General features: G+C 45.5%; 2 protein-coding genes and 3 non-coding genes across 5 annotated transcripts in view; 2 read left to right on the forward strand and 3 right to left on the reverse strand.

Annotated features, from left to right (window-relative positions):
• Positions 1-47,843: 47,843 nt before the first annotated feature.
• Positions 47,844-47,923, reverse strand: trnat-ugu. Its single transcript has one exon. It is a non-coding gene; the product is annotated as a tRNA-Thr (tRNA).
• A 5,078-nt stretch (positions 47,924-53,001) lies between these two features.
• Positions 53,002-173,973, reverse strand: LOC121569959 (divergent protein kinase domain 2A). The gene is made up of 4 exons (XM_041881325.2): positions 173,492-173,973; positions 139,509-140,389; positions 60,791-61,094; positions 53,002-54,268 (listed from the first exon to the last, which is right to left on the reverse strand). Exons 2-4 carry the CDS (start codon positions 140,160-140,162, stop codon positions 53,925-53,927), a joined length of 1,302 nt encoding a protein of 433 aa, XP_041737259.1. The 5' UTR covers positions 140,163-140,389; positions 173,492-173,973; the 3' UTR covers positions 53,002-53,924.
• A 39,968-nt stretch (positions 173,974-213,941) lies between these two features.
• trnae-uuc lies at positions 213,942-214,014 on the forward strand. The gene has a single exon. It is a non-coding gene; the product is annotated as a tRNA-Glu (tRNA).
• Positions 214,015-258,322: 44,308 nt separating this feature from the next.
• On the forward strand, positions 258,323-258,398 carry trnaa-cgc. The gene has a single exon. It is a non-coding gene; the product is annotated as a tRNA-Ala (tRNA).
• Positions 258,399-260,589: 2,191 nt separating this feature from the next.
• Positions 260,590-285,000, reverse strand: part of LOC121569960 (cysteine-rich secretory protein LCCL domain-containing 1-like) — a 52,841-nt gene continuing 28,430 nt past the window's right edge. The window contains exons 7-14 of the mRNA XM_041881326.1: positions 276,678-276,738; positions 275,245-275,311; positions 274,880-275,010; positions 273,781-273,824; positions 273,603-273,675; positions 270,101-270,176; positions 269,571-269,704; positions 260,590-261,482 (exon numbers count right to left, since the gene is read on the reverse strand). Of these exons, the coding sequence (XP_041737260.1) occupies positions 261,431-261,482; positions 269,571-269,704; positions 270,101-270,176; positions 273,603-273,675; positions 273,781-273,824; positions 274,880-275,010; positions 275,245-275,311; positions 276,678-276,738 (638 nt within the window). The 3' untranslated portion in view covers positions 260,590-261,430. The remainder of the gene's footprint in view (positions 261,483-269,570; positions 269,705-270,100; positions 270,177-273,602; positions 273,676-273,780; positions 273,825-274,879; positions 275,011-275,244; positions 275,312-276,677; positions 276,739-285,000) is intronic.

Raw genomic sequence — 285,000 nt, forward strand, 5'->3', positions numbered from 1 at the left:
CTCTCTCTCTCTCTCTCTCTCTCTTTCCTCTATCCATCTCTCCACCTCCCTCTCTCTCTCTCTCCTCTCCCCCTCGCTCTTGCCAGTCTTTCACTTTCTCTCCCCGCTCTCCCTCTAGATCCCTCTGCATCCCGCATCCCAAATGGGACCCTATTCCCTACATAGGGCTCTGGTCTAAAGTAGTGCACTATACAGGGAATAGGGTGCCATTTGGGAAGGCATCGAAAGTCTCCTGGTTTCTCGTGATGAACCCTGGCTTGCCCCAGACCACCCTGACCATTCCACCAGCCCCACCAGTCCAGGGTCTGACAGACAGCTGGTGTACCCGGGGAAGGGTGAGGGTAATGGGGCCTCTCTCTGTCCCCTCAGGGCGTCCCCTGACTGGTGCAGTCAGACAGCATGGTACACACTTAGAGCCGGTCACACAGAAAATATATTCAACAGTGTCAAGTGAAAACACTTTTCCCCCCCAACAGCTATAGCCACACCAGACAGCTGGTGTACCCAGGGAAGGGTACACGGGGGGCCAGTATGAAACATTTTTGCACTCACTAACTGTAAGTTGCTATGGATAAGAGCGTCTGCTAAATGACTAAAATGTGAATTGGATCACAAAAAAAAATTACAAATACACTGGCTGGCTAAATAAATCTGAAGTGTGTGTGTGTGTGTGTGTGTGTGTGTGTGTGTGTGTGTGTGTGTGTGTGTGTGTGTGTGTGTGTGTGTGTGTGTGTGTGTGTGTGTGTGTGTGTGTGTATTCTATCTCAGTTACTCCACAACTCTTTGGACCTTAACCTTTAAGAGGACTCAGCTGTACGCCTCACCTTTAAGAGGACTCAGCTCTACACCTCACCTTTAAGAGGACTCAGCTCTACGCCTCACCTTTAAGAGGACTCAGCTCTACACCTCACCTTTAAGAGGACTCAGCTCTACGCCTCACCTTTAAGAGGACTCAGCTCTACACCTCACCTTTAAGAGGACTCAGCTCTACGCCTCACCTTTAAGAGGACTCAGCTCTACACCTCACCTTTAAGAGGACTCAGCTCTACGCCTCACCTTTAAGAGGACTCAGCTCTACACCTCACCTTTAAGAGGACTCAGCTCTACACCTCACCTTTAAGAGGACTCAGCTCTACGCCTCACCTTTAAGAGGACTCAGCTCTAAGCATCACCTTTAAGAGGACTCAGCTCTAAGCATCACCTTTAAGAGGACTCAGCTCTAAGCATCACCTTTAAGAGGACTCAGCTCTAAGCATCACCTTTAAGAGGACTCAGCTCTACGCCTCACCTTTAAGAGGACTCAGCTCTACGCCTCACCTTTAAGAGGACTCAGCTCTACGCCTCACCTTTAAGAGGACTCAGCTCTAAGCATCACCTTTAAGAGGACTCAGCTCTAAGCATCACCTTTAAGAGGACTCAGCTCTAAGCATCACCTTTAAGAGGACTCAGCTCTACGCATCACCTTTAAGAGGACTCAGCTCTACGCATCACCTTTAAGAGGACTCAGCTCTACGCCTCACCTTTAAGAGGACTCAGCTCTACGCCTCACCTTTAAGAGGACTCAGCTCTACGCCTCACCTTTAAGAGGACTCACCTCTACGCCTCACCTTTAAGAGGACTCAGCTCTAAGCATCACCTTTAAGAGGACTCAGCTCTATGCCTCACCTTTAAGAGGTCTCAGCTCTAAGCATCACCTTTAAGAGGACTCAGCTCTAAGCCTCACCTTTAAGAGAACACAGCTCTAAGCCTCACCTTTAAGAGGTCTCAGCTCTTAGCTCCACTGACTGGTCTTAAGGACTGAGGCCTCTCAAAACATCAAATTTGTTTTAAATCCTACATTTCCCTTTGTTTCTGCCTTGATGGTGCATCTGAAATATTTAGGGAGTTATGTTTGGTATTTCTGTATTTTATTAGGATCTCCATTAGTTGTTGCAAAAGCAGCAGCTACTCTTCCTGGGTTCCACACAAAATATGAAACATGACATAATACAGAACATTAATAGACAAGAACAGCTCAAGGACAGAACTACATACATTTTTTAAAGGCACATGTATCCTACATATCAATACATATACACAAACTATCTAGGTCAAATAGGGGAGAGGCGTTGTGCCGTGAGGTGTTGCTTTATCTGTTTTTTGAAACCAGGTTTGCTGTTTATTTAAGCAATATGAGATGGAACGGAGTTCCATGCAATAACGGCTCTATATAATACTGTACTCTTTCTTGAATTTGTTCTGGATTTGGGGACTGTGAAAAGACCCCTGGTGGCATGTCTGGTGGGGTAAGTGTGTGTGTGTCAGAGCTGTGTGTAAGTTGAATATGAAAACAATTCTGTATTTTCAGCACATTAATGTTTCTTATAAAAAAAAGAAGTGATGCAGCCAGTCTCTCCTCAACTCTTAGCCAAGAGAGACTGGCATAAATAGTATTTACATCAGCCCTCTGATTACAGTGAAGAGCAAGACGTGCCGCTCTGTTCTGAGCCAGCTGAAGCTTAACTAGGTCTTTCCTTGTAGCACTCGACTGGGCAATAATCAAGATACTACAGTCTGCAGGACTTGCTTTATGGAGCGTGGTGTCAAAAAAAGCAGAGCTTCTCTTTATTACGGACGTCAACCTTTCCCCATCTTTACAACCATTGAATCTGTATGTTTTGACCATGACAGTTTACAATCTAAGGTAACACCAAGTGATGCAGTCTCCTCAACTTGTTCAACAGCCACACCATTCATTACCAGATTCAGCTGAGGTCCAGAACTTAGGAAATGATTGGGCTGTCTTTTTCATGGATAGCCTCCGCATATACAAGAAACAGCTTTTTATTGATTTATTATCTAAACGTAATGAAGCGTTTTATTCTCTGCATCTAAAACAACAAACAGCTGAATGACTTATTAGTTAAGATAAACCACCACACACACACACAATTGATTTATAGCAAAACATAAAAGCGTGATACGCGCTCTGAGTAACTCAGTTGAATAAACACTTTAGCATAACCATACAAAGTAACTGACTTATTAAAACACTGAAGATGAACCCAAAAGGAATAGCATCTATAGAACGGGCCTCCCCATTCAAGTCAATGATGGTGTAATAGGTGGACTGGCGGCCATTGCAAGTTTACCCGTAGGAGCAAAACAGGAAGTAAAAGCTGGAAGTGTTCCTTGTGATGTTTTGAGTCAAATCAGCTATATATTATATTTCTATGGATACATCTCAGTACCAGTCAATATAGGCTGAGTAGATTCCACGTGATGAAGTCTTCACCCGTCTCTTGACGTTCAGTAACGCCCAGCGTGAGATGAAGTCTTCACCCGTCTCTTGACGTTCAGTAAAGCCCAGTGTGAGACCAAGCTACTGTGTTTTATTCGTGTTTTAATTCTTAATTTGGTCTCCCCGGGAGAGGCCGCTCAGACAGTGAGAGAACAGAGAGAACCGCTGGAATGAAAAGAGAAAAGGGGAAACCCTCCTCCCATCCCCCCTCACCGCTCCCTCACCCAGGCCTTATTCTCATTTGGGCAAAAGTCCTCCTTCCTCTCTCCTCCGTGACCCGGAAACCGATAAGTGGTCAAGTGTTTGAGGAGAGTGTAAAGTTGTTAGTAGGCAGTTGTTTTCTGGAAGGAGAAAATCATGCAAACATTTAAAAACTATATGCTACTTAACCTTTTTTCTATATAAAATGTCTTGCACAACTAGCTAAATTTGTTTTATAACTTTACACATTTATTTTGGGATTCCATCCCTGTAAACATAATTTGCCTGAGTAGAGAGTGGAGAGGAGAGCCTCATTTCATACAATATCATCTTTGTCCATGTTCGCTCTCTTCACTGCCGCTCCTTTTCAAAAGGAGGCGAGAGAGGATGGAGGAGAGAGGATGCAGGAGAGAGGACGCAGGAGAGAGGATGGAGGAGAAAGGACGCAGGAGAGAGGATGGAGGAGAGAGGATGCAGGAGAGAGGACGGAGGAGAGAGGACGGAGGAGAGAGGACGCAGGAGAGAGGATGGAGGAGAAAGGACGCAGGAGAGAGGACGCAGGAGAGAAGATGGAGGAGAGAGGAGCAATTTCCAATTGAGAAAAGACTCCATCCTTCCCTCTCCCTCAACCAGCCCAAAGGGTTCTGGTCAAAAGTAGTGCACTACATAGGGGATAGGGTTTCATTTGGGATGTGGGCTTACTGGGGATGTTGCTGCCTTTGATTCACACTGGATCAAATGAATATAGTGCTTGGATGATTCTCCTCCTCACTTGGAAACGTCTCAAACTACATGAAAGCATCTGATGGAAATGGAAAGCACTTGTACTGACTCCAATTACAGCAAGCAGGCAGGGCGGGTGTATCAGTTGGCGTGTCCCAAATCGCATCCTATTCCCTATATAGTGCACTACTTTAGACCAGGGCCCATATGGCTGTGGTCAAACATAGTACACTAGTGTATGTAGGGAATAGGGTGCCATTTGGGATACGGCCACTTTGAGAATGCACGCTCCAGAGCAAATTAAAGCAGCTTGCTTAACCAACACTCACGGCAATTCAATTCCTGCACCCCCTCTCTGGTCTCCTCTGAAATCACTTTCCTGACTGCACTGCCAATCTCTCCATATGAGGACAGGAGAGAAGTGTGACTCAAGTCTAATAAAATGATTCCTTCTCGTCTCCAGCCCTGGATCAGATGATTATCCTTCCTAAATGAAGTCTCATATTGTGTTGATATGCTGCCACCTCTAGTCACAGTGTTAGCCATGACAATAATATATCTAAATGCCAACTCTAGTCACAGTGTTAGCCATGACAATAATATACAGTGGGGAAAAAAAGTATTTAGTCAGCCACCAATTGTGCAAGTTCTCCCACTTAAAAAGATGAGAGAGGCCTGTAATTTTCATCATAGGTACACGTCAACTATGACAGACAAATTGAGAAGAAAAAAATCCAGAAAATCACATTGTAGGATTTTTAATGAATTTATTTGCAAATTATGGTGGAAAATAAGTATTTGGTCACCTACAAACAAGCAAGATTTCTGGCTCTCACAGACCTGTAACTTCTTCTTTAAGAGGCTCCTCTGTCCTCCACTTGTTACCTGTATTAATGGCACCTGTTTGAACTTGTTATCAGTATAAAAGACACCTGTCCACAACCTCAAACAGTCACACTCCAAACTCCACTATGGCCAAGACCAAAGAGCTGTCAAAGGACACCAGAAACAAAATTGTAGACCTGCACCAGGCTGGGAAGACTGAATCTGCAATAGGTAAGCAGCTTGGTTTGAAGAAATCAACTGTGGGAGCAATTATTAGGAAATGGAAGACATACAAGACCACTGATAATCTCCCTCGATCTGGGGCTCCACGCAAGATCTCACCCCGTGGGGTCAAAATGATCACAAGAATGGTGAGCAAAAATCCCAGAACCACACGGGTGGACCTAGTGAATGACCTGCAGAGAGCTAGGACCAAAGTAACAAAGCCTACCATCAGTAACACACTACGCCGCCAGGGACTCAAATCCTGCAGTGCCAGACGTGTCCCCCTGCTTAAGCCAGTACATATCCAGGCCCTTCTGAAGTTTGCTAGAGTGCATTTGGATGATCCAGAAGAGGATTGGGAGAATGTCATATGGTCAGATGAAACCAAAATATAACATTTTGGTAAAAACTCAACTCGTCGTGTTTGGAGGACAAAGAATGCTGAGTTGCATCAAAATAACACCATACCTACTGTGAAGCATGGGGGTGGAAACATCATGCTTTGGGGCTGTTTTTCTGCAAAGGGACCAGGACGACTGATCCGTGTAAAGGAAAGAATGAATGGGGCCATGTATCGTGAGATTTTGAGTGAAAACCTCCTTCCATCAGCAAGGGCATTGAAGATGAAACGTGGCTGGGTCTTTCAGCATGACAATGATCCCAAACACACCGCCCGGGCAACGAAGGAGTGGCTTCGTAAGAAGCATTTCAAGGTCCTGGAGTGGCCTAGCCAGTCTCCAGATCTCAACCCCATAGAAAATCTTTGGAGGGAGTTGAAAGTCCGTGTTGCCCAGCGATAGCCCCAAAACATCACTGCTCTAGAGGAGATCTGCATGGAGGAATGGGCCAAAATACCTGCAACAGTGTGTGAAAACCTTGTGAAGACTTACAGAAAACGTTTGACCTGTGTCATTGCCAACAAAGGGTATATAACAAAGTATTGAGTAACTTTTGTTATTGACCAAATGCTTATTTTCCACCATAATTTGCAAATAAATTCATTAAAAATCCTACAATGTGATTTTCTGGAAGAAAAATTCTGATTTTGTCTGTCACAGTTGACGTGTACCTATGATGAAAATGACAGGCCTCTCTCATCTTTTTAAGTGGGAGAACTTGCACAATTGGTGGCTGACTAAATACATTTTTTCCCCACTGTATCTAAATGCCACCTCTAGTCACAGTGTTAGCCATGACAATAATATATCTAAATGCCACCTCTAGTCACAGTGTTAGCCATGACAATAATATATCTAAATGCCACCTCTAGTCACAGTGTTAGCCATGACAATAATATATCTAAATGCCACCTCTAGTCACAGTGTTAGCAATGACAATAATACATCTAAATGCCACCTCTAGTCACAGTGTTAGCCATGACAATAATACATCTAAATGCCACCTCTAGTCACAGTGTTAGCCATGACAATAATACATCTAAATGCCACCTCTAGTCACAGTGTTAGCCATGACAATAATACATCTAAATGCCACCTCTAGTCACAGTGTTAGCCATGACAATAATATATCTAAATGCCACCTCTAGTCACAGTGTTAGCCATGACAATAATACATCTAAATGCCACCTCTAGTCACAGTGTTAGCCATGACAATAATACATCTAAATGCCACCTCTAGTCACAGTGTTAGCCATGACAATAATACATCTAAATGCCACCTCTAGTCACAGTGTTAGCCATGACAATAATACATCTAAATGCCACCTCTAGTCACAGTGTTAGCCATGACAATAATATATCTAAATGCCACCTCTAGTCACAGTGTTAGCCATGACAATAATACATCTAAATGCCACCTCTAGTCACAGTGTTAGCCATGACAATAATACATCTAAATGCCACCTCTAGTCACAGTGTTAGCCATGACAATAATATATCTAAATGCCACCTCTAGTCACAGTGTTAGCCATGACAATAATACATCTAAATGCCACCTCTAGTCACAGTGTTAGCCATGACAATAATACATCTAAATGCCACCTCTAGTCACAGTGTTAGCCATGACAATAATACATCTAAATGCCACCTCTAGTCACAGTGTTAGCCATGACAATAATACATCTAAATGCCACCTCTAGTCACAGTGTTAGCCATGACAATAATACATCTAAATGCCACCTCTAGTCACAGTGTTAGCCATGACAATAATATATCTAAATGCCACCTCTAGTCACAGTGTTAGCCATGACAATAATACATCTAAATGCCACCTCTAGTCACAGTGTTAGCCATGACAATAATACATCTAAATGCCAACTCTAGTCACAGTGTTAGCCATGACAATAATACATCTAAATGCCACCTCTAGTCACAGTGTTAGCCATGACAATAATACATCTAAATGCCACCTCTAGTCACAGTGTTAGCCATGACAATAATATATCTAAATGCCACCTCTAGTCACAGTGTTAGCCATGACAATAATACATCTAAATGCCACCTCTAGTCACAGTGTTAGCCATGACAATAATACATCTAAATGCCACCTCTAGTCACAGTGTTAGCCATGACAATAATATATCTAAATGCCACCTCTAGTCACAGTGTTAGCCATGACAATAATATATCTAAATGCCACCTCTAGTCACAGTGTTAGCCATGACAATAATATATCTAAATGCCACCTCTAGTCACAGTGTTAGCCATGACAATAATATATCTAAATGCCACCTCTAGTCACAGTGTTAGCCATGACAATAATATATCTAAATGCCACCTCTAGTCACAGTGTTAGCCATGACAATAATATATCTAAATGCCACCTCTAGTCACAGTGTTAGCCATGACAATAATACATCTAAATGCCACCTCTAGTCACAGTGTTAGCCATGACAATAATATATCTAAATGCCACCTCTAGTCACAGTGTTAGCCATGACAATAATACATCTAAATGCCACCTCTGGTCACAGTGTTAGCCATGACAATAATATATCTAAATGCCACCTCTAGTCACAGTGTTAGCCATGACAATAATATATCTAAATGCCACCTCTAGTCACAGTGTTAGCCATGACAATAATATATCTAAATGCCACCTCTAGTCACAGTGTTAGCCATGACAATAATATATCTAAATGCCACCTCTAGTCACAGTGTTAGCCATGACAATAATACATCTAAATGCCACCTCTAGTCACAGTGTTAGCCATGACAATAATATATCTAAATGCCACCTCTAGTCACAGTGTTAGCCATGACAATAATACATCTAAATGCCACCTCTAGTCACAGTGTTAGCCATGACAATAATATATCTAAATGCCACCTCTAGTCACAGTGTTAGCCATGACAATAATACATCTAAATGCCACCTCTAGTCACAGTGTTAGCCATGACAATAATACATCTAAATGCCACCTCTAGTCACAGTGTTAGCCATGACAATAATATATAATCTCCTCGGCAAAAACCTCCAAATGAATGAAACATTTCTTGAGTTATCTTAGATTGATTCAGACTATTTTGAGGAAATGTGTATTCCTAAGGCGTCTCAAAATTGACAAACAGTACTATTGCCGCCTCTTTCTCATTTTTTGAGCAAAGGTTGTTTAAGGATGTATGCTAGCATACTCGTTTGGTTCGCCTAGCCAACTTCAGCTAGCCGCCAGCCGAACTGAAGCATTCTAATGCCTTAAGGTGTCAGCACTATCCTCTCTCTCTCTAGAGACCATCCTACCACTATCCTCTCTCTCTCTCTCTGAAGACCATCCTACCACTATCCTCTCTCTCTCTCTCTCTCTAGAGACCATCCTACCACTATCCTCTCTCTCTCTCTCTAGAGACCATCCTACCACTATCCTCTCTCTCTAGAGACTATCCTACCATGATCCTCTCTCACTCTAGAGGCCATCCTACCACTATCCTCTCTCTCTCTCTAGACCATCCTACCACTATCCTCTCTCTCTCTCTAGACCATCCTACCATGATCCTCTCTCACTCTAGATACCATCCTACCACGATCCTCTCTCTCTCTCTAGAGACCATCCTACCACGATCCTCTCTCTCTCTCTCTCTCTCTAGAGACCATCCTACCACTATCCTCTCTATCTCTGAAGACCATCCTACCACTATCCTCTCTCTCTCTCTAGAGACCATCCTACCACGATTCTCTCTCTCTCTAGAGACCATCCTACCACGATCCTCTCTCTCTCTAGAGACCATCCTACCACTATCCTCTCTCTCTCTCTAGAGACCATCCTACCACAATCCTCTCTCTCTCTCTGAAGACCATCCTACCACTATCCTCTCTCTCTCTCTCTATACCATCCTACCATGATCCTCTCTCACTCTAGAGACCATCCTACCACTATCCTCTCTCTCTCTAGACCATCCTACCATGATCCTCTCTCACTCTAGAGACCATCCTACCACTATCCTCTCTCTCTCTAGACCATCCTACCATGATCCTCTCTCACTCTAGAGACCATCCTACCACTATCCTCTCTCTCTCTAGACCATCCTACCACGATCCTCTCTCACTCTAGAGACCATCCTACCACGATCCTCTCTCTCTCTAGAGGCCATCCTACCACTATCCTCTCTCTCTCTCTAGACCATCCTACCACTATCCTCTCTCTCTCTCTAGACCATCCTACCATGATCCTCTCTCACTCTAGAGACCATCCTACCACTATCCTCTCTCTCTCTAGAGACCATCCTACCACTATCCTCTCTCTCTCTCTCTCTCTAGAGACCATACTACCACTATCATCTCTCTCTCTAGAGGCCATCCTACCACTATCCTCTCTCTCTCTAGAGACCATCCTACCACTATCCTCTCTCTCTCTAGAGACCATCCTACCACTATCCTCTCTCTCTCTGAAGACTATCCTACCACTATCCTCTCTCTCTCTCTGAAGACTATCCTACCACTATCCTCTCTCTCTCTGAAGACTATCCTACCACTATCCTCTCTCTCTCTGAAGACTATCCTACCACTATAATCTCTCTCCCTTGTCTGAGCTCTTTTTGAAGCCAAGCTTCTTTTTCTGTATGTGGCTAACTCAACAACTATTATGGCTATTTCCTAGATAACATTATTCCCATCTGCTGATGAGTGTTGACATTGGTAGAAATAAACTCTCTCTCTCTCTCTCTGTATGATGGACTCCATGGCTACGTCCCAAATGGCACCTTATTCCCTACATAGTGCACTACTTTTGACCACACACTTATGGAACCTGGTTAAAAGTAGTGCACTATATTTGGAATAGGGTGCCATTTGGGACGCAGTCCATGTCCTATTTATAGTGTGTGACTGTGTGAATAGGCCATAGTTAGAGCTGCTTCCTCAGAGAGAGCTTTGCCTTGACAAATGGCTGCTGCCTTGTGCTGTTGTGACTTTACTAAGCACACACACTGGAATACACACACACACACACACTGGAATACACACACACACACACTGGAATACACCCACCCACACACGCACACCCACACTGGAATACACACACCCACACACGCACACCCACACTGGAATACACACACCCACACTGGAATACACACACCCACACACACACACCCACACTGGAATACACACACGCACACCCACACTGGAATACACACACCCACACTGGAATACACACACACACACACTGGAACACACACACACACACACACTGGAATACACACAATAGAACACACACACAGAGGCCTATAATGGAATGTTAACAGCTTCCACAGTCTCAACATATATTTAATAGGATCAATTAAATGGGGGGACTTTCTCCGGGGTCTGAGGGCGTGCGTTGACCTGTGAGCTTTAACCCCAACGTTGAGGGGTGAGGTTAGAAAGAGGACAGTCAGTCTGTCTGTCTGTCAGGCAGCCATGTTGGCAGCCGGACACATGACGATCAGGGATTTTAAATCCATGCTAATCTAGAAGGAAAAAACACTAGAAGGTGTCAACACTCACCAGAGATGGCTAGAGAGAGAATGTCCCGATAGAACCACCAGGGATGGCTAGAGAGAGAATGTCCCGATAGAACCACCAGGGATGGCTAGAGAGAGAATGTCCCGATAGAACCACCAGGGATGGCTAGAGAGAGAATGTCCCGATAGAACCACCAGGGATGGCTAGAGAGAGAGAGAATACAAGCCGTGTTTCATATAGGGAGGACTTGATATACTCGGTTGACAGACTGGACAGGCTCACAGTGCATTCGGAAAGTATTCAGAACCCTTGACTTTTCCCACATGCTGTTACGTTACAGCCTTATTCTAAAATTGATTACATAATTTGTTTCCCTCATCAATCTACACACAATTCCCCATAATGACAAAGCGAAGACAGGTCTATAGACATTTCTGCAAATGTACCAAAAATAAAAAACTGAAATACCTTATTTACATAAGTATTCAGACCCTTTGCTATGAGACTCGTAATTGAGCTCAGGTGCATCCTGTTTCCATTGATCATCCTTGAGATGTTTCTACAACTTGATTGGAGTCCACCTGTGGTATATTCAATTGATTGGACATGATTTGGAAAGGCACACACACACACACATATATATATATATATATATATATATAAGGTCCCACAGTTAATGTCAGAGCAAAAACCAAGCCATGATGTTGAAGGAATTTTCGGTAGAGCTCCGAGACAGGATTGTGTCGAGGCACAGATCTGAGGAAGGGTACCCAAACTGTCTGCAGCATTGAAGGTCCCGAAGAACACAGTGGCCTCCATCATTCTTAAATGGAAGAAGTTTGGAACCACCAAGACTCTTCCTAGAGCTGGCTGCCCGGCCAAACTTAGCAATCGGGGGAGAAGTGCCTAGGTCAAGGAGGTGACCAAGAACCCAACGGTCACTCTGACAGAGCTCCAGAGTTCCTCTGTGGAGATGGGAGAACCTTCCAGAAGGACAACCATCTCTGCAGCACTCCACCAATCAGGCCTTTATGGTAGAGTGGCCAGACGGAAGCCACTTTTCAGTAAAACGCACATGACAGCCTGCTTGGAGTTTGCCAAAAGGCACCTAAAGGACACTCAGACCATGAGAAACAAAGATTCTCAGGTCTGATTAAACCAAAGGATATTCATTTAGCAGACGCACTTATCCAGAGCGACTTACAGGAGCAATTAGGGTTGAGTGCCTTGCTCAAGGGCACATCGACAGATTTTTCACCTAGTCGGCTCGGGGATTAGAACCAGCGACCTTTCGGTTATAGGCACAACGCTCTTAACCACTAAGCTACCTGCCGCCCATAATTCATCCAATTTCCTGGAGTGATTGTATGGCACATAGAGATGCTACAATTCATCCTGTTAGCTGCAAGTCTCTTGGGGTATGTCTCTATAAGCTTGGCACATCTAGCCACTGGGATTTCTGCCCATTCTTAAAGGCAAAACTGCTCCAGCTCCTTCAAGATGAACGGGTTCCGCTGGTGTACAGCAATCTGTAAAGCGTACCACATATTCTCAATTGGATTGAGGTCTGGGCTTTGACTAGGCCATTCCAAGATATTTAAATGTTTCCCCTTAAACCACTCAAGTGTTGCTTTAGCAGTATGCTTAGGGTCATTGTCCTGCTGGAAGGTGAACCTCCGTCTCAGTCTCAAATCTCTGGAAGACTGGAACAGGTTTCCCCTCAATAATTTCTTTGTATTTAGCGCCATCCATCATTCCTTCAATTCTGACCAGTTTCCCAGTCCCTGCCGATGAAAAACATCCCCACAGCATGATGCTGCCACCACCATGCTTCACTGTGGGGATGGTGTTCTCAGGGTGATGAGAGGTGTTGGGTTTGCGCCAGACATAGCGTTTTCCTTGATGGCCAAAAAGCAAAATTTTTGTCTCATCTGACCAGAGTACCTTCTTCCATATGTTTGGGGAGTCTCCCACATGGCTTTTGGCGAACACCAAACATGTTTGCTTATTTTTTTCTTTAAGCAATGGCTTTTTTCTGGCCACTCTTCCATAAAGCCCAGCTCTGTGGAGTGTACGGCTTAAAGTGATCCTATGGCTAGATACTCCAATCTCCGCTGTGGAGCTTCGCAGCTCCTTCAGGGTTATCTTTGGTCTCTTTGTTGCCTTTCTGATTAATGCCCTCTTTGCCTGGTCCGTGAATTTTGGTGGGCGGCCCTCTCTTGGCAGGTTTGTTGTGGTGCCATATTCTTTCCATTTTTTAATAATAGATTTAAATTGTGCTCCGTGGGATGTTCAACGTTTCTGATATTTTTTTATAACCCAACCCTGATCTGTACTTCTCCACAACTTTGTCCCTGACCTGTTTGGAAAGCTCCTTGGTCTTCATGGTGCCGCTTGCTTGGTGGTGCACCTTGCTTAGTGGTGTTGCAGACTCTGGGGCCTTTCAGAACAGGTGTATATATACTGAGATCATGTGACACTTAGATTGCACACAGGTGGACTTTATTTAACTAATTATATGACTTCTGAAGGTAATTGGTTGCACCAGATCTCATTTAGGGGCTTCAAAGCAAAGGGGGTGAATACATATGCACGCACCATTTTTCCGTTATTTATTTTTGTGAATTTATTTTTTATTTTTTATTTTTTTATTTCACTTCACCAATTTGGACTATGTTGTGTATGTCCATTACATGAAATCCAAATAAAAATCAATTTAAATTACAGGTTGTAATGCAACAAAATATGAAAAACGCTGAGGGGGATGAATATTTTTGCAAGGCACTGTAAGTGAACACACAACAAACCACACACAAAGTGGGGGGAAAAAAAACCTGATTTACAACGATTTATTTTACAATTACAGTATTTAACCAACAATCAATTTTAATAACCAATCAACCACAGTCCTCTACACAAGAGGGGACAGACGGTGCTGCAGTGGACTTTGTGCCGTAGTCAGCAAGCTCCTGGATGACCAGCTCTCTGAAGGCTAGCTGTGCCATGGGGGGGTCTGTCCACAGCTCTTAGCCATTTCCCTCTGGAGGATGAACGCATTCACCACAGCAATGTCAATGAAGTGATAGAACAATGTCTTGTACCATTTCATTGTCTTGTGGAGAATATTGTAGTAGGTCCATACCTCCCATGCTCCTGTTGTAATCCTTCACAGCAGCTGGAATGTGGACTTTCACACTTCTAGATTGACGAGCGGGGTGGGTGTGGGTGTGGAGCCAGAGACTGCAGCAGGGGTCAGACTGGATGAACCAGTTTCTACGTTTGAATGAGTGGGGGATGGACAACTTGAATGCGGTGGTTCCCTAAGGTCATCTGAGTCATAGGCACTATTGAAGATAAAAATAAAAAAAACATTCAGTAAGAACTCAAGTTGACTATTACTTTATTTTAGCAGGGGGTGAGCCCTGCATCAATACTTTTACGGATGAGCCCTGCATCAATACATCAAATAAACAACACATACACTACTTTTCAAAAGTTTGGGGTCACTTAGAAATGTCCTTGTTTTCGAAAGAAAAGCAATTTTTTTGTCCAATAAAAGAACATCAAATTGATGAGAAATACAGTGTAGACATTGTTAATGTAGTAAATGGCTATTGTAGCTGGAAACGGCTGATTTTTTATGGAATATCTACATAGGCTACAGAGGCCCATTATCAGCAACCATTATCAGCAACCAACCAATCAGTCCTGTGTTCCAATGGCACGTTGTGTTTGCAAAACACCAGTCTCAACGTCAACAGTGAAGAGGCGACTCCGGGATGCTGACCTTCTAGGCAGAGTTGCAAACTGGCCAATAAAAAGACAAGATTAAGATGGGCAGTCTGAGATATGGCTTTTTCTTTGCAACTCTGCCTAGAAGGTCAGCATCCCGGAGTCGCCTCTTCACTGTTGACGTTGAGACTGGTGTTTTGCAGGTACTATTTAATGAAGCTGCCAGTTGAGGACCTGTGAGGCGCCTGTTTCTCAAACTAGACACTCTAATGTATTTGTCCTCTTGCTCAGTTGTGCAACGGGGCCTCGACTCCTCTTTCTATTCTGGTTAGAGCCAGTTTGCGCTCTTCTTTGAAGGGAGTAGTACACAGCGTTGTACGAGATCTTCAGTTCCTTGGCAATTTCTCGCATGTAATAGCCTTTCTTTTCTCAGAACAAGAATAGACTGACGAGTTTCAGAAGAAAGTTATTTGTTTCTGGCCATTTTGAGCCTGTAATCGAACCCACAATTGCTGATTCTCCAGATACTGAACTAGTCTCAAGAAGGCCAGTTTTATTGCTTCTTTAAATCAGCACAACAGTTTTCAGTTGTGCTAACATAATTGCAAAATGGTTTTCTAATGATCAATTAGCCTTTTAAAATGATAAACACGTTATGCTTGTCATCGGAAAGGACTAGTGAGTTTTTTTAGGATAAAGGTAAATGGAATAGAGCTAAGCACAGGCAAAATCCTAGAGGAAAACCTGGTTCAGTCTGCTTTCCACCAGACACTGGGAGACAAATTCACCTTTCAGCAGGACGACAACCTAGAACACAAGGCCAAATATACACTGGAGTTGCTTACCAAGACGACACTGAATGTTCTTGAGTGACCTAGTTACAGTTGTGACTTAAATTGGCTTGAAAATCTATGGCAAAACTTGAAAATGGCTGTCTAGCAATGATCAACAACCAACGTGTGTGTATGTGTGTGTATAGAAGTGTAAGTGTGCGTATGCATGAGTGAGTGTGTGTGTGTGTGTGTGTGTGTGTGTGTGTGTGTGTGTGTGTGTGTGTTCGTGCGTGGGAGAGTGTGTGTTTGCGCATGTGTGTGTCGGACGGTGAAAGCGCAATGCAGATAGGGATTTCAAGGACTCCAACACCACGCATATGTATACAGTATATATTTTTTGTTGTGATCAAAAAAATATATATATATAATTTTTTTAAAGGTTCTCCTGTGGGAACAGCCTAAGAACCCCTTTTATTACTAAGAGTGTAAAAGATCACATCTTCAAGTGAAATATATCTGAACAAAGTATCAGTAGATCATTTAGTTACTGGGTTGTGAATTAGAGAAGGACCCAAATGAAAACAATACCACAGAAATAGTGGCTTAAAAAGGACCTCTTAAAACGGCATAACACTGTTTCATGGTGAATTTTTCATGGTTTTCCAGAGGTTAGAGTGTGTAACTCGGAGAAATCAGTCTATTATTACATCAATATACTCTCACATCTCTAAGGAATTACGATGGTCGCGTTGGTCTGCGACAGAAGTAACACACTGTGTCAGTTAGAGCGAGTTGACAGACTTCCTTCATCAACCGATACAAAATTATTCACAATATTGACCCGGATACATGCAAAAGATACCTTCTCGAGAAATACTGGATTAGATAAAATGATGAGAAGAGCACAATGGTCTTCAACAGGACCTGACCAATGTGGCCGCCCAAACCCCGTCCACATGTCACAGTGCATTGCTTTGAAATGGATATCGGTTTCAGTCATTTTAACTAAAAACATACACAGGCCTCAGATCCACTGTAACATTTACCTACAGGCTCGTAACATATTGCTGTCCTGTTTGCTGTTCCAGCATTATGTCTGAGCAGCTTTTTAACCCGTTGTCCTAGGGTCAAAATGACCTGCCACTGTGTTGAACCAACTTTATTAAATTTTTATATTTTTGGGATCGTTTGTGAGAAGGAGACAGTGAGACTTTAAAGAAAGTATCACTGCCTCCTTCTCACAAATGATCCAAAAAATATAAAAATTAAATAAAGTTGGTTCAACACAGTGGCGGGTCATTTTGACCCTAGGACAACGGGAGGGTTAAACAGTGCTCCCAACGACAGCTAAAGAAATCGCTTACATGACACTTTCTCCAGAGTGCACTGCTTGCAACACATACAACCAACATCTCCTCTTGGAAAAAGGAAGACAGCCGAGGCAGCCGACTGGCGAGACACTGAAATAATTGTCTTTCGTTCTTCATTCAGCGCTCAGGCTGCTGGTGAATCCCTTTTCTGCGGAGGAAAGGAGAGGAGGGGAGATCGCAGAGTGTTACAAAACATAGTTCTTTGAAGTCTATCAGCGTTGTAGGGAGTGATGAAGTGAGCGTGCGCTAGCATCTGTTTGTGTGGGGGGGGGGGGGACCAGTCCCAACCAGCCAGCAATAGAACCAGTCCCAACCGGCCAGCAATAGAACCAGTCCCAACCGGCCAGCAATAGAACCAGTCCCAACCGGCCAGCAATAGAACCAGTCCCAACCGGCCAGCAATAGAACCAGTCCCAACCGGCCAGCAATAGAACCAGTCCCAACCGGCCAGCAATAGAACCAGTCCCAACCGGCCAGCAATAGAACCAGTCCCAACCAGCCAGCAATAGAACCAGTCCCAACCGGCCAGCAATAGAACCAGTCCCAACTAGCCAGCAATAGAACCAGTCCCAACCGGCCAGCAATAGAACCAGTCCCAACCGGCCAGCAATAGAACCAGTCCCAACCGGCAAGCAATAGAACCAGTCCCAACCAGTCAGCAACAGAACCAGTCCCAACCAGCCAGCAACAGAACCAGTCCCAACCAGCCAGCAATAGAACCAGTCCCAACCAGCCAGCAATAGAGCCAGTCCCAACCAGCCAGCAATAGAACCAGTCCCAACCAGCCAGCAACAGAACCAGTCCCAACCAGCCAGCAATAGAACCAGTCCCAACCAGCCAGCAATAGAACCAGTCCCATCCAGATGGATAATATGGTTAGTGTAGTCCCATTCTGTCTGCATCAACATCTCATACCTCTGTTCTACAGACCAGTTACAGCCAAGCATTCATTCAGATCACTGAGGCCTGGTGTGTGTGCGCGTGTGTCTGTGTGTGTGTGTGTGTGTGTGTGTGTGTGTGTGTGTGTGTGTGTGTGTGTGTGTGTGTGTGTGTGTGTGCATGTGCGTTTCATTCAGAGTGGCCTGCCAGGCAGATGTGAACAGTACTGAGGATTTTAGCACCGATATCACACGGCACATAGTGCAGGTGCCATGTCAGGTCACAGATAAGTATAAATAGATAATGTTAAAGTCTCTGGGTTTGACAGAGGGCTGCTGCCCCCAGTGGCAGGTGGAATTCCTATTCTAACATTAAATCAAAACAAACATATTTGTCACCTACCCTAGAGAGATGTTTGCAGTCTTTCTGGAGATGGGATGTTCAGAGCTGAAGTGTTGGTCTGGCATCCATTCCTGACAGTTAGTGTATAAACCAGATTAAAGCAGTTTGCAATTAACGTGTTCACAAGAGACTGACATTTATCTATCTAGCTAACGCTTAGCTAATATTATCCCCCGTGAGATGTGATAAAATGTTAGCTTAATATAACGTGTAGGCTTAAATTCCCCTTAAATGTGTGGTTTTAGCAACAACGCTAGCTAATATTAGCTAGCTTTAGATTAGCTAAGTCAATAGCTATTATTTTTTTTTTATGGTGTAACCACCAAGTCAGGTAAAATGTGCCAACTTATTTACTCACCTCAGCTTGCTAAATCACTTTCTACCACATCTTGGTTCCTACGTTGTCAAACCTTTGGCGCCAAAGTCTAAATGACATTTGGAGCTTTGAACCACCACCAGTGTTCCATCATTGCTAGCTAGCGAGAATAGTGAGTTTGCTAAATTGCGCTAAATGTAATATATTTAGTGACATAGGTTGTGGTTCCCCAAAACGTAGGATTGCCAAAATGTTTTTTGACCATGTTTTTCAGTTTGAGTATAAAAATGTACTTGTTTGTTCATCATGTATTATGTTAATTAGTAAATCTAATTAACATCAAACCATCAAAATAAAAATCGGTCAGTTTAAGATAGAGATATGTTTGTTTTGCATGGGATTTGTCTCAAACTACAGAGGAAAGTAGCAGAGCATCAGCGCTGTGTGTCACACCAGGAAACGGTTTGGTCTACTAAATAATATAACCACTATGGAAAGGAGAGACTCTCAGGAACACAATGCTGTTTTTTCCTCTACGAAGTGTCACGGTGACTCGTCTGAAGAGTTTTAAAAAATGATTGGACGTATTGTGCCAACAAAATAAAGGGGTTAAATATGTGTCCAAAAAACTTAAATAACCTGAGCTTTCACATATCTCCTAGATGAGAACAACCAGTCCTGTAGCTCAGTTGGTAGAGCATGGCGCTTGCAACGCCAGGGTTGTGGGTTCGATTCCCACGGGGGGCCAGTATGAAAAATGTATGCACTCACTTACTGTAAGTCGCTCTGGATAAGAGCGTCTGCTAAATGACTAAAAATGTAAAACAAATGTATAACAGTGGTATGGTGCAGTGACCACAACCAGTCTCTTTAGTGCAGATGTAGCCTAGCAACAACCCTCCCAAACTAAATGCTCCACTCATTAACCTCTACTCTCCTCGTATCCCACACTGCACTGTGTAGTGCATACAATACCATACAATACACCATACAATAACATACAATACCATACAATACACCATACAATACCATACAATACACCATACAATATCATACAATACCATACAATACACCATACAATAACATACAATACCATACAATACACCATACAATATCATACCACACTATACACCATACCATACTATACACCATACACACCATACCACACTATACACCATACCATACTATACACCATACCATACTATGCACCATACCATACTATACACCATACCATACTATACACCATACTATACCATACTATACACCATACCACACTATACACCATACCATACTATACACCACATACCTATACACTATACACCACACTATACACCAACCACTATACACCATACCACACTATACACCATACCACACTATACACCATACCATACTATACACCATACCACACTATACACCATACCATACTATACACCCATACCATACTATACACCATACCACACTATACACCATACCATACTATACACCATACCATACTATACACCATACCACACTATACATATACCACACTATACACCATACCACACTATACACCATACCATATCACCATACCATACTATACACCATACCACACTATACACCATACCACACTATACACCATACCACACTATACACATACCATACTATACACTATACCACACTATACACCATACCACACTATACACCATACCAACTATACACACTATACACTATACCATACTATACACCATACCATACTATACACTATACCATACATACACCATACCACACTATACACCATACCATACTATACACCATACCATACTATACACCATACCACACTATACACCATACCATACTATACACCATACACACTATACACTATACCACACTATACCATACTATACACTATACCACACTATACACCAACCACACTATACACCATACCACACTATACACCAACTATACCACACTATACACCATACCACACTATACACCATACCACACTATACACCATACCACACTATACACTATACTACACTATACACCATACCATACTATACACCATACCATACTATACACCATACCACACTATACACCATACTATACTATACACCATACCATACTATACACCATACCACACTATACACCATACCACACTATACACCATACCACACTATACACCATACCACACTATACACCATACCACACTATACACCATACCACACTATACACCATACCACACTATACACCATACCACACTATACACCATACCATACTATACACCATACCATACTATACACCATACCACTATACACCAACCACACTATACACCATACCACACTATACACCATACCATACTATACACCATACCATACTATACACCATACCACACTATACACCATACCATACTATACACCATACCACACTATACACCCCACTATACACCATACCACCACATACTATACACCATACCATACTATACACCATACCATACTATACACCATACCACACTATACACCATACCATACTATACACCATACCACACTATACACCATACCACACTATACACCATACCACACTATACACACTATACCATACTATACACCATACCACACTATACACCATACCACACTATACACCATACCATACTATACACCATACCACACTATACACCATACCACACTATACACCATACCACACTATACACCATACCATACTATACACTACACCATTACTATACACTATACCACACTATACACTATACCATACTATACACCATACCATACTATACACTCATACCATACTATACACTATACATACTATACACCATACCACACTATACACTATACCACACTATACACCATACCACACTATACACCATACCACACTATACACCATACTATACTATACACCATACCACACTATACACCATACCATACTATACACCATACCACACTATACACCATACCACACTATACACCATACCACACTATACACCATACCACACTATACACCATACCACACTATACACCATACCATACTATACACCATACCATACTATACACCATACCACACTATACACCATACCATACTATACACCATACCATACTATACACCATACCACACTATACACCATACCATACTATACACCATACCACACTATACACCATACCATACTATACACCATACCATACTATACACCATACCACACTATACACCATACCATACTATACACCATACCACACTATACACCATACCATACTATACACCATACCACACTATACACCATACCACACTATACACCATACCACACTATACACCATACCATACTATACACCATACCATACTATACACCATACCATACTATACACCATACCATACTATACACCATACCATACTATACACCATACCACACTATACACCATACCACACTATACACCATACCACACTATACACCACACCATACTATACACCATACCATACTATACACCATACCATACTATACACCATACTATACTATACACCATACCATACTATACACCATACCATACTATACACCATACCATACTATACACCATACCACACTATACACCATACCATACTATACACCATACCATACTATACACTCATACCACACTATACACCATACCACACTATACACCATACCACACTATACACCATACCATACTATACACCATACCACACTATACACCAACCATACTATACACCAACCATACTATACACCATACCACACTATACACCATACCATACTATACACCATACCACACTATACACCATACCATACTATACACCATACCATACTATACACATACCACACTATACACCATACCATACTATACACCATACCACACTATACACCATACCACACTAACACCAATACACCATACCACACTATACACCATACCACACTATACACCATACCATACTATACACCATACTATACTATACACCATACCACACTATACACCATACCATACTATACACCATACCATACCACACTATACACTATCCATACTATACACCATACACCATAACATACTATACACTATACACATACCACACTATACACCATACCATACTATACACCATACCACACTATACACTATACCATACTATACACCATACCATACTATACACCATACCAACTATACACCATACCACACTATACACATACCACACTATACACCATACCACACATACACCATACCATACTATACACCAACCATACTATACACCATACCATACTATACACCATACCACACTATACACCATACCACACTATACACCATACCACACTATACACCATACCACACTATACACCATACCACACTATACACCATACCACACTATACACTATACCACACTATACACCATACCACACTATACACCATACCACACTAACACCAACCATACTATACACCATACTATACACCATACCATACTATACACCATACCACACTATACACCATACCACACTATACACCATACCAACTATACACCATACCACACTATACACCATACCACACTATACACCATACCAACCACACTATACACCATACCATACTATACACTATACCATACTATACACCATACTATACACCATACCATACTATACACCATACCACACTATACACCATACCATACTATACACCATACCACACTATACACCATACCACACTATACACAATACCATACTATACACCATACCACACTATACACCATACCACACTATACACCATACCATACTATACACCATACCACACTATACACCATACCATACTATACACCATACCATACTATACACCATACACACTATATACACTATACCATACTATACACCACACCATACCACACTATACACCATACCATACTATACACCATACCATACTATACACTATACCACACTATACACTATACCATACTATACACCATACCATACCATACACCATACCATACTATACACCATACCATACTATACACCACACCATACTATACACCATACCACACTATACACCATACCACACTATACACCATACCACACTATACACCATACCATACTATACACCATACCATACTATACACCATACCATACTATGCACCATACAACACTATACACCATACCACACTATACACCATACCACACTATACACCATACCATACTATACACCATACCACACTATACACCATACCATACTATACACCACACCATACCACACTATACACCATACCATACTATACACCATACAATACTATACACCATACCACACTATACACCATACCATACTATACACCATACCATACCACACTATACACCATACCACACTATACACCATACCACACTATACACCATACCATACTATACACCACACTATACCACACTATACACCATACCACACTATACACCATACCATACTATACACCATACCACACTATACACCATACCACACTATACACCATACCATACTATACACCATACCATACTATACACCATACCACACTATACACCATACCATACTATACACCATACCACACTATACACCATACCACACTATACACCATACCACACTACACACCATACCACACTATACACCATACCACACTATACACCATACCACACTATACACCATACCACACTATACACCACTATACACCATACCACACTATACACCATACCACACTATACACCATACCATACTATACACCATACTATACTATACACCATACCACACTATACACCATACCACACTATACACCACTATACACCATACCACACTATACACCATACCACACTATACACCATACCACACTATACACCATACCACACTATACACCATACCACACTATACACCATACCATACCACACTATACACCATACCACACTATACACCATACCACACTATACACCATACCATACTATACACCATACCACACTATACACCACACCACACTATACACCATACCACACTATACACCATACCGCACTATACACCATACCACACTATACACCATACCACACTATACACCACACCACACTATACACCATACCACACTATACACCATACCACACTATACACCATACCATACTATACACCATACCACACTATACACCATACCACACTATACACCACTATACACCATACCATACACCATACACCACTATACACCATACTGTACACCATACCATACTATACACCATACCATACTATACACCATACCATACTATACACCATACCACACTATACACCATACCACACTATACACCACTATACACCATACCACACTATACACCATACCACACTATACACCATACCACACTATACACCATACCACACTATACACCATACCATACCACACTATACACCATACCACACTATACACCATACCACACTATACACCATACCATACTATACACCATACCACACTATACACCACACCACACTATACACCATACCACACTATACACCATACCACACTATACACCATACCACACTATACACCATACCACACTATACACCATACCACACTATACACCATACCACACTATACACCATACCACACTATACACCATACCACACTATACACCATACCACACTATACACCATACCCTACTATACACCATACCATACTATACACCATACCACACTATACACCATACCACACTATACACCATACCATACTATACACCATACCACACTATACACCATACCATACTATACACCATACCACACTATACACCATACCATACTATACACCACACCATACCACACTATACACCATACCATACTATACACCATACCATACTATACACCATACCACACTATACACCATACCATACTATACACCATACCATACTATACACCATACCATACTATACACCATACCATACTATACACCATACCACACTATACACCATACCACACTATACACCATACCACACTATACACCATACCACACTATACACCATACCATACTATACACCATACCATACTATACACCATACCATACTATGCACCATACAACACTATACACCATACCACACTATACACCATACCACACTATACACCATACCATACTATACACCATACCACACTATACACCATACCATACTATACACCACACCATACCACACTATACCATACTATACACCATACAATACTATACACCATACCACACTATACACCATACCATACTATACACCATACCATACTATACACCATACCACACTATACACCATACCACACTATACACCATACCGTACTATACACCACACCATACCACACTATACACCATACCATACTATACACCATACCATACTATACACCATACCACACTATACACCATACCACACTATACACCATACCATACTATACACCATACCATACTATACACCATACCACACTATACACCATACCATACTATACACCATACCACACTATACACCATACCACACTATACACCATACCACACTACACATCATACCACACTATACACCATACCACACTATACACCATACCACACTATACACCATACCACACTATACACCACTATACACCATACCACACTATACACCATACCACACTATACACCATACCATACTATACACCATACTATACTATACACCATACCATACTATACACCATACCATACTATACACCATACCATACCATACCACACTATACACCATACCATACTATACACCATACCATACCATACTATACACCATACCATACCACACTATACACCATACCATACTATACACCATACCATACCACACTATACACCATACCATACTATACACCATACCATACCATACTATACACCATACCATACTATACACTATACACCATACCACACTATACACCATACCACACTATACACCATACTATACACCATACCATACTATACACCATACTATACACCATACCATACTATACACCATACCACACTATACACCAAACCACACTATACACCATACCACACTATACACCATACCACACTATACACCATACCACACTATACACCATACCATACTATACACCATACCACACTATACACCATACCACACTATACACCATACCACACTATACACCATACCATACTATACACCATACTATACACCATACCATACTATACACCATACCACACTATACACCATACCACACTATACACCATACCACACTATACACCATACCACACTATACACCATACCACACTATACACCATACCATACCACACTATACACCATACCATACTATATACCATACCATACTATACACCATACTATACACCATACCATACTATACACCATACCACACTATACACCATACCACACTATACACCATACCACACTATACACCATACCATACTATACACCATACCATACTATACACCATACCACACTATACACCATACCACACTATACACCATACCATACTATACACCATACCACACTATACACCATACCATACTATACACCATACCATACTATACACCATACCACACTATACACCATACCATACTATACACCACACCATACCACACTATACACCATACCATACTATACACCATACCACACTATACACCATACCACACTATACACCATACCACACTATACACCATACCATACTATACACCATACCACACTATACACTACACCATACTATACACCATACCACACTATACACCATACCACACTATACACCATACCACACTATACACCATACCATACTATACACCATACCATACTATACACCATACCATACTATACACCATACCACACTATACACCATACCACACTATACACCATACCACACTATACACCATACCATACTATACACCATACCACACTATACACCATACCATACTATACACCACACCATACCACACTATACACCATACCATACTATACACCATACAATACTATACACCATACCACACTATACACCATACCATACTATACACCATACCATACCACACTATACACCATACCACACTATACACCATACCACACTATACACCATACCATACTATACACCACACCATACCACACTATACACCATACCACACTATACACCATACCATACTATACACCATACCACACTATACACCATACCATACTATACACCATACCATACTATACACCATACCATACTATACACCATACCACACTATACACCATACCATACTATACACCATACCACACTATACACCATACCACACTATACACCATACCACACTACACACCATACCACACTATACACCATACCACACTATACACCATACCACACTATACACCATACCACACTATACACCACTATACACCATACCACACTATACACTATACCACACTATACACCATACCATACTATACACCATACTATACTATACACCATACCATACCATACACCATACCATACTATACACCATACCATACCACACTATACACCATACCATACTATACACTATACCATACCAACTATACACCATACCATACCACACTATACACCATACCATACTATACACCATACCATACCACACTATACACCATACCATACTATACACCATACCATACCATACTATACACCATACCATACTATACACTATACACCATACCACACTATACACCATACCACACTATACACCATACTATACACCATACCACACTATACACCATACCACACTACACATCATACCACACTATACACCATACCACACTATACACCATACCACACTATACACCATACCACACTATACACCACTATACACCATACCACACTATACACCATACCACACTATACACCATACCATACTATACACCATACTATACTATACACCATACCATACTATACACCATACCATACTATACACCAACTATACCACACTATACACCATACCACACTATACACCATACCATACTATACACCATACCAACCACACTATACACCATACCATACTATACACCATACCATACCACCTATACACCATACCATACTATACACCATACCATACCATACACTACACCATACCATACTATACACTATACACCATACCACACTATACACCATACCACACTATACACCATACTATACACCATACCATACTATACACCATACTATACACCATACCATACTATACACCATACCACACTATACACCAAACCACACTATACACCATACCACACTATACACCATACCACACTATACACCATACCACACTATACACCATACCACACTATACACCATACCATACTATACACCACACCACACTATACACCATACCACACTATACACCATACCATACTATACACCACACCACACTATACACCATACCATACTATACACCATACCACACTATACACCATACCACACTATACACCATACCATACTATACACCACACCATACCACACTATACACCATACCATACTATACACCATACAATACTATACACCATACCACACTATACACCATACCATACTATACACCATACCATACCACACTATACACCATACCACACTATACACCATACCACACTATACACCATACCATACTATACACCACACCATACCACACTATACACCATACCACACTATACACCATACCATACTATACACCATACCACACTATACACCATACCACACTATACACCATACCATACTATACACCATACCATACTATACACCATACCACACTATACACCATACCATACTATACACCATACCACACTATACACCATACCACACTATACACCATACCACACTACACATCATACCACACTATACACCATACCACACTATACACCATACCACACTATACACCATACCACACTATACACCACTATACACCATACCACACTATACACCATACCACACTATACACCATACCATACTATACACCATACTATACTATACACCATACCATACTATACACCATACCATACTATACACCATACCATACCACACTATACACCATACCATACTATACACCATACCATACCATACTATACACCATACCATACCACACTATACACCATACCATACTATACACCATACCATACCACACTATACACCATACCATACTATACACTATACCATACTATACAATACTACACTATACACCATACCACACTATACACCATACCACACTATACACCATACATACACCATACCATACTATACACCATACTATACACCATACCATACTATACACCAGGTTCTTAACTGTCCAGGGCCAAACACTCTTTTTTTTATTTCACCTTTAATCACTACCTGGTTCCAGGTCTGAATTAGCCCCGATAATAATTTTCCCAATAATGAACCTGCTATACACCATACCATACTATACACTATACACCATACCACACTATACACCATACCACACTATACACCATACCACATACACCATACCATACTATACACCATACTATACACCATACCATACTATACACCAAACCACACTATACACCATACCACACTATACACCATACCACACTATACACCATACCACACTATACACCATACCATACTATACACCATACCACACTATACACCATACCACACTATACACCATACCACACTATACACCATACCATACTATACACCATACTATACACCATACCATACTATACACCATACCACACTATACACCATACCACACTATACACCATACCACACTATAACACCAATACACTATACACCCAACCACACTATACACCATACCATACTACACTATACACCATACCATACTATACACCATACCATACTATACACCATACTATACACCATACCATACTATACACCATACCACACTATACACCATACCACACTATACACCATACCACACTATACACCATACCACACTATACACCATACCACACTATACACCATACCATACTATACACCATACCACACTATACACCATACCATACTATACACCATACCATACTATACACCATACCACACTATACACCATACCATACTATACACCACACCATACCACACTATACACCATACCATACTATACACCATACCATACTATACACCATACCACACTATACACCATACCATACTATACACCATACCATACTATACACCATACCATACTATACACCATACCATACTATACACCACACCATACTATACACCATACCACACTATACACCATACCACACTATACACCATACCACACTATACACCATACCATACTATATACCATACCATACTATACACCATACCATACTATGCACCATACAATACTATACACCATACCACACTATACACCATACCACACTATACACCATACCATACTATACACCATACCACACTATACACCATACCATACTATACACCACACCATACCACACTATACACCATACCATACTATACACCATACAATACTATACACCATACCATACTATACACCATACCATACCACACTATACACCATACCACACTATACACCATACCACACTATACACCATACCATACTATACACCACACCATACCACACTATACACCATACCACACTATACACCATACCACACTATACACCATACCACTCTATACACTATACCACACTATACACCATACCATACTATACACTATACCATACTATACACCATACCACACTATACACCATACCATACTATACACCATACCACACTATACACCACACCATACACCATACACTACACATCATACCACACTATACACCATACCACACTATACACCATACCACACTATACACCATACCACACTATACACCACTATACACCATACCACACTATACACCATACCACACTATACACCATACCATACTATACACCATACCACACTATACACCATACCATACTATACACCATACCATACTATACACCATACCATACCACACTATACACCATACCATACTATACACCATACCATACCATACTATACACCATACCATACCACACTATACACCATACCATACTATACACCATACCATACCACACTATACACCATACCACACTATACACCATACCATACTATACACCATACCACACTATACACCATACCACACTATACACCATACTATACACCATACCACACTATACACCATACCACACTACACATCATACCACACTATACACCATACCATACTATACACCATACCATACTATACACCATACCATACTATACACCATACCATACTATACACCACACCATACTATACACCATACCACACTATACACCATACCACACTATACACCATACCACACTATACACCATACCATACTATACACCATACCATACTATACACCATACCATACTATGCACCATACAATACTATACACCATACCACACTATACACCATACCACACTATACACCATACCATACTATACACCATACCATACTATACACCACACCATACCACACTATACACCATACCATACTATACACCATACAATACTATACACCATACCACACTATACACCATACCATACTATACACCATACCATACCACACTATACACCATACCACACTATACACCATACCACACTATACACCATACCATACTATACACCACACCATACCACACTATACACCATACCACACTATACACCATACCACACTATACACCATACCACACTATACACCACTATACACCATACCACACTATACACCATACCACACTATACACCATACCATACTATACACCATACTATACTATACACCATACCATACTATACACCATACCATACTATACACCATACCATACCACACTATACACCATACCATACTATACACCATACCACACTATACACCATACCACACTATACACATACACCATACCACACTATACACACCATACCACACTATACACTATACCATACTATACACCATACTATACTATACACCATACCATACTATACACCATACCATACTATACACCTATACCATACCACACTATACACCATACCATACTATACACCATACCATACCATACTATACACCATACCATACCACACTATACACCATACCATACTATACACCATACCATACCACACTATACACCATACCATACTATACACCATACCATACCACACTATACACCATACCACACTATACACTATACCACCATACCACACTATACACCATACCACACTATACACCACACTATACACCATACCACACTATACACCATACCACACTATACACCATACCACACTATACACCATACCACACTATACACCATACCACACTATACACCATACCACACTATACACCACTATACACCATACCACACTATACACCATACCACACTATACACCATACCATACTATACACCATACTATACTATACACCATACCATACTATACACCATACCATACTATACACCATACCATACCACACTATACACCATACCATACTATACACCATACCATACCATACTATACACCATACCATACCACACTATACACCATACCATACTATACACCATACCATACCACACTATACACCATACCATACTATACACCATACCATACCATACTATACACCATACCATACTATACACTATACACCATACCACACTATACACCATACCACACTATACACCATACTATACACCATACCATACTATACACCATACTATACACCATACCATACTATACACCATACCACCTATACACATACCACACTATACACTATACCACACTATACACATACCACACTATACACCATACCACACTATACACCATACCACACTATACACCATACCATACTATACACCACACCACACTATACACCATACCACACTATACACCATACCATACTATACACCACACCACACTATACACCATACCATACTATACACCATACCACACTATACACCATACCACACTATACACCATACCACACTATACACCATACCACACTATACACCACTATACACCATACCATACACCATACACCACTATACACCATACTATACACCATACCATACTATACACCATACCATACTATACACCATACCATACTATACACCATACCACACTATACACCATACCACACTATACACCACTATACACCATACCACACTATACACCATACCACACTATACACCATACCACACTATACACCATACCACACTATACACCATACCATACCACACTATACACCATACCATACTATACACCATACCATACTATACACCATACTATACACCATACCACACTATACACCATACCACACTATACACCATACCACACTATACACCATACCACACTATACACCATACCACACTATACACCATACCACACTATACACCATACCACACTATACACCATACCACACTATACACCATACCACACTATACACTATACCATACTATACACCATACCACACTATACACCATACCACACTATACACCATACCACACTATACACCATACCACACTATACACCATACCACACTATACACCATACCACACTATACACCATACCACACTATACACCATACCATACTATACACTATACCACACTATACACCATACCACACTATACACCACCACACTATACTATACACCATACCACACTATACACCATACCATACTATACACCATACCACACTATACACCATACCACACTATACACTATACCACACTATACACCATACCAACACTATACACCATACCACACTATACACCATACCACACTATACACCATACCACACTATACACCATACCACACTATACACTATACCACACTATACACATACCACACTATACACCATACCACACTATACACCATACCACACTATACACCATACCACACTATACACCATACCACACTATACACCATACCACACTATACACCATACCACACTATACACCATACCACACTATACACCATACCACACTATACACCATACCATACTATACACCATACCATACTATACACCATACTATACACCATACCATACTATACACCATACCACACTATACACCATACCATACTATACACCATACCACACTATACACCATACCACACTATACACCATACCACACTATACACCATACCACACTATACACCATACAACACTATACACCATACCACACTATACACCATACCACACTATACACCATACCACACTATACACCATACCACACTATACACCATACCACACTATACACCATACCACACTATACACCATACCACACTATACACCACTATACACCATACCATACGCCATACACCACTATACACCATACCATACTATACACCATACCACACTATACACCATACCACACTATACACCATACCACACTATACACCATACCACACTATACACCACACTATACACCATACTACACCATACACCACTACACCATACTATACACTATACCATACTATACACTATACCATACTATACACCATACCATACTATACACCATACCATACTAATACACTATACCATACATACACCATACCATACTATACACCATACCACACTATACACCATACCACACTATACACCATACCATACTATACACCATACCATACTATACACCATACCATACTATACACCACTATACACCATACCATACTATACACCATACCACACTATACACCATACCACACTATACACCATACCACACTATACACCATACCACACTATACACCATACCATACTATACACCATACCATACTATACACCACTATACACCATACCATACCATACACCATACCATACACCACTATACACCATACCACACTATACACCATACCATACTATACACCATACCACACTATACACCATACCACACTATACACCATACCACACTATACACCATACCATACTATACACCACACCACACTATACACCATACCACACCATACACCATACCATACTATACACCACACCACACTATACACCACTATACACCATACCATACTATACACCATACCACACTATACACCATACCACACTATACACCATACCACACTATACACCATACCACACTATACACCACTATACACCATACCATACACCACTATACACCATACTATACACCATACCATACTATACACCATACCATACTATACACCATACCATACTATACACCATACCACACTATACACCATACCACACTATACACCATACCATACTATACACCATACCATACTATACACCATACCATACTATACACCACTATACACCATACCATACTATACACCATACCACACTATACACCATACCACACTATACACCATACCACACTATACACCATACCACACTATACACCATACCATACTATACACCATACCATACTATACACCATACCATACTATACACCACTATACACCATACCATACACCATACCATACCATACACCACTATACACCATACCACACTATACACCATGCCATACTATACACCATACCATACTATACACCATACCATACTATACACCATACCATACCATACACCACTATACACCATACTATACACCATACCATACTATACACCATACCATACTATACACCATACCATACACCATACCATACCATACACCACTATACACCATACCATACTATACACCACTATACACCATACCATACCATACCATACACCACTATACACCATACTATACACCATACCATACTATACACCATACCATACTATACACCATACCATACACCATACCATACCATACACCACTATACACCATACCATACTATACACCACTATACACCATACCATACCATACCATACACCACTATACACCATACCATACCACACCACACCATAGAAGGCAGACAGATCAGATAAAGACTCTCACAGTTCCTGGAGACTGGAGTCCTTGTCTGCGTCCAATTGCACCCTATACCATATATACAGTATATATATATACTGTATGTCCTGTAGTACTGTATGTACCTTTGACCAGGTCACTAAATAGGGAACAGCCCTTCTCTTCTTCTGCTGCAAATAACACAGAGACCCTCTTCAAATAACACAGAGACCTTCTCTTCAAATAACACAGAGACCTTCTCTTCAAATAACACAGAGACCCTCTTCAAATAACACAGAGACCCTCTTCAAATAACACAGAGACCTTCTCTTCAAATAACACAGAGACCTTCTCTTCAAATAACACAGAGACCCTCTTCAAATAACACAGAGACCTTCTCTTCAAATAACACAGAGACCCTCTTCAAATAACACAGAGACCCTCTCTTCAAATAACACAGAGACCCTCTTCAAATAACACAGAGACCTTCTCTTCAAATAACACAGAGACCCTCTCTTCAAATAACACAGAGACCCTCTCTTCAAATAACACAGAGACCCTCTCTTCAAATAACACCGAGACCTTCTCTTCAAATAACACAGAGACCCTCTTCAAATAACAGAGACCCTCTTCAAATAACACTGAGACCCTCTTCAAATAACACAGAGACCATCTTCACTACTGTTCGCTTGTCTCTAAAGGCACCATTATGACATTACGCCGTTTCATTTGTATTTTTCAATTGCCTCAATTATTTTTGCCTCAGACTTTCTGTACTTGCGATCTGCAGTGGGGGGTAGTCTGGATGTACAAACAGAATGAGAGCAAAGTAGCCCCAGGGGAAAAGAGTAGAGAGGGTGTATGGAAGGTTCATTGTGGCAGTGACTGCACACTTCCAGCAGCTCTTATAAGAGGGAATGTGAATTGGGGTCAATGGCAATGAACATCAGTGGGGGAAAATCAATGTAGCTTTTTATTTGTAAGAAAAAAAATGCTAAATGATTTATTTTTGTACTGCAATTCCTCCTCTTTAACACTAGAACTGCCTTTCAGCCTATCAGTACCCGCTAGAGAACGCTGCCGGGCATCCCCTTTAGCATCACCTTTCAACCCACAAGGAGCAGCAAACATAAACACCAATGCTTTATAAAATAATGAATCAACTATTATAAAGGATTCATCGCATGAATATTCGTGGAATATATCAATTTACCAAAAAATAACAACAATAGTACATTTTTTAGATAGAGTCAAGGATATGTTTTGTATTATTCTACAAAGTCCTAGAAAAGGCGTAGGCCTATAGTCTGTTTTCATTTCCCTTACAATGAAAACATTACAGTGTAATCCATTGGATCAACTTTATCTGTAGATTTGATTAGTAACAGAGTTGTAGTAATTAAAGTCCAGTCACAGCTTCTGTTGACAAAGTAGAAACCAAAGAGATACTAATAATAATATAACCACCCAAACAAGTTTTTAGACATTTTTGCAAATGTATTAAAAATAAAAAACGGAAATATCACATTTACAAAAGTTTTTAGACCCTTTACTCAGGTCTTTGTTGAAGCACCTTTGGCAGCGATTAAAGCCTCTAGTCTTCTTGGGTATGACGCTACAAGCTTGGCACACCTGTATTTGGGGAGTTTCTCCCATTCTTCTCTGCGGATCCTCTCAAGTTTTGTCAGGTTGGATGGGGAGCGTTGCTGCACAGCTATTTTCAGGTCTCTCCAGAGATATTCGATCGGGTTCAAGTCCAGGCTCTGGCTGGGCCACTCAAGGTCATTCAGAGTCCCGAAGCCACTCCTGCGTTGTCTTGGCTATGTGCTTAGGGTCGTTGTCCTGTTGGAAGGTAAACCTTCGCCCCAGTCTGAGGTCCTGAGCGCTCTGGAGCAGGTTTTCATCAAGGATCTCTCTGTACTTTGCTCCGTTCATCTTTCCCTCGATCCTGACTAGCCTCCCAGTCCCTGCCGCTGACAAACATTCCCACAGCATGATGCTGCCACCACCATGCTTCACTGTAGGGATGGTGCCAGGTTTCCTCCAGACGTGACACTTGGCATTTAGGCCAAAGAGTTCAATCTTGGTTTCATCAGCCCAGAGAATCTTGTTCTCATGGTCTGAGAGTCCTTTAAGTGCCCTTTGGCAAACTCCAAGCGGGCTGTCACGTGCCTTTTACTGAGGAGTGGCTTCCGTCAGGCCGCTCTACCATAAAGGCCTCATTGGTGGAGTGCTGCAGAGATGGTTGTCCTTCTGGAACGTTCTCCCATCCCCACAGAGGAACTCTGGAGCTCTGTCAGAGTGACCATCAGGTTCTTGGTCTCCTCCCTGACCAAGGCCCTTCTCCCCCGATTGCTCAGTTTGGCCAGGTGGCCAGCTCTAGGAAGAGTCTTGGTGGTTCCAAACTTTTTCCTTATAAGAATGATGGAGGCCACTGTGTTCTTGGGGACCTTCCATGCTTCCATCAAGGCAAAGGGTGGCAACATTGAAGAATCTCAAATAGAAAATATATGTTGATTTGTTTAACACTTCTTTGGTTACTACATGATTCCATATGTATTATTTCATAGTTTATGTTTTCACAATTATTCTACAATATAGAAAATAGTAAAAATAATGAAAAACCCTTGAATGAGTAGGTGTGTCCAAACTTTTGACTGTTTTATATTTTTAATACATTTGCAAAACATTCTAAAAAACTGTTTTTGCTCTCTCATTATGGGGTATTGTGTCCAGATTGATGAGAAAAAATAAATAATTTAATCCATTTAAGAACAAGGCTGTAATGTAACAAAATGTGAAAAGAGTCAAAGGGTCTGAATACTTTCCGAATGCCTTTTCCAGCCTTTCTTCATCATCATTACACTATTGATGTAAATTCAATCATCCACTTCACCCTCATCATTCAGATCAATCAAATACAAATCACCCTCTTCACCCCTCCTCATAATTTCAGTTAATTGAAGTCACATGCACCATTATTAGTTACTATCTGGTTTCTTTCGCCCATTCATCCATTGACGACAGAATAGCATTTTTTAATTTTAATTGTATTATATTACTAGTTTTTGCTTAGTAGCCAGAGCAATGCTGCCTCTAGTGGTCACGTGCTGAATGCACGGACAGCACGGATAAGGAAAAATATAGAGCTGCAACTCTTGTAAGTGTCATAGAAACTGCGGAATCTCGCTCTTTCTGATACTATACAGTGATTCATATGTTGATGATTTAAAGAATATTTGTTGGTCTGTGTTGTGCAATGAGGAGCAACCAGATGCTGCACTTGACACATTTATGAAATTGCTCATTCCAGTTACTAATAAGCACGCACCTATGAAGAAAATGACTGTAAACACTGTTAAATCCCCTTGGATTGATGAGGAATTGGAAAATTGTATGGTTGAGAGGGATGAGGCAAAAGGAATGGCAAATAAGTCTGGCTGTACAACCGATTGGCAAATGTACTGCAAATTAAGAAATCGTGATTAAACTGAAGAAAAATAAACTATACTCTGAAACATAAATATGATATAAAGAATTATAGTAAAAAGCTTTGGAGCACCTTTAATGACATTTTGGGAAAAAAGGCAAACTCGGCTCCATCATTCATTGAATCAGATGGCTCATTCATCACAAAACCCACTGATATTGCCAACTACTTTAATTAGTTTTTCATTGGCAAGATAAGCAAACTTAGGAATGACATGCCAGCAACAAACGCTGACACTACACATCCGAGTATATCTGACCATATTATGAAAGACAAGGTTTGTACTTATGAATTCCGTAAAGTCATTGTGGAAGAGGTGAAAAAATTATTGCTGTCTATCAACAATGACAAGCCACCGGGGTCTGACAACTGGGATGGAAAATTACTGAGGATAATAGCGGACGATATTGCCACTCCTATTTGCCATATCTTCAATTTAAGCCTACTAGAAAGTGTGTTCCCTCAGGCCTGGAGAGAAGCTAAAGCCTGGAGAGAAGCCATTCTGCTACCCAAGAATAGTAAAGCCCCCTTTACTGGCTCAAATAGCGGACCAATTTAGCCTGTTACCAACCCTTAGTAAACTTCTAGAAATAATTGTGTTTGACTAGATACAATGCTATTTCACAGTAAACAAATTGACAACAGACTTTCAGCACGCTTATAGGGAAGGACACTCAACAAGCACAGCACTTACACAAATGACTGATGATTGACTGAGAGAAATTGATGATACAATGATTGTGGGGACTGTCTTGTTAGACTTCAGTGCGGCTTTTGACATTATCGATTATAGTCTGTTGCTGGAAAAACGTATGTGTTACAGCTTTACACCCTCTGCTAGATTGTGGATAAAGAGTTACCTGTCTAACAGAACACAGAGGGTGTTCTTTAATGGAAGCCTCTCCAACATAATCCAGGTAGAATCTGAAATTCCCCAGGATAGCTGTTTACTTTTTTCAATCTTTACTTACTTACTTTGAGTAAAGCCAGTGTGTCTATGTATGCAGATGACTCAACACTGTACACGTCAGCTACTACAGCGACTGAAATGACAGCAACACTTAACAAAGAACTACTGTTAGTTTCAGAATGGGTAGCAAGGAATAAGTTAGTCCTAAATATTTCCAAAACTAAAAGCATTGTATTTGGGACAAATCATTCACTAAACCCTAAACCTCAACTACAGAATAGGGCATAACGTCTGGCCCTTAAAAGTACACGGAGAGCTAACATTAATGACATGCATGTCAATCTCTCCTGGCTCAAAGTGAAAGAGAGATTGACTTCATCACTACTTGTTTTTGTAAGAGGTGTTGACAAGATCAATGTACCGGGTTGTCTGTTTAAAATACCTGCACACAGCTCGGACACCCATGCATTCCCCACAAGACATAACACCAGAGGTCTCTTCACAGTCCCCAAGTCCAGAACTGCACAGTACTACATAGAGCCATGACTACATGGAACTCTATTCCACATCAAGTAACTGATGCCAGCAGTAGAATCAGATTTAAAAAACATAAAAATACACCTTATGGAACAGCGGGGACTGTGAAGAGACACACAAAGGTACAGACACACGCATACGCACACATTGTTATTGCTGTATGGTGCTATTATACATTTTGTACTGTAGATATGTAGTGGTGTAATAATGTTATATGATTTACTGTTTTATCTTTTGTTTTAGATGTAATGTAAGTGCCTTAATGTGTTTGGACCCCAGGAAGAGTAGCTGCTACCTTGGCAAATACAAAATATAGAAATCAAAATGTTTTACCTGCATGTGACTCTGAAGGAGGATCTGATAAAGTGATGCTCCTTTCCTTGCATCTGTCAATTACACAAGATGCGCCCATCTCTTCATGTACAATTTGACAACTGATCGGCATAATATTGTCACTCATCAGATTACTGTCAATTTTAGTCTGGTCTATAGGCTAACTCTTACGTGTGAAATTAGTTTTGGTATAGTTTGGATGGGCCGGCTGTGCAGGATGACTGTTTGGATGGGCCGGCTGTGCAGGATGACTGTTTGGATGGGCCGGCTGTGCAGGATGACTGTTTGGATGGGCCGGCTGTGCAGGATGACTGTTTGGATGGGCCGGCTGTGCAGGATGACTGTTTGGATGGGCCGGCTGTGCAGGATGACTGTTTGGATGGGCCAGCTGTGCAGGATGACTGTTTGGATGGGCCGGCTGTGCAGGATGACTGTTTGGATGGGCCGGCTGTGCAGGATGACTGTTTGGATGGGCCGGCTGTGCAGGATGACTGTTTGGATGGGCCGGCTGTGCAGGATGACTGTTTGGATGGGCCGGCTGTGCAGGATGACTGTTTGGATGGGCCGGCTGTGCAGGATGACTGTTTGGATGGGCCGGCTGTGCAGGATGACTGGCATCACGTAGCATGATTTCGTTTCCCACAATACATTTGATTAGTAATAGAGTTACAGTAAATAAAACAGTTTAAGCTTCTTTTTAAATTTAAAATGAAAAAGAGAACGGAATCACATGATTAACATGAGCGCCGACGTTGATAAATAGGCGTAACACAAAGCCATCATTACACTACTGTGGTTCTAAACGAAATCAACCTCTTCACCCTCCTTATCATTCAGGTAGGCCTCATTTATATTCAATTGTGAAGTAAGGTGCACAATTATCGCCCATTCATCCATTTGTCATTCATTCAGTGAGGAGTGAGAGACGCATTAGCGCCCCGGCTAGGTACCAACGTCCTACAGCACATCGTCTTGGGAATAGAAGTGGGGGAAAAAAGGCTCTAAATACTTTTCTGTTTGTGATTTCAAAATTCTGACAAATGAGCAATGTAAAATACAAACATTCAGGAAAATTTACAAAATGTCAGTGGCTGTTATTTGTAACGTAAAGGTTTGCATAGCGAAGCCAATACATTTAAGTTGGAGTTGATAGAGTTCAAAGTTTGTGTGTGTCCCTGGGCTCCTCTTGGAAGAAGACCAGTTGTCCCAGCCTACAGCAGTGCTACGTTATGTTTGACCTTTGTGAGTGTGTTGCTACGCTACGGGTGACCTTGGCTTTCTGCAGCAGGATAGTTTTCACACTTACTCTGTTTTTCCTCCCTCTCTCAGGTCACATGGAAGCTCACCCCCATCAACCAAAGCAAATTCCCTGTCAAATCTAGGTCTCAGACCCAACCCTACCTCCTCCGACTACCCCCTTTCCCGTCCTCTCTCCTACCCCACGTCCACCTTTCCCCTCCTCTCTATGACCTCAACCCCCATCTCTGGACTAGACCCTCCATTCCTACTTCACCCTTTCATAGACTAGACATATCATAGTAAATGTAAATCAAACATATGATGTGTTATGTTTGGTATGGTTCCATAAGACAGGTATGATATGTTATGTTTGGTACGGTTCCATAAGACAGGTATGATATGTTATGTTTGGTACGGTTCCATAAGACAGGTATGATATGTTATGTTTGGTACGGTTCCATAAGACAGGTATGATATGTTATGTTTGGTACGGTTCCATAAGACAGGTATGATATGTTATGTTTGGTATGGTTCCATAAGACAGGTATGATATGTTATGTTTGGTACGGTTCCATAAGACAGGTATGATATGTTATGTTTGGTACGGTTCCATAAGACAGGTATGATATGTTATGTTTGGTACGGTTCCATAAGACAGGTATGATATGTTATGTTTGGTATGGTTCCATAAGACAGGTATGATATGTTATGTTTGGTACGGTTCCATAAGACAGGTATGATATGTTATGTTTGGTACGGTTCCATAAGACAGGTATGATATGTTATGTTTGGTATGGTTCCATAAGACAGGTATGATATGTTATGTTTGGTATGGTTCCATAAGACAGGTTACTTAAGGCACAAACGAAAGGAAGGTATAATGCGAATGTCTAGCAACCCAACAGTTGTGTGTTTTGAATGTCATCACGGACAACTTTAGCATTTAAGCTAATTAGCAACTTTCCAACTACTTACTACTATATTTTAGCTATTTTGCAACTACTTAGCATGTTAGCTAACCCTTCCCCTAACCTTAACCCTTTAACCTAACTCCTACCCTTAAACCCCTAGCCTAGCTAACGTGAGCCAACTATCTAAGGTTAGCAACAACAAATTTGAATTCGTAACATATACGTTTTTTTTTGTTTTTTTTACATATTTGTAACATACTACATTTTGTAAATTCGTAACACATTGTACCAATTGCAATTCAGAAATGAATTATGGACATCCACATATAAATGCAAACCATACTAAACGTAACGTATATTAATAAATGGAGTGTTTCGGATTTACGTACAGAATCATACGAAACGATCTGAGACCAGGTTGTTTCCGCACCTCCCTCTAAACCTCTCCGACCCCAACCCTCCCTCCCCCTTTCCTCCCCCTCCCTCCCCTCTTTCTAGGCATTGTTTAAACTCATGAAAAAATAAATATGTATCTTTCCCAGTGATCACTGATCTAAGACGGTAATAACACATGTACAATAAATGGTTGGAGCGTTGCTCACCGTCTCTACTAGCCAATCTGTTACATTATGTTGATATTTACATTTTAGTCATTTAGCAGACGCTCTTATCCAGAGTGACTTACAGTTAGTGAGTGCATAATTTTCATAATGCCATTTGGGGTACACTCAATCTCTCTCCCCCTGTTTCCCTCCCTCTCTCCCTTTTCCTCCCTCTCTCTCCTTCGCTCCCTCTCTCTTTCCCTCCCTCCATCTCTCCCTCCTTCCCTACCTCTCCCCCCTCTCTCTCCTTCCCTCCCTCTCTCTCTCTTTCCCTCCTACCACCTAAACATGGAGAGGCCCCCAGAACAGGGGCCAAGTGGCTCCCTACCTCGACACACTTATTTATGTCCTGTCCTGGCCTGTCCTGTCCGCAACACAACACGACCGGTGAAATTTATTTCCCCTCAGAAAAATATAGGTTATTCCACATCTAAAATGTCTCTCTCCCTCTCTCTCCTTCTCTGCTGGGGCTGACGAACCATGAAATAGACTTTACATCACGTTAGCAGAGACATAGCAACAACCAGGACACTGCTCTTTCAGCCTCATTTTTCATCTACTTGTTTTTTCTACTGTAATCGAACACAGGGAGGTTCTCTCTCTATCCCACCTCTCTCCGTTCATGGCCTAAATAAGACATCTGTTCCTTGCCAGTGCTGGGTATATGACAGGCGAGGCTAAAGTAATGCAGAGAGATTTAGATCATTTTTACAATGCCTCCTCCCTCAAAACCCTCCCTCGGCTGATAAGCTGCAGTCTGGGAGTATCTGGGGGGTCTGCTGCTGATAGCCTGCCTTACAGGTAGTCACATGAGTAGACAGAAATAACCATAATACCCGTTTTGTACCAGCAGCGATTCCTCTTCCTCTTCCAATACAGGCTCACCCAGCTAGTATTACATTTGTATGTTGTTAGTCATTTTAGTAGACGCTCTTATCCAGAGCGACTTACAGTTAGTGAGTGCATACATTAAAAAAAAATAATAATCATAGTGGGCCCCCCTATGGCAATCAAACCCACAACCCTGGCGTTGCAAACGCCATGCTCTACCAACTGAGGTACATCCCTTCCGGGAAATTCCCTCCCCTACCCTGGACGACGCTGGGCCAATTGTGCGCCCCCCATGGGTATTATTGAACACACTCACTCACTAACTACCGGTAATGCTGCTGGCCATGCAGAATACAACATACATCTCTCATTATCCAATACTGAAAAGCAGGGCCGGCGTTATGGGCGGGCCTTAGAGGGCCTGGCCCACCCTACCGTACCTCCTTGCCCGTCCAAATAAAAATATTGAAATATTGATAATTTATTTGACCGAGACGCCCGCCCGACAGAAAAACGCATCAATCTCAGATAACACATCCAAGCGGGCGAAACAGCGCCCCCTCTGTCTCAGTATGTGTAGACCATGTATCTGATGCTTTCTGGATAAATATTGTATGGTATGTCATATTGTTTTTGGCCAGACAGCATCAGATACATGGGATACATACAGTAAGAGAGGAGGGCGCTGTTTCACTCACTCGCATGCCTTCTCTGGTGAGATAGTTTCAGCATAGAGGAAGAAGCGAAGCGAGAGGGCTCACTCTTGCCAAAAATCTGTCCAGGATTTCTATGGGCTTGATACGCAGACCTAAGCTTGCTGCCTGCCTTCCTGCCTTTGGGACAACGACTCCCATTGGTAGGTCGGAGACATGAGCATCTCATCATTGTATACAGATCTCTGGTTTCAGCCAAGGGAATTGGAAAGGAAAGTTGGTGGGAGCACAGTGCACAATTCGACTGCCGGCTTGCCCTAAAGTAAATTGATGTTTTGCCAAAATTATATAATTACTCCTATCTCAATAAAATCATTCAAAATACTTCACCAGAGAGAACCACAGAGGATCATTAGCTTCTTCTTCTTCAAAAAAAAAAAAAGCGGTGGATTGTTTCAAATCACAAGCACATAGGCCTCTGCCTATTTGGGAAGCTAGCAGTTTGGGGAGGCGAGGCGATAGGCATTGCTGATTATTGAGTTGCGGCTGTGTGTGATAATGAGTATAATTGTAAATGTTGCACCTGAGCACCCATAGAAATACCTGGCCTGCTGTGCGCAAATTGTAGGAAAGTGCCCATTCGTGGATGTCTGATTTCAGATAGTTTTAACTCACCACGTCCATCGCTAATAAGCTGAGCTTCACAGTACCTTTTTTCTTCACCTCACACATTAAGTCATCGAAGTCTGTATTTATTTTATATTTTTTACACCTATTGCGAATGTTAATAGTTCCTCACAGTAGTAATCTTTTCCAACACTCTCCCGGCCTCGATAATCAGTGTGAAAGAGAAAAAAAATAGCTGTCTGTCCCGAGCTCACTGGTGCGGGAAACTCTTGAGGGCCCGGAATAGACTAGTTGATCGATTTGATACAACGTTGCACTTCACTAGCGATAGCTCAAGTCAAGACAGATAGAAAGTGAGGCAGACAGGTGGAGTACAGAGATTAATGAGACTTTCAAATGCTGCAGAAATGTTTTGGTACCCTTCCCCAGATCTGTGCCTCGACACAATCCTGACAGACAGGTGGAGTACAGAGATGAATGTGATTGGAAAGAACCAGCCTTTAAAAAAAAAATAAAAAAAAATCAGGATATTTAGATGATGAAGTTATTGTTTTATTGCTGCATCTCAAGTTCCACGCGCTCCTTTCTTTAGCGGCCAATGGATCACGAGGTATCAATGTGTCCATATGGCAGAGGCTGGTGCATTAGTTTGATATTTTATCATTTTAATTCAGATTTTTATGATTAACCATGCGACAATGATTGAGAACTTTATTATTGAAATGAAAAACTGTCCCACGAAAAACGCGCTTATATAAAAATAACCATAACTGGCACGCAGCTCTGTAGAAAGGGCAGGATAAATTGTAAGCTTCCCCAAAATTGAAAACTCACGTGCCGCCTATGGTCTTTAATATAACACACACATAAAAATAAAAAATGAATAAACGTGGCCCCTTACGGAAATCAAATGCCCATCCAACTGATTCATTCAGGCACCGGCCCTGCTGAAAACCCCCAAGGAAGTGTAGCTAAAGACTAAAACACCCCAACCTGGGCCTTACACATACCAGCAGCCGGGTGTGTCAAAGCAAGAGGGAGAATTACAGAGAAGAAGAAGAAGAAGAAGGGGATGAGAGAGAGAGAGATATAAATACTAATATACTAGTTTCTAATTGGCTGGAGCAGTAGTTAGTTCCGCCCCAGCCCGTCTGCATGTACCCCCATTGGACTAATCATTTGCTAGATCACAAACTAAACATTATCTTGTTGCTGCAACTGTCTTATTCATCCTCATCTCTGTTATGCGCTTACATTTCAGTCATTTAGTTCTTATCCAGAGCGACTTATAGTTAAGTGAGTGCATACATTTTTCATACTGCCCCCCCCCCGTGGGAATCGAACCCACAACCCTGGCATTACAAGCGCCATGCTCTACCAACTGAGCTACATGGGGGGCCCATTGGTGAGCGCAAAAGACATCCCATGTAGCGGTGATGCTCCTCTTCAAAACAGCTTTCAAAAAGGTGTGTTTTCCTACGACTGCATTAAGAATGTTGTACAATGACACGTTTCTCTCACTCGCCATCTGAACGCGACAAGCTGACCAACTGAATGAGGTCAACTACTCTACTATGGGTGTTGTCTGATTTTGCTGTTGATTACTCGTGTTGTTGTTGGCTGATGAAAATAAAAAATGTGGAAAACAATTTTTCATTAGACAATCTAAAAATGTGCATGACTCAAGGTACCATCTGGCTCTCATTTGGATCATAGGTGCTGGGTCTCGGACCCGGCGGGACAAACTGAACTACTGTGTGTGTGAGTTGACCTCAGCACGGTTCACAAAGGGAGATAACTATACACTGGTTAGAGATACAGTGCATTCGGAAAGTATTCAGACCCCTTGACTTTTTCCACATTTTGTCACGTTACAGCCTTATTCTAAAATAGATGAAATAACACATTTTCCTCATCAATCTACACACAATACCCAATAATGGCAAAGCTAACACAGGTTTTTAGAAAGTTTAGCAAATTTATTAAAAACAAAAAACAGAAATACCTTATTTACATAAGTATTCAGACCATTTGCTATAAGACTCAAATTTGAGCTCAGGTGCATCCTGTTTCCATTGATTATCCTTCAGATGTTTTTACAACTTGATTGGAGTCCACCTGTGGTAAATTCAATTGATTGGACATGATTTGGAAAGGCACACACCTGTCTATTTATGGTCCCACAGTTGACAATACATGTCAGAGCAAAAACCAAGCCATGAGGTCGAAGGAATTGTCCGTAGAGCTCCGAGACAGGATTGTGTCGAGGCACAGATCTGGGGAAGGGTACCAAAACATTTCCGCAGCATTTGTAGGTCCCCAAGAACACAGTGGCCTCCATCATTCTTAAATGGAAGAAGTTTGGAACCACCAAGACTCTTCCTAGAGCTGGCCGCCCGGCCAAACTGAGCAATTGGGGGAGAAGGGCCATGGTCAGGGAGGTGACCAAGAACCCGATGGTCACTCTGACAGAGCTCCAGAGTTCCTCTGTTGAGATGGGAGAACCTTCCAGAAGGACAACCATCTCTGCAGCACTCCACCAGTCAGGCCTTTATGGTAGAGTTGCCAGACAGAAGCCACTCCTCAGTAAAAGGCACATGAAAGCGCACTTGGAGTTTGCCAAAGGCACCTAAAGACTCTTAGACCACGAGAAACAAGATTCTCTGGTCTGATGAAACCAAGATTGAACTCTTTGGCCTGAATGCCAAGCGTCACGTCTGGAGGAAACCTGACACCATCCCTACGGTGAAGCATGGTGGTGGCAGCATCATGCTGTGGGGATGTTTTTCAGCGGCAGGGACTGGGAGACTAGTCCGGATCGAGGGAAAGATGAACGGAGCAAAGTACAGAGAGATCCTTGATGAAAACCTGCTCCAGAGTGCTCAGGACCTCAGACTGGGGAGAAGGTTCACCTTCCAACAGGACAACGACCCTAAGCACACAGCCAAGATAAAGCAGGAGTGGCTTCGGGACAAGTCTCTGAATGTCCTTGAGTGGCACAGCCTGAGCCCAGACTTGAACCCGATCGAACATCTCTGGAGAGAACTGAAAATATCTGTGCAGCGACGCTCCTCATCCAACCTGACAGAGCTTGAGAGGATCTGCAGAGAAGAATGGGAGAAACTCCCCAAATACAGGTGTGCCAAGCTTGTAGCGTCATACCCAAGAAGACTCGATGCTGTAATCGCTGCCAAAGGTGCTTCAACAAAGTACTGTGTAAAGGTTCTGAATACTTATGTAAATGTTATATTTCAGTTTTTTTTGTAATACATTTGTAAACATTTCTATAAACCTGTTTTTGCTTTGTCATTGTGGGGTATTGTGTGTAGATTGATGAGGGAGAAAAACAATTTAAACAATTTTAGAATAAGGCTGTAACGTAACAAAATGTGGAAAAAGTCAAGGGGTCTGAATACTTTCCAAATGCATTGTATACTCTGGTGAGAGCAGAGAGCAGAGAGCAGAGAGGCACTTGGGCCTGAGGTGAAAACACACACACAGACACTATACACCCATAACCCGAAAGCAGAGCAGAAACTGGATGAAGCATAGAAAAAATAACTGTCAGAAGGATGACAGTCAGGCATCAGAGCGACAGTCAGGCATCAGAGTGACAGTCAGGCATCAGAGCGACAGTCAGGCATCAGAGCGACAGTCAGGCATCAGAGCGACAGTCAGGCATCAGAGCGACAGTCAGGCATCAGAGCGACAGTCAGGCATCAGCGCGACAGTCAGGCATCAGAGCGACAGTCAGGCATCAGAGCGACAGTCAGGCATCAGAGCGACAGTCAGGCATCAGAGCGACAGTCAGGCATCCGAGCGACAGTCAGACATCCGTGTGACAGTCAGGCATCAGAGCGACAGTCAGGCATCAGAGCGACAGTCAGGCATCAGAGCGACAGTCAGGCATCAGAGCGACAGTCAGGCATCAGAGCGACAGTCAGGCATCAGAGCGACAGTCAGGCATCAGAGCGACAGTCAGGCATCAGAGCGACAGTCAGGCATCCGTGTGACAGTCAGGCATCAGAGTGACAGTCAGGCATCCGTGTGACAGTCAGGCATCAGAGCGACAGTCAGGCATCAGAGCGACAGTCAGGCATCCGTGTGACAGTCAGGCATCAGAGCGACAGTCAGGCATCAGAGCGACAGTCAGGCATCAGAGCGACAGTCAGGCATCAGAGCGACAGTCAGGCATCAGAGCGACAGTCAGGCATCAGAGCGACAGTCAGGCATCAGAGCGGCAGTCAGGCATCAGAGCGGCAGTCAGGCATCAGAGCGACAGTCAGGCATCAGAGCGACAGTCAGGCATCAGAGCGAGTCAGGCATCAGAGCGACAGTCAGGCATCAGAGCGACAGTCAGGCATCAGAGCGACAGTCAGGCATCAGAGCGACAGTCAGGCATCAGAGCGACAGTCAGGCATCCGTGTGACAGTCAGGCATCAGAGTGACAGTCAGGCATCAGAGCGACAGTCAGGCATCCGTGTGACAGTCAGGCATCAGAGTGACAGTCAGGCATCAGAGCGACAGTCAGGCATCAGAGCGACAGTCAGGCATCAGAGCGACAGTCAGGCATCATAGCGGCAGTCAGGCATCAGAGCGGCAGTCAGGCATCAGAGCGACAGTCAGGCATCAGAGCGACAGTCAGGCATCAGAGCGACAGTCAGGCATCAGAGCGACAGTCAGGCATCAGAGCGACAGTCAGGCATCAGAGCGACAGTCAGGCATCAGAGCGACAGTCAGGCATCAGAGTGACAGTCAGGCATCCGTGTGACAGTCAGGCATCAGAGCGACAGTCAGGCATCCGTGTGACAGTCAGGCATCCGTGTGACAGTCAGGCATCCGTGTGACAGTCAGGCATCCGTGTGACAGTCAGGCATCAGAGCGACAGTCAGGCATCAGAGCGACAGTCAGGCATCCGTGTGACAGTCAGGCATCAGAGCGAGTGACGGAAGAAAAATAAATCTGTTTTGAAATGTTATAAAGGCCAATAACCTGCAGAACACCTGACAACCTGACTGATAGAAACATCAACAACACACCAGGTAAGTTTATATATATATATATTTTAATATTTAAACCCACTAAAAAGTTGTAAATAAACGTTTGAATGAAAGGCACAGTAGAATCAGACTTGCTGATTTAACACTCAAATGAAACATTCCAAAAGCGGACAGTTATTTATGCACATACAAATCCCTCCTCCAACAACTGAATGGACCAATCAGAATCCTCCAGGCCAGGTGAAACAGGACACATTCCTGATAACAACAAAAACAAGGGCGCGCGTCCCAAATGGTACCCTATTCCCTATATAGTGCACTACCTTCTGGTCTAAAGTAGTGCACTATATAGGGAATAGGGTGCCATAAGGCTCTGGTCTAAAGTAGTGCACTATATAGGGAATAGGGTGCCATTTCAGACGGGTGCAAGGAGATTCTAAACCGTAACTATAATAATCCAATCTATTATTTGGCCAAACTAGTCAGACAGGGGTCATTAAACTGCCCCTGGACCTGTGGAAGGACAACAAGCACTCTGGATCCGCTTTGCTAGCTTTGCTTTCCCATAGCATTTTCTGGAGATTAGAAATACAGCCCATTTAAAGCTTGATGGCTCAAAGTGATGCTGTGTGGTGAGGAGACAACGTTTAATATCGAACACAAACTCAAGAGATGTGAAATTACAACATGTGAGAAGTCAAATCTGGGCTGTTGAGGAAGTACATAATACACAGAGAACAGTTACGTTCAAACAGTCAGACAGTGGAACTGCAGGAGAGATTGGAGGACCCCTTAGAAAACTAAACAGCAAGCCATGAATCAATTACAGCCAATTAGAGACTCTGTAGGTACTGCAATCCACTGCAATGGAAATCCGACATTTACACTTTGGTCCGATTCTCCCAAATCACTTCCTGTCCTTGTTCTTTTACCCACTCACCACCACCCATCTGAAAGAACCTGATAGGTGAAATTAATATGATGATCTATCCAGTTCTTTAACCTCATCCTATCTATTGTGCACCGACAGTGATCGTGACTGATAGTGAAGGAAAGAACACAAGGAGAGGAGTCTATTTGGAATTGTTGGGACACACAGTCTGTTGAATACTTTGAAAACGCTTCCTTCCTTCCTTCCTTCCTTCCTTCCTTCCTTCCTTCCTTCCTTCCTTCCTTCCAGTAATCACTGATTCCACTAAATGTCTTTCACCTCAACTGATGTCAGATCAGAGCTTACACCAAGGAAGGAATTAAGGATCTATTTCATTTTTAACTACTCAAACAGGGCCCCCTATTTCAGCTTGGCTAACCCTGACCCTGGGCTTAGTTCTATTTCAGCTTGGCTAACCCTGACCCTGGGCTTAGTTCTATTTCAGCTTGGCTAACCTTGACCCTGTTTCCAGACACACGCAGAGGGAGGGAGTATCCTTTGGGCAGTCCTACAGGGTCAGAACAGCATTGCTTCATGGTACGGGGGGTAGTTCAGTGTTCCATATAGCCTCTTTGGTATATTCACAATATCATCTAATATATAACCTGTTCCTATTATATTCCTATGTACCTCCCTCTCTCCCACTCTATAGAAAAACCTTGATTGCCTGACTCCAGGGGAACTGGACATCGAGTGATTGATTAGAGTAGCAGGAAGTAAGACTTTTACAGCCACCAAGGATTTGTATTTTTCACCTCCCTCTCTTTACCTGCTGTGCCCAGGTCTCTGCAGCTGCCTGACTGTAGGTGGATCTGTGGGAGAGTTGAGCTAGCTACCTTCCCCTCAGCCCAAACCAGCCTTCTGACACACAGCAGAAATTTAAACACGCTCCTGTTCTGAGATTCATTCAACCCCAAACCATAAGCACAATAGATCATGTCAGAAAAAAAAAACCACATTGTTAAGATTCAAATGTTAGCAAACACAAGAGTCCTGATGGAGAGACGTCACATAGTCAGACAACCATAGGTTACGTTAGAGTAGCCATGGAGCCCCGGTCTTCCCTCAGCCTTCCCCCAGGATAGCAGCCCTGCTCTGGGGGGAGAGGGGTCTGTTGATCCCCCTTCTCCTGGTCCTTCAGCTCCAAGCACCTCATTCTCACCAGCTACCAAACAAAGTCAGAAGTCAATAACATAAACCAGCAGCAAAGGACTTTCTAGTTCCCTTTTAAACATCTCCTCTATGAGGCTTTTGCAGGTTGGTTTCCACCAGGAAAGGAGAGGACCAATCACTACTGCTGCTGCTGCCGTGTGACCAGTGAGGAGGAGATCTCCTGCACTTGAAGTGAGACGAGGAGGGTCAAGGTTCAAGTTCCTGGGGTCAAGGTCGGGGGTCAAACCCAAGCCCAACCCTGACCAGCCACGCTGAGCTGCAGGCTGCAGGCTACTGCTAACCGCCGGCTCCGTTCATTACCTCGCCGTGGCGGAGGCGGAGGAAACTAGCTGGGTGAGGTAGTCCCTCAGCTCCTTGGCGGCTGTGAAGCGTCCGTAGCGTTTTTTTGGGTTGGTGCACTCGTCCAACAGCGCTTCCAGCTGGCCGTCTTTGGCTATGTGGGCGGGGGGGTCGTGGAGCAGGCCGCCGGTGGTCCCTCGCCACGTGGCGTAGCGCGATAGCAGGTTCTGACACACGGCGTAGTAGTTGTGGTCCACGGTGACACGGTTACACAGAGACTCCTTGGAGAAGGACAGGCAGGCCTCTTTGTCACAGTCCTCGAAGCGACTCTCGTACCACACGTCATAGTTCTCTGGTTTATCTGGAGAGAGAGAGAGAGAGAGAGAGAGAGAGAGAGAGAGAGAGAGAGAGAGAGAGAGAGAGAGAGAGAGAGAGAGAGAGAGAGAGAGAGAGAGAGAGAGAGAGGGAGAGAGGGGGAGAGAGAGAGGGGCAGAGAGAGAGGGCAGAGAGAGAGAGAGAGAGAGAGAGAGAGAGAGAGAGAGAGAGAGAGAGAGAGAGAGGCAGAGAGAGAGAGAGAGAGAGAGAGAGAGAGAGAGAGAGAGGGAGAGAGAGAGGGGCAGAGAGAGAGAGAGAGAGAGAGGGGGCAGAGAGAGAGAGAGAGAGAGAGAGAGAGAGAGAGAGAGAGAGAGAGAGAGAGAGAGAGAGAGAGAGAGAGAGAGAGAGAGGGAGAGAGAGGGGGAGAGAGAGAGGGGCAGAGAGAGAGAGAGAGAGAGAGAGAGAGAGAGAGAGAGAGAGAGAGAGAGAGAGAGAGAGAGAGAGAGAGAGAGAGAGAGAGAGAGAGAGAGAGAGAGAGAGAGAGAGAGAGAGAGGGAGAGAGAGGGGGAGGGGGAGAGAGAGAGGGGCAGAGAGAGAGAGAGAGAGAGAGGAGAGAGGGAGAGAGGGGGAGAGAGAGGGGGGAGGGGGGGAGAGAGAGGGGGAGGGGGGAGAGAGAGAGAGGGGCAGAGAGTGGGGGAGAGAGACAGAGAGAGGTTAGACAGATACACTACTACTACTACTGAGAGATACGACTAGGAATACTGTGAGAGGGAATAGCCATGGTTAGAGTGAGTCCGTTACATTTCAGCAGCAGTAAATGCATAATTAATATACCTATCATTGTTGTGGGCTATTAAACATTTTCCAAAAAGCTGAACTGGAATTGATCCAGACTGATCAAACGCTAGTGATGGGAACTGATTATGTTTCACGATAACAATTCAGAACCCTTCATTAGCCTACGACGTGAATGGACCGTCCACGGCAGCTTCCAGCGAGGTGTTTTAAAATGGCTGCTAGGCCGTCTATTTTTAAATACGTTTTCAATTGTCACGTGTAGGAGGAAAATCTAAAAGGAACACCTTACACAGTGCTTCATTGGTAAATTGGGAGGTCGGAAACTAAAAGTGAGCCGAGAGACGGGTGACCTGGGGGGCTGTGAGGTACCCGAGAGCATAACAAATATATAATTGCAGTTGCATACTGCAGTAGAGGCACTTGCAGAAGTTACACACATGGGTATTTTATTTTATTTTTAAGCCCAGGGTCCGGTTTGCCTTTTCTAAACGCATTTCATCATTTCAGATGACTGGAGACTTTAGCTAAAATCGTTTTAAATACCTCACAAGTGATCAAAATGACGGGCTACTTTGACACGGACAAACTGAGAATCTGATATCAATAGAAACCACCTAGTATTGAATCCATCAATAGCCTAGGCCTTGGTGTGTGGAGGAGACAAATATTGTACAATATGAAGAGGAAATTAGTCCTAAAAAAGCTTTCCAGTTCACTGACTCACCCAATAATGCGCAGCTCACTCACCGACGACGGCCGATGCGCTTTTGCCAAAAGCCTTTCTCTCTCTCTCTCTCTCTCTCGCTCTCTCGTTTTTAAACAATGCTGTTCGCTCAATAGGCCAAATGGATTCTCTTTTCAGCAGAATCCATTTGCTTTCCAACCTGTGTTTTCCCCACGATTGTATTTGAAATATTTTGCGAAAGGCCTGTTTTGTCGGCATGCCGTTCACTGACAGATTTGCCGCGCTTACCCGACTGCAGGCCTGTGATTGGGCTACAAACAATCAACAGCTAGGCTATTTATTTTAAATAAGCTATTGATCCTCTGCGGCTAAATTATAGCCCTACTCATGGTGTAGTATTTTGATTTATTTAATTTATTTCTGAACCGACAGATGTAATTCTATAAATTCTGGCAAAGTTATTTCAGTTTATCAGGGGTGCTGCGGAACCTCCAGCACCGTTCCCACGGCGATGATTCTATAAGGAAATACATGATGAAGTGCAACGCTGGGGAGATGAGAGCTGCAGGCTCACGTCTATCAGAGCAGAGAGCTGGAGAGAGAGATCATAGAAAGGTCTGATACAGGCTTCTCACCACAGCAATGGACACGCGTTGGACTACGCAGGATACAATGTTAAACCACAAACCCAAGCTGGCCCAACACAAATCAATTCTTAGAATATCAGGCACGTTTTCAAACTACGTTTTTTTTTTTTTTTTTTTTTTTAAGAGGGCAGGAGAATTACAGAGGAGCCAACTTGAATTTGTTTTTACATTGCAAACAGTGACAATTATTTTTCATGCCAGGAGATGTACCGGCAAATGGGTTCCCGAAACTAAACAGTCCAAAACGGAGAGGTGCCGGATCCTGTTCTGGCACTGACCTTACATGACCAGGGCCTTAAGGAGATTACTGCAAGAGTCTGTGTCATCGGAGGCAATTATAGAAATGTTTTTGGGATACATACAACCAATCAAAAAACTAATTTAACATTTAATCTGGCAGAAAATAGACAAACAAATGTGTTTTATTGAACCAATCAATTTGGACCTGTTCCTTTCTCCTTCATGAGGGAGAAAGCAGATCAATAGCTAGAGAGGAGGATGATGTACTCCTGAGTGGCGCAGTGGTCTAAGGCACTGCATCGCAGTGCTAACTGTGCCACTAGAGATCCTGGTTCGAATCCAGGCTCTGTCGCAGCCGGCCGCGACCGGGAGACTCATGGGCGGCGCACAATTGGCCCAGCGTTGTCCAGGGTAGGGGAGGGAATGGCCGGCAGGGATGTAGCTCAGTTGATAGAGCATGGCGTTTGCAATGCCAGGGTTGTGGGTTTGATTCCCACGGGGGGCAAGTATAAAAAAATAAATGTATTCACTAACTGTAAGTCGCTCTGGATAAGAGCGTCTGCTAAATGACTAAAATGTAAATGTAAATGTAATGATCCCTGAGGATTCTAACATAATCAGAGTATCAGCGGTTCTAATGCAGTGGTCCTCCGGCCCTGTCAGAAATGACTCAATCACCCTGCTGCTGAAACACAACACACTGCTGCCCCGTCAGCCCACTAGGGTCCCTCACAGCCCCCCCTGCTGCCCCGTCAGCCCACTAGGGTCCCTCACAGCCCCCTGCCCCCGGCCAGCCCACTAGGGTCCCTCACAGCCCTTCCTGCTGCCCCGTCAGCCCACTAGGGTCCCTCACAGCCCCCCCTGCTGCCCCGTCAGCCCACTAGGGTCCCTCACAGCTGCCCCGTCAGCCCACTAGGGTCCCTCACAGCCCCCCTGCTGCCACGTCAGCCCACTAGGGTCCCTCACAGCCCCCCCTGCTGCCCCGTCAGCCCACTAGGGTCCCTCACAGCCCCCCCTGCTGCCCCGTCAGCCCACTAGGGTCCCTCACAGCCCCCCTGCTGCCCCGTCAGCCCACTAGGGTGCCTCACAGCCCCCCCTGCTGCCCCGTCAGCCCACTAGGGTCCCTCACAGCCCCCCTGCTGCCCCGTCAGCCCACTAGGGTCCCTCACAGCCCCCCTGCTGCCCCGTCAGCCCACTAGGGTCCCTCACAGCCCCCCTGCTGCCCCGTCAGCCCACTAGGGTCCCTCACAGCCCCCCTGCTGCCCCGTCAGCCCACTAGGGTCCCTCACAGCCCCCCTGCTGCCCCGTCAGCCCACTAGGGTCCCTCACAGCCCCCCTGCTGCCCCGTCAGCCCACTAGGGTCCCTCACAGCCCCCCCTGCTGCCCCGTCAGCCCACTAGGGTCCCTCACAGCCCCCCCTGCTGCCCCGTCAGCCCACTAGGGTCCCTCACAGCCCCCCCTGCTGCCCCGTCAGCCCACTAGGGTCCCTCACATCCGATAATAAGCTACCGAGCTCTGTTGACGGAGCGGCGCAGGTTTCTCGTAACAACTTTAGAGGATTTTACATTTTGTGGTCGTAGTCTTCAAAGTTGTTTCCGTGGGTCACAAAAAACCTAAATGATCATGACCCGAACTGAATTAAATGTAAAAGGCTTTGAAAAATGTATATGAAAAGCGCATACTAATATATGAAAAAAATGTAATGTTTGAAATCGATATCCATCCTACCGCTATACTGTTTTATGTCCTGCGGATTCGAGAAGAAAGATGAGGAGTTTAACGGGAAAGTGTGACTGGCAGGTAGCAGTAGCCCTAATTCTGGACCAGAAACCAGACTAGCCGGTGCGATGCAATTTTACAGACTTTTTTCCTCTGGCCTCCATTGATTTAGTCACCCTAATTATGGATCATCCTACAAGAGTAAAAACTCCAATCACTTTTTTAACAGATTATGAGACATGAGGTTTTACCTTTTGAACGGATATTATATAGACATGAGGTTTTACCTTTTGAACGGATATTATGAGACATGAGGTTTTACCTTTTGAACGGATATTATATAGACATGAGGTTTTACCTTTTGAACGGATATTATGAGACGTGAGGTTTTACCTTTTGAACGGATATTATGAGACGTGAGGTTTTACCTTTTGAACGGATATTATATAGACGTGAGGTTTTACCTTTTGAACGGATATTATGAGACATGAGGTTTTACCTTTTGAACGGATATTATGAGACATGAGGTTTTACCTTTTGAACGGATATTATGAGACATGAGGTTTTACCTTTTGAACGGATATTATGAGACGTGAGGTTTGGTCCAACGGTGTTCTTAGAGGATTATCTATACAATTAACAGCCATTGGTCAAAATATGCATTTTTTGATTGGACACCCTGCACAGTGGTGGCGTGGGACCAGTTGTAGGGCTTGGGAGGAGTGTGTGTGTCTGTGTGTGTGTACAGGGGGGTTAGTGTGTGTGTGTGTGTGTGTACAGGGGGGTTAGTGTGTATGTGTGTGTGTGTGTGTGTGTGTGTGTACAGGGGGGTTAGTGTGTGTGTGTGTGTGTGTACAGGGGGGTTAGTGTGTGTGTGTGTGTGTGTGTGTGTGTACAGGGGGTTAGTGTGTGTGTGTGTGTGTGTGTGTGTGTGTGTGTGTGTGTGTGTACAGGGGGTTAGTGTGTATGTGTGTGTGTGTGTGTGTGTGTGTGTACAGGGGGTTAGTGTGTATGTGTGTGTGTGTGTGTGTGTGTGTGTACAGGGGGTTAGTGTGTGTGTGTGTGTGTGTACAGGGGGGTTAGTGTGTGTGTGTGTGTGTGTGTGTGTGTACGGGGGTTAGTGTGTGTGTGTGTGTGTGTGTGTGTACAGGGGGGTTAGTGTGTGTGTGTGTGTGTGTGTGTACAGGGGGTTAGTGTGTGTGTGTGTGTGTGTGTGTACAGGGGGTTAGTGTGTGTGTGTGTGTGTGTACAGGGGGGTTAGTGTGTGTGTGTGTGTGTGTGTGTGTGTACAGGGGGTTAGTGTGTGTGTGTGTGTGTGTGTGTGTGTGTGTGTGTGTGTACACAGGGGGTTAGTGTGTGTGTGTGTGTGTACAGTGGGGTTAGTGTGTGTGTGTGTGTGTGTGTGTGTGTGTGTGTGTGTGTGTGTGTGTGTACAGGGGGTTAGTGTGTGTGTGTGTGTGTGTGTGTGTGTGTGTACAGGGGGGTTAGTGTGTGTGTGTGTGTGTGTGTGTGTGTGTGTGTGTGTGTGTGTGTGTGTGTGTGTGTGTGTGTGTGTGTGTGTGTGTGTGTGTGTGTGTGTGTGTGTGTGTGTGTGTGGGAGATATTATGACAGTTCCTTCCTCTTGGAGCATCTATGGCTGTTTGTCAGTAAGTTTCCTTCTGCAGGACAGACTGGGGCAAAGTTAGCCACTCATCTCCATCTAGTCAGATCTGTGCATTGCTTTGATAGTGATGTACAAGCTAGACATACAGGCCTCGCAGAACCAGTAAGAAAACATTTCTAGGTGTACCATCACCCCAATCCCCTCCAGCCTAGATCAGACTGGCACTAGAGGAGAGAGAGAAACACGATATCAGATGGATAAACGATTAAATACAGAATGTGGTAATGTGATGTAGTGCCTCAGCAGTGTTTAAGTCTCTAGTCAGTCGGTCAGTCAGTCAGTCAGCCAGTCAGTCAGTCAACCAGCCAGCCAGTCAGCCAGCCAGCCAGTCAGCCAGCCAGTCAGTCAGCCAGTCAGTCAGCCAGTCAGCCAGTCAGTCAGCCAGCCAGTCAGTCAGTCAGTCAGCCAGTCAGTCAGTCAGTCAGCCAGTCAGCCAGCCAGTCAGCCAGCCAGTCAGTCAGTCAGTCAGTCAGTCAGCCAGCCAGCCAGTCAGCCAGCCAGTCAGCCAGTCAGTCAGCCAGCCAGCCAGCCAGTCACACAGGGCACGTGAAGGACACACACACACACCGGGTGTCATAGTAACAGAGAAAACTCCACCTCTTAATATCACACCGCAAACCGATGACACCCACACACAATCCCCAACCCCCTCCCCCGCGGTGCGACAACACCAACTCACAAACTCATAACTCTCTACAACCCTACACACCTCTCTCTCCCCCCTCCCTCCCTCCCTCCCTCCCTCCCTCCCTCCCTCCCCCGCAGTGTGACAACACCAACTCACACCCCCTCCCCCATATAGTGTAACAACTCACTCTGTTTGATCAGTCTCTTGTCGGCCACCAGGACGTTCTCAGCGTCCACCACGATGACCTTGCCGTCCCGCGGCCCCACGGCAAAGTTATCAAAGCTCACGTCCAGCAGGTAGAGGGCGAACTCAAAGTCGTTGTTGGTGAGCTGCTCAGCGATGTCCATCAGCTGTCTAGCCAGGTCAACCCTCTTCTCCCACGGAGCGTTGTAGAAAGACCACAGCTCCTCACCGACGTAGTTCACTGCCACCACGCGACCACACGCTCCCAGGTACTTGGCAAACGGCCAGCCCTCGTCTGACGGGAAACTCTACAGGAGACGGGGAGAAAGAAGGGATGTTGGTTATTAGAGGAGAGGAGAATAGTGGAAGAAGAAAGGAGGTCTGTAGGGGGTCTGTATGAGGTCTGTAGGGGGTCTGTATGAGGTCTGTATGAGGTCTGTAGGGGGTCTGTATGAGGTCTGTAGGGAGTCTGTATGAGGTCTGTAGGGGGTCTGTATGAGGTCTGTAGGGAGTCTGTATGAGGTCTGTAGGGAGTCTGTATGAGGTCTGTAGGGAGTCTGTATGAGGTCTGTAGGGAGTCTGTATGAGGTCTGTAGGGAGTCTGTATGAGGTCTGTAGGGAGTCTGTATGAGGTCTGTATGGGGTCTGTATGAGGTCTGTAGGGGGTCTGTATGAGGTCTGTAGGAGGTCTGTATGAGGTCTGTAGGGAGTCTGTATGAGGTCTGTAGGGAGTCTGTATGAGGTCTGTATGAGGTCTGTAGGGAGTCTGTATGAGGTCTGTAGGGGGTCTGTATGAGGTCTGTAGGGAGTCTGTATGAGGTCTGTAGGGAGTCTGTATGAGGTCTGTAGGGGGTCTGTATGAGGTCTGTAGGAGGTCTGTAGGGGGTCTGTATGAGGTCTGTAGGGGGTCTGTATGAGGTCTGTATGGGGTCTGTATGAGGTCTGTAGGGGGTCTGTAGGGGGTCTGTATGAGGTCTGTAGGGGGTCTGTATGAGGTCTGTAGGGGGTCTGTAGGGGTCTGTATGAGGTCTGTAGGGAGTCTGTATGAGGTCTAAGGGAGTCTGTATGAGGTCTAAGGGAGTCTGTATGAGGTCTGTATGAGGTCTGTAGGGAGTCTGTATGAGGTCTGTAGGGGGTCTGTATGAGGTCTGTAGGGGGTCTGTATGAGGTCTGTAGGGAGTCTGTATGAGGTCTGTAGGGGGTCTGTATGAGGTCTGTAGGGAGTCTGTATGAGGTCTGTAGGGGGTCTGTATGAGGTCTGTAGGGAGTCTGTATGAGGTCTGTAGGGGGTCTGTATGAGGTCTGTATGAGGTCTGTAGGGGGTCTGTAGGGGGTCTGTATGGGGTCTGTAGGGGGTCTGTATGAGGTCTGTAGGGAGTCTGTATGAGGTCTGTAGGGAGTCTGTATGAGGTCTGTAGGGGGTCTGTATGAGGTCTGTAGGGGGTCTGTATGAGGTCTGTAGGAGGTCTGTATGAGGTCTGTAGGGAGTCTGTATGAGGTCTGTAGGGAGTCTGTATGAGGTCTGTATGAGGTCTGTAGGGGGTCTGTAGGGGGTCTGTAGGGGGTCTGTATGGGGTCTGTAGGGGGTCTGTATGAGGTCTGTAGGGAGTCTGTATGAGGTCTGTAGGGAGTCTGTATGAGGTCTGTAGGGGGTCTGTATGAGGTCTGTAGGGGGTCTGTATGAGGTCTGTAGGGGGTCTGTATGAGGTCTGTAGGGAGTCTGTATGAGGTCTGTAGGGAGTCTGTATGAGGTCTGTAGGGAGTCTGTATGAGGTCTGTAGGAGGTCTGTAGGGGGTCTGTATGAGGTCTGTAGGGGGTCTGTATGAGGTCTGTATGGGGTCTGTATGAGGTCTGTAGGGGGTCTGTAGGGGGTCTGTATGAGGTCTGTAGGGAGTCTGTATGAGGTCTGTAGGGAGTCTGTATGAGGTCTGTAGGGAGTCTGTATGAGGTCTGTAGGGAGTCTGTATGAGGTCTAAGGGAGTCTGTATGAGGTCTAAGGGAGTCTGTATGAGGTCTAAGGGAGTCTGTATGAGGTCTGTATGAGGTCTGTAGGGAGTCTGTATGAGGTCTGTAGGGGGTCTGTAGGGGGTCTGTAGGGGGTCTGTATGAGGTCTGTAGGGAGTCTGTATGAGGTCTGTAGGGAGTCTGTATGAGGTCTAAGGGAGTCTGTATGAGGTCTAAGGGAGTCTGTATGAGGTCTGTATGAGGTCTGTAGGGAGTCTGTATGAGGTCTGTAGGGGGTCTGTATGAGGTCTGTAGGGGGTCTGTATGAGGTCTGTAGGGAGTCTGTATGAGGTCTGTAGGGGGTCTGTATGAGGTCTGTAGGGGGTCTGTATGGGGTCTGTAGGGGGTCTGTAGGGGGTCTGTAGGGGGTCTGTATGAGGTCTGTAGGGGGTCTGTATGAGGTCTGTAGGAGGTCTGTATGAGGTCTGTAGGGAGTCTGTATGAGGTCTGTAGGGAGTCTGTATGAGGTCTGTAGGGAGTCTGTATGAGGTCTAAGGGAGTCTGTATGAGGTCTGTAGGGGGTCTGTATGAGGTCTGTAGGGGGTCTGTAGGGGGTCTGTATGAGGTCTAAGGTAGTCTGTATGAGGTCTAAGGGAGTCTGTATGAGGTCTAAGGGAGTCTGTATGAGGTCTAAGGGAGTCTGTATGAGGTCTGTAGGGGGTCTGTATGAGGTCTGTAGGGGGTCTGTAGGGGGTCTGTATGAGGTCTAAGGGAGTCTGTATGAGGTCTAAGGGAGTCTGTATGAGGTCTGTAGGGGGTCTGTAGGGGGTCTGTATGAGGTCTAAGGGAGTCTGTATGAGGTCTAAGGGAGTCTGTATGAGGTCTGTAGGGAGTCTGTATGAGGTCTGTAGGGGGTCTGTATGAGGTCTGTATGCAAAGTGAATGAAATCGTATCAAACTTCAGTTGAAGTTGCATTTAAAAGTGCAACACTTAACAGTAAAAACAACACTACTTAAGAAATATACACGCCAAACCCAAAACAAATTCAGCAATTTTCGCATTTCCTGCACTTTTATTATCATGTCCACACTGTTGCCACACAGCATGATATGGACAAACAAATCGCGGTTTAGTTTATTGAACTGTTGGAATCATGGAAATATATTGATTATTCTAATTATGTAGTTGGAATATAGTGGGACGCACCTTGAATACATCGTTGTTTGACATGACAACAAATGAATAAGCCAGTGAGGAATTATTGACCGGGTAGGAACCAAAGTTTGTCAGTGTTTCAAGGTGACCCTAATTAGATGTTACATTACATGACATGACACATTACCTCATGCTAGCTAGCTAGCCAACATATTCATGCTTCACCTATTCCTCTCTGATAAGATACCGTTGCACACACATGCTTATCTAGCACTGGTACCAGGCAGTATTAGCTAACTAGCTTTGCTCTGACTCTTAGTGCATTTAGCTAGCTGGCCAGCTAACGAGCAACTATCGGCTAACACAAATTATTTTAGCAACACCTTGCTAAGAAAAGTCAAACTAGCAAACAGTATTTTGCAGACAGTAAGATGCAAAAAAAAAGGAATAGTGAAATTATAGAACGCTTGTGTCACCAACATTGTTGCATCCATCAAGACCACGAGGAGTGAACGGCAAGAAAGTGCCCGTGACTCCGTGGCCGAGCAACTGCTCTCTCCTTGAGTGACGGGGGCTTGGTTTGGTTAGCGGCATGCAGCAAGAGAGAGAGAGAGAGAGAGAGAGAGAGAGAGAGAGAGAGAGAGAGAGAGAGAGAGAGAGAGAGAGAGAGAGAGAGAGAGAGAGAGAGAGAGAGAGAGAGAGAGAGAGAGACAGAGAGAGAGAGAGAGAGAGAGAACAGAGAGAGAGACAGAGAGAGAGAGAGAGAGAGACAGAGAGAGACAGAGAGAGACAGAGAGAGACAGAGAGAGACAGAGAGAGAGAGAGAGAGAGAGAGAGAGAGAGAGAGAGAGAGAGAGAGAGAGAGAGAGAGAGACAGAGAGAGACAGAGAGAGAGAGAGACAGAGAGAGAGAGAGAGAGAGAGAGACAGAGAGAGAGAGAGAGAGAGACAGAGAGACAGAGAGAGAGAGAGAGAGAGAGAGAGAGAGAGAGAGAGAGAGACAGAGAGAGAGAGAGACAGAGAGAGACAGAGAGAGACAGAGAGAGAGAGAGAGAGAGAGAGAGAGACAGAGACAGAGAGAGACAGAGAGAGACAGAGAGAGACAGAGAGAGACAGAGAGAGAGAGAGAGAGAGAGAGAGAGAGAGAGAGAGAGAGACAGAGAGACAGAGAGAGACAGAGAGAGACAGAGAGAGAGAGAGAGAGAGAGACAGAGAGACAGAGAGACAGAGAGAGACAGAGAGAGACAGAGAGACAGAGAGAGACAGAGAGAGACAGAGAGAGAGAGAGAGAGAGAGAGAGAGAGAGAGAGAGAGAGAGAGAGAGACAGAGAGAGACAGAGAGAGACGAGAGAGACAGAGAGAGACAGAGAGAGACAGAGAGAGAGAGAGAGAGAGAGACAGAGAGAGAGAGAGAGAGAGAGAGAGAGAGCAGAGAGAGACAGAGAGAGAGAGAGAGAGAGAGACAGAGAGAGAGAGAGAGAGAGAGAGAGAGAGAGAGAGAGACAGAGAGAGAGACAGAGAGAGAGAGAGAGACAGAGAGAGACAGAGAGAGAGAGAGAGACAGAGAGAGACAGAGAGAGAGAGAGAGAGAGAGAGAGAGAGAGAGATGACTCAAGAAGCAAACGGAGTAAACTATACAAAACTGACATTGAAATACCGTTATAGAAGGTAAAGTAAAAACTCAAACTGGTCCGTGCATCAATACCGGTTTATAGTAAAATACTGCCCAGCCCTAACTAGTAACAGCACATTTCCATGGAGGCTGCTAGCTAAATATGCTAACGAGCACAAACAACAATATACTAATTACAAAGACAGGCAATCCAGCTCATAAAGCTACACATATAGGAGCTAGGGAAAAATATATAAAACGCATAAGAAATGTCTTTCTACGTTTTGGACTCACATACTCCCCCTGTCAATACACAGCTGGACTCACCTACTCCCCCTGTCAATACACAGCTGGACTCACATACTCCCCCTGTCAATACACAGCTGGACTCACCTACTCCCCCTGTCAATACACAGCTGGACTCACATACTCCCATACTGTCAATACACAGCTGGACTCACATACTCCCATACTGTCAATACACAGCTGGACTCACCTACTCCCATACTGTCAATACACAGCTGGACTCACCTACTCCCATACTGTCAATACACAGCTGGACTCACATACTCCCATACTGTCAATACACAGCTGGACTCACATACTCCCATACTGTCAATACACAGCTGGACTCACATACTCCCCCTGTCAATACACAGCTGGACTCACCTACTCCCATACTGTCAATACACAGCTGGACTCACCTTCTCCCCCTGTCAATACACAGCTGGACTCACATACTCCCATACTGTCAATACACAGCTGGACTCACCTACTCCCCCTGTCAATACACAGCTGGACTCACCTACTCCCATACTGTCAATACACAGCTGGACTCACATACTCCCATACTGTCAATACACAGCTGGACTCACATACTCCCCCTGTCAATACACAGCTGGACTCACATACTCCCATACTGTCAATACACAGCTGGACTCACATACTCCCCCTGTCAATACACAGCTGGACTCACATACTCCCATACTGTCAATACACAGCTGGACTCACATACTCCCCCCTGTCAATACACAGCTGGACTCACCTACTCCCCCTGTCAATACACAGCTGGACTCACATACTCCCCCTGTCAATACACAGCTGGACTCACATACTCCCATACTGTCAATACACAGCTGGACTCACATACTCCCCCTGTCAATACACAGCTGGACTCACCTACTCCCCCTGTCAATACACAGCTGGACTCACATACTCCCCCTGTCAATACACAGCTGGACTCACATACTCACATACTGTCAATACACAGCTGGACTCACATACTCACATACTGTCAATACACAGCTGGACTCACATACTCCCCCTGTCAATACACAGCTGGACTCACATACTCCCATACTGTCAATACACAGCTGGACTCACATACTCCCCCTGTCAATACACAGCTGGACTCACCTGCTCCCCCTGTCAATACACAGCTGGACTCACCTGCTCCCCCTGTCAATACACAGCTGGACTCACCTACTCCCCCTGTCAATACACAGCTGGACTCACCTGCTCCAGCTTTCTCCTGGCTCAACTGTGAGTTATAATTATCATAATATAAAATAATGTGACAGGTGAAATAAGAAAATGATGTGTTTATCTCCTAATGCATTGCACAAGTTGACTGCAGGTATGCACTTAAAATATACCTACAAATATTAAAATGTATTGAAAAAAACATCCCGTAGGTATTTCCAAATACCCCGGTATACAGTATACCACCTAAGCCTAATGCTGGCCCTTGTTGACTTTAATGCTTCCCACAGTTGTGTCATGTTGGCTAGATGTCCTTTGGGTACACATGGGAAACTGTTGAGCGTGAAAAAAAAAACAGGAGTGTTGTAGTTCTTGGCACACAAAGCAACTTACTACCATACCCACACCGTTCAAAGACACTTAAATATTTTGTCTTCACCCTCTGAATGGCACACATACACAATCAATGTCTGAAGGCTTCTTAAATCCTTCTTTAACCATTCTCCTCCCCTTCATCTATGCTGGTTAAAGTGGATTTAACAAGTGACATCAATAAGGGATCATAGCTTTCACCTGGATTCACCGTGTCAGTCTATGTCACGGTCAGTTTATGTTTTGTACACTCAGTATATTAGAACTGTAGGTCGGGGAGCAGGGGGATGAAGGAGTGGAGAAGGTAGTCGAGGGGTGACGTAGAAAGAGGAGAAGGTAGTCGAGTGGTGATGTAGAAAGAGGTGAAGGTAGTCGCGTGGTGACGTAGAAAGAGGAGAAGGTAGTCGCGTGGTGACGCAAAGAGGAGAAGGTAGTTGCGTGGTGACGCAAAGAGGAGAAGGTAGTTGCGTGGTGACGCAAAGAGGAGAAGGTAGTCGAGCGGTGACGGAGAAAGAGGAGAAGGTAGTCGCGTGGTGACGCAAAGAGGAGAAGGTAGTTGCGTGGTGACGCAAAGAGGAGAAGGTAGTTGCGTGGTGAAGCAAAGAGGAGAAGGTAGTTGCGTGGTGAAGCAAAGAGGAGAAGGTAGTTGCGTGGTGAAGCAAAGAGGAGAAGGTAGTCGCGTGGTGACGCAAAGAGGAGAAGGTAGTTGCGTGGTGACGCAAAGAGGAGAAGGTAGTTGCGTGGTGAAGCAAAGAGGAGAAGGTAGTCGCGTGGTGACGCAAAGAGGAGAAGGTAGTCGAGCGGTGACGCAAAGAGGAGAAGGTAGTCGAGCGGTGACGCAGAAAGAGGAGAAGGTAGTCGAGCGGTGACGCAGAAAGAGGAGAAGGTAGTCGCGTGGTGACGCAGAAAGAGGAGAAGGTAGTCGCGTGGTGACGCAGAAAGAGGAGAAGGTAGTCGAGGGGTGACGTAGAAAGAGGAGAAGGTAGTCGCGTGGTGACGCAGAAAGAGGAGAAGGTAGTCGCGTGGTGACGCAGAAAGAGGAGAAGGTAGTCGCGTGGTGACGCAAAGAGGAGAAGGTAGTCACGTGGTGACGCAAAGAGGAGAAGGTAGTCGCGTGATGACACAAAGAGGAGAAGGTAGTCGAGTGGTGACACAGAAAGAGGAGAAGGTAGTCGCGTGGTGACGCAGAAAGAGGAGAAGGTAGTCGCGTGATGACACAAAGAGGAGAAGGTAGTCGAGCGGTGACGCAGAAAGAGGAGAAGGTAGTCGAGTGGTGACACAGAAAGAGGAGAAGGTAGTCGAGTGGTGACGCAGAAAGAGGAGAAGGTAGTCGCGTGGTGACGCAGAAAGAGGAGAAGGTAGTCGAGTGGTGACGCAGAAAGAGGAGAAGGTAGTCGAGTGGTGACGTAGAAAGAGGAGAAGGTAGTCGCGTGGTGACGCAGAAAGAGGAGAAGGTAGTCGCGTGGTGACGCAGAAAGAGGAGAAGGTAGTCGCGTGGTGACGCAGAAAGAGGAGAAGGTAGTCGAGGGGTGACACAGAAAGAGGAGAAGGTAGTCGCGCGGTGACACAGAAAGAGGAGAAGGTAGTCGCGTGGTGACGCAGAAAGAGGAGAAGGTAGTCGAGTGTTTTGGGGACATTGACTGACTGACTGACCGTGATAAAAAGTATGTCAGAAATGATTTGTTTACTTACACAGAACACAAAGTCCCCAAAACACTGTGTGTAGCAAAAAAACGGAACTAGCCAACATGTGGATGTAGACGACGTGTTTGCAGGGCTGGTGTGGAAGCACTAGAACAAATACAGTACAGTAACAACATGAATGGCTGTAATGGAGTAGACAGAGAGAGACAGGCAACCACTGATAGGTATGTGTGTGTGTGTGTGGTGATTTGTAGTGGAAGGAATGAGATGGGTAGCGGAAGGTTAGCAGGATCGGCTAATGTGCTGTGAAGGACCAGTGGGGTGATGGGGACTGTAGCATTGAGATGTTATAGTGTGTGTGTGTGTGTGTGTGTGTTGGAGACTGCACTCAGCTGTGGTAAATGTTGGGTCAACAGTGAGTTGTTACGGAGCTGGTAAACGTTGGTTCAACAGTGAGTTGTTACGGAGCTGGTAAATGTTGGGTCAACAGTAAGTTGTTACGGAGCTGGTAAACGTTGGTTCAACAGTGAGTTGTTACGGAGCTGGTAAATGTTGGGTCAACAGTGAGTTGTTACGGAGCTGGTAAATGTTGGGTCAACAGTGAGTTGTTACGGAGCTGGTAAATGTTGGGTCAACAGTGAGTTGTTGTGGAGCTGGTAAATGTTGGTTCAACAGTAAGTTGTTACGGAGCTGGTAAACGTTGGTTCAACAGTGAGTTGTTACGGAGCTGGTAAACGTTGGGTCAACAGTGAGTTGTTACGGAGCTGGTAAATGTTGGGTCAACAGTGAGTTGTTACGGAGCTGGTAAACGTTGGTTCAACAGTGAGTTGTTACGGAGCTGGTAAATGTTGGGTCAACAGTGAGTTGTTACGGAGCTGGTAAACGTTGGTTCAACAGTGAGTTGTTACGGAGCTGGTAAACGTTGGGTCAACAGTAAGTTGTTACGGAGCTGGTAAACGTTGGTTCAACAGTGAGTTGTTACGGAGCTGGTAAATGTTGGGTCAACAGTGAGTTGTTACGGAGCTGGTAAACGTTGGTTCAACAGTGAGTTGTTACGGAGCTGGTAAATGTTGGGTCAACAGTGAGTTGTTACGGAGCTGGTAAATGTTGGGTCAACAGTGAGTTGTTGTGGAGCTGGTAAATGTTGGTTCAACAGTAAGTTGTTACGGAGCTGGTAAACGTTGGTTCAACAGTGAGTTGTTACGGAGCTGGTAAATGTTGGTTCAACAGTGAGTTGTTACGGAGCTGGTAAATGTTGGTTCAACAGTAAGTTGTTACGGAGCTGGTAAACGTTGGTTCAACAGTGAGTTGTTACTGAGCTGGTAAATGTTGGTTCAACAGTGAGTTGTTACTGAGCTGGTAAATGTTGGTTCAACAGTGAGTTGTTACGGAGCTGGTAAACGTTGGTTCAACAGTGAGTTGTTACGGAGCTGGTAAACGTTGGTTCAACAGTGAGTTGTTACTGAGCTGGTAAATGTTGGTTCAACAGTGAGTTGTTACGGAGCTGGTAAACGTTGGTTCAACAGTGAGTTGTTACTGAGCTGGTAAATGTTGGTTCAACAGTGAGTTGTTACGGAGCTGGTAAATGTTGGTTCAACAGTGAGTTGTTACTGAGCTGGTAAACGTTGGTTCAACAGTGAGTTGTTACGGAGCTGGTAAACGTTGGGTCAACAGTGAGTTGTTACTGAGCTGGTAAATGTTGGTTCAACAGTGAGTTGTTACTGAGCTGGTAAATGTTGGTTCAACAGTGAGTTGTTACTGAGCTGGTAAACGTTGGGTCAACAGTGAGTTGTTACTGAGCTGGTAAATGTTGGTTCAACAGTGAGTTGTTGTGGAGCTGGTAAATGTTGGTTCAACAGTGAGTTGTTACGGAGCTGGTAAATGTTGGTTCAACAGTGAGTTGTTACTGAGCTGGTAAACGTTGGTTCAACAGTGAGTTGTTACTGAGCTGGTAAACGTTGGGTCAACAGTGAGTTGTTACGGAGCTGGTAAACGTTGGTTCAACAGTGAGTTGTTACGGAGCTGGTAAACGTTGGGTCAACAGTGAGTTGTTACTGAGCTGGTAAATGTTGGTTCAACAGTGAGTTGTTACTGAGCTGGTAAATGTTGGTTCAACAGTGAGTTGTTACTGAGCTGGTAAACGTTGGGTCAACAGTGAGTTGTTACTGAGCTGGTAAATGTTGGTTCAACAGTGAGTTGTTGTGGAGCTGGTAAATGTTGGTTCAACAGTGAGTTGTTACTGAGCTGGTAAACGTTGGGTCAACAGTGAGTTGTTACGGAGCTGGTAAACGTTGGTTCAACAGTGAGTTGTTACGGAGCTGGTAAACGTTGGTTCAACAGTGAGTTGTTACGGAGCTGGTAAACGTTGGGTCAACAGTGAGTTGTTACGGAGCTGGTAAACGTTGGGTCAACAGTGAGTTGTTACGGAGCTGGTAAATGTTGGTTCAACAGTGAGTTGTTACTGAGCTGGTAAACGTTGGTTCAACAGTGAGTTGTTTCTGAGCTGGTAAACGTTAGGTCAACAGTGAGTTGTTACTGAGCTGGTAAATGTTGGTTCAACAGTGAGTTGTTACTGAGCTGGTAAATGTTGGTTCAACAGTGAGTTGTTACGGAGCTGGTAAACGTTGGTTCAACAGTGAGTTGTTACGGAGCTGGTAAACGTTGGTTCAACAGTGAGTTGTTACTGAGCTGGTAAATGTTGGTTCAACAGTGAGTTGTTACGGAGCTGGTAAACGTTGGTTCAACAGTGAGTTGTTACTGAGCTGGTAAACGTTGGTTCAACAGTGAGTTGTTACGGAGCTGGTAAACGTTGGGTCAACAGTGAGTTGTTACTGAGCTGGTAAACATTGGTTCAACAGTGAGTTGTTACGGAGCTGGTAAACGTTGGTTCAACAGTGAGTTGTTACGGAGCTGGTAAACGTTGGTTCAACAGTGAGTTGTTACTGAGCTGGTAAATGTTGGTTCAACAGTGAGTTGTTACGGAGCTGGTAAATGTTGGGTCAACAGTGAGTTGTTGTGGAGCTGGTAAATGTTGGTTCAACAGTAAGTTGTTACGGAGCTGGTAAACGTTGGTTCAACAGTGAGTTGTTACGGAGCTGGTAAATGTTGGGTCAACAGTGAGTTGTTACTGAGCTGGTAAACGTTGGTTCAACAGTGAGTTGTTACGGAGCTGGTAAATGTTGGTTCAACAGTGAGTTGTTACGGAGCTGGTAAACGTTGGTTCAACAGTGAGTTGTTACTGAGCTGGTAAATGTTGGTTCAACAGTGAGTTGTTACTGAGCTGGTAAACGTTGGTTCAACAGTGAGTTGTTACTGAGCTGGTAAATGTTGGTTCAACAGTGAGTTGTTACTGAGCTGGTAAATGTTGGGTCAACAGTGAGTTGTTACGGAGCTGGTAAATGTTGGTTCAACAGTGAGTTGTTACGGAGCTGGTAAACGTTGGTTCAACAGTGAGTTGTTACGGAGCTGGTAAATGTTGGGTCAACAGTGAGTTGTTACTGAGCTGGTAAACGTTGGGTCAACAGTGAGTTGTTATGGAGCTGGTAAACGTTGGTTCAACAGTGAGTTGTTACGGAGCTGGTAAACGTTGGTTCAACAGTGAGTTGTTACTGAGCTGGTAAACGTTGGTTCAACAGTGAGTTGTTACTGAGCTGGTAAATGTTGGTTCAACAGTGAGTTGTTACGGAGCTGGTAAACGTTGGTTCAACAGTGAGTTGTTACTGAGCTGGTAAATGTTGGTTCAACAGTGAGTTGTTACGGAGCTGGTAAACGTTGGTTCAACAGTGAGTTGTTACTGAGCTGGTAAATGTTGGTTCAACAGTGAGTTGTTACGGAGCTGGTAAATGTTGGTTCAACAGTGAGTTGTTACTGAGCTGGTAAACGTTGGTTCAACAGTGAGTTGTTACGGAGCTGGTAAACGTTGGGTCAACAGTGAGTTGTTATGGAGCTGGTAAATGTTGGTTCAACAGTGAGTTGTTACTGAGCTGGTAAACGTTGGGTCAACAGTGAGTTGTTACGGAGCTGGTAAATGTTGGTTCAACAGTGAGTTGTTGTGGAGCTGGTAAATGTTGGTTCAACAGTGAGTTGTTACTGAGCTGGTAAATGTTGGTTCAACAGTGAGTTGTTGTGGAGCTGGTAAATGTTGGTTAAACAGTGAGTTGTTACTGAGCTGGTAAATGTTGGTTCAACAGTGAGTTGTTACTGAGCTGGTAAACGTTGGTTCAACAGTGAGTTGTTACGGAGCTGGTAAACGTTGGGTCAACAGTGAGTTGTTACTGAGCTGGTAAACATTGGTTCAACAGTGAGTTGTTACGGAGCTGGTAAACGTTGGGTCAACAGTGAGTTGTTACTGAGCTGGTAAACATTGGTTCAACAGTGAGTTGTTACGGAGCTGGTAAATGTTGGTTCAACAGTGAGTTGTTACTGAGCTGGTAAACGTTGGTTCAACAGTGAGTTGTTACTGAGCTGGTAAATGTTGGTTCAACAGTGAGTTGTTACTGAGCTGGTAAACGTTGGTTCAACAGTGAGTTGTTACGGAGCTGGTAAACGTTGGTTCAACAGTGAGTTGTTACGGAGCTGGTAAATGTTGGGTCAACAGTAAGTTGTTACGGAGCTGGTAAATGTTGGGTCAACAGTGAGTTGTTACGGAGCTGGTAAATGTTGGGTCAACAGTGAGTTGTTACGGAGCTGGTAAATGTTGGGTCAACAGTAAGTTGTTACGGAGCTGGTAAATGTTGGGTCAACAGTGAGTTGTTGTGGAGCTGGTAAATGTTGGGTCAACAGTGAGTTGTTACGGAGCTGGTAAATGTTGGGTCAACAGTGAGTTGTTACGGAGCTGGTAAATGTTGGGTCAACAGTAAGTTGTTACGGAGCTGGTAAATGTTGGGTCAACAGTGAGTTGTTACGGAGCTGGTAAATGTTGGTTCAACAGTGAGCTGTTCTGTGATACAAGTTCAAATACCAGGTTAGCGTTGCATCAGCACGAGCGCTGGTAAATCCAACATGTTGTGTTGAATTTCATTGCCAGGAAAATGTTCCTTCATATTTGATTTTGAACCCCGTACTTATGTGTATTTGGAAGGAATCAGTTTCAATATTGCAGTAAGGCTCAAACACACACAAACACACGGCTGGAATGAGGAGTGTGAGGCAGCTAACTGGGCAGCCCTCTGAGGAACTGGATTAGCTGTCTCATTACAGCTCGCTCTCTTTTGCTTAAATCGCTCTCCATCTCCAGGTCTGTTACATAGCCAAGCCAATTGATGATGAGAGAGGGAACAAATTACAAGGAAAATGAACTAAAAACAAAAAACCCATTTTACTAGAGCCCACCTGAGTACGGCCTGCTAGCCATGGTACCAGCCTGTTCTATTAAATCACTGTCTGTGTGTGTCTCACCTTCTGAAAGCCGATATCCATGTCTGTAGCCGGAGACGCCGACAGCAGAGAGAGACTAGTGTCATGCAGGTAGTAGGAGTGAACTACAGTGAGTTAGTTTGCCTCTCACCTTACAGATGTAGCCATCCAATACCACAGCTTTCCATTTGTGGCATCAGGAAAAAAGTGATTAATTATTAACGCAGTCTCTCGGTTCAAACTTTTAACGAGACATCAATTATTAAAAAAAAAAACATACATTGTGAGAACGTCATGGTTACGGTGTGTGTTCCAGAGACAGCTGGACTCTCGCCATAGAGCATGGGGGGTTGTGGGATAGCGGTGGTGGTACGTACTAAACAAATGATTGGTCAGCTAACTGACGATTAGCCTGCATTCTGTTCTCTCACCTCACTGCTACCACTCTTGTCAAGTCTAGACTGGGGTCACTGGGCTTTTGATAACTCCCACTGAAGCTTTGATAACTCCCACTGAAGCTGATGTAAGTCTCCCTTATGTACACAGACAGAGTGGTTCAGAATGAGAAATGTATTACTTAAAAATCATACAATGTGATTTTCTGGATTTTTGTTTTAGATTCCGTCTCTCGCAGTTGAAGTGTACCTATGATAAAAATTACAGACCTCTACATGCTTTGTAAGTAGGAAAACCTGCAAAATCAGCAGTGTATCAAATACTTGTTCTCCCCACTGTAGATGAGAGATCACTTCCTCCTCTCTGACAAGCGGTTTCAACTCGCTATTTTCATTTGAAGTTCGGTCACCAGAATCGGTCATATGGAAACCGAAACACATTGTGACATTATTTTACTGTAATAAAGGAGAACAAAAAAAAATCAAATACAACATATATAAACAAGTTAACAATTCAAAAATTCATATAAAAGACAAAATACTAACTTTTAATACTAACATATTCTTTTTTTCATACTAACCTATTAACTTTTCCAACTATACCCTTTTTCCTCAACTCCTCAAATTGCGCGAAGTGCTGACCCTACTAAAACGGGAGTGTCAATGAACATTGCTTTAGGAAAATGAATGCTCAGTTTCCGTCAAGCTTTCCACGTACCGCTTAGCAGCATTTTAACCAACGACTGTTATACTAGCTGTCTAGTCTGTGTTTTTATAAATGTGCAATGAGCATAAAACACAATTATATAAGGAATTAGCAACTCGTTCTCATTCTGAGAAATAAGGTAGGCCACTTGATTTCAACATCTGAACAAAGTGGACAGGCTAACACGCTGTAGGCTAACACGCTGTAGGCTAACATGCTGTAGGCTAGCATGCTGTAGGCTAGCATGCTGTAGGCTAACATGCTGTAGGCTAGCATGCTGTAGGCTAACACGCTGTTCAAAGAGTTGGGAGACGGACAGAAGGGTGTGTTCATAACAAGTCGAGTGTTCTACCTTGTTAGCTAGCAAATAGATCCACGTTGGCTAGACTTAAAAATATAAATATTAGCTGTCTACTCACTAGCAGTGGGGCTTGGGAGTGTGTTTATGAGACCTGTGTTAATGTTCTATAATGCCTGGTACCAGAAGAACGTCATTATAAGTCAATGAGCATGGTTCATGGTTCATTTTCATAAGCGGACCTGAAAGCCAGATCAGTGATTATTGAAAAAAAATAAGCAGGTTAAACTATTTTGATAAATTAATGTAATTATTAGTGGGTCTTATGGTTGAACGATTCTATTTACCCTAAGTATAATTTCACAAGCCTTGAATTCATTAGTTTATTGAGGACTGTTTGAAATGCAGTGTATTTTACCTTTAAATTGTACAACACAGCTTATTTAGAGAATATATATATATTAAATATAAATAGATATATCGTGAATAGCCCATTAGTTTGATAAAATAATAATATGAGATATGTTTTTTAGGACATATCGCCCAACCCATCAGGACAGTAACATTACCCAACCCCCCCCACACCACTACCCTGTCCCCAACCCTAGCATCAGGACAGTAACATTACCCAACCACACACACCACTACCCTGTCCCCAACCCTAGCATCAGGACAGTAACATTACCCAACCACACACACCACTACCCTGTCCCCAACCCTAGCATCAGGACAGTAACATTACCCTGTCCCCAACCCTAGCATCAGGACAGTAACATTACCCTGTCCCCAACCCTAGCATCAGGACAGTAACATTACCCAACCACACACACCACTACCCTGTCCCCAACCCTAGCATCAGGACAGTAACATTACCCAACCACACACACCACTACCCTGTCCCCAACCCTAGCATCAGGACAGTAACATTACCCAACCACACACACCACTACCCTGTCCCCAACCCTAGCATCAGGACAGTAACATTACCCAACCACACACACCACTACCCTGTCCCCAACCCTAGCATCAGGACAGTAACATTACCCAACCACACACACCACTACCCTGTCCCCAACCCTAGCATCAGGACAGTAACATTACCCAACCACACACACCACTACCCTGTCCCCAACCCTAGCATCAGGACAGTAACATTACCCAACCACACACACCACTACCCTGTCCCCAACCCTAGCATCAGGACAGTAACATTACCCAACCACACACACCACTACCCTGTCCCCAACCCTAGCATCAGGACAGTAACATTACCCAACCACACACACCACTACCCTGTCCCCAACCCTAGCATCAGGACAGTAACATTACCCAACCACACACACCACTACCCTGTCCCCAACCCTAGCATCAGGACAGTAACATTACCCTGTCCCCAACCCTAGCATCAGGACAGTAACATTACCCAACCACACACACCACTACCCTGTCCCCAACCCTAGCATCAGGACAGTAACATTACCCAACCACACACACCACTACCCTGTCCCCAACCCTAGCATCAGGACAGTAACATTACCCAACCACACACACCACTACCCTGTCCCCAACCCTAGCATCAGGACAGTAACATTACCCAACCACACACACCACTACCCTGTCCCCAACCCTAGCATCAGGACAGTAACATTACCCAACCACACACACCACTACCCTGTCCCCAACCCTAGCATCAGGACAGTAACATTACCCAACCACACACACCATTACCCTGTCCCCAACCCTAGCATCAGGACAGTAAGGTCCCAATAGTCTTTAGCATTACCCTGTCCCCAACCCTAGCATCAAGACAGTAACATTACCCAACCACACACACCACTACCCTGTCCCCAACCCTAGCATCAGGACAGTAAGGTCCCAGTAGTCTTTAGCATTACCCTGTCCCCAACCCTAGCATCAGGACAGTAAGGTCCCAATAGTCTTTAGCATTACCCTGTCCCCAACCCTAGCATCAGGACAGTAAGGTCCCAGTAGTCTTTAGCATTACCCTGTCCCCAACCCTAGCATCAGGACAGTAAGGTCCCAGTAGTCTTTAGCATTACCCTGTCCCCAACCCTAGCATCAGGACAGTAAGGTCCCAGTAGTCTTTAGCATTACCCTGTCCCCAACCCTAGCATCAGGACAGTAAGGTCCCAGTAGTCTTTAGCATTACCCTGTCCCCAACCCACACACACACAGCATTACCATGTCCCCAACCCTAGCATCAGGACAGTAAGGTCCCAATAGTCTTTAGCATTACCCTGTCCCCAACCCTAGCATCAGGACAGTAAGGTCCCAGTAGTCTTTAGCATTACCCTGTCCCCAACCCTAGCATCAGGACAGTAAGGTCCCAATAGTCTTTAGCAGTATCCTGTCCCCAACCCTAGCATTAGGACAGTAAGGTCCCAATAGTCTTTAGCATTACCCTGTCCCCAACCCTAGCATCAGGACAGTAAGGTCCCAGTAGTCTTTAGCATTACCCTGTCCCCAACCCTAGCATCAGGACAGTAAGGTCCCAATAGTCTTTAGCAGTATCCTGTCCCCAACCCTAGCATTAGGACAGTAAGGTCCCAATAGTCTTTAGCAGTATCCTGTCCCCAACCCTAGCATTAGGACAGTAAGGTCCCAGTAGTCTTTAGCATTACCCTGTCCCCAACCCTAGCATCAGGACAGTAAGGTCCCAATAGTCTTTAGCAGTATCCTGTCCCCAACCCTAGCATTAGGACAGTAAGGTCCCAATAGTCTTTAGCAGTATCCTGTCCCCAACCCTAGCATTAGGACAGTAAGGTCCCAATAGTCTTTAGCAGTATCCTGTCCCCAACCCTAGCATCAGGACAGTAAGGTCCCAATAGTCTTTAGCATTACCCTGTCCCCAACCCTAGCATCAGGACAGTAAGGTCCCAATAGTCTTTAGCATTACCCTGTCCCCAACCCTAGCATCAGGACAGTAAGGTCCCAATAGTCTTTAGCATTACCCTGTCCCCAACCCTAGCATCAGGACAGTAAGGTCCCAATAGTCTTTAGCATTACCCTGTCCCCAACCCTAGCATCAGGACAGTAAGGTCCCAATAGTCTTTAGCATTACCCTGTCCCCAACCCTAGCATCAGGACAGTAAGGTCCCAATAGTCTTTAGCATTACCCTGTCAACAAACCCTAGCATCAGGACAGTAAGGTCCCAATAGTCTTTAGCAGTATCCTGTCCCCAACCCACACACACACACCATTACCCTGTCCCCAACCCTAGCATCAGGACAGTAAGGTCCCAATAGTCTTTAGCATTACCCTGTCCCCAACCCACACACACACCATTACCCTGTCCCCAACCACACACACACAGCATTACCCTGTCCCCAACCACACACACCATTACCCTGTCCCCAACCCTAGCATCAGGACAGTAAGGTCCCAATAGTCTTTAGCATTACCCTGTCCCCAACCCACACACACACACCATTACCCTGTCCCCAACCACACACACCATTACCCTGTCCCCAACCCTAGCATCAGGACAGTAAGGTCCCAATAGTCTTTAGCATTACCCTGTCCCCAACCACACACACACACACCATTACCCTGTCCCCAACCACACACACCATTACCCTGTCCCCAACCCAAGCATCAGGACAGTAAGGTCCCAATAGTCTTTAGCATTACCCTGTCCCCAACCACACACACACCATTACCCTGTCCCCAACCACACACACCATTACCCTGTCCCCAACCACACACACACACCATTACCCTGTCCCCAACCACACACCATTACCCTGTCCCCAACCCAACCCACACACACCATTACCCTGTCCCCAACCCCCACACACCATTACCCTGTCCCCAACCACACACACCATTACCCTGTCCCCAACCCCCACACCATTACCCTGTCCCCAACCACACACACACCATTACCCTGTCCCCAACCCACACACACCATTACCCTGTCCCCAACCCACACACACCATTACCCTGTCCCCAACCCCCACACACCATTACCCTGTCCCCAACCACACACACACCATTACCCTGTCCCCAACCCCCACACACCATTACCCTGTCCCCAACCCCCACACACCATTACCCTGTCCCCAACCCACACACACCATTACCCTGTCCCCAACCCACACACACCATTACCCTGTCCCCAACCACACACACCATTACCCTGTCCCCAACCCACACACACCATTACCCTGTCCCCAACCACACACACCATTACCCTGTCCCCAACCACACACACACACACACACCATTACCCTGTCCCCAACCACACACACCATTACCCTGTCCCCAACCCCACACACAACATTACCCTGTCCCCAACCCCCACACCATTACCCTGTCCCCAACCACACACACACCATTACCCTGTCCCCAACCCACACACACCATTACCCTGTCCCCAACCCACACACACCATTACCCTGTCCCCAACCACACACACACACACACACAGCATTACCCTGTCCCCAACCACACACACACACACACACACCATTACCCTGTCCCCAACCCCCACACACACCATTACCCTGTCCCCAACCACACACACACACACACCATTACCCTGTCCCCAACCACACACACACACACACCATTACCCTGTCCCCAACCCCCACACACCATTACCCTGTCCCCAACCCACACACACCATTACCCTGTCCCCAACCCACACACACCATTACCCTGTCCCCAACCACACACACCATTACCCTGTCCCCAACCCACACACACCATTACCCTGTCCCCAACCACACACACCATTACCCTGTCCCCAACCACACACACACACACACCATTACCCTGTCCCCAACCACACACACCATTACCCTGTCCCCAACCCCACACACAACATTACCCTGTCCCCAACCCCCACACCATTACCCTGTCCCCAACCACACACACACCATTACCCTGTCCCCAACCCACACACACCATTACCCTGTCCCCAACCCACACACACCATTACCCTGTCCCCAACCACACACACACACACACAGCATTACCCTGTCCCCAACCACACACACACACACACACACACCATTACCCTGTCCCCAACCCCCACACACACCATTACCCTGTCCCCAACCACACACACACCATTACCCTGTCCCCAACCACACACACACACACACACCATTACCCTGTCCCCAACCCCACACACACACACACAGCATTACCCTGTCCCCAACCACACACACACACACACAGCATTACCCTGTCCCCAACCACACACACACACACCATTACCCTGTCCCCAACCCACACACACACCATTACCCTGTCCCCAACCCCACACACACACACACAGCATTACTGTTGTAGACATGGAGTCAGATCCTTATCAACTAGTGTGTTTATTGCTGAAAGTTACTTAACTCACTAAATCAGAAGATAATCCTGCCCTGTAAAATACCCCCAGGCTAGCGAAAGAGAGAGGGAGAGAGAAAGGGTGAAATATATATATATATATATATATATATATATATATATATATATATATATATATATATATATATATATATATATATATATATATATATATATATATATCACACACACACACACACACACACACACACAGTGAGGGAAGTAAGTATTTGATCCCCTGCTGATTTTGTACGTTTGCCCACTGACAAAGACATGATCAGTCTATAATTTTAATGGTAGGTTTATTTGAACAGTGAGAGACAGAATAACAACAACAAAAATCCAGAAAAACGCATGTCAAAAATGTTATACATTGATTTGCATTTTAATGAGGGAAATAAGTATTTGATCCCGTCTCAATCAGCAAGATTTCTGGCTCCCAGGTGTCTCGCCAAGCAGCTTGGTGAGAAGGTGACAACAGTTGGTGTGATTATTCGCAAATGGAAGAAACACAAAATAACTTCCACCCGCTCTGGCTCTCTCCTCGCCCGCAACATGCCTCCTCTTCCACCCGCTCTGGCTCTCTCCTCGCCCGCAACATGCCTCCTCTTCCACTCGCTCTGGCTCTCTCCTCGCCCGCAACATGCCTCCTCTTCCACCCGCTCTGGCTCTCTCCTCGCCCGCAACATGCCTCCTCTTCCACTCGCTCTGGCTCTCTCCTCTCCCGCAACATGCCTCCTCTTCCACTCGCTCTGGCTCTCTCCTCGCCCGCAACATGCCTCCTCTTCCACTCGCTCTGGCTCTCTCCTCGCCCGCAACATGCCTCCTCTTCCACTCGCTCTGGCTCTCTCCTCGCCCGCAACATGCCTCCTCTTCCACTCGCTCTGGCTCTCTCCTCGCCCGCAACATTTCTGTCTAATCTTGTGCCCTACACATGTCTGCCCAATGCATGTAATCAACTCTTGCCAGCTCCATAGCAAGCTGATATATCTGCACTGATTGGTGATGTAATTTCATGTCGAGCTAACTGTAAAAAAAATACATATATATTGATTTCAGAGGTTTAAAAAGGAAGAGAGGAATTCTATAAACCTTAACATATTTTTTTGGGGTTCGAACCAGTTCAGAACATTATTTTGCTGGTTGGAACAGGGGAACGGAATGCAACAAAATAATGGTTCTGTTCAGAACGAAACGATTGGAAAATAATTTCGGTTCCAACCCCTGGTTACGGCATTGAGATTCAGAAACGCTGAAAAGGCAGAAATTGAAAAATGAAAGGTTGCAGTGGGGGCTTACATCATTGCCTGGTCCCGTCAATCAATAAAGAGCCTTCCTCTCCGCTAAAGAGATGTATGATATGCAGCGCAGCATCACGAAGAGACTACTGGGGTGTTATACTGCCAGGACTTTAGAGAGAAAGCAACAATACAGCTGTAGAGATGTGATTTACAAATGGAGTGGAATAGCAATACTATTTATGACACAGGACGCAGCTAAGTCAAGATGACAGGAACATCATATAGAAACTAAAAGGACATGAAACTAAATCAAACATAAAATCTAGACTAAGCAGCCTACATATTTTATTAATCAATAAGTCCTAGGTTATGCTAAATAATTAATTACCGAGTGGTGCAGCGGTCTAAGGCACAGTGCTTGAGGCGTCACTACAGACCCCCTGGTTCGATTCCAGGCTGTATCACAACCGGCCGTGATTGGGAGTCCCATAGGGCGGCGCACAATTGGCCCAGCGTCGTCCGGGTTTGGCCGGGGTAGGCCATCATTGTAAATAAGAATTTGTTCTTAACTGACTTGCCTAGTTAAATAAAGGTACAAATAAAAAATATAAAAAAATGTGAAGGCTAATAATGGTAAATTAGCATTTAGCCTCCAGTCAGCCCAGCCCAGTGTGCTTCATGTGTTCAGCAGCTAACAGTCTGCTTTTATAAACCCAAGCCAGGGCGTGGTGGAATTCTCTGCTTTCCTCCCCTCGTCTCAACCCTCCGAACGCTTCACCACAAACAGGTCTGGACGGGACGGGACGGGAAAGGACAGGACGAGCATAACAAGTAGAGGAGTTAAAAACGCACAGCAGAGTAGCCCATAAAAACTAAAGAACACACACACACACACACACACACACACACACACACACACAGGGTGAATAAAGAGAAAACAACACATTAAAACCAATAATGTCTCCTTCGTGATCATATCTATTGGCTACATTGAGGTTTCCTTCATTATTTGTTTCTCCCACTAGTGTGTAAGCCTAAGCTTTATGGCATAACTGTTCGCACGCCAATCGCCAAATGCTTTGGGAACTTGGGCAGAAAAAGTTCACATCAACCCACTGCGGCAAAAAAGGTCAATGTCAGAGTTTATTTCAATAAGAAAAAAAGCTGTGAAATGGAGAGTTGAAAATAAATAGAAGGGAGGTCCAGGACAGTAGTCTAATGTTATAGAAGGGAGGGTCAGAACAGTAGTCTAATGTTATAGAAGGGAGGGTCTGAACAGTAGTCTAATGTTATAGAAGGGAGGGTCAGAACAGTAGTCTAATGTTATAGAAGGGAGGGTCAGAACAGTAGTCTAATGTTATAGACGGGAGGGTCAGAACAGTAGTCTAATGTTATAGACGGGAGGGTCAGAACAGTAGTCTAATGTTATAGAAGGGAGGGTCAGAACAGTAGTCTAATGTTATAGAAGGGAGGGTCAGAACAGTAGTCTAATGTTATAGAAGGGAGGGTCAGAACAGTAGTCTAATGTTATAGAAGGGAGGGTCAGAACAGTAGTCTAATGTTATAGAAGGGAGGGTCAGAACAGTAGTCTAATGTTATAGAAGGGAGGGTCAGAACAGTAGTATAATGTTATAGAAGGGAGGGTCAGAACAGTAGTCTAATGTTATAAAAGGGAGGGTCAGAACAGTAGTCTAATGTTATAGAAGGGAGGGTCAGAACAGTAGTCTAATGTTATAGAAGGGAGGGTCAGAACAGTAGTCTAATGTTATAGAAGGGAGGGTCAGAAAAGTAGTCTAATGTTATAGAAGGGAGGGTCAGAACAGTAGTCTAATGTTATAGAAGGGAGGGTCAGAACAGTAGTCTAATGTTATAGAAGGGAGGGTCAGAACAGTAGTCTAATGTTATAGAAGGGAGGGTCAGAACAGTAGTATAATGTTATAGAAGGGAGGGTCAGAACAGTAGTCTAATGTTATAGAAGGGAGGGTCAGAACAGTAGTCTAATGTTATAGAAGGGAGGGTCAGAACAGTAGTCTAATGTTATGGAAGGGAGGGTCAGAACAGTAGTCTAATGTTATAGAAGGGCGGGTCAGAACAGTAGTCTAATGTTATAGAAGGGAGGGTCAGAACAGTAGTCTAATGTCATAGAAGGGAGGGTCAGAACAGTAGTCTAATGTTATAGAAGGGAGGGTCAGAACAGTAGTCTAATGTTATAGAAGGGGAGGGTCAGAACAGTAGTCTAATGTTATAGAAGGGAGGGTCAGAACAGTAGTCTAATGTTATAGAAGGGAGGGTCAGAACAGTAGTCTAATGTTATAGAAGGGAGGGTCAGAACAGTAGTCTAATGTTATAGAAGGGCGGTTCAGAACAGTAGTCTAATGTGATAGAAGGGAGGGTCAGAACAGTAGTCTAATGTTATAGAAGGGAGGGTCAGAACAGTAGTCTAATGTTATAGAAGGGAGGGTCAGAACAGTAGTCTAATGTTATAGAAGGGAGGGTCAGAAAAGTAGTCTAATGTTATAGAAGGGAGGGTCAGAACAGTAGTCTAATGTTATAGAAGGGAGGGTCAGAACAGTAGTCTAATGCTATAGAAGGGAGGGTCAGAACAGTAGTCTAATGTTATAGAAGAGGGGGTCAGAACAGTAGTCTAATGTTATAGAAGAGGGGGTCAGAACAGTAGTCTAATGTTATAGAAGGGAGGGTCAGAACAGTAGTCTAATGTTATAGAAGGGCGGTTCAGAACAGTAGTCTAATGTGATAGAAGGGAGGGTCAGAACAGTAGTCTAATGTTATAGAAGGGAGGGTCAGAACAGTAGTCTAATGTTATAGAAGGGAGGGTCAGAACAGTAGTCTAATGTTATAGAAGGGAGGGTCAGAACAGTTGTCTAATGTTATAGAAGGGAGGGTCAGAACAGTAGTCTAATGTTATAGAAGGGAGGGTCTGAACAGTAGTCTAATGTTATAGAAGGGAGGGTCAGAACAGTAGTCTAATGTTATAGAAGGGCGGTTCAGAACAGTAGTCTAATATTATGAAGGGAGGGTCAGAACAGTAGTCTAATGTTATGAAGGGAGGGTCAGAACAGTAGTCTAATGTGATAGAAGGGAGGGTCAGAACAGTAGTCTAATGTGATAGAAGGGAGGGTCAGAACAGTAGTCTAATGTTATAGAAGGGAGGGTCAGAACAGTAGTCTAATGTGATAGAAGGGAGGGTCAGAACAGTAGTCTAATGTGATAGAAGGGAGGGTCAGAACAGTAGTCTAATGTTATAGAAGGGAGGGTCAGAACAGTAGTCTAATGTTATAGAAGGGAGGGTCAGAACAGTAGTCTAATGTTATAGAAGGGAGGGTCAGAACAGTAGTCTAATGTTATAGAAGGGGGGTCAGAACAGTAGTCTAACGTTATAGAAGGGAGGGTCAGAACAGTAGTCTAATGTCATAGAAGGGAGGGTCAGAACAGTAGTCTAATGTTATAGAAGGGAGGGTCAGAACAGTAGTCTAATGTCATAGAAGGGGGGGTCAGAACAGTAGTCTAATGTCATAGAAGGGAGGGTCAGAACAGTAGTCTAATGTTATAGAAGGGGGGTCAGAACAGTAATCTAACGTTATAGAAGGGAGGGTCAGAACAGTAGTCTAATGTCATAGAAGGGAGGGTCAGAACAGTAGTCTAATGTTATAGAAGGGAGGGTCAGAACAGTAGTCTAATGTTATAGAAGGGAGGGTCAGAACAGTAGTCTAATGTGATAGAAGGGAGGGTCAGAACAGTAGTCTAATGTTATAGAAGGGAGGGTCAGAACAGTAGTCTAATGTTATAGAAGGGAGGGTCAGAACAGTAGTCTAATGTTATAGAAGGGATGGTCAGAACAGTAGTCTAATGTTATAGAAGGGAGGGTCAGAACAGTAGTCTAATGTTATAGACGGGAGGGTCAGAACAGTAGTCTAATGTTATAGAAGGGCGGTTCAGAACAGTAGTCTAATGTGATAGAAGGGAGGGTCCGAACAGTAGTCTAATGTTATAGAAGGGATGGTCAGAACAGTAGTCTAATGTTATAGAAGGGAGGGTCAGAACAGTAGTCTAATGTTATAGAAGGGAGGGTCCGAACAGTAGTCTAATGTTATAGAAGGGAGGGTCAGAACAGTAGTCTAATGTTATAGAAGGGAGGGTCAGAACAGTAGTCTAATGTTATAGAAGGGAGGGTCAGAACAGTAGTCTAATGCTATAGAAGGGAGGGTCAGAACAGTAGTCTAATGTTATAGAAGAGGGGGTCAGAACAGTAGTCTAATGTTATAGAAGGGGAGGGTCAGAACAGTAGTCTAATGTTATAGAAGGGAGGGTCAGAACAGTAGTCTAATGTTATAGAAGGGAGGGTCAGAACAGTAGTCTAATGTTATAGAAGGGAGGGTCAGAACAGTAGTCTAATGTTATAGAAGGGAGGGTCAGAACAGTAGTCTAATGTTATAGAAGGGAGGGTCAGAACAGTAGTCTAATGTTATAGAAGGGGAGGCTCAGAACAGTAGTCTAATGTTATAGAAGGGAGGGTCAGAACAGTAGTCTAATGTTATAGAAGGGAGGATCAGAACAGTAGTCTAATGTTATAGAAGGGAGGGTCAGAACAGTAGTCTAATGTTATAGAAGGGAGGGTCAGAACAGTAGTCTAATGTTATAGAAGGGAGGGTCAGAACAGTAGTCTAATGTTATCGAAGGGAGGGTCAGAACAGTAGTCTAACGTTATAGAAGGGAGGGTCAGAACAGTAGTCTAATGTCATAGAAGGGAGGGTCAGAACAGTAGTCTAATGTTATAGAAGGGAGGGTCAGAACAGTAGTCTAATGTTATAGAAGGGAGGGTCAGAACAGTAGTCTAATGTTATAGAAGGGAGGGTCAGAACAGTAGTCTAATGTTATAGAAGGGAGGGTCAGAACAGTAGTGTTTAGGAAAGTTTTGAACTGAAGTGGTAAAAGAGGATGATAGCAGCTCCTTCAAAACGGCACGTCAAGGGAAAATAATTCCTTTAAACTTTAATTGAGTCTGTGTGCTGCACTCTGCTTGTCGCAGCAGAAGAGAGAGACAGAAAACAAACTAGTCCAACTAACTTTAGACTCCAGCTAGTTAGACAAACTTGTTGCTGCCAAAGGTTATCCATAATGCCATCTGGTAGTATCGGTCTTGACTGCATCAAATCGTTATAAAGAAGCAGCGAAGTTAGCTAGCTAAAGTAACAAGGCTAAGCTAGCTAGCTGAAGTAACAAGGCTAAGCTAGCTAGCTAAAGTAACAAGGCTAAGCTAGCTAGCTAAAGTAACAAGGCTAAGCTAGCTAGCTGAAGTAACAAGGCTAAGCTAGCTAGCTAAAGTAACAAGGCTAAGCTAGCTAGCTAAAGTAACAAGGCTAAGCTAGCTAGCTAAAGTAACAAGGCTAAGCTATCTAGCTAAAGTAACAAGGCTAAGCTAGTTAGCTGAAGTAACAAGGCTAATTGAGGATATTTTGCTAAGCTTCCCGTCCTTGTCTACAACAACTCCATTAATATGAAACAACAGCCTACCGCAGAGCTGCCAACTCTCACGCTTTCGCCGTGTGACACACGTTTTTGCCTGTTTTCACACGCACTCACGCCACACATCCAATTTCTCACGCAAAAAAAGAAAATTAGTCCGAGACTCGTTCGTTCCTTTTTTTCAAACTCCCCGACGGTAGAGCGCCATATGCGCTGCACCCCGAAGTTAGCGACAGAAGAAGAGATACCATTGCAGCGAAAGTCAACAGGAGAAGAAACGGTCACTACCTCAAGAAGTCTGATAAGAAGCTGAGCTGAGACTAGGTATGTAAACAATAAAATGTCGTCCAATTGAGTACTCACTCTCTTAAACTTTAAATCTTGAAATAAAATTATTTGTTTGTGCGTGTGAACATGATTTAGTGTGGTGAATGTAAACTCAGCTGATTTCGAACAGGTAAGATGCATAAATACAGGAAATGTGTGAAATAGAAGTAGGTATGTTTTTGTAACTGAGAATAGAGTTATTAAACCAAAATGACCATTTGAATTGTTTAAAGGTTTCAAAGATGTCCCGTAAGAGACCTTTGCCAGGACAAAAGCCAAACCTTTTATTTTATTTTAAAAGAACCAGCCAAGTGAGAAAAGACAGACAAACACACTGACGGAACAGCCAGAACGATTGATAGAAACGACAAGGACAACAGACAGAGGAGCAACACAAAAAGGACAGAGAGAGCAGGAGACAGGACAGACTGACGCACAAGCAGAGGAGCAACAGACAAGACAAATAGAACAACAAACAGGGCAGACAGAAGAGTCCCCCCCCCCCAATCCAACAGCAGGGCCAGAAGAGACGTGCTCTGGCTGGGAGCAGCAACACATAGATCCATTTTCAAAAATGAGTGGACCTCTTCACGGCCATTTATTACCAGAGGGAGCCTCAACAGGCACTACTGGTGTGCAGTCTGCCGTATTGATAAGTCATGTTGCCACCAGGGTGTGACAGATGTAAGTGAGCCATATAAAAAGCAAAAGGCCACCAAGATAAGCAACGAGCTCCCCAGTCCACAGCCACAATTGGGGGTATATGTCTGCACAAGAGGTTAAGGTATGATATGTGTAATGATTCTGTCAAGGTTCAGTCAAGAGTTTTGTGTTCTAGTTGATCACGGTAAAGTCATGGTTGATAGTTTTGACTAATTTGTGGTTTGTATTTCAGTGTAGTACAGTCCAGTTTTCTTAATTTGAGATCTTAGTTGCTGAATGTGTTTTTTACCTGTGCCCTATTATCGCAGGCGTCTATTTTAAATAAACTATGGTCTTTTGGGAGGATTAATACTTTTTAAATTTCTTACAGACAAGAAGGGCTGAGGTCAAAATGACAGCTGGGTTGGTAGTTCACAACGTCCCCCTAGCCTTTGCGGACCACCTGGGGCCTCTCCTAAAAGAATGTTTCGGAGATTCGAAGACAGCACAGGAGTACAGGTGTGCCAGGACTAAGTCATCCTGCATTACCAATGAAGCACTCGTTATTCAATATCAACCATATTTCAGACAGGAGCTTGTGAAGGAGATGAAAAAAGGCCCTGTATACCCTTGTTACGGATGGGTCGAATGACACTGGTATTTCAAACTATTTGAGATTTTTCTCCTCTGCGAAACATGTGCTTTGTGTATTTTTAAACATCTAATAACATGAACATCTGTATGATTCTAACTTGTCATTATAGGCTTACCTGGTTAAATAAAGGTGAAATAAAATAAATAAATAGGAGTGGAAAAGATGAATCCGCTTACTGTCCGGGTCTTCCTGGGCAGCAAAGTTGTCCACCAGTTTTTAAATATGTGCACAACAAGTGGGACAGCAAGTGAGATCTTCACCAAAATTAAACATATACCAGGTTAGTATTTGACTATTATTATGATCAAACACTGTGATATGTGATATTTAGCCTTGTACCTTTTACCGATATGCTGTATCTGTGACAGGAAGAAAGTTGAACATTGAGTTTTACAACCAGGGCTAAACTTAACAGATTACTCCACGAGGGTGACATCACACCACAGCAGGTGGATTCATTCCATGAAGCTGTGTTGTGTTTCCTGACAAGTGCTGTGGACTATGCACTTAAGGAGCTGCCACTGGAAGAGCCACTGATCAAGCACGCACAATTTGTAGATGTACGGCAGAGGGCTGAAAGTGACATCGAAGATGTCCTGTACTTTGTTGAAAGGTTAGTTTTTTGTCTCTAATTATTGTCTATCATCTTAGCTTAAAATACCCTGTGTTTTATGATGAGGTGTGTTTCACTCCTAAACTGCACATGAGATATTCTTATGTGGCTTCTCTTCAAAGATGTGTATGAACTGCTGCTGGTTGATGACTATATACCTAAAAACGTAACAACTTGTAACTCTACTTTCATAAATAGGTTTCCCCATCTCCTCCCATACCATGGGCCAGAGGAGCATGACCTTCTGGGTGAGGAGTTTCTAAATGATCAGACCATGCCAATGATATCCCTGCCAATGATATCCCTTGAGTCTATTCCTTTAAACATTGAACAACTGTGGTTCACAACAATTTCTGATTTCTAAAGGTGGAAGTTGGGAGAGTTTTTGTTCGGGTGGTTCAGTGAAACAATTTTAGTTTCTGAGGTAGAAGTTTTTGGTGAGGGAGGCCCCCCTCTTCTCTCCCAGATGCTTAGCTCATTTCATTCCGATCTCCTCTGCATTTTTGTAGCCATTTGCTACAGCCTGTCAACTATGCCTCTGCCTATCCCTGTTCTCTCCTCTCTGCACAGGCTACACAAACAACGCACCACACCGCGCGGCTGCTGCCTCTCTAACCTGGTGGTCCCTGCACGCACCCCTCACCTGGAGTTCCAGGTCGCAGGCAGCCTCTGGAACTGCCGTTCTGCTGCCAACAAAGCTGACTTCATCCCAGCCTATGCCAACCTCCAGTCCCTCGACTTCCTGGCGCTGACGGAAACATGGATTACCACTGAAAACACGGCTACTCCTACTGCTCTCTCCTCGTCTGACCATGTGTTCTCGCATACCCCGAGAGCATCTGGTCAGAGGGGTGGTGGTACAGGAATCCTCATCTCTCCCAAGTGGACATTCTCAATTTTTCCCCTAACCCATCTGTCTATCTCCTCATTTGAATTCCATGCTGTCACAGTCACTAGCCCATTTAAGCTTAATATCCTTGTCATCTATCGCCCTCCAGGTTCCCTTGGAGAGTTCATCAACGAGCTTGACGCCTTGATAAGTTCCTTTCCTGAGGATGGCTCACCCCTCACAGTTTTGGGGGATTTCAACCTCCCTATGTCCACATATGACTCATTTCTCTCTGCCTCCTTCTTTCCACTCCTCTCCTCTTTTGACCTCACCCTCTCACCGTCCCCCTACTCACAAGGCAGGCAATACGCTTGACCTCATCTTCACTAGATGCTGCTCCTCTACTAATCTCACTGCAACTCCCCTCCAAGTCTCCGACCACTACTTTGTTTCCTTTTCTCTCTCGCTCTCCTCCCACACTACTCACTCTGCCCCTACACAGATGGTAATGCGCCGCCGCAACCTTCGCTCTCTCTCTCCCACTACTCTCTCCTCTTCCATCCTATCATCTCTTCCCTCTGCTCAATCCTTCTCCCTCCAATCTCCTGATTCTGCCTCCTCAACCCTCCTCTCCTCCCTTTCTGCATCCTTTGACTCTCTGTGTCCCCTATCCTCCCGGCCGGCTCGGTCCTCCCCTCCTGCTCCGTGGCTTGATGACTCACTGCGAGCTCACAGAACAGAGCTCCGGGCAGCGGAGCGGAAATGGAAGAAAACTAAACTCCCTACCGACCTGGCATCTTTTCACTCCCTCCTCTCTACATTTTCTTCATCTGTTTCTGCTGCTAAGGCCACCTTCTACCACTCTAAATTCCAAGCATCTGCCTCTAACCCTAGGAAGCTCTTTGCCACATTTTCCTCCCTCCTGAATCCCCCCCACCTCCTCTCTCTCTGTGGATGACTTCGTCAACCACTTTGAAAAGAAGGTTGACGACATCCGATCCTCGTTTGTTAAGTCTAATGACACTGCTGGTCCTGCTCAAACTGCCCTACCCTATGCTTTGACTTCTTTCTCCCCTCTCTCTCCAGATAAAATCCTGCGACTTGTGACTGCAGGCCGCCCAACAACCTGCCCGCTTGACCCCATCCCCTCCTCCCTTCTCCAGACCATCTCCGGTGACCTTCTCCCCTACCTCACCTCGCTGATCAACTCATCCTTGACCGCCGGCCATGTCCCTTCCATCTTCAAGAGAGCGAGAGTTGCTCCCCTTCTCAAAAAACCAACACTCGACCCCACTGATGTCAACAACTACAGACCAGTATCCCTTCTCTCTTTTCTTTCCAAAACTATTGAGCGTGCCGTCTTTAGCCAACTCTCTTGCTATCTCTCTCAGAATGACCTTCTTGATCCAAACCAATCAGGTTTCAGGACTGGTCATTCAACTGAGACTGCTCTCCTCTGTGTCACGGAGACTCTCCGCACTGCTAAAGCTAACTCTCTCTCCTCTGCTCTTGTCCTTCTAGACCTGTCTGCTGCCTTTGATACTGTGAACCATCAGATCCTCCTCTCCACCCTCTCCGAGCTGGGCATCTCCGGGCGCGGCTCACTCCCTGGATTGCGTCCTACCTGACCGGTCGCTCCTACCAAGTGGCGTGGCGAGAAGCTGTCTCCGCACCACGTGCTCTCACCACTGGTGTCCCCCAAGGCTCAGTTCTAGGCCCTCTCCTTTTCTCCCTATACACCAAGTCACTTGGCTCTGTCATATCCTCACATGGTCTCTCCTATCATTGCTACGCTGACGATACACAACTAATCTTCTCCTTTCCCCCTTCTGATAACCAGGTGGCGAATCGCATCTCTGCATGTCTGGCAGACATATCAGTATGGATGACGGATCACCACCTCAAGCTGAACCCTGGCAAGACGGAGCTGCTCTTCCTCCCGGGGAAGGACTGCCCGTTCCATGATCTCGCCATCACGGTTGACAACTCCGCTGTGTCCTCCTCCCAGAGTGCGAAGAGCCTAGGCGTGACCCTGGACAACACCCTGTCGTTCTCCGCCAACATCAAGGCGGTGACCCGCTCCTGCAGGTTCATGCTCTACAACATTCGAGAGTACGACCCTGCCTTACACAGGAAGCGGCACAGGTCCTAATCCAGGCACTTGTCATCTCCCGTCTGGACTACTGCAACTCGCTGTTGGCTGGCCTCCCTGCCTGTGCCATTAAACCCCTACAACTCATCCAGAATGCCGCAGCCCGTCTGGTGTTCAACCTTCCCAAGTTCTCTCACGTCACCCCCTCCTCCGCACACTCCACTGGCTTCCAGTTGAAGCTCGCATCCGCTACAAGACCATGGTGCTTGCCTATGGAGCAGTGAGGGGAACGGCACCTCTGTACCTTCAGGCTCTGATCAGTCCCTACACCCAAACGAGGGCATTGCGCTCATCCACCTCTGGCCTGCTGGCTCCCCTTCCTCTGCGGAAGCATAGTTCCCGCTCAGCCCAGTCAAAACTGTTCGCTGCTCTGGCACCCCAATGGTGGAACAAGCTCCCTCACGACGCCAGGACAGCGGAGTCACTCACCACCTTCCGGAGACATTTGAAACCCCACCTCTTTAAGGAATACCTGGGATAGGATAAAGGAATCCTTCTACCCCCCCAATTGTAAAGTGGTTATCCCACTGGCTATAGGGTGAACGCACCAATTTGTGAGTCGCTCTGGCTAAGAGCGTCTGCTAAATGACGTTAATGTGCCCTTGAGCAAGGCACTTAACCCTAATTGCTCCTGTAAGTCGCTCTGGATAAGAGCGTCTGCTAAATGACTAAAATGTAAATGTAAATGTAAATGTAGGACCAAACTGAAATGGAAAGCTTCTGGGCTGAAATGGCAACCCGGAAGCATAAGGTAAACATATTTTCCTTTTTTTGTCTTTCCTTTTGGCAGGTGTGGCTTGGCTACATCTGTTGCTTAAAATTGTTGCATGCATATGTGTGTCATGCATGTTGCAAATTATGCATGTTTTTTAAAATCTGAACTTTGTTAATGGATCAAACTACAGTATACTTACAGTATTAATCAATCAAAAATCAAGGTATGTTTTTTCCATTGTGTTTTGGTGCATTTTCCATAGGTGACATAAAAACTTGTTAAAATTTTTTTTTGCCTTGCTACTTTGCTAGCTGGCTAACTTAGCTGGCTACTCTCCCAAGTAATCGACTACTAACGTCTTTCGGATATTCGAATAACCTCGCCCATTACTGATGTCAACTACATTGAAGCATTCATCGATTTATGACATTCTGCTGAGCAAGGGTTTATTTGGTCTTTTAGGGCAGTAATGAATGAGTGCTCCCTCTAATTTTCTCTCTCTCCCTGCCCTCCCCTAGGACCATGCCTCAGGACTACCTGGCCTGATGACTCCTGGCTGTCCCCAGTCCACCTGGTCTTGCTGCTGATCCAGTTTCAACTGTTCTACCTGTGGCTATGGAACCACGAGCTGTTCACCGGACGTGCCATCTTGTCCCAGACCTTCTGTTATCAACACGTGCCATCTTGTCCCAGACCTTCTGTTATCAACACGTGCCATCTTGTCCCAGACCTTCTGTTATCAACACGTGCCATCTTGTCCCAGACCTTCTGTTTTCGACTCTCGCTCCCGCTCTACTGCACCTGCTGTGTCGACCTCTGTTTGCACGGCTAGGAAAAGCCAACTGACATTTACCCCTGAGGTACTGACCTGTTGCACCCTCTACAACCACTGGGATTATTATTAGACCCTGCTGGTCATCTATTAACTTTTGAACATCTTGAAGAACGATCTGGCCTTAATGGCCATGTACTCTCATAATCTCCACCCGGCACAGCCAGAAGAGGACTGGCCACCCCTCAGAGCCTGATTCCTCTCTGGTTCCTGCCTTTCTGGGAAGTTTTTCCTAGCCACCGTGCTTCTAGGCTGGGTCTCTGTATATAATAATAATAATAATAATAATAATAATAATAATAATAATAATAATAATAATAATAATAATAATAATGCCATTTAGCAGACGCTTTTATCCAAAGCGACTTACAGTCATGTGTGCATACATTTATACGTATGGGTGGTCCTGGGGATCGAACCCACTACCTTGGCGTTACAAGTGCCGTGCTCTACCAGCTGAGCTACAGAGGACCACATAACCTCCTGAACATAACCATAATATAACCAAGCGCTGTGCTCTACCAGCTGAGCTACAGAGGACCACATAACCTCCTGAACATAACCATAATATAACCAAGCGCCGTGCTCTACCAGCTGAGCTACAGAGGACCACATAACCTCCTGAACATAACCATAATATAACCAAGCGCTGTGCTCTACCAGCTGAGCTACAGAGGACCACATAACCTCCTGAACATAATAATATAACCCGCTGTGCTCTACCAGCTGAGCTACAGAGGACCACATAACTCCTGACTACCTATTCACGCCGTGCTCTACCAGCTGAGCTACAGAGGACCACATAACCTCCTGAACATAACCATAATATACCAAGCGCTGTGCTCTACCAGCTGAGCTACAGAGGACCACATAACCTCCTGAACATAACCATATATAACCAAGCGCCCTCTACCCTGAGCTCGACCACATAACCTCCTGAACATAACCATAATATAACCAAGCGCTGTGCTCTACCAGCTGAGCTACAGATGTAAAAAGGGCTGTTTTTATGTGTATTTATTTTTAACCTTTATTTAACTAATTACCAAAAGGCCTCCTGCGGGGACGGGGGCTGGGATTAAAAATAAAAATATAGGACAAAACACACATCACAACAAGAGAGACGCCACAACACTACATAAAGAGAGACGCCACAACACTACATAAAGAGAGACACCACAACACTACATAAAGACACCACAACACTACATAAAGAGAGACGCCACAACACTACATAAAGAGAGACGCCACAACACTACATAAAGAGAGACGCCACAACACTACATAAAGAGAGACGCCACAACACTACATAAAGAGAGACGCCACAACACTACATAAAGAGAGACGCCACAACACTACATAAAGAGAGACGCCACAACACTACATAAGAGAGACGCCACAACACTACATAAAGAGAGACGCCACAACACTACATAAAGAGAGACGCCTACAACACTACATAAAGAGAGACGCCTACAACACTACATAAAGAGAGACGCCACAACACTACATAAAGAGAGACACCACAACACTACATAAAGAGAGACGCCACAACACTACATAAAGAGAGACACCACAACACTACATAAAGAGAGACGCCACAAAACTACAAAGAGAGACACCACAACACTACATAAAGAGAGACACCACAACACTACATAAAGAGAGACGTCACAACACTACATAAAGAGAGACGCCACAACACTACATAAAGAGAGACGCCACAACACTACATAAAGAGAGACGCCACAACACTACATAAAGAGAGAGAGACACCACAACACTACATAAAGAGAGACACCACAACACTACATAAAGAGAGACGCCACAACACTACATAAAGAGAGACGCCACAACACTACATAAAGAGAGACACGTCACAACACTACATAAAGAGAGACACGTCACAACACTACATAAAGAGAGACACCACAACACTACATAAAGAGAGACGCCACAACACTACATAAAGAGAGACGCCACAACACTACATAAAGAGAGACACCACAACACTACATAAAGAGAGACGCCACAAAACTACATAAAGAGAGACACCACAACACTACATAAAGAGAGACGCCACAACACTACATAAAGAGAGACCCACAACACTACATAAAGAGAGACACCACAACACTACATAAAGAGAGACGCCACAACACTACATAAAGAGAGACCCACAACACTACATAAAGAGAGACACCACAACACTACATAAAGAGAGAGAGACACCACAACACTACATAAAGAGAGACGCCACAACACTACATAAAGAGAGACACCACAACACTACATAAAGACACCACAACACTACATAAAGAGAGACGCCACAACACTACATAAAGAGAGACGCCACAACACTACATAAAGAGAGACGCCACAACACTACATAAAGAGAGACGCCACAACACTACATAAAGAGAGAGAGACGCCACAACACTACATAAAGAGAGACGCCACAACACTACATAAAGAGAGACGCCACAACACTACATAAAGAGAGACACCACAACACTACATGAAGAGAGACGCCACAACACTACATAAAGAGAGACGCCACAACACTACATAAAGAGAGACGCCACAACACTACATAAAGAGAGACGCCACAACACTACATAAAGAGAGACACCACAACACTACATAAAGAGACACGTCACAACACTACATAAAGAGAGACACCACAACACTACATAAAGAGAGACGCCCACAACACTACATAAAGAGAGACGCCACAACACTACATAAAGAGAGACGCCACAACACTACATAAAGAGAGACACCACAACACTACATAAAGAGAGACACCACAACACTACATAGGGCACAACATGAGAGACACCACAACACTACATAAAGAGAGACGCCACAACACTACATAAAGAGAGACGCCACAACACTACATAAAGAGAGACACCACAACACTACATAAAGAGAGACACCACAACACTACATAAAGAGAGACGCCACAACACTACATAAAGAGAGACACCACAACACTACATAAAGACACCACAACACTACATAAAGACACCACAACACTACATAAAGAGAGACCTAAGACAACAACACAGCATGGTAGCAACACCACATGACAACAACATGGTAGCAACACAACACTGTAGCAGCACAAAACATGGTACAACCATTATTGGACACAGACAACAGCACAAAGGCAAGAAGGTAGAGACAACAACAACATCAAGCAGCCACAACTGTCTGTAAGATTGCCAGAATGACAGAAGAGAAGCTGCATGTATCTAATTATTAGACAAGTTGACTCACAAAATGACTACCAAAATGTCAGAAACATATCTTAATTAGGCTTGAAAAAAATAAATCTCGCACCCCCTGTCAAAACATTGTTACGCTGTCTCCCATTGTACGGCACATTTTCTATTGGCCTATTTGTGGGTTAGGGTCGGTTGCTGGCCTCAGATTTTCACATATAGTTAGACAGTAGCAAATCGGTTATTAGTAATCACGGGGGGGGTGCTGGTGAACAAACAGCTGACCTGCGCATTTCTAACAGACACACCAGTGTGTATGGAAATTGAACACTTCAGCAACTCTGAATTACAGTCCTGAAAGAAGATTTTAAATGAATGAGTGTCCAGCTGTATGACTGAAGGGTGAGACCCTGTCAGCTTCTTAAATGATTTCCACTCCTACATTGACCTTGTGTGTGTGTCGGCCCCGTCTGGCATTAAAGTTTAAAGCCAAGAGAGCTCCTCAGGCCCCACAGTCTGGTCCAGCACCACCTCTTCCTGCCTCACTGACAGACAGACAGACAGACATCACACCACCCCCTCCCACTCCCCATCTCTGGCTCTCTCTCCCCCCCTCGCTCTCTCCTCCTCTCGCTCTCCCCTCCCCCTCCCCTCTCTCGCTCTCGCTCTCCCCTCTCTCGCTCTCCCCCTCCCCTCTCTCGCTCTCCCTCCCCCTCCCTCTCTCGCTCTCCCCTCCCTCTCCCCTCCCCCTCCCCCTCCCTCTCTCGCTCTCGCTCTCCTCCCCCCTCCCTCTCTCGCTCTCGCTCTCCCCCTCCCTCTCTCGCTCTCCCCCTCCCCTCTCTCGCTCTCCCCTCCCCCTCCTCTCTCGCTCTCCCTCCCTCTCTCGCTCTCCCCCTCCTCTCTCGCTCTCCCCTCCCTCTCTCGCTCTCCCCCTCCTCTCTCCTCTCCCTCCCTCCTCCCTCTCTCGCTCTCCCCGTCCCTCTCTCGCTCTCCCCCTCCCTCTCTCCCTCCCCTCCTCTCTCGCTCTCGCTCTCCCCGTCCCCTCTCTCGCTCTCCCCCCTGCCCTCTCGCTCTCCCCCTCCCCTCTCTCGCTCTCCCCCTCCCCTCTCTCGCTCTCCCCCTCCCCTCTCTCGCTCTCCCCCTCCCCTCTCTCGCTCTCCCCCTCCCTCTCTCGCTCTCCCCCTCCCCCCTCTCGCTCTCCTCTCCCCCCTCTCGCTCTCCTCTCCCCCCTCTCGCTCTCCTCTCCCCCCTCTCGCTCTCCCCCTCTCTCTTTCCTCTCCCCGATCTCTCCCCTTTGTCCCTTTCTTTCTCTGTTCTACTTTCCTGCAGACGTGTGATTCAGAGAGAGAGAGAGAGAGAGAGTCCAGCTGACAGGTAATGTGAGAGAAGTGTGTGTAGTGTAGGTATAAGGGAGACAGAATGTGCCACAGTATTTTATAGTCCACTGACAAGGAGACGGTCTGCTCTGCCTCAGCCAGTCTCTCTCTGTATCAGACATGACAGGGAGGGAGGGAGAGTCCACAGGTGGCAGCAGTGTGTGTGTGTGTGAGAGATATCCATATTAGCCCCACTGATGGAAATGGATTAGCTAGATCTGTGACTCTGGTCTCTAGCTCTGTCTTATACAGAGAGAGACTCAAAGCAGCATGAGGAAACGGGAGCTGCTGGGACAGTGCCGAGTCGGGTTGCTTAGACCCTGGCAGGCCCTGACCAGCCCACCTGCTTTAAGCCACAGTGCATCCAGCCACCTCATAAATCCCCGCCTGAAGAGTGGGCTAGTATTAAGGTGTGAGTGAGTGAGTGAGTGAGTGTGAGTGTGTGTGAGAGTGTGAGTGTGTGTGAGAGTGTGTGTGTGTGTGTGTGTGTGTGTGTGTGTGTGTGTGTGTGTGTGTGTGTGGACTCTGAGGATAGGTGGCGGTCCAGACCAACGGGTAGAAGCAGCCTGACGACGCAGGAACTTGGCTCCAGACCTGAGGGTTATGGTTTGACAGGAAAGAAAAGCTAGCTGTGTGTTTCATCAAAGGTGCAAGACGTTTAAAGAAAACGTAAGCTAGGGACCATTCAACAGGATGTACTGTACCTGCCAATGCTCCAAAATGCTTTCTATTATCAACTGAAGAAAGGATTGGAAGCCTTTTCACCCTCTTTCTCCAAGGGTTAAATGCTGTTGATAGGCCTCAGCACCATGACAGCATTTCATATTGTTTCATCATATTGTCTCCAGTATGAAGAGGAGCAGAGCTGGTAAATGATCAGAGACGGACAAACAAATGACAAACTATACTAGACTAGACTAGATAGGGGACAGGGTGCCGATTTGGGACAGAACCATAGTCTCGTCCTCTACCACCAGATCCAGGGAAGAGGACTTGTTAGAGGGGAGATATATCTCTCCCTGGGGCTGGGAGCTGGACACAGGAGGGAAACAGCTGGAGGCTGTGAGTTAGGGAGTGAGTGAGTGAGAGAGAAAAATAGGGAAGGAGAGAACGAGTGAGAGAGCGGGCGAGCAGAGAGCGGAGGGGGTGAGGGGTGTAGGGAGCGAGAGGGGGGAGGGAGGGGGGGGGGGCGAGACAAAGGGAGGGAGGGAGCGAGACAAAGGGAGGGAGGGAGCGAGAGGGAGGGAGGGAGCGAGACAAAGGGAGGGAGGGAGCGAGAGAGAGGGAGGGAGCGAGAGAGAGAGAAGGAGCGAGAGAGAGAGTGAGGGGAGACACAGGAGGGAAACACCTGGAGGCTGTGAGTTAGGGAGTGAGTGTGAGAGAGAAAAATAGGGAAAGAGAGAGAGAACGAGTGAGAGCGACGGAGGGAGAGAGAGTGAGGGAGAGAGTGAGGGACAGAGTGAGAGAGAGGGAGGGGGAGGGGGGAGGGGAGAGGAGGGAGGGAGGGAGGAGGGAGAGAGGGAGAGAGGGAGAGAGTGTGAGGGATAGAGAGCGAGAGAGAGTGAGGAGAGAGTGAGAGAGTGTGAGGGATAAAGAGCGAGAGAGAGTGAGGAGAGAGAGAGAGAGAGAGAGAGAGAGAGAGCAAAGAGAGAGGGAGAGAGAGAGAGCAAAGAGAGAGGGGGAGCGAGAGAGGGAGCGAGAGAGGGGGAGCGAGAGAGAGGGAGGGAGCGAGTGAGGGGAGAGAGAGAGAGTGAGGGGAGAGAGAGAGAGAGAGGGGGAGAGAGAGAGGAGGGGGGGAGAGGGAGAGTGAGGGAGAGAGAGAGTGAGAGAGAGGGAGCGAGTTGGAGGCGGAGGGGTGAGGGAGAGAGAGAGAGTGAGGGGAGAGAGCGAGAGAGAGAGTGAGGAGAGAGTGAGGTAGAGAGTGAGGAGAGCGTGAGGTAGAGAGAGAGTGAGGGAATGGGAGAGAGAGCGAGAGCGAGGGAGCGATAGGGAGCGAGAGAGGGAGCGAGAGAGAGGGGGAGCGAGAGAGAGAGGGGGAGAGAGAGATTGTGAGGGATGGAGAGAGAGTGAGGGAGGGAGCGAGCGCGAGGAGAGAGAGATGAGAGAGAGTGAGGAGAGAGGGGCGAGAGGGCGAGAGAGAGAGAGAGAGGGAGCGAGAGAGGGAGGGATAGAGAGTGAGGGATAGAGAGTGAGGGATAGAGAGTGAGGGATAGAGAGGGAGAGGGAGCGAGAGAGAGTGAGGGAGCGAGAGAGAGTGAGGGAGAGAGGGAGCGAGAGAGAGAGGGAGAGAGAGAGAGAGCGAGAGAGATTGTGAGGGATAGAGAGAGAGTGAGGGAGAGAGGGAGCGAGAAAGAGCGCGAGCGAGAGAGAGAGTGAGGGAGAGAGTGAGGGAGTGAGCGAGAGAGAGGAGCGAGAGAGAGGAGAGAGTGAGGGAGCGAGCGAGCGAGCGAGCGAGCGAGCGAGGGAGCGATAAGAGAGAGAGAGATGGAGCGAGAGATAGAGAGAGTGGGAGGAAGCGAGAGAGAGAGAGTGGGAGGAAGCGAGAGAGAGAGAGAGGGAGCGAGAGAGAGAGATAAGAGAGAGAGATAAAAGAGAGAGAGAGAGTGGGAGGAAGCGAGAGAGGGAGCGAGAGAGAGGGAGCGAGAGAGAGGGAGCGAGAGAGAGGGAGCGAGAGAGAGGGAGCGAGAGAGGGAGCGAGAGAGAGGGAGCGAGAGAGGCCACAGGAACAGCCACTGGCATTTACCTAACCAAACACAGCTGCCATTGTGTGTGTGTGTGTGTGTGTGTGTGTGTGCGTGTGTGTCTGTGTGTGTTGAGGGGAATCAAGTAGTGCAAGCAGCAGTCTGGCCAATTCATTGAACAGGGAAGAATACAAGGGTTCTGGTTGGTGGGACCAGCAACCCCCCCACCCCCAGCCAGCCAGCCTAAATAACTCTTATCCTAACATGATTCAGTCAGTACACAAAGACCCTACAGAATAATGAAAGAGCCTGGGTTAAGCATCCGAATCCCCCAGACTCCAAAACAAAACATGCTAATCACACACTAGTAGCAACTTCACCCATTACACTCGTGGAAATTGGCCTACAGTGCATTCGGAAAGTATTCAGACTCCTTTACTTTTTCCACATTTTGTTACGTTACAGCCATATTCTAAAATATATTAAATAAATGTTTTTCCTCATCAATCTACACACAATAACCCATAATGACAAAGCGAAAACAGTAAGAATTCAGACCCTTTGCTATGAGACTTGAAATTGAGCTCAGGTGCATCCTGTTTCCATTGATCATCCTTGGATTGGAGTCCACCTGTGGTAAATTCAATTGATTGGACATGATTTGGAAAGGCACACACCTGTCTATATAAGGTCCCACAGTTGACAGTGCATGTCAGAGCAGAAACCAAGCCATGAGGTCGAAGGAATTGTCTGTAGAGCTCAGAGACAGGATTGTGTCGAGGCACAGATCTGGGGAATTGTACCAAAACATTTCTGCAGCATTGAAGGTCCCCAAGAACACAGTGACCTCCATCATTCTTAAATGGAAGAAGTTTAGAACCACCAAGACTCTTCCTAGAGCTGGCCGCCCGGCCAAACTGAGCAATTGGGGGAGAAGGGCCTTGGTCAGGGAGGTGACCAAGAAACCGACGGTCACTGACAGAGCTCCAGAGTTCCTCTGTGGAGATGGGAGAACCTTCCAGGACAACCATATCTGCAGCATTCCACCAATCAGCCATTTATGGTAGAGTGGCCAGACGGAAGCCAGTCCTCAGTGAAAGGCACGACAGCCCACTAGGAGTTTCCCAAAGGTACCTAAAGACTCTCAGACCATGAGAAACAAGATTCTCTGGTCTGATGAAACCAAGATTGAACTCTTTGGCCTGAATGCCAAGCGTCACATCTGGAGGAAACCATGCCACATCCCTACGGTGAAGCATGGTGGTGGCAGCATCATGTTTTTCAGCGGCAGGGACTGGGAGACTAGTCAGGATCGAGGGAAAGATGAACGGAGCAAAGTACAGCAAGATACTTGATGAAAACCTGCTCCAGAGCGCTCAGGACCTCAGACTGGGGTGAAGGTTTGTCTTCCAACAGGACAACGACCGTAAGCACATAGCCAAGACAACACAGGAGTGCCTTCGGGACAAGTCTCTGAATGTCCTTGAGTGGCCCAGCCAGAGCCCGGACTTGAACCCGATCTAACATCTCTGGAGAGACCTGAAAATAGCTGACAGATCTTAAGAGGATCTGCAGAGAAGAATGGGAGAAACTCCCCAAATACAGGTGTGCCAAGCTTGTAGCGTCATGCCCAAGAAGACTCGAGGCTGTAATCGCTGCTAAAGGTGATTTAACAAAGTACTGAGTAAAGGGTCTGAATACTTATGTAAATGTTATATTTCAGTTTTTTTTTTTTTGCAAAATTTTCTACAAACCTGTTTTTGCTTTGTCATTATGGGGTATTGTGTGAGGGGGAAAAAACTATTGAATCCATTTTAGAATAAGGCTGTAACGTAACAAAATGTGGAAAATGACAAGGGGTCTGAATACTTTCCGAATGCACCGTATATGGATAGGGCCAAATGGAAAAGATTAGGAGTATAAAAACCATATGCACATTTGGACTCACAGGTGTGTGGTTTGCTCGTATGACAGAGGTATTTATTATAATCATCTTTCAGAACACATCGACTCCTCTCGATTAATAGAATTTCCCTCACTCAGACAACAAATGTGCAAAAGTATTAGCGGGATGGGGCATCAGTGCTCAAGTTTACAACGGCTGTCAGTCAAAACCCAAAACAGAGCTCTGAGCTCAGACGTCATTACATTTTTTTACATTTTAGTCATTTAGCAGACGCTCTTATCCAGAGCGACTTACATTTTTTTTTTTTTTTTCTCCCATACTGGCCCCCCATGGGAATCGAACCCACATCCCTGCCGGCCATTCCCTCCCCTACCCTGGACGACGCTGGGCCAATTGTGCGCCACCCCATGGGTCATGTATAGCATGTTACTGTACAGCCACTGTGTTCCAATTTAGGCCCTTATCAATGACAAAAATAGACAAAAAATGTTCCAACCTATATTCAGGATGACGGGCTGTGAGGGGCTACATTCAGCAGACAGACAATGGACCACTGAGTAAAGCCTGGAGGGACGAGGAACGGAAGATGTCAAAGACTTGGACAACGACCGGTAGTTGTCACTAATTAAATAACCAGGGCTTTGCTCTCCCATAAATATCTGAACTAGTATCCTTTAAGGCATTAAGGTTTGTGGTTTATTTTGGGTTTGTTTCATGGTGAGCATTATATTATATTACACCCCCCCACATATACCCCCCTCTCTCTCCTCGTCTCTATACCCCCTCTCTCTCCTCGTCTCTATACCCCCCCTCTCTCTCCTCGTCTCTATACCCCCCTCTCTCTCCTCGTCTCTATACCCCCCCTCTCTCTCTCTCGTCTCTATACCCCTCTCTCCTCTCTACTCTCTCTCCTCGTCTCTATACCCCCTCTCTCTCCCTCGTCTCTATACCCCCCTCTCTCTCCTCGTCTCTATACCCCCCTCTCTCTCCTCGTCTCTATACCCCCCTCTCTCCTCGTCTCTATACCCCCTCTCTCTCCTCGTCTCTATACCCCCCTCTCTCTCCTCGTCTCTATACCCCCCTCTCTCTCCTCGTCTCTATACCCCCTCTCTCTCCTCGTCTCTATACCCCCCTCTCTCTCCTCGTCTCTATACCCCCCCTCTCTCTCCTCGTCTCTATACCCCCCTCTCTCCTCGTCTCTATACCCTCCCTCTCTCCTCGTCTCTTATACCCCCTCTCTCTCCTCGTCTCTATACCCCCTCTCTCTCCTCGTCTCTATGCCCCCTCTCTCTCCTCGTCTCTATCCCCCCTCTCTCTCTCGTTCTCTATACCCCCTCTCTCTCTCTCGTCTCTCTCCCCCCTCTCTCTCCTCGTCTCTACACCCCCTCTCTCTCCTCGTCTCTATGCCCCCCTCTCTCTCCTCGTCTCTATACCCCCTCTCTCTCCTCGTCTCTATACCCCCCTCTCTCTCCTCGTCTCTATACCCCCTCTCTCTCCTCGTCTCTATACCCCTCTCTCTCCTTCTCTATACCCCCTCTCTCTCCTCGTCTCTATACCCCCCTCTCTCTCCTCGTCTCTATACCCCCTCTCTCTCCTCGTCTCTATACCCCCTCTCTCTCCTCGTCTCTATACCCCCCTCTCTCTCCTCGTCTCTATACCCCCTCTCTCTCCTCGTCTCTATACCCCCCCTCTCTCTCCTCGTCTCTATACCCCCCTCTCTCTCCTCGTCTCTATACCCCCTCTCTCTCCTCGTCTCTATGCCCCCTCTCTCTCCTCGTCTCTATACCCCCTCTCTCTCCTCTCTCTCCTCGTCTCTATACCCCCTCTCTCTCCTCGTCTCTCTACCCCCCTCTCTCTCCTCGTCTCTATACCCCCTCTCTCTCTCCTCGTCTCTATACCCCCTCTCTCTCCTCGTCTCTATACCCCCCTCTCTCTCTCGTCTCTATACCCCCTCTCTCTCCTCGTCTCTATACCCCCTCTCTCTCCTCGTCTCTATACCCCCATCTCTCTCCTCGTCTCTATACCCCCTCTCTCTCCTCGTCTCTATACCCCCTCTCTCTCCTGCGTCTCTATACCCCCTCTCTCTCCTCGTCTCTATACCCCCCTCTCTCTCCTCGTCTCTATACCCCCTCTCTCTCCTCGTCTCTATACCCCCCTCTCTCCTCGTCTCTATACCCCCTCTCTCTCCTCGTCTCTATACCCCCTCTCTCTCTTCGTCTCTATACCCCCTCTCTCTCCTCGTCTCTATACCCCCTCTCTCTCCTCGTCTCTCCCCCCTCTCTCTCTCCCGTCTCTATACCCCCTCTCTCTCCTCGTCTCTATACCCCCTCTCTCTCCTCGTCTCTATACCCCCTCTCTCTCCTCGTCTCTATACCCCCTCTCTCTCTCCTCGTCTCTATACCCCCTCTCTCTCCCTCGTCTCTATACCCCCCTCTCTCTCCTCGTCTCTATACCCCCCTCTCTCTCCTCGTCTCTATACCCCCCTCTCTCTCCTCGTCTCTATACCCCCCTCTCTCTCCTCGTCTCTATACCCCCTCTCTCTCCTCGTCTCTATACCCCCTCTCTCTCCTCGTCTCTATACCCCCTCTCTCTCCTCGTCTCTCTACCCCCCTCTCTCTCCTCGTCTCTATACCCCCTCTCTCTCTCCTCGTCTCTATACCCCCCTCTCTCTCCTCGTCTCTATACCCCCCTCTCTCTCCTCGTCTCTATACCCCCTCTCTCTCCTCGTCTCTATACCCCCCTCTCTCTCTCGTCTCTATACCCCCTCTCTCTCCTCGTCTCTATACCCCCCTCTCTCTCTCTCTCTCTATACCCCCTCTCTCTCCTCGTCTCTATCCCCCCTCTCTCTCCTGTCTCTATACCCCCCTCTCTCTCCTCGTCTCTATGCCCCCCTCTCTCTCCTCGTCTCTCTACCCCTCTCTCTCCTCGTCTCTATACCCCCCCTCTCTCCTCGTCTCTCTACCCCCCTCTCTCTCCTCGTCTCTATACCCCCCTCTCTCTCCTCGTCTCTATACCCCCCTCTCTCTCTCCTCGTCTCTATACCTCTCTCTCCTCGTCTCTATACCCCCTCTCTCTCCTCGTCTCTATACCCCCTCTCTCTCCTCGTCTCTATCACCCCCCTCTCTCTCCTCGTCTCTATGCCCCCCTCTCTCTCTCTCTCTATACCCCCTCTCTCTCCTCGTCTCTATACCCCCTCTCTCTCCTCGTCTCTATACCCCCTCTCTCTCCTCGTCTCTATCCCCCCTCTCTCCTGTCTCTTCCCCCTCTCTCTCCTCGTCTCTATACCCCCTCTCTCTCCTCGTCTCTATACCCCCTCTTCTCCTTCTCTATACCCCCTCTCTCTCCTATCTCTGTCCCCCCCTCTCTCTCCTCTCTCTATCCCCCTCTCTCTCTCTCTCTATCCCCCCTCTCTCTCCTCGTCTCTATCCCCCCCTCTCTCTCCTGTCTCTATCCCCCTCTCTCTCCTCGTCTCTATGCCCCCTCTCTCTCTTCTCTTCCCCTCTCTCTCCTGTCTCTATACCTCTCTCTCTCTCTTACCCCTCTCTCTCTCGTCTCTTCCCCCTCTCTCTCCTCGTCTCTATACCCCCTCTCTCTCTCGTCTCTATCCCCCCTTTCTCGTCTCTATACCCCTCTCTCTCCTCTCTCTATACCCCTCTCTCTCTGTCTCTATACCCCCTCTCTCTCTCCTCGTCTCTATACCCCTCTCTCTCCTCGTCTCTATACCCCCCTCTCTCTCCTCGTCTCTATACCCCTCTCTCTCCTCGTCTCTATACCCCCCTCTCTCTCCTCGTCTCTATACCCCCTCTCTCTCCTCGTCTCTATACCCCCTCTCTCTCCTCGTCTCTATATCCCCCTCTCTCTCCTCGTCTCTATCCCCCCTCTCTCTCCTCGTCTCTATACCCCCTCTCTCTCCTCGTCTCTATCCCCTTCCTCGTCTCTATCCCCTCTCTCCTCGTCTCTTTCTCCCTCTCTCCTCGTCTCTATCCCTCCTCTCTCTCTCTATTCTCTCTCTTCTCTTACCCCTCTCTCTCCTGTCTCTATACCCCCTCTCTCTCTCTCTCTCCCACCCTCTCTCTCTCTTCTCTATACCCCCCTCTCTCTCCTGTCTCTATACCCCCCTCTTCTCCTCGTCTCTATATCCCCCTCTCTCTCCCTCGTCTCTATACTCCCCCTCTCTCTCCTTCTCTTCCCCCTCTCTCTCCTTCTCTCTCCCCCTCTCTCCTCGTCTCTATACCCCCCCTCTCTCTCCTCGTCTCTATACCCCCCTCTCTCTCCTCGTCTCTATACCCCCTCTCTCTCTCCTCGTCTCTATACCCCCCCTCTCTCTCCTCGTCTCTATACCCCCTCTCTCTCCTCGTCTCTATACCCCCCCTCTCTCTCCTCGTCTCTATATCCCCTCTCTCTCCTCGTCTCTATACCCCCTCTCTCCCTCGTCTCTCTACCCCCCCTCTCTCTCCTCGTCTCTGCCCCCCTCTCTCTCCTCGTCTCTATACCCCCTCTCTCTCTCCTCGTCTCTATACCCTCTCTCTCCTCGTCTCTATACCCCCTCTCTCTCCTCGTCTCTGCCCCCTCTCTCTCCTCGTCTCTATACCCCCTCTCTCTCCTCGTCTCTATGCCCCCTCTCTCTCCTCGTCTCTCCCCTCTCTCTCCTCGTCTCATATGCCCCCCTCTCTCTCCTCGTCTCTATACCCCCCTCTCTCTCCTCGTCTCTATACCCCCCTCTCTCTCTCCTCGTCTCTTGCCCTCCCTCTCCTCGTCTCTATACCCCCCCTCTCTCTCTCTCTCTTATCTCTCTCTCTCCTCGTCTCTATACCCCCCTCTCTCTCCTCGTCTCTATACCCCTCTCTCTCCTCGTCTCTATACCCCCTCTCTCTCCTCGTCTCTATACCCCCTCTCTCTCCTCGTCTCTATACCCCCCTCTCTCTCCTCGTCTCTGCCCTCCCCCCTCTCTCTCCTCGTCTCTATACCCCCCTCTCTCTCCTCGTCTCTATACCCCCTCTCTCTCCTCGTCTCTATACCCCCTCTCTCTCTCCTCGTCTCTATACCCCCCTCTCTCTCTCTCGTCTCTATCCCCCCTCTCTCTCGTCTCTATACCCCCTCTCTCTCCCGTCTCTATACCCTCTCTCTCCTCGTCTCTATCCCCCCTCTCTCTCTCGTCTCTCATACCCCCCTCTCTCCTCGTCTCTATCCCCCCTCTCTCTCCTCGTCTCTACTCTCTCTCTCGTCTCTATACCCTCTCTCCTCGTCTCTATACCCCCTCTCTCTCTCCTCGTCTCTATACCCCCTCTCTCTCTCTCGTCTCTATACCCTCTCTCTCCTCGTCTCTATACCCCTCTCTCTCTCTCGTCTCTATACCCCCTCTCTCTCTCCTCGTCTCTATACCCCCTCTCTCTCCTCGTCTCTATACCCCCCTCTCTCTCCTCGTCTCTATACCCCTCTCTCTTTCTCTACACCCTCTCTCTCCTCGTCTCTATACCCTCTCTCTCCTCGTCTCTATACCCCTCTCTCTCTCCTCGTCTCTATACCCCCCTCTCTCTCTCTCTAGTCTACCCCTCTCTCTCTCGTCTCTATACCCCCTCTCTCTCCTCGTCTCTATACCCCCTCTCTCTCCTCGTCTTATCCCCTTCTCCTCGTCTCTATACCCCCTCTCTCTGTCTCTATGCCCCCTCTCTCTCCTCGTCTCTATACCCCCTCTCTCTCTCTCGATCTCTATACCCCCTCTCTCTTCGTCTCTATACCCCCTCTCTCTCCTGCTCTCTATACCCCCTCTCTCTCCTCGTCTCTATACCCCCTCTCTCTCTGTCTCTATACCCCCCTCTCTCTCCTCGTCTCTATTCCCCCCTCTCTCTCCTCGTCTCTATACCCCTCTCTCTCCTCGTCTCTATACCCCTCTCTCTCTCCTCGTCTCTATACCCCTCTCTCTCTCGTCTCTATACCCCCTCTCTCTCCTCGTCTCTATACCCCCTCTCTCTCCTCGTCTCTATACCCCCTCTCTCCTCGTCCTATACCCCTTCTCTCCTCGTCTCTATACCCCCCTCTCTCTCCTCGTCTCTCTGCCCCTCTCTCTCCTCGTCTCTATACCCCTCTCTCTCTCGTCTCTATACCCTCTCTCTCTCCTCGTCTCTCTTCCCCCCTCTCTCTCCTGCGTCTCTATACCCCCTCTCTCTCCTCTCTTCCCCCTCTCTCTCTGGTCTCTATACCCTCTCTCTCCTCTCTCTATGCCCCCTCTCTCTCCTCGTCTCTATACCCCCTCTCTCTCCTCGTCTCTTGCCCTTCTCTCTCTCTCTATACCCCCTCTCTCTCCTGTCTCTATACCCCCTCTCTCTCCTCGTCTCTATACCCCCCCTCTCTCTCCTCGTCTCTATACCCCCTCTCTCTCCTCGTCTCTATACCCCCCCTCTCTCTCCTCGTCTCTATACCCCCTCTCTCTCCTCGTCTCTATACCCCTCTCTCTCCTCGTCTCTATACCCCCTCTCTCTCCTCGTCTCTCTACCCCCCTCTCTCTCCTGTCTCTCTGCCCCTCTCTCTCCTCGTCTCTATACCCCCTCTCTCTCGTCTCTTGCCCCTCTCTCTCCTCGTCTCTATACCCCCCTCTCTCTCCTCGGTCTCTATACCCCCTCTCTCTCCTCGTCTCTATACCCTCTCTCTCTCCTGTCTCTATACCCCCTCTCTCTCTCCGTCTCTATACCCCCTCTCTCTCCTCGTCTCTATACCCCCTCTCTCTCTCCTCTCTCTGCCCCCTCTCTTCGTCTCTCCCTCTCTCTCCTCGTCTCTATACCCCCTCTCTCTCCTCGTCTCTATACCCCCCTCTCTCTCCTCGTCTCTACTACCCCCTCTCTCCCTCGTCTCTATACCCCCTCTCTCTCCTCGTCTCTATACCCCCCTCTCTCTCTCTCGTCTCTATACCCCCTCTCTCTCTCGTCTCTATACCCTCTCTCTCTCGTCTCTATACCCCCTCTCTCTCCTCGTCTCTATACCCCCTCTCTCTCCTGCTCTCTATACCCCCTCTCTCTCCTCGTCTCTATGCCCTCTCTCTCCTCGTCTCTATACCCCCTCTCTCTCCTGCTTCTCTACTGCCCCCTCTCTCTCTCTCGTCTCTATCCCCCCTCTCTCCTCTCCTCGTCCTCTATGCCCCCTCTCTCCTCTCTCTATACCCCTCTCTCTCGCTCTATCCCCCTCTCTCTCCTTCTCTATCCCCTCTCTCTCCTGGTCTCTATACCCTCTCTCTCCTCGTCTCTACTGCCCCCCTCTCTCTCCTCGGTCTCTATACCCCCTCTCTCTCCTCGTCTCTATCCCCCCCTCTCTCTCTGGTCTCTATACCCCCTCTCTCCTCGTCTCTCCCCCCTCTCTCTCCTCGTCTCTATACCCCCTCTCTCTCCTCGTCTCTATACCCCCTCTCTCTCCTGTTCTCTGTCTCCCCCTCTCTCTCCTCGTCTCTATGCCCCCTCTCTCTCCTCGTCTCTATACCCCCCTCTCTCTCCTGGTCTCTATACCCCCTCTCTCTCTCGTCTCTATACCCCCCTCTCTCCTCGTCTCTATACCCCCCTCTCTCTCCTCGTCTCTATGCCCCTCTCTCTCCTCGTCTCTATACCCCCTCTCTCTCCTCGTCTCTATACCCCCCTCTCTCTCCTCGTCTCTATACCCCCCTCTCTCTCCTCTCTCTCTGCCCTCTCTCTCTCGTCTATCCTCTCTTCTTCTCCCCCTCTCTCTCCTCGTCTCTATATACCCCTCTCTCCTCGTCTCTATACCCCCCTCTCTCCTCTCTCTTATACCCCCCCTCTCTCTCCTCGTCTCTATACCCCCTCTCTCTCCTCGTCTCTATACCCCCCTCTCTCTCTCGTCTCTATACCCCCTCTCTCTATAGTCTCTATACCCCCTCTCTCTCCTCGTCTCTACCCCCCTCTCTCTCCCTCGTCTCTATACCCCCCCTCTCTCCTCGTCTCTACCTGCCCCCTCTCTCTCCTCGTCTCTATCCCCCCTCTCTCCTCGTCTCTATACTCCCTCTCTCTCCTCGTCTCTATACCCCCCTCTCTCTCCTCGTCTCTATACCCCCTCTCTCTCCTCAGTCTCTATACCCTCTCTCTCTCTCCGTCTCTATACCCCCCTCTCTCTCCTCGTCTCTATCCACCCCCTCTCTCTCCTGCTCTCTATACCCCCTCTCTCTCTGTCTCTATACCTTCTCTCTTCTCCTCGTCTCTATGCCCCCTCTCTCTCTCGTCTCTATACCCCCTCTCTCTCCTCGTCTCTATATCCCCCCTCTCTCTCCTCGTCTCTATACCTCTCTCTCCTCGTCTCTACCCCTCTCTCTCTCGTCTCTATACCCCCTCTCTCTCCTCGTCTCTATACCCCCCTCTCTCTCATCGTCTCTATACCCCCTCTCTCTCCTCGTCTCTATCCCCCCTCTCTCTCCTCGTCTCTGTGCCCCCTCTCTCTCCTCGTCTCTATACCCCCCTCTCTCTCCTGCGTCTCTATACCCCCCTCTCTCTCCTCGTCTCTATACCCCCTCTCTCTCCTCGTCTCTCTATCCCCCTCTCTCTCCTCGTCTCTTCCCTCCTCTCTCTCCGTCTCTATACCCCCTCTCTCTCCTCGTCTCTATACCCTCTCTCTCCTCGTCTCTATACCCCCTCTCTCTCCTCGTCTCTATACCCCCCTCTCTCTCCTCGTCTCTATACTCCCCTCTCTCTCCTCGTCTCTATACCCCCCTCTCTCTCCTCGCTCTATACCCCCTCTCTCTCCTCGTCTCTATACTCCTCCTCTCTCTATACCCCCCTCTCTCTCCTCGTCTCTCCCCCTCTCTCTCCTCGGTCTCTATCACCCCCTCTCTCTCTCTTGTCTCTATACCCCTCTCTCTCCTCGTCTCTATACCCCCCCTCTCTCTCCTCGTCTCTATACCCTCCCCTCTCTCTCCTAGTCTCTATCCCCTCTCTCTCCTCGGTCTCTATCCCCTCTCTCTCCTCGTCTCTATCCCCCCTCTCTCTCCTCGTCTCTATACCCCCTCTCTCTCCTCGTCTCTATACCCCTCTCTCTCCTCGTCTCTATACCCCCTCTCTCTCTCGTCTCTATGCCCCCTCTCTCTCCTCGTCTCTATCCCCCCTCTCTCCTCGTCTCTATCCCCCCTCTCTCTCTCGTCTCTATACCCTCTCTCTCTCTCTCTATACCCCCCTCTCTCTCCTCGGCTCTCTATACCCCCCTCTCTCTCTCGTCTCTATACCCCCCTCTCTCTCCTCGTCTCTATACCCCCTCTCTCTCCTCGTCTCTATACCCCCTCTCTCTCCTTCGTCTCTATACCCCCTCTCTCTCCTCGTCTCTATACCCCCTCTCTCTCCTCGTCTCTATACCCCCTCTTCTCCTCGTCTCTATACCCCCCCTCTCTCTCTCCTCGTCTCTATACCCCCCTCTCTCTCCTCGTCTCTATACCCCCCTCTCTCCTCGTCTCTATACTCCCCCTCTCTCTCCTCGTCTCTATACCCCCTCTCTCTCCTCGTCTCTATACCCCTCTCTCTCGTCTCTATGCCCCCTCTCTCTCCTCGGTCTCTATCCCCCCTCTCTCTCCTCGTCTCTATACCCCCTCTCTCTCCTCGTCTCTATACCCCCTCTCTCTCCTCGTCTCTATACCCCCTCTCTCTCCTCTCTCTATACCCCTCTCTCTCCTCGTCTCTATACCTCTCTCTCCTCTCTCTAGCCTCCTCGCTCTATACCCTCTCTCTCTCTCCTCGTCTCTATACCCCTCTCTCTCCTCGTCTCTCGCTCCCTCTCTCTCTCTCCCTCTCTATACCCCCTCTCTCTCCTCGTCTCTATACCCCCTCTCTCTCCTGTCTCTATACCCCCCTCTCTCTCTCCTCGTCCTATACCCCTCTCTCTCTCCTCGTCTCTATACCCCCCTCTCTCTCTCGTCTCTATACCCCTCTCTCTCCTCCCCGTCTCTATACCCCTCTCTCTCCTCGTCTCTATACCCCCTCTCTCCTGTCTCTATACCCCTCCTCTCTCCTCGTCTCTATACCCCCTCTCTCTCCTCGTCTCTATACCCCCTCTCTCTCCTCGTCTCTATACCCCCTCTCTCTCTCGTCTCTATACCCCACTCCTCCACCCTCGCCTCTCGTCTCTCTCCCCGTCTCTCCCCCCTCGTCTCTCTCCACCCTCGTCTCTCTCCCACCCCCTCCTCTCCTCTCCTCGCCCCCCTCTCCTCTCCTCGTCTCCCCCCTCTCCTCTCCTCGTCTCCCCCTCTCCCCCCTCTCCCCCCTCTCCCTCTACCCTTTCTCCGTCTCTCTCCTCGTCTCTCACTCCCTTTGTTTGGTTCCAGCATTTGAGGCCAATGTGTTCTTTCTTGGAGACAGAGGTCATTCAATGAAAGCCTTCTGCTATCTCCATGTCAGGTGAGAGGGGGGTATGGGGCCAGCGTCTCAAGCACAGTTTCTGGAGGAGAAGAGTGCACCCTTGACTGAGTTAACCCTACAGGCCAGTCACGTCCTATTGTGACTGAGTTAACCCTACAGGCCTGTCAAGTCCTATTATGGGCTCCACTGAGCAGACAAGGCTTCGGCTCGCAGAGTTACCACAGTCACATGCTCGGAAGCGACGGGTGAATCGTGCTAATTTAAGGCCGGCTAGGCGCCAAGCTAACCAGCCTGTAATAGTCTATAAAACATGACCTTCACCTGATGCTTCACTCACTCCCTCCCCCTCTCTCTCCCCCCGCGCCAGCTAAGCCAGAGGAAGACCAGCAGACAATGGCAAATGGAATTTAACTCGGAGGAGGAAGTAGGCCCAAAGAAAGGAGACCTCAGGTGGTGCATTTCTCTGTAAAGGAAGTGAAGTGGTGAGAAATCTAACAGGAAGTCACATGCCGTTAAGCAGCGTTCTGGTATCACACTGGTACATACAAATAATTAAATGGCTTAAATAGGATACGATGCTATTTTAGTAAGGAAAAACTCCAACAGAACTCAGAAAACACAAGGTGTTTATTGTCCAACATCTTGAAGACAAACCACAACAAAACAGTCATGTTGGACCTCACTTTTCACAAGGAGATCCTTGTTCTGCGGCCTTAGTTTGTTTTGTCTTCCAAAAATATGTATTCCCAAAAGCCAAATCGTCTTCCACATTACCGGGGTGGAGGGGAAGCACGGAGTGAGAGTGCGCTTCAATTCAACAGCACAGGCAGAAAAGGCGTTGTGGGCCAACTGGAAAACACAGACGATTGTTTTCCCACTGACAAAGAGTCTGGTTTCCCCAGCTTTCAGGTACAGAACAGGCCCATTACAGCCTGTCGCTTCAAAGAGCTGGAGACAAAACAGGCCCATTATAGCCTGTCGCTTCAAAGAGCTGGAAACAGAGCAGGCCCATTACAGGCTGTCGCTTCAAAGAGCTGGAAACAGAGCAGGCCCATTACAGCCTGTCGCTTCAAAGAGCTGGAAACAGAGCAGGCCCATTATAGCCTGTCGCTTCAAAGAGCTGGAAACAGAGCAGGCCCATTACAGGCTGTCGCTTCAAAGAGCTGGAAACAAAACAGGCCCATTACAGGCTGTCGCTTCAAAGAGCTGGAAACAGAGCAGGCCCATTATAGCCTGTCGCTTCAAAGAGCTGGAAACAAAACAGGCCCATTACAGCCTGTCGCTTCGAAGAGCTGGAAACAGCCTCTCTCCTCTGCCAGCCTCTCTCCTCTGCCAGCCTCTCTCCTCTGCCAGCCTCTCTCCTCTGCCAGCCTCTCTCCTCTGCCAGCCTCTCTCCTCTGCCAGCCTCTCTCCTCTGCCAGCCTCTCTCCTCTGCCAGCCTCTCTCCTCTGCCAGCCTCTCTCCTCTGCCAGCCTCTCTCCTCTGCCAGCCTCTCTCCTCTGCCAGCCTCTCCCCACCACATGACCTACTGCCTCCCGACAAGCCACTGCTTTCCCCTTCGTCCCGTGAGAAGCTATACAAACACGCGTAGTGCCCAAATTGATGACACATGTCGTGCAGCTGAGAGCAGTGTGGGGAGACGAATGGATTCGGTTCAGTCAGTCATCCTTATGAGCCGTTAGTTCCCAGATAACTAGTTTATGCTGGCTAGCTGGCAAAAGCAGCAGCATGGTGCTAATTAAAAAAAAAAAACTTTAAAAGAAGGTGATGTTTATTTCAACGGGAGATGGAGATATAACACGTAGTATTGGTCATCTGGATGGCACCGTGACATGCCAGTTAACTAACGTCACGACAAGCCGGTGCGAATGACCAGTGCACTGGGGCAAACTTGATCATTTTGTTCCATCAAATTAGATTTATATTTAGAGTAGGATTGCAGCCTACACAATAAATAACCATGTGATAGAGGTAGTAACCATCTGGATGTCAGCGTGATAGTCTACTGCTCAAATGGGGAGAGTTTGTGCTGCAAGCAAGCAACACGAAAAACACAAGGCCGTGTCCTACGCTCCACTTGCCATACTAAGGAGATATAATTAAGAGACAGTAAGAGACAGTAACAGATAGTAATATATAGTTTAGCCAATATCAGGCCAGGGTGAGCGCTAAAGCACATATTGTAGGTGATTTTCTACGGCATTAACGTCTAGCTACACTACGTGAACAAAAGTATGTGGACACCTGCTCGTCGAACATCTCATTCCAAAATTCATGGGCGTTAATATGGAGTTGGTCCCCCCTTTGCTGCTATAACAGCCTCCACTCTTCTGGGAAGGCTTTCCACTAGATGTTGGAACAATGCTGCGGGGGACTTGGTTCCATTCAGCCAGACCATTATTCCTCAACCAAACTTTTAGAGTTGGCACTATGCATTCGGGCAGGTAGCGTTCTCCTGGCATCCGCCAAACCCAGATTAGTCCGTCGGACTGCCAGATGGTGAGTGTGATTCATCACTCCAGAGAACACGTTTCCACAGCTCTAGAGTCCAATGGCGGCGAGCTTTACACCACTCCAGCCGACGCTTGGCATTGCGCATGGTGATCTTAGGCTTGTGTGCAGCTGCTCGGCCATGGAAACCAATTTCTTGAAGTTTCTGACGAACAGTTATTGTGCTGATGTTGCATCCAGAGGCAGTTTGGAACTAGGTAGTGAGTATTGCAAATGAGGACCAAGGATTTTTACGCACTACGCGCTTCAGCACTCGGCGGTCCCGTTCTGCGAGCTTGTGTGGCCTACCACTTCGCGACTGAGCCGCTGTTGCGCATAGATGTTTCCACTTCACAATAACAGCACTTCCAGTTGACCGGGGCAGCTCTAGCAGGGCAGAAATTTCACGAACTGACTTGTTGGAAAGCTGGCATCCTATGACGGTGCCGCGTTGAAAGTCACTGAGCTCTTCAGTAAGGCCATTCTACTGCCAATGTTTGTCTATGGAGAATGCATGGCTGTGTGCTCGATTTTATACACCTGTCAGCAACGGGTGTGGCTGAAATAGCCGATTCCACTAATTTGAAGGGGTGTCCATATACTTTTATGTATATGTACAGGGCATTCGGAAAGTATTCAGACCCCTTGACACTTTCCACATTTTGTTGCGTTACAGCCTTATTCTAAAATTTATGAAATTGTTTTTGTTCCTCATCAATCTACACACAATACCCCATAATGACAAAGCGAAAACAGGCTTTTAGAAATGTGTGCAAATTTGTTACAAATAAAACAGAAATACCTTATTAGGGAAATGGCCTCTATAACAGCATTTTTCGGCAGTTAAATGCAACAAAACATTATTTATAAAAAGCAATCTATTATTGTGGAGTTTAACTCTAATTTGTTCACAAGCATCGTTGGCCATTAGCCACGAGTTCAAATCACATGAACGCATCCAACTGGTATTTACGACTTCAAAACTGGTAAATGACCACCTCCCACATGGTTACAAACGCAGCATCTGAGTGGAAACTTGAGGCCCAACATGACAATACCAGGAACATTGTGAATGCTGAACATTGTAACGGCATTTAATTTTCCCGCTGTACTGAAACTGAACCGTGACCCCAAACCCGTAATATGTACCGAACTGTGGGTTTGGTGAACCGTTACACCCCTAATATTTAAACAAAATAATGTTTCAGGAATGCTAATTGTATCTTTTTGTAACTAACTACAGAAATTATTTCAGAACAATCTGAAATGTTGGGTGTTGAAATCCTCTTTCTTGTCCTTTGGAGGTTGAACGACCCCCATCCATTAAAAACGGTATTTAGGGTATGTCAATCTAGCAAGCCAGGCAACTAAAAGCAACTTTCTACTAGGGATGGGTGATATATCAAATGAATTTGATTCATTAAAATGCATTTTAGCGCAATGTTCCAAATGCCTGTAAGAAACAAGGTTATTTTTTAATTGTGTGTGCGCGCGTTTGTCATTGAGTGTTTGTCCTTTTGGTGTCGTCCCCTTCAAAATAATAATATATAATAATAATAATAATAATAATAATAATAATAATAATAATATGCCATTTAGCAGACGCTTTTATCCAAAGCGACTTAGTCATGTGTGCATACATTTTTACGTATGGGTGGACCCGGGGATCGAACCCACTACCCTGGCGTTACAGGCGCCGTGCTCTACCAGCTGAGCTACAATTGTGCAGTGTTCCCACTCGCACAGAGACACCAAGCCCCTCCCCCTGCCACTCACAACTACAAAAAAAGAGACGAAAGATCACGTCTTCCTCTCTGACAATAAGCAGTTTCAACTCGCTATTGGCATTTTGAGGTTCGGCCCAACAGAAAATCGGTCATATGGTCACTGAAACACATTGAGACATTATTTTCCTGTAGTAAAAGGAGAACTTAATCTTTGTAACGATACCTTTGTGTGTCTCAACTTCCAAAATGTTGAACAGAGCAGACCCTACTAAGATGGGAGCGTCAATGAGCATGGCTGTGGAAAATAAATGCTACGTTTCTACCATGTAGCAGCATTTTACAGCCGTCTAGTCTGTGTTTTATAAATCTGCAATGAGCATGAAAACATTTCTGTAAGGAATTAGCAACTCGTTCTCATTCTGAGAAATAAGGTAGGCCACTTGATTTCAACATCTGAACAAAGTGGACAGGCTAGCATGCTGTAGGCTAACATGCTGTAGGCTAGCACGCTGTAGACTAACATGCTGTAGGCTAGCATGCTGTAGGCTAACATGCTGTAGGCTAACGCGCTGTTCAAAGAGTTGGGAGACGGACAGAAGGGTGTGTTCATAACAAGTCGAGTGTTCTACCTTGTTAGCTAGCAAATAGATCCACGTTGGCTAGACTTAAAATATAAATATTAGCTGGCTACTCACTAGCAGTGGGGCTTGGGAGTGTGTTTATGAGACCTGTGTTAATGTTCTATAATGCCTGGTACCAGAAGAACGTCATTATAAGTCAATGAGCATGGTTAATTTTCATAAGCGGACCTGAAAACCAGATCAGTGATTTTTGTTGGTGAAACCATACAGGAGAGGAAGTACAGAACCAACGACGCTAGACGGAGAGGAATATGTTTAAGCAAAAGGCAGTTTATTAAACAACAGAGATAGCTGGTACTCCTCAAGCTACATGCATGGACCCATTCAGTTGCCTCTTATCGAGACAGTTGAAAAGGGATCAAAAACAGAGTTTTCAGCATTACTTTATACAATGCAACACAAAGGAAGGGGTCCTTCTTCTAGTCCCTTGATTGGTTCCGGAGGCGTAGGAGGCGGGTCTGCTCTGTCCAGAGTAGAAGCCCCATTTTGTGCACGGCAGAGTCCTCTGCCCTAGGCACCCGACCAGTAGCAAGAAGTGCAGTGTGTGTGTGTGCGTAACTCGTGAGGCATGAGGATGAGTGTGCGTATGCATGGAGATGTGTGTGTGAATGTGTGTATGTTCTCAAAGGAAAGTCTCGTGGGGAGCAACCAGATTGTGGCCTGTGGCGTGGGAGTTGTCCTTGAGAAGATATTGGCTCTGTCCATTGTTCTTGCATAGGAACAGCATTGATTGAAAACAAGCTCCTAACATTAAAATGGGTCATGCACAAGATTTTAGTCAGACCAAGCTATAACATTTTAATATTTACTACGACATTATATTTAAAAAAAAAGCAGGATAAATGATTTTGATAAAGTAATTAAAATATCAATGGGTCTTATGGTTGAAAGATTATATTTAGCCTAGGTATAATTTGACAAGCCCTGAATAGATTATTCCCGACTATTTGAAATGCAGTGTATTGACCTTTAATTGTGCAACAAAGCTTATTGATTTTATATATATATATATATATATATATATATATATATATATATATATATAATATCACTATAAGTAAAACAAATAAAATAGACAAAAAAAATATATATATATATATATATATATATATATAAGCTTTGTTCTGGTAATTAGACTATATGAGCTGGCTAGTCAGCTAAACAGCTAATAACCAGAACATGTCCGACAATGTTTTGAGTTTAACTACAGCCAACGTTTTATTCACCATAAGCAGGAAAATTAACACATTAAAGGTCATTCTTTTCTAATTATTTACAATATGGCTGCTAACTTACTGTTGTAAACCTGAAGAAATTAAAGCAGTGCATTTGTCTGAGAAATGTAGAGCTTGCCGTCACGTCAACAGTTGCAACAACAGGGTAAAAAGTTGGTTATATAAAAAAGGCGAATGCTGACAAAAATGTGGTAAAATATGTGGCTGTTTGAAAGGGGACCATAAGCATTGCTCCAAAAAAAATTCTGACAAAATCCCACAAGGATGGAAAGACCGGGAGGGATAGAGAGGGAGAAACCACACAAGGCTAATCAGGTTTCATAGATTGGCTAAAGGGCTGATTTCGCCTTTGTTCTCCCAGGAGGTGTAGGGAGCTGTGTGAGGCCGAGTTAGGGAATGGAGGTCACATCACATATTGAACGTCTACACATGCTGGGCCCATTGTTGTCCTGACCCTTCAACGAGACGCGGTCAATGCCACACAAAATTGCAATTGATTGGCTGGTTGTAAATCACCGGGGGAAATGGCTGTGGAGAGTGGTGCTACAGTGGGGGGAAAAAAAGTATTTAGTCAGCCACCATTTGTGCAAGTTCTCCCACTTAAAAAGATGAGAGAGGCCTGTAATTTTCATCATAGGTACACGTCAACTATGACAGACAAATTGAGAAAAGTTTTTTCCAGAAAATCACATTGTAGGATTTTTAATGAATTTATTTGGAAATTATGGTGTAAAAAAAGTATTTGGTCAATAACAAAAGTTTCTCAATACTTTGTTATATACCCTTTGTTGGCAATGACACAGGTCAAACGTTTTCTGTAAGTCTTCACAAGGTTTTCACACTGTTGCTGGTATTTTGGCCCATTCCTCCATGCAGATCTCCTCTAGAGCAGTGATGTTTTGGGGCTGTCGCTGGGCAACACGGACTTTCAACTCCCTCCAAAGATTTTCTATGGGGTTGAGATCTGGAGACTGGCTAGGCCACTCCAGGACCTTGAAATGCTTCTTACGAAGCCACTCCTTCGTTGCCCGGGCGGTGTGTTTGGGATCATTGTCATGCTGAAAGACCCAGCCACGTTTCATCTTCAATGCCCTTGCTGATGGAAGGAGGTTTTCACTCAAAATCTCACGATACATGGCCCCATTCATTCTTTCCTTTACACGGATCAGTCGTCCTGGTCCCTTTTTCAGAAAAACAGCCCCAAAGCATGATGTTTCCACCCCCATGCTTCACAGTAGGTATGGTGTTCTTTGGATGCAACTCAGCATTCTTTGTCCTCCAAACACGACGAGTTGAGTTTTTACCAAAAAGTTCTATTTTGGTTTCATCTGACCATATGACATTCTCCCAATCCTCTTCTGGATCATGCAAATGCACTCTAGCAAACTTCAGACGGGCCTGGACATGTACTGGCTTAAGCAGGGGGACACGTCTGGCACTGCAGGATTTGAGTCCCTGGCAGCGTAGTGTGTTACTGATGGTAGGCTTTGTTACTTTGGTCCCAGCTCTCTGCAGGTCATTCACTAGGTCCCCCCGTGTGGTTCTGGGATTTTTGCTCACCGTTCTTGTGATCATTTTGACCCCACGGGGTGAGATATTGCGTGGAGCCCCAGATCGAGGGAGATTATCAGTGGTCTTGTATGTCTTCCATTTCCTAATATTTGCTCCCACAGTTGATTTCTTCAAACCAAGCTGCTTACCTATTGCAGATTCAGTCTTCCCAGCCTGGTGCAGGTCTACAATGTTGTTTCTGGTGTCCTTTGACAGCTCTTTGGTCTTGGCCATAGTGGAGTTTGGAGTGTGACTGTTTGAGGTTGTGGACAGGTGTCTTTTATACTGATAACAAGTTCAAACAGGTGCCATTAATACAGGTAACGAGTGGAGGACAGAGGAGCCTCTTAAAGAAGAAGTTACAGGTCTGTGAGAGCCAGAAATCTTGCTTGTTTGTAGGTGACCAAATACTTATTTTCCACCATAATTTGCAAATAAATTCATTAAAAATCCTACAATGTGATTTTCTGGATTTGTTTTTCTCAATTTGTCTGTCATAGTTGATGTGTACCTATGATGAAAATTACAGGCCTCTCATCTTTTTAAGTGGGAGAACTTGCACAATTGGTGGCTGACTAAATACTTTTTTCCCCACACTGTGTAATATAGAGTGCCGTGAAAAAGTTATTTGCCCCCTTCCTGATTTTTACTATTTTTGCATATTTTTGAAACTGAATGTTATCACATCTTCAACCAAAACCTAATATTAGATAAAGGGAACCTGAGGTTACAAATAATCCCCCAAAATTAAAAATGGGACCCATGTTGTCTAAAACGTTGACTCAAGTTTGCCAAAAAGCACCTGGATGATCATCAAGACTCTTGGATGAATGTTCTACGGACAGATGTTTCAAAAGTATAACCTTTTGGACGACATGGGTCCCATTATGCCTGGTGAAAACCAAACTCTGCATTCCACAGTAAGAACATCATACCAAAAGGTCAATCATGGTGGTGGTGGTGGTGTGATGGTTTGGGGATGCTTTGCTGCCTCAGGACCTGGACGACTTGCCTTAATATAAGGAACCATGAATTCTGCTCTGTATCAGAGAATTCTACAGGAGAATGTCAGGCCATCCGTCTGTGAGCTGAAGCGCAGCTGGGTCATGCAGCAAGACAAATGATCCAAAACACACAATCAAGTCTACATGAAAAATGGCTCAAAAGCAAAACATTTGAAGTTTTGGAATGGCCTAGTCAAGGTTCAGACCTAATCCCAATTGAGATGTTGTGGCAGGACTTGAAACGAGCAGTAGTTCATGCTGGAAAACCCACAAATGTTGCTGAGTTAAAGCAGTTATGGAAGGAAGAGTGGGCCAAAATTCCTCCACAGCGAAGTGAGAGACTGATCAACAACTACAGGAAGCATTTGGTTGGAGTCATTGCAGCTAAAGGTGGCACAACCAGTTATTGAGTGTAAGGGGGCAATTACCTTTTCACACAGGGGCATTGGGTGTTGCATAACATTTTGAATTAAAGAAATGAAATAAGTACATAATTGTTGTGTTATTTGTTCCCTCAGGTTCCCTTTATATAATATTGGGTTTTGGTTGAGGACCTGATAACATTCAGTATCAAAAATATGCAAAAGTAGAGAAAATTAGAAAGGGGGCAAATAATTTCATGGCACTGTATATTTCGGTCATCTGGACACACAGGATGGTACAGGGAGGACAGAGGATAACCAGCGGTGTAAAGTACTTAAGTAAAAATACTTTAAAAGTACTACTTAAGTGTTTTTTTGGGGAGGTATCTGTACTTTACTATTTACATTTGACAACTTTTTACTTCACCACATTCCTAAAGAAAATAATGTACTTTTTACTTCACTACATTTTCCCTGACACCCAAAAGTACTAGTTACATTTTGAATGCTTAGCAGGACTGGAAAATTCATCCATTCATGCACTTATCAAGAGAACATCCCTGGTCATCCCTACTGCCTCTGATCTGGCGGACTCACTAAACACACGCTTAGTTTATAACTGATGTCTGAGTGTTGGAGTATGACTCTGGCTATCCGTAAATAAAAATGGTGCCGTCAGGTTTGCATAATATAAAGACTATTTAATTATGTATATTTTTACTTTTAATAGGCAAGTACATTTAAAACCAAATACTTTGACTTTTACTCAAGTAGTATTTTACTGGGTGACTTTCACTTCAGTCATTTTCTATTAAGGTATCTTTACTTTTACTCAAGTATGACAATTGGGTACTTCTTCCAAAACGGGATAACGTCGGATGGTTCAGGGATGACAGGGGATAACGTCGGATGGTTCAGGGATGACAGGGGATAACGTCGGATGGTTCAGGGATGACAGGGGATAACGTCGGATGGTTCAGGGATGACAGGGGATAACGTCGGATGGTTCAGGGATGACAGGGGATAACGTCGGATGGTTCAGGGATGACAGGGGATAACGTCGGATGGTTCAGGGATGACAGGGGATAAAACACGGTTCCTGACTCTGGGATGGTCAGACAGACAGCAGAAGTGCTCCGCTACTGCAGTGTTCCTCCATCCTGGGACCCAAAGGGGTAACACTTTATAGAGTTTTTAGCAAACCAAAACACACAAACCTGATTCCACTAATCAAAAGGTTTGCAAGCTCTTTTTGGTAGAGCTTGCAACACCAGGGTTGTGGGTTTGATTCCCACAGGGGACCAGTACGAAAAAAGTATGCACTCACTACTGCAAGTAGCTCTGGATAAGATTGTCTGCTAATTGACTAAAATGTGAAAACAAAAACCCCTTTGGGTCCCTAGGACCAGGATTAAGAAACACTGTAACTGAATAATGGCAACTGGGCACGTTAAAGAGAAGAGACAGAAATAGTTTTCCTGGCCTCCGTTTCAAAAGTAGTTCCTTCGCTTCCTAAAAATGTCAGACCTCAAGGATGAGAGACAGATGTGACAAAACACTTTTTTCTCCAAAAGGCCATCCCACAGATGCACTTTGAATAATTTAAACCTGCCCTCAATTTACTGTTAAATATGCAGTAAGTCTTTGGCTTTGGGGGAAGTCACTAACCACGGCACTTTTACCCTTTTTCCATATTGGAGGAGGATGTATTTAGATGAAAAATCTGCACCACCCCAGCAGGATGATCTGCACCACCCCAGCAGGATGATCTGCACCACCCCAGCAGGATGCTCTGCACCACCCCAGCAGGATGCTCTGCACCACCCCAGCAGGATGCTCTGCACCACCCCAGCAGGATGATCTGCACCACCCCAGCAGGATGCTCTGCACCACCCCAGCAGGATGCTCTGCACCACCCCAGCAGGATGCTCTGCACCACCCCAGCAGGATGCTCTGCACCACCCCAGCAGGATGCTCTGCACCACCCCAGCAGGATGCTCTGCACCACCCCAGCAGGATGCTCTGCACCACCCCAGCAGGATGCTCTGCACCACCCCAGCAGGATGCTCTGCACCACCCCAGCAGGATGCTCTGCACCACCCCAGCAGGATGATCTGCACCACCCCAGCAGGATGATCTGCACCACCCCAGCAGGATGATCTGCACCACCCCAGCAGGATGATCTGCACCACCCCAGCAGGATGATCTGCACCACCCCAGCAGGATGATCTGCACCACCCCAGCAGGATGATCTGCACCACCCCAGCAGGATGCTCTGCACCACCCCAGCAGGATGCTCTGCACCACCCCAGCAGGATGCTCTGCACCACCCCAGCAGGATGCTCTGCACCACCCCAGCAGGATGCTCTGCACCACCCCAGCAGGATGCTCTGCACCACCCCAGCAGGATGCTCTGCACCACCCCAGCAGGATGCTCTGCACCACCCCAGCAGGATGATCTGCACCACCCCAGCAGGATGCTCTGCACCACCCCAGCAGGATGCTCTGCACCACCCCAGCAGGATGCTCTGCACCACCCCAGCAGGATGCTCTGCACCACCCCAGCAGGATGAAATCTCTTGATGCACCATCTCGTTTCCAAGAGTGTCCCAAAAATATATATATATTTTTTTCCCCCCCTTAGTAACAAGACAAATATGGCAACTACTGTCTAATAATAATCATCATAAAATAACAATACTAACATACAATAATGTATATTAACAGCACAAAAAATGTGTACAACTACTATTAGGCCTACAACTACTAAAGACTACTGCTACAACTACTAAAACTAAGTACATATAATATACACTGAGTAAACCACACATTAGGAACACCTTCCAATATTGAGTTGTTGAAACTGTTGAGCGTGAAAAACCCAGCAGCGTTGCAGTTCTTGACACAAAGCGGTGCGCCTGCCACCTACTACCATAACCCCGTTCAAAGTCACTTAAATATTTTGTCTTGCCCATTCACGCTCTGAGTGGCCCACATACACAATCCATGTCTCAATCGTCTCGAGGCTTAAAAATCCTTCTTTAACCTGTCTCCTCCCCTTCATCTACACTGATTGAAGTGGATTTAACAGGTGACATCAATAAGGAATGAAAGCTTTCACCTGGATTCACCTGGTCAGTCTATGTCATGGTAAAATCAGTTGTTCTTAATGTTTTGTATGTATGGAATTGAATTGCAGGAAATTAGCTCCCTGACCGGAATATTAGTATACACTCACTGGACAGTTTTAGGTACACCACCCCGTTCCCGAAAATGGATCGCTCCTACAGACCGTGAGTCCCGTGACCATGGCAGACCGGCATCGAGGCATTCAGTTACTGATCGATTGAACGTTAGAATGGGCAAAACTAGTGACCTAAACAACTTTTGAGCGTGGCATGATCGTTGGTGCCAGGCATGCCGGACTCAGTATCTCAGAAACGGCCGCCCTCCTGTGCTTTTCACACACGGCAGTGTCTAGGGTTTACCGAGAATGGTGCGACAAACAAAAAACAGAGACAGCGGCAGTCCTGTGGGCGAAAACAACTCGTTGATAAAGGTCGAAGGAAAATGGCAAGAATTGTGGAAGCTAACAGTCGAAGCCACAAACAGACGAATAACAGCGCAGTACAACAGTGGTGTGCCAAACGGCATCTCGGAATGCACAACTGGTCGATCCTTGTCACGGATGGGATATTGCAGCAATTGAGTGGAACAAATAATAATAAAATCGCCTGGTCCGACAAATCCCAGTTCCTGTTGAGTCAGGATTTGGCACAAGCAGCCTGGTGTCAACGGTACAGGCTGGTGGCGGTGGTGTTCTGGTGTGGGGAATATTTTCCTGTTAGGTCCCATGATACCAACTGAGCAAAGATTGAACGCAAAAGTGTTACTGAACATTGTTGCTGACCAAACTCAACAACGCATCTTTGGGATGAGAATGGGCTATTTGCAGCATGAATGGAGCAACGTCCAATCTGCAGCGACTGTGTGATGTCATCGTGTCAGCATGGACCAACATCCCTGTGGATTTGTCACATGCATGCGCCGACTACAACAGGTGTTGACCTTACAGTGAAACACTTACTTACAAACCTTTAACCAACAACGCAGTTTTAAGAAAAATGCAAATAGTCCGGGTAGCCATGATTAGCTGTTCAGGAGTCTTATGGCTTGGGGGTGGAATCTGTTAAGGAGCCTTTTGGACCTAGACTTGGCGCTCCGGTACCGCTTGCCGTACGGTAGCAGAGAGAACAGTCTATGACTAGGGTGGCTGGAGTCTGACAATTTTTAGGGCCTTCCTCTGACACCGCCTGGTATAGAGGTCCTGGATGGCAGGAAGCTTGGCCCCAGTGATGTACTGGGCCGTACACACTACCCTCTGTAGTGTCTTGCGGTCAGAGGCCGAGCAGTTGCCATACCAAGCGGTGATGTAACCAGTCAGGATGCTCTTGATGGTGCCGCTGTATAACTTTTTGAGGATCTGAGGACCCATGCCAAATCTTTTCAGTCTCCTGAAGGGGAATAGGCTTTGACCTGCCCTCTTCACGACTGTCTTGGTGTGTTCGGACCATGATAGTTTGTTGGTGATTTGGACACCAAGGAACTTGAAGCTCTCAACCTGCTCCACTACAGCCCTGTTGATGAGAATGGGGGGAGTGCTCAGTCCTCCTTTTCCTGTAGTCATCATTGTCGGTGATCAGGCCTACCACTGTTGTGTCATCGGCAAACTTAAATGGTGGTGTTGGAGTCGTGCCTGGCCATGCAGTCATGGGTGAACAGGGAGTACAGGAGGGGACTGAGCACGCACCCCTGAGGAGCCCCCGTGTTGAAGATCAGAGTGGCAGATGTGTTGTTACCTACCCTTATCACCTGGGGGCGGCCCGTTAGGAAGTCCAGGATCCAGTTGCAGAGGGAGGTGTTTAGTCCCACGGTCCTTAGCTTAGTGATGAGCTTTGAGGGCACTATGGTGTTGAACGCTGAGTTGTAGACAATGAACAGCATTCTCACGTAGGTGTTCCTTTTGTCCAGGTGGGAAAGGGCAGTGTGGAGTGCAATAGAGATTGCATCATCTGTGGATCTGTTGGGGCGGTATGCAAATTGGAATGGGTCCAGAGATTCTAGGATAATGGTGTTTGTGAGCCATGACCAGCCTTTCAAAGCACTTCATGGCTATCAGTGCTACGGGACTGTAGTCATTTAGGCAGGTTGCCTTAGTGTTCTTGGGCACGGGGACTATGGTGGTCTGCTTGAAACATGTTGGTATTACAGACTCAGTCAGGGAAAGTTTGAAAATGTCAGTGAAGACACCTGCCAGTTGGTCAGTGCATGCTTTGAGTACACGTCCCGGTAATCCGTCTGGCCCCGCGGCCTTGTGAATGTTGACCTGTTTAAAGGTCTTACTCGCAATGGAGAGCGTGATCACACAGTTGTCCGGAACAGCAGATGCTCTCATGCATGCTTCAGTGTTGCTTGCCTCGAAGAGAGCATAGAACTGATTTAGCTTATCTGGTAGGCTTGTGTAACTGGGAAGGTCGCGAATGTGCTTCCCTTTGTAGTCTGTAATAGTTTGTAGGCCCTGTCACATCCGACGAGCGTCAGAGCCGGTGTAGTACGATTCAATCTTAGGCCTGTATTGACGTTTTGCCTGTTTGATGGTTGGTCAGAGGGCATAGGGGGTGTGCACAGCAGTAGTTAAAAAGGATGGTTTGTATAGACATTATGGACAGTATGTTAATAGAAATGGTACATCAGTAGTTATATAGGATGGTGTGTATGGACAGTATGGACAGTATGTTAATAGAAATGGTGTGCACAGCAGTAGTTATATATGATGAACCATGACTAGAATACAGTATATACATATGAAGTGGGTAAAACAGTATGTAAACATTATTAAAGTAACCAGTGTTCCATGACTATGTACATAGGGCAGCAGTCTCTGAGGTGCAGGGTAGAGTACCGGTTGTGGTAGCCGGCTAGTGACAGTGTCTAAGGTTCAGGGCAGGGTACTGGGCGGAGGCCGGCTAGAGGTGACTGGTTAACAGTCTGATGGCCTGGAGATAGAAGCTGTTTATCAGTCTCTCAGTTCCAGCTTTGATGCACCTGCCTGCTAGATGGTAGCAGGGTGAACAGGAAAACAATCGAGCCCCTTATCGAGCATCTGAAGCAATTACGCGAGATTTCAGTTCTGGGTGTCTGAGATTACTGAAAAGATGACTGTGAAAGACTTGTCTGTAGAGTACATAATGTTACTAATATTGACTGTTTGTGATGGCACAACTCTATGCAGTACATATTTGCTAAACCGCCAAAAGAGTAATCAGACATTTAGATACATCCCAAATGGCACCCTATTCCCTATATAGTGCACTACTTTGACAAGAGCCTGTAGGGGGAGTGCACTACATAGGGAATACTGACGGCTAGTGACAGTGTCTAAGGTTCAGGGCAGGGTACTGGGCGGAGGCCAGCTAGTGGTGACTGGTTAACAGTCTGATGGCCTGGAGATAGAAGCTGTTTATCAGTCTCTCTGTTCCTGCTTTGATGCACCTGTACTGTCTCCGCCTTCTAGATGGTAGCGGGGTGAACAGGCCGTGGCTCGGGTGGCTGAGGTCCTTGATGATCGTCTTGGCCTTCCTCTGACACTGGGTAGCGTAAATGTCCTGGAGGGCAGGCAGTACGCCCCCGATGATACGTTGGGCTGACCACACCACGCTCCGGACAGCCCTGCGGTTGCGGGTAGAGCAGTTGCCATAGCAGACAGTGATACAGCCCGACAAGAACGCGGGGCCAGGCTGAAGAATCTGCAGGTTGTTTTGGGTCTGATTGATCTTTAGCATAGTCACTTAGCATCAATGGCGGAAGGAGGAAGAGGATTCATACCCTGTAATTTACAGAGGGCTTGGCTGGCCTCAACCTAGCAACCATCAATCAACCAATCAGTGCCTGTCCTACACAAAGCTCTACTGACATAAGGATTCTGATCTAGTGACAACCTGAAACCTAGCAACCAGGGCTTGTGTATGGGTGGTCCTCTGTAGCTCAGCTGGTAGAGCACGGCGCTTGTAACGCCAAGGTAGTGGGTTCGATCCCCGGAACCACCCATACACAAAAAAATGTATGCACGCATGACTGTAAGTCGCTTTGGATAAAAGCGTCTGCTAGATGGCATATTATTATTATTATTATTATTATTATTATTACACTACACTCTCCTTCATGGGTGTGTGACAACTGGGATTCGGAAGTATTCAGACCCCATGACTTTTTCCACATTTTGGTACGTTACTGCCTTATCCTAAAATTGATTAAATTGTTTTTTTCCCCCCTCATCAATCTACACACAATAACCCCATAATGACAAAGCAGAAACAGGTTAAGAAATGTTTGCACATTTATAAAAAATGTAACGTTGAGCTCCATTTAAACATTGTGTGTTTGAGCTAAAGACTTCTGGGTTGTAACACTGGATTGGTCTTCTGCATTTGGATCCCGAAGGGCCCCGTGTCCAGGTCTGTTATACAAAAACATCTGTAGAGTCAGAAAGATTTTAGCTCAATCCAATCTATAAAAAGCTGAGACTCATGAACATGCACGTGTAACATGTTGTGCTCTATGACACTCACAAGCTACACAAGACTCATTACAAGGTAAGGGGTTATTCTACATACAGTGGGGAAAAAAAGTATTTAGTCAGCCACCAATTGTGCAAGTTCTCCCACTTAAAAAGATGAGAGAGGCCTGTAATTTTCATCATAGGTACACGTCAAATATGACAGACAAATTGAGGGAAAAAAATCCAGAAAATCACATTGTAGGATTTTTAATGAATTTATTTGCAAATTAGGGTGGAAAATAAGTATTTGGTCACCTACAAACAAGCAAGATTTCTGGCTCTCACAGACCTGTAACTTCTTCTTTAAGAGGCTCCTCTGTCCTCCACTCGTTACCTGTATTAATGGCACCTGTTTGAACTTGTTATCAGTATAAAAGACACCTGTCCACAACCTCAAACAGTCACACTCCAAACTCCACTATGGCCAAGACCAAAGAGCTGTCAAAGGACACCAGAAACAAAAATGTAGACCTGCACCAGGCTGGGAAGACTGAATCTGCAATAGGTAAGCAGCTTGGTTTGAAGAAATCAACTGTGGGAGCAATTATTAGGAAATGGAAGACATACAAGACCACTGATAATCTCCCTCGATCTGGGGCTCCACGCAAGATCTCACCCTGTGGGGTCAAAATGATCACAAGAACGGTGAGCAAAAATCCCAGAACCACACGGGGGGACCTAGTGAATGACCTGCAGAGAGCTGGGACCAAAGTTACAAAGCCTACCATCAGTAACACACTACGCCGCCAGGGACTCAAATCCTGCAGTGCAAGACGTGTCCCCCTGCTTAAGCCAGTACATGTCCAGGCCCGTCTGAAGTTTGCTAGAGTGCATTTGGATGATCCAAAAGAGGATTGGGAGAATGTCATATGGTCAGATGAAACCAAAATAGAACTTTTTGGTAAAAACTCAACTCGTCGTGTTTGGAAGACAAAGAATGCTGAGTTGCATCCAAAGAACACCATACCTACTGTGAAGCATGGGGGTGGAAACATCAAGCTTTGGGGCTGTTTTTCTGCAAAGGGACCAGGACGACTGATCCGTGTAAAGGAAAGAATGAATGGGGCCATGTATCGTGAGATTTTGAGTGAAAACCTCCTTCCATCAGCAAGGGCATTGAAGATGAAACGTGGCTGGGTCTTTCAGCATGACAATGATCCCAAACACACCGCCCGGGCAACGAAGGAGTGGCTTCGTAAGAAGCATTTCAAGGTCCTGGAGTGGCCTAGCCAGTCTCCAGATCTCAACCCCATAGAAAATCTTTGGAGGGGAGTTGAAAGTCTGTGTTGCCCAGCGACAGCCCCAAAACATCACTGCTCTAGAGGAGATCTGCATGGAGGAATGGGCCAAAATACCAGCAACAGTGTGTGAAAACCTTGTGAAGACTTACAGAAAACGTTTGACCTGTGTCATTGCCAACAAAGGGTATATAACAAAGTATTGAGAAACTTTTGTTATTGACCAAATACTTATTTTCCACCATAATTCGCAAATAAATTCATAAAAAATCCTACAATGTGATTTTCTGGATTTTTTTTCCTCATTTTGTCTGTCATAGTTGACGTGTACCTATGATGAAAATTACAGGCCTCTCTCATCTTTTTAAGTGGGAGAACTTGCACAATTGGTGGCTGACTAAATACTTTTTTTCCCCACTGTAGAAGATCATAGGGAATCCCAGGACATAGTGTCTATAATACTGTAAGGGGTTCTTCTACATAGAAGATCATAGGGAATCCCAGGACATAGTGTCTATAATACTGTAAGGGGTTCTTCTACATAGAAGATCATAGGGAATCCCAGGACATAGTGTCTATAATACTGAGTCGTTAGAAGGTAAGGGGTTCTTCTACATAGAAGATCATAGAAAATCACTGGACATAGTGTCTATAATACTGTAAGGGGTTCTTCTACATAGAAAATCATATGGAATCCCAGGACATAGTGTCTATAATACTGAGTCGTTAGAAGGTAAGGGGTTCTTCTACATACACTACCGTTCAAAAGTTTGGGGTCACTTAGAAATGTCCATGTTTTCCAAAGAAAAGCTATTTTTTTGTCCATTAAAATAACATCAAATTGATCAGAAATACAGTGTAGACATTGTTAATGTTGTAAATGGCTATTGTAGCTGGAAACGGCTGATGTTTAATGGAATATCTACATATTATGTTAGCACAGCTGAAAACTGTTATGCTGATTAAATAAGCAATAAAACTGGCCTTTTTTGAGACTAGTTGAGTATCTGGAGCATCAGCAATGGTGGAGCACCAGTCTCAATGTCAACAGTGAAGAGGCGACTCCGGGATGCTGACCTTCTAGGCAGAGTTGCAAAGAGAAAGCCATATCTCAGACTGTACATCTTAATCTTTTCTTTTTATTGGCCAGTCTGAGATATGGCTTTTTCTTTGCAACTCTGCCTAGAAGGTCAGCATCCCGGAGTCGCCTCTTCACTGTTGACATTGAGACTGGTGTTTAGCAGGTACTATTTAATGAAGCTGCCAGTTGAGGACCTGTGAGGCGCCTGTTTCTCAAACTAGACACTAATGTATTTCTCCTCTTGCTCAGTTGTGCACCGGGGCCTCCCACTCCTCTTTCTATTCTGGTTTGCGTTGCTCTGTGAAGGGAGTAGTACACAGTGTTATACGAGATCTTCAATTTCTTGGCAATTCCTCGCATGGAATAGCCTTCATTTCTCAGAACAAGAATAGACTGACAAGTTTTAGAAAAAAGTTATTTGTTTCTGGCCATTTTGAGCCTGTAATTGAACCCACAATTGCTGATGCTCCAGATACTGAACTAGTCTCAAGGTGGCCAGTTTTATTGCTTCTTTAAATAAGCACAACAGCTTTCAGCTGTGCTAACATAATTGCAAATGGGTTTTCTAATGATCAATTAGCCTTTTAAAATGAAAAACTTGGATTAGCAAACAACTTGCCATTGGAACACAGGACTGATGGTTGCTGATAATGGGCCTCTGTACGCCTATGTAGATATTCCATTAAAAAAAAAAAAAAACGTCTGCAGTTTCCAGCTACAATAGCCATTTGCAACATGAACAATGTCTACACTGTATTTCTGATCAATGTGATGTTATTTTAATGGACAAAAAAATTGCTTTTCTTTCGAAAACAAGGACATTTCTAAGTGACCCCAAACTTTTGAACGGTAGTGTAAGTATTCAGACCCTTTACTCAGTACTTTGTTGAAGCACCTTTGGCCGCGATTACAGCCTCGAGTCTTCTTGGGTATGACGCTACAAGCTTGGCACACCTGTATTTGGGGAGTTTCTCCCATTCTTCTCTGCAGATCCTCTCAAGCTCTGTCAGGTTGGATGGGGAGCGTCGCTGCACAGCTATTTTCAGGTCTCTCCAGAAATGTTGTTTCTCATGGTCTGAGTCCTTTAGATGCCTTTTGCATGCTGTCATGTGCCTTTTACTGAGGAGAGGCTTCCGTCTGGCCACTCTACCATAAAGGCCTGTTTGGTGGACTGCTGCAGAGATGGTTGTCCTTCTGGAACGTTCTCCCATCTCCAGAGGAACTCTGGAGCTCTGTCAGAGTGATCATCGGGTTCTTGGTCACCTCCCTGACCACGGCCCTTCTCCCCCGATTGCTCAGTTTGGCCGATCGGACAGTTCTTGGAAGAGTCTTGGTGGTTCCAAACTTCTTCAATTTAAGAATGATGGAGCCCAATGTGTTCTTGGGGACCTTCAATGCTGCATATTTATTTTTTTGTACCCTTCCCGAGATCTGTGCCGACACAATCCTGTCTCGGAGCTCTACGGACAATTCCTTCAACCTCATGGCTTGTTTTTTGCTCTGACATGCACTGTCAACTGTGGGACCTTATATAGACAGGTGTGTGCCTTTCCAAATCATGTCCAATCAATTAAATTTAAGTTGAAGAAACATCAAGGATGATCAATGGAAACAGGATGCACCTGAGCTCAATTTCGAGACTCATAGCAAAGGGTGTGAATACTTATGTAAATAAGGTATTTGTTTGTTATTTTTAATACATTAGCAAAAAAATTTAACTGTATTCACTTCGTCATTGTGGGGTGTTGTGTGTAGGTTGATGAGGAAAAATGTGTATTTAATCAATTTTAGAATAAGTCTGCAACGTAACAAAATGTGGAAAAAGGGGGTCTGAATACTTTCCGAATGTACTGTATAAGCAATAGATCAACCTAGTTTCCACCCAGCCTGACAGTAGATCAACCTAGTTTCCACCCAGCCTGACAGTAGATCAACCTAGTTTCCACCCAGCCTGACAGTAGAGATGGGCATGAGTCATTCAGAACTCGAACTGACGTCAAAACTGGATCTTTAACTTTTCTTTTTTTTTCTTCTTTTTTTTTTTTTTACTGTTAAACTATTTGGTCAAAATGTTGTCTTGAAGACCACATTAAATTTGCTTTGACTCCAGCGTTCCACTTGTACATGTGCATTTGCGGGACACACAAAAAAAAAAAAAAAAAACAGCATCACACAGTTCTGCACCCTGAATTCCCTTTCCCCTCCATGTCTGTTCTGACCACTCCCGCTACACACGCGTGCTACAGAAATATAAGAATGTATCTAACTGATGAGTCATGCCAGTACTCGAACAGTCAAAGAAAAAGGTCAAGCACCCTTCCCTACCTGACAGCCAGGTCCTACCCTATTCTACACCCAGCCTTGCTCTGCTCCTCTGCTGATTGACTGACAGCCAGGTCCTACCCTATTCTACACCCAGCCTTGCTCTGCTCCTCTGCTGATTGACTGACAGCCAGGTCCTACCCTATTCTACACCCAGCCTTGCTCTGCTCCTCTGCTGATTGACTGACAGCCAGGTCCTACCCTATTCTACACCCAGCCTTGCTCTGCTCCTCTGCTGATTGACTGACAGCCAGGTCCTACCCTATTCTACACCCAGCCTTGCTCTGCTCCTCTGCTGATTGACTGACAGCCAGGTCCTACCCTATTCTACACCCAGCCTTGCTCTGCTCCTCTGCTGATTGACTGACAGCCAGGTCCTACCCTATTCTACACCCAGCCTTGCTCTGCTCCTCTGCTGATTGACTGACAGCCAGGTCCTACCCTATTCTACACCCAGCCTTGCTCTGCTCCTCTGCTGATTGACTGACAGCCAGGTCCTACCCTATTCTACACCCAGCCTTGCTCTGCTCCTCTGCTGATTGACTGACAGCCAGGTCCTACCCTATTCTACACCCAGCCTTGCTCTGCTCCTCTGCTGATTGACTGACAGCCAGGTCCTACCCTATTCTACACCCAGCCTTGCTCTGCTCCTCTGCTGATTGACTGACAGCCAGGTCCTACCCTATTCTACACCCAGCCTTGCTCTGCTCCTCTGCTGATTGACTGACAGCCAGGTCCTACCCTATTCTACACCCAGCCTTGCTCTGCTCCTCTGCTGATTGACTGACAGCCAGGTCCTACCCTATTCTACACCCAGCCTTGCTCTGCTCCTCTGCTGATTGACTGACAGCCAGGTCCTACCCTATTCTACACCCAGCCTTGCTCTGCTCCTCTGCTGATTGACTGACAGCCAGGTCCTACCCTATTCTACACCCAGCCTTGCTCTGCTCCTCTGCTGATTGACTGACAGCCTGGTCCTACCCTATTCTACACCCAGCCTTGCTCTGCTCCTCTGCTGATTGACTGACAGCCAGGTCCTACCCTATTCTACACCCAGCCTTGCTCTGCTCCTCTGCTGATTGACTGACAGCCAGGTCCTACCCTATTCTACACCCAGCCTTGCTCTGCTCCTCTGCTGATTGACTGACAGCCTGGTCCTACCCTATTCTACACCCAGCCTTGCTCTGCTCCTCTGCTGATTGACTGACAGCCAGGTCCTACCCTATTCTACACCCAGCCTTGCTCTGCTCCTCTGCTGATTGACTGACAGCCAGGTCCTACCCTATTCTACACCCAGCCTTGCTCTGCTCCTCTGCTGATTGACTGACAGCCAGGTCCTACCCTATTCTACACCCAGCCTTGCTCTGCTCCTCTGCTGATTGACTGACAGCCAGGTCCTACCCTATTCTACACCCAGCCTTGCTCTGCTCCTCTGCTGATTGACTGACAGCCAGGTCCTACCCTATTCTACACCCAGCCTTGCTCTGCTCCTCTGCTGATTGACTGACAGCCAGGTCCTACCCTATTCTACACCCAGCCTTGCTCTGCTCCTCTGCTGATTGACTGACAGCCAGGTCCTACCCTATTCTACACCCAGCCTTGCTCTGCTCCTCTGCTGATTGACTGACAGCCAGGTCCTACCCTATTCTACACCCAGCCTTGCTCTGCTCCTCTGCTGATTGACTGACAGCCAGGTCCTACCCTATTCTACACCCAGCCTTGCTCTGCTCCTCTGCTGATTGACTGACAGCCAGGTCCTACCCTATTCTACACCCAGCCTTGCTCTGCTCCTCTGCTGATTGACTGACAGCCAGGTCCTACTCTATTCTACACCCAGCCTTGCTCTGCTCCTCTGCTGATTGACTGACAGCCAGGTCCTACCCTATTCTACACCCAGCCTTGCTCTGCTCCTCTGCTGATTGACTGACAGCCAGGTCCTACCCTATTCTACACCCAGCCTTGCTCTGCTCCTCTGCTGATTGACTGACAGCCAGGTCCTACCCTATTCTACACCCAGCCTTGCTCTGCTCCTCTGCTGATTGACTGACAGCCAGGTCCTACCCTATTCTACACCCAGCCTTGCTCTGCTCCTCTGCTGATTGACTGACAGCCAGGTCCTACCCTATTCTACACCCAGCCTTGCTCTGCTCCTCTGCTGATTGACTGACAGCCAGGTCCTACCCTATTCTACACCCAGCCTTGCTCTGCTCCTCTGCTGATTGACTGACAGCCTCTCTGGGGCTGGGAATTGCCAGGACATCTCACAATACTTAGGTGCCAATACGATACCTATTGAGATTCTCACGATTCTATATATACACACACGTTTTGAGATTCGATACTGCGATTTTATTGCGATTTCATGTTCCAAAACATATTGCTCTCTACATGTCTGCTGCAGAGAGACAAGAAAAACAGTTTTGATCAGTCATGGCAATAAAAGTGCTGGCTCTCCATTTAAAAAGAAAATGTCTTTAGCAGGGCAGGTCAGAGCCCGCACAAGGATCTAAAAGGGAAAACAGATCCTAGATCAGTACAAGACCTGTTTTCTCAGTCTACCGACAGCCTCCTGAAGGCTTTAGCAGGAGCAGGTCAGGCCAGGACAACCACTAAGCCTCATCAGACTTTATCACCTGAGGCAGGTCAGGTGAGGCCACTAGAGGACCTTGGCTAGGCGAACCGAACGAGTGTGCTCACTCGCATACTCCCCTAAAAAGACATTTGCTTGAAAAACGAGAAAAAGCGGCAACAGTACCGTTTGTCCATCTCGAGATGCTGTAGCCTCAACATAGTCTGAATTCATCTAAGATAACTCAAGAAGTCTCTCATTAAATGTTGACGTTTTGCTGAGGAGCTTAGTTTGATATTTAAACTAAGATGTTTGGTGCAGTATTTCTCAAGCACATATTTTTTTTGCATGAAAACACTTAAAAATGGAAGAATCCTTACTGTTGACCAATGACCGACGAAGGGGTTTAGACTTTGACTCCGAATTTCAGTTTACCTCGAGAATTTTTTTTGCACAAACAGCCGAACAAGCCGAAAGACCAAAACAAATAAAACGTCACAAAATGCAGTCATAATATATATATACGAACTACCCCCCCCCCCCACACATTGGTTTCATTGTAAAAAAACATTGCTGCTTCCATTCAGCCACAAGAGCATTAGTGAGGTCGGGCACTGATGTTGGGCGATTAGGCCTGGCTCGCAGTCGGCGTTCCTATTCATCCCAAAAGGTGTTAGATGGGGTTGAGGTCAGGGCTCCAGACCATTTTTTTTTTTTTTTTTTTTTACCAATCTACCAATAGGTGCCGCCCTTTGCGAGGCATTGGAAACCCTCCCTGGTCTTTGTGGTTGAATCTGTGTTTGAAATTCACTGCTCGACTGAGGGACCTTACAGATAATTGTATGTGTGGGGTACAGAGATGAGGTCATTCAATATTCACGTTAAACAGTCCATGCAACTTTTTATGTGACTTGTTAAGCACATTTTTACTCCTGAACTTGAATAAGGGTTGAATACTTATTGACTCAAGACATTTCAGCTTTTCCTTTTAAATTGATTTGTACAAATTTCAAAAAACATAATTCCACTGACATTATGGGGTATTGTGTGTAGGCCAGTGATAAAAAAATCTAAATGTAATCCATTTTAAAAATCAGGCTGTATCAACAAAATGTGGAACAAGTCAAGGGGTGTGAAAACTTTCTGAAGGCATGGTATATAGATGGCTAACAGTCCAACAGGCCTTTTGGGCTTCCACTGGTTTCTTTTGAACAGGTCAGTGTCTGCAGTCCTCAATAGTTTATCAAGGACCATGGCAGCTCACTTCAAAGTCAATAACCCATACAAAACAATGAGGACAAGGGAGGGGGATTAAAAAGAAACAACATCGAAGAGGGAAATGAAAAAGTGACTACCTGAAGAACAGTGTAATCATTCTCAAAGTGACTCTACCTGAATAACAATGTAGTCAAGCTCAAACACGCACAACAATATAGAGGAATCACAGTAGAAGAGTGCAGGGTATTAAAAGGCTTTAGTTCCTACCTGTAGTACGAGGGGCTCAGGGTTGAAGGGTATTAAAAGGCTTTAGTTCCTACCTGTAGTACGAGGGGCTCAGGGTTGAAGGCTAGGGTCAACAGCAGCTGCATCCTCTCTGTGTCCTTGAGGTTCTTCAGCAGGAAGCTGCCAGAGTCTTTGGTCTCAGCGTAGCGCCGCACCACCCTGTCTAGCAGCCTCTGGGAGGGGCAGTGCACCAGGTCGGACCAGCCCTCTACCACCTCGGGGGTCAGCAGCCTCACGTCCCCGTTCAGCCTGGCGAACTCCGTCTTGTACATGGCCTGGATGAGGTCGCAGCGTGGCCGGCCCGTTGCTCTCTTACAGATCTTCTGGTCTATGTCCGCCAGCTCCTGGTTGGATCCCAGGCGTTTGAGCACCACGCGTCTCGTCCCCTCCCGCGGCTCGCCGTACTGGGCGAAGTACACGTTCTTGACGTTGAAGACATCCAGGAAGCGCAGGCGGCCCCAGGTCTCGAAGGACACCTGGCCGTTCATGAACTTCCTGCACCAGCTGGTGCCGAAGCAGGCGGGGCACTTGTTGAGGTTGATGAAGCGGCGGTCCGTCAGCTCGTTCTTCTGGAAGGAGGCGAACAGGTTGTGGGTGTTCATCAGGAGGATAACAAACAGGCCCACCACCAGTAGGATCTTCAGACAGCGGTAGAGGCGGCCCAGCTTCAGAGGCAGGAAACGCATCATGGTGGGACGGGATGGAGAGGTCAGGGGTCAGCAGTTAGGGTAGTAAAAGGGGGTGTTGAGAGTATCGTCGGGTCGGGGGGCCAGCTGAGCCTCACTGCCTCGCTGTCATGTTGCGCTGGGGAATCATCTACAGTGCCCGGTAGGGGCAAGGCTGGCACAGTAACCCCATGCCAAACTCTGACACAAAGTCGAGTCCCGTCTGTGGAACCTGGAGCCTCGACCTCGGCCTGCATCAGACAGACAGAGAGAGAGACAGAGCGAGACACAGAGACAGAGAGAAAAAAACATTACACCATAGCCCAGCGAAATACAAAAATGATTGTTTTCACAATAGTTGAGGCATGGAACATGGCCCTTTGGGTTTATGGATAACCAATGGAAAAAAAGCTATGTTATTCATCTCCGGGGTTCCAACTTAAAAATAAATGTGTGCCCAGCTACAGGACTGCTTTGCTAGTGCTGACTGGAATATGTTCCGGGGCTACACCAATAGCGTTGACGAGCTAACCACCTCAGTCACCGACGTTGTCCCCACAGTGAAGGTTCGCTGCTTCCCCAATCAAAAGCCCTGGATTAACACAGAGGTTGGCGCTAAACTACAGAACGCAGGGCTATCGCAGTAAACCACGAGTCTACAGCTGAGGACCGGAACAATTACAAAAAGTCCCACTAATGACCTCCGCAGACAAGCAAAAAGGACAATATAGGAACAAGGTGGAATCATATTATACAGGCTCTGACGCCAGCCGCAGGTGGCAGGGGCTACAGTCCATTACGGATGACAAAGGAAGACCCAACCGTGATCTGCTCAACGATGCCACTCTACCAGACCAACTCAATGCATTTTTGTGCTTCGACAAAAAACAAAACACAGAGCCATACAGGAGGGGCCCCCACCGACCCAGAGGACGGGGTGGTCTCGCTCTCCGAGGCGACGTGAGTAAGGTTTTTTTAAATCAGGTCTACACTTGCAAGGTTGCAGGTCCGGACGGTAATCCAGGGCGCGTTCTCAGAGCATGTCCAGAACCGCTGGCAGGCAGAGTCACAGTTATTTTCAGCCTCTCCTTGTCGCCAGTCTGTAATCCCCACGTCTCAAGCTGACCACCATCATTCCTGTTCCTAAGAAATCTAAGACTACTTGCCACGATGCCTACCGACCTGTATCTGACATCATGAAGTGCTTTGAAAGGCTGGTTATGGCACACATCAACTCCATCATCCCAGACCCACTCCTATTTGCATACCGCCCCATAGACAACGCAATCTAAATTGCGCTCCACACTACCCACCTAGCTTAGAGGAATACTAAATGTGAGAATGGTGTTCATTGGACTACCGTTTAGCGTTCAGCACCATCGTCCCCTCCAAGCACGTCACCAAGCTAGGGACCCTGGAACAGAACACCTCCCTCTGCTACTGGATCCTGGACTTCCTGACGGGCCGACCCCAGGTGGTGAGGGTAGGCAACAACACCTCCGCCACGCTAACCCTCAACACATGGGCACCACAGGGGTGTGTGCCTAGTCCCCTCCTGTCAGGGTCCGGACCTTTCAGGGGCAGGTGCTCAAAACAAAAAAAAGGGCAACCCCCCCTTAAAAATAATGACTTTCATAATTAATATCTCAAAATTCATACTGCCTCTGTAGCTAGTTATCCTTCCATTTATTTTTGCAACAACACACTCACTCATCACAAATTGTAGGCAAGCTGGCTACAGCAGTTACAGTATATTAAAAACATTGCATGAATATCATCTAACTTGAGTAGTGTCATAGAGCAGTAGAGTAGAGGAGCTTACAGAAGTTGCACACATGGGGGGACCATTTCCTAGTAGCGTAGGATCCGGGGGAAATGTGTCCTTTTATAAAAGCATTTTATGCAATTCTAGGTCATTTTACATAACTGCCGACTTTAGAAGAATCTAGGGCTGGGAAATATGGCCAAAATATCAGACACTTTTTTAAATGTTTGATGGTATGACAGTATTTGTTGTTTTTGAATAATAAAACGTTCTAAATGTGATTTATGAGTGGTGCATGACCCTACGGTGGCAACATTAAGTGATTTCAAATGGGTCTATGCTGTTCAATTAAACAACCAAAAATCATTGTTTGCATTTTCATGAAATTTGGCATTTCCACACTGCCATGAAGGGCTGTGCGATATGGGCAAAACATCTAGGCCTTATTTTTAACCAAATGTTGCAATTGTGTTTGATTTCCGTTTTTAGATCAAAACACTTGGGTGAACAGTTGGAATCATGGAAACAGAATGACTATTCTAAATTATATAGTTAAAAAGATAATAGTGGGCACTTTGAATGCATTTTTTTGCCATGACAACGAATGAAAATGCCAGGGAGCAGTTATTGTGACAAGGTAGGAACCAAAGTGTTGGTCAGTGTTGCCTAGTGGACCCTTTAATCTTTGGCTACATTAAATGTTCTCTCTGAGCTATTTCATGTAGCCGACATATTCATGCTTCGCCTATTTCTCTTTGATTTAGAAGATACTGATGCACACAGACCTAGCGTTGTCGCATCACTTAATGTGCCGTTGCTTGACCACGAGACACTTGCGTTCAGTCAAAGCAGCACATGCTACAATATTGATGACAACGATGCCGTTTTCACTTTGCTTCTTAATATAAATCCACTAGCTTTCTATAATTACACTATTAGTTTGTGTTTCTTACATCTGCAAACAGCTAGTTTGTCTTTTCTTAGCAAGTTGTAGCTAAATTGTGAATCGCCAGTTAGCTGGCTAGCTAGCTAATAAATGTACTGAGTCAGAGCAAACGTAGCTAGCTAATACAGCCTGATTCCAGCGATGGTGTAGATCAGCAAGATGTTTGTGTAACAGTTTCTTCTAAAATCAAAGAGGATTGGGTGAAGCACGAATATGTTGGCTACATGAAGAAATATTTAATGCAGCCAAAGATTATACAGTCCCTTAAAGGAAACACATTGGTTCCTGTCACAATCACTCCTCCCTCGCATTCGTTGTCATGACAAACACTGTATTCAAAGTGTCCATAATTATTTATATTCTATCTATAGAATTACAATAAACATTATATTTACCTGCTTGCAACAGTCCACCCAAGAGTTTATCTAAAGTCAAGTCAACGTTTTGGTTAAAAGATAATGCCTAGATTTTAACAGAATGGAAAAAAGACACATTGAAATCACTTAGAATGTGTGTTGCCACTCTAGGGTTGCACTGTAGCTAATGTAGAATTACCGTCATACCGCAAAAGGAAACGGGGGGCGAGCACGGCCCCATCCACATTGACAGGGCAGTAGTGGAGCAGGTAAAGAGCTTCAAGTTCCTCAGTGTCCAAATCACTAAGAACTTAAAATGGTCCACACACACACGCGCAGTCGTGAAGAAGGCCTCTTCCCCTTCAGGAGGTTGAAGAGGTTTGGCACGGGGCCCTCAAATCTTCAAAATAATTATACAGATGCACCATTGAGAGCATCTTGACTGGCTGCATCACCGCTTGGTATGGCAACAGCACCGCCCTCTATCGCATGGCGCAACAGAGGGTGGCGCGGACAGCCCAGTACATCACTGGGCCCGAGCTCCCTGCCATCCAGGACCTCTATATCAGGCGGTGTGAAAGGAAGGACCGGAAAATTGTTAAAAAGACTCCAGCCACCCGAGCCGTAGGCTGTGCGCTCTGCCGCTGCACAGCAAGTGGTACCGGTGCAACAAGTCTGACACCAACAGGGTCCTGAACAGCTTCTATCCCCAAGCCATAAGACTGTTTTTTATTTATCAAAACATGGCTACACAGACTATCTGCAGACCCTTTGAACACTCACAGGACTCCACACACACACTACAACACACAAACACTTCATTTGCTCACACACATTCATACTGATTCCAAACACATGCACACACTTCCATACACGCAGCTGCTACTCTGTTTATCATATATCCTGATGCCTGGTCACCTTACCAATATCTATCCCTGCACATAGTAAATATGGTATTGGCACTGACCCTGGACCTGTCCCTGTATATACAGTGGGGAGAACAAGTATTTGATAATAAAACACACATAGTTCTTTCCTCAGGGCCGTAGTACTTATGTCATGCAATAAAATGCAAATTAATTACTTAAAAATCATCCAATGTGATTTTCTGGATTTTTTTTTAGATTCCATCTCTCACAGTTGAAGTGTACCTATGATAAAAATTACCGACCTCTACATGCTTTGTAAGTAGGAAAACCTGCAAAATCGGCAGTGTATCAAATACTTGTTCTCCCCACTGTATGTATGTGATATATATATACACACACACACTGCTCAAAAAAATAAAGAGAACACTAAAATAACACATCCTAGATCTGAATGAATGAAATAATCTTTTTCTTTACATAGTTGAATGTGCTGACAACAAAATCACACAAAAATTATCAATGGAAATCAAATTTATCAACCCATGGAGGTCTGGATTTGGAGTCACCCTCAAAATTTAAGTGGAAAACCACACTACAGGCTGATCCAACTTTGATGTAATGTCCTTAAAACAAGTCAAAATGAGGCTCAGTAGTGTGTGTGGCCTCCACGTGCCTGTATGACCTCCCTACAATGCCTGGGCATGCTCCTGATGAGGTGGCAGATGGTCACCTGAGGGATCTCCTCCCAGACCTGGACTAAAGCATCCGCCAACTCCTGGACAGTCTGTGGTGCAACGTGGCGTTGGTGGATGGAGCGAGACATGATGTCCCAGATGTGCTCAATTAGATTCAGGTCTGGGGAACGGGCGGGCAAGTTCATAGCATCAATGCCTTCCTCTTGCAGGAACTGCTGACACACTCCAGCCACATGAGGTCTAGCATTGTCTTGCATTAGGAAGAACCCAGGGCCAACCGCACCAGCATATGGTCTCACAAGGGGTCTGAGGATCTCATCTCGGTACCTAATGGCAGTCAGGCTACCTCTGGCGAGCACATGGAGGGCTGTACGGCCCCCCAAAGCAGGTTCACACTGAGCACGTGACAGAGTCTGGAGACGCCGTGGAGAACGTTCTGCTGCCTGCAACATCCTCCAGCATGACCCACCGCCAAACCGGTCATGCTGGAGGATGTTGCAGGCAGCAGAACGTTCTCCACGGTGTCTCCAGACTCTGTCACGTGCTCAGTGTGAACCTGCTTTCATCTGTGAAGAGCACAGGGCACCAGTGGCGAATTTGCCAATCTTGGTGTTCTCTGGCAAATGCCAAACGTCCTGCACGGTGTTGGGCTGTAAGCACAACCCCCACCTGTGGACGTCGGGCCCTCATACCACCCACATGGAGTCCATTTCTGACCGTTTGAGCAGACACATGCACATTTGTGGCCTGCTGGAGGTCATTTTGCAGGGCTCTGGCAGTGCTCCTCCTGCTCCTCCTTGCACAAAGGCGGAGGTAGCGGTCCTGCTGCTGGGTTGTTGCCCTCCTACGGCCTCCTCCACGTCTCCCGATGTACTGGCCTGTCTCCTGGTAGCGCCTCCATGCTCTGGACACTACGCTGACAGACACAGCAAACCTTCTTGCCACAGCTCGCATTGATGTGCCATCCTGGATGAGCTGCACTACCTGAGCCACTTGTGTGGGTTGTAGACTCTGTCTCATGCTACCACTAGAGTGAAAGCACTGCCAGCATTCAAAAGTGACCAAAACATCAGCCAGGAAGCATAGGAACTGAGAAGTGGTCTGTGGTCACCACCTGCAGAACCACTTCTTTATTGGGGGTGTCTTGCTAATTGCCTATAATTTCCACCTGTTGTCTATTCCATTTGCACAACAGCATGTGACATTTATTGTCAATCAGTGTTGCTTCCTAAGTGGACAGTTTGATTTCACAGAAGTGTGATTGACTTGGAGTTACATTGTGTTGTTTAAGTGATCCTTTTATTTTTTTGAGCAGTGTATATGTGTGTATTCAGACTCTTTGCTATGAGACTAAGTTTCCATTGATCAACCTTGAGATGTTTCTACAACTTGATTGGCGTCCACCTGTGGTAAAATCAATTGATGGACATGATTTGGAAAGGCACACACCTGTCTATATAAGGTCCCACAGTTGACAGTGCATGTCAGAGCAAACACCAAGCCATGAGGTTGAAGGAATTGTCCGTAGAGCTCCGAGACAGGATTGTGTCGAGGCACAGATCTGGGAAAGGGTACCAAAACATTTCTGCAGTATTGAAGGTCCCCAAGCACACATTGGCCTCCATCATTCTTAAATGGAAGAAGTTTGGAACCACTAAAACTCTTCCTAGAGCTGGCCGCCCGGCCAAACTGACCAATCGTGGGAGAAGGGCCTTGGTCAGGGAGGTGACCAAGAACCCGTGGGTCACTCTGATAGAACTCCAAAGTTCCTCTGTGGAGATGGGAGAACCTTCCAGAAGGACAACCATCTCTGCAGCACTCCACAAGTCAGGCCTTTATAGCATAGTGGCCAGACGGAAGCCACTCCTCAGAAAAAGGCACATAACAGCCTGCTTGGAGTTTGTCAAAAGGCACCTAAGGACTCTGACTATGAGAAACAAGACTCTCTGGTCTGATGAAACCAAGATTGAACTCTTTGACCTGAATGCCAAGCGTCACGTCTGGAGGAAACCTGGCATCATCCCTACGGTGAAGCATGGTGGTGACAGCATCATGCTGTGGGGATGTTTTTCAGCGGCAGGGACTGGGAGACTAGTCAGGATCGAGGGAAAGATTAACGGAGCAAAGTACAGAGAGATCCTTGATGAAAACCTGCTCCAAAGCGCTCAAGACCTCAGAATGGGGCAAAGGTTCACCTTCCAACAGGACAACAACCCTAAGCACACAGCCAAGACAAGGCAGGAGTGGCTTCAGGAAAAGTCTCTGAATGTCCTTGAGTGGCCCAGCCAGAGCCCGGACTTGAACCTGATCGAACATCTCTGGAGAGACCTGAAAATAGCTGTGCAGCGATGCTCCTCATCCAACCTGACAGAGCTTGAGAGTATCTCCAGAGAAGAATGGGAGAAACTCCCCAAATACAGGTGTGCCAAGCTTGTAGCATCATACCCAAGAAGACTCGAGGCTGTAATCACTGCCAAAGGTGCATCAACAAAGTACTGAGTAAAGGGTCTGAATACTTATGTACATGTGAGATTTCCATTTTTTCTAAAACATCTGTTTTTGCTTTGTCATTATGGGGTATTGTGTGTAGATTGTAGAAAAAAACAACAATTTAATCAATTTTAGAATAAGGCTGTAACGTAACAAAATGTGGGAAAAGTCAAGGGGTCTGAAGGCACCGTACATATTTCCCACAGATCACACAGACCCACAAAGAATTTGAAAACAAATCAAACATTGATTAACGCCCATAAAACAAAATACCACACAGCAGCAAGATCTGGGGCCCATTGCCACGAGAAAAGGTCAACCAGTGAGTCAGAAACACCAACAAAATATATCATATATTTATCTGCCTATTTATTTCCACCATTCATACATTCTACTATTTGCACAATAGCTTGTAACATTTTAAATAATGTTATGCTACATTTATTTACCACTAATAATAATAATGTTTAAATGTTGTTATACTCTTGAAATATCCCATGTGTGTAATGTTTACTGTTAATGTCCGATTGTTTTTGTTTCATTCGCTTTGCTGGTTTTTGTCACCGTTGTTTTTCTAAACATGTTGCCATGCCAATAAAGCCAGGTTGAATGAGAGCGAAGAAGAGAGCGGGAGAGAGGGAGAGATCGTTGGTCCTGAGGCGAAGTGTGAAAGTATCTGTTAGTGAGGTTCAGAGGGAGCCAGCGATGCAGAGAACTCAGCACCGGAGAGGGAGAAGCCCAGCAATAAATTCACCTATTTAGGGTCGTTTCAACTAAAAAAAAGGATTGACACCCACCATCTCAGATTGTTCTGAAATCGTTTAGCATTCCTGAAAATAATTTTTTTGAAATATACTTTCAAGGACAAACTGAATTGCTTTCCATGGAGAACTGACTTGATTTGTGACGATGACCAAACAATTTATTTTCAAGAGCTAAATCTGTTGTTTTTACCCAAAGTTGCAAAGGAAATGTTGTGATCTATTAAATAAACACAAGCGATGGATAAAAGAGTGTGCGGTAAAGCAGGAACAGTAGTCAACGCCTGGTATTTTCACACTATTTTAATGTTAAATAGTGCAAGAGACTTCAAATTACTAATTTCTCTGAACAGGAAAAAAAAAAAAAAAAAAAAAAAAAAATTCACCAGATTCACAGGGAATACATTTCATAGTATGGAGAACCAATACTCCAAGCCGCAGCTTCATACTACTTGTCAAACATGGAGAACTGACACTGAAACTGGTTGTTGAAATGACATGGAACGACTGCCCTAACAAAGACTCCGCACAAACCATTTGTCTGTGTTCTAGATAGAACCATGTTGTAGCAGAGCAGTAGCCCCTGCTCTGCTTAATGGCAATACAATATACAAGTGTCTTTGTTAGATTCAATGGCTATGACCATGCAAATTGCCCATTCTCAATTAGAGCTCATTAATACATGGCTATTAAAAAGGGACGCCACAGACTTGAGAGGGAAACAGCTAATGAGCAGGAGAGGAGCTAGCAGATAACATGATTTGCGCGTGACGAACGCTCACTTCGAGGTGGCAAAGATATGAAGTGACACAGGGCTGGGAGGGAACAGCGAAGAGAGTAGCGGCTAACAGCGACGTAGTGGCTGGCTGAGTGGGAGAGAGCAGAGACAGACAGACAGACAGACAGACAAAGACACACACAGTCAGTGGAAATGTCACACCTCTGTGTCGGCAGACTGTAGCAGCAGTATGCCAAGCCCATTACTGAGAGGAAACTAACGCCAAGCAGGCATTCACCCTGCAGCACTTCTCTTCTCCTCCTCAACCCTCATTCTACCAGACTAAAAACAAAAATAGAATTAATGATTTAAGAAATTATCCACCCATCTAGCACCTCCAAGTAAAATACAAAAGTTCTCAACACAGAGAGAAAGCAACCTGCATAATGTCTCATTTGCCAGTTCAATGCTGAATGAATCTCAATCCATTCCAAGGTGAAGGTGCACAGTACACGGAACAATTAACCAATCATAGTTCAGGTATTTCCATAATAAAAAAAACAAACAGAGGGAAAGCAGGGCAACACCTTTAACTCAATGAGTCCCACCGTCGAGCTCCATTTAAACATTGTGTGTTTGAGCTAAAGACTTCTGGGTTGTAACATTGGATTGGTCTTCTGCATTTGGATCCCGAAGGGCCCCGTGTCCAGGTCTGTTATACAAAAACATCTGTAGAGTCAGAAAGATTTTAGCTCAATCCAATCTATAAAAAGCTGAGACTCATGAACATACACGTGTAACATGTTCTGCTCTATGACACTCACAAGCTACACAAGACTCGTTACAAGGTAAGGGGTTATTCTACATAGAAGATCATAGGAAATCCCAGGACATAGTGTCTATAATACTGTAAGGGGTTCTTCTACATAGAAGATCATAGGGAATCCCAGGACATAGTGTCTATAATACTGAGTCGTTAGAAGGTAAGGGGTTCTTCTACATAGAAGATCATAGGGAATCCCAGGACATAGTGTCTATAATACTGAGTCGTTAGAAGGTAAGGGGTTCTTCTACATAGAAGATCATAGGGAATCCCAGGACATAGTGTCTATAATACTGAGTCGTTAGAAGGTAAAGGGGTTCTTCTACATACACTACCGTTCAAAAGTTTGGGGTCACTTAGAAATGTCCTTGTTTTCGAAAGAAAAGCAATTTTTTTTGTCCGTTAAAATAACATCAAATTGATCGGAAATACAGTGTAGACATTGTTAATGTTGTAAATGGCTATTGTAGCTGGAAACGGCTGATGTTTAATGGAATATCTACATAGGCATACAGAGGCCCAATATCAGCAACCATCAGTCCTGTGTTCCAATGGCACGTTGTGTTTGCTAATCCATGTTTATCATTTTAAAAAGGCTAATTGATCATTAGAAAACCCTTTTACAATTATGTTAGCATAGCTGAAAACTGTTGTGCAGATAAAGAAGCAAAAAAACTGGCCTTCTTGAGACTAGTTGAGTATCTGGAGCATCAGCAATTGCTGTCTATTCTTGTTCTGAGAAATGAAGGCTATTCCACGTGAGAAATTGCCAAGAAACTGAAGATCTTGTACAACGCTGTGTACTACTCCCTTCACAGAACAGCGCAAACTGGCTCTAACCAGAATAGAAAGAGGAGTGGGAGGCCCCGGTGCACAACTGAGCAAGAGGACAAATACATTAGTGTCTAGTTTGAGAAACAGGTGCCTCAGGTCCTCAACTGGCAGCTTCATTAAATAGTACCCGCAAAACACCAGTCTCAACGTCAACAGTGAAGAGGCGACTCCGGGATGCTGACCTTCTAGGCAGACTGGCCAATAAAAAGAAAATATTAAATGGGCAGTCTGAGATATGGCTTTTTCTTTGTAAATGCCAAGAAGGTAAGCATCCCGGAGTCGCCTCTTCACTGTTGACGTTGAGACTGGTGTGAACGAGAGCGCGAGAACGAGCGAGAGAGAGAACGAGAGAGAGAATGTGAACGAGAGAGGGAGCGAGAACGAGAGAGAGAGAACGAGAACGGGAGGACCACAAGAGGTAAAAACCAAATGTTGATAAGAAGTCTCAAAAGGGTTGGCTGCCTGGCTGTCTTCTAATACAGAGAGAGTTAGGAGTCAATTGCTGCAGAGGAACACTTGAACATCCCCTGTCCGGTATGATCTCTATTCAATTACCATTGATCATGTGAACACAGAATTTATGCAGCAGATTAGGAGAATGAATGTAGCAGGTTAGTAGAGCTGCATCCCATCTAGACATGAACGCAGGCCCAGATCAGGAGGGAGATCTAAGGTGCGTTCAGTTCGCTTGAACGTTCGCTACTTTGCGGAACGATTTGTACTGAACGACACGTTTCCCCAAAACGTTCTTGTACGTTCTTGAACAGACTTTGGGTTCGCTTACTTTTGGTGGGTATGGATTGAAGCAATTAGTGACCCATTTTTTTTTTTTTAAAGGGCAGTGGCCATGCCGACAGCGTTCCCATGCCGACAGCGTTCCCCCAACCCCTCCCCGTTTTACAACTGGTACACCAATTGAACATTCCAGAACATAACAAAAAGGTACTGAACACAGCCCTCAGGTGTGGGGGATCACCTTCATTATGAGCCTGACCTTTGATACTAATTACTAAGATGACACGCTGCAGGCCTGATCTGTGAAATCCCTCCTCATCTGTTCTTTGTTAACAGGAAGATGATTAAAATGTGTAAAAATAAATAAATAAAAAACAGGTTTAATGTGAAACGTGCGGTTGGTGATGGACTCCAGTTGATCCATGGCCCTTAACCTTTAGAAGGATTAAGCCTGTTTGAGCCTAAAAGCCTGAATACAATTGACTGTGACATTTAACCACCTGGCTGCCTCACACAGATAAAGGATAAAGGTCAAGACGTATTTAGCAAAATACATTCACCGGCCAGTTTATTAGGTACACCCATCTAGTACCGGGTCGGACCCCCCTTTACCTCCAGAACAGCCAGAGTTCTTCGGGGCATGGATTCTACAAGGTGTGCCATTCAAAACGTTGCTCAATTGGTATCAAGGGACCTAACTTGTGCCAGGAAAACATTCCCCACACCATTACACCACCAGCCTGTTTAATGAAAGTTCATAGAAGTAACAAGTAAAGGTAGACCTACTAATTAGTTCGTGTTTTTACTGACATCTATTTGGTTTATTAATTATTAAGTGATTGAAACACAAAAAACTCTGTTACCAAATTGGTAACAGAATTTCCGAAAAATCTGTCTTGGAATTAGGCCGTCAAACCACCGTTGGGTCACCTGCTACAGTTTCAACGTCTATGTTTCACAAGTCTGGACAGCACAGTAGAGTCCAGTGCAGTATACAGTGGGGAAAAAAAGTATTTATTCAGCCACCAATTGTGCAAGTTCTCCCACTTAAAAAGATGAGAGAGGCCTGTCATTTTCATCATAGGTACACGTCAACTATGACAGACAAAATGAGAAAAAAAATCCAGAAAATCACATTGTAGGATTTTTTATGAATTTATTTGCAAATTATGGTGGAAAATAAGTATTTGGTCAATAACAAAAGTTTCTCAATACTTTGTTATATACCCTTTGTTGGCAATGACACAGGTCAAACGTTTTCTGTAAGTCTTCACAAGGTTTTCACACACTGTTGCTGGTATTTTGGCCCATTCCTCCATGCAGATCTCCTCTAGAGCAGTGATGTTTTGGGGCTGTCGCTGGGCAACATGGACATTCAGATCTCAACCCCATAGAAAATCTTTGGAGGGAGTTGGAGACTGGCTAGGCCACTCCAGGACCTTGAAATGCTTCTTACGAAGCCACTCCTTCGTTGCCCGGGCGGTGTGTTTGGGATCATTGTCATGCTGAAAGACCCAGCCACGTTTCATCTTCAATGCCCTTGCTGATGGAAGGAGGTTTTCACTCAAAATCTCACGATACATGGCCCCATTCATTCTTTCCTTTACACGGATCAGTCGTCCTGGTCCCTTTGCAGAAAAACAGCCCCAAAGCATGATGTTTCCACCCCCATGCTTCACAGTAGGTATGGTATTCTTTGGATGCAACTCAGCATTCTTTGTCCTCCAAACACGACGAGTTGAGTTTTTACCAAAAAGTTCTATTTTGGTTTCATCTGACCATATGACATTCTCCCAATCCTCTTCTGGATCATCCAAATGCATTCTAGCAAACTTCAGACGGGCCTGGACATGTACTGGCTTAAGCAGGGGGACACGTCTGGCACTGCAGGATTTGAGTCCCTGGTGGCGTAGTGTGTTACTGATGGTAGGCTTTGTTACTTTGGTCACAGCTCTCTGCAGGTCATTCACTAGGTCCCCCCGTGTGGTTCTGGGATTTTTGCTCACCGCTCTTGTGATCATTTTGACCCCACGGGGTGAGATCTTGCGTGGAGCCCCAGATCGAGGGAGATTATCAGTGGTCTTGTATGTCTTCCATTTCCTAATAATTGCTCCCACAGTTGATTTCTTCAAACCTAGCTGCTTACCTATTGCAGATGCAGTCTTCCCAGCCTGGTGCAGGTCTACAATTTTGTTTCTGGTGTCCTTTGACAGCTCTTTGGTCTTGGCCATAGTGGAGTTTGGAGTGTGACTGTTTGAGGTTGTGGACAGGTGTCTTTTATACTGATAACAAGTTCAAACAGGTGCCATTAATACAGGTAACGAGTGGAGGACAGAGGAGCCTCTTAAAGAATAAGTTACAGGTCTGTGAGAACCAGAAATCTTGCTTGTTTGTAGGTGACCAAATACTTTTTTTTCCACCATAATTTGCAAATAAATTCATTAAAAATCTTAATGTGATTTTCTGGATTTTCTTTCCTCAATTTGTCTGTCATAGTTGACGTGTACCTATGATGAAAATTACAGGCCTCTCTCATCTTTTAAAGTGGGAGAACTTGCACAATTGGTGGCTGACTAAATATTTTTTTTCCCCACTGTAGTAAAGTAAAAAGGTTGAGTAGAACATAGTTCAGTACAGTGCTGTACACTCCTGCAGAGTAGAGAACAGTAGAACATAGTTCAGTACAGCGCTGTACACGCCTGCAGAGTAGAGAACAGTAGAACATAGTTCAGTACAGCGCTGTACACTCCTGCAGAGTAGAGAACAGTAGAACATAGTTCAGTACAGCGCTGTACACGCCTGCAGAGTAGAGAACAGTAGAACATAGTTCAGTACAGCGCTGTACACGCCTGCAGAGTAGAGAACAGTAGAACATAGTTCAGTACAGCGCTGTACACTCCTGCAGAGTAGAGAACAGTAGAACATAGTTCAGTACAGCGCTGTACACGCCTGCAGAGTAGAGAACAGTAGAACATAGTTCAGTACAGCGCTGTACACTCCTGCAGAGTAGAGAACAGTAGAACATAGTTCAGTACAGCGCTGTACACTCCTGCAGAGTAGAGAACAGTAGAACATAGTTCAGTACAGCGCTGTACACGCCTGCAGAGTAGAGAACAGTAGAACATAGTTCAGTACAGCGCTGTACACTCCTGCAGAGTAGAGAACAGTAGAACATAGTTCAGTACAGCGCTGTACACGCCTGCAGAGTAGAGAACAGTAGAACATAGTTCAGTACAGCGCTGTACACGCCTGCAGAGTAGAGAACAGTAGAACATAGTTCAGTACAGCGCTGTACACTCCTGCAGAGTAGAGAACAGTAGAACATAGTTCAGTACAGCGCTGTACACTCCTGCAGAGTAGAGAACAGTAGAACATAGTTCAGTACAGCGCTGTACACGCCTGCAGAGTAGAGAACAGTAGAACATAGTTCAGTACAGCGCTGTACACGCCTGCAGAGTAGAGAACAGTAGAACATAGTTCAGTACAGCGCTGTACACTCCTGCAGAGTAGAGAACAGTAGAACATAGTTCAGTACAGCGCTGTACACTCCTGCAGAGCAGAGAACAGTAGAACATAGTTCAGTACAGCGCTGTACACTCCTGCAGAGCAGAGAACAGTAGAACATAGTTCAGTACAGCGCTGTACACTCCTGCAGAGTAGAGAACAGTAGAACATAGTTCAGTACAGCGCTGTACACGCCTGCAGAGTAGAGAACAGTAGAACATAGTTCAGTACAGCGCTGTACACTCCTGCAGAGTAGAGAACAGTAGAACATAGTTCAGTACAGCGCTGTACACTCCTGCAGAGTAGAGAACAGTAGAACATAGTTCAGTACAGCGCTGTACACTCCTGCAGAGTAGAGAACAGTAGAACATAGTTCAGTACAGCGCTGTACACTCCTGCAGAGTAGAGAACAGTAGAACATAGTTCAGTACAGCGCTGTACACGCCTGCAGAGTAGAGAACAGTAGAACATAGTTCAGTACAGCGCTGTACACTCCTGCAGAGTAGAGAACAGTAGAACATAGTTCAGTACAGCGCTGTACACTCCTGCAGAGTAGAGAACAGTAGAACATAGTTCAGTACAGCGCTGTACACTCCTGCAGAGTAGAGAACAGTACAGTAAAGACATCTAGAGTTGAGTACGGTATGTAATGTAGTTTACTGTCCAAACGGTATGTAATGTAGTTTACTGTCCAAACGGTATGTAATGTAGTTTACTGTCCAAACGGTATGTAATGTAGTTTACTGTCCAAACGGTATGTAATGTAGTTTACTGTCCAAACGGTATGTAATGTAGTTTACTGTCCAAACGGTATGTAATGTAGTTTACTGTGCTGTACTGTGATGTCCAAACTTGTGTTACGTCGACGTTTGGGGGGGGGGGTGCTTATTAAAATAATAGCCAGTGTGTAGAATAACATCCAAATATGTAATGGAGGATATTGTACATTTCTACCTTTTGTGTTCCTATTCTCACTATGAAGAGCACAACATTCTTATCCATCATTATGTATTGCTGTATAGCACAGATCAGGGACCCATGATGAAATTCCGTTACCGCACTTCCGTTACCGGGTGTAAATCCAAGGTGTCATGTCATAGCCGACACCACGTTCTTTCTGCAGACTTCTTTGAATCTTGCTCTCGGACTCACATATTGCTGTTCACTGGACCTTATGATCACTCAGCTGCACAGCTGATGCCTACTGGACTGTTCCTTTACACGGTACCCTGTCCTGTTTATTCTGTTTTAGCCTCAGCTCAAACTTTCATCGCCATTACCAGTTGTTGTCTTAGCTCTCTCTAATAACACTTGTGATTGCTTTATGCCTCTCTCCCATGTCAATATGCCTTGCCTATTGCTGTTCCAGTTAGTTCTTATTATACAATTTCACTGTAGAGCCCCAAGTCCCTCTCAAACTGCCTCAAATAGCTCCTTTGTTCCACCCCCCCATACACGCTGAGACCGGCTCAATCGGTGCCTCCAGTGATGCTCTCTCTTTCATTGTTACCCAACGCTTAGGCTTACCTCCACTGTACTCATATCCTTCCATATCCTTGTCTGTACATAATGCCCTGAATATATTCTACAACGCCCGGAAATCTGCCCCCTTTATTCTCTGTACCCAACGCACTAGAAGACCAGTTCTTAAAGCCTTTAGCCGTATCCTTATTCTAGTCCTCCTCTGTTCCTCTGGTGATGTAGAGGCTAACCCAGGCCCAGTAGCCCCCAGTATCACTCCTACTCCCCAGGCGCTATCATTTGTTTACTTTTGTAACCATAAAAGCCTTGGTTTCTTGCATGTTAACATCAGAAGCTTCCTCCCTAAGTTTGAGATATTCACTGCGTTAGCACACTCCGCCAACCCTGATGTTCTAGCAGTGTCTGAATCCTGGCTTAGGAAGGCCACCAAAAATTCTGACATTTCCATCCCCAACTATAACATTTTCCGTCTAGATAGAACTGCCAAAGGGGGTGGAGTTGCAATCTACTGTAGAGATAGCCTGCAGAGCTCTATCATACTATCCAGGTCTGTGCCCAAACAGTTTGAGCTTCTAAAAACCCACCTTTCCAGAAATAAGTCTCTCACTGTTGCCGCTTGCTACAGACCCCCCTCAGCCCCCAACTGTGCCCTGGACACCATATGTGAATTGATTGTCACCCATTTATCCTTCGAGTTCGTACTGCTTGGTGACCTAAATTGGGATATGCTTAATACCCCGGCCATCCTACAATCTAAACTAGATGCCCTCAATCTCACACAAATTATCAACAAACCTACCAGGTACAACCCTAAATCCGTAAACATGGGTACCCTCATAGATATCATCCTGACTAACTTACCCTCTAAATACACCTCCGCTGTCTTCGACCAGGATCTCAGCGATCACTGCCTTATTGACTGCGTCCGTAACGGGTCCGCGGTCAAACGACCACCCCTCATCACTGTCAAACGCTCCCTAAAACACTTTAGCGAGCAGGCCTTCCTAATTGACCTGGCCCAGGTATCCTGGATGGATATAGATCTCATTCCGTCAGTAGAGGATACCTGGTTGTTCTTTAAAAGTAATTTCCTCTCAATCTTAAATAAACATGCCCCATTCAAAAAATACAGAACTAAGAACAGATATAGCCCCTGGTTCTCCTCAGACTTGACTGCCCTTGACCAGCACAAAAACATCCTGTGGCGTACTGCATTAGCATCAAATAGCCCCAGCGATATGCAACTTTCCAGGGAAGTTAGGAACCAATATACACAAGCAGTTAGGAAAGCAAAGGCTAGCTTTTTCAAACAGAAATGTGCATCCTGTAGCAATAACTCCAAAAATCTTTGGGACACTAAAGTCCATGGAGAATAAGAGCAACTCCTCCCAGCTGCACACAGGCTAGGAAACACTATCACCACCGATAAATCTACAATAATCGAGAATTTCAACAAGCATTTTGCTACTGCTGGCCATGCTTTCCACCTGGCTACCACTACCCCGGCCACCAGCTCTGCACCCTCCGCTGCAACTTGCCCATGCCCCCCCGCTTCTCCTTCACACAAATTCAGACAGCTGATGTTCTGAAAGAGCTGAAAGATATGGACCCCTACAAATCTGGGCTAGACAATCTGGACCCTTTCTTTCTAAAACTAGCCGCCGAAATTGTCGCAACCCCTATTACTAGCCTGTTCAACCTCTCTTTCGTAACATCTGAGATCCCCAGAGATTGGAAAGCTGCCGCGGTCATCCCCCTCTTCAAAGGGGGTGACACTCTAGATCCAAACTGTTACAGACCTATATCCATCCTGCCCTGCCTTTCGAAAATTGTTGAAAGCCAAGTTAACAAACAGATCACCGACCATTTCGAATCCATGCAATCCGGTTACCGAGCTGGTCATGGGTGCACATCAGCCACGATCAAGGTCCTAAACTATATTATAACCGCAATCGATAATAGACAGTACTGTGCAGCCGTCTTCATCGACCTGGCCAAGGCTTTCGACTCAGTCAATCACAACATTCTTATTGGCAAATAGCCTTGGTTTCTCAAATGACTGCCTCGCCTGGTTCACCAACTACTTTTCAGATAGAGTTCAATGTGTCCAATTGGAGGGCCTGTTGTCTGGACCTATGGCAGTCTCTGGGGGTGCCACAGGGTTCAATTCTTGGGCCGACTCTTTTCTCCGTGTATATCAATGATGTCGCTCGCTCTTGCTGCTGGTGACGCTCAGATCCACCTCTACGCAGACGACACCATTTTGTATACATCTGGCCCTTCATTGGACACTGTTAACAAACCTCCAAACAAGCTTCAATGCGATACAACACTCCTTCAGTAGCCTCCAACTGCTCTTAAACACTAGTAAAACTAAATGCATGCTCTTCAATCGAACGCTGCTGGCACCCGCCCACCCGACTAGAATCACCACTCTCGACGGGTCTGACCTAGAGTATGTGGACAACTACAAATACCTAGGTGTCTGGTTAGACTGTAAACTCTCCTTCCAGACTCACATTAAGCATCTCCAATCCAAAGTTAAATCTAGAAATCGGCTTCCTATTTCGCAACAAAGCCTCCAGGCCATCTATAAATCACTTCTAGGCAAATCCCCGCCTTATCTTAGCTCATTGGTCACCATAGCAACACCCACCCGTAGTCTGCGCTCCAGCAGGTATATCTCACTGGTCATTCCCAAAGCCAACACTTCCTTTGGCCGCCATTCCTTCCAGTTCTCTGCTGCCAATGACTGGAACGAATTGCAAAAATCTCTGAAGCTGGAGACTCTTATCTCCCTCACTAACTTTAAGCATCAGTTGTCAGAGCACCTTACCGATCACTGCACCTGTACACAGCCATTCTGAAATTAGCCCACCCAACTACCTCATCCCCATATTGTTATTTATTTTGCTCATTTGCACCCCAGTATCTCTATTTGCACATCTATCATTCCAGTTTTAATACTAATTGTAATTATATTGCACTATGGCCTATTTATTGCCTTACCTCCATAACATTTGAACACTGTATATTTTCTGTTGTATTATTTACTTTGTTTTGTTTTACCCCATATGTAACTCTGTGTTGTTGTTTTTAATCACACTGCTTTGCTTTATCTTGGCCAGGTCACAGTTGTAAATGAGAACTTGTTCTCAACTGGCTTACCTGGTTAAATAAAGGTTAAAAAAAAATAACTTAACTCAGAGTAGGGATGGGCATTAGAAATTATTTCACTATTAAAATATAGATTTTTTTTCTGACATATGAAGTGTCAAAATGCATGTTTTAAAAAAACATTACTGTTCCACTTCAAATGGGGACTTGTTTCAGCACAGACGGGTTAGGGAAGGGAGGAGCAGGTATGTCTGACACAGTGTGCTAGAAAGGCTAATTGAGCAGCTAGCTACAGTAGCCAGCTACATTAGCCAGCTAGCTAGATAATGTAACAAAAATAAATTACAAGGCTAAGCTAGCTAGCTAGCTAAAGTAACAAGGCTAAGCTAGCTAGCTAAAGTAACAAGGCTAAGCTAGCTAGCTAAAGTAACAAGGCTAATTGAGGATATTTTGCTGAGCTTCCCGTCCTTGTCTACAAAAACAAAATTCATATGAAACAACAGCCTACCTGTTGGTTGATCCTTGTAGCCTACTCCTTCTCATTTAACCACCTTAATTCTGTAATTGTAATTCCTTTTTGTATTGATTAGAAATCTCCCACTTCACTTGCTACACATGGAGTGACGATAACAACAAGTACATCTTATTTATGGGGCACAGAGTTGGCTGCCTGGCCAAACTGAGCAATCGGGGGAGAAGGGCCTTGGTCAGGGAGGTGACCAAGAACCTGATGGTCACTCTGACAGAGCTCCAGAGTTCCTCTGTGGAGATTGTATAACCTTACAGAAGGACAACCATCTCTGCAGCACTCCACCAATCAGGCCTTTATGGTAGTGTGGCCAGACGGAAGCCACTCCTCAGTAAAAGGCACAAGACAGCCCGCTTTGAGTTTGCCAAAAGGAACCTAAAGACTCTCAGACCATGAGAAACAAGATTCTCTGGTCTGATGAAACCAAGATTGAACTCTTTGGCCTGAATGCTAAGCTTCACATCTGAAGGAAACAGGGCAGCAACATCATGCTGTGGGGATGTTTTTCAGCGGCAGGGACTGGGAGACTAGTCAGGATCGAGGGAAAGATGAACAGAGCAAAGTACAGAGAGATACTTGATGAAAACCTGCTCCAGAGCACCGAAGACCTCAGACTGGGGCAAAGGTTCACCTTCCAACAGGACAACGACCCTAAGCACACAGTCAAGACAACGCAGGAGTGGCTTTGGGAAAAGTCTCTGAATGTCCTTGAGTGGCCCAGCTAGAGCCCGGACTTGAACCCGATCGAACATCTCTGGAGAGAACTGAAATAGGCGTGCAGCAATGCTCCCCATCCAACCAAGCTTGAGAGGATCTGCAGAGAAGAATGGGAGAAACTCCCCAAATACAGGTGTGTCAAGCTTGTAGCATCATACCCAAGAAGACTCGAGGCTGTAATCACTACCAAAGGTGCTTCAATAATGTACTGAGTAAAAGGTCTGAATACTTATGTAAATGTCATATTTCAGTAAATTTTTTATTACATTTGCAAACACTTCTAAAAACCTGTTTTTGCTTTGTCGTTATGGGGTATTGTGTGTAGATAGATTGATGATATGGGGCGGCAGGTAGCTTAGTGGTTAAGAGCGTTGTGCCCGTAACCGAAAGGTCGCTGGTTCTAATCCCCGAGCTGACTAGGTGAAAAAAATGGCACAACCCTAATTACTCCTGTAAGTCGCTCTGGATAAGAGCGTCTGCTAAATGACAAATATAATATATATATAATAAATAAAAATGAGGGAAAACTTTTAGTATAAGGCTGTAACGTAACAAAATGTGAAAAAAGTCAAGAATACTTTCCGAATGCAGTGTACATCAATGAGTGGAGGGACATGGAGGGGTAGAGGGAAGCCAAGTAGCCCAAGCCTGGGACTGGGGTTGGGGTAAGCCTGGGACTGGGGTTGGGGTAAGCCTGGGACTGGGGTTGGGGTAAGCCTGGGACTGGGGGTTGGGGTAAGCCTGGGACTGGGGTTGGGGTAAGCCTGGGACTGGGGTTGGGGTAAGCCTGGGACTGGGGTTGGGGTAAGCCTGGGACTGGGGTTGGGGTAAGCCTGGGACTGGGGTTGGGGGTAAGCCTGGGACTGGGGTTGGGGTAAGCCTGGGACTGGGGTTGGGGTAAGCCTGGGACTGGGGTTGGGGTAAGCCTGGGACTGGGGTTGGGGTAAGCCTGGGACTGGGGTTGGGGTAAGCCTGGGACTGGGGTTGGGGTAAGCCTGGGACTGGGGTTGGGGTAAGCCTGGGACTGGGGTTGGGGTAAGCCTGGGACTGGGGTTGGGGTAAGCCTGGGACTGGGGTTGGGGTAAGCCTGGGACTGGGGTTGGGGTAAGCCTGGGACTGGGGTTGGGGTTAAAGGAGCAGCTATTTCTCAATGCCAGAAATACATACAATAGGAATTTAGAACACCCAAAGAAAACATTCCTAAATTACAAACTCTTCAATTTATATTTTTAATACAGTAATATTGTTTGAGTTTGAGGTTCCCGAAATCAGCTCTAACTTCAGAAAATAATCCCACAACGCCCGCAGTCAGTGTCACACAGTGAGGGGAACAAAAATAATCCATGCTCACCCTTCATATACTCATGAATTATTTTTATTTTATTTTTATGGGGGGAATAACACTTGTGGGTTAGTAGTATGGAGCTAGATAGCTAGGATAGCTAGCAATTGTATTTTTATTCATCAAGATGGGCTTTACGTGGTAGCAGGGTGTAGCAACACTTGGCCACGCAAATGAAACGCTTTGTAAAAAGTGGGATACATTTGTGCGAATGAGGCGGGCGCATATTTCATCATTGAGAACTTCCATGGCTATCAACAATCGAAGGAGGGTTTCGGCAAAATATTGCTTTTCAAAGTGGATGCTGTCCCCTACCAACAACGTGGTTATAATGTAACACGACCTGCAGCAGCAGAGAGAGCAAATCAGGGCTTCACCAGTTAAAGAGCTAATCGCTAACTAGCTATAGCGCTACCGCATTTAGCTCACGTCTCCCATCTAAATAACACTGATTAACGCTAAAGCATCCTAATTAACAGCTAGCTTCTGGTAGCTACCTGCTGGTGCTGTCATACTATAGCAGGTTGGAAAACTCATTCCATTGAGGGCCTAGTGTCTGCAGGTTTTTAGTTTTTAGTTTCAATTAAGACCTAGACAACCAGGTTAGTGACCTTAATTCAATCAATCAAGTACAGGAGAGAAAACCCGAAGACCGTGGTATGAGTTTGACACAGGTACTAGAGATAGCACAAGCCTATGGGCCAATAGTCGTTTTGGTCACGACAGAGGTCAATGTTTCTGTATAGAGTCCTGTGGCTGTGGCCGAAACTGTGTTTGTGTGTGTGGATGGGCAGGCTAAACCAAAATGTGACTGTATTAGATTGTGGATCTGTTGGCATTTCAGAAAAAAAGAGTCAGGTTCTCTTTAGAGGGGAGGATTGCGGCTTTTTGCTCAAATGGGAAAGTGTATTTTTTGATCTTAGAATCAATGTTCTCACAGGCATCATCTAACATGTTGGCATCAGCTAACGTTAGCTTGCTATAGCTAGCTATCCTCTTCCTCCGTTTCTGAATTAATTTGTGGCTGTTTCTTTCAAGCTGGCAAAATAGATGAGCTAGATTTTGTTTGTGTACTGCCATATGTCGATAACATTGCTAGCCAAGTTTGTCACTGGTATGGGATAGTCAATATCCCAAACCTAGCCAGCTAGACAGGGAGCTAAAACCGGGGAGAGAGGGAGGAGAGAATTCACTTTCCGTTTCATCTGCTGCTTGCTTGATAATGTTCACTCAAATAGGTTTTTACAATAATGTAATTAATGAAAATTAGATTTGTATTCTATTACGATTGTAACTGTGTCAATGTGTTGTGAATATTGTAGAGAAATCCTCACAGCCATTTTCCATCCTAAAATGTTAAGTACAACTTGGTGCGCACCAGCTTACCACATACAGCAGGCTCACCGTGTGAGTCATCAAAAATTACGATCTTGCATGCAGGCCTTTTCCGGCAGTCTTCGTGGCTTTTATATGTGGGGGAGCATAAAATTGTACAATTGTAAACTAACAAAATAATTGTTTAAGTTAGAACCCCCATGTTAGTTAGTATAACTTTTACAACCAACTACATACATATCTGATAGGGCCCTGAATCTGCTACCGGGATTTACATTGGTATACACCATCAAGGAAACACTGTTTGGAGCGAGTGCCAAATTACCTCTTAACAGAACTGCGGCCAAAAAAGAAGAACAGTTTCAGAGCACACTGAAGTATGTACAGTGCTGCTGAATGAATGAATGAATGAATGCTGACAACGCAAAGCAGGAGAGAAAGAACCGGAATCAAAGTAGAGGCCGACTCCTCATACAGGGAGGGGAAGATGAGTCGAGTGTTCAGAGAGAGAGTTTGAGTCAGAGAGTTTGGCGGATGTTAGGAGACACAAAACGGCTTATTACCGAGACAGACAAGACACCAGACAAGACACCAGAAGAACAGAGGGGGCAACATGTCACGATGGCTTTAAAACAGAATGACAAAAGGGTAACAACGATGAAAGAAGAGGAGGAGAGAATAGGTGCAAAATGACTTCCTGTCTAAAGAAACCAATCTTTTAAGTTAGACAGTTTGACCTGAATAGAGAGAAGTGAAAGGGCTGTGTGAATGAAGAGGCTCTGCTTGTGTAGGACCACAGGATCAGATAACAGCATGTATGGCTACTCCTCCCTTCGCTAACCGTTTCCCTCTCACAGTCTGTCAGTCACCACCTGAGGCTAAACCTCATCATTATATCATCGAACCAGGGCAGAAGGGAAACATGCTTGATTAATTCCATTGATACGGTACTAGAGAGAGAAAGAAAGAGAGAGAGAGAATAGAGTAGAATTAAAGTGCAAGAGTTGAATGAAGACAGAAAGAGAAAGGAGAGTGTAGACTAGTAGCCCTAAAAGCTGACAGATGGAGAAAGAGAGTTGGAGAAAGGGAGATGGAGAAAGGGAGATGGAGAAAGACAGATGTTTCGTCAAGGATCTCTTTGTACGTTCATCTTTCAATCTTGGTTTCATCAGACCAGATAATCTTGTTTCTCATGGTCTGAGAGTCCTTTAGGTGCCTTTTGGCAAACTCCAAGCGGGCTGTCACGTGCCTTTTACTGAGGAGTGGCTTTCGTCTGGCCACTCCACCGTAAAAGACCTGATTGGTTGAGTGCTGCAGAGATGGTTGTCCTTCTGGAAGGTTTACCCATCTCCACAGAGGAACTCTGTCAGAGTGACCATCGGTTTCTTGGTCACCTCCCTGAACAAATGCCCTTCTTCCCTGATCACTGAGTTTGGACGGGCGGCCAGCTCTAGGAAGAGTCTTGGTGGTTCTAAACTTCTTCCATTTAAGTCTGATGGAGGCCACTGTGTTCTAGGGGACCTTCAATGCTGAAGAAATGTTTTGGTACCATTCTCCAGATCTGTGCCTCGACACAATCCTGTCTCGGAGCTCTATGGACAATTCCTTCGACCCCATGGCTTGGTTTTTGCTCCGACATGCACTGTCAACTGTGCGACCTTATATAGACTTTTTGGTTTGTCATTATGAGGTATTGTGTGTAGACTGATTAGGAAGAGCATTAATTTAATCTGTTTTAGAATAAGGCTGTAACGTAACAAACTGTGGAAAAAGTCAAGGGGTCTGACTACTTTCCAATTGCACTGTATGTGCTGCGATTTAATGTTCCAAAAATATTGCTCAACATATGTCTGCTGCAAAGAGAGCATGAGAAAACTAGTTTTGATAAAAGTACTGAAAACATGTTGGCTCACTATTTAAAAAGATGAGAACAAGATCAAATATGAAAATGAAAGGACTAGTGCTACTTACAGTAGCCAAAATAATAAATAAAACAGTGCATTCGGAACGTATTCAGACCCCTTGACTTTTTCCACATTTTGTTACTTATTCTAAAATTGATTAAATTTCTTCTTTTTTTCCTCATCAAGCTACCCAGAAGAATGCTTATGTAAATGTGATATTTCAGTTTTCAATGTTTAATACATTTCCAAAAATGTATAATAAACCGTTTTTGCTTCGTCTATATGTGGTATTGTGTGTAGATTGATGAGGGAAAGACGATCTGCAGAGAAGAATGGGAGAAACTCCCCAAATACAGGCGTGCCAAGCTTTACAGATCGATACTTGAAGTCAAATATCAATATAATATCATCAAAAGCAAGAAGTTATATTGCGATATGTAACTATGGATTTTTCCCCCATCCATAAGGGTCCCTCTGCCTCTCTTCAATCACATTGTGCTGCGAGAGCTGGAATGGAGAACTACAGTTGCCAATGTTATCGACTTGGGGAGTCAATAATGTTAAATCACAAAAATCATCCACAGCACAGACAGATCGAGAGAGAACCCTCAGTCCGCTCCTCCAGCTAGCCTCGAACACTGATGGATGGGAGGAGGAGACAGAAACACTAATGAAAGGCTCACATCAACACCATTATCCCAGAATCTGTAGACCCACTCCAATTTGCATACTGCCCCAACAGATCCACAGCTGAAGCAATCTCTATTGCACTCCACACTGCCCTTTCACACCTGGACAAAAAGGAACACCTACGTGAGAATGCTGTTCATTGACTACAGCTCAGCATTCAACACCATAGTGCCCTCAAAGATCATCACTAAGCTAAGGACCCTGGGACTAAACACCTCCCTCTGCAACTGGATCCAGGACTTCCCAACGGGCCGCCCCCAGGTGGTAAGGGTAGGTAACAACACATCTGCCACTCTGATCTTCAACACGGGGCCCCTCAGGGGTGCGTGCTCAGTCCCCTCCTGTACTCCCTGTTCACTCATGACTTCATGGCCAGGCACAACTCCAACACCATCATTACGTTTGCAGACGACACAACAGTGGTAGGCCTGATCACCGACAACGATGAGAGCCTATAGGGAGAAGGTCAGAGACCTGGCCCTGTGGTGCCAGGAATACAACCTCTCCCTCAACGTGATCAAGACAAAGGAGATGATTGTGGACTACAGGAAAAAGAGGACCGAGCACGCCCCCATTCTCATCGACGGGGCTGTAGTGGAGCAGGTTGAGAGATACTTGGTGTCCACATCACCAACAAACTATCATGGTCCAAACACACCAAGACAGTCGTGAAGAGGGCACAGCAAAGCCTATTCCCCCTCAGGAGACTGACAATATTTGGCATGGGTCCTCAGATCCTCAAAAAGTTATACAGCTGCACCATCAAGAGCATCCTGACTGGTTGCATCACCGCCTGGTATGGCAACTGCTCGGCCTCCGACCGCAAGGCGCTACAGAGGGTAGTGCGTACGGCCCAGTACATCACTGGGGCCAAGCTTCCTGCCATCCAGGACCTCTATACCAGGCGGTGTCAGAGGAAGGCCCTCAAAACTGTCAAAGACTCCAGCCACCCTAGTCATAGACTGTTCTCTCTGCTACCACACGGCAAGCAGTACCGGAGCACCAAGTCTAGGTCCAAAAGGCTTCTTAACAGATTCTACCATACCATAAGACTCCTGAACAGCTAATCAAACGGCTATCTGGACTATTTGCATTGTCCCCCTTTAAGTTTCTTAAAACTGCATTGTTGGTTAAGGGCTTGTAAGTAAGCATTTCACTGTTGTATTCGGTGCATGTGACAAAAATGTATTTGAATGGAAAATTGAGTCCACCAATTAGCAATGTCCCCTAACAAACAAGGTTCCATTTGTCTCCCGCTTGAACCCAAATAACAGCAGATTTAATGAGAACATCAATGTAGGCATGTAGCCATGAAGGCATCTGCTGCTTTAAACTGTTTGGGATGATAGAGGGCCCAGTTACCAAAATTACGTATTTTAAACGTTGGCCCAGTTACCAAAATTACGTATTTTAAACGTTGGCCCAGTGATCAAACGTCGGATTGTGCTCACTGGGGACCCTGAACTCGTATATTTGCCGATACAGTGTTAGGCTGTTGATTTGGATACGGCAACAGTTGTAAATGTCTGCAGATGAACTAGGAAGGGTCATTGTTTTAGTTTGTACTAGAACGGCTAGATTAATATCAGTACCCCAAGCCAATTTGTCATATAGCCCCTAGACGACCTGCCTGTGTAGCTTAATACTGACGTCTGACTGGTAGTCAATCTGTCATTACAGATCAACTGCATCTGCAGATTAAAACATGCGTCTGACAGACAGTATTATGGACCTTTCATTAATACACTATAGCCTAATTAGGGAATTAACTTATTCTTGGAAGATTAACAACATGAATTCCCCAGGTAGTACATTACTTAGGCTGTGTCTTATGCATTTTAATCTCTCTGTACCATGGAACAGAACTCTTCCAGCGGGAAAACATATTCTGAGATGTAGGAAGGGAGGGAGGGAGAGAGGGAGGGAGGGTTGAGTGTTCTTTAATGTTTATTTCCCTTTTGTTTACGGTCTATTCCATTTGCTTTGGCAATGTAAACATACATTTCCCATGCCAATAAAGCCATTTGAATTGAATTGAGAGAGAGAGAGAGACAGAGAGAGAGGGCGAGAGAGAGAGAGGGGGCGAGAGAGAGAGAGGGGGCGAGAGAGAGAGGGAGGGCGAGAGAGAGAGGGAGGGCGAGAGAGAGAGGGAGGGCGAGAGAGAGAGGGAGGGCGAGAGAGAGGGATGGCGAGAGAGGGGGCCGAGAGAGAGAGAGAGAGAGAGGGAGGGCGAGAGAGGGGGCGAGAGAGAGGGGGGGCAAGAGAGAGAGAGAGACGGGGCGAGAGGGAGAGAGAGACGGGGCGAGAGGGAGAGAGAGACGGGCGAGAGGGAGAGAGAGAGACGGGGCGAGAGGGAGAGAGAGAGACGGGGCGAGAGGGAGAGAGAGAGACGGGGCGAGAGGGAGAGAGAGAGACGGGGCGAGAGGGAGAGAGAGAGACGGGGCGAGAGGGAGAGAGAGACACGGGGCGAGAGGGAGAGAGAGACACGGGGCGAGAGGGAGAGAGAGACACGGGGCGAGAGGGAGAGAGAGACACGGGGCGAGAGGGAGAGAGAGACACGGGGCGAGAGGGAGAGAGAGACACGGGGCGAGAGGGAGAGAGAGACGGGGCGAGAGAGAGAGGGAGAGACGGGGCGAGAGGGAGAGAGAGACGGGGCGAGAGGGAGAGAGAGACGGGGCGAGAGGGAGAGAGAGACGGGGCGAGAGGGAAACGGGGCGAGAGAGAGACGGGGCGAGAGGGAGAGAGAGAGAGACGGGGCGAGAGGGAAACGGGGCAAGAGAGAGACGGGGCGAGAGGGAGAGAGAGAGAGACGGGGCGAGAGGTAGAGAGAGAGACGGGGCGAGAGGTAGAGAGAGAGACGGGGCGAGAGGGATAGAGAGACGGGGCGAGAGGGAGAGAGAGACGGGGCGAGAGGGAGACGGGGCAAGAGGGAGACGGGGCGAGAGGGAGAGAGAGAGACGGGGCGAGAGGGAGAGAGAGAGACGGGGCGAGAGGGAGAGAGAGAGAGACGGGGCGAGAGGGAGAGAGAGAGAGACGGGGGAGAGAGAGAGAGACGGGGCGAGAGGGAGAGAGAGACGGGGCGAGAGGGAGAGAGGGAGAGAGAGACGGGGCGAGAGGGAGAGAGAGAGATGGGGCGAGAGGGAGAGAGAGAGATGGGGCAAGAGAGAGACGGGGCGAGAGGGAGAGAGAGATGGGGCGAGAGGGAGAGAGAGAGAGACGGGGCAAGAGAGAGACGGGGCGAGAGGGAGAGAGAGACGGGGCGAGAGGGAGAGAGAGACGGGGCGAGAGGGAGAGAGAGACGGGGCGAGAGGGAGAGAGAGATGGGGCGAGAGGGAGAGAGAGAGAGACGGGGCAAGAGAGAGACGGGGCGAGAGAGAGAGAGAGATGGGGCGAGAGGGAGAGAGAGAGAGACGGGGCAAGAGAGAGACGGGGCGAGAGGGAGAGAGAGCGGGGCGAGAGGGAGAGAGAGACGGGGCGAGAGGGAGAGAGAGAGACGGGGCGAGAGGGAGAGAGAGAGAGAGACGGGGCGAGAGGGAGAGAGAGAGAGACGGGGCGAGAGAGAGACGGGGCGAGAGGGAGAGAGAGACGGGGCGAGAGGGAGACGGGGCGAGAGGGAGAGAGAGAGAGACGGGGCGAGAAGGAGAGAGAGACGGGGCGAGAGGGAGAGAGAGACGGGGCGAGAGGGAGAGAGAGACGGGGCGAGAGGGAGAGAGAGAGACGGGCGAGAGGGAGAGAGAGAGACGGGGCGAGAGGGAGAGAGAGAGACGGGGCGAGAGGGAGAGAGAGACGGGGAGAGAGGGAGAGAGAGAGACGGGGCGAGAGGGAGAGAGAGAGACGGGGCGAGAGGGAGAGAGAGAGAGACGGGGCGAGAGGGAGAGAGAGAGAGAGAGGGAGAGAGAGAGAGACGGGCGAGAGAGAGAGGAGAGAGAGAGACGGGGCGAGAGGGAGAGAGAGAGACGGGGCGAGAGGGAGAGAGAGAGACGGGGCGAGAGGGAGAGAGAGAGACGGGGCGAGAGGGAGAGAGAGAGAGGGGGAGAGGGAGAGAGAGAGAGACGGGGAGAGAGGGAGAGAGAGAGAGAGAGGGAGAGAGAGAGAGAGGGGGCGAGAGAGAGGGAGAGAGAGACGGGGCGAGAGGGAGAGAGAGAGACGGGGCGAGAGGGAGAGAGAGAGACGGGGCGAGAGGGAGAGAGAGAGACGGGGCGAGAGGGAGAGAGAGAGACGGGGCGAGAGGGAGAGAGAGAGACGGGGCGAGAGGGAGAGAGAGAGACGGGGCGAGAGGGAGAGAGAGAGACGGGGCGAGAGGGAGAGAGAGAGACGGGGCGAGAGGGAGAGAGAGAGACGGGGCGAGAGGGAGAGAGAGAGACGGGCGAGAGGGAGAGAGAGAGAGAGAGAGGGAGAGAGAGAGAGAGAGAGAGAGAGAGAGAGAGAGAGAGAGAGAGAGAGAGAGAGAGAGGGAGAGAGTGCGAGGAACACAGCAGAATGAATCAGGCAGAACCAGACTTGGCTGAACACATCAGCGTACTTTTATAGTTGACTGGCCGGTCAAACCAGCAACACAAAAAGCTCTCTCTTAGTTTCCTACCCTGTTATGGAAGATTTATAGTTAGTTCTCTATTCACTGAGCTGTTAAGACAAATCTTTAAAGGTTTATTATGAAATACTCCCAATACAGATGAATGTAATAAGCACAACAAACAACGTTCCTCTTCCTTCCTATTTCCAAATCAGACAGAAGTTTGCACTTACTTATTCATTTGATCTAGAAGGTGATTACAGAAATCATCATTGGTAAACATGCACTTATGTTGATATTGGTAATTGCAGTTATTTTTTCAGAGCAAGATTTTCAGTCTGATTTTTTCAAAGTGAGATTTTCTGTCTGATTGGTGCCCACATGTACGCACGAAAACACACACACACACAGAGACACACTTAAGAGATTAATACAAAGCTCATCTGCAATCAAATTCGAGGTCGGCTCTGTGGAATCCTGTTACGTTGCTCTAAGCGTCTGAAAACTGTGCCAAGAAAATTCTAAACCAATTTGTGAGGCTGTCTGTTCCTTCTTGCCTTACAAGTGCCGCTGTTTCTTCAAATGGGAGCCTGTCGCAAGCTTCCCAGTCGAAACCGTTTGGGCATGTATTCTGAAAACATTTTTGCGACGTTTTTGTTCATTTTGGTGTTCTGAAGTTGTTTTTTGTCGGGCTGTCTGTGCCAAGAAAAATTCAAAGTCTACGCCCCTTTTGTTGGTGATTGGTCAACAGTACTACTCCTAGTAGGTAGGGATGGGTATGAGTCTAAACTCCATCTTTAACCAGAGATACAAAATACATTTTTTTTTTTAAAGAGTCAGACACTGCACAACTACTTGGTGGAATGTGCTTTGTAGTTTGTTCCAAAAAATGTATTGAAGACGACGTTGATTTGCTTCGACTCTAGTGTTCCATTTGTACATGTGCATTCGCGGGGCACAACAAATACGAAACCAAGGCAAACATCACACAGTTCTTCTTTCCTAAATTCTCTTTCCCCTCAGTGTCTCACTCAATTGCGTTCCGACCGCCCCCTCTACACACGCGTGCTGAGTTTGCACACAAGCTCCCGTTAGGCCTACAGAAATAAAATGGCTATTAAAAAACAGTGGGCATAAAAAAAAAATGCCTCTAACTGATGAGATACACAAGTGACATTCCTTGCCAAATAATGATAGTTTTTTTTTATTTTATTTTTTTTATCACAAATTCAAAATGGACTGGTTGATTGAAGTAGGGAAATATGCGGTCCAACAACGTGCTGAAGTTTTGGAATGACTGCATCCAGTCTATTTTCAGCTTAGGCTACTTTTCAAACTGCTAGTGGCATTTAGAACTGGTTAGCCAAGGTTATAACCCCCCTAAACATAGACAGGGTCCACATTGAAAATACGCAAAAACATTAGTTTGATAAAGAGCGTATTTATCAGAATCATGAAGCCTAGGCCTACTCACTAAACAGATGTCTTGGCCTTAATTCATCCCCATGCAGTGTTCAATGTAGAATTGTTATTCCGTTTGGAAAAACTCCAAAGAACAGGAAGAATAAACTAAATCTAACGTCTGTAAGCCTATATCGAAAATACAGATTTTTGGTTTGTAACCCTGAAAAAAAAAAAAAGGTATTTCAACATGCCAAACTAAGTACAGTTATCACTGATAATAACTGTTCTAAAAATGCAACATATCCATCAATTCTCACTGGCAACTTTTTTCATTAGGAAAAATATTATATTCTGTTACACTACATCATGTTTTTACTATAAAATAGGTGTATTGACTGTAATAAGTGCTTGAGAAATAAGCGTCTTGTCTGCTAAATGAACAAAACAAGACTATGCCGTTGCACAGCCACAGGCTTCTACCTGCAAGCGCGTCACTGCTGAGGTTACTGCCTTTATGAACGTTCTGTTCCATTATATAATATAACCTGTTGATATGACTTGTGTTGTGTTCCAGGATATACTATAACCAGTTGATATTACTTGTGTTCCAGGATATAATATAACCAGTTGATATGACTTGTGTTCCAGGAAATACTATAACCAGTTGATATGACTTGTGTTCCAGGATATACTATAACCAGTTGATATGACTTGTGTTCCAGGATATACTATAACCAGTTGATATGACTTGTGTTCCAGGATATACTATAACCAGTTGATATGACTTGTATTCCAGGAAATACTATAACCAGTTGATATGACTTGTGTTCCAGGATATACTATAACCAGTTGATATGACTTGTGTTCCAGGATATACTATAACCAGTTGATATGACTTGTGTTCCAGGATTTAATATAACCAGTTGATATTATGGTTTCAATAAATTAAATGTCAATTGTATTTTTTTGACTGAATATGAGACAATTTAGCAATTAGGATGTGTTATCTGTAATGGTTATGATAAATTAGGCAAATTACCACTTTTTCCTGCACTAAACTACGTAGAATATTGGAAACTAGTTACAACTCCCTACTCCATTTCACATTTTGGGCTTGATCTGATTTATCTCTAGAGGAACCGTGCAATGTGTGCGGTTAGCACTAGTTATGAGAGATGACTAGTTCTCCTGCACATTTTTCACTTGAGAAATACGGCAACAAACATCTTACATGTAAAAGTGTGCGGCTAAGACCTTACAGATAAAAATGTATTACAGATTTATTGATTTATCTTAGATTAATTTCGACTATTTTAATTTAGTGTATACTGCTATGTTGTTGCTACGGTATCTCAAGAGGGACTAACAGTAATATAGCCGCTTTTTTTTTTTTCTCAAATTGTTCAAGCCGAGGTCTTTAGGGAAGCACAGACATTTCCTTCGCCAAGCAGACAGTTCTGCCAGGAGCAAACCAAACCTATGTATTCCGACACCATCAGACAACGTTAACGTTGAAGTTGCAACGACACAGTATCAACAGTAGACGTCATTGACTACTATATTACATTAGGCTACATGATAATTGAGTAAGTTATAACTATGTTTTCCCTAATAGCAAATTGGGCTAATTATTGGAAGACCTTTGGATGATTTAGTTACTAAACTTCTGGATAAGGACACTGAAGAACGTTTACTATGGAAGTTATTGTTCGCGCAACAGACAGTCTACTGTCAAATGTCACTGGGAAACTTTTTAAAGTCTACTCTACTGTTGATTTGGAAAGGTATTGTTTTTAAAAAGATTGTAAAAACTGCGAAACAAACCTGTACGACTTCTTTTTCACTCTGAGCGGTGGATCAGTTTGTATGTATCATTCTTCTTTAAAAGTTGCAGCTACTATCTCCGCGGCGATCAGTTACTTTGCATCACCAACGATAACAGTACAAGAAGATGTTCATTCCGTGCACGATATAAATCGCTACTGAGTGAATCTCGCACAAGCTTCCCATTCCAGACTCGCATTGAAACAAGCCAGCTAGCCTGCTAGCTAGTGAAATAAACAGTTGTGAATTTTGGCTCTTAACTCTTCGTCTACCGGATCTTTCAGATTGGCCGCCGCGGTCCTTTTTCACAAAATGTAATAATATCTGTGATGTGCATTAGTATCCATATTTATCCGGTTTCCGAGTGTTGGTCCGCGTACGCACAATATTCTATTCTCCCGTCTGTGTAGACAGCTTGCTCACTCCTCTCCAACATTACCACAATAGATTCTGTTCCGACTTTTTCAACACCAAACGTTTAGTATTTCCGACAGTCGTTGTCACTTTGCGACATGGCTTGCTATTGCCAAAGATTATCTATTATATCGACAAGATAGTCGAGTGACCACTCTACCAATGGAAATACATGACCTCAAAGATAGAGGGCAGGCGGGAGGAGGATCAAATGGGACCATTCTAGCCAATAAGAGAGCAGAAACGCGTGTGAACAACTGGGCACAACTCCTATATGAATACGTTTAATTTTTTTTCAGCGAGGTAAAATTAGTTGAGTATTCAACAGCTATTTAACCAAGCATGCCATCCATGACTATGAACATGTCATGTTCTAAATCAGGGCAGGATGGAGAACCATACACACCTTTTATTGTTGAATTGTTTTTTGTTTTAAATTAAGATTTTGGATTTCAATCTTCAATAGCTCTTAAACAAATCCTTCTATGACTATGAAATTGATATATTCTGAATCACGGGAAGATGGAGAACAATCCACACTTTTATTTTGTAGAAAACATTTTTTTATTTTTTTATTCTGGATTTCAATCTTCAAAGTGCTTAAACAAAGTGACTATTAAAATGACTATTAAAATGACTACTAAAATGACTGATAAAGTTACTCTTAAAATGACTATTCAAATTAATTACTAAAAATACTATTAAGGTGACTATTAAAGTGACTATTAAAATTACTATAAAAAATACTTTCTGAATATGGGGAGGGTGGAACACAATGCACACCTTTTTTTTCTAAACATTTTGATTTATTTCATGCAATTTTTGATTGTACCTTTCAAGGTGCTATTCTTTTCTTTTCTTTCATAATGTTTTTCTCCGAAGAAAAACATTGAAAAAATTTCTACAACAAAAAAAGATGTGGCTCGTTCTCCATCATCACCTGATTCAGAATATTCCATATAAATAGTCATGTTTGGTTCATCAGCTTTTGATGAGACAAAACCGAATATCCAGTATGAAACTACATTTTACATCTGTTTTTTTCAAAGTTGCCAAAATGCCAAGGATTTCCACTTATATCAGCGCATTCATTTTATTTTATTTTTATTTTTGTCATTTAGCAGACGCTCTTATCCAGAGCGACTTACAGTTAGTGAGTGCATACATTATTATATATATATTTTTTAATTCTCATACCCCCCCATCTACCAACTGAGCTACATCCCAAAAAACGTAATAACAACCTATCCATTACGATACTTATAGTAGATCAAATAAGCCCTACGTACTGTAGCAAATTAGCAATTACATTTTTTTGTTGACCAAATTCGACACTCTCTCATTTTTATTTAACTAGGCAAGTCAGATAAGAAGAAATTCTTATTTACAATGACGGCCTACCCCGGCCAAACCCGGACGACGCTGCCCTATGGGACTCCCGATCACGGCCGGGTTGTGATACAGCACTGAGATGCAGTGCCTTATTTTCGTGGACAGATTTTGGGCAGAGTAAAACCTCTTAGCTTAGCCTGTTCTTCTCTGCTATTGCTACCCGATTATGCTAATGTTGCCTCGTCTGCAGCTCCGCCCCCATGGACAACTTTGCCCATATTTTCTTGTTTTGAGCTGCCTTAAGGATAGTTTTTTGTTACATTTTGTTACATTACAGCCTTATTCTAAAATGTATTGAATACATTTTTTCCCCATCACTTGACACACAATAATACCCCATAATGTCAAAGCAAAAACAGGTTTTTAGAAATGTTTGGTAATTTATTAAAAATGAAAAACAAAAACACCTAATTTACATAAGTAAATGAGACTCGAAATTGAGCTCAGGTGCATCCTGTTTCCCATTGATAATCCTTGAGATGTTTCTACAACTTGATTGGAGTCCACCTGTAGTAAATTCAATTGATTGGACATGATTTGGAAAGACACACACCTGTCTATATAAGGTCCCACAGTTGACAGTGCATGTCAGAGCAAAAACCAAGCCATGAGGTCGAAGGAATTATTTGTAGAGCTCCGAGACAGGATTGTGTCGAGGCACAGATCTGTGGTAGGGTACCAAAAAATTTCTCCAGCATTGAAGGTCCCCAAGAACACAGTCGCCTCCATCATTCTTAAATGGAAGAAGTTTGGAACCACCAAGACTCTTCCTAGAGCTGGCCGCCCGGCCAAACTGAGCAATCGGGGGAGAAGGGCCTTGGTCAGGGAGGTGACCAAGAACCTGATGGTCACTCAGACAGAGCTCCAGAGTTCCTCTGTGGAGATGGGAGAACCTTCCAGAAGGACAACCATCTCTGCAGCACTCCACCAATCAGGCCTTTATGGTAGAGTGGCCAGATGGAAGCCACTCCTCAGTAAAAGACATATGACAGCCCGCTTGGAATTTGCCAAAAGGCACCTAAAGACTCTCAGACCATGAGAAACAAGATTATTTGATCTGATGAAACCAAGATTGAACTCTTTGGCCTGAATGCCAAGCGTCACGTCTGGAGGAAACCTGGCACCATCCCTACGGTGAAGCATGGTGGTGCCAGCATCATGCTGTGGGGATGTTTTTCAGCATCAGGGACTGGGAGACTAGTCAGGATCGAGGGAAAGATGAACGGAGCAATGTACAGAGAGATCCTTGATGAAAACCTGCTCCAGAGCACTCAGGACCTTAGACTGGGTTGAAGGTTCACCTTCCAACAGGACAACGACCCTAAGCACACAGCCAAGACAACGCAGGAGTGGCTTCGGGACAAGTCTCTGAATGTCCTTGAGTGGCCCAGCCAGAGCCCGGACTTGAACCCGATCGAACATCAAATACAGGTGTGTCAAGCTTGTAGCGTCATACCCAAGGAGACTTGAGGCTGTAATCACTGCCAAAGGTGCTTCAACAAAGTACTGAGTAAAGGGTCTGAATACTTCTGTAAATGTAATATCAGTTTATATTTTAGTCATTTCCAAAAATTCCTAAAAACCTGTTTTTGCTTTGTCATTATGGGGTATTGTGTGAAAAAACTATTTAATCCATTTTAGAATAAGGCCGTAACATAACAAAATGTGAAAGAAGTCAAGGGGTCTGAATACTTTCCGAATACACTGTATGTGTCATTCTGCTTGCAGCATTCCTTGACAGCGTGAGGGCTGTGGAGGCACCTGGCTGCCCGATGATGCGTGAGTTGGACAGCATCCCAATTGAGGAAGGAAGGCCATCCTGCAGAAAGACTCAAATCTGTGGAGGGAATCAGAGAACCCAGAGAACCAGGGGAATGCAGAGAGAACCAGGGGAATGCAGAGAGAACCAGGGGAATGCAGAGAGAACCAGGGGAATGCAGAGAGCTTTAAATATTTAATTGGGTTCTATATGAGCCTCGGGCTAGTTCGATCCCTGTGCTTTGGGAGAGATGGGATTCTACACTATAGTGCCTAGGACATGTTGCCAAATAATACTGTGTGTGTTTGTTTCTTTGGTTTTGGTGTCTGTGTTTTCTAATCTCCTGTCTCAGTTTATTTGTGTTGAAATGGTGATTGGAGATATTAAGCTAATCAGGGTGTTGTACCCAGGCCAGCTGAACTTCTAGAAATGTGGGTAGCTGTGTCTAGAAATACTCTTCACATGATGCCCCATACCATTATCACATGACATGCTGTTAACCCAGGGTTTAATGTGGCGGAGTAGCCTAGACCTATGGGAGGTGGAACACAATGGGAATATAACACATTTTATATTGAAATCACGGACAAGCAATCCATTTATGGAGAGTTCCTTCTGAAAAAAAGTGCTTTAACACATAGAATATAAATTGTTTGCTTTTTAGTGATTCCTTCTTTATTTGGTAATTATCTATGTGTCACGTTCTGAATTTTATAATACCTCAATTTAAGTCTACTTTAAGAAAGCTGTTGTTATACACAACGTGGTGTGAATGTACTAATTATGAACCGTTTCTAATCAACAGGATAGACTACAGAACAATCCCTGACATAGCAGCATGAGATTCAAGTCGCTTTACTTTGTATTTGCCGCCATCTAGTGGAAGCATTGCAATACTACCTGAGGGTGCAGTTTACTAGTTCATATAATTCAGAAGTTAAAAATATATATATTTTTAAACCCTGTGTTTATTTTTGTTTTGTGTTTATCTGTATGTTTGTGACGTTTTGTATTACAATTTTTAAGAAGAATGTATGGATTTTTGTTTCACATTTTGAATTTGTATCCTGGAACAGAGCACACTGATTCTGGTGACCACGACAAATTCCAATGCATCCATCACAGAGTTTCATTTGAATCTACAAAACGTGATCTGAACTGGCAATGTTATACGTAATGTTAAATGTAACTACAGGAAGTTTTGAGAGAATCAATTGCTCTGTAATGTAACATGGTGGATGTGCTTATATTAGAGTAATTACTGTAGTCACGTGAACCGTGTATGCTTTCCTATTGGTCTGTTTATAATAACTGTTTGTGCGCTCTGATTAGTTTCAGCAGGTGTGACGAGAATACGCCTCCACTTGTTATCTACAAAATGGTGGTGCATTTCCTAATCCTTACCTCTGGGAGAGAGAGGGAAAGCTTGGACCCATACAGTCAACAGGGCTGGCTGCTGTCGTCTCCTAGTCCCACACCAAACCTAGCAGGCCAACCAACTGGTTTGTGTTAATGTGTTAAACACTCGGCTTCTCAGCCTGCCGTTAGAAAACGTGCTGTCAGGCGTCCCCTTTAGCCTATCAGATTCACTGTGTTATTATGGGGCGTGACCGTGAGGCAACCTGGCAATAATCGTAATCGTATCCGTAAATTGACAGTTGATACTTATGATGGGGAAAAACTAAAAAAGTTGTATTATGCCTAAATAGATGTTTATAGACCAACCAAGCTGCAGATTAGGAGCAGACTGTGTCTATGTCCAATCTTCAAAACTGGCTTCAGGCAGACAAGTTTGCTTTCACAGTTAGAATGGCATCAGGCAGACAGGTTTGCTCTCACAGTTTGAATGGCATCAGGATACCGGTTTACTGTCACAGTTAGAATGGCATCAGGCAGACCGGTTTACTGTCACAGTTAGAATGGCATCAGGCAGACAGGTTTGCTCTAACAGTTAGAATGGCATTAGGCAGACAGGCAGACAGGTTTGGCATCAGGCAGACCGGTTTGCTGTCACAGTTAGAATGGCATCAGGCAGACCGGTTTGCTGTCACAGTTAGAATGGCATCAGGCAGACAGGTTTGCTGTCACAGTTAGAATGGCATCAGGCAAACAGGTTTGCTGTCACAGTTAGAATGGCATTAGGCAGACAGGTTTGGCATCAGGCAGACAGGCAGACGGGTTTGCTGTCACAGTTAGAATGGCATCAGGCAGACCGGTTTGCTGTCACAGTTAGAATGGCATCAGGCAGACCGGTTTGCTGTCACAGTTAGAAAGGCATCAGGCAGACAGGTTTGCTGTCACAGTTAGAATGACATCAGGCAGACAGGTTTGCTGTCACAGTTAGAATGGCTTCAGGTAGACCGGTTTACTGTCACAGTTAGAATGGCATCAGGATACCGGTTTACTGTCAAGGTTAGAATGGCATCAGTTAGACCGGTTTGCTGTCAAAGTTAGAATGGCATCAGGCAGACAGGTTTGCTGTCACAGTTAGAATGGCATCAGGCAGACCGGTTTGCTGTCACAGTTAGAATGGCATCAGGCAGACAGGCAGACAGGTTTGGCATCAGGCAGACAGGCAGACAGGTTTGCTGTCACAGTTAGAATGGCATCAGGTAGACATGTTTGCTGTCACCGTTAGAATGGCATCAGGCAGACAGGTTTGCTGTCACAGTTAGAATGGAATCAGGCAGACAAGTTTGCTGTCACAGTTAGAATGGCGTCAGGCAGACAGGTTTGCTGTCACAGTTAGAATGGCATCAGGCAGACAGGTTTGCTGTCAAAGTTAGAATGGCATCAGGCAGACAGGTTTGCTGTCACAGTTAGAATTACATCAGGCAGACAGGTTTGCTCTCAGTTAGAATGGCATCAGGCAGACAGGTTTGATCTCACAGTTAGAATGGCATTAGGCAGACAGGCAGACAGGTTTGGCATCAGGCAGACCGGTTTGCTGTCACAGTTAGAATGGCATCAGGCAGACCGGTTTGCTGTCACAGTTAGAATGGCATCAGGCAGACAGGTTTGCTGTCACAGTTAGAATGGCATCAGGCAAACAGGTTTGCTGTCACAGTTAGAATGACATCAGGCAGACAGGTTTGGCATCAGGCAGACAGGCAGACAGGTTTGCTGTCACAGTTAAAATGTTATCAGGCAGACCGGTTTGCTGTCACAGTTAGAATGACATCAGGCAGACAGGTTTGCTCTCACAGTTAGAATGGCATTAGGCAGACAGGTCTGGCATCAGGCGGACAGGTCTGGCATCAGGCAGACCGGTTTACTGTCACAGTTAGAATGGCATCAGGATACCGGTTTACTGTCACAGTTAGAATGGCATCAGGCAGACTGGTTTACTGTCATAGTTAGAATGGCATCAGGCAGACAGGTTTGCTGTCACAGTTAGAATGACATCAGGCAGACAGGTTTGCTCTCACAGTTAGAATGGAATTAGGCAGACAGGTTTGGCATCAGGCAGACAGGCAGACAGGTTTGCTGTCACAGTTAGAATGGCATCAGGCAGACAGGTTTGATCTCACAGTTAGAATGGCATTAGGCAGACAGGCAGACAGGTTTGGCATCAGGCAGACCGGTTTGCTGTCACAGTTAGAATGGCATCAGGCAGACAGGTTTGCTGTCACAGTTAGAATGACATCAGGCAGACAGGTTTGCTCTCACAGTTAGAATGGAATTAGGCAGACAGGTTTGGCATCAGGCAGACAGGCAGACAGGTTTGCTGTCACAGTTAAAATGGCATCAGGCAGACAGGTTTGCTCTCAGTTAGAATGGCATCAGGCAGACAGGTTTGATCTCACAGTTAGAATGGCATTAGGCAGACAGGCAGACAGGTTTGGCATCAGGCAGACCGGTTTGCTGTCACAGTTAGAATGGCATCAGGCAGACAGGTTTGCTGTCACAGTTAGAATGACATCAGGCAGACAGGTTTGCTCTCACAGTTAGAATGGAATTAGGCAGACAGGTTTGGCATCAGGCAGACAGGCAGACAGGTTTGCTGTCACAGTTAGAATGGCATCAGGCAGACAGGTTTGATCTCACAGTTAGAATGGCATTAGGCAGACAGGCAGACAGGTTTGGCATCAGGCAGACCGGTTTGCTGTCACAGTTAGAATGGCATCAGGCAGACAGGTTTGCTGTCACAGTTAGAATGACATCAGGCAGACAGGTTTGCTCTCACAGTTAGAATGGAATTAGGCAGACAGGTTTGGCATCAGGCAGACAGGCAGACAGGTTTGCTGTCACAGTTAAAATGGCATCAGGCAGACAGGTTTGCTCTCAGTTAGAATGGCATCAGGCAGACAGGTTTGATCTCACAGTTAGAATGGCATTAGGCAGACAGGTCTGGCATCAGGCGGACAGGTCTGGCATCAGGCAGACCGGTTTACTGTCACAGTTAGAATGGCATCAGGATACCGGTTTACTGTCACAGTTAGAATGGCATCAGTTAGACCGGTTTGCTGTCAAAGTTAGAATGGCATCAGGCAGACAGGTTTGCTGTCACAGTTAGAATGGCATCAGGCAGACCGGTTTGCTGTCACAGTTAGAATGGCATCAGGCAGACAGGCAGACAGGTTTGGCATCAGGCAGACAGGCAGACAGGTTTGCTGTCACAGTTAGAATGGCATCAGGTAGACATGTTTGCTGTCACCGTTAGAATGGCATCAGGCAGACAGGTTTGCTGTCACAGTTAGAATGGAATCAGGCAGACAAGTTTGCTGTCACAGTTAGAATGGCGTCAGGCAGACAGGTTTGCTGTCACAGTTAGAATGGCATCAGGCAGACAGGTTTGCTGTCAAAGTTAGAATGGCATCAGGCAGACAGGTTTGCTGTCACAGTTAGAATTACATCAGGCAGACAGGTTTGCTCTCAGTTAGAATGGCATCAGGCAGACAGGTTTGATCTCACAGTTAGAATGGCATTAGGCAGACAGGCAGACAGGTTTGGCATCAGGCAGACCGGTTTGCTGTCACAGTTAGAATGGCATCAGGCAGACCGGTTTGCTGTCACAGTTAGAATGGCATCAGGCAGACAGGTTTGCTGTCACAGTTAGAATGGCATCAGGCAAACAGGTTTGCTGTCACAGTTAGAATGACATCAGGCAGACAGGTTTGCTGTCACAGTTAGAATGGAATTAGGCAGACAGGTTTGGCATCAGGCAGACAGGCAGACAGGTTTGCTGTCACAGTTAAAATGTTATCAGGCAGACCGGTTTGCTGTCACAGTTAGAATGACATCAGGCAGACAGGTTTGCTCTCACAGTTAGAATGGCATTAGGCAGACAGGTCTGGCATCAGGCGGACAGGTCTGGCATCAGGCAGACCGGTTTACTGTCACAGTTAGAATGGCATCAGGATACCGGTTTACTGTCACAGTTAGAATGGCATCAGGCAGACTGGTTTACTGTCATAGTTAGAATGGCATCAGGCAGACAGGTTTGCTGTCACAGTTAGAATGACATCAGGCAGACAGGTTTGCTCTCACAGTTAGAATGGAATTAGGCAGACAGGTTTGGCATCAGGCAGACAGGCAGACAGGTTTGCTGTCACAGTTAGAATGGCATCAGGCAGACAGGTTTGATCTCACAGTTAGAATGGCATTAGGCAGACAGGCAGACAGGTTTGGCATCAGGCAGACCGGTTTGCTGTCACAGTTAGAATGGCATCAGGCAGACAGGTTTGCTGTCACAGTTAGAATGACATCAGGCAGACAGGTTTGCTCTCACAGTTAGAATGGAATTAGGCAGACAGGTTTGGCATCAGGCAGACAGGCAGACAGGTTTGCTGTCACAGTTAAAATGGCATCAGGCAGACAGGTTTGCTCTCAGTTAGAATGGCATCAGGCAGACAGGTTTGATCTCACAGTTAGAATGGCATTAGGCAGACAGGCAGACAGGTTTGGCATCAGGCAGACCGGTTTGCTGTCACAGTTAGAATGGCATCAGGCAGACAGGTTTGCTGTCACAGTTAGAATGACATCAGGCAGACAGGTTTGCTCTCACAGTTAGAATGGAATTAGGCAGACAGGTTTGGCATCAGGCAGACAGGCAGACAGGTTTGCTGTCACAGTTAGAATGGCATCAGGCAGACAGGTTTGATCTCACAGTTAGAATGGCATTAGGCAGACAGGCAGACAGGTTTGGCATCAGGCAGACCGGTTTGCTGTCACAGTTAGAATGGCATCAGGCAGACAGGTTTGCTGTCACAGTTAGAATGACATCAGGCAGACAGGTTTGCTCTCACAGTTAGAATGGAATTAGGCAGACAGGTTTGGCATCAGGCAGACAGGCAGACAGGTTTGCTGTCACAGTTAAAATGGCATCAGGCAGACAGGTTTGCTCTCAGTTAGAATGGCATCAGGCAGACAGGTTTGATCTCACAGTTAGAATGGCATTAGGCAGACAGGCAGACAGGTTTGGCATCAGGCAGACCGGTTTGCTGTCACAGTTAGAATGGCATCAGGCAGACAGGTTTGCTGTCACAGTTAGAATGACATCAGGCAGACAGGTTTGCTCTCACTGTTAGAATGGCATCAGGCAGACAGGTTTGCTGTCACAGTTAGAATGGCTTCAGGTAGACCGGTTTACTGTCACAGTTAGAATGGCATCAGGCAGACAAGCTGGTGAACAGAGACCACTTCAGGTGAAATATGAAGCTAATTATTGGAGACGGCTTCAGGTGAAATATGAAACTAATTAACGGAGACGGCTTCAGGTGAAATATGAAACGAATTAACGGAGACGGCTTTGGGTAAAATATGAAACGAGTGAACGGAGATATCTTTGCTCTATCCAGTCAGAGCAGAGGGATCAACGTACAGCCAGGCAAACTAGCCAGTTTAGTTATTTAGAGCATGGTGCACAACGCTGAGATGGCGGATGACACGCTTTTGCCTTTCTCCTCAGCAGCAGAAGCTGCTTTCTTGGTGTTCACGATTCTTCATTACACTGTTGTTCTACATTCAATGATCCTCTTCACACGCCTCATCATTCAGTTCATTCAAATGTAATTGTAAAGTCACATGAAACCCTAATCAGTTTCTATCGCCCATTCATTCATACATCGAAGGCATTCATTCTTTGAGGTGAGAGACACATTAGCGCCTGGGTAACAACGCCAAGCATCGCATTTGTCTTGGCACCTTAAGTTCTGAGAACTGAGCAATGTAAAATATAACTATTCAGGAAAAGTCAGGGAAGGAGGAGAACGTTGCTTTTAAAATGGCAGATTCATTTTTATTACAAAATCAAACGGCATCGGGCGTTGGCCTATGGCGGTTCTAGTGTTAATTGCAAGTACACATGCCATTCTCAATGTGTCAAAATGGAACAGCACACAGGTGAAAGCACAGCAAACTAGTTTAAGAGTCACAATCAAAGTTTACACAATACTAGTAAGGATAAATATAAAAATGGTCCTAGTTTTCTAAGTGTTACATGCATAAATTACCAAGCCCATCAATGTACAAATGAACACAGTATCAAAACAGAATAATTACCTTGCTGGCTGTCTCCAAATCCACACAGCTACCATACACAATGGGTGTAGTCATTAGATGAAGACCGTTGCAAAACTTTTTGCAACGGAAACAGTTTACTCCAAAGGTAGGTCCCTCCCCAGTTTATTCTGCTTGCTTCTGTTTGGTTCCTAGTAAATACTCCCAAGTTGTAGTAGTAAATACTCCAGATACTTTAAAACTACCCTGTCCCTCTTCCAGCGTGAGTGTAAGCTGTTTAACAGCCAATAAAACATTGACGTACAGCTCATGTCCAATGACTGGTCCCTGTAATGAATTCCAATGGACTTTAAGGTAATTGCTTATTGATTGAGCGTACAGAGCTTGCTGTAACAAGGCATGAAATAGAAGTGTGTGCCCAGGCCGCAAAATAAGACATTTGTCCTGACATAAGCTCTTTATCATTGACTCTTTTGAGAACTGTTAGCCTATCGTCCTCTCACAAGATAATTATTGTCATTCAGGGCAGTTTAGAGCTAGTCCCCCCCACTAGGCTACTGTTCATGTTCTAGTCTAGCTTCCTACCGGCTCCCAGTCCCTGCTGCACTGTCTATTGATTCGGACTTGATGTCCTCTTACCATCACTATCCATTCTGAAGGCCATTTCCAACTCTTACATAACAGACACTATTTGATATAAAAGGACCTTTTTAAAAGTGCAGGTGGCCACCACCATTTGTACAACTCTTACAAAAATCTTTTTTTTCTTCCACTATCTTAACAATACTGTCTCAAGGGAACACTTGGTATCTCTATATCTGTTCTACCTATCATCCTCATGGACAGAAGAGTGGTTAGAACGTATCATCCTCATGGACAGAAGAGTTGTTAGAACATATCCTCCTCATGGACAGAGGAGTGGTTAGAACCTATCCTCCTCATGGACAGAGGAGTGGTTAGAACCTATCCTCCTCATGGACAGAGGAGTGGTTAGAACCTTATTTTACTTAAAGATGCACTCCAGCATTTTGTTTTTACTTTTCCTGTTAAAAAACAATATCCCAAGTATAAATACAGTAAGGTACACACACTTAAGAGTAAAACATTTTTGGGAGCAAAGTAGTGTTCAGTAGACACAAGCGCGAACATAATGGAGTAGGTCATTGGAAAGGCCTACCTCCCCACTCGTGCTATGTCATGACTTACCTCGACCACCTACTGAGATGTGCCTTTTGTTAAGTAAGTCAGGTTATAAAGGAGCCAGGAGACAGGACTTAAACTCCGGCCCTAAAGGAGACAGGAGACGGGACTTAAACTCCGGCCCTAAAGGAGACAGGAGACGGGACTTAAACTCCGGCCCTAAAGGAGACAGGAGACGGGACTTAAACTCCGGCCCTAAAGGAGACAGGAGACGGGACTTAAACTCCGGCCCTAAAGGAGCCAGGAGACAGGACTTAAACTCCGGCCCTAAAGGAGACAGGAGACGGGACTTAAACTCCGGCCCTAAAGGAGACAGGACTTAAACTCCGGCCCTAAAGGAGACAGGAGACGGGACTTAAACTCCAGCCCTAAAGGAGACAGGACTTAAACTCCGGCCCTAAAGGAGACAGGACTTAAACTCCGGCCCTAAAGGAGACGGGACTTAAACTCCGGCCCTAAAGGAGACAGGAGACGGGACTTAAACTCCGGCCCTAAAGGAGACAGGAGACGGGACTTAAACTCCAGCCCTAAAGGAGACAGGACTTAAACTCCGGCCCTAAAGGAGACGGGACTTAAACTCCGGCCCTAAAGGAGACAGGAGACGGGACTTAAACTCCGGCCCTAAAGGAGACAGGAGACGGGACTTAAACTCCGGCCCTAAAGGAGACAGGACTTAAACTCCGGCCCTAAAGGAGACAGGACTTAAACTCCGGCCCTAAAGGAGACAGGAGACGGGACTTAAACTCCGGCCCTAAAGGAGACAGGAGACGGGACTTAAACTCCGGCCCTAAAGGAGACAGGACTTAAACTCCGGCCCTAAAGGAGACGGGACTTAAACTCCAGCCCTAAAGGAGACGGGACTTAAACTCCAGCCCTAAAGGAGACAGGACTTAAACTCCGGCCCTAAAGGAGACAGGAGACAGGACTTAAACTCCGGCCCTAAAGGAGACAGGAGACGGGACTTAAACTCCGGCCCTAAAGGAGACAGGAGACAGGACTTAAACTCCGGCCCTAAAGGAGACAGGAGTCGGGACTAAAACTTGTCCATGCCCTTATCTTTTATTTCATGTGTACGCATTAGATGACACGTATTACTGAGTAGTTAGACCAAGACTTTCAGTAAAGATTTAATGAAAAGGACAAGTAGAAACGGCCAGTTGTCGCTAGCTACATCCCATATTACATCTACATATGAACGGGTCACCATGAAGGAGGTGGTGCGCAACACATATGGTTCTAATCAACAGGTGCCATTAATACAGGTAACGAGTGGAGGACAGAGGAGCCTGTCAGGGTTGAGTGTAGAGGAGCGTAGAATCACACGCAGGACACACAGAGGTTTCGAACAGACGTCTTTAGTGAAGTCCAAAGAACAAGTCAACCACGGCAACAGGCAACAGGCGAACTTTACGCAAAAATTGTAAAGTACAAAATAAAGGCGCACAAAGTGCGGGACTCTCTCTAACTAAAATATACAGAGAGAACAGAACAACGAACTAACACAACACGTGACATCAAACAATTACACACAACACCTGACCAAACTCAAGAGAACTAAATAGGACGCATAATGAACACTAACAAGGAACAGGTGTAACAAAACAGACAAAACCAATCTAACATAGAAACATAGAACGGTGGCAGCTAGTACTCCGGAGACGACGACCGCCGAAGCCTGCCCGAACAAGGAGAAGGAGCAGCCTCGGCCGAAACCGTGACAGAGCCTCTTAAAGAAGAAGTTACAGGTCTGTGAGAGCCAGAAATCTTGCTTGTTTGTAGGTGACCAAATTCTTATTTTCCACCATAATTTGCAAATAAATTCATTAAAAATCCTACAATGTGATTTTATGGATTTTTTTTCTCTCATTTTGTCTGTCATAGTTGACGTGTACCTATGATGAAAATTACAGGCCTCTCTCATCTTTTTAAGTGGGAGAACTTGCACAATTGGTGGCAGACTAAATACTTTTTTTCCCCACTGTATGAGAAGTACAATGTAATTAATGAGAGGGGGTAACTGCACCTGTCAAAATCTGGAGGTATGGGATAGTGCATGAAAATAATAGCAAAATAACAAACCTTTTTATCACTTACTTAACTTGACTGTAACAATATTGACCTAATGTTGACACCATATCAATGAATCACCGTTATCGTAGCGGCTGGACTTCTAGCAATGAAGCAAAATGTGCCGAGTGTTTTCAACACTATCATACCTCACCTACCAGCTATCACACACGCGCACACACACACACACACACACACACACACACACACACACACACACAGATAGAGGGAGAGATAGAAATAGCCTGCTAGTCTCTGGGCCCTCAGAATGAAAGGGTCTCATTATGGACCTGTCGTGCCAAATGTGTCCACCCCTGTCTCACAATGTGATTCAATTAGCTGTTAGCGTCCGTTGCTATATCAACGGTGTCATGAGCTAATGAGTTGTCTTCATCCCGCTATGTAAACAAAGTTGATTTCCATGACAATCTCGCTGCTAAAACAACTTTTGTTTAGCTAATAAGATTCATTCTTAATATAAATCTACTTTTGACATTTCACAACATTAAAATCCATGTATTAAACGTTTCTATGATTAGAAATAGCAAAAAAAGGTAACTGTATATTTTTCCCCACTCCAGATAGAAACCTATACATACGAACAACAACTTACAGATGCACACAATTACTACATTTCCTCTGCCCAGACCCACATGCTCACACCTCCATCCCTACTGCCTGCATTGTTGTTTGTCACCTGGCCTTAAATTGTACCAATTTCTTTTTCACGGTTGCCCATGCTATTTCAATAATAAATCATTCGATTTTTCCATTGTGTTATGATAGTCATTTGAATGATTACCACGTTTTTAGTATAGTTAAGTGATTGAAAAAGGAAAATGGTTGCAAAAGCCAGATCCCGTGTGTCATTCAACAATTTTAGATGAAGTATGGAAAAGGGACTGGAGGATATAGATACATATAAATATATATAGAGAAATATAGAGAGAAATATATAGAGAAATATACTTCTCCCACGGGCAAAGACACTCAAAAGGGGTGATGATATCAATGAACAAGAATGGCGCCGGAGAAGATGGCTGCCGTTTTACAGCCCTCTAACAAATTGTACTATTATGTGTGTTTTTCGCGTTATTTGTAATTTATTCTGTACATAATGTTTCTGCCATCGTCTCTTATAACCAAAAATAGCTTCTGGATATCAGGACAGCGATTACTCACCTCGTATTGGACGAAGATCTTTTCTTCAACAAGTCGGACGCGAAGGATATCCTACAGACACTTGACAAGGCCCAAATCCCTGTCATTCGCATGAGAAAGAGACGGAGATATCGTGGATGTAGGTCGGGGTGCCTTGGAAGGATCCGACGGCGAGCGAGTAAATTGGCTAATAGGTTTGATGGAAGAGGCAATCTTCAATCATTTGAGAATAAATTGTATGACCTAAGATTACGGTTATCCTACCAACGAGACATTAAAAACTGTAATATATTATGCTTCACCGAGTCGTGGACAACATACAGCTAGCGGGCTATACGCTACATCGGCAGGATAGAACGGCTGACTCCGGTAAGACAAGGGGTGGCGGTCTGTGTATATTTGTAAACAACAGCTGGTGCACAAAATCAAATACTAAGGAAGTCTCGAGGTTTTGCTAGCCTGAGGTAGAGTATTTATGATAAGCTGTAGACCACACTATTTACCAAGAGAGTTTTCATCTATATTTTTCACAGCTGTCTATTTACCACCACAAACCAATAATGGCATTAAGATTGCACTGAATGAGCTGTATAAGGCCATTAGTGAACAGGAAAACGCTCATCCAGAGGCAGCACTCCTAGTGGCCTGGGACTTTAATGCAGGGAAACTTAAATCCGTTCTACCTAATTTCTACCAGCATGTAAAATGTGCAACCAGAGGAAAAAAAACTCTAGACCACCTTTACTCCACACACAGAGACGCATACAAAGCTCTCCCTCGCCCTCCATTTGGCAAATCTGACCATAACTCTATCCTCCTGATTGCTGCTTATAAGCAAAAACTAAAGCAGGAAGCACCAGTGACTCGGTTAATAAAAAAGTGGTCAGATGACGCAGATGCTAAGCTACAGGACTGTTTTGCTAGCACAGACTGGAACATGTTCCTGGATTCTTCAGATAGCATTGAGGAGTACACCACATCAGTCACTGGCTTCATCAATAAGTGCATCGATGATGTCGTCCCCACAGTGACCGTACGTACATACCCCAACCAGAAGCCATGGATTACAGGCAACATCCGCACTGAGCTAAAGGGTAGAGCTGCCGCTTTCAAGGAGTGGGTCTCTAACCCGGAAGCTTATGAGAAGTCCCGCTATGCCCTCCGACGAACCATCAAACAGGCAAAGAGTCAGTACAGGACTAAGATTGAACCGTACTACACCGGCTCTGACGCTTGTCGGATGTGGCAGGGCTTGAAAACTATTACAGACTACAAAGGGAAGCACAGCCGCGAGCTGCTCAGTGACACAAGACTTCCAGACGAGCTAAACCACTTCTATGCTCGCTTCGAGGCAAGCAACACTGAAGCATGCATGAGAGCACCAGCTGTTCCGGATGACTATGTGATCACGCTCTCCGTAGCCAATGTGAGTAAGACTTTTAAGCAGGTCAACATTCACAAGACCGCAGGGCCAGACGGATTACCAGGACGTGTACTCCGAGCATGTGCTGACCAACTGGCAAGTGTCTTCACTGACCTTTTCAACATGTCCCTGACTGAGTCTGTAATACCAACATGTTTCAAGCAGACCACCATAGTCCCCGTGCACAAGGACACTAAGATAACCTGCCTAAATGACTACCGACCCGTAGCACTGACGTCTGTAGCCATGAAGTGCTTTGAAAGGCTGGTCATGGCTCACATCAACACCATTATCTCAGAAACCCTAGACCCACTCCAATTTGCATACCGCCCCAACAGATCCACAGATGATGCAATCTCTATTGCACTCCACACTGCCCTTTCCCACCTGGACAAGAGGAACACCTACGTCCTCAGATCCTCAAAAGATTCTACAGCTGCACCATCGAGAGCATCCTGACTGGTTGCATCACCGCCTGGTATGGCAACTGCTTGGCCTCCGACCACAAGGCACTACAGAGGGTAGTGCCTACGGCCCAGTACATCATTGGGGCCAAGCTTCCTGCCATCCAGGACCTCTATACCAGGCGGTGTCAGAGGAAGGCCCTCAAAATTGTCAAAGACTCCAGCCACCCTAGTCATAGACTGTTCTCTCTGCTACCGCACGGCAAGCGGTACCGGAGTGCCAAGTCTAGGTCCTTTTTTTATAAAAAAATAAATGCATTGTTGGTTAAGGGCTTGTAAGTAAGCATTTCACTGTAATGTCTGCACCTGTTGTATTCGGCGCATGTGGCCAATAAAATTTGATTTGATTTGACCTAGATTATCCCGACCTCCCATCCTTATCCACCCTTGCCCCTCCAGAGGGGGCCAGTCTGGGAAGGAGGACTTGAAGAGGGGGACATTCTGGGAAGGGGGACTTGAAGAGGGGGCCAGTCTGGGAAGGGGGAATTGAAGAGGGGGCCAGTCTGGGAAGGAGGACTTGAAGAGGGGGCCAGTCTGGGAAGGGGGACTGTAAAGTCAAGGCTGCTCTCTTCCCTCTTGGAGTGTTGGCAGTACTAGTGTATGTCTCTCTTCCCTCTTGGAGTGTTGGCAGTACTAGTGTATGTCTCTGTTTCCTCTTGGAGTGTTGGCAGTACTAGTGTATGTCTCTGTTTCCTCTTGGAGTGTTGGCAGTACTAGAGTATGTCTCTGTTTCCTCTTGGAGTGTTGGCAGTACTAGTGTATGTCTCTGTTTCCTCTTGGAGTGTTGGCAGTACTAGTGTATGTCACTGTTTCCTCTTGGAGTGTTGGCAGTACTAGTGTATGTCTCTGTTTCCTCTTGGAGTGTTGGCAGTACTAGTGTATGTCTCTGTTTCCTCTTGGAGTGTTGGCAGTACTAGTGTATGTCTCCGTTTCCTCTTGGAGTGTTGGCAGTACTAGTGTATGTCTCTGTTTCCTCTTGGAGTGTTGGCAGTACTAGTGTATGTCTCTGTTTCCTCTTGGAGTGTTGGCAGTACTAGTGTATGTCTCTGTTTCCTCTTGGAGTGTTGGCAGTACTAGTGTATGTCTCTGTTTCCTCTGGGAGTGTTGGCAGTACTAGTGTATGTCTCTGTTTCTTCTTGGAGTGTTGGCAGTACTAGTGTATGTCTCTGTTTCCTCTTGGAGTGTTGGCAGTACTAGTGTATGTCTCTGTTTCCTCTTGGAGTGTTGGCAGTACTAGTGTATGTCTCTGTTTCCTCTTGGAGTGTTGGCAGTACTAGTGTATGTTTCTGTTTCCTCTTGGAGTGTTGGCAGTACTAGTGTATGTCTCTGTTTCCTCTTGGAGTGTTGGCAGTACTAGTGTATGTCTCTGTTTCCTCTTGGAGTGTTGGCAGTACTAGTGTATGTCTCTGTTTCCTCTTGGAGTGTTGGCAGTACTAGTGTATGTCTCTGTTTCCTCTTGGAGTGTTGGCAGTACTAGTGTATGTCTCTGTTTCCTCTTGGAGTGTTGGCAGTACTAGTGTATGTCTCTGTTTCCTCTTGGAGTGTTGGCAGTACTAGTGTATGTCACTGTTTCCTCTTGGAGTGTTGGCAGTACTAGTGTATGTCTCTGTTTCCTCTTGGAGTGTTGGCAGTACTAGTGTATGTCTCTGTTTCCTCTTGGAGTGTTGGCAGTACTAGTGTATGTCTCCGTTTCCTCTTGGAGTGTTGGCAGTACTAGTGTATGTCTCTGTTTCCTCTTGGAGTGTTGGCAGTACTAGTGTATGTCTCTGTTTCCTCTTGGAGTGTTGGCAGTACTAGTGTATGTCTCTGTTTCCTCTTGGAGTGTTGGCAGTACTAGTGTATGTCTCTGTTTCCTCTTGGAGTGTTGGCAGTACTAGTGTATGTCTCTGTTTCTTCTTGGAGTGTTGGCAGTACTAGTGTATGTCTCTGTTTCCTCTTGGAGTGTTGGCAGTACTAGTGTATGTCTCTGTTTCCTCTTGGAGTGTTGGCAGTACTAGTGTATGTCTCTGTTTCCTCTTGGAGTGTTGGCAGTACTAGTGTATGTTTCTGTTTCCTCTTGGAGTGTTGGTGTGACAGGTTAAAGGACATATTCATAGCCTGTTATACACTAAAAAGTATTAGTAAGTTCATGGTATGTAAGGATCTTAAAATATCTAAGGTTAAAAAGATTATGCATCCAGTACTAGTTCATAGAGATTGATAAAATGCATAAATGTGTTTAAAATCCGTCAAGAGTCAAAGGGTTAATATTGTAAGAGGAATGTGTAAATGTTATATTGACTACTTTAGTTTGTGGTGCCTAATTTAAGGGTAAAAGTGTTCATCTGTGATCTACTAAATGCTCTTAATCTATGAGCCTGAGATCGATTGCTCTGGTCTCCACCCAACTTCCTGGGGGAATCGCGGTCTTTTTCTCATTACACTAAATTTGTCAGTGAGGAAACATAACTGCGTCACGTTCGTGATTATTTCTCCCCTTTTTCAGGTACGTTATTGATATGAAACGAGTTAATTTGAATGTAATAACTTGCTAACCTGTGAAGAGAGTTTAAGGTATGTGTTAGTAACATCTTGAGGAAGTTAGAGTTAAGTTGAAGAGAGTTATTAGGTGCGTGTGTGACTGTAATCTGCTTGGTTGCAGCGATATAGCTTCGTACTGAGAGTAGCTGCCATTTTATGCTAATTGTGAATGAACATGTGCGTTGTTAATAATAATATTTGGGGTTATTTGTATAATGTGTTTCGAATACTTTGTTGACATGGTTGATAAATGTAGTTATGGGTTACTTAGCTAAAGCTACTTTGTGTTTGACAGTTATATTGAAACATTTGTATATGTTTTAGTGAATTACAGTTATGCTGTTGTGACTTGAATAAGCTTTGTACCCTACAAAACTCTGGTTCCTGTAGATCTGTTGTTCTGTAAAATGTGGTATTTTTGTAAAATCATTACACTAAATTTGTCAGTGAGGAAACATAACTGCGTCACGTTCGTGATTATTTCTCCCCTTTTTCAGGGGTGTAACATTTTGGAGGCTCCGCTGAGATTGCTGCTCAGATGTCCGGCTTCCACATCCTGGTCGCTGAATTCCGAGCCAGCTAAATCCCTACATAACAACCCAGGCAGGCTGCAGTGAGGAAAGTGTTGCTGTTCGAGGGGAGCTGGAAGTTGGGGGTTAAGTACGTGTCAACTGAGGCCGTTGAGAGACCATCAGAGACAGTAAGGACCATCTAATTCAGAGTCAACTCCTGCACAGTAAAGGTTCCTCCTGTCCTGTCAACATGACAACCGCCTTGGAAGAACTACAGGAAGAGGTAGTAGGAGAATTGCAAACCCTGACTAAAGACAAGTTACTAGACGTATGTGTTTTCCTTGACATATCAGGCGAACAGAGAAGAGTTATTCAAGACAAATCCCGCATATCATTGATGACTCACATTATGATGTTCCTTGAAAGAGAGGAAGTTGCAGAGTTAGAAGATGGCGGCATGTCGGAATTATTGTTACTTAAAGACAAAATGACAGAGATGATCAGTGGCATAGATAGCAAGACAGGGCAAACTGACCATGATATTGAAACAGCCAGAACACATCACAGAATAGAGGGACTGAGAACTGTAACCCCACAACAAGGGGTGGGAACTGAGCAGAGTACTGCAGACCAAGCCAGTGATTCTCTGCGCCAGCCCCAACCCCCTGCCCATCTTCAGAGGAGCATGCAGCTCTCACCCAGTGCACAGCCCGGCTCATACTGGCGCAAAGAGTTAAAAATTTCTGGTCAGATAGGTGAACCGGGCCAGAAAGATAAACTGACTTTTTCCAGCCTTGCCCATCAGATTGAGAATGGACTTAACAGAGGCTATCCTGAGGTAGAAATAGTAGACGCAGTAATCAGGGCTATTTCTCCAGGCTCACAGCTACGCAGCTACTTGGAAGGTAAACCCCAGCTAACTCTTCCCACACTTAGATGCATCCTGCGTTCCCACTTCCAAGAGAAGAGTGCAACAGAGCTTTACAAACAGCTAGCTTCAGAAGCACAGCATAGCAAGGAGACCCCTCAAAGCTTCCTGATGCGCGTCTTAGATTTGAGGCAGAAAGTACTATTTGCGTCCCAGGAGTCAGAATCAGGGCTTAAGTATGACCCTGCTCTAGTCCAGCGCATGTGTTTACACACAGTCCTTACAGGTCTCCAGAGTGACAGTATCAGGATAGACATGCAGCCTCTCCTGCTTGATAGCGAAACATCAGATGAGGTTTTGCTAGAGAAGCTTAACATTGCTTGTGCTAATGAGATAGAAAGACGAAACAAAAAGCGTTTTAATGCCCCACAGCCTGCTACAACTGTAAGTGTAGTTCAGTTAGAAGATACGCCATCTGCAAAGTGTCCTGTGAAGGAAGCCAAAGCTAAGATACCCGCAGAACTGTTAACAGAGTTAGCTGAACTTAAGACAGGTGTAGCTTCCCTAAAAGGTCTCAGTGCAGAGATTGCTCAGATTAAGGAGACATTACAGCAGCCTATGTTTCAGTCATCGCCTTATGCCCATGCCCCACTTCCAGTTAGGAGGCCAGATAGGGACCCCCAGCCACCTGTTTCCCAGCAGCAGTATTACAGCAACTACAGTCAGCCCCAAGCACCTGACCCTGCGCAGTATCAATATGCACCTAACCTGTATACCAACCGCTCTGCTCAAGCTCCAAGGAGGTGTTTTGTCTGCCAGCAGGCCAGAACAGATGCACGCTGCACACACTGCTTCCGATGTGGGAGTGGGGAACATTTTCAAGCTGGATGTAAAATCCGGGGAGTCAGACCATCCAAAGAGGCCCCTTTAAACAGGGAAGGGTTACCGCTGAGGGACAAGTGTTAACCGTAGCTACCAAAAAGTCCCAGAAATGTGCAAATTGTGCCAGAGAAGATTCATTTGAGAACCTGAAACAATGTTCATCATGTAAAGAGACACTGTACTGTTCCAAAGGATGTCAAAACCAACATTGGACTAAACATAAGGAAAAAATGCACTCACCTGAAAATGGACTCTACCTGTGAAAAGCTTTCCTGTACAGAAGAAAATGCCCACTCTTTACCATCCCTAGCTCAAGGTTGCCACCCCCCATAAGGTCACCTCGCTAGTCGGTAGACAGTGCCTTGTTGAGTGTCACCTGAATCGCCACCACCTCCAAGCTCTATGGGACACAGGCTCTCAGGTATCGGTCATTGATGAACGATGGAAAGCGGAATCTCTCCCAAACGCAAGGCTGAGGGATGTTTCAGAAATTCTGGACTCACCTGATGATCTAAGATTGACGGCAGCAAATGGGACTGAAATGCCGTACCTGGGATGGATTGAAACAACTTTTCGGCTAGCCTCTGAAACTGACCAAACGAAGGAACTGATCATCCCAGTGCTGGTAATGAAAGGCTGTCACCTATCTCATCCCATCATAGGTTTCAATGTTATTGAGCACATCCTGACAATGACCGAAAAGACTAAACGGTACAGTACAGTGAAAAAGCTTTCCCAAGCCTCAAAAGAAATAAGGTGAGGGCTTTTATACAGGCTGTTAGCGCAGAACAGACAGATGAATACGCAGTGAAGACCAAGAAAGAGAAGGTTGCTGTACCAAAACACAGTAGCATTCAGATTGAGTGCCGGGTAGCTTCCCAGCCTTTCAAAGATGACATGACAATGCTTTTCCAGCCAGACCTGAACCCGCAGTGGCCAGATGAACTTGAGTTCTTTGACACACTAGTCAGAGTTAAGAAAGGTGTTTTTCCAGTTGTCATGCTTGATGTCTCTAACCCCACTGACCACGACATTGCCCTGCTAGGACGCACCATAATCGGTACAGTACAAACCATTATGACTGTGTTACCTGCCCAAGTCTTTGAAAAAGCTGTCACCCCAGCCACAGTGAATCACACTAGTGTTCAAACTCCATGTACTGCTACTGAACAGTGGGATCCACCAGTAGGTTTAAGTCACCTAACCGAAGAACAGAGAGGTTGTTAGGAAAATGCTTAGAGAAGAGTGTCACTCCTTCTCCAGATCAGACAATGACATTGGCTGCATTGAACGATTGAAAATGACTATTTCTCTAAAGGACTCTGAACCAGTCAAGCGCACATACATGTCAGTGCCCAGGCCACTGTATCAGGAGATGAAGGGGTTACCTTCATGACCTCATAGCCCAGGGTTGGGTTAGGAAGTCAAACTCTTCATATTCTTCACCTGTCGTTTGCGTTAGGAAGAAGGGACGGGACCCTCCGGTTGTGTATAGATTACAGAGACCTGAACAGAAAGACACATCCCGACCGCCAGCCCATCCCTCGGGTCCAGGACATCATGGACAGTTTAGGTGGTAATTCCTGGTTCTCCCTTTTAGATCAGGGAAAAGCATATCACCAAGGGTTCATCTCTGAAGAAAGCAGATCACTGACAGCATTTGTGACCCCATGGGGACTCTATGAGTGGATACGTATGCCATTCGGCCTCATGAACGCTCCTGCAGCTTTTCAGCGTTGTATGGAGGAATGTTTGGAAGGGCTCCGGGACAACATCTGCATTCCTTATCTGGACGACACGCTAGTTTTCAGTAAAACTTTCGACAGCCATGTGAATGATGTGCAAAAGGTTTTGCAGCGTCTCAGAGAGTATGGCATCAAACTCAAGCCAAGTAAGTGTGATCTCTTTAAACCCCCAGGTCCGTTATTTGGGCAGAATAGTGTCTGCAGACGGCAGCAAAGTTGACCCAGCCGATTTTGAAGCAGTAAGAGCATTGAAAGAGATCAGACCACAGACTGTGGGCCAGCTCAGAAAAATGCTTGGTTTACTCACTTACTACAGACAGTACATCAAAGACTTTTCTAGGAGGGCCAGCTGTCTGTATGACCTCCTGAAAGCAGATTCAGAGAAATTACCTGACCACCCACGGAAAGCAAAAACAAAGAAAGTAAGTCATGTGGTGCCCTCAAACAAGCCAATCCTGTGGACTGACCAGCATCAACAGGCACTTGAACAGCTGATTGAGTGTCTGCTTCACCCACCAGTCTTAGGTTTCCCTGACTTCACTCAGCCATTTGTTGTACACACTGATGCGTCACATCAAGGCTTGGGAGCAGTTCTTTATCAAGAGCAAGATGGGAAGCTTAGGGTCATTGCTTATGGCTCTCGAACCTTAACAGCAGCTGAGAAGAACTATCACTACCACTCTGGCAAGCTAGAATTTCTAGCTCTAAAATGGGCAATCACTGATAAGTTCCATGATTATTTGTACTATGCTCCGACCTTCACTGTATACAGTGATAACAACCCGCTGAGCTACATTCTGTCTACTGCAAAACTGAACGCAACCACTTCCAGGTGGGTTGCAGAATTGGCTGATTTCCACTTTACAATAAAGTACAGGCCAGGCAGAGAGAACGGTGATGCAGATGCTTTGTCAAGGATGCCACTGGATGTAGAGTCACTGATGAGAGAATGTTCTGAGGAGCTTCCACCAGACACCATTGCCGCCACTATACAAGCAGTAGAGGTACAGAAAGAGCCTTTTGTGCCTTGGTCAATTTCAGCTGCATCTATGTCAGTATCAGCTGAAGGTGAGACAACTACAGCAACAATCAGCTCGATCCCAAAAGAGGGGATAAGAGAGGCACAAGAGTCTGATCCGGTCATCCGTCCTGTGCTCGATTTCAAGCTGTCTGGTTCCAAACCGCCAGTTAAAGAGCAAAAGGAATTCAGTCCAAAGACAAAATGCCTATTCAGAGAATGGGACAAATTGACAATCGACAGTGATGGTATTCTTTACAGAATCACTACAGCCCGCAAGCAGTTAGTTCTACCAGAGCAGTACAAAGGTAAAGTGATGGAAGAGTTGCACAATAACATGGGACACCAAGGTACTGACCGCACTGTATCACTAGTACGTGACCGCTTCTTCTGGCCTTATATGCAATCTGACATCGAGCACTATGTGACTAAAACTTGTAGCTGTGTCAAGCAGAAAAAGCCAGGCCATGAAACAAGAGCTCCTCTGACAAACATTGTGACAACACAGCCATTTGAACTGGTATGTATAGATTTCCTCCATCTCGACAGATGCAAAGGGGGGATATGAGTACATCCTCGTGATTGTTGACCATTTTACACGTTTCACTCAAGCCTACGCCACCACATCAAAGTCAGGAAAAACTGCTGCAAATCTCATCTTCAATGACTTTGCCCTGAAGTTTGGGTTCCCCTCCCGCATCCATCATGACCAAGGGGGAGAATTCGAAAATCAGTTGTTCCATCAGTTAAAGAAACTCAGTGGCATGGCGGGGTCCAGAACAACACCCTACCACCCGATGGGGAACGGTCAAGTGGAACGAATGAACAGAACATTGTTGCAAATGCTAAAGACACTAACTGAGACACAAAAGTCAAACTGGAAGGAGTCTCTAAACAAACTGGTTTATGCCTATAACTGCACCCGTTGCGAAGTGACTGGCTATTCACCATTTTATCTTCTGTTTGGGAGATCACCCAGGCTTCCAGTTGATATGTTCTTTGGATTGTGCACAGAGGCAGGTTCCAGTAACCAGCGAGACTACGTGGAGAACTGGAAACGAGGAATGGAAGAAGCATACGCCATTGCAAAAGAAAATGCTCAGAAAGCTGCTGAAAGAAGTAAGAAGTACTATGACACTAAAGTTAGGAGTTCAGTGCTACAGCCTGGCGAGCGAGTTCTGATTAAAAACCTGACACCAAGAGGAGGACCAGGCAAACTCCGTAACTATTGGGAAGATCAAATTCACACAGTAGTGAGACAAATGGGTTCAGACCTGCCGATTTATGAGTTGAGACCAGAAAAGGGTAGGGGACGCTCCCGGGTCCTGCACAGAAACCTGCTCATGTCCTGTGACCACTTACCTTTTGAGAGACAACCAGAAATGACTAAAGATGACAAAAGTAAGAAAAAGAGACATCAGCCTGGATCACAGCCTCTAGATTCTGATGAAGACAGCGGGGATGAATATGACCTTCATCATGAGCCGCTACAGGTCCCCACATCTCCTACAGTACCTGAGAGGTATGCTGAACCAGCGAGAGAGTCGGAAAACAGGCCCCCACCAGTGAAACAAACAGTTGCGGTGCCAGTTCCTGATATGCTACCAGCACAGCCGCTTGTTGAAAATCAGCTGGAGGAGAAAACAACAGTTAAAGAACTGCCTGCTGAGGAGATGAACTTTGCCTGCTGAAAATGTGCCTGATGATCGTCCACTAAGTGCCTTTCCTTCATTAACTGCTGCTGCTGAACCTGAGGAACCAGCTTACCAGCTGCCACAAAGAGAGAGACACCCTCCAAGACGTATCACCTATGATCAGCTTGGTATCCCTTCCTGCTACAGTATACAGCCACAGCCACAGTTGTTCCCTGTCTACCCTGCACCAGGACTGGTTCCATGGCTGCCATCACTACAGCGATATTACCTTCAGCCACCCTACATGTATGGACTTCAGCAAACTTGAGGCCACAGACAGAGTTGACATGTTTGACCATGGACTACTGACTGATTTCACAGACTTTCACAAGACAATTAGCAGACTATGCATATAGATCATTAAAACTGATGGACTGTTGACAATAGTATGAGAAAAGACTGCTTATGGACTGTTTATACAGCTGGTCAACAGATATGGACTGTGAATATAACTTCTTGGTTCTATTTGAACTGTGAACTTTGACCTCTGCTCAAGGACTATCTTACAGAAGAGGATTTTCTACGTCCAGTGCTTATAGACTGTTTAAGAAGACAATGTTGGTAATGTTGGGACAACATTTATTTTGTCGGGGAGAGTGTGACAGGTTAAAGGACATATTCATAGCCTGTTATACACTAAAAAGTATTAGTAAGTTCATGGTATGTAAGGATCTTAAAATATCTAAGGTTAAAAAGATTATGCATCCAGTACTAGTTCATAGAGATTGATAAAATGCATAAATGTGTTTAAAATCCGTCAAGAGTCAAAGGGTTAATATTGTAAGAGGAATGTGTAAATGTTATATTGACTACTTTAGTTTGTGGTGCCTAATTTAAGGGTAAAAGTGTTCATCTGTGATCTACTAAATGCTCTTAATCTATGAGCCTGAGATCGATTGCTCTGGTCTCCACCCAACTTCCTGGGGGAATCGCGGTCTTTTTCTCATTACACTAAATTTGTCAGTGAGGAAACATAACTGCGTCACGTTCGTGATTATTTCTCCCCTTTTTTCAGGTACGTTATTGATATGAAACGAGTTAATTTGAATGTAATAACTTGCTAACCTGTGAAGAGAGTTTAAGGTATGTGTTAGTAACATCTTGAGGAAGTTAGAGTTAAGTTGAAGAGAGTTATTAGGTGCGTGTGTGACTGTAATCTGCTTGGTTGCAGCGATATAGCTTCGTACTGAGAGTAGCTGCCATTTTATGCTAATTGTGAATGAACATGTGCGTTGTTAATAATAATATTTGGGGTTATTTGTATAATGTGTTTCGAATACTTTGTTGACATGGTTGATAAATGTAGTTATGGGTTACTTAGCTAAAGCTACTTTGTGTTTGACAGTTATATTGAAACATTTGTATATGTTTTAGTGAATTACAGTTATGCTGTTGTGACTTGAATAAGCTTTGTACCCTACAAAACTCTGGTTCCTGTAGATCTGTTGTTCTGTAAAATGTGGTATTTTTGTAAAATCATTACACTAAATTTGTCAGTGAGGAAACATAACTGCGTCACGTTCGTGATTATTTCTCCCCTTTTTCAGGGGTGTAACATTGGCAGTACTAGTGTATGTCTCTGTTTCCTCTTGGAGTGTTGGCAGTACTAGTGTATGTCTCTGTTTCCTCTTGGAGTGTTGGCAGTACTAGTGTATGTCTCTGTTTCCTCTTGGAGTGTTGGCAGTACTAGTTTATGTCTCTGTTTCCTCTTGGAGTGTTGGCAGTACTAGTGTATGTCTCTGTTTCCTCTTGGAGTGTTGGCAGTACTAGTGTATGTCTCTGTTTCCTCTTGGAGTGTTGGCAGTACTAGTGTATGTCTCTGTTTCCTCTTGGAGTGTTGGCAGTACTAGTGTATGTCTCTGTTTCCTCTTGGAGTGTTGGCAGTACTAGTGTATGTCTCTGTTTCCTCTTGGAGTGTTGGCAGTACTAGTGTATGTCTCTGTTTCCTCTTGGAGTGTTGGCAGTACTAGTGTATGTCTCTCTTCCCTCTTGGAGTGTTGGCAGTACTAGTGTATGTCTCTGTTTCCTCTTGGAGTGTTGGCAGTACTAGTGTATGTCTCTGTTTCCTCTTGGAGTGTTGGCAGTACTAGTGTATGTCTCTGTTTCCTCTTGGAGTGTTGGCAGTACTAGTGTATGTCTCTGTTTCCTCTTGGAGTGTTGGCAGTACTAGTGTATGTCTCTGTTTCCTCTTGGAGTGTTGGCAGTACTAGTGTATGTCTCTGTTTCCTCTTGGAGTGTTGGCAGTACTAGTGTATGTCTCTGTTTCCTCTTGGAGTGTTGGCAGTACTAGTGTATGTCTCTGTTTCCTCTTGGAGTGTTGGCAGTACTAGTGTATGTCTCTGTTTCCTCTTGGAGTGTTGGCAGTACTAGTGTATGTCTCTCTTCCCTCTTGGAGTGTTGGCAGTACTAGTGTATGTCTCTGTTTCCTCTTGGAGTGTTGGCAGTACTAGTGTATGTCTCTGTTTCCTCTTGGAGTGTTGGCAGTACTAGTGTATGTCTCTGTTTCCTCTTGGAGTGTTGGCAGTACTAGTGTATGTCTCTGTTTCCTCGTGGAGTGTTGGCAGTATTAGTGTATGTCTCTGTTTCCTCTTGGAGTGTTGGCAGTACTAGTGTATGTCTCTGTTTCCTCTTGGAGTGTTGGCAGTACTAGTGTATGTCTCTGTTTCCTCTTGGAGTGTTGGCAGTACTAGTGTATGTCTCTGTTTCCTCTTGGAGTGTTGGCAGTACTAGTGTATGTCTCTGTTTCCTCTTGGAGTGTTGGCAGTACTAGTGTATGTAGTGTATCTCACTGTGCCCAGGATGATATGGCCCAGTTTGGTATCAGATTAAACAACATGACAATACCAGTAGCTGTAGATAATGGAATGAAAAGCGCGATCTTGGAGGGTGGTTGGTAATTGAGGACATCAGGTGGATCCAGGTCTGGGGAAGGGATACGATGGGCTTCTCAGAGCATGGCAGAACCCCTAGAGGACATCAGGTGGGTCTGGGGAAGGGATATGATGGGCTTCTCAGAGCGTGGCAGGACCCCTAGAGGACATCAGGTGGGTCTGGGGAAGGGATACGGTAGTCTTCACAGAGCATGGCAGAACCCCTAGATCCTGGAGAACAGGAGCAGAGTCGAAGAGATAGAGGAGGAGACAGAAGCAGAAAGAAAGGGAAGGAAAGAAAGGGAAGGAAAGGGGGATACCTAGTCAGTTGCACAACTGAATGCTTTCAACTGAAATGTGTGTTCTGGATTTAACCCAACCCCTCTGAATCTGAAAACACACATGTTACAGGTAAATCAGGGGCGTGTTCAGCAGGTCACAACTTTTTGGAACTTTCAGATATAAAGATTTTATGTAGAACAAACAGGCCTCTTTGATTATTTGATTTAAGTGGAAGTTAGGATTCACACCTTAAAGAAGAAAAGACCACACCTCCCCTCCAACTAATCAACAACTGTATTTTTACATACCAGGGCCACGTTCAGTTGTCAAACGTTGTTGAACGTTGCAGATAGAAATACCATGAATAGAACCAACATGATTCCTTGTTCCACATTTAAATTAGTCATGCATTAATGTTAATGTGAGACATCCCAATCCTGGAGGGTGTGATGAGTTGGTGATGAAGGAGTCAGGCGCAGGAGGGTAAATCACAGAATAACAGGCTTTAATCCGCAAAATACAGGTTTACGCAGAAATGCGTCAAACGCACAAAACAGGCGCACTGGAAAAGACAAGGCACACGAGAAAAATACTCCCGTCGATACACAATACACGAGCTTCACTAACCTCCACAAACAAACAACCACCCACACAGACAAGGAAGCAGAGGGAACACTTATACCATGACTAACGAGGGAATAAGGACCAGGTGTGTGTGATTGAAGACAAGACAAATGGAGTTATGATAAATGGGATCGGCAGTAGCTAGTAAAGCCGGTGACGCCCAACGCCGAAAACCTGCCCGAACAAGGAGGGGAGGCAGCCTCGGCGGAAGTCGTGACAGAGGGGGTTAGTCCACTCACATAATGTTGAGCTGCAGTAGCTCTGATAGGCCAGGTCATATTGATGTCATATTGCTAACACCTATCCAATCATATCCAATCTCCGGTCTACACAAGTGCACAGGGTGTAAGGGCTGGAGGTTGATTTGGGATTCAGGGATCTTTCTCAACTTGGTCTTGGATTCCACACATCCTTTCTTCCCGCCTCCTCTTCAGGTGTGAGAAAATAGTCTGTTTAAGTCCTGGAGTAAAGGGGGGCGATGAGACAAACATGTGGTTACCGTGGTAACGTAACTGGAGTCATGTTTGTGCCTGTGAAAGTCTGACTAGTAGCAGCTTATCTTATCTTCCCTAGCAGTTGGCTCTCAAACATTTGAAAAACAACCTCCCTTGTGAACAAAACAATGTAAATAGCCAAGAAACACAAGGGCAAAGTCTCACTTCAGTAGACTTTAATTTCAGGTAAATTAGACCAACTTTTATGCCTGTGTTTAACGCTTCTAAAACTGAATCTTTCACTCAGATCTTCACGTGCGCACAGCAACCAGCCAGGCAGTGTTGCAGCGCGAGGTGGGATAGGCTATATAGGATTCGTAGTTCTTTGACTTTGTGCGATTAATTTACCAGCTATGAAACAAAACGGCAGAAATACAGCTACTGCAGCATTTAATTTACTGTAAATGTGATCCTACTTGACAATTTCTATTCACAAATGCGAGTGAAATGGTCTCACTGTGGAGCCCTGACCACCCGCCAAAGTGGCTAGTGAAATAGAAATCTTGTTGCGCCCCTGAATTCCAGTGTTAATATTTCTGAAAGTTACGTTTTCTTTAAGTTAAGCATACAATACACTACAGTTCTACCGTTTTACCAGCCAGGTCACCTGTGTTACAAGTCTGCTTACGTAGAAATCGGCCACTGGGGGGCAACATTGAGCACTGTTACCTTCAAGAAGGTATCGGTTTCGGTTTTGCTAGGGCATTGTGGACGGGGATGGTAGATGGGTGGAAGCATCTGCCTCTGATTCCAAAGGTAGCAAGTTTGAATCCAGTGAGAGAAAGTTGTTTTTGAGATTTTAGTTTTAAGCCTATCCCAAACCTTAACCCTTACCTTAACCATTCGGATTTAATGCTTGATAATGTATGTGATATCAACAGAGAGGTATATTTTCTGGGTGATTTAAATATTGACTGGCTTTCATCAAGCTACCCACTCAAGAAAAAGCTTCAAACTGTAACCGGTGCCTGCAACCTGGTTCAGGTTATCAGTCAACCTACCAGGGTAGTTACAAACAGCATAGGAATGAAATCATCAACATGTATTGATCACATCTTTACTAATGCTGCAGAAATGTGCTTGAAAGCAGTATCCAGATCCATCGGATGTAGTTATCACAATATAGTAGCCATATCTAGGAAAACCAAAGTTCCAAAGGCTGGGCCTAATATAGTGTATAAGAGGTCATACAATAAGTTTTGTAGTGATTCCTATGTTGTTGATGTAATATTATATTTATTGGTCCGTGGTGTGTAATGAGGAGCAAACAGACGTTGCACTTTACACATTTATGAAATTGCTTATCCCAGTTACTAATAAGCATCTAGCCACTAAGAAAATGACTATAAAAACTGTTAAATCCCGGTGGTTGATGAGGAATTTAAAAATGGTATGGTTGAGAGGGATGAGGCAAAAGGAATGGTAAATAAGTTTGGACGCACAACCGATTGGCAAACGTATTGCAAATTGAGAAATCATGTGACTAAACTGAATAAAAAGAAGAATAAACTGCACTATGAAACAAAGATAAATTACATCAAGAATGATAGTAAAAAGCTTTGGAGAACCTTAAATAAAATGTTGGGCAAAAAGGCAAACTCAGCTCCATCGTTCATTGAATCAGATGGCTCATTCATCACAAAACCGACTGATATTGCCAACTACTTTAACGATTTTTTCATTGGCAAGATTAGCAAATTTAGGCATTACATGCCAGCAAAAAAAGCTGACAATACACATCCAAGTGTATCTGACCAAATTATGAAAGACAAGAATTGTAATTTTGAATTCCGTAAAGTGAGTATGGAAGAGTTGAAAAATATATTGTTGTCTATCAACAATGACAAGCCACCGGGGTCTGACAACTTGAATGGAAAATTACTGAGGATAATAGCTGACAACATTGCCACTCCTATTTGCCATATCTTCAATTTAAGCCTACTAGACCTGGAGGGAAGCAAAAGTAATTCTGCTACCTAAGAATAGTAAAGCCCCCTTTACTGGCTCAAATAGCCGACCAATAAAGATAGAGTTACGTGTCTAACAGAACACAGAGGGTGTTCTTTAATGGAAGCCTCTCCAACATAATCCAGCTAGAGTCGGGCATTCCCCAGGGCAGTTGTCTAGGCCCCTTACTTTTTGCAATCTTTACTAACGACATACCACTGGCTTTGAGTAAAGCCAGTATGTCTATTTATACGGATGACTCAACACTATACACGTCAGCTACTACAGGGCCTGAAATGACAGCAACACTTAACAAAGAGCTGCAGTTAGTTTCAGAATGGGTGGCAAGGAATAGGTTAGTCCTAAATATTTCCAAAACTAAAAGCATTGTATTTGGGACAAATCATTCACTAAACCCTAAACCTCAACTAAATCTTGTAATAAATAATGTGGAAATTGAGCAAGTTGATGTGACTAAACTGCTTGGAGTAACCCTGGATTGTAAACTGTCATGGTCAAAACATTTTGATACAACAGTAGCTAAGATTGGGAGAAGTCTGTCCATAATAAAGTGCTGCTCTACCTTCTTAACAGCACTATCAACAAGGCAGGTCCTACAGGCTCTGGCTTTGTCACACCTGGACTACTGTTCAGTTGTGTGATCAGGTGCCACAAAGAGGGACTTAGGAGAATTGCAATTGGCTCAGAACAGGGCAGTATGGCTGGCCCTTGGATGTACACAGAGAGCAAACATGTAAATCCCTCCTGGCTCAAAGCGATATAGAGATTGACTTCATCAATACTTGCATTTGTGAGAGGTATTGACATGTTGAAAGCATCGAGCTGTCTGTTTAAATGACTAGCACACAGCTCAGAGACCCATGCGTACCCCACAAGACATGCCACCAGAGGTCTCTTCACAGTCCCCAAGTCCAGAACAGACTATGGGAGGTGCACAGTACTACATAGAGGCATGACTACATGGAACTCTATTCCACATCAAGTAACTGATGCAAGCAGTAGAATCAGATTTTTTAAAAAAACTGATAAAAATACACCTTATGGAACAGCGGGGACTGTGAAGCAACACAAACACAGGCACAGACACATCAATGAGCTATGGCAATGCACCTTGATATGGCTTATAATGGTACATATTGACTGTACTGTCAACAATATTTTATTATATTGTAACTGTAAAACTCAACTGGCTCTCACAGACTCACGTCAGAATTAGACGTTCATCCATGTTTCTCAAATGTAAAATGTTTACAAACGTCAAAATTTCTAAGTGCTTGAGGTTAAACATTTGGCGTCTTAACCTTAAGCACTTCGAAATTTGACGTTTGTAAAAATTTTAAACATTTGAGAAACATGGATGAACGTCTAATTCTGACGTGAGACTGTGAGAGCTAGTTGAGTGTAGTTTGTAGTTTGACCAGTGCCCTGTTTATTTTTTTTACTTTTTACATGTTTGTTACAAACAGGGGCGGTGTGTTCATTAGGGCGATATGGGCGACGCACTGCCAAACGGGAAAAGGAAGGGATTTTTTTTCTAATCAATTATATCACGGCAACAGTAGTTTTCAGTGTTCTAATCTAGACGTCTGATCTGCCACTAAATGTCCAATCAGGCTAAAGTCGTGCTTCAAATGGATCCGCCCGTTTTGGGGCGATTTCAGTCAGGTTGAAAATCGCCCCAGAAGTCTCTGACTCTCATGTAAAATCTTTTTTTTTTCAAATATCAGAGCTTTCAATACAATCTCTATGGGTTCCGGGAGGGCTTGCACTTACGCACTTTCGTCATACGTAACATAACCATGAACATAACTAAGAAAAGAGCGGGTAGCAGCGTCAATCAATTCACGTACTACTGTCAAGATTGCTAGCGTTCAGTGCAATTCGATTGTCTCTTTGAAAGAAGTTCATTTTTGTCTGCGAACAAATCAAGATAAATTGGCAACGAAACAATTAGGACCTCCCAGACCAAATTTTATAATTCAACAGGTTTCTACTAAAGGGGAAAGTCCTACACCCGAGGATTTTCCAAAAATTGGTACGAAACGAAAAACCTGGCTAGCAGGCTGCGATGTAGCTAATGCAGTCTTCTGCTACCCCTGCTTACTCTTTCACCCTGAAGGCGGCACGGCAGACAGCACCGCTTGGACAGCGACTGGTGTAACGGACATGCACCATCTTTCAGAAAAGATTAAGAAACATGAGCTGTCAAAGACCCACATGGATAGCTGTTTGAGATTGTCTGCTTTGGGGAGAGTGAACATTGCCACTCAACTGGATGAGGGATACAGGCTAGCTGTCCGCCGCCACAACGATGAGGTTAGCAAGAACCGCCACATCCTCAGCCGGCTAATCCAGTGTGTGAAGTTTTGCGGAGTGTTTGAGTTAGCTTTGCGAGGCAAAGATGAAACTGAGGGCTCCACCAACCCTGGTATTTTTCTTGGACACAATTAGATGAGGTGTTTGATGACCATCTTAAAAATGCTAAAGTTTTCAAGGGCACATCAAAGACCATTCAAAACGAGCTACTGGAGTGTATGCTAGCGGTCATGACGGAACATATTGTGGAGGAGGTGAAGTCGGCGAACTTCGTAGCTATCCAAGCTGACGAGACCACGGACGTTTCTACACAGACACAGCTGGTGCTTGTGCTGAGGTACATAGATAGCAAGAAGATTTAATTTTTTTCCTGGGGCTTTTTCACAAAATCATGCCCCACGTCGACATTCTGTACCAGAAGCTACAGAAGAAGGACATCGATGCTGTCTTCATCAAACATGCCCTCGACAGCTTCACAAGCAGTGTGCAGGCCATAAGGTAAGATTAAACAATATCATTCGATCTTTCTCAAAGCAGAGCTTTATTTGAAAATGTATGCATGAAAGGAGACATCATCATATTTACAAATCTATACAATTGGCCAGAATATGGTTGTTCATATTTTACAAAGCCATACAGATAGCTGTGTTTACCTTTTCTAGAAATTATTTTCAAATTCTGTTTTCAGGCAAAATGTCTATCACTGTTCATTTTCACAAATCTATACAAGAGGGCAGAATATGGAAGTCTATAAAAATGTCTTATTACCAATAACTTGCATCAATGTTTTCAGTAGCCTCTATCAAAAGCTCCTGCTTGCTTGTTGTGAATTATGCTCAGGTGCACATATTTCCAATTCAACCATGAGGCCTTTTTGAAGCAAGTAATGTGTATATCAGTATTGACTTATATGCTGCCCCTGTCTTCATGTTGTTGCTGGACATATCTTTTTTTAAATGTGTGTAGGTCACCTAAATCATCAGAAAAATTGCCCCCCCTGAGAATTTTTTCAGGAGCCGCCACTGGTTACAAACGTAATGTAACAACAGCCTGAGCGCACTGGACTTGAAACAACGATACAGATGTAACCATTGTGGCACACCGGTTGGGAACCACATCGACCAGTGCTCTGTTTAGAAACAAAATGACACGCGTCATTCATTGGACACATTAGTTGTGGCTTGTTACAAAGACTTGCTCATATTTGTGTGCATGTATGTGTCTAATAAACCCTTATTTCATATCACGGTGGACTCAGTGTGTGATTGCACCACAGTTAAACTTCAGGTCAGGTTAATAGGAGAGTATAAAAGCTTTGAAACAATGCCAGCACTACGTCACCTAGACTCATTTAGTGGCTAACTACAGTGAGTTGGATCAAGCTAAATCTCCAGTACTCTTTCACTCTCTCTCTCTTTCTCAGTTATTTTTTTTTTGGACAGTACAGTCTGTCACCACTATAGGCCATATCAAGATGCATTGTCACAGCATTGATTTCACTGATATGTGTAGAATGGTGCATTGACATGATCTTTTATGACTAATACACGTCACAAGTGTTTCCGACAGGTTTAGAGAGAGACCTCTCTCTCATATTTGGCATAAGTCACTTTTTTTCCCCAGATCTAGTGTTTTTTTGTTTTTTTTTGTGTGTTGATTTATTTCTAAGGGCGGATCATCCAATCCTGGTGTTATATTTTACATGTGGCTTGTAAACTGCGCTGTGTTCAGTTTTTTTTTTACGAAACAGGAGGATGTGTTGCACTTTAGGTTGAGAGTATAGCAGGGGTAGGCAACCCTGTTCCTGGAGTGCCGCAGGTACAGCAGGATTTGGTTCCAACTAGGCACCACACCTGACCAACTGAGCTAATTGATCAGATCAGTGATTGCCTAAATTCAACACACCTGGTCTTCCAGGGACAGTACAGTGAGCAGGTAAAGTAGTTTCAGAAAATGGGTTTTTTAATGACTTCAACTGAGTAATGGCACTCAAGCTGCTTGATTTGGATTACAGCCACATTGTGTGAATTCAAGGCCTTTGGATCTCAAGCGTAAACCTTCTGCACCCTGCAATCTGCCCCTACTCATTTGAGCTGCTCAGTTATTGAAGGTGAACTACTGCCATCTGCTGGATCATAAAAATACTGCCGCTGTAATTTCATTACATTACCACTCTTAACAATCGTACTGTTGATCACAACCAGTCATGTTTAGTGTCCATCAAAGCAACATACACAATGCAAATCAAGGGCATTTCATTACTTTGGACATGTGCTCGGTACTTGAAGGGTGTCATTTCCAATGCTATCGAGTTGCCAAACACAGATAGGCTTGTGAGTGTTGAGCCAGTGTCTTCTCTGTGTCGATCTGCCGATCCAGAGGCATCAGGAAGTAGGTCCTCTACTATCCTAGTCAAAAAATTTGGTGGTAGAAAATTGCCATGAATTTCTGATTCATTGTGGCCATGGAACCTTTGGGCCAGCATAGTGCCCGGAAAAATTATAATGAAAAACATACGAGAGCTTTTAAACCCAAGCCCTACTTTCAGCGATGTACACTTTTGTAAGAACATTTTGGTACTGAAGTTGAAAATAGCTCTAGAAATATGAGTTTCAAGACCACGGGGCACAAATGAGCGAGATTTACTACTAAACATACCAGATATAGCACATTGTTGAAATCAGGACAGGGATTGGCGTTTTACTTTGTTTTCCTGAGCCAAAACCAACTGGAAAATGGGTTTTATGCTTCAAGTTACCCTTTGAAATGTCTAACTACTGAGCCAAAACCAAGTGGAAAATGGGCTTTATAATTCAAGTTACCATTTGAAAATGTCTATCTCCATAGAAGTGTCATCTGTCAACCTTCAGTAAAAAACACAAAGCGAATGTAAAAATTGTATTAAACTGATTTAAATCAAAGAGCAGTTGAACAAGAGTTAGCAAAGTTTAGGACGAGGGGGATAAAGTCATTGATGTTGTCTGGCAGCCTGGCAGCGTGGGATGCCAACAGCAAAGCAACTTCCCCTAAGGAAGAGAATGAGAGAGAGAGCATGCGGCAGGTGGGATCATTCAATGTGAAAGGGGCGCAGGATTCTAACACACAGGTAACAAGTAAAATGTCATGGATATATTGGAACTAGTGGATATATGGAGTCTTAAATATCCTGACCTAGTGAGATATACATGGCGGCGCCTCAATCAAGCTAGTCGTCTTGACTACTCGTTGGCACCAAACATTTATTTATTTTTTTAAGTGTTGATAGGGGACAGAATGCGGTCGGACCATCAGATAATTGGCATATACATTACTCTTACTGAATTTCCACGTGGGCGAGGATAATGGACATTTAATCAAAGCCTATTGGATGATAACTTGTTTTTAACTAGGACAGAGGAATTTATAACTGCATTTTTCCTTCATAACATAGGTACAGCAAATCCCCTTATTGTATGGGGCACTTTTAAATGTGCCTTTAGAGGCCATGCAATTCAGTATTCATCTCTAAAACAAAAGCAATTTAGGTCAAAAGAGTTTATATTAAGAAAGGAAATAGGAGGTTTAACAGAACAGATAGATGGCAATAAAAACTGTAACATAGAGGCTCAGAATAAATTAGATGAAAAACAAAAAGAAATTGAGAAACTTATTCAAGAAAGATCAAGTGTAATATATTATAAAAATAAAGCAAACTGGATGGAATATGAGGAAAAATGCACCAAATTATTTTTTAAATCTTCAACATGGAAATGCTACCAAAAAGAATTTACTGAAACTTGTTACAAATGACGGAGTCACCCATGATTCACCAAACAATATTTTGAAAGTGGAAGCAAAGTACTTTAAGCATATGTTTTCATTTCAGCCTCTTCCATCTCCTCTAACCGAAGCTAATTGTATGGATTTATTTTCTATTAATAAAGTTAATTATGGATTTGTGAAGGCAAAATTACAGAAGAGGAACTTCTTGATGCAATTAAAGTCTTTAAGTCCTGGAAAACTCCAGGGTTGGATGGCATACCAGTTGAGGTATACCAAACCTTTTTTGATATACTCAGAGGACCATGATTAGCATATTTTAACCACTCCTATGTAAATGGTATATTATCAGACACTCTAGAAGATGGTCTGATTTCATTATTACTGAAACAGGATACAAGTGGAAAAAACAAAGATCCAGTCCATTAAAAAAATTGGAGGCCCCTTACACTTCAGTGTTGTGATGCAAAAATTCTAGCAAAATGTATAGCGCATAGAATTAAAAAGGTATTGTTGGATATTATTCATTCTAATCAGACAGGTTTTTTACATGGACGATACATTGGAGATAATATAAGGCAAGTATTGGAAACAATAGAACACTATGGAGAACATGGGAAACCAGGTCTGCTATTCATAGCTGACTTTGAAAAGGCATTTGATAAAGTACGACTGGAGTTTATATATAAATGCCTGGAACATTTCAATTTTGGAGAAATTCTTACAAAATAGGTTAAAATCATGTATAGTAACCCTAGGTGTAAAACAGTAAATAATGGCTACTTCTCAGAAAGTTTTAAACTGTCAAGAGGAATAAAACAAGGTTGTCCACTATTGACATATCTATTTATAATGGCCATCGAAATGTTAGCTATTAAAATCAGATCCAACAATAATATCAAGGGGCTAGAAATCCAGGGCTTAAAGACAAAGGTGTCATTGTACGCTGTTGATTCATGTTTTCTTTTAAATCCACAACTTGGATCCCTCCACAGCCTCATAGAGGATCTAGATAATTGTTCTACCCTCTCTGGATTACAACCAAATTATGATAAATTTACTATATTACGTATTGGATCACTAAAAAATTAAAATTGTACATTACCTTGTAGTTTACCAATAAAATGGTCTGATGGTGATATGGATACACTCGGTATACATATCCCAAAATAAATAAATGATCTCACTCCAATACATTTTTATAGAAAGTTAGCAAAAATAGACAAGATCTTGCTACCATGGAAAGGTAAATACCTGTCTATTTGTGGAAAAACGACCCTGATTAACTCTTTAGTAATATCCCAATTTACCTATTTGTTTATGGTCTTGCCTACACCTAGCGAACAGTTTTTTAAAATGATATGAGGAAAAAAAGTATCAATTTTATTTGAAACGGCAAGACAGACGAAATTAAACGGGCCTATTTATAAAATGAATATGAATTCGGAGGGCAGACATTATTTATTAAAGCATTAGACCTCTCACTAAAGGTTTCAGTCATACAAAATGTATACTTAAATCTGAACTGGTTCTCTAGCAAATTAGCAAGCATGTCTCACCCGTGTAGCTCAGTTGGTAGAGCATGGCGTTTTCAACGCCAGGGTTGTGGGTTCGATTCCCACGGTGGGCCAGTATGAAAAAATTTATGCACTCACTAACTGTAAGTCGCTCTGGATAAGAGCGTCTGCTAAATTACAAAAATGTAAATGTTCAAGAATGGCCTTTATTCAGATTACAACCTCTCACTTTCAGTTATTTGAAAAGGAAATAATCTCCCAAATATTGCTATTTTTAAAACAAGCCATAGAAAGTTGGTAACAATTTCAATTTAATCCAACAGAAAGGACAGAACAAATAATGCAACAAATATTGTGGTTAAACTCAAATATAGTAATTGATAAAAAAACATAGTTTAAAAAAAAAAAAGTTTACAAAAGGTATAATCTTTGTAAATGATATCATCGGTAGGATTGGTGGAGTTATGTCGCACATGCAGCTAACAAAAACATATGGAAATGTCTGCTCTACCCAAAATTACAACCAAATAATTGCAGCATTACTGCAAAAATGGAAGAGGAAAGTGGAAGGGGGAAAAAGTAAGAAACTTGTCTGTCGGCCCTGCATTAAAGAACATAATTGATTAAAGTAAATTGTGATAAATAAGAAAGTATACCAGTTTAATTTAAGGTACCGACTCCATGGCATAGGGTTTGTGAACTGATACGCAAAATGACGCCGGATTCAAAACTTATAATTTTTCTATTTAAATTATAATGCTAAATTCTTTCAACCAATAGAATGTTATTTATATGGGGGATACAATCTTCCCAGCTCTGCAGATTTTGCTGTGAAGAGACAGAATCATTAGATCATTTGTTTTGGTTCTGTCCATATGTAGCTTGTTTTTGTTCACAGGTCCAGGAATAGCTGAAGAATTGCAATATTTACCTGGAGCTAACCTTGCAGATAGCACTACTGGGTGATCTGAAAAGTCATAGTCAATTGATCAATAATATAATAATACTTTTAGGAAAAAATATATTTTTTTTCAATTTACAATCTGTAGAAACAAATGAGAATAGAAAGGTTCAGAACTTTTGTCCAACATCCAAGAACAGTTGAAAAATATGTTGCAAATAGAAATCCAATATGGATGTTGTTAAGAGATCGACGGGAGGGGTTGAATGGAGCTGAAGGTTAAGAACTTTTGTGAAAGAGCACAGTTTGAAAGAAATGGCAAATAGAAATCAAACCGGATGGAATAGATGGGAGAGGAAGGACAGGAGTAAAAACAAACTAAATTGAACTATTGTAAAATATTACTGTGTCCATAAAATGTATATAGTATGTATAAACTGGAAGCAGAGGCCTAAGCGTTGTTGTTCACTAGTTTACTCAAATTAGGGGAGGGGTGGTAGGAATATATATTTTAAAATATATGTATTTATATGTACCAGTCAAAAGTTTGGACACACCTACTCATTCAATGGTTTTCTTTATTTGTACAATTTTTTACATTGTAGAATAATAATGAAGACATCAAAACTATGAAATAACACATATGGAATCATGCAGAAACCCAAAAAGTGTTAAACAAATCAGAATATATTGTATTTTTGAGATTCTTCAAATAGCCACCCTTTGCCTTGATGACAGCTTTGCACGCTCTTGGCATTCTCTCAACCAGCTTCATGAGGTAGTCACCTGGAATGCATTTCAATTAACACGTGTGCCTTGTTAAAAGTTAATTTGTGGAATTTAATTCCTTCTTAATGCGTTTGAGCCAATCAGTTGTGTTGTGACAAGGTAGGGGTGGTATACAGAAGATAGCCCTATTTGGTAAAAGACACCAATTCCATATTATGGCAAGAACAGCTCAAATAAGCAAAGAGAAACAACAGTCCATCATTACTTTAAGAGTTGAAGGTCAGTCAATACGGAAAAGTTCAAGAACTTTGAAAGTTTCTTCAAGTGCAGTCACAAAAACCATCAAGCTCTATGATGAAACTTGCTCTCATGAGAACCGCCACAGGAATGGAAGACCCAGAGTTACCTCTGCTGCAGAGGATAAGTTCATTAGAGTTACCAGCCTCAGAAATTGCAGCCCAAATAAATGCTTCACAGAGTTCAAGTAACAGACATATCTCAACATCAACTGTTCAGAGGGGACTGTGTGAATCAGGCCTTCATGGTCGAATTGCTGCAAAGACACCACTACTAAAGGACACCAATAATAAGAAGAGACTTGCTTGGGCCAAGAAACACGAGCAATGGACATTAGACCAGTGGAAATTTGAGTCCAAATTTGAGATTTTTGGTGTCTTTTTGAGACGTGGTGTGGGTGAACGAATGATCTTCATATGTGCAGTTCCCTAACCATAAACAGCAGGACCATGACCCCATACAGCAGGACCATGACCAAATACAGGATAATGGAGGATGTTTAATTTTGTATGTCTCTCTCCTCCCCTGTATTGTAGTCTCCTCCTCCTCTCTCCTCCCCTGTACTGTAGCCTCCTCCACTCTCCTCCCCTGTACTGTAGTCTCCTCCTCCTCTCCTCCCCTGTATTGTAGTCTCCTCCTCTCCTGTACTGTCGTCTCCTCCTCCTCTCCTCCCCTGTATTGTCGTCTCCTCCTCCTCTCTCCTCCCCTGTACTGTCGTCTCCTCCTCTCCTCTCCTGTACTGTCGTCTCCTCCTCCTCTCTCCTCCCCTGTACTGTCATCTCCTCCTCCTCCTCTCCTCTCCTGTACTGTCGTCTCCTCCTCTCTCCTCCCCTGTACTCTAGCCTCCTCCTCCTCCTCTCCTGTATTGTAGTCTCCTCCTCTCCTCTCCTCTCCTGTACTGTCGTCTCCTCCTCTCTCCTCCCCTGTACTGTAGTCTCCTCCTCCTCTCCTCCCCTGTAATGTAGTCTCCTCCTCTCCTGTACTGTCATCTCCTCCTCCTCTCTCCTCCCCTGTACTGTCGTCTCCTCCTCCTCTCTCCTCCCCTGTACTGTCGTCTCCTCCTCTCCTCTCCTCCCCTGTACTGTCGTCTCCTCCTCTCTCCTCTCCTCTCCTGTACTGTCGTCTCCTCCTCTCTCCTCTCCTCTCCTGTACTGTCGTCTCCTCCTCCTCTCTCCTCCCCTGTACTGTCGTCTCCTCCTCTCCTCTCCTGTAATGTCGTCTCCTCCTCCTCTCTCCTCCCCTGTACTGTCGTCTCCTCCTCCTCTCTCCTCCCCTGTACTGTCGTCTCCTCCTCCTCCTCTCCTCTCCTGTACTGTCGTCTCCTCCTCTCTCCTCCCTTGTACTCTAGCCTCCTCCTCCTCCTCTCCTGTATTGTAGTCTCCTCCTCTCCTCTCCTCTCCTGTACTGTCGTCTCCTCCTCTCTCCTCCCCTGTACTGTAGTCTCCTCCTCCTCTCTCCTCCCCTGTACTCTAGCCTCCTCCTCCTCCTCTCCTGTATTGTAGTCTCCTCCTCTCCTCTCCTCTCCTGTACTGTCGTCTCCTCCTCTCTCCTCCCCTGTACTGTAGTCTCCTCCTCCTCTCTCCTCCCCTGTACTGTAGTCTCCTCCTCTCTCCTCTCCTGTACTGTAGTCTCCTCCTCTCCTCCCCTGTACTGTCGTCTCCTCCTCCTCTCTCCTCCCCTGTACTGTCGTCTCCTCCTCCTCTCTCCTCCCCTGTACTGTAGTCCCCTCCTCCTCTCTCCTCCCCTGTATTGTAACCTCCTCCTCCTCTCTCCTCTCCTGTATTGTCGTCTCCTCCTCTCTCCTCTCCTCTCCTGTACTGTCGTCTCCTCCTCCTCTCTCCTCCCCTGTATTGTAGTCTCCTCCTCCTCTCTCCTCCCCTGTATTGTAGCCTCCTCCTCTCTCCTCCCCTGTACTGTAGTCTCCTCCTCCTCTCTCCTCCCCTGTTTTGTAGCCTCCTCCTCTCTCCTCCCATACTGTAGTCTCCTCCTCCTCTCTCCTCCTGTTTCTCTCCTCCTCTCCTCTCCCTGTACTGTTCTCCTCCTCCTCTCTCCTCCCCTGTTCTGTCGTCTCCTCCTCCTCTCTCCTCCCTGTGTCCTCCCTCCTCTCCTCCCTGTACTGTCGTCTCCTCCTCCTCTCTCTCCTCCCTGTACTGTCGTCTCCTCCTCCTCTCCTCCTGTACTGTCGTCTCCTCCTCTCTCTCTCTCCTGTACTGTCGTCTCCTCCTCTCCCTCCCCTGTACTGTCATCTCCTCTCTCCCTTCTGTGTCTCCTCCTCTCTCCTCCCTGTACTGTCGTCCCCTCCCTCCTCTCTCCTCCTGTACTGTCGTCTCCTCCTCTCCTCCTCCTGTACTGTCGTCTCCTCCTCCTCTCTCCTCCCTGTACTGTCTCTCCTCCTCCTCCTCCTCCTGTACTGTCGTCTCCTCCTCCTCCTCCTCCTGTACTGTCGTCTCCTCCTCTCTCCTCTCCTGTACTGTCTCTCCTCCTCCTCCTCTCTCTCCCTGTACTGTCGTCTCCTCCTCCTCCTCCTGTACTGTCGTCTCCTCCTCCTCTCTCCTCCCTGTACTGTCGTCTCTCCTCCTCTCCTCTCCTGTACTTGGTCTCCTCCTCCTCTCTCCTCTCCTGTCTGTCTCTCCTCCTCTCTCTCTCCTTCTGTTCCTCCTCTCTCCTCCTTCTTTCTCCTCCTCTCTCCTCCCTGTACTGTCGTCTCTCCTCTCTCTCTCCTGTGCTGTGTCTCCTCCTCCTCTCCTCCTGTACTCTCTCCTCCTCTCTCTCTCCTTATTCTCTCCTCCTCCTCTCTCCTCCCTGTACTGTCTCTCCTCCTCCTCTCTCCTCCCTGTACTGTCGTCTCCTCCTCCTCTCTCCTCCTGTTGTCGTCTCCTCCTCTCTTCCTGTACTTTCTCCTCCTCCTCTCCTCCCTGTACTGTCGTCTCCTCCTCCTCCTCCTCCTGTACTGTCGTCTCCTCCTCCTCTCTCCTCCCTGTACTGTCGTCTCCTCCTCTCTCTCCTCCCCTGTACTGTCGTCTCCTCCTCCTCTCTCCTCCCTGTACTGTCGTCTCCTCCTCCTCTCTCCTCCCTGTACTGTCGTCTCCTCCTCTCTTCCTCCCTGTACTGTCGTCTCCTCCTCCTCTCTCTCTCTGTACTGTCATCTCCTCCTCTCTCCTCTCCTGTACTGTCGTCTCCTCCTCCTCTCTCCTCCTGTACTGTCGTCTCCTCCTCCTCCTCTCCTGTACTGTCGTCTCCTCCTCTCTCTCCTCCCTGTACTGTCTCTCCTCCTCTCTCTCCTCCCCTGTACTGTCGTCTCTCCTCCTCTCTCATCCCTGTACTGTAATCTCCTCCTCTCTCTCCTCTCCTGTACTGTCGTCTCCTCCTCCTCTCTCCTCCCTGTACTGTGTCTCCTCCTCCCTCCCCTGTATGTGTCTCCTCCTCTCTCTCCTCCGATTCTCCTCATCTCCTCTCTCCTGTCTGTCTCTCCTCCTCTCCTCTGTACTGTCGTCTCCTCCTCCTCTCTCCTCCCTGTACTGTAGTCTCCTCCTCCTCTCTCCTCCCTGTACTTCGTCCTCCTCTCTCTCCTCCCTTCTGTCGTCTCCTCCTCTCTCCTCTCCTGTACTGTGTCTCCTCCTCCTCTCTCCTCCCTGTACTGTCGTCTCCTCCTCCTCTCTCTCTCCCTGTACTGTCGTCTCCTCCTCTCCTCCTCCTGTACTGTACGTCTCCTCCTCCTCTCTCCTCCTCCCTGTACTGTCGTCCCTCCTCCTCTCTCCTCCCTGTACTGTCGTCTCCTCCTCTCCTCTCCTCCCCTGTACTGTAGTCTCCTCCTCCTCTCTCCTCCCTGTACTGTCGTCTCCTCCTCTCTCCTCCTGTACTGTCGTCTCCTCCTCTCTCTCCTCTCCTCTACTGTCGTCTCCTCCTCCTCTCTCCTCCCTGTACTGTCGTCTCCTCCTCTCCTCTCTTGTATTGTCTCCTCCTCCTCTCTCTCCCCTGTATGTCGTCTCCTCCTCCTCTCCTCTCTGTGCCTCCTCCTCTCTCTCCCCTGTACTGTCGTCTCCTCCTCCTCTCTCTCCTGTACTGTCGTCTCCTCCTCCTCTCTCCTCCCTGTACTGTCGTCTCCTCCTCCTCTCTCCTCCCTGTACTGTCGTCTCCTCCTCCTCTCTCCTCCCCTGTACTGTCGTCTCCTCCTCCTCCTCTCCTCCCTGTACTGTGTCTCCTCCTCTCTCCTCTCCTGTACTGTCGTCTCCTCCTCCTCTCTCCTCCCTGTACTGTCGTCTCCTCCTCCTCTCTCCCTCTCCTGTACTGTAGTCTCCTCCTCCTCTCCTCTCCTGTAATGTCGTCTCTCCTCCTCTCTCTCCCTGTACTGTCTCTCCTCCTCCTCTCCTCCCTGTACTGTCGTCTCCTCCTCTCTCCTCCTCTATGTCGTCTCCTCCTCTCTCCTCCTGTACTGTCGTCTCCTCCTCTCTCTCCTGTACTTCTCTCCTCCTCCTCTCTCCTCTCCTGTACTGTAGTCTCCTCCTCTCCTCTCCCTGTACTGTCGTCTCCTCCTCCTCTCTCTCCCTCGTACTGTCGTCTCCTCCTCCTCTCCTCTCCCTGTACTGTGTCTCCTCCTCCTCTCTCCTCCTCCTGTACTGTCGTCTCCTCCTCCTCTCTCCTCCCCTGTACTGTAGTCTCCTCCTCTCTCTCCTCCCCTGTACTGTCGTCTCCTCCTCCTCTCTCCTCCCTGTACTGTCGTCTCCTCCTCCTCTCTCCTCCTGTACTGTCGTCTCCTCTCCTCTCCTCTCCTGTTGTGTCTCCTCCTCTCCTCTCCTCTCCTGTACTGTAAGTCTCATCCTCCTCTCCTCCCTGTACTGTGGTCTCCTCCTCTCTCTCCTGTACTGTCGTCTCCTCCTCCTCTCTCCTCCCTGTACTGTCGTCTCCTCCTCCTCTCTCCTCCTGTACTGTCGTCTCCTCCTCCTCTCTCCTCCCTGTACTGTCGTCTCCTCCTCCTCTCTCTCCCTGTACTGTCGTCTCCTCCTCCTCTCCTGTCTCCTCCTCTCTCCTCCCTCCTGTACTGTCGTCCTCCTCCTCCTCTCTCTCCCCTGTACTGTCAGTCTCCTCCTCTCCTCTCCTCCCCTGTACTGTCGTCTCCTCCTCCTCTCTCCTCCCTGTACTGTCGTCTCCTCCTCCTCTCTCCTCCCTGTACTGTCGTCTCCTCCTCTCCTCTCCTCCCTGTACTGTCGTCTCCTCCTCCCTCTCTCCTCTCCTGTACTGTCGTCTCCTCCTCTCTCCTCTCCTCCCTGTACTGTCGTCTCCTCCTCTCCTCTCCTCCCCTGTACTGTCGTCTCCTCCTCCTCTCTCCTCTCCTGTCTGTCGTCTCCTCCTCCTCTCCTCCCTGTACTGTGTCTCCTCCTCCTCTCCTCTCCTGTAATGTCGTCTCTCCTCCTCTCTCCTCCTGTCTGTCGTCTCTCTCCTCTCCTCCTCCCTGTACTGTCGTCTCCTCCTCTCCCTCTCTCCTGTACTGTAGCTCCTCCTCCTCTCTCCTCCCTGTACTGTCAGTCTCCTCCTCCCTCTCCTCCCTTACTTTCTCCTCCTCTTCTCTCCTCTCTTATATTCTCCTCCTCTCTCTCCTTTGTTCTCCTCCTCTCTCCTTCCCTGTACTGTGTCTCCTCTCCTCTCTCCTCCCTGTTTTCTCCTCTCCTCTCTCTCCCTTACTCGTCTCCTCCTCTCCTCTCCTGTATTGTGCCTCCTCCTCTCTCCTCCCTGTACTTTCTCCTCTCTCTCTCCTCCTCCTGTACTGTCGTCTCCTCCTCCTCTCTCCTCCCTGTACTGTCGTCTCCTCTCTCTCTCCTCTCCTGTACTGTCGTCTCCTCCTCCTCTCTCCTCCTGTACTGTCGTCTCCTCCTCTCCCTCTCCTCTACTGTCGTCTCCTCCTCCTCTCTCCTCCCCTGTACTGTCGTCTCCTCCTCTCCTCTCCTCTCCTGTACTGTGGTCTCCTCCTCTCTCTCCTCCCTGTACTGTCGTCTCCTCCTCCTCTCTCCTCCTGTACTGTCGTCTCCTCCTCTCTCTCTCCTCCCTGTACTGTTCTCCTCCTCCTCTCTCCTCCCTTTGTTCTCCTCTCTCTCTCTCCTTTTCTCCTCCTCCTCTTGTGCTGTATCTCCTCCTCCTCTCTCCTCCCTGTACTGTCGTCTCCTCCTCCTCTCTCCTCCTGTCTGTCCCTCTCTCCTCCCTGTGCTGTCTCTCTCCTCCTCTCCTCTCTGTACTTGTCTCCCTCCTCTCTCCCTTGCTTTCTCTCCTCTCTCCCTCTCTGTGCTTCTCTCTTCCTCTCCTGTTTTCTCCTCTCTTTCCTCTCCTCTACTGTCGTCTCCTCCTCCTCTCTCCTCCCTGTACGTCTCTTCTTTGCTTCTCTCTCCTCTTCCTCTGTGTTCCTCTCTTTTCCTGTACTGTTTCTCCTCTCTTCTTGTAGTCTCCTCCTCTCCTCTCTTTTCTGTCTCTCCTCCTCCTCTCTCCTCCTTGCTTTCTCTCCTCTCTCTCTCCTTTTGTTCCTCCTCTCTCCCTCTAATTTCTCCCCCTCCCCCTACTTGTCTCCTCCTCTCCTCTCTCCTCTCTCTTCTGTTCTCTCCCCTCTCTCTTTGTTCTCTCCTCCTCTTCCTCCTGTTTTCTCCTCCTCCTCTTCCTCTCCTGTACTGTCGTCTCCTTCTCTCCTCCCTGTGCTTCCTCCCCTCCTCCCTTTTTCTCCTCTCTTCCTGTACTGTTCTCCTCCTCTCTCTCTCTGTACTGTCGTCTCCTCCTCTCTCTCTCTTCTCTCTCCTCTCTCTCCTCTCCTTGCTTTCTCCTCCTCTCTCTCCCCCTGTACTGTCTCTCTCCTCTCCTCTCCTGTACTGTACTCTCCTCCTCCTCTCTCCTCCCTTACTGTCTCCTCCTCCTCCTCTCCTCCTTCTGTTTCTCCTCCTCTCTCTCCTTATTGTGTCTTCTCTCCTCTCTGTGTGTCTTCCTCCTCTCTCCTCCCTGTACTGTCTCTCTCCTCTCCTCTCCTTCCTGTTTCTCTCCTCCTCCTCTCTCCTCCCGTGCTTGTCTCTCTCTCTCTCCTCTTTTCTCTTCCTCTCTCCTTTCTTATCTCCTCCTCCTCTCTCTCCTGTACTGTCGTCTCCTCCTCTCTCTCCTCCCTGTACTTTCTCCTCCTCCTCTCTCCTCCCTGTACTGTCTTTCTCTCCTCTCTCTCCTGTCTGTCGTCTCCTCCTCCTCTCTCCTCCCCTGTACTGTCTCTCCTCCTCCTCTCTCCTCCCTGTTCTGTTCTCCTCTCCTCTCCTCTCTGTAATGTCATCTCCTCCTCCTCTCTCCTCCCTGTTTTCTCCTCCTCCTCTTTTTAGTCTCCTCCTCCTCTCTCTCTCCCCCTGTACTGTGTCTCCTCTCTCTCTCTCCTGTACTTGTCTCCTCCTCCTCTCTCCTGTCTTTCTCTCTCTCTCCTTCTCTCTTTGTCTCTCTTCCTCCCCTTCTTATTCCTCCTCTCTCTCTCTTTTTTTCTCTCTCCTCCTCTCTCTCCGTATAGTCTCCTCCTCTCTCTCCTCCCTGTGCTGTCGTCTCCCTCCTCTCTCTCCTGTATTGTATTCCTCCTCTCTCCTCCCTGTACTGTTCCTCTCTCCTGTAATGTCGTCTCCGCCTCTCTCTCCTCCCTTCTTTTCTCTCTTTCTCCTCTCTTACTGTTCTCTCCTCTCTCTCTCTCTCTGTTGTCGTCTCATCCTCCTCTCTCTCTCCTTCTGTTCTCTCTCTCCTCTCCTACTTATCTCTCCTCTCTTCCTCTAGTCTCCTCTCTCCTTTATGTACTCTCCTCCTCTCTCCTCCTGTCTTGTCTCTCCTCTCCTCTCCTCTCCTCTCTGTATGTTCTCTCTCCTCTCTCCTCCTTCTGTGGTCTCTCTCTCTTCTCTCTCTCCTTTTGTCTCCTCCTCTCTCTCTTCCCTTACTGTAGTCTCTCTTCTGCTTTTCTCCTTTCTTCTTTATGTCGTCTCCCTTCCTCTCTCCTCCCTCTTTCTCCTCCTCCTCTCTCCTCCCTGTCTGTCGTCTCCTCTCCTCTCTCCTCTCCTGTAATTCATCTCCTCCTCCTCTCTCCTCCTTACTTATCTCCTCCTCCTCTCTCCTCTATTTGTATCCTCCTCCTCTCTCCTCCCTTACTGTCGTCTCTCTCCTCTCTCCTCCCTGTGTGTCAGTCTCCTCCTCCTCTCCTCCTGTACTGTCGTCTCCTCCTCTCTCCTCTCCTCTCCTTTATCTCTCTTCCTCCTCTCTCCTCCCTGTACTTGTCTCCTCCTCTCTCCTCTCTTCTCCTGTACTGTCTCTCCTCCTCCTCTCCCTCCCTGTACTGTGTCTCCTCCTCCTCTCTCCTCCCTGTATGTCCTCCTCTCTCCTCTCCTGTTGTCCTCCTCCTCTCTCCTCCTGTACTTTCTCCTCTCTCCTCTCCTGTAATGTCGTCTGCCCTCCTCTCTCCTCCTGTATGTGTCTCCTCTCTCCTCTCCTCTCTGTACTGTCGTCTCCTCCTCTCTCTCTCCTCTCTCTGTGCTGTCTCTCCTCCTCTCTCTCCTCTCCTTACTTAGTCTCCTCCTCTCTCCTCTCCTGTACTTTCTCCTCCTCCTCTCTCTCCCTGTACTGCTATCTCCTCCTCTCCTCTCCTTTTTGTCTCCTCCTCTCTTCTTCCTTATTTCTCTCCTCCTCTCTCTCCCTTACGTGTCTCCTCCTCTCCTCTCTGTAATTGTCTCCTCCTCTCTCTTCTGTCTGTAGCTCTCCTCCTCTCTCTCCTTACTGTTCTCCTCCTCCTCTCTCCTCCCTTCTGTCTCCTCCTCCTCTCCTCCTGTATTCTCTCTCTCTCCTCTCTCCCTGTGCTGTTCTCCTCCTCCTCTCTCCTCTTTGTTCTCCTCCTTCTCCTCTCTTCTCCTGTACTGTTCTCCTCCTCCTCTCTCCTCCCTGTACTGTAGTCTCTCCTCCTCTCTCTCCCCTGTTTTCTCCTCTCTCTCTCCTGTTTTTCTCCTCCTCTCTCCTCCCTGTCTGTATCTCCTCCTCTTCCTCTCCTGTAATTCGGTCGTCGGGCCTCCTCTCTCCTCCCTTCTGTCGTCTCCTCCTCCTCTCCTCTCCCTGTTCTGTCGTCTCCTCCTCTCTCCTCTCCTCTCTGTACTGTTGTCTCCTCCTCCTCTCTCCTCCCTTACTGTAGTCTCCTCCTCTCCTCTCCTTAATGTCTCTCCCCCCTCTCTCTCCCTTTTCTCTCTCACCTCTCTCTCCCCTGAATTATTCTCCTCCTCTCTCCTCTCCTTATTGTCGTCTCCTCCTCTCCTCTCCTCTCCTGTACTGTCGTCTCCTCCTCCTCTCTCCTCCTCCCTGTACTGTAGTCTCCTCCTCTCCTCTCCTGTTGTTTCTCCTCCTCCTCTCTTCCCTGTATTCGTCTCTCTCTCCTTCTCTCCTCTCCTGTAATGTCGTCTCCTCCTCCTCTCTCCTCCCCTGTGCTGTCGTCTCCTCCTCCTCTCTCCTCCCCTGTACTGTAGCCTCCTCCTCTCCTCTCCTGTAATGTGGGTCTCCTCCTCCTCCTCTCCTCCCTGTACTTTCTCCTCCTTCCTCTCCTGTAATGTTTGTCTCCTCCTCCTCTCTCCTCCCGTGTACTGTCTCTCCTCCTCCTCTCTCCTCCCTGTGCTGTAGTCTCCTCCTCCTCTCTCCTCCTGTACTGTGTCTCCTCCTCCTCTCTCCTCTCCTTATGTCGTCTCCTCCTCCTCTCTCCTCCCTGTCTCTCTCTCTCTCTCCTAATGTCGTATCCTCCTCCTCTCTCCTCCCTGTACTGTGTCTCCTCCTCCTCTCTCTCCCTTTGTGTCTCTCCTCCTCTCCTCCCTGTACTGTGTCTCCTCTCTCTCCTCTCCTCTCTCCTGTACTGTCTCTCTTTCCTCCTCTCTCCTCCCTGTACTGTCTCTCCTCCTCTCTCCTCTCTTCTCCTGTACTGCTCGTCTCCTCCTCCTCTCTCCTCCCTGTCTGTCGTCTCCTCCTCCCTCTCTCCTCCCTGTACTGTGGCCTCCTCCTCTCCTCTCCTGTATTGTCCTCCTCCTCTCTCCTCCTGTACTGTAGTCTCCTCTCTCCTCTCCTGTAATATCGTCTCGGTCTCCTCTCTCCTCCCTGTACTGTCGTCTCCTCCTCTCCTCTCTCCTCTCCTGTACTGTTTCTCCTCCTCTCTCCCTCTCCTCTCCTTACTGTCTCTCCTCCTCCTCTCTCCTCTCTTTTTCTCTCTCCTTTTCTGTGTCTCCTCCTCTCCTCTCCTTCCTGTATTTCTCCTCCTCCTCTCTCCTCCCTGTACTGTATCTCCTCCTCTCCTCTCTCTCTACTGTCGTCTCCTCCTCTCCTCTTCTGTCGTCTCCTCCTCTCTTCCCTGTGTGTGTTCCTCCTCTCCTCTCCTGTTTTCTCCTCCTACTCTCTCCTCCTCCTGTCTGTAGTCTCCTCCTCCTCTCCTCCCCTGTACTGTCAGTCTCCTCCTCCTCTCTCCTCCCTGTACTGTCGTCTCCTCTCTCTCCTCTCCCTGTTGTGTCTCCTCCTCTCTCCTCTCTCTCCTTACTTCGTCTCCTCCTCCTCTCTCCTCCCTGTACTGTAGTCTCCTCCTCTCTCCTCTCTTCTCCTGTCTGTCTCTCCTCCTCCTCTCTCCTCCCTGTGCTGTGTCTCCTCTCCTCTCTCCTCCCTGTCTGTAGCCTCCTCCTCTCCTCTCCTGTGTTGTGGCCTCCTCCTCTCTCCTCCCCTGTACTTAGTCTCCTCCTCTCCTCTCCCTGTATGTGTCTCGCTCTCTCTCTCCCCTGTACTGTCGTCTCCTCTCTCTCTCCTCTCCTGTTCTGTCGTCTCCTCTCTCTCCTCTCCTCTCCCTGTATGTGGTCTCCTCCTCCTCTCTCCTCTCCTGTCTGTGGTCTCCTCCTCTCTCTCTCTCCTGTACTGTCTCTCGTCCTCTCCTCTCCTCTCCTATACTATCTCTCTCCTCCTCTCTCCTCCTGTCTGTAGTCTCCTCCTCTCCTCTCCTGTACTTCTCCTCCTCTCCTCTCCTCCCCTGTACTGTCTCTCTCCTCCTCTCTCCTCCCTGTCTCTTCTCCTCCTCTCCTCTCCTGTAATTCTCTCTCCTCCTCTCTCCTCCCTTCTGTAGTCTCCTCTCTCTCTCTCTTCTTTCTCCTCTCCTCTCTCCTCCCTGTACTTTCTCCTCCTCCTCTCTCCTCCCTTTGTTCTCTCCTCTCTCCTCTCTGTTTTCTCCTCCTCCTCTCTCCTCCCCTGTACTGTCTCTCCTCTCTCTCCTCCCTTACTTCTCCTCCTCTCCTCTCTCTTGTACTGTCGTCTCCTCCTCTCTCTCTCCTCCCTCACTGTATCTCCTCCTCTCTCCTCTCCTGTATTCCTCCTCCTCTCTCCTCCCTGTATTTCCCCCTCCTCTCTCCTCCCCTGTACTGTATTCTCCTCCTCTCCTCTCCTGTACTGTGTCTCCTCCTCCTCTCTCCTCCCTTACTTCTCTCCTCCTCTCCTCCTCTCTTCTTATTTCTCCTCCCCTCCCTCTTTTTGTCTCCTCCTCCTCTCTCTCTCCTGTTTCGTCTCCTCCTCTCCTCTCCTCTCCCTGTACTGTCGTCTCCTCCTCTCTCTCCTCCCTGTACTTCTCTCCTCCTCTCCTCTCCTGTATTCTTCTCCTCCTACTCTCTCCTCCCTTACTTGGTCTCCTTCCCTCCTGTATCGTCTCCTCCTCTCTCTCCTCCCTGTTGTTCTCCTCCCCTCTCTCTCCCTGTACTTATCTCCTCCTCTCCTCTCCTGTAATGTAGTCTCCTCCTCCTCTCTCCTCCCTGTACTGTAGTCTCCTCCTCCCTCTCTCCCTTACTTTCTCCTCTCTCCTCTCCTGTTGTCTCTCCTCCTCCTCTCTCTCCTGTACTTAGTCTCCTCCTCCTCTCTCCTCCCTGTCTGGTCGGTCTCCTCCTCTCCTCTCCTCCCTGTGTGTTGTCTCCTCCTCCTCTCTCCTCTCCCCTGTACTGTCTCTCCTCCTCCTCTCCTCCCCTGTCTTTATCTCCTCCTCTCTCCTCTCCTCTCCTTGTGTCAGTCTCCTCCTCCTCTCTCCTCCCTGTATTCGTCTCCTCCTCTTCCTCTCCTCTTGTACTTCTCTCCTTCTCTCCTCCCTGTACTTCTCTCTCCTCTCTCCTCTCCTCTCCTGTACTGTGGTCTCCTCCTCCTCTCTCTTGTACTGTATCTCCCCTCTCCTCTCTTTTTGTCTGCCTCCTCTCTCCTCCCCTGTATGTGTCTCCTCCTCTCCTCTCCTTAATGTCTCTCCTCCTCCTCTCTCCTCCTTACTATGTCTCCTCCTCCTCTCTCCTCCTGTACTTCGTCTCCCTCCTCCTCTCCTCTCCTGTACTATCGTCTCTCTCTCTCTGTCTGTAGTCTCCTCCCTCTCCTCTCCTGTAATGTCGTCTCCTCCTCCTCTCTCCTCCTTATGGTCTCCTCCTCTCCTCTCCTCCCCTTGCTTGTCTCTCCCCCTCTCTCCTGTGTTGTCGCCTCCTCCTCTCTCTCCTGTACTGTGTCTCCTCCTCTCTTCTCCTGTATTGTCTCCTCCTCCTCTCCTCCTCCCTGTACTGTCTCTCCTCCTCCTCTCCTTCCTTCTGTTCTCCTCCTCTCTCCTCTCCTCTGTACTGTAGTCTCCTCCTCTCCTCTCTTGTAATGTTTCTCCTCCTCTCTCCTCCCTGTACTATACGTCTCACTCCTCTCCTCTCCTGTATGTCGTCTCCTCCTCCTCTCTCCTCCCTGTACTGTTCTCCTCTCCTCTCTCTCTCCTATACTGTGTCTCCTCCTCCTCTCCTCTCCTGTGTGTTCTCCTCCTCTCTCTCCTCTGTACTGTAGTCTCTCCTTCTCTCTCCTTTGTCGTCTCCTCCTCCTCTCTCCTCCTTAATTTCTCTCTCTCCTCTCTCCTTATTGTCTCTCCTCCTCTCTCCTCTCTGTATTCTCCTCTTCTTCCCCTGTGCTGTGCTCTCCTCCTCTCTTCTCCTGTACTCATCATCTCCTCCTCCTCTCTCCTCCCTGTACTGTAGTCTCCTCCTCCTCTCCTCCCTTCTGTAGTCTCTCCTCTCTCCTCTCCTCTCTGTACTGTTCTCCTCCTCCTCTCTCCTCCCTTTGTAGTCTCCTCCTCTCCTCTTTGTATTTGTCTCTCCTCTCTCCTCCTTACTCTGGTCTCTCCTCTCCTCTCCTCTCCTGTCTTCGTTCTCCTCTCTCTCTCTTCTTCTCTCTCTTCTCCTTTAATGATCGTCTCCTCCTCCTCTCTCCTCCCTGTCTGTATCTCCTCCTCTCCTCTCTCCTATACTTTCTCTCCCTCTCCTCCCTGTACTGTGTCTCCTCCTCCTCTCTCCTCCCTGTACTATCGTCTCCTCCTCTCCTCTCTGTATGTCGTCTCCTCCTACTCTCTCCTCCCTGTACTGTAGTCTCCTCCTCCTCTCCTCCCCTGTACTGTCATTTCCTCCTCCTCTCTCCCCTGTACTGTCTCTCCTCCTCCTCTCCCTCCCTGTGCTGTCGTCTCCTCCTCTCTCCTCTCCTCTCCTGTACTGTAATCTCCTCCTCTCTCTCTCCTCCTGTACTGTCGTCTCCTCCTCTCTCCTCTCTTCTCCTGTGTGTGGTCTCTCCTCCTCTCTCCTCCCTGTACTTCGTCTCCTCCTCTCTCTCTCCTGTGCTGTTCCCTCCTCCTCTCCTCTCCTTATTGTCCTCCTCCTCTCTCCTCCCTGTACTGTAGTCTCTCCTCTCCTCTCCTGTAGTCGTCTCGCTCCTCCTCTCTCCTCCCTGTACTGTCGTCTCCTCCTCCTCTCTCCTCTCCTGTACTGTCGTCTCCTCCTCTCTCCTCTCCTCTCCTGTACTGTCGTCTCCTCCTCCTCTCTCCTCTCCTGTACTGTCGTCTCCTCCTCTCTCCTCTCCTGTACTGTCGTCTCCTCCTCTCCTCTCCTCTCCTGTAATGTCGTCTCCTCCTCCTCTCTCCTCCCCTGTACTGTAGTCTCCTCCTCTCCTCTCCTGTACTGTCGTCTCCTCCTCTCCTCTCCTCCCTGTACTGTCGTCTCCTCCTCCCTCTCTCCTCCCCTGTACTGTATCGTCTCCTCCTCTCCTCTCCTGTAATGTAGTCTCCTCCTACTCTCTCCTCCCCTGCACCGTAGTCTCCCTCCTCTCTCCTCTCCTGTACTGTCGTCTCCTCCTCCTCTCTCCTCCCTGTACTGTCGTCTCCTCCTCCCTCTCTCCTCCCTGTACTGTAGTCTCCTCCTCTCCTCCTCCTGTAATGTAGTCTCCTCCTCTCTCTCTCCTCCTGTACTGTGTCTCCTCCTCCCCCTCTCCTCCCTGTACTGTCGTCTCCTCCTCTCCTCTCTTGTAATGTCGTCTCCTCCTCCTCTCTCCTCCCCTGCACTGTAGTCTCCTCCTCTCTCCTCTCCTGTACTGTCGTCTCCTCCTCCTCTCTCCTCCCCTGTACTGTCGTCTCCTCCTCCTCTCTCCTCCCCTGTACTGTAGTCTCCTCCTCTCCTCTCCTGTAATGTCGTCTCCTCCTCCTCTCTCCTCCCCTGTACTGTCGTCTCCTCCTCTCCTCTCCTCTCCTGTAATGTCGTCTCCTCCTCCTCTCTCCTCCCCTGTACTGTAGTCTCCTCCTCTCCTCTCCTGTACTGTCGTCTCCTCCTCTCCTCTCCTCCCCTGTACTGTCGTCTCCTCCTCTCTCCTCCCCTGTACTGTCGTCTCCTCCTCTCCTCTCCTGTAATGTCGTCTCCTCCTACTCTCTCCTCCCCTGCACTGTAGTCTCCTCCTCTCTCCTCTCCTGTACTGTCGTCTCCTCCTCCTCTCTCCTCCCCTGTACTGTCGTCTCCTCCTCCTCTCTCCTCCCCTGTACTGTAGTCTCCTCCTCTCCTTTCCTGTAATGTCGTCTCCTCCTCCTCTCTCCTCCCCTGTACTGTCGTCTCCTCCTCCCCTCTCCTCCCCTGTACTGTAGTCTCCTCCTCTCCTCTCCTGTAATGTCGTCTCCTCCTCCTCTCTCCTCCCCTGTACTGTCGTCTCCTCCTCCTCTCTCCTCCCCTGTACTGTCGTCTCCTCGTCTCCTCTCCTCCCCTGTACTGTCGTCTCCTCCTCCTCTCCTCCCGTACTGTGTCTCCTCCTCCTCTCCTCCCCTGTACTGTCGTCTCCTCCTCTCTCCTCTCCTCTCCTGTACTGTCGTCTCCTCCTCCTCTCTCCTCCCCTGTACTGTCGTCTCCTCCTCTCTCCTCTCCTCTCCTGTACTGTCGTCTCCTCCTCCTCTCTCCTCCCCTGTACTGTCGTCTCATCGTCTCTCCTCTCCTCTCCTGTACTGTAGTCTCCTCCTCTCCTCTCTTGTAATGTTGTCTCCTCCTCTCTCCTCCCCTGTACTGTCGTCTCCTCCTCTCCTCTCCTGTAATGTCATCTCCTCCTCCTCTCTCCTCCCCTGTACTGTCGTCTCCTCCTCCTCTCTCCTCCCCTGTACTGTCGTCTCCTCCTCCTCTCCTCTCCTGTACTGTCGTCTCCTCCTCCTCTCTCCTCCCCTGTACTGTAGTCTCCTCCTCTCCTCTCCTGTAATGTCGTCTCCTCCTCCTCTCTCCTCCCCTGTAATGTCGTCTCCTCCTCTCCTCTCCTCCCCTGTACTGTCGTCTCCTCCTCCTCTCTCCTCTCCTGTATTGTAGCCTCCTCCTCTCTCCTCCCCTGTACTGTCGTCTCCTCCTCTCTTCTCCTGTACTGTCGTCTCCTCCTCCTCTCTCCTACCCTGTACTGTCGTCTCCTCCTCCTCTCCTCCCCTGTACTGTCGTCTCCTCCTCTCTCCTCTCCTCCCCTGTACTGTAGTCTCCTCCTCTCCTCTCTTGTAATGTTGTCTCCTCCTCTCTCCTCCCCTGTACTGTCGTCTCCTCCTCTCCTCTCCTGTAATGTCATCTCCTCCTCCTCTCTCCTCCCCTGTACTGTCGTCTCCTCCTCCTCTCTCCTCCCCTGTACTGTCGTCTCCTCCTCCTCTCCTCTCCTGTACTGTCGTCTCCTCCTCCTCTCTCCTCCCCTGTACTGTAGTCTCCTCCTCTCCTCTCCTGTAATGTCGTCTCCTCCTCCTCTCTCCTCCCCTGTAATGTCGTCTCCTCCTCTCCTCTCCTCCCCTGTACTGTCGTCTCCTCCTCCTCTCTCCTCTCCTGTATTGTAGCCTCCTCCTCTCTCCTCCCCTGTACTGTCGTCTCCTCCTCTCTTCTCCTGTACTGTCGTCTCCTCCTCCTCTCTCCTCCCCTGTACTGTCGTCTCCTCCTCCTCTCTCCTCCCCTGTACTGTCGTCTCCTCCTCTCTCCTCTCCTCTCCTGTACTGTCGTCTCCTCCTCCTCTCTCCTCCCCTGTACTGTAGTCTCCTCCTCTCCTCTCTTGTAATGTTGTCTCCTCCTCTCTCCTCCCCTGTACTGTCGTCTCCTCCTCTCCTCTCCTCTCCTGTACTGTCGTCTCCTCCTCCTCTCTCCTCTCCTATATTGTAGCCTCCTCCTCTCTCCTCCCCTGCACTGTCGTCTCCTCCTCTCCTCTCCTGTAATGTCATCTCCTCCCTCCTCTCTCTCCTCCCTGTACTGTCGTCTCCTCCTCCTCTCTCCTCCCTGTACTGTAGTCTCCTCCTCTCCTCTCCTGTAATTCGTCTCCTCCTCCTCCTCTCCTCCCCTGAACTGTAGTCTCCTCCTCTCTCCTCTCCTGTATTGTCGGTCTCCTCCTCTCTCTCTCCTCCCTGTACTGTCGTCTCCTCCTCTCCTCTCCTCTCCTCTCCTGTAATGTCGTCTCCTCCTCCTCTCTCCTCCCCTGTACTGTCGTCTCCTCCTCCTCTCTCCTCCCCTGTACTGTAGCCTCCTCCTCTCCTCTCCTGTAATGTCGTCTCCTCCTCCTCTCTCCTCCCCTGTACTGTAGTCTCCTCCTCTCCTCTCCTCTCCTGTACTGTAGTCTCCTCCTCCTCTCTCCTCCCCTGTACTGTCGTCTCCTCCTCCTCTCTCCTCTCCTGTAATGTTGTCTCCTCCTCCTCTCTCCTCCCCTGTACTGTCGTCTCCTCCTCCTCTCTCCTCCCCTGTACTGTAGTCTCCTCCTCTCCTCTCCTGTAATGTCGTCTCCTCCTCCTCTCTCCTCCCTGTAATTCGTCTCCTCCTCTCCTCTCCTCCCTGTACTGTCGTCTCCTCCTCCTCTCTCCTCTCCTGTATTGTAGCCTCTCTCCTCTCTCCTCCCTGTACTGTCGGTCTCCTCCTCCTCTCTCCTCTCCTGTAATGTCGTCTCCTCCTCCTCTCTCCTCCCTGTACTGTAGTCTCCTCCTCTCTCTCTCCTCTAATGTCGTATCCTCCTCCTCTCTCCTCCCTGTACTGTCGTCTCCTCCTCCTCTCTCTCCTCCCTGTACTGTCGGTCTCCTCCTCCTCTCCTCCCCTGTACTGTCGTCTCCTCCTCTCTCCTCTCCTCTCCTGTACTGTCGTCTCCTCCTCCTCTCTCTCCTCCCCTGTACTGTAGTCTCTCCTCTCCTCTCCTGTAATGTCGTCTCCTCCTCCTCTCTCCTCCCCTGTACTGTCGTCTCCTCCTCCTCCTCTCCTCCCCTGAACTGTATTCTCCTCCTCTCTCCTCTCCTGTATTGTCGTCTCCTCCTCTCCTCTCCTCTCCTGTACTGTCGTCTCCTCCTCCTCTCTCCTCCCCTGTACTGTAGTCTCCTCCTCTCCTCTCCTGTAATGTCGTCTCCTCCTCCTCTCTCCTCCCCTGTACTGTCGTCTCCTCCTCCTCTCTCCTCCCCTGTACTGTCGTCTCCTCCTCCTCTCCTCCCCTGTACTGTCGTCTCCTCCTCTCTCCTCTCCTCTCCTGTACTGTCGTCTCCTCCTCCTCTCTCCTCCCCTGTACTGTCGTCTCCTCCTCTCTCCTCTCTTCTCCTGTACTGTCGTCTCCTCCTCCTCTCCTCTCCTGTACTGTCGTCTCCTCCTCCTCTCTCCTCCCCTGTACTGTAGTCTCCTCCTCTCCTCTCCTGTAATGTCGTCTCCTCCTCCTCTCTCCTCCCCTGTAATGTCGTCTCCTCCTCTCCTCTCCTCCCCTGTACTGTCGTCTCCTCCTCCTCTCTCCTCTCCTGTATTGTAGCCTCCTCCTCTCTCCTCCCCTGTACTGTCGTCTCCTCCTCTCTTCTCCTGTACTGTCGTCTCCTCCTCCTCTCTCCTCCCCTGTACTGTCGTCTCCTCCTCCTCTCTCCTCCCTGTACTGTCTTCTCCTCCTCTCTCCTCTCCTCTCCTGTACTGTCGTCTCCTCCTCCTCTCTCCTCCCTGTACTGTAGTCTCCTCCTCTCCTCTCTTGTAATGTTGTCTCCTCCTCTCTCCTCCCCTGTACTGTCGTCTCCTCCTCTCCTCTCCTCTCCTGTACTGTCGTCTCCTCCTCCTCTCTCCTCTCCTATATTGTAGCCTCCTCCTCTCTCCTCCCCTGCACTGTCGTCTCCTCCTCTCCTCTCCTGTAATGTCATCTCCTCCTCCTCTCTCCTCCCCTGTACTGTCGTCTCCTCCTCCTCTCTCCTCCCCTGTACTGTAGTCTCCTCCTCTCCTCTCCTGTAATGTCGTCTCCTCCTCCTCCTCTCCTCCCCTGAACTGTAGTCTCCTCCTCTCTCCTCTCCTGTATTGTCGTCTCCTCCTCTCCTCTCCTCCCCTGTACTGTCGTCTCCTCCTCTCCTCCTCTCTCCTCTCCTGTAATGTCGTCTCCTCCTCCTCTCTCCTCCCCTGTACTGTCGTCTCCTTCTCCTCTCTCCTCCCTGTACTGTAGCCTCCTCCTCTCCTCTCCTGTAATGTCGTCTCCTCCTCCTCTCTCCTCCCCTGTACTGTAGTCTCCTCCTCTCCTCTCCTCTCCTGTACTGTAGTCTCCTCCTCTCTCCTCCCCTGTACTGTCGTCTCCTCCTCCTCTCTCCTCTCCTGTAATGTTGTCTCCTCCTCCTCTCTCCTCCCCTGTACTGTCGTCTCCTCCTCCTCTCTCCTCCCCTGTACTGTAGTCTCCTCCTCTCCTCTCCTGTAATGTCGTCTCCTCCTCCTCTCTCCTCCCCTGTAATGTCGTCTCCTCCTCTCCTCTCCTCCCCTGTACTGTCGTCTCCTCCTCCTCTCTCCTCTCCTGTATTGTAGCCTCCTCCTCTCTCCTCCCCTGTACTGTCGTCTCCTCCTCCTCTCTCCTCTCCTGTAATGTCGTCTCCTCCTCCTCTCTCCTCCCCTGTACTGTAGTCTCCTCCTCCTCTCTCCTCTAATGTCGTATCCTCCTCCTCTCTCCTCCCCTGTACTGTCGTCTCCTCCTCCTCTCTCCTCCCCTGTACTGTCGTCTCCTCCTCCTCTCCTCCCCTGTACTGTCGTCTCCTCCTCTCTCCTCTCCTCTCCTGTACTGTCGTCTCCTCCTCCTCTCTCCTCCCCTGTACTGTAGTCTCCTCCTCTCCTCTCCTGTAATGTCGTCTCCTCCTCCTCTCTCCTCCCCTGTACTGTCGTCTCCTCCTCCTCCTCTCCTCCCCTGAACTGTATTCTCCTCCTCTCTCCTCTCCTGTATTGTCGTCTCCTCCTCTCCTCTCCTCTCCTGTACTGTCGTCTCCTCCTCCTCTCTCCTCCCCTGTACTGTAGTCTCCTCCTCTCCTCTCCTGTAATGTTGTCTCCTCCTCCTCTCTCCTCCCCTGTACTGTCGTCTCCTCCTCCTCTCTCCTCCCCTGTACTGTCGTCTCCTCCTCCTCTCCTCCCCTGTACTGTCGTCTCCTCCTCTCTCCTCTCCTCTCCTGTACTGTCGTCTCCTCCTCCTCTCTCCTCCCCTGTACTGTCGTCTCCTCCTCTCTCCTCTCTTCTCCTGTACTGTCGTCTCCTCCTCCTCTCTCCTCCCCTGTACTGTCGTCTCCTCCTCCTCTCTCCTCCCCTGTACTGTAGCCTCCTCCTCTCCTCTCCTGTATTGTAGCCTCCTCCTCTCTCCTCCCCTGTACTGTAGTCTCCTCCTCTCCTCTCCTGTAATGTCGTCTCGGCCTCCTCTCTCCTCCCCTGTACTGTCGTCTCCTCCTCTCCTCTCCTCTCCTGTACTGTCGTCTCCTCCTCTCTCCTCTCCTCTCCTGTACTGTCGTCTCCTCCTCCTCTCTCCTCTCCTGTACTGTCGTCTCCTCCTCTCTCCTCTCCTGTACTGTCGTCTCCTCCTCTCCTCTCCTCTCCTGTAATGTCGTCTCGGCCTCCTCTCTCCTCCCCTGTACTGTCGTCTCCTCCTCTCCTCTCCTCTCCTGTACTGTCGTCTCCTCCTCTCTCCTCTCCTCTCCTGTACTGTCGTCTCCTCCTCCTTCTCTCTCCTCTCCTGTACTGTCGTCTCCTCCTCTCTCCTCTCCTGTACTGTTGTCTCCTCCTCTCCTCTCCTCTCCTGTAATGTTGTCTCCTCCTCTCCTCTCCTCTCCTGTAATGTCGTCTCCTCCTCCTCTCTCCTCCCCTGTACTGTAGTCTCCTCCTCTCCTCTCCTGTACTGTCGTCTCCTCCTCTCCTCTCCTCCCCTGTACTGTCGTCTCCTCCTCCTCTCTCCTCCCCTGTACTGTCGTCTCCTCCTCTCCTCTCCTGTAATGTCGTCTCCTCCTACTCTCTCCTCCCCTGCACTGTAGTCTCCTCCTCTCTCCTCTCCTGTACTGTCGTCTCCTCCTCCTCTCTCCTCCCCTGTACTGTCGTCTCCTCCTCCTCTCTCCTCCCCTGTACTGTAGTCTCCTCCTCTCCTCTCCTGTAATGTCGTCTCCTCCTCCTCTCTCCTCCACTGTACTGTCGTCTCCTCCTCCCCTCTCCTCCCCTGTACTGTCGTCTCCTCCTCTCCTCTCTTGTAATGTTGTCTCCTCCTCCTCTCTCCTCCCCTGCACTGTAGTCTCCTCCTCTCTCCTCTCCTGTACTGTCGTCTCCTCCTCCTCTCTCCTCCCCTGTACTGTCGTCTCCTCCTCCTCTCTCCTCCCCTGTACTGTAGTCTCCTCCTCTCCTCTCCTGTAATGTCGTCTCCTCCTCCTCTCTCCTCCCCTGTACTGTAGTCTCCTCCTCTCTCCTCTCCTGTAATGTCGTCTCCTCTATCTTCCCCTGTACTGTAGCCTCCTCCTCTCCTCTCTTGTACTGTCGTCTCCTCCTCCTCTCTCCTCCCCTGTACTGTCGTCTCCTCCTCTCCTCTCCTGTAATGTCGTCTCCTCCTCCTCTCTCCTCCCCTGTACTGTAGTCTCCTCCTCTCTCCTCTCCTGTACTGTCGTCTCCTCCTCCTCTCTCCTCTCCTGTATTGTAGCCTCCTCCTCTCTCCTCCCCTGTACTGTAGTCTCCTCCTCTCCTCTCCTGTAATGTCGTCTCCTCCTCCTCTCTCCTCCCCTGTACTGTCGTCTCCTCCTCCTCTCTCCTCCCCTGTACTGTCGTCTCCTCCTCTCTCCTCTCCTCTCCTGTACTGTCGTCTCCTCCTCCTCTCTCCTCCCCTGTACTGTCGTCTCCTCCTCCTCTCCTCCCCTGTACTGTAGTCTTTTCCTCTCTCCTCTCCTGTATTGTCGTCTCCTCCTCTCTCCTCTCCTCTCCTCTACTGTCGTCTCCTCCTCCTCTCTCCTCCCCTGTACTGTAGTCTCCTCCTCTCCTCTCCTGTAATGTCGTCTCCTCCTCTCCTCCCCTGTACTGTCGTCTCCTCCTCCTCTCTCCTCCCCTGTACTGTAGTCTCCTCCTCTCTCCTCCCCTGTACTGTAGTCTCCTCCTCTCTCCTCCCCTGTACTGTAGTCTCCTCCTCTCTCCTCCCCTGTACTGTAGTCTCCTCCTCTCTCCTCCCCTGTATTGTAGCCTCCTCTCTCCTCCCCTGTATTGTAGCCTCCTTTCTCCTCCCCTGTACTGTAGTCTCCTCCTCTCTCCTCCCCTGTACTGTAGTCTCCTCCTCTCTCCTCCCCTGTACTGTAGTCTCCTCCTCTCTCCTCCCCTGTACTGTCGTCTCCTCCTCCTCTCTCCTCCCCTGTACTGTCGTCTCCTCCTCCTCTCTCCTCCCCTGTACTGTCGTCTCCTCCTCTCCTCCCCTGTACTGTAGTCTCCTCCTCTCCTCTCCTCCCCTGTACTGTAGTCTCCTCCTCTCCTCTCCTCCCCTGTACTGTAGTCTCCTCCTCTCCTCTCCTGTAATGTCGTCTCCTCCTCCTCTCCTCTCCTGTACTGTCGTCTCCTCTTCCTCTCTCCTCCCCTGTACTGTAGTCTCCTCCTCTCCTCTCCTGTAATGTCGTCTCCTCCTCTCCTCTCCTCTCCTGTAATGTAGTCTCCTCCTCCTCTCTCCTCCCCTGTACTCTAGTCTCCTCCTCTCTCCTCCCCTGTACTGTAGTCTCCTCCTCTCTCCTCCTCCTTTCCACTCTGCAGCTTCCCCTGCTTCTTCCGCCTGGGTTCAAATACTATTCGTTACCATTTAATTGATTAAGCTTAACTCGCTTCATTAATGAACCAATGGAATAGTCCCCAAAGTGCAAACCCCACCCTTTTCTGGAATACCAGACAAGACTCAAACAAACAAACAAACAATCAAAATGTTTGAAAAAGTTTGAATAGTGTTTGAACCCAGGTGTGACTGCTGTGTCCGGAGACTGTGCTGTAGGTATTCCAGGTTGCTTGTTTTAAGAAGCCCAACCATGTGGTGACCATCTAATGTTTTCCTGACATCCAGCCGGCCAGCCAGCCAAAAATTCTACTTTAATTCCAACACAATCCAGAGGAACAAATGTGTCATGGCTCTCTCTCTGTGTGTGTGTGTGTGTGTGTCTGTCTTACGTGGGTCAATGTTAAGGCGTTAAACTTTGTGACGTGCGTGCTTGGTGATAACACGCTTATTTGGAATTTGACATGAATGTGTTATGAACATAACGTGTTGTAATACACATGTCTGTGTGTGCCAGAGACAGAGAGAGAGAAAGAGAAAGTCCCTCTGTGTGTTACCAATGCTAATTACCCTAGCAGGCATGTGAGTTGAGTTTCATCTGCAGAACCTGAACAACTTTCCAGATGTTTCCAGCAACACTCAACTGATTATGCTGCAAAGGAAACCATTTTTCAGCTCAGGAGCAATACTTTTTATTTTCTTTATTTCAGCAGAACAAAGAATCCTTCTTTTGTGGCGCAGCAACAGACTCATTTATTATGGTTCTAATTTATTTGTGTTGGAACGGTAAGCAGAAAAAGGGTCTTTGATCTGTTAAAGCCTTCTGCGTTTAACCATCTGGAATGTAGTGGCCAAGTTTGAGAGGTTGACAACATACGCTTTCTGTACAGTGTACAATACAGGAAACTCCGTATTTTGCACCAGGATTTAGTGATTATGGTGCTTAGGTTGCCATCTCTGTTCAGCTGTTGTCATTAGTTACCACAGCCACAAAGTGGTTACGTCGTAAAAATTCATTAAAACAAACATTTGCTTTGGTCTTAATTTAAGGAAGGGAAATTGTAGAAATAGGTGGGGTTTGTGACTGAAATGATTTATTAATTTGATTGGAAACATTCTAACATTGGGCTTTGTGACTTTTTACATTTCACTGAAAACGTAAACATTGGGTGCGAGGACAACATGGGATTCCTCTTTACAGCCAATGTGATCACATCACACCAGAAAAGCTGTCGCCATTCAAACTTCCCTGCCAGTTCACTGTGTGAAAACTGCAGCCTATTTTATATCCAGAAAGCATGAGTAAGGTGCTTCTTTCCTCGAATATATATATATATATATATATAGTCTCCCGAGTGGCGCAGTGGTCTAAGCTGTGCCACTAGAGATCCTGGTTCGAATCCAGGCTCTGTCGTAGCCGGCCGCGACCGGGAGACCCATGGGGCGTCGCACATTTGGCCCAGGGTAGGGGAGGGAATGTTGTTTGCAACGCCAGGGTTGTGGGTTCGATTCCCACGGGGGGCCAGTATGAAAAAAAAACATATATATACAAAAATAATGTATGCACGAACTGTAAGTCGCTCTGGATAAGAGTGTCTACTAAAAAATATATATATATATATAAAGTACCAGTCAAAAGTTTGGACACACCTACTCATTCAAAGGTTTTTCTTTATTTTTACTATTTTCTACACTGTAGAATAATAGTGAACACATCCAAACTATGGAATAACACATATGGAATCATGTAGTAACCATAAAAGTGTTAAACAAATAAAAACATATTTTATATTTCGATTCATCAAATTGCCACCCTTTGCCTTGATGACAGCTTTGCAAACTCTTGGCATTCTCTCAACCAGCTTAATGAGGAATAATTCTCTCAACAGTCTTGAAGATGTTCCCACATATGCTGAGCACTTGTTGGCTGTTTTCCCTTCACTCTGCGGTCCAAGGTGTGTTTTGGTTCATTGTCCTGTTGAAAAACAAATGATAGTCCCACTAAGCGCAAACCAGATGGGTGGCGTATCGCTGCAGAATGTTGTGGTAGCCATGCTGGTTTGCACTTACGGTGGGAACCACACATGCGGAGATCATCCGTTCACCTACTCTGCGTCTCACAAAGACACGGCGGTTGGAACCAAATATCTCAAATTTGGACTCATAAGACCAAAGGACAGATTTCCACCGGTCTAATGTCCATTGCTTGTGTTTCTTTGCCCATGCAGGTCTCTTCTTCTTATTGGTGTCCTTTAGTAATGGTTTCTTTGCAGCAACTGAGCAGTTGGTAGCTCAGTTGGTAGAGCATGGCGTTTGCAACGCCAGGGTTGTGGGTTTGATTCCCATGGGGGGAATAATGTATGCACTAACTGTAAGTCGCTTTGGAGAAGAGCGTCTGCTAAATGACTAAAATGTAAATGTAAATGTAAATTAGACCATGAAGGCCTGATTCACACAGTCTCCTCTGAACAGTTGATGTTGAGATGTGTCTGTTACTTCAAATATGTGAAGCATTTATTTGGGCTGCATTTTCTGAGGCTGGAAACTTTAATGAACGTATCCTCTGCAGCAGAGGTAATTCTGGGTCTTCCATGTGGTGGTCCTCATGAGAGCCAGTTTCATCATAGTGCTTGATGGTTTTTGCTGCCGCACTTGAAGAAACTTTCAAAGTTCTTGAAATGTTCCGTATTGACTGACCTTCAAGTGATAAAGTAAAGATGGACTGTTGTTTCTCTTTGCTTATTTGAGCTGTACTTGCCATAATGTGGACTTGGTCTTTTACCAAATAGGGCTATCTTCTGTCAATCCCACCTACCTTGTCACAACACAACTGATTGGCTCAAACGCATTAAGAAGGAACGAAATTCCACAAATTAACTTTTAAGAAGGCACACCTGCTAATTGAAATGCATTCCTGGTGACTACCTCATGAATCTGGTTGAGAGAATGCCAAGAGTGTGCAAAGCTGTCATCAAGGCAAAGGGTGGCTATTTGAAGAATCTCAAATATAAAATATATTTTGATTTGTTTAACACTTTTTTGGTTACTACATGATTCCATATGTGTTATTTCATAGTTTTGATTTCTTCACTATTATTCTGCAACGTAGAAAATAGTAAAAATAAAGAAAAACCCTGGAATGAGTAAGTGTGTCCAAACTTTTGACTGGTACTGTACGTTGCTCCTTCTGGGATACGCATTGAGCTACTGGTTCAACGGAGATGCATGATTTGTGCTAGAAGGGAACAGTGAAGACAGAGATGTGTAAATTAGAAGTCAATTCATAGGCTGGGCTATTTAATCCACAATGTGCATGCTAGCCTATACAGTGGGGAAAAAAAGTATTTAGTCAGCCACCAATTGTGCAAGTTCTCCCACTTAAAAAGATGAGAGAGGCCTGTAATTTTCATCATAGGTACACGTCAACTATGACAGACAAATTGAGAAAAAAAAATCCAGAAAATCCCATTGTAGGATTTTTAATGAATTTATTTGCAAATTATGGTGGAAAATAAGTATTTGGTCACCTACAAACAAGCAAGATTTCTGGCTCTCACAGACCTGTAACTTCTTCTTTAAGAGGCTCCTCTGTCCTCCACTCGTTACCTGTATTAATGGCACCTGTTTGAACTTGTTATCAGTATAAAAGACACCTGTCCACAACCTCAAACAGTCACACTCCAAACTCCACAATGGCCAAGACCAAAGAGCTGTCAAAGGACACCAGAAACAAAATTGTAGACTTGCACCAGGCTGGGAAGACTGAATCTGCAATAGGTAAGCAGCTTGGTTTGAAGAAATCAACTGTGGGAGCAATTATTAGGAAATGGAAGACATACAAGACCACTGATAATCTCCCTCAATCCGGGGCTCCACGCAAGATCTCACCCCGTGGGGTCAAAATGATCACAAGAACGGTGAGCAAAAATCCCAGAAACACACGGGGGGGACCTAGTGCATGACCTGCAGAGAGCTGGGACCAAAGTAACAAAGCCTACCATCAGTAACACACTACGCCGCCAGGGACTCAAATCCTGCAGTGCGAGAAGTGTCCCCCTGCTTAAGCCAGTACATGTCCAGGCCCGTCTGAAGTGCATTTGGATGATCCAGAAGAGGATTGGGAGAATGTCATATGGTCAGATGAAACCAAAATATAACTTTTTGGTAAAAACTCAACTTCGTCATGTTTGGAGGACAAAGAATGCTGAGTTGCATCCAAAGAACACCATACCTACTGTGAAGCATGGGGGTGGAAACATCATGCTTTTGGGCTGTTTTTTCTGCAAAGGGACCAGGACGACTGATCCGTGTAAAGGAAAGAATGAATGGGGCCATGTATCGTGAGATTTTGAGTGAAAACCTCCTTCCATCAGCAAGGGCATTGAAGATGAAACGTGGCTGGGTCTTTCAGCATGACAATGATCCCAAACACACCGCCCGGGCAACGAAGGAGTGGCTTCGTAAGAAGCATTTCAAGGTCCTGGAGTGGCCTAGCCAGTCTCCAGATCTCAACCCCATAGAAAATCTTTGGAGGGAGTTGAAAGTCTGTGTTGCCCAGCGACAGCCCCAAAACATCACTGCTCTAGAGGAGATCTGCATGGAGGAATGGGCCAAAATACAAGCAACAGTGTGTGAAAACCTTGTGAAGACTTACAGAAAACGTTTGACCTGTGTCATTGCCAACAAAGGGTATATAACAAAGTATTGAGAAACTTTTGTTATTGACCAAATACTTATTTTCCACCATCATTTGCCAATAAATTCATTAAAAATCCTACAAAGTGATTTTCTGGATTTGTATTTCTCATTTTGTCTGTCATAGTTGACGTGTACCTATGATGAAAATTACAGGCCTCTCTCATCTTTTTAAGTGGGAGAACTTGCACAATTGGTGGCTGACTAAATACTTTTTTTCCCCACTGTATATTAGTATTATATATTATATTATTATATATTATATTATACATACTACTGTGAATTTAGGAGACCACCACCTGTGCAAGCCAGAAGTTTGGTGAATATATTTTCTTGCGAATGGTCTAAAATCTGCATTTAAAAATATGTTTACATCACATTGACTTGTTCCAGATTAAAAGGCTACGTGTGATGATGTAGTGTACATAGAGTGTGTGGACAGATGTCTTTTATACAGGTAACGAGTTCAAACAGGTGCAGTTAATACAGGTAATGAGTGGAGAACAGGAGGGCTTCTGAAAGAAAAACTAACAGGTCTGTGAGAGCCGGAATTCTTAGTGGTTGGTAGGTGATCAAATACTTATGTCATGCAATAAAATGCAAATGAATTACTTAAAAATCATACAATGTGATTTTCTGGATTTTTGTTTTAGATTCCGTCTCTCACAGTTGAAGTGTACCTATGATAAAAAATTACAGACCTCTACATGCTTTGTAAGTAGGAAAACCTGCAAAATCGGCAATGTATCAAATACTTGTTCTCCCCACTGTATATTTGAATCATCTGTCCATAGAACATTCTTCCAAGAGTCTGGAGAACTGCTTTAACTCAGCAACATTTGTGGATTTTCAAGCATGATATTTCAAGTCCTGCCACAACATCTCAATTGGAATTAGGTCTGGACTTTGAGTAGGCCATTCCAAAACTTCAAATGTGTTGCTTTTTAGCCATTTTTCATGTAGACTTGATTGTGTGTTTTGGATCATTTGTCTTGCTGCATGACCCAGCTGCGCTTCAGCTTCAGCTCACAGACGGATGGTCTGACATTTTCCTGTAGAATTCTCTGATACAGAGCAGAATTCATGGTTCCTTCTATTAAGGCAAGTCGTCCAGGTCCTGAGGCAGCAAAGCATCCCCAAACCATCACACCACCACCACCATGCTTGACCTTTGGTATGATGTTCTTACTGTGGAATGCAGTGTTTGGTTTTCAAATCAAATCAAATCAAATCAAATTTTATTGGTCACATGCGCCGAATACAACAAGTGCAGACATTACAGTGAAATGCTTACTTACAGCCCTTAACCAACAGTGCGTTTATTTTAAACAAAAAAAGTAAGAATAAAACAACAACAAAAAAAAAGTGTTGAGAAAAACAAAGAGCAGAAGTAAAATAAAGTGACAGTAGGGAGGCTATATATACAGGGGGGTAACGGTGCAGAGTCAATGTGCGGGGGCACCGGCTAGTTGAGGTGGAATAATTTCACCAGGAATAATGGGACCCATGCCGTAAAAAAGTTTGCCAAAAAGCACCTGGACACACCTGGATGATCATCAAGAGTCTTGGAAGAATGTTCTATGGACAGATGATTCAAATGTATAACTTTTTGGATTACATTAACAAATTGTCTGTCGATATAATTAGAAATTTTACCGAAACGTCCTGTTTCCATCACAGTTTTTTGAATGCAGTATGACTTTACTCATATAAAAACTGTGGATGGAAACTTGTTAGTGAATAAAAAATTAAGTAATGTCCATTCAAAAAGTTTCCTATAGCAGTTTCTTTCCTCTCATTCATGGGATGCAACTTAAGCAAATAGGGTTTGATTGAATTATATAGGCTGATATTTTCTGTATTATTATTTCTCTCTCTCATTATGGAGACCTCTCTAGCCACTTTGAACAACATGATCTTGCATTGACAATGCCTTTTCACAAGGGAATGACTGCAGCAGGTCGTAAAAGTATTTTTTATTGTTGTTCTTGAAATTCTAATTCTACACTGCGTCAAAGTTTTTTGCGCACCCCCATGTTCCAGAACGTTGTCATGGAAAATATAAACTTTACTAGATATTTTAAACACACCATTGTTGTGGAGTGTGGAAAAGCTGTGGTTTACCCCATGCTGTGCTGGAACCTCACAGCCAAACTTTTGTCAGAGCAGTGGAAGTTTTTCAAGGTGCTAGAGAAAATGAATATTTCCAGGAGACATAACACCTTGATATTGAAACACACACACACACACACACACACACACACACACACACACACACGTGCGCACATACACACAAACATGCATGTATGCAAAAAGCATACACACACACACACACACACACACACACACACACACACACACACACACACACACATACACATACTGGCCTATCCAGCTCAAATTAACCTACTGCAGGATCAACGTTTGAGACATAGTCAAGACTGTTTCACTGGTCAAAAGAAAAGCCTGTTTGTGAGGAATGGATATTCTAAATAATGTCTTATTTGCCAGAGGAGAGGTTCATGTTTAAAAAGCATAAAGAGCTAAAATAACTCTAGAATGATGAGTCACCTTGTTGCTCAGAAAACACTTGATCATTTCTCCTCCAAAGTGGCTACTCTGTCTGTCGCCTGTTTACTTTTTATGTTAAGTTCATTTGCCAAAGTAAAGGTATGAGAAGGAATACAGACATTACTACTGGCACCAAAATATGTGTGTGTGAGTGTGTGTGAGATTGTGTGTGTGTGTGTGTGTAAGTGTAATACTTCACCTCAGTGACCATCTCAACTGAATCACTTTGATCTGAGTAGAGCTAAGAGACGTTAAAACAAATAAATAAGGGAATAAATTAAAAGAGACACGGGATCCAACACGGGATCCTGTTGGACCACACGTAGACCATATCCCTGACAGAGTCCTGTTGGACCACATGTAGACTATATCCCTGACATAGTCCTGTTGGACCACATGTTGACTATATCCCTGAGAGAGTCCTGTTGGACCACATGTTGACTATATCCCTGAGAGAGTCCTGTTGGACCACATGTTGACTATATCCCTGAGAGAGTCCTGCCTAGTCCTGAGTGCTGACCAGAGACAGACAGGAGAGCTGAGCAGGTTATTTATGGTCTCAGTTACTCCTAATGACAGTCTGAAAACACCAGTGACAGCCCACAGACAGACCTGCTTTCATCCCCTCCCTCAAATTCAAATTCAAGCTGCTTTATTGGCATGAAAAACATTGCTTCAATATTGCCAAAGCAACAATGTACACAATATACAATAATATAATATAATATAATATAATATACTTTGTAATAAAATAATTAGGAATAACAAATAACCTGAACCATTAGATACTAACCTAACCACTGATCTAGGACCAGTCCTGAACCAATGGTAGTAAATAATAATACAATTTAAAATTAAAACAATAACAACAATAAAATGGTAACAGTAAATAGTTGAAATATGATAAATATAAAAGGCTAAACATGGAAAATGAAACTATAACTAACTAACTGTCATCCTCACCATTACATCAGTACTACAACTACCATCATCATTACTACTACTACTACCACCACCATCACTAAACTGATATCATTACCATCACCCCTACTACCATCATCATTACTACTACTACCACCACCACCATCATTAAACTGTTATCATTACCATCACCCCTACTACCATCATCATTACTACTACTACTACCACCACCATCATTAAACTGCTATCATTACCATCACCCCTACTACCATCATCATTACCACTACTACTACCACCACCATCATTAAACTGCTATCATTACCATCACCCCTACTACCATCATCATTACTACTACTACTACCACCATCATTAAACTGCTATCATTACCATCACCCCTACTACCATCATCATTACTACTACTACTACCGCCATCATTCAACTGATACCATTACCATCACCCCTACTACCATCATCATTACTACTACTACTACCGCCATCATTCAACTGATACCATTACCATCACCCCTACTACCATCATCATTACTACCACTACTCCTGCTCTACCATCACCCCTACTACCATCATCATTACTACCACTACCACCACCACCATTAAACTGCTATCATTACCATCACCCCTACTACCATCATCATTACTACTACTACCACCATCATTAAACTGCTATCATTACCATCACCCCTACTACCATCATCATTACTACTACTACTACCACCACCATCATTAAACTGATATCATTACCATCACCCCTACTACCATCATCATTACTACTACTACTACCACCACCATCATTAAACTGATATCATTACCATCACCCCTACTACCATCATCATTACTACTACTACTACCACCACCATCATTAAACTGCTATCATTACCATCACCCCTACTACCATCATCATTACTACTACTACTACCACCACCATCATTAAACTGCTATCATTACCATCACCCCTACTACCATCATCATTACTACCACTACCACCACCACCATTAAACTGCTATCATTACCATCACCCCTACTACCATCATCATTACTACTACTACTACTACTACTACTACTACTACCACCACCATCATTAAACTGATATCATTACCATCACCCCTACTACCATCATCATTACTACTACTACTACCACCACCATCATTAAACTGATATCATTACCATCACCCCTACTACCATCATCATTACTACTACTACTACCACCATCATTAAACTGCTATCATTACCATCACCCCTACTACCATCATCATTACTACTACTACCATCACCATCACTAAACTGCTATCATTACCATCACCCCTACTACCATCATCATTACTACTACTACTACCACCACCATCATTAAACTGCTATCATTACCATCACCCCTACTACCATCATCATTACTACTACTACCACCACCACCATCATTAAACTGCCATCATTACCATCACCCCTACTACCATCATCATTACTATTACTACTACCACCATCATTAAACTGCTATCATTACCATCACCCCTACTACCATCATCATTACTACTACTACCACCACCATCATTAAACTGATATCATTACCATCACCCCTACTACCATCATCATTACTACTACTACTACCACCACCATCATTAAACTGATATCATTACCATCACCCCTACTACCATCATCATTACTACTACTACTACCACCACCATCATTAAACTGCTATCATTACCATCACCCCTACTACCATCATCATTACTACTACTACTACCACCACCATCATTAAACTGCTATCATTACCATCACCCCTACTACCATCATCATTACTACTACTACTACTACCATCATTAAACTGCTATCATTACCATCACCCCTACTACCATCATCATTACTACTACTACTACCACCACCATCATTAAACTGCTATCATTACCATCACCCCTACTACCATCATCATTACTACTACTACCACCACCATCATTAAACTGCTATCATTACCATCACCCCTACTACCATCATCATTACTACTACTACCACCACCATCATTAAACTGCTATCATTACCATCACCCCTACTACCATCATCATTACTACTACTACCACCACCATCATTAAACTGCTATCATTACCATCACCCCTACTACCATCATCATTACTACTACTACTACCACCACCATCATTAAACTGCTATCATTACCATCACCCCTACTACCATCATCATTACTACTACTACTACCACCACCATCATTAAACTGCTATCATTACCATCACCCCTACTACCATCATCATTACTACTACTACTACCACCACCATCATTAAACTGCTATCATTACCATCACCCCTACTACCATCATCATTACTACTACTACTACCACCACCATCACTAAACTGCTATCATTACCATCACCCCTACGTACCACTACTATTTAGAATAATAATCACAACAATAATAACAATAATAATAACAATAATAGTAATACAAATATTACCACTAATAATAGTCAAAACAATAATGCTAATAATAAGTAAGTTACTGTTTACTATGCATATGTTATTATTCAGTGTCCCTCAGGCTATGGCAGGCTAATGCATATTTGGCTGCAAGAGGAGCCATTGCCCCTTGCCCATGACGATTTCTTGTTTTTCCTCTGGGTTTAATAAGTTAAAATTTGGAATAAATGTAGTAATTTCTTTGAATAATGAATCTCTTGTTGAGGAATATTTATCACAGTAAAGGAGAAAGTGCATCTCTGTTTCTACCTCCCCTGTCGTGCAGTGACCACATATACGCTCCTCTTTGGGTAGCCATGTCTTTTTATGTCTGCCGGTTTCTATTGCCAATTGGTGGTCACTCAGCCTGTACTTGATAAGGATCAGTCTCTGCTTCATATCTCTGACAGAGTAGAGATAATCAGCCAATCAATATTCTCTGTTTAGTGCCAAATAGCAATTTAGTCGGATTTGGGATTTTGTTTCGTTTTTCCAATTTGGTAAATATGAGTCCTATTATTGGTTCATGATTTTGTTTATTTGAATTATTTATTTTGAAGCAGTGCTGGTGTCAGCTTTGTTGGTTTGGTCCAACACCAGTTGACTGAGAGGGCTCTTTTCTGGGGTCAGCTCTTAGGTTTGAATTGCTTTAAATTGTAGCCAAAATTGTAATGATTTTTTTTGTACTTTCATTTTCGTTTCCACTGGAAAGCCCTACATTAGTTGGTGTATTTCTTTGGACTTTCTTTGTTTGTCCCACATGTTAAAGTCCAGTTTATTGAGTGGGCCCCAAACCTCACTTCTGTAAAGAGCAATTGGTAGGATTACGCTGTCAAATATTTTGGTCCAAATTCTAATTGGGATGTTGATTTTGAGTAATTTATTTTTTATTGCGTACAATGCTCTGCATGCTTTTTCTATGAGTGCATTCACTGCCGTATTAAAGTTAAAAATTTGTATTTGTGTTTCTGACATCTGGGTTTCTTCTGGAAAATCATGATTTTCATTATTTGTTTTTTTACTGCCAGGGCCCAATTATGGCAATATTTCTCTAGAATGTTAAGGTTCTGTTGAAGACCTTCTTTGGTTGGTGATTGAAGAACCAAATCATCAGCATATAGCAGGTATTTACCTCTGTGTCAAATAGTGTGAGTCATGGGACTGCAGAATTGTCCAACATGTCTGCTTACATTTACATTTTAGTCATTTAGCAGACGCTCTTATCCAGAGCGACTTACAGTTAAGTGAGTGCATACATTATTTTTTATTTTTGCCCCCCTTGGGAATCGAACCCACAACCCTGGCGTTGCAAACACCATGCTCTACCAACTGAGCTACATCCCTGCCGGCCATTCCCTCCCCTACCCTGGACCAATTGTGCGCCGCCCCATGGGTCTCCCGGTCGCGGCCGGCTACGACAGAGCCTGGATTCGAACCAGGATCTCTAGTGGCACAGCTAGCACTGCGATGCAGTGCCTTAGACCACTGCGCCACTCGGGTCTGCTAATTCATTTTTATAAATGTTGAAAAGGTTTGTACTCAAACTGCAGCCTTGTCTCACACCTCGACGTTGCGAAAATAATTATGTTCTTTGGTTTTTGATTTTTATTGCACACTTGTTTTCTGTGTACATACATTTTATTAAGTCATACACTTTACCACCAAGCCCACTTTGGAGAATTTTGAAGAATAGACCTTTGAGCCAAATAGAATCTAATGCTTTTTTAAAGTCAATAAAGCAAGCAATGATTTTGCCCTCTTTTTTTGGTGGACGTGTTTATTGGTCAGTAGTGCGATGGTTGGGGAGAAGACAATTCCTGATTTCAAAATGCTACAGAAAACCTTTCCCAAGCTGCTGTTTACGCATATTCCCCTGTAATTATTGGGGTCTGATTTGTCTCCACTTTTGTGGATAGGGGAGATGAGCCCCTGGTTCCAGACATCAGGAAAGCAGCCAGAAGTTAGTTAGTTCTCTCTCTCTCTCTCTCTCTCTCTCTCTCTCTCTCTCAATCCCCCCCCTCTTATCCCTAACTAAGCGGTTTAACATATAGTCCTGTGGGTCAGTTTGTCTCAGTGGCTGTATGGACCTTGAGGTATGCATTCTCTTCTCCCTAGTTTACAATAACACCCTAACAAGTTCTATTGACTGTTTAACCCATTTCCCACCGGTCCAACAGGCGCTAAAGTCGTTTAGAATAGTTGGTTTTCACCAAACCTGGTGCTACAGCAGTAGCCAGTAGTAAACGACACATTTCACTGAACCATTGTAAGTGACAATAAAACTGTTAATTTATAAATGTAACACATGTTTTGTATGGTTGTATTGCCCCAAATGGCATCCTATTACCTACAGTTGAAGTCGGAAGTTTACATACACTCATTAAAATTCGTTTTTCAACCACTCCACAAATTTCTTGTTAACAAACTATAGTTTTGGCAAGTCGGTTAGGACATCTACTTTGTGCATGACACAAGTAATTTTTCCCAACAATTGTTTACAGACAGATTATTTCACTTATAATTCACTGTATCACAATTCCAGTGGGTCAGAAGTTGTACTTTTTTATTTTTTATTTTTTTTGTACACTAAGTTGACTGTGCCTTTAAACAGCTTGGAAAATTCCAGAAAATGATGTCATGGCTTTAGAAGCTTCTGATAGGATAATTGACATCATTTGAGTCAATTGGAGGTGTACCTGTGGATGTATTTCAAGGCCTACCTTCAAACTCAGTGCCTCTTTGCTTGACATTATGGGAAAATCAAAAGAAATCAGCCAAGACCTCAGGGAAAAAAAGTAATCCTTGGGAGCAATTTCCAAAAGTCTGGAGGTACCACGTTCATCTGTACAAACAATAGTGCGCAAGTATAAACACCATGGGATCACGCAGCCGTCATACCGCTCAGGAAGGAGACGCGTTCTGTCTAGAGATGAACGTACTTTGGTGTGAAAAGTGCAAATCAATCCCAGAACAACAGCAAAGGACCTTGTGAAGATGCTAGAGGAAACAGGTACAAAAGTATCTATATCCATAGTAAAACGAGTCCTATATCGACATAACCTGAAAGGCCACTCAGCAAGGAAGAAGCCACTGCTCCAAAACCGCCATTAAAAAGCCAGACTACGGTTTACAACTGCACATGGGGACAAAGATTGTACTTTTTGAAGAAATGTCCTCTGGTCTGATGAATTAAAAATATATCTGTTTGGCCATAATGACCATCGTTATGTTTGGAGAAAAAAGGGGACGCTTGCAAGCCGAAGAACACCATCCCAAGAGTGATGCACGGGGGTGGCAGCATCATGCTGTGGGGGTGCTTTGCTGCAGGAGGGACTGGTACACTTCACAAAGTAGATGGCATCATGAGGAAGGAAAATTATGTGGATATATTGAAGCAACATCTCAAGTCTAGGTCCAAAAGGCTTCTCAACAGCTTCAACCCCCAAGCCATAAGACTCCTGAACAGCTAATAATGCTACCCAGACTATTTGCACTGCCCCCTCATTTACGCTGCTGCTACTCTGTTTATTATTTATGCATAGTCACTTTAACTCTACCCACATGTACATATTACTTCAACTAGCCGATGCCCCCGCACATTGACTCTGCACCGGTACCCCCTGTATATAGCCTCCCTACTGTTATTTTATTTTACTGCTGCTCTTTAGTTATTTGCTTTTATTTTTTTTACTTAACACTTAAAAAATACATGAAAAAAAATATTTAAAACATGCATTGTTGGTTAAGGGCTTGTAAGTAAGCATTTCACTGTAATGTCTACACCTGTTGTATTCGGCGCATGTGGCAAATACAATTTGATTTGAATTGATTTGAGACATCAGTCAGGAAGTTAAAGCTTGGACGCAAATGGGTCTTCCAAATGGACAATGACCCCAAACATACTTCCAAAGTTGTGGCAAAATGGCTTAAGGACAACAAAGTCAAGGTATTGGAGTGGCCATCACAAAGCCATGACCTCAATCCTATAGAAAGTTTGTCGTCAGAACTGAAAAAGCGTGTGCGAGCAAGGAGGCCTACATACCTGACTCAGTTACACCAGCTCTGTCAGGAGGAATGGGCCAAAATTCACCAAATTTATTGTGGGAAGCTTGTGGAGGGCTACCCGAAACGTTTGACCCAAGTTAAACAATTTAATGGCAATGCTACCAAATACTAATTGAGTGTATGTAAACTTCTGACCCACTGGGAATGTGATCAAATAAATAAATAGTTAGTTAGAAACATACCTTTCTTAATTATAAAACAGGGAAATATCAAATGGACTTCCCAATAAGTGTGAGAGCCACAAATACATCATTAATGTGGCTATACAGGGATGTGTTACTTTATAATTTCTCAAGGGTGAAGGGAGCCTGGTTTGGCGGGATATTGCATTGTGCAACCTAGGACCCATTCCAGCATGAGATAACTAAAGTAAGTAGCCTGGGCTTGTGTGAGGCAGCTTGATGTACTGACAGACCCTGGACAGGACACTAGTCTATCTCCTGTTTCTGTAGTGAGACAGCTTGATGTACAGTACACCCCCTGGACAGGACACTAGTCTATCTCCTGTTTCTGTAGTGAGACAGCTTGATGTACCAGTACACCCCCTGGACAGGACACTAGTATATCTCCTGTTTCTATAGTGAGGCAGCTTGATGTACAGTACACCCCCTGGACAGGACACTAGTCTATCTCCTGTTTCTGTAGTGAGACAGCTTGATGTACCAGGACACCCCCTGGACAGGACACTAGTATATCTCCTGTTTCTATAGTGAGGCAGCTTGATGTACTGACAGACCCTGGACAGGACACTAGTCTATCTCCTGTTTCTGTAGTGAGACAGCTTGATGTACCAGTACACCCCCTGGACAGGACGCTAGTCTTTTGCAGGGCCTTACCTCCGATCTATCTCCTTAAATTCTGAGTGCCAAGCAGAGACCTCAACTACCTTGTTCCTCTGCACATTGACTTGGTACTGGTACTCCTTGTATATAGCCAAGTTATTGTGTTACCATTTCCTTTTTTTGGCAAATATTTTTCTTTTTTTCTAGCTCTGCATTGTTGGCAATGGGCTTGGAATTAAGCATTTCACGGTAAATTCTACATCTGTTGTATTCAACGCATGTGACCAATAATATTTGATTTGGAGAGACACATCAGGTTCCATTTTTATAGTCTTTGGTGTGAATCAGCCTGGGATCGAACTCCCAACCTTCCAATCTCAGGGTGGACACTTAACCACAAGGCCACTGAGTTGGTACATCATCAGGGAAACCGGACTATTCTAAACATTAGCATGCAGGATATACAGTATACCTTAAGAAGACATATCATATTTAAGGTATTAAATAACAAATACATGTGGCTCTAGGGTTGAAATGTTTTATTGCAAAAAACAACAGATTTTCTCTAACAATTTGAGTTAGGGAATATACTGCTCTACCAAGCAAAAGAGGAGTGACTGCACATTTGGGTCAAAAAATGAGTTATTGAATCGTTTTATACATGAAATACATGCTTTATCATGTGGACAAATATCTTGCCTCCATTGTGTTGTGTTATGGAGAAAATGGTGGGGGTCATGTTTGCAGAAAACCGCAAAGAGTTACAGTGAAACCAAGGTAAAAGGCAGCACCTGGCATCACTCACGTTACCTTGGTTTCACTGAGCTTTGGGCTGCAGGGTACTATCTACTGTTCTTCGCTGATACAAGTATCAAACTATATCACACTGACAGCCACATACAAATAAAATGTTACTAACACAAGTTTGTGTAAACAAACAAAAAAAATTGTAATGGAAACGTATTCCAGTGGGTGTACCAAGCAAGAAATTAGTAACTGCCCTCTAGGGTCAAAGGTCATGTCAGAGGTCAGAGGTCAATATGAATAAAAAATGACCTCACAGTAAGACAACAGATAACCACATCTCTGACTACAATTCATTTTGGCTGGACAATAAAACAACTTTGAAGAGATTTTTATCTCAGTTTCACTCTATGAGCGGTTACTGTTCTTTTGCTTGGTAGGGCAGAATACATGTATCGTACAGGGACCATAGATTTATGAGAGGGACAACATAGAAACGGTATATTGTGCACCATTTTTGACCAGGACCTACTATATATGGAATATGGTGCTATTTTGGGAAGCAATGCAAAAAAAAAATTCATTACGGTATTTTCAATATTATGTACGTTGAAACTAGAGCACCTTGAATAAAAAGCAGAACTCTTTCATATAAATAAACATGTTGGGGCTCAGCCTCCCCATGTAACCCACCACATATCTTCTTCATAGACATATTAGTATACTGTACATTAATGCATGATATATGTTAAGACCTGGATGTGGCCTTAACTGATATATTTACTATAACCATATGTCGTTGTTAGCCATAGAAATAGAATATAGAATGTACCCATGAGTTTACCAGTCAAATTGCCAGGCTTAGCGGTTCCAAGACATTTCTATAGATGATATGTCTATTTTTGAAGCCTTATTCTACACTAATGAAAGTGTGTCTGCTATTCTGACAGTTTGGTTTGAGGTCTAAAAAATGTAAGACAGACGTAGATTTGAAGGGTTGAACCCTTTTAATAGTTAATCAGAGTGTGTGTTTTGCTTTTGAGACGTGGGGTGTGAGAAGTGTGTGTGTGTGTGTGTGTGTGTGTGTGTGTGTGTGTGTGTGTGTGTGTGTGTGTGTGTGTGTGTGTGTGTGTGTGTTCAGAGTGTGAATGAAGAATGATAAGAGCTGTTCTGTTCTCTTGGTCTACTTCCCGACCCAGATGGTAACATCAACATATGATCAACACTATCTAAATCAATCACAACTTAACTAAGTGGTGCCCCGTGTTTTGCACAGTCATGTGACATTACCTGGATTTGAACCTTTATTCAAACGGCCTGTTCTTTTTTTATGGTCCAGTGATTTTATGTTTTCATGCTTTTGTGTAATTCTCCTTTCTGGGTAAGGCTTAAAATACACTGAACAAAAATATAAATGCAACATGCAACAATTTTAATGATTTTACTGAGTTACAGTTCATATAAAGGAAATCAGTCAATTGAAATTAATTAATTAGGCCCTAATCTATGGATTTCAAATTACTGGGAATACAAATAGTCTGTAGCTCAATTGGTAGAGCATGGTAGAGCATGGTGCTTGTAACGCCAGGGTAGTGGGTTCAAACCCTGGGACCACCCATACGTAAAAATGTATGCACACATGACTGTAAGTCGCTTTGGATAAAAGCGTCTGCTAAATGGCTTATTATTATATGCATCTGTTGGTCAAAAATACCTTACAAAAAGGGTAGGGTCGTGGATTAGAAAATCAGTCAGTACCTGGTTTGACCACCATTTGTCTCATGCATCGCGAAACATCTCCTTCACATAGAGTTGATCAGGCTGTTGATTGTGGCCTGTTGAATGCTGTCCCACTCCTCTTCAATGGCTGTGCGAAGAATCCCAAACATGCTCAATGGTTGACATTGTATTTAGGCCATAGAAGAAATGGGGAAATGTTCAGCTTCCAGGAATTGTGTACAGATCCATGGGGCCATGCATTATCATGCTGAAACATGAGGTGATGGCAGCCAATGGATGGCACAACAATGGGCCTCAGGATCTCGTCACGATATCTCTGTGCGTTCGATAAAATTGTGTTTGTTGTCTGCAGCTTACCACACGGCCACCATGGGGCGCTCTGTTCACAAAGCTGACGTCAGCAAATCACTCGCCCACACGACGCCATACACGCTGTCTGCCATCTGCCCGGTACAGTTGAAACCGGGATTAATCTGTGAAGAGCACACTTCTCCAGCGTGCCAGTCGCCATCGAAGATGAGCATTTGCCCACTGAAGTCGGTTAAGACACCAAAACTGCGGTCAGGTCAAGACCCTGGTGAGGACGACGAGCTCGCAGATGAGCTTCCCTGAGATGGTTTCTGACAGTTTGTGCAGAATTACTTTGGTTGTGCAAACCCACAGTTTCATCAGCTGTCCGGGTGGCTCGTCTCAGACCATCCCGCAGGTAAAGATAGCCGGATGTGGAGGTCCTGGGCTGTCGTGGTTACACGTGGTCTGCGGTTGTGAGGCCGGTTGGACGTACTGACAAATTCTCTAAAACGACGTTGGAGGTGGCTTATGGTAGAGAAATTAACATTAAATTCTCTGGCAACAGCTCTGGTGGACATTCCTGCAGTCATCTGCATGAAACATCTGTGGCATTGTGTTGTGTGTCAAAACTGCACATTTTAGAGTGGCCTTTTACTGTACCCAGCACAAGATACACCTGTGTAATGATCATTTTGGCAAAGGAGGACAATTTGAGAGAAATCAATTTTTTGTGAGTGTGGAACATTTCTGGGATCTTTTATTTCAGCTCATGAAACATAGGACCGTCAGCTTTACATGTTGCGTTCATATTTTTGATCAATATACAGTACCAGTCAAAAGATTGGACACACCTACACATTCAAGGGTTTTTCTTTATGGTTACCATTTTTATTTTCCTACATGATTCCAATATGTGTTATTTCGTAGTTTTGATGTCTTCACTATTATTCTACAATGTAGAAAATAGTCAAAATAAAGAAAAAACCTGGAATGAGTAGGTGTGTCCAAAACTTTTGACTGATACTGTACATTATATAATCTTGCTATGTCACATCATTGCGCAAAACACAGGGCCCAAGCCATAACATAACCCTAACCATAACCCTAACCATAACCCTAACCATAACCCTAACCATAACCCTAACCATAACCGTAACCGAACACAACCATAACATCTCTATTGGAATATTATAACATATTAAAAACAAACATAGCAGCATTCCTTGATTTACCCCTTAATACCACTGATATAAAAACAGAATGCACAAATAAAATAATACTTGTGTTGTTTAGAAAAGTAAACTAACCACACACAAAAAGAAAAACACAGGTAAAGCATTATTCCACTGCACCTATAATAACAAGGTCATAGGTCAACATAGGTCAGACAGAAGCAGGTCCAATGTGACATAATATTACACTAATGTATATAATAATGATATCCTTTAAGTGCTAACATGTACGTTGTTATCTATATGTTCTATTCTGTTGATGTAATTGTGGATATTAGTTCAGTTCTACAGGCAAGACAATAACAACAAAACAAACTACACCACAGAGACATATATATATATACTACCAGTCAAAAGTTTGGACAAACCTACTCATTCAAGGGTTTTTCTTTATTTTTACAATTTTTTACATTGTAGAATAATATTGTAGTAACCAAAAAAAAAGTGTTAAACAAATCAAAATATGTTAAACAAATCAAAATATGTTTTATATTTGAGATTCTTCAAATAGCCACCCTTTGCCTAGATGACGGCTTTGCACGCTCTTGGCATTCTCTCAACCAGCTTCATGAGGTAGTCACCTGGAATGCATTTCAATTAACAGGTGTGCCTTGTTAAACATTAATTTGTGCAATGTATTTCCTTCTTAATGCGTTTGAGCCAATATGTTGTGTTGTGACAAGGTGGGCCTCCTGTAGCTCAGTTGGTAGAGCATGGCGCTCGCAACGCCAGTATTGTGAGTTCGATTCCCACGGGGGGCCAGTATGAAAAATGTATGCACTCACCTCCCGAGTGGCGCAGTGGTCTAAGGCACTGCATCGCAGTGCTAGCTGTGCCACTAGAGATCCTGGTTCGAATCCAGGCTCTGTCGTAGCCGGCCATGACCGGGAGACCCATGGGGCGGCGCACAATTGGCCCAGCGTCGTCTAGAGTAGGGGAGGGAATAGCCGGCAGGGATGTAGCTCAGTTGGTAGAGCATGGCGTTTGCAACGCCAGGGTTGTGGGTTCGATTCCCACGGGGGTATGAAAAATAAAAATAATAGTAATGTATGCACTCACTAACTGTAAGTCGCTCTGGATAAGAGCGTCTGCTAAATGACTAAAATGTAGGGGTGGTATACAGAAGATAGCCTTATTTGGTAAAAGACCAAGTCCATATTATAGCAAAAAAAGCAAAGAGAAATGACAGTCCATCATTACTTTAAGTAATGAGGACCGCCACAGGAATGGAAGACCCAGAGTTACCTCTGCTGAGTGGTGCAGTGGTCTAAGGCACTAGCAGTGCTAACTGTGCCACTAGAGATCCTGGTTCGAATCCAGGCTCTGTCGCAGCCGGCCGCGACCGGGAGACTCATGGGCGGCGCACAATTGGCCCAGCGTCGTCCAGGGTAGGGGAGGGAATGGCCGGCAGGGATGTAGCTCAGTTGATAGAGCATGGCGTTTGCAATGCCACGGTTGTGGGTTCGATTCCCACGGGGGGCCAGTATAAAAAATATATGTATTCACTAGCTGTAAGTCGCTCTGGATAAGAGCGTCTGCTAAATGACTGTAATGTAATGTAAATGATAAGTTCATTAGAGTTACCAGCCTCAGAAATTGCAGCCCAAATAAATGCTTCACAGAGTTCAAGTAACAGACACATCAACTGTTCAGAGGAGACTGTGTGAATCAGGCCCTCATGGTCGAATTGCTGCAAAGAAATCACTACTAAAGGACACCAATAATAAGAAGAGACTTGCTTGGGCCAAGAAACACGAGCAATGGACATTAGACCGGTGGAAATGTGTCCTTTTTTCTGATTAGTCTAAATTTGACATTTTTGGTTTCATTTTTGGTTTCAACTGCCATGTCTTTGTGAGACACAAAGTAGGTGAACGGATGATCTCTGCATGTGTGGTTCCCACGTGAAGCATGGAGGAGGAGGTGTGATGGTGTGGGGGTGCTTTTCTGGTGACACTGTCAGTGATGTATTTAGAATTCAAGGCAGACTTAACCAGCATGGCTACCACAGCATTCTGCAGCGATACGCCATCACATCTGGTTTGCACTTAGTGGGACTATCATTTGTTTTTCAACAGGACAATGACCCAAAACACACCTCCAGGCAGTGTAAGGGCTATTTGACCAAGGAGGGTGATGGAGAGCTGCATCAGATGACCTGGCCTCAAAAATCACCCGATCTCAACCCAATTGAGATGGTTTGGGATGAGTTGGTGTCAGGAGGTCAGTGTGATGCAGTAGGACGAAGTCAGGCGCAGGACACAGATCTAATCGAAAACTACTTTCGTACTTTACTCGTAGGTAACGTAAATAACATAACCTCCACGCAGGGAGGAAACAACCAGCTCACCAGACGACAACCAAACATGGACAAACACGCACAAAACACAGTGGGAGCCAGAGGGTTAAATAGGGAAGGCATCAATACATAATGGGAACCAGGTGTGAACAATAAAGACAAAACAAGTAGAACACAGAAACATGGATCGGTAGCAGCTAGTACTCCGTTGACGACGAACGCCGAAGCCTGCCCGAGCAAGGAGGAGGGGCAGCCTCGGCTGAATCCGTGACAGTTGGACCGCAGAGTGAAGGAAAAGCAGCCAACAAGTGCTCAGCATATGTGGGAACTCCTTCTAGACTGTTGGAAAAGCATTTCTCGTCAAGCTGGTTGGGAGAATGCCAAGAGTGTGCAAAGCTGTCATCAAGGCAAAGGGTGCCAACTTTGAAGAATCTAAAATCTAAAATATGTTTTGATTTGTTTAAAAACTTTTTCGGTTACTACATGATTCCACATGTGTTATTTCATAGTTTTGAAGTCTTCACTATTATTCTACAATGTAGAAAATAGTACAAATAAAGAAAAACCCTTAAATGAGAAGGTGTGTCCAAACTTTTGACTGGTACTGTATGTATGTATGTATATATATATATATATATATATATATATTCCACTGTACAGTATAAAGTACTGCTTGCAATTATGTCAAATATATACTGTTTATAAAATGAACCAGACAACATTAAAACATTGAAACGTTACTGCACTGAGCATCAACCTTCCTCTCTGCCGTCTCTCTTAAGTCAGTGCTGCCCGTACCTGTGTTTGTTTATGTCCATTTTCTTTAGTTTCCGTGGAGACGCCTTCTGACCTCGTGGGTAGTGAAAAGGCCAGAAAAGTGTTTCAGTCATTTTCTGGTACAGACAGCAGAGATGAGTGATTATGTGTTTGGTGAGAGAGGAAAGATGGAACCCCTGTCCTCAGAACACGGAACACTCAGTCAGAACACGGAACACTCAGTCAGAACATGGAACACTCAGTCAAAACACGGAACACTCAGTAAGAACACGGAACACTCAGTCAGAACACGGAACACTCAGTCAGAACATGGAACACTCAGTCAGAACACGGAACACTCAGTCAGAACACGGAACACTCAGTCAGAACACGGAACACTCAGTCAGAACATGGAAATCTCAGTCAAAACACGGAACACTCAGTCAGAACACGGAACACTCAGTCAGAACACGGAACACTCAGTCAGAACACGGAACACTCAGTCAGAACATGGAACACTCAGTCAGAACATGGAACACTCAGTCAAAACACGGAACACTCAGTCAAAACACGGAACACTCAGTCAGAACATGGAACACTCAGTCAGAACATGGAACACTCAGTCAAAACACGGAACACTCAGTCAGAACATGGAACACTCAGTCAAAACACGGAACACTCAGTCAAAACACGGAACACTCAGTCAGAATACGGAACACTCAGTCAGAACATGGAACACTCAGATCACAGCAAACACCCGGAATGCCTTTCCTCCTGGTGGGTTCTGAAGACTGGTGGGGAGAGAGGAGGGGAGGGGGAGAGGGAGAGGAGGAAAGGGGGAGGAGGGGGAGAAGGAGGGGACAGAAAACAAGAGAAGGAATCAATCAGGCTGCCTGTGAAATGCGTCAGAATCTCACCGTCCTGGACGTGCTACCCAGACAGACAGACAGATAGCTGATAGACCAGACTGTTTTACAGAGAAACATAGACTTCAACCATGAACGCCAACCGCTCGATGACAGATGCCGCGACACAAAGAAATACAAGTCTGAGCTGTTTAAACAAACTGATAAACTTCTGGTGAAACAGACTTGACTTCACGTTGTCTTAAAAAAGGAAGAAAGAGAGACTTGAAGCTTTTACACAAACAGAGAGCTGACAGACATACACAAACAGGTATCCCATTGGGTTGACATGGACACACATACACACACAGAGAGAGAGAGAGAGAGAGAGAGAGAGAGAGAGAGAGAGAGAGAGAGAGAGAGAGAGAGAGAGAGAGAGAGAGAGAGAGAGAGAGAGAGAGAGAGAGAGAGAGAGAGAGAGAGAGAGAGAGAGAGTGAGGAGCAGTGGCTTGACATGCTTAGGAGAGACAGACAGATCTGAACCGGATCTCTAGCCCTATAGAGATGTCGCTGCTAGGCTAGCTAACACTAACACTAGACTATATAACACTAATACTAACACTAGAGTATATAACACTAATACTAACACTAGACTATATAACACTAATACTAGACTATATAACACTAACACTAGACTATATAACACTAATACTAGACTATATAACACTAACACTAGACTATATAACACTAACACTAACACTAGACTATATAACACTAATACTAACACTAGACTATATTACACTAATACTAACACTAGACTATATAACACTAATACTAACACTAGACTATATAACACTAATACTAACACTAGACTATATAACACGAATACTAACACTAGACTATATAACACTAATACTAACACTAGACTATATAACACTAACACTAGACTATATAACACTAACACTAACACTAGACTATATAACACTAATACTAGACCGTATAACACTAATACTAGACTATATAACACTAACACTAGACTATATAACACTAATACCAGACTATATAACACTAATACTAGACTATATAACACTAACACTAGACTATATAACACTAATACTAACACTAGACTATATAACACTAATACTAACACTAGACTATATAACACTAACACTAACACTAGACTATATAACACTAATACTAGACTATATAACACTAATACTAGACTATATAACACTAATACTAGACTATATAACACTAATACTAGACTATATAACACTAATACTAGACTATATAACACTAATACTAACACTAGACTATATAACACTAATACTAATACTAGACTATATAACACTAACACTAGACTATATAACACTAATACTAGACTATATAACACTAATACTAACACTAGACTATATAACACTAATACTAATACTAGACTATATAACACTAACACTAGACTATATAACACTAATACTAGACTATATAACACTAATACTAGACTATATAACACTAATACTAGACTATATAACACTAATACTAACACTAGACTATATAACACTAATACTAGACTATATAACACTAACACTAGACTATATAACACTAATACTAGACTATATAACACTAATACTAACACTAGACTATATAACACTAATACTAATACTAGACTATATAACACTAACACTAGACTATATAACACTAATACTAATACTAGACTATATAACACTAACACTAGACTATATAACACTAATACTAATACTAGACTATATAACACTAACACTAGACTATATAACACTAATACTAACACTAGACTATATAACACTAATACTAACTCTAGACTATATAACACTAACACTAGACTATATAACACTAATACTAACACTAGACTATATAACACTAACACTAGACTATATAACACTAATACTAACACTAGACTATATAACACTAACACTAGACTATATAACACTAATACTAACACTAGACTATATAACACTAACACTAGACTATATAACACTAATACTAACACTAGACTATATAACACTAACACTAGACTATATAACACTAATACTAACACTAGACTATATAACACTAACACTAGACTATATAACACTAACACTAACACTAGACTATATAACACTAATACTAGACTATATAACACTAACACTAGACTATATAACACTAATACTAACACTAGACTATATAACACTAACACTAGACTATATAACACTAACACTAACACTAGACTATATAACACTAACACTAACACTAGACTATATAACACTAATACTAACACTAGACTACATAACACTAACACTAGACTATATAACACTAATACTAACACTAGACTATATAACACTAATACTAGACTACATAACACTAATACTAGACTATATAACACTAACACTAGACTATATAACACTAACACTAGACTATATAACACTAATACTAGACTATATAACACTAATACTAGACTATATAACACTAATACTAGACTACATAACACTAATACTAGACTATATAACACTAATACTAGACTATATAACACTAATACTAGACTACATAACACTAATACTAGACTATATAACACTAATACTAACACTAGACTATATAACACTAACACTAGACTATATAACACTAATACTAACACTAGACTATATAACACTAACACTAGACTATATAACACTAACACTAACACTAGACTATATAACACTAATACTAACACTAGACTATATAACACTAATACTAACACTAGACTATATAACACTAATACTAGACTATATAACACTAACACTAGACTATATAACACTAATACTAACACTAGACTATATAACACTAACACTAGACTATATAACACTAACACTAACACTAGACTATATAACACTAACACTAACACTAGACTATATAACACTAATACTAACACTAGACTACATAACACTAACACTAGACTATATAACACTAATACTAACACTAGACTATATAACACTAATACTAGACTACATAACACTAATACTAGACTATATAACACTAACACTAGACTATATAACACTAACACTAGACTATATAACACTAATACTAACACTAGACTACATAACACTAATACTAGACTACATAACACTAACACTAGACTATATAACACTAATACTAACACTAGAGTATATAACACTAATACTAACACTAGACTATATAACACTAATACTAGACTATATAACACTAATACTAGACTATATAACACTAATACTAGACTACATAACACTAATACTAGACTATATAACACTAATACTAGACTATATAACACTAATACTAGACTATATAACACTAATACTAGACTATATAACACTAATACTAGACTATATAACACTAATACTAGACTACATAACACTAATGCTAGACTATATAACACTAATACTAGACTATATAACACTAATACTAGACTTTACTGTATAACACTAATATTAGACTATGTAAAAGCTAATACTAGGCTAGCTAACACTAATACTAGGCTAGCTAACACTAATACTAGGCTAGCTAACACTAATACTAGGCTAGCTAACACTAATACTAGGCTAGCTAACACTCATACTAGGCTAGCTAACACTCATACTAGGCTAGCTAACACTAATACTAGGCTAGCTAACACTAATACTAGGCTAGCTAACACTAATACTAGGCTAGATAATACTAATACTAGGCTAGCTAACACTAATACTAGGCTAGCTAACACTAATACTAGGCTAGCTAACACTAATACTAGGCTAGATAATACTAATACTAGGCTAGATAATACTAATACTAGGCTAGCTAACACTAATACTAAGCTAGATAATACTAATACTAAGTTAGCTAAACCTGTATTGTTTATGTGCAAGTAGGCCTACACAGGACTTGCAGAACTTTTATTGTCCATGCAGAAACTGGTTCCAGACTGGTAAAGAGAAGTGGGTACTGCAAAGCCCTGACTCAACAAATCCCTTCCTGATACAGTCAGACAGTCAGATAGTCAGACAGTCAGTCAGGTAGTCGGTCAGTCAGATAGTCAGTCAGTCAGTCAGTCAGATAGAAAGACAGTCAGTCAGTCAGTCGGTCAGTCAGATAGTCAGTCATTCAGACAGTCAGATAGTCAGTCAGTCACACAGTCAGATAGTCAGTCAGTCAGTCGGTCAGTCAGATAGTCGGTCAGTCAGTCAGTCAGTCAGACAGTCGGTCAGTCTGTCAGACATTCGGTCAGTCTGTCAGACAGTCGGTCAGTCTGTCAGATAGTAAGTCGGTCAGTCTGTCGGTCAGTCGGTCGGTCTGTCAGACAGTCATATAGTCAGACAGTCAGTCAATCAGACAGTCAGTCAGATTGTCAAATAGTCAGTCACACAGTCAGATAGTCAGACAGTCAGTCAGTCAGTCAGTCAGATAGTCAGACAGTCACATAGTCAGATAGTCAGTCAGTCACACAGTCAGATAGTCAGTCAGTCAGTCGGTCAGTCAGATAGTCGGTCAGTCAGTCAGTCAGTCAGACAGTCGGTCAGTCTGTCAGACATTCGGTCAGTCTGTCAGACAGTCGGTCAGTCTGTCAGATAGTAAGTCGGTCAGTCTGTCGGTCAGTCGGTCGGTCTGTCAGACAGTCATATAGTCAGACAGTCAGTCAATCAGACAGTCAGTCAGATTGTCAAATAGTCAGTCACACAGTCAGATAGTCAGACAGTCAGTCACACAGTCAGATAGTCAGACAGTCAGTCAGTCAGTCAGTCAGATAGTCAGACAGTCAGTCACACAGTCAGATAGTCAGACAGTCAGTCAGTAAGTCAGTCAGATAGTCAGACAGTCAGTCACACAGTCAGATAGTCAGACAGTCAGTCAGTCAGTCGGTCAGTCTGTCAGACAGTCAAATAGTCAGACAGTAACTCAGATAGTTAGTCAGTCACACAGTCAGATAGTCAGACAGTAAGTCAAATAGTCAGTCACACAGTCAGATAGTCAGACAGTCAGTCATTCAGTTAGTCAGTCAGATAGTCAGACAGATAGTCAGACAGTCAGTCGGTCAGTCAGATAGTCAGTCAGTCAGACAGTCAGATAGTCAGACGGTCAGTCAGTCAGTCGGTCAGTCAGATAGTCAGACGGTCAGTCAGTTAGTCGGTCAGTCAGATAGTCAGTCAGTCAGACAGTCAGATAGTCAGACAGTCAGTCGGTCAGTCAGATAGTCAGTCAGTCAGACAGTCAGACAGTCAGACAGTCAGATAGTCAGACAGTCAGTCAGATAGTCAGTCAGATAGTTAGACAGTCAGTCAGTCAGTCGGTCAGTCAGATAGTCAGACAGTTAGACAGTCAGATAGTCAGTCAGACAGTCAGACAGTCAGTCAGTCAGTCGGTTAGTCAGATAGTCAGTCCGTCAGACAGTCAGTCAGTCAGTCAGATAGTCAGACGGTCAGTCAGTCAGTCGGTCAGACAGATAGTCAGTCAGTCAGTCAGATAGTCAGTCAGTCAGTCAGTCAGTCAGTCAGTCGGTCAGTCAGATAGTCAGTCAGTCGGATAGTCAGACAGTCAGACTGTCAGTCAGTCAATCGGTCAGTCAGTCAGTCAGACAGTCAGATAGTCAGACATTCAGTCGGTCAGTCAGATAGTCAATCAGTCAGATAGTCAGACAGTCAGTCAGTCAGTCGGTCAGTCAGATAGTCAGTCAGTAAGATAGGCAGACAGTCAGACAGACAGTCAGATAGTCAGACAGTCAGTCAGTCAGTCGGTCAGTCAGATAGTCAGTCAGTAAGATAGGCAGACAGTCAGACAGACAGTCAGATAGTCAGACAGTCAGTCGGTCAGTCAGACAGTCAGACAGTCAGTCGGTCAGATAGTCAGTCAGTCAGATAGTCAGTCAGATAGTCAGACAGTTAGTCAGTCAGTCGGTCAGTCAAATAGTCAGTCGGTCAGATAGTCAGACAGTCAGTCAGTCAGTCGGTCAGTCAGATAGTCAGTCGGTCAGATAGTCAGACAGTCAGTCAGTCAGTCGGTCAGTCAGATAGTCATACAGTCAGATAGTCAGTCAGTCAGTCAGTCAGTCAGTCAGATAGTCGGTCAGTCAGACAGTCAGATAGTCAGACAGTCAGACAGTCAGAAAGTCAGTCAGTCGGTCAGTCAGTCAGTCGGTCAGATAGTTAGCCAGTCAGATAGTCAGACAGTCAGTCAGTCAGTCAGTCAGTCAGTCAGTCAGATAGTCAGTCAGTTAAACAGTCAGATAGTCAGTCAGACAGTCAGTTAGTCAGTCGGTTAGTCAGATAGTCAGTCCGTCAGATAGTCAGACAGTCAGTCAGTCAGTCAGATAGTCAGATAGTCAGACGGTCAGTCAGTCAGTCGGTCAGACAGATAGTCAGTCAGTCAGTCAGTCAGTCAGTTGGTCAGTCAGATAGTCAGTCAGTCAAACAGTCAGTCGGTCAGTCAGATAGTCAGTCAGTCGGATAGTCAGACAGTCTGACAGTCAGATAGTCAGACATTCAGTCGGTCAGTCATATCGTCAATCAGTCAGATAGTCAGACAGTCAGTCAGTCAGTCAGTCAGACAGTCAGTCAGTCAGTCAGTCGGTCAGTCAGATAGTCAGTCAGTAAGATAGGCAGACAGTCAGTCGGTCAGTCGGTCTGTCAGATAGTCAGTCAGTCGGTCAGTCAGATAGTCAGACAGTTAGTCAGTCAGTCGGTCAGTCAGATAGTCAGTCGGTCAGATAGTTAGAGAGTCAGTTAGTCAGTCGGTCAGTCAGATAGTCAGCCAGTCAGTCAGACAGTCAGACAGTCGGTCAGTCAGTCGGTCAGTCAGATAGTCAGTCAGTCAGACAGTCAGATAGTCAGTCAGTCAGTCGGTCAGTCAGATAGTCAGTCAGTCAGACAGTCAGATAGTCAGTCAGTCAGACAGTCAGATAGTCAGACAGACAGTCAGTCAGTCGGTCGGTCAGTCAGATAGTCGGTCAGTCAGATAGTCAGTCAGTCAGATAGTCAGTCAGTCAGATAGTCAGTCAGTCAGATAGTCAGACAGTCAGATAGTCAAACGGTCAGTCGGTCAGTCGGTCAGTCGGTCAGATAGTCAGACAGTCAGATAGTCAGATAGTCAGACAGTCAGTCGGATAGTCAGCCAGTCAGTCAGTCAGACAGTCAGTTAGTCAGTCATTCAGTCAGATAGTCGGTCAGTCAGATAGTCAGTCAGTCAGATAGTCAGTCAGTCAGATAGTCAGTCAGTCAGATAGTCAGTCAGTCAGATAGTCAGACAGTCAGATAGTCAAACGGTCAGTCGGTCAGTCGGTCAGTCGGTCAGATAGTCAGACAGTCAGATAGTCAGACAGTCAGATAGTCAAACGGTCAGTCGGTCAGTCGGTCAGTCGGTCAGATAGTCAGACAGTCAGATAGTCAGATAGTCAGACAGTCAGTCAGATAGTCAGCCAGTCAGTCAGTCAGACAGTCAGTTAGTCAGTCATTCAGTCAGATAGTCAGTCAGTCAGACAGTCAGATAGTCAGACGGTCAGTCGGTCAGTCGGTCGGTCGGTCGGTCAGTCAGATAGTCAGTCAGTCAGATAGTCAGACAGTCAGTTAGTCAGTCGGTCAGTCAGAAATTCAGACAGTCAGATGGTCAGACGGTCAGTCGGTCAGTCTGTCAGTCTGTCAGTCTGTCAGTCTGTCAGACAGACTCTCCATTTATATCCCACCATGTGTTCATGCTCTATCTATCTTATGGCATCACAACATGTTATCATTACATTTCCTACTTTCATTAAAATAATATTTCCTTATTTTTATTCAGGCATTTCTTTCTCTCTCTCTCTCTCTCTCTCTCCAGTGTCTTCCATATAATGACATAAAAACAATAGGAGACTTACTGTACAGTATTTGGTTGTGTTCCAAATAGCACCATATTATAGCATTATGGGCCCTGGTCTAAAGTAGTCCACTACATAGGAAATAGGGTGCCGTTTGAGATGCAGACTGTGGGTTTAACCTGTGCCGGTGTGTGCTAGGCTGAGATTAGTGACCACAGTGTGGGATAAGCTCCACACAGCCATGGGTCGGTCCGTACCTCTCGGAAGTAATGCCGTTTTGGTACGAGGCAATGTACTGTTTACGCTTGTCTACTGGCATCACATCGATGTAGCCACCCACATCGTTCTGAAGCACCCCTGCGTGGACCGCTGCCCGGCATATACTGGACCTCTGGAAAGAGAGAGAGAGAGTGATGGAGAAAGGAAAAGATGGAGAGAGAGGGGAGGGGGAAGAGAGGTCGAGATACATAGAGGAGGACAGACAGACAGATATAGAGAGGGGGACAGACAGACAGATATAGAGAGAGACAAGAGAGACCAGAGAGACCAAAGAGAGAGACCAGAGAGAGAGAAAGAAAGAGAAGTAAAAAATAGAGAGAGAGAGAGAGAGAGAGAGAGAGAGAGAGAGAGAGAGAGAGAGAGAGAGAGAGAGAGAGAGAGAGAGAGAGAGAGAGAGAGAGAGAGAGAGAGAGAGAGAGAGAGAGAACACAGAGATAGAGATTTCACATCATGAAACATCAGAGATTCTAAGAACACACCAGATTTGCCTTTGAGCTGAGTCACTTACATCTGAATAGATTCTGGTTCCGATGACCCGTGATATGTTAGGGTTCTCTTCCATGCAGTTCCGGGGGCAATATAACCTGAACACAAACAGGATCATTGTAGTTTAATGTGTAAACAATCTTATTTGCTGTATAAAGGGGTAGTGTTGAGAGATGGAGGGGGGTAGATGAAAGAGAGAGAGCCTCGGAGCGACCATGCCCACAACCTATATAGGTCCCCTCAGATCAGACCATAGAAATAAATGAGGAAATTATCTCAACAGAAAATAATGTCTTCCTGTGTGCTACCTACTGTATATCCCCCCTATACAATCCACATCCTTTAATGAAGATATCTTCTCCATCCTAGAGGGGGAGATCAACCATTTCCAAGCCCAGGGACATGTACTAGTCTGTGGGGACCTAAACGCCAGAACTGGACAAGAACCTGACACTCTCAGCACACAGGGGGACAGACACCTACCTGGAGTTGACAGCATTCCCTTCCCAAATATGCCCCCCTAGGCACAACTACGACAAAACAACCAACAAAAACAGGTCACAACTCCTGCAGCTCTGTCTTACACTGGGTCTGTACATAGTCAATGGTAGGCTTCGAGGGGACTCCTACGGTAGGTACACCTATAGCTCATCCCTTGACAGTAGCACTGTAGACTACTTTATCACCGACATCAACCCAGAGTCTCTCAGGGCGTTCACAGTCAGCCTACTGACACCCCTATCAGACAACAGCAAAATCAAAATGTTCGTGAACAGAGCAATACTCAACCATTAAGCATCAAAGCCGAACAAACTGCATGCTGTTAAGAAATGCTCTATATGGAAGGAGGGTACTGTAGAAACGTACCAAAAAACTATTGGCCAACAACAAATCCAATCCCTCCTAGACAACTTCCTGGACAAATCATTTCACTGCAATAGTGAAGGTGTAAACTTAGAAGTAGGAAGCACGAACAGTATATTTGCCCTATCAAATCAAATCAAATCATATATTATCTGTCACATACACGTGTTTAGCAGATGTTATTGCGGGTGTAGCGAAATGCTTGTGCTTCTAGCTCCGACAGTGCAGTAATATCTAACAAGTAATATCTAACAATTTCACAACATATACCCAATACACACAAATCTAAGAAAGGAATGGAATTTAAGAATATATACATATATGGACTAGCAATATCGGCTAACGTATCAAATATTAATTCAAGCAGTAAACCTAAGAAAACTAACAACATGAATGCAAACACCTTAGAAAAGAAATTGAGAAACCTTTCCAAACAAAATCACAGAGACTCAGAAAACCAGAACCTACGCCTTCACTATGGGGAAACATTGAAACAGTACAGAGATACACTAAGAGAAAAGGAACAGTATCTCAATGTGATTGAATCTAATCACTTCTGGGAAAATTGGAACACACTAAACAAACAACAACACAAAGAGCTATCTATCCAAAAATGGAGATTAATGGATAAACCACTTCTCCAACCTTTTCGGCCATATAACAAAGAACCAAGATTAAAAACATGATAATTTACAAAACTTAGAGTTAGTTATTAAAGACAACCAGATTCTCCAATTTCATTGGATGAGCTACATGACAAAATACAAACCCCTCCAACCCAAAAAGTCCTGTGGTGTTGATGGTATACTAAACACAATGATAAAATATACAGACCACAAATTTGAATTGGCTATTTTTAAACTCTTTAACATTATCATCCTCAGCTCTGGGATCTTCCCCAACATTTGGAACCAAGGTCTGGTCACGCCCAATCCACAAATTTGATCCCAATCAGTGTCAACAGCAATCTTTGAAAAATCAGCAGACTCCAACATTTCCTCAGTGAAAAAAATGTGCTGAGCAAATGTCAAATTGGCTTCATACCAAAATACTGTACGACAGACCACGTATTCACCCTGCACACCCTTATTGACAAACAAACTAAACAAAACCAAAGCAAAGTCTTCTCATGCTTTGTTGATTTCAAATAAGTTTTGACTCAATTTGGCATGAGGGTCTGCTATACAAATTAAAGGAAAGCGTATGACTTCACAAAATCAATGTACACACACAACAAGTGTGCAGTTACAATTGGCAATAAACACACAGATTTATTTTCATCAGGGCAGTGGGGTGAGACAGGGATGTCGCTTAAGCCCCACCCTCTTCAAAATGTATATCAATGAACTGGCGAGGGCACAAGAACAGTCTGCAGCACCCAGCCTCACCCCACTGGACTCGGAAATCAAATGTACACTGTTTGCTGATGATCTGGTGCTTTAAAACTCGACATCCCAATTAGGATCTGGCTAAAAATACTTCAATAATTTATAGAACCCATTGCTCTTTATGGTTGTGAGGTATGGATTCCACTCACCAACCAATCATTCACAAGAATTCTGTAAAAATGTACTTTGCGTACAACGCAAAATCCCAAACAATGCATGCAGAGCAGAATTAGGACTATACCCGCTAGTTTTCAAAATAAAGAAAATTCTACAACCACCTAAAACGAAGCGATGCCCACACATTCTATCACAGAGCCCACACCTACAGAGAGATGAAACTAGAGAAGCAACCCCTCAGCCAGCTGGTTCACAAACACAAACAGAGCCCCAGGCCAGTAACACAAATAGACTAAATTATGAGAAAGCAAAAATATAACTATTTGACACAGTGGAAAGAATTAACCAAAAAGCTAAGCAAATTGGAATGGTATCTGGCCCTAAACAGAGAGTACACAGTGGCAGAATACCTGACCACTGTGACTGACCTAAAATTAAGAAAATCTTTGACTATGTACAGACTCAGTGAGAATAGCCTTGCATTTCAGAGCAACAAAATTAGGTGGAAACTGAGCTGCACTTCTTAACCACCTGCCAAATGTATGACCAACTTAGAGATATATTTTTCCCTCAGATCACACAGACCCACAAATAATTTTTAAACAAATTAAACATCGATAAACTCCATATCTGTTAGGCGAAATACCACAATGTGCAATCACAGCAGCAAGATTTGTGGCCCATTGCCATTCGAAAAGGGCAACCAGTTGAGCACAAACAACATTGTAAATACCACCAATACTTATCTGTTTTTATTTCACTTGCTTTGCTATGTAAACCCGTTTCCCATGCCAGTAAAGCCCCTTCATATTGAATTGACAGACAGAGAGAGAGAGAGCATCAGAGACAGGGAGACAGAGAGAGAGAGAGAGAGAGAGAGAGAGAGAGAGAGGAGAGAGAGAGAGAGAGAGAGAGAGAGAGAGAGAGAGAGAGAGAGGGAGAGAGAGAGAGAGAGAGAGAGAGAGAGAGCATCAGAGACAGAGAGAGAGAGAGAGAGAGCATCAGAGACAGAGAGAGAGAGAGAGAGAGAGCATCAGAGACAGAGAGCATCAGAGACAGAGAGAGAGCATCAGAGACAGAGAGCATCAGAGACAGAGAGCATCAGAGACAGAGAGAGAGAGAGAGAGAGAGAGAGAGAGAGTGTCATGGTCGTACCTTGGACAGTGCTTTACAAGTTTTTGATATGAACACATCTGAGCCACCGTGGTCTCACAGGTGATAGCTTTCACTGGAAGGTAGGAAGAAGGCTACTATTAGGCCCAAAGAGATCTCAACAGGACATAACATAATACATCTAATTCAGTTAATTCCATGGTTGTTGTATTGTACTGACCTGTTACTTTGGAGATGATGAAAGCGTTGGCGCTCTGATACTTCCTGTAAATGTCAAGAACACACAATCTTAGGATTCCAAAATTCCCAGGATCCTGGTTGGACGTTTCCCAGAATCAGAAAGAAATCCGTAATCCTCCGTCCAGGTTTTCTGTAAAACTTTGGAATTCTGGGTAAATCACCAGAGTTTTGCATCCCTACACATTTTTATTCCTCTGTTCACTCTTTCTCCAGACAGGAAGCCCCACTTAAGATAAAACGTTATTTTTCAACAGAGCAGAAATACTCCAAAATAATAAAAAAGCATCCAGCCAAAAGCTTAAGACCAGCCCTGAGTATCCCACACATGTCCACTGACCTAAGAAGTTTTACAGTTCCAGGAAAACCAGGGAATTGATTGAACGTTTTCAACCCTACTGCATTTTACATTTTTAGTCATTTTAGCAGACACTCTTATCCAGAGCGACTTACAGTTAGTGAGTGCATACACTATTTCTCATACTGCCCCCCCCCCGTGGGAATCAAACCCACAACCCTGGTGTTGCAAACACCATGCTCTACATCCCTGCCGGCCATTCCCTCCCTTACCCTGGACGACACTTGGCCAATTGTGCGCCGCCCCATGGGTCTCCCGGTCGCGGCCGGCTACGACAGAGCCTGGATTCAAACCAGGATCTCTAGCGGCACAGTTAGCACTGCGATGCAATGCCTTAGACCACTGCGCCACTCGGGAGCATGTATAGAGTCCAACTTTCGTACATTATTTTTTCTACAGTTTACCCTCCGCTATTCAGCACCTCTACAAGCATATCTGGGTGTGTGCCAGCTTGTGGTAATGGCTGGAGCGGAATGTGTGTAATGGTATCAAATACACCAAACACATGGTTTCCATTTGTTTGATGCCATTCCATTGGCTCCGTTCCATTCATTATTATTTGCCGTCCTCCCCTCAGCTGATGTGTAACCAGTCCTCAGTTTGAAATGGCTTCACCCGTCCCGCGCCATCGAACTGCTAGCTTTTTGTCAGTGGTTGTCAAGAGGGCAACGAGATATGATGGGCAAAGAGATGGTGTTTTGCAAGATAGATTACGCTTCCATACCCTAGAGACTGAATTCCATTCTTGTTGGACTTGATGAAGAAGTCCTTCCTGCCTTGTCTGGTGACGTCCAGCCATCCTCCATCCTTATCTACCACTCCAGAGTGGATGCCAGCACGGCAGATACTGGACTGCTGTAAAGTTTACAGTGTAAAGTTAGTACATTGTATATTCAAATTCATTATGCAGCTTTATTTACAATGCATTAGCTAAGTATTTTCTATCTGCATTTTGATTAACCTATTCAGTATAAGACTTAGGCTATGTCCCAAATGGCACCATGTTCCCTACAGTACTTTTGACCAGGGCCCATAGGCAGTAGGGTGTAATTTGGGACACAGCTTGATAATGTATGAGAATGTAATCACCATCTCATAGTGTACTGTCCCAACCACCTTCCCTGTGGAGTCTAGACAGCCGGCAGGACACTCGTACCTGGGGAGAACATAGATAATGTAATCACCACCCATCACAGAGCATTAGGGTTGGGGTCAATTTCTATTTAAGTACATTTTTGGTTTATTGAGAAGTCATTGAAAATAAAAGCCCTTTTTTAAAATGATTGAATTAGAATTTCAGTGTACTTCCTGAAGTGACTGACTTCTATTCGAATTGATGCCAACCCTGCAGAAGTTTGACTTGAATAGGAACTTGAAAGCGTCTGTTCTATTAATGCTATTTCTATGGTGAAGAAGGAAGCAGTCAAAGGATTCAGCCAGTCTATCAGGGAGGCCATTGTGTTCTCTGTGAAGGTGACCAGTCTATCAGGGAGGCATTGTGTCCTCTGTGAAGGGTACCAGTCTATCAGGGAGGCATCGTGTCCTCTGTGAAGGGGACCAGTCTATCAGGGAGGCATTGTGTTCTCTGTGAAGGGGCCCAGTCTATCATGGAGGCATTGTGTTCTCTGTGAAGGGGCCCAGTCTATCATGGAGGCATTGTGTTCTCTGTGAAGGGGCCCAGTCTATCATGGAGGCATTGTGTTCTCTGTGAAGGGGCCCAGTCTATCAGGGAGGCCATTGTGTTCTCTGTTAAGGGGCCCAGTCTATCAGGGAGGCATTGTGTTCTCTGTGAAGGGGCCCAGTCTATCATGGAGGCATTGTGTTCTCTGTGAAGGTGACCAGTCTATCAGGGAGGCATTGTGTTCTCTGTGAAGGTGACCAGTCTATCAGGGAGGCCATTGTGTTCTCTGTTAAGGGGCCCAGTCTATCAGGGAGGCATTGTGTTCTCTGTGAAGGGGCCCAGTCTATCATGGAGGCATTGTGTTCTCTGTGAAGGTGACCAGTCTATCAGGGAGGCATTGTGTTCTCTGTGAAGGTGACCAGTCTATCAGGGAGGCATTGTGTTCTCTGTTAAGGTGACCAGTCAATCAGGGAGGCATTGTGTTCTCTGTGAAGGTGACCAGTCTATCAGGGAGGCATTGTGTTCTCTGTGAAGGGGACCAGTCTATCAGGGAGGCATCGTGTCCTCTGTGAAGGGGACCAGTCTATCAGGGAGGCATCGTGTTCTCTGTGAAGGTGACCAGTCTATCAGGGAGGCATTGTGTTCTCTGTTAAGGTGACCAGTCAATCAGGGAGGCATTGTGTTCTCTGTGAAGGTGACCAGTCTATCAGGGAGGCATTGTGTTCTCTGTGAAGGGGACCAGTCTATCAGGGAGGCATTGTGTCCTCTGTGAAGGGGTTGGATGGGGAGCTCTTCAATCACTTAATGGGCCTTTATTTCTCAGTGGTAACACAGACAGGGACAGCTGATTTGAGACGATGTGTGTGTGTGTGTGTGTGTGTGGTTGTGTTTTTTTCTTTACCTGTTGCACGTGGTTCCTTTGCACTGATCTCGTAGCTTAGTGTCACAGGTCACAAGCTGAGCTGCAACACAGAACACACACAGCTGTCAAGCTAACTAGCTATTCACGTCTGTAGCACACAGAAGACACGCTGAACTGTCGAGCTAACTAGCTATTCGCATCTGTAGCACACAGAACACATGCTGAGCTGTCGAGCTAACTAGCTATTCGCATCTGTAGCACACAGAACACACACTGAACTGTCAAGCTAACTAGCTATTCACGTCTGTAGCACACAGAACACACACTGAACTGTCGAGCTAACTAGCTATTCACGTCTGTAGCACACAGAACACACGCTGAACTGTCGAGCTAACTAGCTATTCGCATCTGTAGCACACAGAACACACACTGAACTGTCAAGCTAACTAGAGCTATTAACGTCTGTAGCACACAGAACACACACTGAACTGTCGAGCTAACTAGCTATTCACGTCTGTAGCACACAGAACACACGCTGAACTGTCGAGCTAACTAGCTATTCGCATCTGTAGCACACAGAACACACGCTGAACTGTCGAGCTAACTAGAGCTATTAACATCTGTAGCAAACACAGAACACACACAATGCTTTAATCTGCCTGTCTGTGTGTTAAAGAACCAGTACTACAGGAGACAACATGTAGGCTAGTGAGGGGTTGCTATGCCCACGAGGTGAAGTTCCCCTGGGTACAGATCTAGGATCTGCTTCCCCTCCCCCAATCATAACCATAACTATTAGGGGGAAATGCTAAACTGACCCAAGATCAGTGTCTAGGTAGTCTCGGAAATCCCAGACCAGCACTAGGTATGGGAATCACCCAGGGCAACAGCACTAGGTATGGGAATCACCCAGGGCAACAGCACTAGGTATGGGAATCACCCAGGGCAACAGCACTAGGTATGGGAATCACCCAGGGCAACAGCACTAGGTATGGGAATCACCCAGGGCAACAGCACTAGGTATGGGAATCACCTAGGGCAACAGCACTAGGTATGGGAATCACCTAGGGCAACAGCACTAGGTATGGGAATCACCTAGGGCAACAGCACTAGGTATGGGAATCACCCAGGGCAACAGCACTAGGTATGGGAATCACCCAGGGCAACAGCACTAGGTATGGGAATCACCTAGGGCAACAGCACTAGGTATGGGAATCACCCAGGGCAACAGCACTAGGTATGGGAATCACCTAGGGCAACAGCACTAGGTATGGGAATCACCTAGGGCAATAGCACTAGGTATGGGAATCACCTAGGGCAACAGCACTAGGTATGGGAATCACCCAGGGCAACAGCACTAGGTATGGGAATCACCTAGGGCAACAGCACTAGGTATGGGAATCACCTAGGGCAACAGCACTAGGTATGGGAATCACCTAGGGCAATAGCACTAGGTATGGGAATCACCTAGGGCAACAGCACTAGGTATGGGAATCACCCAGGGCAACAGCACTAGGTATGGGAATCACCTAGGGCAACAGCACTAGGTATGGGAATCACCTAGGGCAACAGCACTAGGTATGGGAATCACCCAGGGCAACAGCACTAGGTATGGGAATCACCCAGGGCAACAGCACTAGGTATGGGAATCACCTAGGGCAACAGCACTAGGTATGGGAATCACCTAGGGCAACAGCACTAGGTATGGGAATCACCCAGGGCAACAGCACTAGGTATGGGAATCACCCAGGGCAACAGCACTAGGTATGGGAATCACCCAGGGCAACAGCACTAGGTATGGGAATCACCCAGGGCAACAGCACTAGGTATGGGAATCACCTAGGGCAACAGCACTAGGTATGGGAATCACCCAGGGCAACAGCACTAGGTATGGGAATCACCCAGGGCAACAGCACTAGGTATGGGAATCACCTAGGGCAACAGCACTAGGTATGGGAATCACCTAGGGCAACAGCACTAGGTATGGGAATCACCCAGGGCAACAGCACTAGGTATGGGAATCACCCAGGGCAACAGCACTAGGTATGGGAATCACCTAGGGCAACAGCACTAGGTATGGGAATCACCTAGGGCAATAGCACTAGGTATGGGAATCACCTAGGGCAACAGCACTAGGTATGGGAATCACCTAGGGCAACAGCACTAGGTATGGGAATCACCTAGGGCAACAGCACTAGGTATGGGAATCACCTAGGGCAATAGCACTAGGTATGGGAATCACCTAGGGCAACAGCACTAGGTATGGGAATCACCTAGGGCAACAGCACTAGGTATGGGAATCACCTAGGGCAACAGCACTAGGTATGGGAATCACCTAGGGCAACAGCACTAGGTATGGGAATCACCTAGGGCAACAGCACTAGGTATGGGAATCACCTAGGGCAATAGCACTAGGTATGGGAATCACCTAGGGCAACAGCACTAGGTATGGGAATCACCTAGGGCAACAGCACTAGGTATGGGAATCACCTAGGGCAACAGCACTAGGTATGGGAATCACCTAGGGCAATAGCACTAGGTATGGGAATCACCTAGGGCAACAGCACTAGGTATGGGAATCACCTAGGGCAATAGCACTAGGTATGGGAATCACCTAGGGCAACAGCACTAGGTATGGGAATCACCTAGGGCAACAGCACTAGGTATGGGAATCACCTAGGGGCAATAGCACTAGGTATGGGAATCACCTAGGGCAATAGCACTAGGTATGGGAATCACCTAGGGCAATAGCACTAGGTATGGGAATCACCTAGGGCAACAGCACTAGGTATGGGAATCACCTAGGGCAACAGCACTAGGTATGGGAATCACCTAGGGCAACAGCACTAGGTATGGGAATCACCTAGGGCAACAGCACTAGGTATGGGAATCACCTAGGGCAACAGCACTAGGTATGGGAATCACCTAGGGCAACAGCACTAGGTATGGGAATCACCTAGGGCAACAGCACTAGGTATGGGAATCACCTAGGGCAACAGCACTAGGTATGGGAATCACTTTCCATTTTCTTGGCCAATTCGGGGGAGGGTGCTCTTCAGACAGACAACTTTCCCAACAAATCACAAGTTTAGGTAGGCGGGGCTTGATATCAATTCCCTCTGAAACATGACAGAGGCAGACACATTGCAGACACAGATAGCTAGGCACATTTTTGCCACAGCTAGTCAGTGGCTGTAAGCTTGTAACGCTAACGTCATGGCGCATGCAAACTACTCACTACTCCTTTGAAATTCACTCATTGAAATATCCTCTGCGAGCTCCATCTAGCTAGCAACCGGGAATGTTTACGGCAGGACATGAATGGGTAGGGTTTTGGATGGATTTCCTGTGCGCGTCCCAAATCTGCCCTTTCAGAATCAGAATCACCTTTATTTGTCAAGTACAATTTTATTTGGTGATATGGTCCTGCTAGTAATACACAACATTTAGAGACAGAATACAGACCACAGAGTTTAAACAACGTTTATATACATTTTATACGACTAGGGAGAGTGAGCACAGAGCTGTAAGAACATGAGCAGATATACAAATGTACAGTAGGTTTACGGTTGATATGCAGTAGGTATACGGTTGATATGCAGTAGGTATACGGTTGAAATGCAGTAGGTATACGGTTGATATACAGTGGGTATACGGTTGATATACAGTAGGTATACGGTTGATATACAGTAGGTATACGGTTGATATGCAGTAGGTATACGGTTGATATGCAGTAGGTTTACGGTTGATATGCAGTAGGTATATGGTTGATATACAGTGGGTATACGGTTGATATACAGTAGGTATACGGTTGATATGCAGTAGGTATACGGTTGATATGCAGTAGGTTTACGGTTGATATGCAGTAGGTATACGGTTGATATACAGTGGGTATACGGTTGATATATAGTGGGTATACGGTTGATATACAGTAGGTATACGGTTGATATACAGTAGGTATACGGTTGATATGCAGTAGGTATACGGTTGATATGCAGTAGGTTTACGGTTGATATGCAGTAGGTATATGGTTGATATACAGTGGGTATACGGTTGATATACAGTAGGTATACGGTTGATATGCAGTAGGTATACGGTTGATATGCAGTAGGTTTACGGTTGATATGCAGTAGGTATACGGTTGATATACAGTGGGTATACGGTTGATATATAGTGGGTATACGGTTGATATACAGTAGGTATACGTTTGATATACAGTAGTTATACGGTTGATGTACAGTGGGTATACGGTTGATATACAGTAGGTATACGGTTGATTTACAGTGGGTATACGTTTGATAATCGTACTGCACAGCTCTGACTCTCGTCGGATGTGGCAGGGCTTGAAAACTATTACAGACTACAAAGGGAAGCACAGCCGCAAACTGCCCAGTGACACAAGCTTACCAGACGAATTAAATCACTTCTATGCTTGCTTCGAGGCAAGCAACACTGAAGCATGCATGAGAGCATCAGCTGTTCCGGATGACGATGTGATCACGCTCTCCGTAGCCGATGTGAGTAAGACTTTTAAGCAGGTCAACATTCACAAGGCCGCAGGGCAAGACGGATTACCAGGATGTGTACTCCGAGCATGTGCTGACCAACTGGCAAGTGTCTTCACTGACATTTTCAACATGTCCCTGACTGAGTCTGTAATACCAACATGTTTCAAGCAGACCACCATAGTCCCTGTGCCCAAGGACACTAAGATAACCTGCCTAAATGACTACCGACCCATAGCACTCACGTCTGTAGCCATGAAATGCTTTGAAAGGCTGGTCATGGCTCACATCAACACCATTATCCCAGAAACCCTAGACCCACTCTAAGTTGCATACTGCCCCAACAGATCCACAGATGATGCAATCTCTATTGCACTCCACACTGCCCTTTCCCACATGGACAAGAGGAACACCTATGTGAGAATGCTATTCATTGACTACAGCTCAGTGTTCAACACCATAGTGCCCTCAAAGCTCATCACTAAGCTAAGGATCCTGGAACTAAACACCTCCTTCTGCAACTGGATCCTGGACTTCCTGACGGGCCACCCCCAGGTGGTAAGGGTAGGTAACAATACGTCTGCCACGCTGATCCTCAACACGGGGGCCCCTCAGGGGTGCGTGCTCAGTCCCCTCCTGTATTCCCTGTTCACTCATGACTGCATGGTCAGGCACGACTCCAACACCATCATGAAGTTTGCAGACGACCCAACAGTGGTAGGCCTGATCACCGACAACGATGAGATGCCAGGATAACAACCTCTCCCTCAACGTTATCAAGACAAAGGAGATGATTGTGGACTACAGGACAAAAAAGAGGACTGAGCATGCCCCCATTCTCATCGACGGGGCTGTAGTGGAACAGGTTGAGAGCTTCAAGTTCCTTGGTGTCCACATCACCAATGAACTATCATGGTCCAAACACAGCAAGACAGTCGTGAAGAAGGCACGACAAAACCTATTCCCCCTCAGGAGACTGATAAGATTTGGCATGGGTCCTCAGATCCTCAAAAAGTTATACAGCTGCACCATCGAGAGCATCCTGACTGGTTGCATCACCGCCTGGAATGGCAACTGCTCGGCCTTCGACCGCAAGGCACCACAGAGGGTAGTGTGTACGGCCCAGTACATCACTGGGGTCAAGCTTCCTGCCATCCAGGACCTCTATACCAGGCGGTGTCAGAGGAAGGCCCTAAAAATTGTCAAAGACTCAAGCCACCCTAATCATAGACTGTTCTCTCTGATACCGCACGGCAAGCGGTACCGGAGCGCCAAGTCTAGGTCCAAAAGGCTTCTCAACAGCTTCTACCCCCAAGCCATAAGACTCCTGAACAGCTAATCATGGCTACCCAGACTATTTGCACTTCGTTCACATTTGTTCTTCGGCTTGCAAGCGTCCCCCTTTTTCCTCCAAACATAACGATGGTCATTATGGCCAAACAGTTCTATTTTTGTTTCGTCAGACCAGAGGACATTTCTCCAAAAAGTACGATCTTTGTCCCCATGTGCAGTTGTAAACCGTAGTCTGGCTTTTTTATGTCGGTTTTAGGTGAGGAGGAGGATTATTTAAAATACTGTTTGAAGAGGTAGGGTTTCAGGTGTTTTCGGAAGATGGGCAGGTACTCTGCTGTCCTAGCTTCAGGGGGAAGCTGTTTTTCCACCATTGGGGTGCCAGGACAGAGAAGAGCTTGGACTGGGCTGAGCGGGAGCTGCCCTCCCGTAGGGGTTGGAGGGGCAAGAGACCTGAGGTGACAGAACGGAGTACTCGGGTTGGGGTGTAGTGTTTGAGCATAGCCTGAAGGTAGGGAGTGGCAGTTCCTCTTGCTGTTCCATAGGTTAGAACCATGGTCTTGTAGCAGATGCGAGCTTCAACTGGAAGCCAGTGGAGTGTGGGTAGGAGCGGGGTGACATGAGAGAACTTGGGAAGGTTGAAAACCAGATGGGCTGCTGCGTTATAGATAAGCTTCAGGGGTTTGATGTCACAAGCGGGGAGCCCAGCCAACAGTGAGTTGCAGTAGTCCAGACGGGAGAGGACAAGTGCCTGGATTAGGATCTGCGCCGCTTCCTTTGTGAGGTAGAGTCGTACTCTACGGATGTTGTAGAGCATGAACCTGCAGGAGCAGGTCACTGCTTTGATGTTTGCAGAGAACGACAGGGTGTTGTCCAGGGTCACGCCAAGGTTCTTTGCACTCTGGGAGGGTGACACTGTGGAGTTGTCAACCGTGATGAAGAGGTCTTTGAGGTCTTTCTATTGAAGTCAATGTACCCAGAAGTGGACGCAAACTAGCTGTCCTCCAGCTACACCATGGTGCTGCCCCAGAGACTGCTGTTTAGGCTACTGTAGACCTTCATTGCAAAACAGTGTGTTTTAATCAATTATTTGGTGACATGAATATATTTAGTATAGTTTTATCTAAAAATGAAATTCACTGAGGAGGATGGTCCTCCCGTTCCTCCTCTGAGGAGCCTCCACTGGTAGAAACACCACCTCCTTTGGATTTATTGGACTGTTCCGGGACCCCTTCAGCCCAGTACAGCTGGAAGCCGGGACCCCATCAGCCCAGTACAGCTGGAAGCCAGGACCCCATCAGCCCAGTACAGTTGGATCCGGGTCAACATCAGCCCAGTACAGCTGGAAGCCGGGACACCATCAGCCCAGTACGGCTGGAAGCCAGGACACCATCGGCCCGGTTCAGCTGGAAGCCGGCTAGATCCACAGCGGCATCAGGAATAGAGGCATTTCACCAAGACTCCATAAAATAGAAAGCAGAGATGACAGAGTCCTTTTTTGTCCTTATCAGAAGTTGTAGCTCGTTGGTGAATGCACATTGGAGGCCTGGCAGAGGGGCATGGAGTCCTCGCCTTCTGAAACGCACTAGAGCCCTCGCTTGCCTCCCCCTGTGTCTCTGTCACACAGTTCCATAGCCTCGGTTTGAAACTCCTCCTCCCACCCTCCCTACCCCTGCACTCCTCCTCCCACCCTCCCTCCCCTGCACTCCTCCTCCCACCCTCCCTCCCCTGCACTCCTCCTCCCACCCTCCCTACCCCTGCACTCCTCCTCCCACCCTCCCTCCCCTGCACTCCTCCTCCCACCCTCCCTACCCCTGCACTCCTCCTCCCACCCTCCCTCCCCTGCACTCCCTCCTCCCACCCTCCCTACCCCTGCACTCCTCCTCCCACCCTCCCTACCCCCTGCACTCCTCCTCCCACCCTCCCTCCCCTGCACTCCTCCTCCCACCCTCCCTACCCCTGCACTCCTCCTCCCACCCTCCCTACCCCTGCACTCCTCCTCCCACCCTCCCTACCCTGCACTCCTCCTCCCACCCTCCCTCCCCCTGCACTCCTCCTCCCACCCTCCCTACCCCTGCACTCCTCCTCCCACCCTCCCTCCCCCTGCACTCCTCCTCCCACCCTCCCTCCCCTGCACTCCTCCTCCCACCCTCCCTACCCCTGCACTCCTCCTCCCACCCTCCCCTCCCCTGCACTCCTCCTCCCACCCTCCCTACCCCTGCACTCCTCCTCCCACCCTCCCTACCCCTGCACTCCTCCTCCCACCCTCCCTTCCCCTGCACTCCTCCTCCCACCCTCCCTCCCCCTGCACTCCTCCTCCCACCCTCCCTACCCCTGCACTCCTCCTCCCACCCTCCCTCCCCTGCACTCCTCCTCCCACCCTCCCTCCCCTGCACTCCTCCTCCCACCCTCCCTACCCCCTGCACTCCTCCTCCCACCCTCCCTACCCCTGCACTCCTCCTCCCACCCTCCCTCCCCTGCACTCCTCCTCCCACCCTCCCTACCCCCTGCACTCCTCCTCCCACCCTCCCTACCCCCTGCACTCCTCCTCCCACCCTCCCTCCCCT

This window comes from Coregonus clupeaformis, chromosome 7, assembly GCF_020615455.1.
Source record: "Coregonus clupeaformis isolate EN_2021a chromosome 7, ASM2061545v1, whole genome shotgun sequence".
Lineage (NCBI taxonomy): Eukaryota > Metazoa > Chordata > Actinopteri > Salmoniformes > Salmonidae > Coregonus > Coregonus clupeaformis.

Bases quoted from the DNA above. Each gene is read 5' to 3' on its own strand.
- LOC121569959 (XM_041881325.2), bottom strand. From the start codon at position 140,162: ATGATGCGTTTCCTGCCTCTGAAGCTGGGCCGCCTCTACCGCTGTCTG. The intron at 61,095-139,508 runs GTAGGAACTAAA...CGTCTCCTGTAG, and splicing joins CTGAGCCCCTCGTACTACAG to AGTTTCCCGTCAGACGAGGG. The intron at 54,269-60,790 runs GTGAGTTGTTAC...CTCTCTCTCCAG, and splicing joins CAAGAGACTGATCAAACAGA to ATAAACCAGAGAACTATGAC.